This window comes from Calliphora vicina, chromosome 2 (genome assembly GCF_958450345.1).
Source record: "Calliphora vicina chromosome 2, idCalVici1.1, whole genome shotgun sequence".
NCBI classification, from domain to species: Eukaryota; Metazoa; Arthropoda; class Insecta; order Diptera; family Calliphoridae; genus Calliphora; species Calliphora vicina.
This window is the reverse complement of record NC_088781.1, coordinates 91014841-91258530: the sequence shown is the minus strand read 5'-3', so window position 1 is coordinate 91258530 and position 243690 is coordinate 91014841. Positions and strand designations below refer to the sequence as shown.

At 31.5% G+C, this 243690-nt stretch overlaps 2 protein-coding genes across 8 annotated transcripts; one reads left to right on the top strand and one right to left on the bottom strand.

Annotated features, from left to right (window-relative positions):
• The first annotated feature begins 18313 nt into the window (after window positions 1-18313).
• On the top strand, window positions 18314-223109 carry milt (trafficking kinesin-binding protein milt). Of its 5 annotated transcripts, XM_065500246.1 has the most exons (7): window positions 18314-18591; window positions 109192-109363; window positions 115098-115307; window positions 217181-217459; window positions 217531-219112; window positions 219185-219363; window positions 219435-223109. In XM_065500246.1, exons 1-7 carry the CDS (start codon window positions 18589-18591, stop codon window positions 220316-220318), a joined length of 3309 nt encoding a protein of 1102 aa, XP_065356318.1. In that variant the 5' UTR covers window positions 18314-18588; the 3' UTR covers window positions 220319-223109. The 5 variants fall into 5 exon arrangements, with proteins under 5 accessions (XP_065356318.1, XP_065356317.1, XP_065356321.1 ...); XM_065500245.1 differs by lacking the exons at window positions 18314-18591; window positions 109192-109363; window positions 115098-115307 and adding exons at window positions 172516-172763; window positions 180491-181387; XM_065500249.1 differs by lacking the exons at window positions 18314-18591; window positions 109192-109363; window positions 115098-115307 and adding an exon at window positions 205125-205265.
• Window positions 146133-148384, bottom strand: LOC135950716 (uncharacterized). Of its 3 annotated transcripts, XR_010575950.1 has the most exons (3): window positions 146702-148384; window positions 146530-146628; window positions 146409-146458 (listed from the first exon to the last, which is right to left on the bottom strand). XR_010575950.1 is itself a non-coding variant. In XM_065500250.1 (2 exons), the coding sequence occupies exons 1-2, from the start codon at window positions 148121-148123 to the stop codon at window positions 146620-146622; spliced, it is 1431 nt and encodes a 476-aa protein (XP_065356322.1). In that variant the 5' UTR covers window positions 148124-148384; the 3' UTR covers window positions 146133-146619. The 3 variants fall into 3 exon arrangements, 1 of the variants encoding a protein (XP_065356322.1); XR_010575949.1 differs by having other exon boundaries at window positions 146133-146458; window positions 146530-148384; XM_065500250.1 differs by having other exon boundaries at window positions 146133-146628.
• Window positions 223110-243690: the final 20581 nt, after the last annotated feature.

Below are 243690 nucleotides of genomic sequence, written 5' to 3'. Positions count from 1 at the left end.
TGCTGATTTTAAATAGCAAACTTCTCGAAAGCATGTCTGACAGAATTATTGAAGATTTGGATCCCGAAGATATATGGGGTCTTCAGAAAATTGATTTCAACAGACAGACAGACGGACATGGCTTAATCGACTCCGCTATATATAAGGATCCAGAATATATATACTTTATAGGGTCGGAAATGAAAAATGTAGAAATTACAAACGGAATGACAAACTAATATATACCATTCTCACGAAGGTGAAGGGTATAAAAATAGTCCTACATATTACTTTCTTAAAATTTACTATTTAGAAATTTACATTCAGATTTTGCTTTTTACTTACCTTCAGCTGTAGAATCCATTTTGTTTCGTTTGATTTGCTTGATTACAAAAACTTTGACACCTGTTTAACGGAAACTCCTTCTAGTCGATCTTTCCTACGTTAGTGTGACATTCGTGTGAAGGCCTCATTCAAACTGAAATTATGAATGGCATTTGAGGCAAGGGTCCTTACTATGATAATTTTTTATCTCCTAGAGCATTTCTTTAACCAACCCAATGACAAAAAACCCCCAACAAAAAACTTTTTTTTCGACTTTTGGCAAAATTGTAAAAAAAAACATTTTTGGGATTTTCGCTCCAATTTTTAGGAATTGCGGGATTCCCTTTGACCTTTTGACAACGGTTTTTACACCTTGCTATTTAGAATGACAAACTTAAAAAACGTTGAAAATTTCATAGAGTTTCGTTAATAAATAAAGATTTTATTACATATTCATTGAGTTTCTAAAACTAAAATTTATATCAAAATTTTAATAGGATTGCAAATATTAGGAACAATTTGATCCACATTTATTCCGAGCTATATTTTTTTGTTTAGATAAGTTAATTTTTGGTCTTACAAAAAAAAAATTCAATATAATATCTCAATTAGATTAAACAAGTAAGAGTGCTATATTCGGCTGTGCCGAATCTTATATACCCTTCACCAAATTATACTTGAAAATTTTAAATATTTTTAGGTAAACAAAATTACATTTTTTTTCCAGTTGTTTTTTGAATTTTTTGGAAAAAAAATTTTTTCGATTGTTATTTTAAATTTTTTTTTTTTAAATTTAAAAAAATTTTTTTTTTTAAATTTTAATAAAATTTTTTTTTTTAAATTTAAAAAAAAAAATTTTTTTTAAAATTTTAAAAAAATTTTTTTTTAAATTTTAAAAAATTTTTTTTTTTAAATTTTAAAATTTTTTTTTTTAAATTTTTAAAATTTTTTTTTTGTTTTTAAATTTTTTTTTTTTTTTTAAAAAAATTCGGGTTCAAAATTTTTTTCCCGATTTTGACCCATTGTAGGTCCAACTTACTATGGTCTTATATACGTCGTTGCAAATGTCTTTGAAATATCTATCATTAGATATCCATATTGTCTATTAATGTCTTAGTAATCCAGATATATGTAAAAAATAGGTCAAAAATAGAGGTTGTCTTGGTTTTTTCCTCATATCTCAGCCATTTGTGGACCGATTTTGCTGATTTTAAATAGCAAAATTCTCGAAAGCATGTCTGACAGAATTATTGAAGATTTGGATCCCGAAGATATCTGGGGTCTTCAGAAAACTGATTTCAACAGACAGACAGACAGACAGACGGACAGACAGACAGACAGACAGACAGACAGACGGACATGGCTTAATCGACTCCGCTATCTATAAGGATCCAGAATATATATACTTTATAGGGTCGGAAATGAAAAATGTAGAAATTACAAACGGAATGACAAACTTATATATACCCTTCTCACGAAGGTGAAGGGTATAAAAATATGCCACTTTAAAACTCCGTCCTTCAAAAATATTGCACTTTTTCATACTAAAAAATTTGTATAAATTTTCTTAATGACACCCATTTTTGGACTCATCCAAGGCGAATTTACTCGATATGTTTTTTCACTTCTAACTGTCAAAGTTTGATGTGAACAATTTGATTCGAACAATCGAACAATCGACTTATAGAACCCTAGTAGGAAAAATATTTTCTTTGTGGCAACGCTGATAGAGAACATGCTATTTTTTACTGGACATTTTTTCTCCAGTAAAAAATATCAACATAAAAAATATGTTTAAAACATATCTGTGGACATTTGACAAAACGACTTCTCTCGAGATAAGACAATTTTACAGGATTTTTGTAGTAAATATAAAATTTGAATGCGCTTCTTTTGGTATTATCCATAGTAGAAAAATAGAAGGTAGTTTCATTCTCTCTTTATTTTTTAAAATTCTACGTCTGACATGCTTAAGGATTTTGACGTTTTCGTTAAAATAGTAATACCATATTAATTAAAAATGTTCCCATATATTCTTTGAAGTTTGTGAAAAAATTAATACATAATTTTCATTAATTTGAAAAATATTAAAAAAAAATATAAAAAATATTTACTATCAAATTGGGATCAAAGGTAAGATTTTCATTTTCAAATATTTCAAAGCTAATTTGTGAACATTATTTTAAGATTTAACAAACATGAGTTGCATTTTCCCCAACTGCGAAAATACCAAATATTTTTGCAAAAATTCAAATGTAAATTTTTTTAAAGTCCCTACATTACCTAACAAACGACAACAGTGGCTGGATGTATGTAAACCGCCATTTAAAAGATACAAAATATGTTCATAGTAATAAAAAAATGAAAAAAATTCTTACTTAATATAGGTACCTATAAAAATAGTCAACGTGTATTAATTATAAGTAAGCGAATGTTAGGAATTGAATCATTAACTTCCAACACAACATACTTAATACATTTTTATTTAAATACAAAATTATAAATTACACATTTTTTGTAAAAAATTTCTCTAAAATAAAAATCATTTTTAGGAATGTGGCAACGCTTTTTATAATGCTCACAAAATAAGGAAACTTCAAAAAACCTTATTTGAAAAAAAAAATTTTGATTGAAACTACCTTCTATATTTTTATCATGGTATTATCGACGTATTTCTATGACTTTTAGAACATAAGATACGCAATCGAAAAAACGACTTATTTCAGGTTTTTCCCCAATTTCAATTTGACAAAACAACTTCTCTCATAGAATTCAAAACATTTTAAAAAAACTAGTAACTGCCTTTTGACAAAACAGCTTATCTCTATTCAGTTTTAGCATATTTTTAACAATTGTTTTTGATAAAACAGCTTCCTTCGAAAGAAGTCGTTTTGTCGAAAGCAATGATTGAAAAACCTACCACTTGTCTGAGACAAGTAGATTTTTAAATCAGTTGATCGCGAGTTTTCGTTTTGACAAAACGTCTTGTATCGACAGAGGTTCTTTTACAAAAACGAAAATTTAAAAAAGTTAAGTCTTATCTTAACATGAGTGCTTTTAAAAATGAAAAAAAAGAAGAAAAGAATTTGTTTTGCTACTTAATACTAGAATAAATAAAAATAAATTAAAATTCGTGTTAATGAATTTTAATTTATATATATAAAAATCTTTGGCTAAAATATATGGTTCAAGTGATGGAAACACTTTGATTGCCAAAAAATTCGATCATGTGAATGGATTGACCATACATTTCAAGTTGTGGGTCATACGCATCTTGAGTTTGACACAGTGCATGAGCAAATTGAAAAAAAACAAGAAAAATTCATCCTTTTCAATATACCATACACACGACTAAGTAAATTTAATAACGGCTACAAATCGTTCACGAATTAAACCAAAACTATTTTTTAGATTTTATTGGTCTGATGAATGATAAATACACATAGAGGAAATGCAACATTTCAGGTATTTATAAAAATAATTTTATTTATACTCTACATTATATATTAATTTTTTACTACTTACATACATACAATGAGTCCCAAAAGTGAGTATACACCAAAGAATATTTTATTTTTTTAAGATAATGAAAATCCTAAAATTTATTCATCGATTAAAATTTTAATGTTTCGGTTTGTTGGAGATTGTGTTGAATAATAGATTCGGTTGTAAAAAAAAAGATTTAAGTCGGACTATAATGATTTTCATGATCCTAAAAAAATCAAAAATTCGAGGGTGTTTACTCACTTTTGAGGATGTGTGTATATCTTTTTCAGGTGAAAAATTTGAGTGAAAATAGGTTCGATGGATGCGGTACGAGTAAAGTAAACCTGGAGTTTTGCAGTACAAATCACCACTAGACCCAGGATAGGCTTCACCCCTCGTCGTCTAAACATGCCGATTCCACAATTGATCGAAGTTAAAAACGCGATTTGATGGATATGCTGCCTTATCAGTGGCAGCATATCCATCAGATCACCAATATATACATTTTTTAAAGCATAAAGATCGTTTAAAATCTATCTGGATCTTGACGAAGAAGAAACTCAATAATAGACTTGCCAACCGTCCCGTTTTCGACGGGACAGACCAGTTTTAGAGTCGAATGTCCCGTGTCCCGGCGATACTCTGAACGGGACGCCATTTGCCCCGTTTAAAAAAAAACATAACTTTTTCATTAATTACCACAAAAAATATAAAAAAATCAAAAATTGGAAATACCGATAAACAAGGATGCTTTATTTTCTGAAATATAGTATTTTCTAAAAACTGAATATCACTATTTAACAATATACATAGGTACTTAGATTATTATTTCAGAAGATCTCACTAAAACCCTAATAAAACTCACACATCGCTCATTTTCTGCAACAACGTCATAATTCAAAAAAGTCGTTTCGAGAAAAACGTCTTTGAATATTTTATGACATTTTACTATTTCTTAAATAAATTTTCAACAAATCATGAGATTTCAGAAATATAAATATGTAGTAGATGTTAATATCTTTTTAATCAAAAATTATCTCAAATACCTTATTTGCTGTTTTTTATGTTTTTGTACAAAAAATTCGTTATTGTATTTTCAATATAAAATGAAAATTGAAATTATTCGGTTAATCGAATAATTTTAAATTAACCGATTATTAACCGAATAAATCTAAACCTCGGTTAATTATTTGCTCGATTAACCGATTAAACCAGAAACCCGATTAATTGAATACCCTACTATTTACTTTGTATGAGAGATGCCACGCCCACTAACACAATAACATTTTCACCCAAAAAATGTAGATATTAGGGCAAAATTTTATGACTTCCACAATTATAGTTCTCCAGATATTCGAAAATAACTATTTACTCCTGTATAAAGTTCAAAGACTTTCACAGTAATAGTTCTCCAGATTTCACACAATTAAAATTAATGTGTTATTGTTGATTTTAATAAATAAAATACATAGGATAATAACACTGCTTCAAAATAACACTTTTTGTCAGAACTTGAAAAGCGACCTAATGGAGGTTGTATGCCTAGGTGAGGATATGCTAAAACCGTTTTCAAAGATTTTGAACACCCTCAAAATTTTGAGTTATTTTGAAACAAGTGTTTTAGGGTAGGTAGTACTTCAATACCTCTAACTCAGACATATTAAACCCGATTTCAAAATTTTAAAAAATAATCTAAGAAATTGTTTAAGTTATTAAAAAAGTTAAATTTTTTATTTTTTTTTCGTAATTTTTCAAATTCAACAATAGTTATTTTAATTTTTTTCTATGAAACAGTGCAGTTGCACAGTGCTTTAAAGACAATTTTATATAGACAAAAAGGATATATTACTTATTAAAATCGGTTTATATTTGCAAAAGTTATTAAACTTTTTCGAAAAAAGTTTTTTTTACATTTATATGCGCTGGGGGAGAAATACTCAAAAAGGTATTAATGAAAAGTTGAATAACTTTTACAGTTTTCTTCCGATTTGAAAAATTAAAACCATGCTTTTAATTTTTTTCATTGATATAAATTTTTATAAGCTTTCACTTATAACTTACAAATGTATCAATAAATGCATGTCATTTTGAAGCGTAATAAGCAGGGAAACCAAAATATGCAAATGCATGTTTTTTCCGGTGAGTCTAATGTGCACATGGATAAGATATTTACACGTTTCAGAACTATTTAAGAATTTTGGCATCGATTTGTTAGTGCATATTTTTGCATATTTTACCCTTAAATACCTATTTTGCATATATTTGTTTTAAGAGCATATTTATGTCATATTTTGCGTTTTTAGAGCATATTTTACTGTTTAATAGCATATTTTGAGTTTATCAAAAACAAATTTTGTCTTACTTATTTTTCGCTGTTGTGTTACAGGTTTTTACTTCCTTTGTTTAAAATTCAAAATTGAAAAATAGATGGCTTTTCATCAAAAAAAAAAATTTAAAAAACAGAAATTTTTTTTTTTTAATTTAAAATAACAATTCCAAAAATTTTTTTTATCCAAAAAATTAAAAAACTGAAAAAAATTTTTGTTCACCTAAAAATATTTAAATTTTTTATTTTGAAGTATAATTAGGTGAAGGTGAGCTAAGATTCGGCACAGCCGAATATAGCTCTCTTACTTGTTTTAATATAAAATAAGCACTATTTTAATAATAGCTCCATCTAAATATCAAATTTTAGTTCTAATTCAAACTTAACAGTTCTAATGCCCAGTTTTTGACTTGTTATTTAAATACGTATTTAGTTAATTTTAACTTAAAATTAAGTTGTATTTAAATACAGTTTGAGTTTTTCAGTGCTACATAATTTGTCTTATTTAAATAAGATTAAAGTATGGTAGCACTACTAAATATCAAAAATTTATCGATAGTTTTGCTTAAAACAGCTGTTCAACCAAAACAAAAATTGATACATTTTGCCCAATAAGAAATAAAAGTTTATTAAACAATAAAATTATTGGTAGGAAAATGCACAAAAGAAGCTCCAATTGCCCCGCATCGGAATTGTAGTTTTTGCAAGACGCTTTTTTTAGCAAGACGCTGTTGTTTGTTTTTTTTTTTACTACAATAGAGTGAACAAAAACCAAACAACAAAAGTCAGCTGTCAAAAACATATGGTAGTTTATGAAACTTAAATAGAATTTAAATGTCCAACGTCGGCCATTTAAGTATCATTTAAAAAAGCACTGAGAAACTCATTTTCGCATTTAAATAGAACTTTAATATATAATTCATATTTAAATACGAAGTCAAAAACTGGCTCTAATGCCCAGTTTTTGACTTGTTATTTAAATACGTATTTAGTTAATTTTAACTTAAAATTAAGTTGTATTTAAATACAGTTTGAGTTTTTCAGTGCTACATAATTTGTCTTATTTAAATAAGATAAAAGTATGGTAGCACTACTAAATATCAAAAATTTATCGATAGTTTTGCTTAAAACAGCTGTTCAACCAAAACAAAAATTGATACATTTTGCCCAATAAGAAATAAAAGTTTATTAAACAATAAAATTATTGGTAGGAAAATGCACAAAAGAAGCTCCAATTGCCCCGCATCGGAATTGTAGTTTTTGCAAGACGCTTTTTTTAGCAAGACGCTGTTGTTTGTTGTTTTTTTTACTACAATAGAGTGAAAAAAAACCAAACAACAAAAGTCAGCTGTCAAAAACATATGGTAGTTTATGAAACTTAAATAGAATTTAAATGACCAACGTTGGCCATTTAAATATCATTTAAAAAAGCACTGAGAAACTCATTTTCGTATTTAAATAGAACTTAAATATAATTCATATTTAAATACGAAGTCAAAAACTGGCTCTAATGCCCAGTTTTTGACCTGTTATTTAAATACGTATTTACTTAATTTTTACTTAAAATTAAGTTGTATTTAAATACAGTTTGAGTTTTTCAGTGCTACATAATTTGTCTTATTTAAATAAGATACAAGTATGGCAGCACTACTAAATATCAAAAAATTATCGATAGTTTTGCTTAAAACAGCTGTTCAACCAAAACAAAAATTGTTACATTTTGCCCAATAAGAAATGAAAGTTTATTAAACAATAGAATTATTGGTAGGAAAATGCACAAAAGAAGCTCCAATTGCCCCGCATCGGAATTGTAGTTTTTGCAAGACGCTTTTTTTTAGCAAAACGCTGCAGCGCGCTGCTGTTTAGTTTTTTTTTCACTACAATAGAGTCGAAAAAAAAACTAAACAACAAAAGTCAGCTGTCAAAAACATATGGTAGTTTATGAAACTTAAATAGAATTTAAATGGCCAACGTTGGCCATTTAAGTATCATTTAAAAAAGCACTGAGAAACTCATTTTCGTATTTAAATAGAACTTAAATATAATTCATATTTAAATACGAAGTCAAAAACTGGCTCTAAGTGTTAAAGAAATATTGTCTTTTAAATTTGCTCCTGTAACATCAGTTGATGTCGAAAGAACATTTTCTATGTTTAAAAATGTTTTCAGATCCAAGACAACGATTTTTATTTGAAAATTTAAGTAAATTTTTTTTGGTTAAAAATTATGTTAAAGTTTTTTTTTTAAGAGCATATTTTTTAAATTTTAAGAGCATATTTTAAAGTTTTTACTGCATATTTAAAGCGCCTAAAACGCTTTTTTTAGAGCATATTTCCGGTTTCCCTGGTAATAATTTTCTTTCCCAACACGTTAAAAAAAATAAAAATTGAACAAAAACTGACTGAGTTACAGATCGATAAGTTGAAAAACATCACTGTAAACGGTTTTTTCAGAATAACTTCTGAATTTGAAGGTTTTTCTGAAATTTTTTTGACACAATTTGTAATGTACTCAGCAAGTCCTATAACCCACGCTAGGTCATTTTCCTATCGTTCTCTGATCATTTAGTGGTGTCCCGTTTTGGAAATTTCAAAAGGTGGCAAGTCTACTCAATAAAGTTTCACAAAGTAAATCGCAAAATATGATTTTTGACTGTTTTCTTCTTATAATAAGATAATAGTATTACTTTATTTAAAAGTTAATTTTTATATTAAAATTCAACCTAATCAAATATTTACTGTTTTTAAAGAAACATTTTTATATTTGATTAATTATTTGGCTATTGTACCGAAAAAGTTGAATAATTTTTTTTAATAATACCGAAATATGTATTGTCAAATCAACTTCTTTCGACTTTTTTTATATTTCAATTTCACAAAACAACTTGTTTTTACATAAGCCGACTCTAATTTAATTAAATCAATTTTGACAAAACGACTTATATGATACAAGCTAATTTGTTTGCTAAAAATACATTTGACAAAAAAGCTTAAAATTTTTTGTTGCTGTTTTAAATAAAACTATTGATCTTGCAAACAAAAGAAAAAGCGCTAATTGTTTATTGGACATTTGTCTTCAATGTTTATATATAACATTTCTTTAATTTTCTACATAAAAACTTTTGTTAGTAGTTTTTACAGTTTTTTCGCTCTCCTGAAAAGTTGACGTTTTAGAAAGAAGCCGTTTTGTCAAATGTCCACAGATATGGTTGCAAATATAAACAAAATTAAAAAGTTGAAAATTAATACAATTTACAAGTTTGCAAAGAAAAGATGAAAAATAACACAAAACAAACGTTTTGAATTGATTTGTAGTAAAATACAACTTATTTTTACAAATTGTGCGCGTACTTTTTTGGTCATTTTTCAGATTGAGAGTAATTTATTATATTATATTTTTTACTGGAAAGTACCTAATGGTTCAATCCTACTTTAAACCTATTTTAAGGAATTCTTTTTCTTTTTATCTTTTAAAGATATAACTCCGGAATTATAACTGTGTGTTTCCACATAGAAATTCATTAAATTTTGTTAAAATTTAACAAAATGTCAATAAAATAAATTATAAAACAGTGATGTTTATTTTATCACAAAATATTCGTTATTCGAATACTTTTAATAATAATTGAAATAAACTATGTATATAAAAAAGTTTGTACATTAATACATTCAGATATACATTTTTTCTCTAAAAATTAGTTATCTTCAAAAATGTATTATTACTAAAAACAATCAACGAAAAAGAAAATTAACGAATATTTTATCCTAATTGAAAGCAACACTACAACGAAAAAGGGGAAATAAATGAGAAGCATTGCCAGCTTAGACAAAAATCAGTACTTTAGTTATTGTGCCTTTAACAAACGTTTTAGAATACAATACTTTTATAAATGGGTTTTAAAGCTAAAGCAAGGTGTATTTAACAAGGTGACAGCAGTGGCGAATTGAAATAAATACAGGCGAATTCATTTATTTTTTATATATGGAGTTTGACATAATGGCATTTTTTATATATGTAGTTTGACATTATCACGTGCTAGTTCTGTAATCAGCTGTTCTCGTGAGGTCACCTTATTAGATTCGTCTTGAGCTAAAGTGTTCGTTAACAAAATACCGAGCTGAAGAAAACAAACTTTTTAACAAACTTTTTTCATTTTAGCAAACTTTTTTCAGAGTTGTATAAAAAGGTAGTATTTTGTATATATGGGTGAGCACGTGTCATTAAAATGTAAATAAAAGCATGGCAAAAATATTGCTTTATTTGTGGACTCATCATAGAGTTATTTTAAACGATATTTTAAAATAAAAAACGGAAATGAATAACTGCAAATCTATAGAATCAGATTTCATGGTTGTCACTTGCGCCATTTCATTCGACAACATATTATTCAAATTTAAATTTAATCATCTACATTGTTGCTTCGTAGCAGACTTTTGCTCCTCAAAACGAAAATATGGAAATAAAAGCACCAATATGGAAATAATTTCTGAATAGAGGACGAAAATACCTATTTACTGGTGTATCAATCATTTTTCCAAGTGCTTTCACTCAGAAGTGATAGGTCAGCAAACTTTTGAAAAATAAAAAAATAAGTAAATTTTGTTTTTTTTTCCTAAAAATTAAAATATTCGTTGAGCACCATTATGGAAATGAGTGCGATGGTTACAGGTCAGCATGTTTGTCCATTTTTGAAATTATCATCAGATAGTGTACCCTAAAACGAAATAAAAGTAGGTGTTCAAGGAAAATATCTAAACTTTATTTTAAGAAAAAAAAAAAAAAAAAAGAGAAAAAATTTAAAAAAAAAGTCAAAAAAGTTTTTGATTTCGGAAAAAAAATATTAAAAATTTTTTATTTTTTTTTTTAAATATTTTTTTTCGAAAGATCGAAGAAATAGCTATCTATACTATTTGGGACACATTTTGCTAAGAACAATAGGTAATAAGTTACATGGATAAGAAAAAACCCCTGTTTGACCAAATTGTCAAAATTTTACCCCCTATAACTCAGAGAGTTCTCGACCGATGTTGTTGAAAAATTGTGTCTGAGTTACTATCCAATAGAGCTAACCTTGGTGCAAATTTCATCCCGATCGGAAGACATCGATTTCAAAAGTTGGTTCACTTGACATGAAATGCCCCATATATATATAAGAATAAATTAATATATACATATATATATTTAAATATTTTATATACGGTTGCCGCTATGCTTAGTCACATTGAGATAAGACGTATATTTAATTCGATTTTTTCAAAGATTAGAAAGTGATAACTTCTGATTGAAAGTAATTAGAAAAATATTCAATCAATAAATAGGTATTTTTGTCCCCTATTTAGAACTCATTTCTATATTGGTGCTCAACGAATATTTTAATTTTTAGAACAAAAAAACTTTTTACTTACTTTTCTACTTTTAAAAAGTTTGAGGACCTATAACTTCTGACTGAAAGTACTTGGAAAAATTTTCAATACATCAATAAATAGGTATTTGTGTCCCCTATTCGGAACTCATTTCCATATTGGTGCTCAACGAATATTTTAATTTTTAGGGAAAAAAATAAAAATTTATTAATTTTTATACTTTTCAAAAGTTTCCTGTCATATTACTTTTGAATGAAAGTACTTAGAAAAATGTTCAATACCTCAATAAATAGGTATTTTTGTCACCTATGCAGAACTCATTTCCATATTCGTGCTTAACGAATATTTTACTTTTTAGAACGAAAAAACTTTTTACTTATTTTTCTACTTTTCAAAAGTTTGCTGACCTATAACTTCTGACTGAAAGTACTTGGAAAAGTGTTCAATACATCAATAAATAGGTATTTCTGTCCCCTATTCGGAACTCATTTCCATAATGGTGCTCAACGAATATTTTAATTTTTAGGAAAAAAAACAAAATTTACTTATTTTTTTATTTTTCAAAAGTTTGCTGACCTATCACTTCTGAGTGAAAGCACTTGGAAAAATGATTGATACACCAGTAAATAGGTATTTTCGTCCTCTATTCAGAAATTATTTCCATATTGGTGCTTTTATTTCCATATTTTCGTTTTGAGGAGCAAAAGTCTGCTACGAAGCAACAATGTAGATGATTAAATTTAAATTTGAATAATATGTTGTCGAATGAAATGGCGCAAGTGACAACCATGAAATCTGATTCTATAGATTTGCAGTTATTCATTTCCGTTTTTTATTTTAAAATATCGTTTAAAATAACTCTATGATGAGTCCACAAATAAAGCAATATTTTTGCCATGCTTTTATTTACATTTTAATGACACGTGCTCACCCATATATACAAACTACTACCTTTTTATACAACTCTGAAAAAAGTTTGCTAAAAATGAAAAAAGTTTGTTAAAAAGTTTGTTTTCTTCAGCTCGGTTAAAAAAGTATGTTATCTTTTCCAAAATATAATTAACATTATATATATAGTTTTTCATTATTAAAACCGATATCTTTCGTGGTGCCAAAAAACGACTAATGCATTTCGATAGGGCAATGTCCTAGGAATCACGCTAGGGTGTTGTCACTTTCGAAAAATTAGCCGTTTACAGGGTATACTATATAAAGTTGTAAACAGAGTAATATTATATATATATAGTTTTTCATTCCTAAAACCGATATCTTTCGTGGTGCCAAAAAACGACTAATGCATTTCGAAAGGGCAATGTCCTAGGAACCGCGCTAGGGTGTTGTCACTTTCGAAAAATTAGCCGTTTACAGGGTATACCATATAATGTTGTAAAAAGAGTAGTATTATATATATATAGTTTTTCATTCCTAAAACCGATATCTTTCGTGTTGCCAAAAACCGATTAATGCATTTCGATAGGGCAATGTCCTACGAATCACGTTAGTGTAACTGTTTTGACAACTTTATATGTTATACCCTGTAAACGGCTTATTTTTCGAAAGTGACAACACCCTAGCGTGATTCCTAGGACATTGCCCTATCGAAATGCATTAGTCGTTTTTTGGCACCACGAACGATATCGGTTTTAGGAATGAAAAACTATATATATATATATATATATATATATATATATAGTGTTACTCTTTTTACAACTTTATATGGTATACCCTTTAAACGGCTAACATTGCCCTATCGAAATGCATTAGTCGTTTTTTGGCACTACGAAAGATATCGGTTTTAGGAATGAAAAACTATATATATAATATGAATATAATATTATATGAATATATTATTATATATAAAACGTTAAGTGCTATAAAAAATGTGTAATATTGCTTTTTTATTATACAATATTTCATTAATTAATTAAATATCAGAAGTGACCAATACAAAATTAGGTTCCTGAAATGTTTTTCTATTGATTACCGTTTAAAAAAATTTAATTCGTCCTAAGTTGTAGTGGTGGCAAATGCTGAAAGTTACCTCTATTTTTGTCACGTTTTGTTTACATTTATTATTATGTATTGTTACGCACGTGTTTTTTGGTAACAAGAACAACATGCATTAGATTACTATACCACACTTTTAAATAGTAGTAGACACAAAAATACTGCTACTATTTTATGCAGCTCTGAAAAAAAAATGTTTTTCATAAGTATGTTTTGTTCACATCGGTACTAGGGTTTATAAAAGTCGACTTTTCGTACTTTCGACTTTTTAGTTAAATCGACTTTTTTCGACTTTTCGACCTTTTTTAGACTATTTTCGACTTTTTTAGACTATTTTCGAATTTCCGACTATTTTCAACTTTTTACCATTTCTTGTAACAAATACATAGTTTCTACATTTATTGATGCGCCTTTTGTAATGTTTAGCAATAAAAATGAAATTTATCAAAGCAATAATAGTTAGAAGAATGTTGTGTAGAAAAAAGCTTTAATTTATAAACATTTATTTATTATTTATATTAGCATACACTACAAAAAATGCAAGTGTACCAAATTGCAATAGTTTTAATATATTATTTAACATTCTAAAAAGTCGACTTTTATCGACTATTCGACTTTTTTCAACTTTTATCGACTATTTTCGACTTTTATCGACTATTTTCGACTTTTATCGACTATTCGACTTTTTTCGAATTTTATCGACTATTTTCGACTTTTATCGACTATTCGACTTTTTTCGACTTTTGAGATAACATAATCGATTGTTCGACTTTTTTCCGACCAAAAAGTCGATTTCGACTTTTCGACTTTTTCAGCAAAAAGTCGATTGTTCGAACAATCGAACAATCGACTTATAGAACCCTAATCGGTACATATCTACATATTCTAATCTTATTCATAAAATGTTTATTTTTTTACATAAATAAGTAAAGCCTTCGCTATTAAATTATCTACACTAAATTAAGTTTTAATACATATTTGTTTATTTTTTAATTTCAGTTTTTTGACATTTGTTTAGACCAATTGTTGTTATTGTAGAACTGCCACCACCTTGTATGAATTCGCCTTGACAGCAATAAATGAAAACAACTGCTCATGGCGAATTTATACAATAGGGTTTTATAGCTGAAACAAAAAGTCGATTTTTCCAACTTTTGACTTTTTCCGTTTTTTAAAAAAGTCGACTTTTCGAACTTTCGACTTTTGGTAGTTTATGAAAAGTCGACTTTTCGAACTTTCGACTTTTTAGTTAATCGACATTTTTCGACTATTTTCGACTTTCCGACTATTTTCGACTTTTTTCAACTTTTTACCATTTCTTGTAAAAAATACATGGTTTCTACATTTATTGATGCGGCTTTTGTAATATTTAGCAATAAAAATTAAATTTATCAAGGCGATAATAGTTAGAATAATGTTGTAAGAATTTTGTGTAGAAAAAAGCTTTATTTTATAAACATTTATTTATTTATTATTTACATATATTAGCATACACTACAAAAAATGCAAGTGCAATATTTTTTTTAACAATCTAAAAAGTCGACTTTTATCGACTATTCGACTTTTTTCGACTATTTTCGACTTTTATGGACTATTTTCGACTATTCGACTATTCGACTTTTGAGATAACATAATCGATTGTTCGACTTTTTTCCGACCAAAAAGTCGATTTCGACTTTTCGACTTTTTTCAGGAAATAGTGGATTGTTCGAACAATCGACTTATATTACAAGGTGGAGTCAGTCAAACAGCTGATCATTTTTTTTCGCTTTTTGGTTCTAACAACTGTCAAACCTTGTTTTTATATTTAAATATCTACATATTCTAAGCTTATTAACAAAATATTTATTGTTTACATAAATAAGTAAAGCCCTCACTATTCAATTATCTACACTATATTGGCGCATATTCATAAACGATCACCAAGTGTTAACTTTCTTAAGTACCTATTTAAGTTATTCAGCACAATTAGTTAGCACTTAATCATGGGTAAAGCTGTAACTAAATGCCATAGACTAACATAGACCGGAATCAGCTGTTTTTAGCAACATGGCGGAGGCAAACAAAAAAAATTTACGAAAAATTAACAAAAGAAAATGTATAATAAACCACGGTAGATTTAAAAGAGGGACAAACATATAAATTTATCTTTCTATATCTCGTCTCACACACTCATCGATTTTTTACTACATTTTATTTTTTCTCTCGCTCTAAGATCTGCCTTAATGGCGGAATTTTTTTTTTGTCAACAACATTCTATGGAAAAATTTCATTCTACATACCCTTATTTTAATTGATTTACATACAACTTTCTACTGTTTTACCCTGTATTCCTGCTATTATCAATTTTTACTACTGTGTTCCTGCCGAATTCCATTATTGACAACTCTGATGTCATTTATTATTTATGAATTACTACATCCCATAATTTCCTGTGTTCCTGCCGATGACCTTGAATCCTGTGTTCCATAAATTCCTGTGTTCCTGCCGATGACCTTGGTCCTGTGTTACCGTTGATATCCATTAATAACAAATTTATTCCACAAGTTCCTGTGCTCCTGTCGATGTCCATTATTAACAACTGAATTTCATTTTTGTATTTATTATGTTCCTGTTTTCTTGTGATGCCACACTTTTCCATAATTACTACGTTCCTTCTAATGTCATATGTTATCAATCACCTGTTTCCTGTCGGTCTAGTTAATCTCATAAAAAGCCTATTTGTTAATTTATGTCAATTAGTTCCTGTATTCCTGCTGATACCAAATTATTAATTTATGATCGTTTTGCGGTCAATTAGTTCCTGTATTCCTGCTTATACCTAATTTTTAATTTATGATTATTTTGCTGTTTTCTTAATTTAAGTGTATTTTTATTATTTTAATCTTCTATACTATAAATTCTTCTAATTTATATGTATTTTTATACTTTCATCTTTCCTTATTATTTTATTTTTATATATGTATGTATATCTATTTTATGTCGTTATATTATTACTCTTTAATCAACGATTTAAATTTTCAATTATTCTATGTTAGTAACTAATTATTATTATTATTCTTATCATTATTAATATCAATTAGTATAAGTCTCATTATATTTATTAAAATTATTATTATTATTGTTAGTATTGTACTATGTATATCAATTTTCCCAGCTGATGTATATTTACTGTAGCTGTGTAAATAAATAAATAAACTAAATTTTTTATGTACTTTTAGAGAACAAAAATAGTCTCTTAATAGCTATATAAGCCTTTTAATTAATTACAGTATATATCGATCAAAATATTATCGATATTTTGTTTTCTCTATATGTCAAAGCAGTAACTAAGCTAGTCAAAGTAAATTAATAAAGTAGCGACAGTACTACAACAAATACAACATTTACAAAAACCACAAGCAATTTTGTTTTTGGTTTAAGGTCTGAGCTGTCAAAGTTGCCTGTTGTTGTTTTTGCTTTTGGGCTTGTTGTATTTTTCGCCACAACAACCACAAGTGAATTGACAGTTCAGACCAAAGTAAACAAAAATAGTCAGCTGTTCTACTGAGTCTACTTTATTAATTTACTTTGAAGCTAGTTATGAATTGTGAATAAGATCTACAACTATCTATGAATTATTTTTTAGTTTCTGTTTTAATAGTTCCGACCAAGGCGTATTTAACAAGGTGACAGCAGTGGCGAATTGAAATAAATACAGGCGAATTCACTTATTTTTTATATATAAAGTTTGACATACGGGCGTACGGGCGAATATTTTTTATATATGTAGTTTGACATTTGTGCGTACTATTTCTATAATCAGCTGTGCTGCCGATTGCACCTTATTAAATGCACCTTGGTTCCGACTTTAGTTATTATTTCTGAATATGCGCCATTAAGTTTAAATACGTATTTGTTTAATTTTTAATTTTGGTTTTTTGACATTTGTTAAGACCAATCGTTGTTTTTGTAGAACTGACACCACCTTGTATGAATTCGCCAAGGTGCATTTAATAAGGTGCCATCGGCAGCACAGCTGATTATAGAAATAGCACGTACAAATGTCAAACTACATATATAAAAAATATTCGCCCGTACGTCCGTATGTCAAACTCTATATATAAAAAATGCATGAATTCGCCTGTATTTATTTCAATTCGCCACTGCTGTCACCTTGTTAAATACGCCTTGGAATTCGCCTTGCAACTGCTGCAATCAAGGCGAATCTATAGAAGGTGACGACAGAAGAAAGCTGATTATTTTTTTTATTCAGTTGTGTAGACAAGTGAACTGTCAATTCACTTGTGTTTGTTGTGGCGAAAAATACAACAAATCCAAAAGCAAAACCAACCACAGGCAACTTTGACAGTTCACTTATCTTTTTACAAAAACAAAGTACCTGTTGTTTTTGTATATGTTGAATTTTTTGTAGTTCTGTCATCACCTTCTATAAATTCGCCTTGTGCTGCAATTTTTATTAAACGAACTGTTAGTGTTGAAAAAACTGGATACTTTCGACTACTCAATACATTCTTTGCGTTACTCGATATTATTCAATACCTTATAATTCCGATATCTTGCTCTAAAGCGTAAATTTGAGATGTAATAATAAACGAAATTTCATAAATAGTGATAATATTTCAATGAAAAACTTATGCTGAACAACATAACTGTGAATATATAAGAGGTTACTCATTGGTAATGATTACTCGAAAAAATCGACGATATTAAGTACCCAAATACTCAATACTTTTACAAATCTACTTATTATTTTAGTACTTCTTTTTCGTTTCTTCCTATATGCGGATTTTTGGTAGCAAATGTCTTAAAATTTTAATGGTTTAGTTATTACAGTGAAAAAATCATCTTATTTAAAAAAAATTGTTTAATTTAAATTATTCATTTTGTTATTTGTGATTGAAAATTTTGCGAATTGAAATAAAGTGTTAAAAATCAAAGATATAATTAAAAAGAAATTGCAAACTTGATTGAAAAATGTTGAAATACCAGTAAAGTTGGTTATACATTGTTCTTAAAGCCACCGCTTTTGCTTTTCATCAATGTCGCAGTGAAATAATTAAAAAATTCTTGCAGCTTTTGTAAACAAATTAAATTCTGTAAATGGTAACTACAAAATATTGGTGAAAAATAAAAATCTACAAAAGTGATTTTGTAATCATTTTTTCTGTGATGTATTAGTGATAATATACCTCCCTCGAACCCCGTTATTGTCGTGAAGTACAAATACACGCAACATTTATTTTGTATCAGTGACAAAATATCAGCTCCTAAAAAACGATAAATTCGGAATCCATACACACGATCTAAGTTAAATATGTGTTCGTATTTTTATTTCAACATTGTTTTTTATCGAACTCTTGATGGTTGAACATAAATATTGAGATTTTCAATTGTACATTATTTGTTAGAATTTGCAAAATGGAACAATAACATTGACCGTGGCCAATATTATATAATAATAAACCTTGCAATATATCCCTAATTCCTACGTCTATTTTTAAGTGGGGACATTAGAAGATGCTACACATTCAATCAATATTTTCGTGCGTCTTCATTGAAACGCTATTTAGAATCTTAGGCATATTTTTTTACTTGTTTATTTATATGTTAAAGCGCTATTTACTTTTTTTTATGAACTAAATTTGTTTCTAATGTTATATGAAGATTATTTGCAAACATTCGGTGCAATAGAAATAAAGCATGCCAAATGTTAGAAATAATGTGTGAAGAAAAATAAAAAAAAAACTTGGTTTGTGTCAGGAATGGAAATGTTGATAAAATCATTACGAGTCGGAACGAATATTTGATTAGGTCAAAAATCGATCTAATATCAATATTCGGGATTTGGTAAATTACCAAAACTGAAACTTTTATTCAGGAGAAGCATATGTATATTATGGTATTTTCAATATAATTATTGTAGTAGAATACAAAAACTTATATTTTTTAAACATTCTTCCCTCAAAAAAATTTCAGTTTAATGTGCTGTTTTTATATAGCGACTGAGCGCTTTGAGTGGACGTTTTACATGTATTTTGTTTTTGTTACAATAACAAAACACATGTTAAATTTCCACACAAAGTACTCGTTCGCTATAGAAAAACAGCACATAAGATAAATAAAATGTGAGTGAAACATACTTTAAATAACTCATTGTTACATTCAGCTCAATTAGGGTTTCGATGTGGCTATAGCGGCATTTTGATTTTTTGTTTTTGGCTTGTAAGCTTATATATATTTATTTATGTGGTAGAAGCCGGTATGTCTCGATTGGAGACTCCAATTCCCCAATACTTCGTGTATTAAGTGGTGTACCGCAAGGGTCTGTTTTTGGGCCATTACTATTTCTGTTGTACTTGAATGACCTTCTGAATATAGGAAATGGTCTGCCTTGTAGGCCTTTTGTCTATGAAGACGACATTCAGTTTCTTCACTATGCAGATTCACAGTTTCCTGATGTCTTAAAGGTAACTCCTACCTTACATTATTAGTAGAGTTTTAACTTGGTCTTCTGAAAATGGATTTAAACTTAATTCAAGAAAGACTTAATGGGATTTGTTTTCCGAACTGATGATATGGAGATTACACTTGATGGCACATGTATTGAAATTGTAAATAGGATGAACTGTCTCTGTGTCTTGATTGATGATCTCTTAAATTTTAAAGAGAAGGTTATATTCACTTGATCGTCCAAAACCGCCTGTTAAAAAGAGAAAGAAAGATCTTGTTACGGAAAGATCTCTTTAACAATTCCTCAAATTTTAAAAGATATGCACTTTCTTGCATTATAATTTTTGTTTTATTATTATATTTTAATGATTTTTCAAAAAGGGTCTGATAACTATATTTTTTTTTTATTAAACTATATATACATTTATATTTATTTAAATGTTTGCATAAAAGAAAAAAATAATTTTGTAATTACTTGTTTTTAACTTTTTATTTATACAATTTTTGTTAAAAGTGGAACATGAAGTTGCATACGTTAATAGTAATAGCATACGTTAATAGTTGCTAAAATTCTATGTTTCCAAAATTCAGGTGCCCATAGAGGTTGATTTTTTTATTATTATAATATTTTTAGTTTTTTTTTTCTACATTAATTAAATTTTCAATTATATTGTGCCGAGAGCAAGCACCACACTCTATTATAAAAAATGTTTCTTAACCGGACAAGTTTGTTGCTGTGAAACAATATATTGTATTAAAACAACACATAATTTTAAGTTTTCTTATAATCAGATCCATTGTACCTATAATATGTATGAATATTTAAAAGTCTCAAATAAACTTAACTTGTTAAAAGTTAATATATTTAATAATTTTATTTAGTAGCTTTTATTAGCCATTAATGGCCCCTGAGGCTTGGTTATATAAATTGAAGATAAATAAATAAAATATTAAAAAAAAAATATATGACAATTGGTTAACGAGAACTAGCAGACAACATATCATGAATTCCATGTCAGGCACTGTTACAGCGTGCGAATAATTGCAAGTGATTTTGTTAAGAAAATAATTTTTTTTAAAGCAGATTTGTCATTTTTATTATTCAGTTTTATACTCTTTCCAAAATGTGTAAAGGATTTATTAATCGGTTTTCTAGTTTCGTTGGTATAAAACAAAATATATCGTACGCATTACAAAATTTATCTCTTTAAAATTTAATGTCAGTTTCAATCAAAAATTTCTGCGAAATTATATGGTCGGTCAAGCCCGACCATATAATACCATACACTAAGTAAATGAGCAAAATAATTTTTCTTTTAAAATTTCAATCATTTATTTTCGTGAATGATTTTCGGAAGATGGCCTTATATGGGAGCTATGACCAATTATGGACCGATCACCATGAAATTAGGTCATTTATGTCTATATGAAAGTTATTCCTGTTGAATTTTATGTGTATTCCAACATTTTTAAGAGATCTATGCTCGTTGAAGTGATTTTCGGAAGTGGGCCTTATATGAGAGCTATGACTAATTATGGACCGATCATCATAAAATTATGGACCGATCATCATAAAAGTTGGTGACATGATTTTTGTATATATAAAACTTATTTGGAGTGAATTTTGTGTAGATACCTACATAAATTAAATATTTATGACCGATACAGTCCAATTTCGGAAGACATTTGTATTGGGCTAGATGAAAAAATGGACCGATTTCAGCCAGTTTCTATAGGCTTCGACCTTGGGCCGAACAAATTGTATGTACCAAATTTTATCAAAATATCTTCAAAATTGCAATTGACTGAGTCTAATTTTGTGTCCAGACGCAACAAGTAGTAGGTATTGAAGAAAAAAAGTGTAACATGTGCGAAACGCGTGAATTTTTTTAATGGATATATAATATCAAAATGTTTTTAATCGGGTTTACCATCTCAAAGCCCACACATAATACCATTTTCCGGAAAAGAAATTCTAATATCAGAGACTGTATTGAAACATATATCAATTTCGTAACGCACATGTTATATTATTTCTTATTCTATTAAACTTCATTTATCTTGGAATTTCGTTGATATTTATTGCTTATAAATATAAGCAATTTATAAACAAATTTTTAGCAAAAAGTTCTTTTTCACTTTCTGTAATAACGAACTCACGCACTTACTGCAAATTATGCTAAAAAAAACTGCAAAACTTTAGCCCAACTTATTCACTCACAAAAGTAACGGAAAACGAAGGAAAAAAACCGTTATTTTTAAAAATTCAACTTTGCAAATGATGTTGTAAATCTACAGATTATATTTAACATAATTTCTCTTCTCTCTTTACAATTTGGTTTTTTAACCATACGGATTACTTTTCTATGGAATTCGTGATATACATTATATTATGAGTGCAATTATGTTCTGTTGGAGTCTAATAAGTACATAAATACATATTTATAATTTTTCTCGATCGCGCGACCGATGGCCTATCGTAAGTGTAAATTAAAAATAAATATTGAAATGAAGACAGATTTCCGAAATAATGTATCTGTCGTAATTGAAAATTACGATTTTGGCTGATGTGATTAGATTAAAAGAGGTGTGTACTGTAAAATACACTACAACTCGGAGACCCACGGGACTCATTATGATAACCTTCAGGAATAGACCTAGCTGTGAAAAGAATAAATGCAATCAAGGAAGTGAGGCTAAATGTAATATAGACCGGGATTAAATACTGTCATTCAAAATAGCCACCCAGTTTTCTCTGAGACTCTGTAATCTAGAACAGTTACACAAAACGTGTTTTGCTTTATGTAATTTCTTAATATCCTCACACATCCTACAAACTAGTGAATGGTATGAAATGCTAATAATCGATTTTTAATTTTTCGATCAACAATTTACAGGTCGATTATTAAAATCGATTAATCGAAACCAAAAGTCTATTAGGATTTTTAACCAATAAGCATTTTTACTGGAATTCAAGTTAAAAGAACGTTTAATTCAAGCCTTAAATTACGCTGCACTCGCGATAATATGAACACCCCAATATATGAACTCCCCAAAATATGAACACTTTTTACTTCCATTGTGTACTCTAAAATATGAACTTAGTGAACTAAGCTGTTCATATTTTAAAGCTTTTTAAAATATGAACAGCTTATTATTGTTTTTTATACCCTGTCTGTCTGTCTGTCTGTCTGTCTGTTTTTTTTTTTTTTTTTTTTCTGAAGCCAACATAGTATCTATGATATTCTGCGGTGTTAAACTGCTACCAATCTGTCTTTCAAGCCTTCCTCTTTCCTCTCTAAATCGTTGGCATACGAATATGACATGTTCCGCGTTTTCATCAGTCTCGATGCAGACTGGACACCTTGGTGAGTCATCATGTTTAAAACGGTATAGATAACTCCTGAATCCTCCATGTCCTGTTAGAAACTGTGTCAGGTGGTAGCTGATCTCTCCATGTCTGCGATTTACCCATCTCTCGATATTTGGGATCAATTTGTATGTCCATCGACCTGCGGTAGAATTATCCCACCTTCTCTGCCAGTTTTGCATAGACACTCTCCTTTCTGTTTGTCGAATATATCTGTACTGCGTCTCTGGATTCTTTGATTTCTCGTAGTGTATTTTGAAAATTCTCGTGCTGTTATGTCTATTGGCATTATGCCCGCCACTACACTTGATGCATCGAGAGATATTGTGCGATATCCGCAGCATACTCGAAGACAATTTCTACGGAAAATTGACGTCATGTCTTTCCTGGAAGTACACCTGAGAGCTCTCTCCCATATAGGTGAACCATATAGGAGGATTGAGTTTGCAACACGCGAAAGTAGTATTCTGCGGCTTTGCCTTGGGCCTCCTATATTTGGCATTATCCTTGCCAATGTGTTTACTACATTGGTTGCCTTTTGGCATGAATATTCGGTGTGACGTTTAAAGTTTAGTCTATTATCGATCATCACGCCAAGGTATTTGATAGCCTCTTTGGATACAATTTCACTTCTTCCTACTTGTATATTTAGAACCTCTTTTGCCCTCCGGCTGCTTACCAACACCAGTTCGGTTTTATGCTCGGCCAATTTCAGGTTCATGGAGTCTAACCATAACCTTATGGTTCTAATAGCCTCATTTGCATAAAACTGTACATCATCTATCGTCCGGGCTTGAACGACTACAGCGACATCATCCGCGAATCCTACAATTTTTACCTCCTCTGGTACTGTAAGTCTAAACACACCATCGTACATGATGTTCCACAGGAGTGGGCCTAGGACGGATCCTTGGGGAACACCCGCCGTAATATATTGGGACTCAGTGCCATTGTCCGTCCCGTACCACAGGGTTCTGTCAGAAAAGTAACATTTTACTATTTTGATAAGATATTCTGGTAAGTTCAGTTGCTGCAGCGCTTTGATTATGTTGTTCCATCTAGCTGAGTTAAAAGCATTCTTGATGTCCAATGTAACTATCGCGCAGTAGTTTCTTGTACTACCTTTAGCTTGGATTGCTTTTTTCGCCGTATCTACTACCAGAGTTATGGCATCGATTGTTGACCTTGCTTTACGGAATCCAAATTGCATCTGTGAGATACCCGCGGCTTCATCTACAGCGTTTAGTAACCTAGTGTATACCACCCTTTCTAGGCACTTGCCTAATGTATCTAGTAGGCATATCGGTCGATACGATTCGGGTTCTCCCAAAGTTTTCCCTGGTTTGGGTATCAGAATAAGTTTTTGTTTTTTCCAGATAGTAGGGAATACTCCATCGTTTAGGCAGTTATTGAAGAGTTTTACAAACAGACCAGGGGTTGTTTTTATCGCGATCTTCAATGCTCTGTTTGGGATATTATCCGGTCCTGGGGCTTTTTTATCGCCAATTTTCGTGCACATTTTTAGTATCTCTTCTTCTGTGACTGGTGTAGGGTGAGATACGTTACTGCTGTGAATCTCTCCTGTATGCGGTTCTCCTTCTGGAAAAAGCGTAGCAACTATCTCTCTAATCAGGGTTGGACACGTTACTTGAGCTGATTTCTTTCCTCTTAGTCGCGACATCACAATACGATATGCTTTCCCCCATGGATTGGAGTCGGCTTCATTACATAATTGTTTAAAACAATTTGCTTTGCTCTTGTTGATGGCCTTTTGAAGTTTTTTCCTAGCCTGATGATATGCCTCTCTTTTCGATTCAAAATTGGGTCTTGACCTTCCTCTTTGGTAGCGGCGCCTGGTTTTTAAACATTCTTTCCTTAGTGATGATATTTCCTCGTTCCACCAGTAATTTTCTTTCCTTCTATTACTATGTCTTCTTCTAGGCATTGCAGCATCGCAAGCCGTTTTCATGACATTCACTATTCTTTCAGCCATCTCATTGGCACTTCCATCTTCGATGCTTTGGTTTGAGAATGATTCTGCAAAGGTAGCTTCATCCAGTTTATCGTTTGCCCAACCTTGGAAGGTAGCTTTTTCCCTTGGTATAGTTGTGCGGCCTTCATTGTCTATGCTAAATAGTATTGCCTGGTGGTCGCTGTGAGTGTAGTGCTCACTCACTTGCCACTGAACGTCCTTAGCTAGAGGAGTACTGACGAATGTAATGTCGACTATCGACCCATATCCAGCTCTCCTAAAGGTGTATGCGCTCCCTGTATTTAGTAGGACGAGATCGAGTAAGGAAAAAGCTTCCAGGAGTAATCGTCCTCTATTATTGGTACTTCGACAGCCCCAATCTACAGCAGCAGCATTGAAGTCACCTGCTATGATGATCGGATTGTGCTGGCTGGCATCTATCACTAGGTTTTCGATTATTTTCTCGAAATCTGGCAACGTTATTTTTGGCGACATATAGCAACTATATACATATATCCCTCCAATTTTTATCCTAACAAAACCATCCGAAAGTTGTTTCATTCCCTCCTCAATCGCCTTATTACCGCAGGCCCAGACAGCTGCTCTTCCCGATGAATCCTTCTCCCATATGTTTTTCTCTAGGTTTCGGTATTGTTCGCTTAGTATGGCGACGTCTATTTTAAGTTCGTAGATAGTCTGTGTTAAGAGATCTGTCTGTCTGTCTGTCTGTCTGTCTGTCTGTCTGTCTGTCTGTCTGTCTGTCTGTCTGTCTGTCTGTCTGTCTGTCTGTCTGTCTGTCTGTCTGTCTGTCTGTCTGTCTGTCTGTCTGTCTGTCTGTCTGTCTGTCTGTCTGTCTGTCTGTCTGTCTGTCTGTCTGTCTGTCTGTCTGTCTGTCTGTCTGTCTGTCTGTCTGTCTGTCTGTCTGTCTGTCTGTCTGTCTGTCTGTCTGTCTGTCTGTCTGTCTGTCTGTCTGTCTGTCTGTCTGTCTGTCTGTCTGTCTGTCTGTCTGTCTGTCTGTCTGTCTGTCTGTCTGTCTGTCTGTCTGTCTGTCTGTCTGTCTGTCTGTCTGTCTGTCTGTCTGTCTGTCTGTCTGTCTGTCTGTCTGTCTGTCTGTCTGTCTGTCTGTCTGTCTGTCTGTCTGTCTGTCTGTCTGTCTGTCTGTCTGTCTGTCTGTCTGTCTGTCTGTCTGTCTGTCTGTCTGTCTGTCTGTCTGTCTGTCTGTCTGTCTGTCTGTCTGTCTGTCTGTCTGTCTGTCTGTCTGTCTGTCTGTCTGTCTGTCTGTCTGTCTGTCTGTCTGTCTGTCTGTCTGTCTGTCTGTCTGTCTGTCTGTCTGTCTGTCTGTCTGTCTGTCTGTCTGTCTGTCTGTCTGTCTGTCTGTCTGTCTGTCTGTCTGTCTGTCTGTCTGTCTGTCTGTCTGTCTGTCTGTCTGTCTGTCTGTCTGTCTGTCTGTCTGTCTGTCTGTCTGTCTGTCTGTCTGTCTGTCTGTCTGTCTGTCTGTCTGTCTGTCTGTCTGTCTGTCTGTCTGTCTGTCTGTCTGTCTGTCTGTCTGTCTGTCTGTCTGTATGTCTGTCTGTCTGTCTGTCTGTCTGTCTGTCTGTCTGTCTGTCTGTCTGTCTGTCTGTCTGTCTGTCTGTCTGTCTGTCTGTCTGTCTGTCTGTCTGTCTGTCTGTCTGTCTGTCTGTCTGTCTGATTTTAAATAGCATCACCGATTTTAAATAGCACCGTCTGTCCGTCTGTCTGTTGAAATCAATTTTCTGAAGGCCCCAGATATCTCCGGGATCCAAATCTTCAACAATTCTGTCAGACATACTTTCGAGAATTTTGCTATTTAAAATCAGCAAAATTCGTCCATAAATAACGGAGATATGAGCAAAAATCCGAGACAACCTCTGAAAATTTCATCAAAAAACACAATGTATTGCATGCTTTGACAAAAAAGCAACAAAACTTATGTTTTTGGATGTGCATGCTTTGCGTATTTTTTTTTTTTTTTTGTTTCTTTTGGCGTTGTTGTTGTTTTTTATACAACTAAACGTTTGTTTGGTTGTGTGTTGGTTTTTTTGACAAAACAGCAACAAATCGTATGTTTGGATGTGCATGCTTTGCGTATTTTGTTTTTCTTTTGTGTTTTGTTTCTTTTGGCGTTGTTGTTGTTTTTTATACAACTAAACGCTTGTTTGGTTGTGTATTGGTTTTTTTTGACAAAACAGCAACAAATCGTATGTTTGGATGTGCATGCTTTGCGTATTTTGATTTTCTTTTGTTTTTTATTTCTTTTGGCGTTGTTGTTTTTTATACAATTAAACGTATGTTTGGATGTGTGTTGGTTTCATTGGCTTGCGTATTTTGTTTTTGTTTTTTCTTTTGGTGTTTTGTTTCGTTTGGCGTTGTTGTTTTTTGTGTTCTTGATAAATTTAGGATGCTGTACGCTGAAAGTGGGCAATGTACATACATATATACTAATTATAAAAAATAATAATGCATCCACAACAAAGGTGAAGGGTATATAAGATTCGGCATAGCCGAATATAGCACTCTTACTTGCTTTAACGTATTTTATCTATCTATACAGAGTTGAAATCTAAATCAACAGGGTAGTGGTTAAATTCTAATTCAACTGCTTAATAATTTTTGGACTTCCCTAGCTGTAGATGGGAATTAGATGCCATTCGCAAATATGAACAATCTTGCAAAAGTGAACTGGCCTGGTTTTAATTGGTTCATATTATCGCGAGTGCACTGTATAGTCAAGCAATTGAATTACAGTTGTATTACATTTTATTTCAATAGCATTCTTCAGCAAAAAGGAAACGTAAATTCAAGTCATATGTTTTTTGTTTGAAAAATATTTAAATTTTTAAAATATTTTTCAGGTTTAAAACATAATTACATTTGCATTCAAGTCAAATTCCAACAAAATGTTCAAGTGCTTGAAATTTCGGGGCTTTGATGCTTATTGGGTATATTATAATTTTTTTCTATCTTTAAATTTTAACTTTAATAGGATAAACTACTTTAAAAAATATTTTGTTTTTGATTATTTGCGTGGAATTTTTTTTTAAATAGAATTTTGTGTAAATATGAGATTTAGTTTCGTAAAGAACACAAGACCATTACAAAAATATCACAAAAATAACTTTTGTTTTTATCTATCGGTTATTCGAACCGGTTTTTGATTGAAAGAACCGACAACCGGTTTTTGGAATATGTCGAATATTTAATCACTCCAGTCGTTGCCTTGTTGGAAATAAAAATCATCAGACAACGCCAATTTCTCAGCACTCCTCTTTATATTTATGTCCAGATATAGAATGTCCAGATAAACAAACCGATCCATTTTTGAATCCATAAATTCCATACTACGTACTGCTCCAACTGCCATATATCCCCATCGCAATCCTTAACAGTTGGCAGCAAATTTGGTTTATCGAGGGCCTTCCCTACAAAAACACTTTGTTCCGAAGATATGAAATAACTTTTTTCCGACAAAAGCATGTTTTGTATCTTCGGAATAAACGGAAGGCAAATGGTGCTGAGGAATACAAGTGGAGGCGGTGGTGGAGTCATGGTGATGTATTGAAGATGAAGGAGTAGGCAGTATGGTAGGAATTATGGCTTCAAAAAAAGCTCTAGCAGCTAAGGCTTTCGGCTTCAATCGTTTAAATAGATATATTATGGTTAAATCCATTGTTAAACATTTTACCTAAATTGGCTTAAAACTTGATCGGATTTTTATTCTCATACGATTTCGGGCACTAATAGGAGCTAGATTTAGATATTTGATCAGGCATGGGATGGGAATCTGTCGGTGTGGGATCGGGCGTTTGTTTCTGTTATGTAATTGAAACGACAATGCTATACGATCTCTTTTCAACCGATTCCCATAAAATACCTGTATGTCTTGTATGTCTGATTTGTTGTTGAACGGGTAACCCTTAATACACAAAAGTTGAATTTTGGCCAGTAAAAAATCATCCTGGAAATATTTTAGGTAAATCGGTTGGTGTTAAGACAAGCAAGCCTTCTGAAGTTATGAGTAGCATTTATAAGGGAGAATAATATAATTTTTTCAGTTTTTGCCATTAAAAACGTTTGCAATTTAATTTTAAAGAATATAAATGTGAAATGTTAACCTATTCGCAGGTATGACCAAAAACATTTTCCATTTTCAAATTTTTAGAAATTTTGTTAAACTAATTTCAGAATTGTTTCAGTTTTTGCCATTAAAAACGTTTGCAATTTAATTTTAAAGAATATAAATGTGAAATGTTAACCTATTCGCAGGTATGACCAAAAACATTTTCCATTTTCAAATTTTTAGAAATTTTGTTAAACTAATTTCAGAATTGTTTAATCATCTCATTTGGGATTTATTGAGAATATAACAGGGAATAAAAATATGAAAATATCTCCTAATTTTCCGTACCTGCGATTTAAATTTTGCAATTTTCGAGAAAAAAAAATTACATTGGAGTAGGGATAGATTGAACTAATTAATGCAAGGCCTGTTCACTTTATCCAATAAATTCACTTTATCGAGACTGAAAAAATAAACTGACATGCAAATTTTTACATCGCTGCTTTATAAGTCAATTATGGAGCATTTTTTCGATGCTGGGACATTCCGCTTTTCGCAATTTTTTTTATTTATAGCATTTTTATTGTGGCATAGAATTCCACTTTGTATTTTTTTAATGCCACATATTGTGGACTTTGCCACACCATATTTATTTGCTAGAACTGAAACTCCCACTCCATTGTCCATATCTTTAATTATTTCTTGCTAAACTTTTATAGTAAGTTTTTTTTGGGTTTATATAGCAATACAAATAGTAGGGTCAAAAAAAGTCAAAAGTCTCAGAAATAACGGTGTTGTATAAAAAATGTGTGTAAAAAAATAATGAAACTTAGTTTAAGTGGTATAAAAATACTAATGAGAGTCAAAACTGCCTGTAGACAAAAAATAAATAAAAACTTTTGATTTTAAATTTTTTGCAAAAAAAACTAAAGTTCACTCTATAGGGGTAGGCGATGTTCACTCTGTAGAGTCTCCAATGTAAAAATTGGTGTGTTCATACTATCCAATAGTTCATATTATCAAGTGTTCACTCTAATCCGACACTACTGTATTTGCATATAATGAGTGGAAATCCACAAGTGGCTGCTTTTTGGTACTTTTTCTATATTCTAATGGTACTTTTTGAATTTTCATTTGGTACTTTTTCTATATTCTAATGGTACTTTTTTGAATTTTCTATAAGCATATATGGTTCTATGTGAGTGAGAATTCAAAGTGGTACTTTTTCTATTTTCATCACCAATGAACTTAGATTCTAAGTCTTAGAAACATTAATTTTTGAATTTTTTACAATAATATAATTAGATATACACCTTCATTACACCTTCTTATTTAGAATGACAAACATAAAAAACGTTAAAAATGTCTTTCAGCCCAATTATGAATAAAAATTCCGCGGGAGTTTGTTCCCCGGGAGTTTTTTCCCATTGAATTTGAATAGGAAAAATGAGAAAAGGGGAAAAACTCCCGGGGAATTTCTATTCATGATTGGGCTGATTGAGTTTCGTTAATAAATAAAGATTTTATTACATATTACATATTCATTGAGTTTCTAAAACTAAAGTTTATATCAAAATTTTAATAGGATTGCAAATATTAGGAACAATTTGATCCACATTTATTCCGAGCTATATTGTTTTGTTTAGATAAGTTAATTTTTGGTCTTACAAAAAAAATTTCATGTCAATATCTCAATTAGATTCAAAAATATGCCACTTCAAAAAACTCCGTCCTTCAAAAATATTGAACTTTTTCATACTAAAAAATTTGTATACATTTTCTTAATGTGACTGAGTCAGAACCAATGACTTGTGTTAAATAAAATATTAAGAAAATTTATAATCTAATTGATCTTTTAATTAATATTTTTGAATCTAATTGAGATATTGACTTGAATTTTTTTTTGTAAGACCAAAAATTAACTTATCTAAACAAAACAATATACATCGCATTAAATGTGGATCAAATTGTTTCTAATATTTGCAATGCTATTAAAATTTTGATATAAATTTTAGTTTTAGAAACTCAATGAATATGTAATATGTAATAAAATCTTTATTTATTAACGAAACTCAATCAGCCCAATCATGAATAGAAATTCCCCGGGAGTTTTTCCCCTTTTCTCATTTTTCCTATTCAAATTCAATGGGAAAAAACTCCCGGGGAACAAACTCCCGCGGAATTTTTTATTCATAATTGGGCTGAAAGAAATTTTTAACGTTTTTTTATGTTTGTCATTCTAAATAAGAAGGTGTAAAAAAACTTTTCAGAATGTCAAAGGCAATCCCGCAATTCCTAAAAATTGGAGCGAAAATCAGAAAAAAAGATTTCAGAGCAATATCAATTATGGATCCAAAAATGAACGATTTTCAATTTAAATATTAAAAAAAATAGTTGATTTTTTGCTGTTTTTTGGGCGAAAGTTGAATTTTTGATAAAAAAAATAGGTCAAATTCCGAAGGGCGTAGGGGCGACATATTTGAAAAATTGTACATGTTTTTTATTCCAAAATGTTCTCCGTAAAGATACCTTACAGAAAAACAAAAAAGAATTTTTTTTAATAAAAAAAAGAGTTAAGTCACCTTTTCGCCCAAAAAACAGCAAAAATCTACTATTTTCTAATATTTAAATTGAAAATCGTTTATTTTTGGATCCATAATAGATATTGGCCTCAAATCTTTTGTATATTATTACTAATTTAGTTGTCTAACTAACAAAGATTTGATTCCATTCGGTCCAAAATTACGCCCTATATTTTTAAAAGAGGGGGCCAAGGTATGACCACATTTTAAAATTTAAATTTTTAAATGCCTATAACTCGAAAATTAGAAGAGATAAATAGCACACGCAAACAGGTTTTTTGAAGAGCGATTTTCAAAAATATTAAAATCTTTGAAATCGGATTGGAAACAAAAAATGGCATGTGTTTAAAAATTTTACATGTCGAAGGTACCCTACTTTGAGCCCCCATATCGACGCCCCTGGAGCATTTGTATGACCCATTTTAATAACTTAAACTCGAATTGGCCACTCCGGCATAAAATTTTATATCGATCGTTTAGAAATGTCAGATTTATTTCCAAAAAATTTCGATTCTGTCCCACTGTGCTTAAGTAACATATTTTTTAATTGTATATTGATATACTTTTATTTTAATATCAAAATATATGCTAACGAAGTAGCTGGTAATATGCTAGTTACTTATATATTTTATCTTTATTCTTAGCTATATTATTTATCAGACAATGAGAAATTGTTATTATAATATTTAAAATTTGTAATCCTATCCATTTATTTTTATTTTTTAATAATTCATTTTTATTTACAATCTATCCTAAAGGATAATAAGTAAATTATATAAAGTTAAATAAAGTAACATTAATTGTTGAACTCCAATGAGAACAACAATATTGTCATAAAATACAATTTTTATAAGCTTATTTATATTTTAGTTAATAGTATTTATATTATTTACATTATATTTTATACAAATGGTTATTTACAAATATATACAAGACATTTTAATACATATTTAGTTAGTGTCGAAATGGCAAGTCCAATATATGATTCCTCTTCAGTCTTCTTACTTCGTTTGTGTCATCTAGGAGTGTTGTAATGATTACTTAACCTCTGTAGGTAATTTTCACTTAATCTGGAAATGTCCTCTTTAACCATTGGGATTGATAGATCATCGTGGATAGCTTTGTTTGATATAAACAATGGAGCGTTGATAATTGACCTTAAAGTTTTTGATTGATATCTTTGTAGGATTTCGATATTAGAATTACTAGCTGTTCCCCATAATTGTATACCGTAAGTCCACACCGGTTTTAATATTGTTTTATAGATTATTAGTTTATTTTCAAGACTCAGTTTGGATTTAGAACCCAATAACCAATAGAGCCGTTTGCTTTTTATATTTAAATATTGTTTTTTAGCTTTAATATGTGTTTGCCATGTAAGTCTACGATCAATATGCAATCCTAAGTATTTCACGTTATCACTTTGTGGAATGACGCAATTATTAAGAGATACATTTGGACAGTTTCCATGCCGCAGGGCAAATGTTAAATGAGTAGATTTTTCGGTGTTTACTTTTAATTTCCACTTATTTAACCACATTTCTATTTCGTTTAGTTGTCTTTGTAGTTGTATTGAGGCAACGTTAGGATCGGCGCTAGAAGCTAGTATTGCCGTATCATCAGCGTATGTTGCAACCAAAATATTATTTGTAACTGGCATGTCAGATGTGAACATTGTATATAAGGTTGGCCCTAAGGCAGTGTCTTAGGGCCAACTGGGGAACTCCAGCTTGTATATGTTATATTTCCGAAAAATTTCTATTTACCTTTACGTAATAATGTCTATCACTAAGATATGATTTTAGTATTAGATAAAAATGTGTTGGAAGTAACTTTTTATGTACACCGCGGTCATAAGACCTATTTTGACCTATGTGGCTCTTGTTTGGTGGAGATTGGTAGACACTTAGACTCACCTTTCTATTCTAAACAAGGTGCAAAGATTAGCATGTCTTGCAATTACTGGCTCTATGAATTCCACCCCTCAGGCCAGTCTAGAGACGATGCTAAATATAACTCCCCTTGATATATATATCAAATGCATTTCTGCTAAGTCTGCTCTACGACTTAAACAGTCGAGCGGACTGAAGCATGATCGTATTGGTCATGGTACCATCCTAAAAAAGATAGGCAGGCCAATCATAGGGCGGGAAACGGACTACATAATACCTACACCGAATTTTGACAGAACATTCAAGATCAGAATACCGACAAGGGATGATTGGGCCGCGAACTCTGTCTTAAGGTATGACGTGATCTCAATCTACACTGATGGTTCAAAGACAGAAAGAGGTACGGGCTCGGGAATCTTCTCAGATGAGCTGGACCTTTTGATGTCTATTCGATTACCCGATATCTGCACGGTTTTCCAGGCAGAGATTTATGCCATCGATGCAGCCGCGAGAAGAATCCGGGAACTGAATCTCGAAAATTCGACTATACATATCTACTTGGACAGCCTTGCATCAATCAAGGCTCTTAACTCCAACGTGATCAGGTCGAAATGTCTTCTCAATTGTACCAAATCACTGGCACAACCAGGACACGAGGGCATCCGGGAAAATGATATATCTGATGAGTGCGCAACCAACGGTGTGTCCCTGGACGTATCTCTAGCGCAAAGGGATATTCACACTCCCCTGGTGACAGTATCGTAATTGATAAATGAATGGGCTTTGAGCGAGACGGAACTCAAGTGGTCAAATATCATCACTTGTAGAATATCCAGAATGCTCTGGCCCAATCTGACAGAGGATAGAACTAGGACTCTTTTGTCTCTTAGCAGGAATTCGATTAGGCTTCTTACGGGTATAATTACTGGGCACTGTATGATTGGACATATGTCGGAATGTATGGGCTACCCACGTTATAGCTATTGTAGATGTTGTTTAGATGAAGAGGAGGAGGAATCGGTACAGCACCTTCTATGTGAATGCCCAGCCTTACAAGAGCATAGACTACTACATCTTGGTAGAGCTCTTTTCCATGATCTGGACTGTCTCAGAGATGTGTCACTAGTAAATATGATCAGATTTATTAGAAGCACCGGTTGGTTCCCACGGGAACCACAGGAATCACATAGTCAACGAAATTAGGGAGGGAAACTATTCTCACTTTATGTACGAATTTTCAGCATAAAGGAATAGTATTTATAAGGGTACCACAATGGGCCATACGGCCTCCGAGTGAACTCGCTAAATTGCGAGCAACCCACGTAACCTAACCTAACTTTTTAAGTTTAAAAAATAACCCAGTGTGCCAAACTTTGTCAAAGGCTTGCTGTACATCTAAGAATACACCAGAACAATATTCATTGTTTTCTAAAGCATCTCGTATATAAGAGACTATACGATGGCATTGTTCCGGTGTGCCATGCTTATGTCTGAATCCAAATTGGTAATCGGGTATTATATTAAGCTTTTCTAATATTGGTAATATTCTTCTCATAAATATTTTCTCAAATATTTTGGAGAAAGTGACTAGCAAACTTATTGGGCGATACGATGTAACAATATTCTCGGGTTTTTTTTGGTTTAGGTACCATTACTACTTCGGCACTTTTCCATTGTGTAGGAAAATGATTTAGTCTTAAAATTAAATATAAGAGTTAATAGTAAAATAGCTTTCTTTGATAGAGCTTGGACAACTTTCCCGTCAATAGAGTCGTATCTTGGAGATTTTTTGCAATTAAGGTTATTAATTTCCTCTTGAACTTCCTGTGGTGAGATGTGTTTTATTGGCCAATCCATCGGACAAGGACTATCTAAAAAATTATTTATATCATCTGTATCATCTGTATCAGGACCATTATTATATCATGAGACTGAAAAGTTTTATATAAATGCAAGGCAAATGCTTTTAATTTAGTTTTATCGGTTCTACACCATAAACCATTCTCATCTTTGATTGGTATATTTCTCTTGGTGGGTCTTTTCAAATATTTTGTAGCATGCCATAAACAATACTCATCATTATTATTAATATTAAGATTTTTTAGGAAATTTCCAATTTGATCAATTTTTATTTCTTGTAATCGGCATTTAAGATCCTTAGTTGCTTTATTTTAGGTTTCGTTTGTCATTGGGATTTCTGGATGCCTGCCATACCCTTCTTAACCTTCTTTTGTTCCTAATCATAGCTCTTATTTCGGTATTTACAAAAAATTACTTTGATTATGATGATTTGTTATGTTTGGTGTTGATAAAAATCCTGCTTCATGAATAAGATTATTTAAAGTTTCTACAATGATATATTTCGATTAACATTTCATTCTATCCAACTTCTGAAACAGTTTATATCAGTTCTATTGTTGAGAATTTTATATTTTTTTGATTGGTAATGTAAAAAGGTATTAAAGTTTACTATAAGTGGTGTATGGTCAGAGCTAAGATCATCAGAATCTGTTATTTGGAGAAGATTATTATTTATACCGGTATATACAACAAAATCCAATAATAAGGTATCTTTGACAAATCTGTAGGCCAATACGTAGGACTTCCAGTAGAAAGAATAGAATAGTTGTTATTAGTTATACATTTATAGAGTTCTCTACCTTTAGGGTTTATCAATCTAGAGTCCCACCAATGATGTTTAGAGTTGAAATCACCTCCAACTATAAATCTTGGTCCTACAGATTTGAAAAATTCTTCAAATTCTTGACATTTTACTGAAAAACGTGGTGGAAAATAAATAGCACGTACAGATATATTAATTAAGTCACAAACAATTTTGATACACGCAGCTTGAAGGTAGGTTTTTCTTATTTGATTATAAATTTCATATTGTATCGAAGATTTTATTAATATTGCTGATCCTGCATGTGCTCTATCGTCTGGATGGTTGGCGCATATTAAATCATAGCCTTTTATTCGGAAAAAGGATCTGGTAGTAAAATGAGTTTCGGATACAAAAAGGATGTCAATAAAATTCGTTTTAAGAAATAATTATATTTCTTGGGTATGATTGGAATGCCCATTGGCATTCCATATTGCTATCCTTAGGTTTAGCTGCATAATTTTGTTATTAGAACAGACATCATGCCTATAAGCTTATTTGTCAACTCTATTTGATTCTCTATCAGTTTTTCTATTTTTTCAAAGGGATTGTTTAGCTGATTACTCCGTAGAACATCAGAGTATGAACTATTATTATTATTTTGGTGTAAATTTGGAATTGTGTTTTGAGTTATATTTGATGTTGAAGGCATATTGGTTGTTTTTATCTCTTCTATATAAATTATTGTTTTGTAATCTTCTTTTCAACATTTGTTTATATACAATACAACCTTTATAGTTAGCTGGATGATTTTGTAAGCAGTTAACACAACGTGGTGGAGTTTCATTGTTTTTAGAGCAATCACTGGTAAGGTTGCCCAACCCACATTTTACGCAGTTTTCATGTTTGCGGCAATATATTTTGGTATGACCAAACTCTTGACACCGGTGGCATTTCACAATATCGTTAGTTTTTCTTGGAGGTTCAATATGTACAATGGCATTATTAATATATTTAATATCGTATATACTTTTGTTATTTGTGGCAGGTTCCAGGTCAATGTAAAATATTGAAAGTGGGACTTTCGTGATTCTGCTTTGTAGATTAGTGATGTTTCTGACTTTGTGTCTGTAAATTTCAATATATTTTTTTATATCGTCAATGGGGGTTGAATGGTGTAGATTTTTACGCTATCCATTTATGAAATTATTTTTCATGATTAACTTAAATATTGGTCAAGTTAATGTGAAGCTTGAGGAATTTAAGTTCTAATTTCAAAATTCTGGTCTTGATATTATTGCCTTAACGGAAACGTGATTTAAGTCGAATATTTTGTCCCAATCAGTAGCACTGCCCGGTTATAATCTTGTTAGGAATGATTGACCTGATGGTGTTAGAGGTGGTGGTGTCTGTATTTATATTTCTAAAAGATTACATTATAAAACTGTTTTTTCGAGGAAATATGTATGGTATATGTGAATCTCTATTTATGAAAACTTTTGGTAATGAATCATTTGTGGTTGTAGGCGTAATTTATCTCACCAATGGACAGATTGATGTGTTTGAGCAAATGCATTGTGATATATTTGATAGTTTTAGTAACATTATCGTAACAGGAGATTTTAACTAGGACCTATTTAATGTTTCTAAGTCTAACAATTTTCGCTCTTTAGTTTACCGCTGCACTGTGGGAGAAATCAACAATTTAGTGGCGCAAAATAAAAAAAACTTTAGCATATTTGATTTATTGTTATGTAGTTTCAATCTATAGTTGTTGCTGTACTTAAAAATATTTAACATTTATTAATAACTTCAGTGGTTTGGTATTGACAACTATTTAAATGTAAAAAATTTTTCAGAAATTTTTTTTATGAAGAATTGTTTTCAAAGTTGTTGTTAAGCAGGATAGTACAAGGTTTTCTTTAAGTTGTATTTTTACTTTTTTTTATGTAGATGGAATATGAGGCTTGGTAAACCAGAAAAATAAAAATATATTTTCCGCTATTTGTGATAACCAATGGCCATATTCTTATAGAATTTATTTTTTTTACTTTTTGAATTTTCGGAAGATTGCCAGTTACTAATGCTTTTTTTTCAACAGATTTTTTGTTGTATGTTTTATTGTGGTAAAGTTCCTTAGTATTACAGTATTTTTATGATTTCTTGACGGTTATTTGTTATCATTAATTGCACTCTGAAATTTGAATCTGAATTTAAACTTATATTGTATACTATTAGAGTGAGCTGAGTGGTTGTTACATCTATATTGCTAATTGTTATTCTTTTTTCTTTATCTTTATTGTTAGATAGATCATTTGATAGGGACCCAATCATGAATTTAATTCAATTTAAAAAAAAATTGTAATTTGCATAATATGGGGAAATTCTATATCATTTTGTTAATGGTAACTGTTCATTATCTAAAATGAATTTGGTTGTTATATTTTGTTTAACTGCATTTTGAATGTTCATTTATATGCATGTAAATAGTAGGGTTCTTTGTGCTGATTCCTGTTAATATCAGCTTTAAATTTGGAATGACCGGATAAATAACATTTCTGATTCATACTGTGCTCTGTGGGCAAGATGGTATGTATTGATTTGTAAAATGGCTTGGTGAGTTTGTACGTTGTATGTAGCTTTAATACATAATGCTTTTGATTTGTTCTATGATTGGCCATATTAAAGTCTGGGGTAGTTATTCATATATTCTTTGCTGCAAATTTTATATCTTTTTTGTTGTCAGTTTATCAGGTTGTTATGTGGTGGTAGCCCAATTACATTTGAGCGCCGGTTGACAATGTTTTGGTTTGTATATGTTTTCTGGGTTGAGTTTTATGCGATGTTCACTGTTCTGATAATGGCATGTGATATTGATCTAAATTCATTGATGCTATTACAGCAGTTTTCTTCCTTATTGGATAATTGTTTAGCAACTTCAATATGATGTAAGAGTGGATTTGGTTGTGTTGTGTTGAGTGAATGTATTGTAGATTGCAAGTAGTTGGTTATGTCATTGTAATGAACTTGTTACTTGAATTTTCATTGCCACAAATATTTTCTTTATATTGATAAAGGCAGATAACATTTCATTGATAACTATTGCACATAAGAGTTTTTATCGTATGGTTTGCGGAAATTTCATTAATATTTTTTTAAACTCAGATTGATTAAAGAGAGGGAATGGTCTTAATCATCAAGACTGGCACTCTTAATAATGTCATTCCCATCTGCTATCTCATTCTTAAGTTTCTGACGGGCTAATCTTAATATTGATCTTTTCTTTGTTCATAGTCATGTGTCATTTGTTTTGTTTTCTTGTAATTTATTCAGCTTGTTTTCTTTTCCTTCAGGTTGTTTTTCAATTATTTTTGCTCCTAATATGTTGATATATTCTGAAGATATTAACTCTGATTTGGCAATGATAAAGTTTTGGTTATCATTAATCCTCTTATGCTTTTTGACTACTATCAATCGTGGTTCTTTATGGGGTAATTGATGTAAGCATTGCTAATGGATTTTTTTATTATCATATGATTTTCTGCATACTTACCCCCAGTAACACGAAGTCTGGTTATGTTTTAACTAATAGTTATACTGACAGTTTTCATACAAAAATAATTTTAACCGACAGTATAACTATTAATTAAGGCATAACCAGACTTCGTGTTAATGGGGGTTAGTCATTGTCATGTTAATTTATTTCCATTCCGTTGTTGTGGATTTTATGAGACTGTCTTGACTGTGTTATGTTTGTGAATTCCTGAAATGTTGTTTATTAAGCTGTCTTGGTGTTTGGAGTTACATTTAGCGTTTGATTTACGTGTTGCACTAGTGCAATTGGTTGAGGCGCCAAAATAGTATATATGTTTGAAGTTTAATTTGCGGATAGTGTGTAGACATTGATTTGTGGACTGTGATAGGTACCTTTCCGGTGAATTTATCATTCTCTCATGAACTTATTCGAACTTGTTTTGATTATTGTTTGAATCACTTATGATATTAGGATTTGAGTATTGTAATTGATTATTAGATATACACCCTTTTGATGACATTGTTTGTCATATAGGTTGGTCCCTCTACTGTTTATATCTCTGAAGGTGGTATCAACTAACAGACATTCAGTGACTAATATTTATATATACATATATTTGGCCCTTATAGTTTCTAGGTTGTACTGAGTACCTTGCTTTCTCTTTTATTTGGTTGATTATTTCTGTTACACATATACTTATCAAATTTCTTTTTTCCTAGTGGAAACTAGTTTTTCTTATCAAGTTGCTAATTTACTGACATCAATTAAAGAATCATTATCTAATAATGATGTTTTATAATGTAATATGTTTGAGTTTAAGTTTTGACTTTGTTCAATTTTATTTATAATATTTATTTAATTTATATCATAATTATTTAATTTATTTTATATTTAAATTTTTTAATGTAAACAATTTTTTTAAGTAGAAATTTATAACCGATTATGGCCAATAGGCTAGGTTGTTGAAAATAAATAATAATAAAAAAAAAATGCTGTGAGATGCAGTCCTAATTTTTTTACAAGGCTATATTATAGACTACATATGGTGAACAATTTAGCTGCGGAAAAGTGCGAGGTGAATTTATATAACATTTTTAAGAAATTATTATCGTTGGGACGATGTAAAATCTCGTACTAAATTTGTTCCTTATTTTTTTTTAAGATTGTATATAAGAAGTGTTATTGGTAATTACATTATATAAAAATTAAATTTATGTAATTCTAACTACTTACAAGTTGTTAAAAACAAATGCCCATATGAGTAAACGTGCAAACATCAATAGCGAAAAAAGCGAAATTTTATAAGCTCTTAAAAAAATATAAAAAATTAATAAAAAATAGTTAAAAAATAGATAGGACTATTAAAAACTATAAAAAATATCAAAAATTGCTGAAATATAATTAAACTTTTAGTGAAGATCATATATTTTCTTTAATTATATAAATTGTTTTATAGCCACTCAGAATGGCTGAGTGCAGCAAATGTAAAACTACAGTTCGAGGGGAAACAGGAATAAGATGCATGGGAGTATGTAATAAAACATATCATAGCTCCACTAAATGTTCTGGTATTGACCAATACTCATCAAACATTTTGGAAGCAAACAACTTTATTCGTTTTATGTGCGATGATTGTGTTCAATATATACATAATGTCGACTTGGTATTAAAAGAAATACAGTATGAAATGCTCAAAAATAAGCAAACTTTGGTTGACTATAGGCACGAATTCGAGTCATCATTAAACCAAAATGAAGGTGAAATTAAACAATTATTGGAAGCTATTGAAAGTCGGTTTGGAGAAAGAATAAAAAAATGGAAAATGTTCAAAAATCATGTGAAAAAAATGTTACAGAAATACAAAAAATATATGGATATGTAAATGAAATAGAAAAAAACAACAAAGAAATATGTAAATCAATTGAGGAAAAGAATGTCAATATGTGCAATAAATATGGTAGTGCTTTATTTAGATTAAAAATATAACATTTGCAAAGCGTTTTATGTCAATATTAATATATTTGTTTTAACGCTGTGTTATATCCACATTATCCAGAACTTCCTCTGCAAGCTATAAAAAAGTGGAACCGAAAGATGTTAGGCAACTTTTGTTGTATCCGTTACTTCCTAGTGATTCATCAGACTCTGAAGACGACTAATTTAAATAAATTTTAAAAATCTCATAATAAAAATTCACAAAATTGTAACAAGTGTTAGTTAGCTTAATTACTCTTTATTTCATTGTTTAATTATAACTAAATTATTTATAATAATTAAATAAAATCATTTCATAACTAATAATTGTTATTCGTTTTTAAAAATAAACTTATTAATAAAACTAAAAAAAGTTTAATTTTATATGAATATTTCGACCTATGCCGGCAATAGGGTAAATGTCTAAAATCAAAAAATTAAATAGTTACTTTCTATAAATATTTATATTTTTTGAAAGATATATTAAAATAATTTCTTACAATTGAAAATAGTATAGAATTTCTTCCGATATAGTGTAGTTTAGCAGCCTCTCCCGCTCATTCTACTAAAGGAGCAGTACCCATTTTGCATTACTTTATTAGCTTACCTCCTTGTCTGCAATATTTGAAATTAATAAATGAAATTAATTTTGCCAAGCGTTTAGAAGATACGAATTTAATTCCACTACATTAGGGTTTTCTCCCACTGTGCGCTGTGGATTAACCTGTTTACACAACTGCTTACCAACACACTTGTTTGTACCTAATAATAGCACGTCGCTAATTGACTATTTTGTCTTAAGTCAACCATCCTTAGTAGAATATAGTGTAAGGTTCCTACGCGGGAAAAATTTACCGGGAATTCCCGGGAATATATTTTTTAGAAAATTTCGGGAAATTTTTGTCGGGAATTTCTTAATACGTTTTCTTCTTCAGATTTGTTATGATGTTCAAATTTGTTGCCAATCGAATGATTACGTTATATCCATAATTTTTTATCGGTTCTAGTAACAGATAGTTGGCAAAGAAGCATGCATTACTGTTGAAATAAACGAATTTTTGTCACACAACTACAATTTTTCAGACACAGCAGATCAATTTGATCATTAGGAATGAATAAAATTAAAATTGTATGTTCTTAAAGGAATTATTAGTATGCCTAACATTACAACTTCTATGGATATTCATATTTTGGTTTAATTTAGTATTAAAAATTTCCCGGTAATGAAACGATTTTTTAATTTCATCCCGGGAATGGAAAAAGTTTGGGAAATTAGGAACCCTAATATAGTGGTCAAATGCAATTCCCATTTTTATTATCCAATCATAGTTTAATTTTCATTTCTTATAGATTTTGTCCTCAACTGCTAGCAAATGACATTTACATTAAGGATTAAAACCACATAAATTTTGATGAGCTTGCACAATACATTAATCAATTTGATGATTCGTCCATTTTTCTTACAAGTTTTTTCTATTTATAATTTGATAGAAAATCTTCATTGATTAGTTCTTACGTACAGGGCTAAACGTAAATCTAGGGAGGTCATTCGTGCTAGATCTTTAAGGGATTATCTTTAAGGATCATATCAAAATTTTATATAGTCCCGAAAAAAAAAATTGTTCTACAAAAGAAAAAATATATGGGCTTTTTTGGGAAAAAACAAGTTCCAACTTTGCGTGCAATTTCCTCTAATTTACAAATAATATAAATATGAATTTGGCTTCCCATATTCTAATTCCTAATAATAGTAAGTTAAATAGATGAAATTTACAATAAGACCTTGTCAATGAAGATTGTTGATGACGCCCTTGGCAGGGTAGAAAATGCATTCCAATTTGCCAAGTGTCTAAAATTTTAGTATTCAGTGATAGTCTTTGAATTATTACAAATAAATTATAATAAAATGAACTTAAGCCTAATTAAAAATTTGCTTTCAAATTATAAAATTAATTTTAGAGTATTATGGCATTTTTTCAAATTTTCTAGCTTAAGTATTTGATTTAAGTGTTTAACAATTCTTTGACATCTCTGAAACAACTGAAAAGTTGTTTTTATTTTTTTATTTTTAATTAGAAAGTTTTCATTTACATATATTTATGTATTTGTATGTATGTATCTGAGTACATTCCCACTAAACATTTTTTGCCGAATTCGGTTAGAAATTGTACAGATAATCTGAACAAGTTGCCGATTTCGAATCCGATGTCGGTACGACTTTGTACCGAAATTTGTATGAGTAGTTGACATGAAATCGTATCTCTCTGTCTGTGGAAATTCGTAAATATTTTCAGTGTGACAGAATTCTATACGAGTTCTGAGGGAGATTCTAAAGGAATTCTAGACATGTCTGATTGATATCGAACAAAAGTCTGAAAAACCTTTAGATATTGTTACGACAATAGAAGTCTGAACAAACATCAGAAAATGTTCCGAGTATTCTGATATGATTTTTTTTAATATAATCTACGTATTCAAAATCTGGTTTTAAGTAATTTTATTATTATTTATTATATTATATTTTAATAAAATTTTTTATAAAATAAGAATTTAGATACTTTTACATTTAGGGACCAAATTTTGACTTCTATTATTTTCTTATTATAGTCCAGAAGAAGTGCAGAAAAGTCTAAAAAAAAAATTGTCGTCGACAAATAATGTTCACTGGGTTTGTACATATTTGCTGAATAAGATTTTATGCTTATATGAGTGTGTGTATTTTCAATTTGTTTCATTTATTTATTTGTACATACATTAACACATTACGCAATTGTTGTGTCTTATATACATTTAATTCAGAAACTAAGATCTTAAAACATTTACAATAATATAATTTTATAATAACAGAAGTAAATACATACATATATATTTATGATCACTCTAGGCTATATGTCATGCTTACCTATGAAACATGTTGTTGGCTTTTTCAATAAATTCAATTCATTCATTAATAAATTTTTCAAATTTTTATTAATTAATCAAATTTTTTCGCTAATAACGTTTTTAATAAAATAAATAACTAGTTTGTTATTATGCCTGTTTTGCACTGATATAATGTAGTTTGTACCTATTTCATACATATTTCCATCTTTATAGGGCATATATTGTATTAACATTCCCAAAAGAGTTTCTGTAGTTCATTTTTATGAGGTCACTAGCCGATCCCGGCCCGCGATGCTGGGGATCTGTTTTATATTGCATATCGATTTTCATATACAGTGTCGGACAAAGTCGGTGATCCAACCTTCAATGTTAATACATGTAGTGGCATTTCGGCTGGTTTCTTATTTATGCACCTAATATGCAAGAGTAAACATCAGACCTAAAATAAAAAAAAACTGACTATACACTGCTACCCAAAAGGTTTTTCTGAAGATTCCGTGAAAAGCCATTTTTGAGTCCATACGGAACATACATACAAACTTCCATTTTTATATATATAGATAGGGCATCAGCGGTATAATGTAAAAAATTGGATTTTTCCACGCCCCTCCGCCCACAGACCGAATATCAAAAATCTGACTATACAGTGTTACCCGCTGGGCTATTCTGAAGATTTCCTGAAAATTATATACACATCTGCTCAAAATAATAGATACACCAAAATTTATTTTTTAAAAACGAAAAAAAATAATGGTATATTGTAAAATTATAAAAAAAATTCAGTCGATTTTTATTTATAGTTAAAAGGAGAGTAAAAAACAAAAACAAAATATTTCGTAATTAATAATAAATATTATAAAGTAAATTAAATTTCTTAAATTTCGAAAAATTTGGTGCTCATAATAATAGATACATTTTTAAAAATTCTTATTAAACAAAAGCTAATAAATTTTATCTTAAAAAAATTAGTTTATTATTAAAGTAAAGCTAGTATCCAGTATATCCACCTTTGTTTTGTAAAACTTTCTCCACTCTTCTGGGCATACTGGATATCAAGTTCTGACACTTCTCCAATGGAATCTCGTACCATATTTTTTGCGTTTTCTCCCATAAATCGTCTTTATTTTTGAAAACTTCCTTCGAAAGCCTTATCTTTAATTCACTCCACAAGTTTTCTATTGGGTTTAAATCAGGGGATTGGCTGGGCCAGCTTAAAACAGGTACGTTATTCTCCAAGAACCAGTTTTTAACTAATCTTGAACTATGTTTTGGGTCGTTGTCCTGCTGGAATGTCCATATTAATGGCATATTTTCCGATGCATATGGAAGCATTACGTTTTCCAATATGTCTCTATACCCACTAGCATTCATGGTATCTTCTATTCGGAATATCGGACCAACACCATTCCATGAAAAGCAACCCCAAACCATTATGTTTCCCCCGCCATGTTTTACCGTCTTTTTTGTAAATTTAACGTGGAATTCTTTTCCTTTTGGTCGGCGTACATTTCTTTGGCAGTCGTTTCCAAACAAATTTATTTTTGTTTCGTCGCTCCATAAAATATTTCTCCATTTTTTTTCGCCTTCACACCCGGACCATTGTAAGTGCTCTTTAGCAAATTCTAATCTTGTCTTGATATTTTTTTGGCGCATTAGTGGCACTTTTCTGGCAATTCTTCCCGGCAATTTAGCTTGTAAAAGACGACGACGAACTGTTTGTGGACTGATTTCGTTACATAGCTCCGCAGAAATAGCTTTCGATGATATGAAAGGGTCTTTTTTAACCATAAGGACGATCCGCCTATCTGTTTCTGGACTGGTTTTCTTTGGTCTACCGCGAGTTTCTCTTTTTTGTTTTTTAGATAAAGCATTTTGGACAAAATGTAAAGATCTTCCTATGCTCTTTGCTATTTCCCGTAATGATTTTCCTTGATTTCTCATCGTTTGAACAATTTTTTTCTCATCTTCGGTACAATGATGATTTCGTCCCATTTTCTTCAAAAGAGTCCTATTTTTTATAAAATTGTTGCTAAAATTTAAATTATACTTACTGTTTCACGTAAATAGGAACAAAAAATTGCACAAAAAAAAATTGTATATAAACAAATTACAAATTACTGATGTGTATCTATTTTTATGAGCAAATAATTTTTTGTAATTCAAATAAATTCGTTTTTAAAAATCAACATGAAAGCAAATAGTTGCCAGATTTTTGACTGACATGACATTGCCAGATAGAAATTTTAATAATATGATGTATTCTTAACGCTTGCGAGGAAATTTTCAATGTTACCGCCATTTAAATTTTTTCCAATTAGGTGTATCTATTATTTTGAGCAGATGTGTATATAGAAGATTATTTTAATATTGATTATTTCAGATTTGAGGGGAAGTGTTGACAATCGCAATACATTCTAAGACAAATCTGACATCATCCTTATTTGCACCTTTTGGCAACTCTTGTGTTTGGCATCAATCCAAGTTTTCCAAAATTGTTATAAAAATAAAACAAAAAAAGTTCAAGTTTAAATTAGAGACGAAGATCTCTTTTTATCTATCTATATAAATAAAAATCAATTGTCGTTCGTTGGTAATTGCATCAGTTGAGAACGGCTTGACCGATTTAGACAATTCTTTTTTAAATGTTGGTCATAGTCCAACTTAGGTTTTTACGGAATGAAAAATTAGCCACGCCCACTTTTTTCGATTTATCTAAAATCGGAAAACGGCTACACCGATTTGGCTAATTTTTTGTTTAAATGTTCGTAGTTATCCAATTTAAGTTTTTACTGAAGGAAAAATTTTACTTTACTTTTACGTCCACTATTTTCGATTTATCTAAAATCGGAAAATGGTTATTTAGCTAATTTGTTTTTAAATGATCGTAGTAAAATTAGTAAGAAAAATTTACCACGTCCACTTTTTCGATATATCTAAAATCGCAGAACGCCTGAACCGATTTGGCTATTTTTTTCTAAATGTTAGCAATAGTCCACAAAAGTTTTTTTCAGTCCAATAATACGCTCACTAATACGCCCACTTATCAAATGCTGTAAATATGTGACCAAAGGCAGTGAAATGGCATCTGGAAAATGGTTCATCGACCAACGATCAAATCATTGACCATTTTTTTTTGATAAATGATAAATGAATGATAAATTTGGCCGAACGCTGCTATACTCCGAAATGCCTTGGAATCAATCGTCAAAGAAATTTAAACGGCGGAAATAAGGCATTCCAGTTCCAGGTTTCCCCCATTTATTTTCCACCGACACATTAGGTCCATCCGAGAAACGATGAGTGTTTGTATTTTTATATAAAAACTCAGAATATCTAAAATCGCTAATAAATCGGCCAATAAGCATTTAATCAAGAAAATTAGCTCGATCTGTGATCACTCATATTTCTGAGAAAAAAATCAATTTTTTATATACAAACTCTAAATTCACTAATAACTTGGCCAATAAGCGTTTAATCAAGAAAAGGAGCTGGATCTGACCAAAAATCCATTTTTTATATAAAAACTCAAAATATCTAAATTCGCTAATAACTTGTCCAATAAGCGTTTATTCAAGAAAAGGAGCTCGATCTGTGATCACTCATATTTCTGAACAAAAAACGATTACATGTATGCTGTTGTTGCTTGGACAGTACAACGTCTGTCGGGTCAGCTAGTTGTAAATAAATATTACCTCTAGAGTTGTGTAGCTCATGAATGACCTAGTTCAATTGAGCTATTCACTCAACTGAGCGAAGTGAATCATTCATCATACTGAGCGTTTTCAGCTCAGCACTGAGCGTATTCAACTGATCGGTTTTGTTTTATGCTCATGTTTCTTTCAGTGAATCATTCATCATACTGAGCGTTTTCAGCTCAGTACTGAGCGTATTCAACTGAGCGGTTTTGTTTTGCTCATGTTTCTTTCAGTACTCATGAAAGAGCTGCACAATCACATTCATTTGTCATCTTTAATGTTTCACATGTTTCACTTTACTCGTGAATTCTGTAACATTCTTTCGCTCACTGACATTGAAAAGTGAGTGAGTATTGTGTCCTACAAAAATAAAACGATCATTCGAATGTAGGTTTGTTATGTATGTATGTATGTATGTATGTATGTATGTATGTATGTATGTATGTATGTATGTATGTATGTATGTATGTATGTATGTATGTATGTATGTATGTATGTATGTATGTATGTATGTATGTATGTATGTATGTATGTATGTATGTATGTATGTATGTATGTATGTATGTATGTATGTATGTATGTATGTATGTATGTATGTATGTATGTATATGATCGTTTGCTGCCGCGTATATATTTTTGTTTCAAGAATTATTAGAGTTATTCAAATTGTTTTTGTTTTCATGAAGGAATTTTTATATGTGTGCTATTGAATGAATTTGAATTTATTTATGGTATGGTGATGCAGAATGAAATAAAGAAAGAGTATTGCTACAGTTTGTAAGTAAATTTCATAAAAAAATAATGAAAAAGGGAAATACATAATTGTTATTGTTAAAATAATAATTGTAATTGAAAGTATGTAATTAGTAAAAAAATACTATTTCAAAAATACATTAGTGGGATTATATCTAACAAAACACATAATTAAAAAAATACAAAGTACTGATATTCTTAATTAAATTAGCAATATTATTTCAATCACATTTTTTAGAAAACATATATCTTATGCACTTTTTTACTATACTGCTACATCAACAGAACATTTCTCAGCTGCCATGAGCGACCTATCGTGGGTTTTTCGCTGTTTTTTGGAATGACAGTTTAGAATTTCTGAATTTAAGTAATAAGATTTATAAAATCTTATTCCTTAAATTCAGAAATTCTATTTATATATTGTTATATCATAAAATAATTAAGTTAATGTTGAAAATATACAAATTGTATCACAAAACTATTTTTCTTTCGTATTTTTAGTAGAAATTTTGTTGATCATATATATATATAAGTTGTAAAAGTCAGGTAAAAAATATATATTTGCCAATTGATAACTAACATTATGTAAATGGGAAAACACCCAAAAAAATGCAACAATATTCATTTTGGTTTAGTTATTGTCACATTTTTATTTTGGATCACAATTATCAGATCATCAAAATATTTTTCCTTTTTCAAATTCCAGTTAATACCTATCTTGAGTTTTTTGGTAATTTTATTATTTTGTGGTAAAAGAATACCTTATAGTTAGTGAATGTTCTGCTTAACAAATATTGTCTAAACATTTGGTTAGCATCGGAAATTTTTAAAAATTAACTCTTTTTTCCGCAAAAATATTAGTTTAAATAAAATACAATTTTATTTTTTAAAATTTTAATCAATTATTTCACGCATAAATCTCTAATTGTCAAAATACTGTGTGTTTTTACAACTAACAACAGAAATAATTGATTTAATTCACTACAAGCAATTCTCAAAATGAAATGGTCATTATACAACATACTGAGCTAATGAGCTAAAAGAGCGACCTAGTTCATTTCAGTGAGCTGAGCTAAAAAGAGCGGTCACTTCACTGAGCTAATAAACCCAACTCTAATTACCTCGTAGAAGGAATATATTGCGTATTTTAGTAAGATGCACGTAGTGCTTATGTCGAAGACAATTTGACAAGTGTTTTTTAATGCTAAAAAAACAAGCTTAATTTGGTGGCAAACAATATTTAAGGTCCCGTTAACGGTTTACTCGCTAGAATCTAGAAAAATACTTCCAGCAAAGTTGTATAAAAAAAGGAAGCAACAATAGATTCTAACATTGCTAAAAATAGTATAATGCGTTTAATATAGTTATTACAAAAAGGATGCAATCTAAACATTGCCACCTTGCAACACTAATGTGTGTTGTAATGTTAATAGCATAGGTATGGTTTTTAGACAGATCCATAAACTGAATGGTTTTTAGACAGATCCATCAACTGACCATTAAAAGCATTGTTTTTATAAAGAATATAGTAAAATAATACATACTAGGGTAAATCGTAAATATATTTCAATGAGCTTTTTTAATGATAATGTAAATATACAATTCGAATGATAGTTAAAATGTTGAATTCATTTGTGTTTAATTCATAGATGTAGATCCATAGTAATAAAAAGAGGAACAATCAAATGACAGCATTAGGTCTTTTAGGAAATCCCGAGTTAGTGAAATGCCATTAACTGATAATTATATAGAATTAACTGGACCTGTCAGTATCCAGCCAAAAATTGTTCTCTGAGCCAGCAATGACCCTAATACGTCTTGTCGAATTTCCGGTAACATAATTTGCGGATATAAATCAGCCGCAATAAGAATATCAACAGGCCGGCTATCGAAAGGACAGGAATCTGCCAAATGAAGATTTTGCAATAATCCTTTAATGTCGGCGTTTACAGAAATCGAATGCAAATTCCCCGATATATCTGGCAATACAAAGGCCTTGGTATTCAGTACTACAGAAGAATCCAATTCAGAGCCGATCTTCAGAGAACAAGCCTTTCTCAAAACTACAGAAACCGTATTATTTACGCCAGAAACTTTAGCATTTGCAGAATTCGTGGGAAGTTTAAACCTTTTTCGTAATCGATTACTAACGAATGAACATTCCGAAGCTGAATCAATAAGAGCTCGGACCTGATACCTATTGCCATTATGTGTGATATTTACTGATGCAGTTCCTAAGATAACAGATTGATTTTGACGTGTATGAAATACTTGTCGAGTTTGCGTAACATTAGTAGAAGTAGAAGGTTGATGATAACTCATTGTCGAGTTAGTGGGTCGAAGAACGTCAGCAGAACTCTGACCGGATGAAGTCGTAGGCCATTCCAAGTTTGAATTTTCTATTGGCTCTTGATGAAGCATAGTATGGTGTCAATTGTTATTGCTTTTACAATTGTTGACATGATGTGTCCTTGAAAGACAATTATAAAACCAGTTATTTTCGTTCACAGCTAAAATCCTATCAGTTAGTTAGGACATAAAATACAAGAAATATTTGATGAAGTAATATCGTCAGAAGGTACAGATTAGTTCACGTGGTGTGACTTTGTTTCCAAAACGTTACCCTTAAGATTGTGAAGACAGTCCAATGTCAGAATTATTTCCGTCAGAAAGTTATTCAAATCTTTCCAAAGAGAAACTGTCGATGAAGGTAGCCTTTGTATGCATATAAAGATGATAATTGGGTCCCAATTATCAGTAGACACTTTAAAAATAAAAAGGGATGTATGACAATTATTAATTCCGTGTTGTAAGGTCTTTAGTCCGACACTAGTTTCCTTGTCAAAGGATGGCAGACTAAACAGAAATTTCAGTTGGTTGTTTACTAACATACGAGGATTCTCATATGCAATCTTAAAATCCCGCCAGGCTACTTCAAAGCCCTCATTACTTAACGGACTTTTCAAAACAATATCCTTAGCTTCACCTTCGTATTAAATGACAAAGACGTTCTACATTACTAAGGCGCGAGCTGTTTATATAAATCGCCGTAAATAAATCTCTAAAGGCCGGCCATGAATCATAATCCCCTCCAAATGCGTCGACATCGCAAGGGGGTTGGCGAATCACTTGCGTTCGGTACCGATTTAAATTTGCTCACCTTCTCATTAATCGAACCTAAACATTTCATATAGGCTACATATGTGACCTGATATTTAGACGCAGCTACATCTACATCACTAGGCTCTGTAACAGAATTCTCCAAAAAATCTAAACAGGCCTCATATGTTGTTTTAACTTTCTCCCATAACACTTTTTTTCAGCGCTCTGAACCTCCAAGGTATAAACATTATGAATGTCCTCAGGAAAATCATTAAATTTTGCCTCAAAAGCAATAACAGCATCCGATGCTCTTATGAATCTATTAAGTGGAGTGACTGGCATTTTCCTTATTAAATTTTCGATAATATATAAAAATTAATTACAAAAATATAAAAAATTTAACAAAAATATATACCGAAACTATTTTGTAGTCAAACTGACCGACAATAGGGTGACCAATACAATGTAAGAAGAAAAATATATTATTGTTATTGTAATTTACAGATGTAAATCTGTAAACAAATAATCGCACAAAAGAAAATGTAAGAAATACTAATTTGTATGCGATAATAATAATAATAATATCGACAATGATCACGTTAGTTTATAATACGGCCAAATACTTTAATTTATTTGTTCAAACAAAACAAGAAATAGTGACAATATTTCTAAAATCGATGAGTTTAATATTTTAAATAAAGCACAAATGAAATATGAATTTGTTCGCATTAAAACCAAACGAATTTTAATCACTACTTTTGCTCAAATTGAAATATATTTACGTACTTTATTTATGAAAAATAAAATATAAAATATGTGATAATTATATGTATATTGCCTGTGGACTGTATTGTTGACAAGGAATGATGGAGTTCAATGATGCTCGTTTAAAAACCGTTTCGCTAGGACCAAATGTTTGGCATCAATCCAAGTTTTCCAAAATTGTTATAAAAATATAAGAAACAAAGTTCAAGTTTAAATTAGAGACGAAGATCTCTTTTTATTGTAAATAAATATTACCTCGTAGAAGGAATATATTGCTTGACAAGTGTTTTTTAATGCTAAAATAACAAGCTTAATTTGGTGGCAAACAATATTTAAGGTCCCGTTAACGGTTTACTCGCTAGAATGTAGAAAAATACTTCCAGCAAAGTTGTATAAAAAAGGAAGCAACAATAGATTCTAACGTTGCTAAAAATAGTATAATACGTTTAATGTAGTTATTACAAAAAGGATGCAACCTAAACACTTGTATTAAACCTCCATTTTTGAATTCATTCGTTAATAAAGCTTCTATTGAAAACGTTCGTTTTTCCTTTAATGGATAAAATACATTAATAGAATTAACAGCCCAATTATGAATAAAAAATGTGGGGGAGTTTTTTCCCTATATATGGAAAATTTAACAAAAATATTTCCCGAAACTATGTTGTAGTCAAATTGACCGACCAAGAGGTATGAGACAAAAAAAGAGGGAAATAAATCTGTAACTTCTAAACCCTTAGTCCGATTTGAATGAAATTTCACATGCGCAAAGGGGAAGTTTGTCGAGTTTAAGTTTTGAATCTGGACCTCATAAGCCCACCAGGAGCTCAATTTTAAAAATGATCCTATTTTTTCGTTTGAGTTCCGATGTCTATCGTAACTATCAATTATCTCTTATAGCTTAGGAGATATTCGCATTTGAAAATTAAATTTTCAACATTTTTACCCACCCTACTCCAGTTTTTTGACGACCGCGGTTTCAAATATTTCTCGATTTTCTCCATTTTTCTTTTATAGGATTAACAACAGATGTATCAGATATATCAAATTAAATATGAATTGTTTAAAAATCATGACTGAGTCTAAAGTTACATGCATTTGAATTTAAACAAATTAAAAAAGGCGATTTTTCGCTATTTTTTTTGGGAACAAAGTATTTTTATTCTTTTTAAATTAAAATTATCTAAAAAATTTCTAAAAGGATGTATAATGAATTTGTACTTTTTAAAAAAACTAACTTTACATCACATATTTTAAATTAAAAAAAATTATAATTTTTGTTACCGAGGAGACTAAAAAATTCTCAAATCGCATAGTCGATATCAAAATATAGTAACCCATTTTAAATGACCCAATATGTTCTTGATTATTTTGTAAAGGGTTCCGATAACCCCGCCCCTGGTATGGATATTATAGCCAAAAAACAAAAAAATATCCCATTTTTGGGATTTTTCAACACTTTTTTGGGAATTGCGGGATTCCTGATTACAAATTTCAAAATTTATTTTTAGTTTTCTATTTTCAATAAAAAAATCTATATAAGTGTAAAATTTCATTAAAAAATATTCATAAATAAAAATTTAATTTCAATTGAAAAATTTGTATCTTTGCAAAAACTCAATAAAAAGCAATTTTTGTCATATTTTTCAAAAAAGTATTCCATAGGGTGGGTAAAAATGTTGAAAATTTAATTTTCAAATGCGGATATCTCCTAAGCTATAAGAGATTATTGATAGCTACGACTAGGTTTTATGTAGTTTTTGAAAACGGAACACAAACGAAGAAATAGGATAATTTTTAAAATTTACCATACCCGAGGTGTCCTACTTTGGGGACCCCTGGCCCAGCTTCTGATGTGTTCATGAGGTCCTTTGCGCATGTGAAATTTTATTCAAATCGGACTAAGGGTTTAGAAGTTACGGATTTGTTTCCCTCTTTTTTTTCTCATTCCACTGTGCGACCGTAGGATGACCAATACAATATAAGAAGAAGAATTCATCGTATACGTATATGTATTTTTGTTATTGTAATGTACAGATGTAAATCTGTAAACAAGAAGAAAATGTAAGAAAATAAATAAATAAATAAAAAAAATAAAAAATACTAATTCTGACAAAGACTGCTAAATTTGTTGTCCGTATAAACAAATTAAGTTTTAAACAAAAGAAATAAATAGTGTCACTAATTTTAAAATCGAAGAATTTAATGAAATAAAACACAACTGAAATGTGTACATGCGTTCGCGTAAAAATCAAACGAATTTTAATAACTTCACTTTAGCTCACAATTGAAATATATTTACGTACCTTATTTTATGAAAAACTAAAATGCCCAAAGATGCGGTACTCGTTTCAAAATCCGGTTCGCTAGGACCAAATGTTTGGCATCAATCCAAGTTTTCCAAAATTGTTATAAAAATAAAACAAACAAATTTCAAGTTTAAATTAGAGACGAATTTCTCTTTTTTATTATAAATAAATATTACTTCGTAGAAGGAATATGTTGGGTTTTTTAGTTTTTTTTTGATTTATAATAAATAACAAGCATAATTTGGTGGCAAAGAATATTTAAAGCACCGTTAACGGTTTACTCGCTAGAATATACGAAAGTACTCCCAGCAAAGTTGCATTAAAAAGCATTTAATGTATTTATTAAAAAAGTGATGCAACCTAAACAAGCAAAATCGTAAGAAATTGCCAAAAAAATTTAGAATATTTATGCTTTCGTTTTAAAAAATCGCCATAAAATTTTTGAATCTATTTATATCGGATTGGGTAAAATTGGTGGTGGACGAGCTCTTTTTTGCCAAAAAAAAACGAAAACAAAAGACTGCTGTCTTAATTCTGTTTTCATAAGCAATAACCACCTAAGAGCTAGTTTCTTACTTGTCAGTTAAAATCAGCTTAACACGCTGTTATATTAATCCTGAAACATATTTTGCCGGAATTTAACCAATGATTGTGTTTCTCACTAGTGGATTAATTTTGTTAGCATTGCCATACTTTTCAGTCAAATCACATGTTTATTCTTAAAATTTTTTCATATAAATATGGCAATACTATACATTTTATAAGAAAAAGCAACCGCGTTACATAACTTTTTTTGTAAATTTTAACTTTATAAAAGAAAAAGCGACATAAAAGTAAATAAAATGTATATTAAAAATTATATTGATGTTAATAAAGCAAATAAAAACAAAGAGCTGCTGTGCTGAATTGTTTATTTTATTTTCCATCTGTTTGTGCTTTGGCATTTTATACTTAGGTTTAACTCACCAATGATGCTCAGTTAAACCTAGATTATATAGCATATAAACAATAAGTGAGAAACACAATTTTTAGTTTAATTTAGGTTTAAGCGAAGAATGTAGATTATCTCTATCCCAGAAACTAGCTCTAAGGGCTAGTTTCTTACTTGTCAGTTAAACTCAGCTTAACACGCTGTTATATTAATCCTGAAACATATTTTGCCGGAATTTAACCAATGATTGTGTTTCTCACTAGTGGATTAATTTTGTTAGCATTGCCATACTTTTCAGTCAAATCACATGTTTATTCTTCAAATTTTTTCATATAAATATGGCAATACTATACATTTTATAAGAAAAAGCAACAGCGTTACAAACTTTTTTTTGTAAATTTTTTTTATTTCTGAGTTGCATTAAGCGATGATATTTGTTTTTATTAAATATTTCTCTAATAAATAAAGCTTTTGTTATAATTTTTCATTTTAGCATTGTTGGGGTAAGAATCTTTGATTCTGCATTATAGTTTTGCTAATGTACTCTTTTATTTTTTTCAGAAAAGCTTTTATAAATGGGGCATTTCATGTCAAGTGAACCAACTTTTGAAATCGATGTCTTCCGATCGGGATGAAATTTGCACCAAGGTTAGCTCTATTGGATAGTAACTCAGACACAATTTTTCAGCAACATCGGTCGAGAACTCTCTGAGTTATAGGGGGTAAAATTTTGACAATTTGGTCAAACAGGGGTTTTTTCTTATCCATGTAACTTATTACCTATTGTTCTTAGCAAAATGTGTTCCAAATAGTATAGATAGCTATTTCTTCGATCTTTCGAAAAAAAATATTTAAAAAAAAAAATAAAAAATTTTTAATATTTTTTTTCCGAAATCAAAAACTTTTTTGACTTTTTTTTAAAATACGCTATTTTTTTTTATTTTTTTTTTTTTCTTAAAATAAAGTTTAGATATTTTCCTTGAACACCTACTTGGTCGCTTAGTGGGATGCGAGTGGGATATCTATCAAAATAAATATTTTGTAACTCAAAACATAAAATTTTTGACTTTTTTTGCAAAATCAAAAACTTTGTTGACTTTTTTTTTCAAAATGGACCCTTTTTTAATTTTTTTTTTTAGGTCAAACAAAAGCTTAGATATTATCCTTGAAGACCCTTTTGGTCGCTTAGTGGGATGCGAGTGGGATATCTATCAAAATAAATATTTTTTAACTCAAGACTTACAATTTTTGACTTTTTTTTTTGCAAATACGATTTTTTTTCCAAATGGGCCCTTTTTTTAAAATTTTTTTTGTAGTCAAAAGAAAGCTTAGGTCCATTCCTTTAAGATATTTTTAGTCCCTTAGTGGGATGCGAGTGGGATATCTATCAAAATAAATATTTTGTAACGCAAGACATACAATTTTTTAATTTTTTTTTACAAAATCAAATTTTTTTTCCAATATGGGCCCTTTTTTAATTTTTTTTTTTGCTCAAAAGAAAGCCTGTGGGATATCTATCAAAATAAATATTTTGTAACGCAAGACATACAATTTTTTAATTTTTTTTTACAAAATCAAATTTTTTTTCCAATATGGGCCCTTTTTTAATTTTTTTTTTTGCTCAAAAGAAAGCCTAGGTCCATTCCTTTAAGATATTTTTAGTCCCTTAGTGGGATGCGAGTGGGATATCTATCAAAATAAATGTTTTAACACAAAAATTGTATGTCTTGAGTTACAAAACATTTATTTTGATATATATCCCACTCGCATCCCACTAAGCAATCAAAACCATCTTAAAGGAATAGGCCTAAGCTTTCTTTATAGCAAAAAAAAAAAATTACAAAAAGGGCCCATTTTAAAAAAAGTCAAAAAAGTTTTTGATTTTGCCAAAAAATCAAAAATTGTATATCTTGAGTTACAAAATATTTATTTTGATAGATATCCCACTCGTATCCCACTAAGGGACCTAAAATATCTTAAAGGAATGGACCTAAGCTTTCTTTTGACTAAAAAAAAATTTTTAAAAAAGGGCCCATTTTGAAAAAAAATTCGAATTTGCAAAAAAAAAGTCAATAATTGAATGTCTTGAGTTACAACATTTTTATTTTAATAGATATCCTACTCACATCTTCCTAAGTGACAAAATAGGTCTTAAAGGAAAAGACCTAAGCTTTCTTTTGAGCAAAAAAAATTTTTAAAAAAAAGTCCCATATTGGAAAAAAATTTCGATTTTGCCAAAAAAAATTAAAAAATTGTATGTCTTGCGTTACAAAATATTTATTTTGATAGATATCCCACTCGCATCCCACTAAGGGACTAAAAATATCTTAAAGGAATGGACCTAGGCTTTCTTTTGAGCAAAAAAAAAAAAATTAAAAAAGGGCCCATATTGGAAAAAAATTTTGATTTTGCAAAAAAAAATTAAAAAATTGTATGTCTTGCGTTACAAAATATTTATTTTGATAGATATCCCACTCGCATCCCACTAAGGGACTAAAAATATCTTAAAGGAATGGACCTAAGCTTTCTTTTGACTACAAAAAAAATTTTAAAAAAAGGGCCCATTTGGAAAAAAAAATCGTATTTGCAAAAAAAAAAGTCAAAAATTGTAAGTCTTGAGTTAAAAAATATTTATTTTGATAGATATCCCACTCGCATCCCACTAAGCGACCAAAAGGGTCTTCAAGGATAATATCTAAACTTTTGTTTGACCTAAAAAAAAAGATTAAAAAAGGCTCCATTTTGAAAAAAAAAGTCAACAAAGTTTTTGATTTTGCAAAAAAATTAAAAAATTGTATGTCTTGCGTTACAAAATATTTATTTTGATAGATATCCTACTCGCATCCCACTAAGGGACTAAAAATATCTTAAAGGAATGGACCTAAGCTTTCTTTTGACTACAAAAAAAATTTTAGAAAAAGGGCCCATTTGGAAAAAAAAATCGTATTTGCAAAAAAAAAAGTCAAAAATTGTAAGTCTTGAGTTAAAAAATATTTATTTTGATAGATATCCCACTCGCATCCCACTAAGCGACCAAAAGGGTCTTCAAGGATAATATCTAAGCTTTTGTTTGACATAAAAAAAAGATTAAAAAAGGGTCCATTTTGAAAAAAAAAAGTCAACAAAGTTTTTGATTTTGCAAAAAAAGTCAAAAATTTTATGTTTTGAGTTACAAAATATTTATTTTGATAGATATCCCACTCGCATCCCACTAAGCGACCAAGTAGGTGTTCAAGGAAAATATCTAAACTTTATTTTAAGAAAAAAAAAAAATTAAAAAAAATAGCGTATTTTAAAAAAAAGTCAAAAAAGTTTTTGATTTCGGAAAAAAAATATTAAAAATTTTTTATTTTTTTTTTTAAATATTTTTTTTCGAAAGATCGAAGAAATAGCTATCTATACTATTTGGAACACATTTTGCTAAGAACAATAGGTAATAAGTTACATGGATAAGAAAAAACCCCTGTTTGACCAAATTGTCAAAATTTTACCCCCTATAACTCAGAGAGTTCTCGACCGATGTTGTTGAAAAATTGTGTCTGAGTTACTATCCAATAGAGCTAACCTTGGTGCAAATTTCATCCCGATCGGAAGACATCGATTTCAAAAGTTGGTTCACTTGACATGAAATCCCCCAAATATAAGTTGCTTTTTCTCAAAAACATGTTTTTTGAATTAGGCGGTTATTGCTTGTGACCACAAGCGACATTGATTAAATTAAAAGGAATTATAAATAATTTTTAATTAGAATCAAAACCATTTGTTGAGACGTTAAGCAAACCATTCTAAAATTATTCACATTGATATGTTGCCTCAGGTTTCGTTAAATTCGTCTTTTGAATTGGTGGCCCCGAAAACAACTTCTGTTTTTGTCCCGTGCGATTGCCTAGGTTTTTTGTAATTATCTTGAAAACACAAAATTGCCCAAAATCAAACTTAACATCAATATAGGTCTATAAGTTAAGCCTATTTAGAAAGGTTATTTTTCCTAGAAGATAAGAATTATTTCAAACGTTTAAAAAACATTTAAATAGAAAAATATTTTAAGATACCAAACAAAAAGTTCATGTTCGTGAGTTAAAAACGCACACGCGCGCATCTCTAGTATAAATGTTAGTTATTATATTTATATCAATAAAAAGATAAGGTACTAATAATTTAGAGTAACAAATGACTGTCGCTAATTTGGAAAATTTCTAAATAAATGAGCGTATGTTATAACTTATTTCATGTGACAAATTATAATATCAAAGTAAATAAACAAAAAAGTAATACCTATTGTTATAGTTGAAGTATTTAACTAATTTATACCTCATCGGTATCTTTTTTGTATAACACAGTAGTGTTTGTATCATTATTTGAGTTGTAAGAGTCGGAATTATTGCCTGCCTTGTGTGGGATGTGTAAATCTGACACTAGAAGAAACCGTTTCTAAGTACTATATTCTTCTTGACACATTTTCAACATCAGAAGCCAATATTGTCCATTTAACTATCACACAACACTTTTTAATGTAAAAGCTACAAATAATGTTCAATATTTCATAAATAAATCTATATCGAGGGTTTATATTCCAATAGTGCTATACGACATTTTCTCGAAAATAAGTGACTAATTTGTCATCTGTCATTTTAATTTAAAAAAATAAAAAAATATTTCCAATGTTTTTTTCATAAAATTTGTATTGTGCTATCTAACACATAATTTATTTTGTTAGTAAAAAATGTTATATGCATATGAATATATATATATATATAATAAAATATTAAAAGTGTTTTTTATAAATATTATATGTACAGTGACTCTTATTAATATTCGGTTTTTATATATCAGTTTCTGAAATCCGATAATTCTCAATGAATATAAGACATCTTGTTAATGTCTTGTCACAATTTAAAATAATAAGAAATGCATGCTTCATTAATATTCGGTTTTTTAGTTTTATTTAACATTTATTATTTGTAAAATTGTAATAGACTCATTAATTAACATCAAACAAATAATGTTAGCTAAATAAACATTGTCATTCTCAAGTTTTTTTTTAAAAAGCCGCGGTGGGTCGTAAAGGAAAAAATACGTCGTTAGAGCTAAGAAAATTTGTGATTTTCATTACGAAAAAGGAAAAAATATAAAAATATTGAATTCGGATAATGTCACCGACAGTAATTGGCTACTGTCGGTGACATTATTCGAAGATATAAAAACCAGGATTGAATTGATTTTAAAATACAAACTGGGCAGCCAAAAAGCTTACCGAGATGGAAGAGCTTCGTTTTATTAGAAAAATCAAGGCTAACCCACGCTTATGTTCCCCCAAAATTGTTACTGAAGTTAATGAGGAATTTGGAAAACAGTTTCAGAAGTAACAATAAGTCACGCCATTAAAAAATAAGGGTTCAACGGCCGTATTGCCCGAAAAAAACTTTAACGGTTTTTTTTTCGGGCTGTTGAATAATCGGTTAAAATTTAGCATACAAAAAACGATTTATATTGGTCGGAAAACGTAATTTTCTCGATGAAAGCTTATTTAACTTATTTGGAAGTGATGGCAAAACTATGGTGTGGCGGAAACCGAATTAGGAGTTAAAAGGTAAAAAATATTACTCCAATAGTTAAGCATGGAGGAAGAAGTGTAATGGTTTGGGGCTGCATTTCAGTGAAAGGGGTAGGGAAACTGGTATTAATCGAAGGCATTATGATCAAGGATGTTTATTTGAACATTTTGAGAGATAATTTAAAATAATCGGCAGAAAAAATGGGAATTGCAAGAACTTTTGAATTGTATCAGGAAAACGACCCTAAGCATAAAGCCCACGTTTTGCGTGAGTGGTTGCTTTATAATTGTCCAAAAGTTATTAATGCGCCTGCTCAGTCCCCAGACATGAATCCTATTGAAAATTTATGGGACTATTTAGATCGCCGAGTCCGCGGAAACCCCGTTTCATCGAAAAACGAACTCAAAAAAGGCAGCAGGAATAATGGGATAAAATCAGTGTTGATTAATTGCAATTTTTTTTTTAAATATGCCAAATTGTCCTTCTGAGGTTATAAAAGATAAGGGCTATCCAACCAGATATTAAATTATTTTTTAAATTTTGTATTTACACAATAATGTATATGTGCTAAAAAAAACCGAATATTAAGTGTGAATTATTTAAGTTTTTTTGTTTTTGTTGTTATTTATGTTGTTTGTTCAATATTCAGAATTCTGAAATAAGTTTTTTTTGATCTCTTAATATGTATTCTGAATAAAAAAAATAATATCACCGATTTTTTATTATTTTCTATTAATTTTGTTGACTTTTAATAACTCGAATAAAAAAAACGAATTTTAATGAGAGTCACTGTATATGCGTTGTAATTTTTGATCAACCAACAAAATGAATTCCCTACAGCCTACATTTGAAACGTTTTGGAGTATGTCCTGAGAAAGTAAGCAAATTTATTTAAAGACCCACGTAGCACAGCTTCCTACAAAAAGAAATTCTGTGGAAAATTCTAGAAAGCTGATTAGCTTTATGTATAAACTTTCTTACAACTACGAAGTTCTTCACGTATGTAAAACTATGTCCTATTCAACTTAGCAAACCAGTATGATTGAATCGAGTGTTGTAAAATTAGCTCATAAAAGTTAAATAAAACCTAGCTTTCCTTTGTTTTCTAGCAATTTCTTCATTCAAACGCGTTTTTCTCCTTTTCGTTTTAGGGTAATAGCAATAATAAGTGCATTTCAAATTTTATCGTTATTCATTACAATACTTTCCACACAATTTTTGGTAAAAAAATTAATTTTGTAAACTTGTAGAATTGTAGAAAAAAGGCTTATGGTCGACAGAGACCATCAGACAATTTTTTACAAGTTACAAGTGAATTATAAATTGAAATAAAATTTGATTTTTAACTATTTTTTAATAAAAATTAGTTAAAATAAACACAAAATCCAAAAATTTTAATATTAATTAGCATTTGTTACCTTAATATAGAAAGACCCGTGTTTTTTTTAAGTCGAAATTTTTTTTTGCTAAATATGATATATGAAGTGACCATTTATCGAAATAATTGAAAATCTGGGCTTATAAAAAAAACACGAGTTAGGGCCTTTATATATTAAAGTAACGATTTATTTATTTTTAAATAGGTTTCATATATACAGAAGTTATGCTACCTAATTTTAAGGCGATTGATGTAGGGTATCATATGGTCTGTCTTCAACGACTATACTTTCTTATTTTTTTTTTGCATTTGGGAATAGCCACTTTGGAAATCTAAACATATATAGACAATTCTAAATTAGTACGCAAAATTGCAAAAGTATTTATTTTTATCAGTCTCCGCACATTTTCCGATAGATTGGGTATAAACAAGTAAGAGAGGTATATTTGGCTGTGCCGAATCTTATATACCCTTCACCAAATTATACTTCAAAATACAAATTTTAAATATTTTTAAGTAAACAAAATTTGTTGTTTTTTAAATTTTTTGTAAAAAAATATTTTTCGAATTTTTTTTTTTAAATTTTAAAATTTTTTTGTTTTTTTTTTAAATTTTAAAAAAAATTTTTGGTTTTAAAATTTTTTTTTTTGGTGAAAAAAAAAATTCGTGTTAAAAAATATTTTTCATATAAGAAATATTATTGAAATGTGTTATATTGCGTTTTTATAGGATATTTCAGCATTTTGAGTAATAATAAGAAATAAGAATTGTAAAATTTAATATCACAATCAGCGTAGCCACTGAACAAATCTTATTCCTACCAAATTTTTGTCAAAAAACTACCAAAATCGTTTTAAACCTTTTTTTAAAATCATATACATATGTATGTATGTCAAGAATAAAAAATAAGTTTTGATTTTATTAGACATACTTTCTGCCAGTTCTGCTGCTCTTATACCATTTACGTCATAAAAACGTGATATAAAATTTAATTTAAACTGTCCCATTGTTCTATAATTCTTGCAATAACACCTTCTAAAGATAACCATCTTGTTTGGCAAACACCTAATATTTTATGAGATTTTACAGAACAGTATTCCTGAAATTCTTTAAGCTCGTTAATTCTTTTGGGACTATGAGTGAAAAAAGTATATATATTACCACAAAGAAGCTCAATATTTTTTGGCAACAAGTTACATGCATAACTGGAGCAGAGTTGGAGTGAGTGACATGTGCACTTAATGTAAAACAAGTCAGTTTCATTAGTAAGTAACGTCACCAGCCATAACGTTAGCACCATCTGTTACCAATCCGATGTGTAGGATTTTTATCCCGGTACAAATTTCCCGGGAATTTTGCCAATTTTTCACTACCCGATTCCCGGGATTTTTAGTCGGGAATCCCGGGAATTAAAATCTGACGAAAATACATTGAAATCAACTAAGAACTCTATTTTTTTCGCCAACAAACAGTGAAAAGTTTGTTTACAGTTTTTTGCTTATATCTCGGCAATAATAGATCGCTTACTATTATTATTTATTTGTGGTTTTTCGTATGAAAATTTAAAAAGTGAATTCATTATTTATAGAATTTATTTCTTATTGAATCATTCTAATTTCTTCTTCAAATCCATAACAAAATAGCTTCTCAAATTTATTAATTGATTAAATTTTTCTTCAATTCAAATCTAGTACAAAAAGGCTTAAGAAAATTTTTTTCAATTAATTTTGTAAATGATTTGATTAACAAAAATTTAATCATTCAAAGTTTGAATAAATCCTGTTATTAATTCACTTTAAATTTAATTCAGTTTAAACAAAGGCTTTGGAATGAATCTAAAAAATTAAATATTAGGAATGGATTTATGGAATAAAAGGCTGACATTTTTCAATTATGGATTAAGATTTTAGTGAATTAAGCTCAAATTTTATTAATTAATTCGAAGCTCTGATATTTAATAATTATAACGCTAAGTTTTTATATGAAATTTGGCTATAATATTCCTAATTTACAGTATCATTATATATTTCGGGTACCCGGGAATGTAGAAAAAAATTTCCCGATTCCCGGGAATCAAAAAAGGTCGGGAAATTAAAAACCCTAGTTATGTGCCGAAAATAAATCTGTTATAAGTTGAAAAATTGAAACTGCATCTACCTTAGTGATCTCTAATAATGCGATAAATCTATCTTGTAAATAAATACTTTTTGATCCAACCTACCAAAAATCAATTTAAACTACCTTCCTACCAAACGAAAAAAATCCTACCAAATTTGGTAGGAAAAGCTCAAAACGGCAACGCTGATCACAATATATAGGTTTGTACCATGTAATTGTAGAAATTGTAGTTTACAAGTACAAAAAGCTACAAGTGTTGTGAAAATTTGAATGAAACACAATTCATCAGCACTTGTAAGAATTAGACTCGTAATTGTAACTTGTAGAATTGTAGTTTAGTGAAATAGGCCCCAGGAATTAATAAAAACATAACATATGTAGCAGACGTCGCACGTTGGGTTGAATCATGGTCAAAGTGGCGCTTAATTGATTTTTTAGAATTAATATTTATTTAATAAATTTGGTACAGGGTAAAAGTAGACAAAATTCTACATCACTAATAGCTAAAATCGTTATTCTAGGTTGCATACTTTTTCTGCAATATTCTGTCAAAGTGGAAAAATTTTTCGTATTTTTAGATAAAGTAATAAAAATTGAAATTAAACACAATTAAAATAATTTTTTTTTGTTTAAAACATTTAAAAGCTAACTTTTTATGATGGAACCATGAACTTCAGATATTTGAGTATATGAATAAGAATCTTTTATTTAGATTTTTTTTTTAAAAGTATTTTTATTTTTTTTTTCTAAATGTTCCAAATTTAGAGTATTTTTAATATTTGATGGATAATAACTAAATATGTTTGTAGTTGTTTGTTTTTAAATTATATAATAAAAAAAGTACAACATATAGGCTTTTATTTGAACAAAAAAAATGTTGCGCATTTTTGCGCGCTTTTCTTAAAATTAAGATTTTATTAAAAGACTCGAGCTGCACTGTGGCGAAAATGAAAAACTGAAAGCCTCAAGGCCTCAAAGTGAGGTAACTCGGGATGAGAAAAAACACCTGTTCGGTCAAAGTGTCAAATTTGGAATCCCTCTAACTCAGAGAGTTCATGACCGATCTTGTTGAAAAATTGTGTCTAAATTACTATCCGATAGGACTATCTTTGGTGCAAATTTCGTCCCGATCGGAGGACATAAGTTTTAAAATTTTTTTCAATGGACTTGAAAATTTTTTCTTTTGTGAGAATTTTTTTTATAAAATTTTTTATTTCAAATTTTTTCTATTTTTTTTACTTAATAAGGCATAATCTTTAAAAAAAAATATATAGAAAAAATCTAACATTATTGCCTGAGTTAAGCGTCACTTTGGATGCGATTCAACCCAATGTGCGTCGTTTTTAAATAACATTGTAAAATAAAGTTTTTTCGCTCTCCTGTAAAACGTTGATTTTGCTTATAGCTCTATTTGAATATAAACCCTCGATATATCTTTACTAGGGTATTCATCGAATAATTATTCGAACAATTTAAAAATTATCATTTTAAAATAACGAATAATTCGAACAATTTTATGTAGAATAATCGAATAAAACGAATAAATGCACATATATATTTAAATTTATTAAATTACTTAAAATTTTTCATAATTCCAAATTTAAATAAGTAATAAAATTGTATTGTTTCTCAAATTCGACAAATAACTGAAGATAAAGGGAGCCTTTCGATCACTGGCCTGATAGCTCCTATAAATATATAAATATTACTGCAAGAAGTTACAATTCTAATATCAAGTCTCAAAATGTTTAATTTATGACTAGAACCAATGAAAATAAAAGGTACGGAATAAAATATTTGTTATTTAGTAAAATAAAGGATGAATGATTTTGGAATTGATTTCGAAACAGAAATTTTAGGGTCTATAAATGATGCGGTGGCCGTGGTGTGAACATATGCTGGGGAAATATTGGCACAATCAAAATATTAACTTAGATTAAAGTGGTGTTGTAAGTGTTGGCGAATGTGATTTTGAAACGGTCGTCGAAAGTGATATTGAGGATGACATGATCTTAACTCTTTGCGGTTTGGTGGTTAGTTTACTAACCACATTTTCTATCTTTAAAACATAGTTTATTGGCATCTATTGTCATTTTGCTAAACAATTATATTTTTTGAACCAGTCTTGCTTAGGCAATTGCCTTGTTAAGTCGATTTTTTCTCTCTCTTAATAAGCGCGTATAGTATAACGGTTTTCTCATTTTACTTTAAACAGACAGAAACGTGTTTAATTTTGTTCTTATTCATTGATGCTTGAATAATATTTGAAAAAAAACATTTTTTAAAGAAAAAATTTCAACCTCTTTCTGAGGACTGAACCGCCATAATATGTTCAGGGAACTAGAATCAAATGATGACCTAACCAACAGGGGTAAAAGGTTTCGTGTTGATGACTTTATAGCTCTCCCAGAAATAAGACAATGCGATGATCATATTCCACGATATCTTGTTATATCAACCAATATTAATAAAGAACTAACATCTAAACCAATTTCGGCATACAATGTTTTTCAGATACAGAAGGGATTAAACTTCATTTCAAAGGATTACGTTGTTGAGCTTAAATCAGGAGACCTTTTACTCAAAACTCATAACCTGAAGACCGCTGAGAAATTCATCGACACAATACATGTGTCTATTACCTATCATAAAACCCTAAATTATGTACAAGGAAAAATTTTTTCAAAGAAAATCCACCTCACAGAATCAGAACTTTTGGAAGGTCTAAAAGATCAAAAAGTAGTTGAAATAAGAAAAATTATGAAAAAGAAAATGATACACTAGTTCCAACAGGAGCAGCAGTAATATCCTTTGATTTAATAAGACGTCCGGAATATCTTAAACTTGGCTGGGAAAGAATCAAAATCAACGAATACATCCCAAACCCGATGAGGTGCAAAAACTGCCAAATACTCGGCCACACAAAAAATCGTTAGAACTGTGCATCAAGAAACATGTAAAAAGCAATTTTGTGTAAATTGTAGTGTAGGCACACATGCTTCATATGAATATAATTGTCCATCATTCCTAAAACATAAAGCTGTTTTGAAAATAAAAATTGACAGAAGATGTACTATCAGAGAAGCATGGAAAACATATAACTCCAATCCAGAAGCACATAAACTTTTTACAAAAAATAACCCCAAATCCACATTTGCAAATATTACCAAAGGATTAAATAATGCAAGGAAAGAAAAAGAAACACCACAAAACGAACAATCAAAGAACAAGGAAAGCAACAAAACCACTACTTTAAATAAAGAAACAGCAAAACAAAATACTCAAAAACCAACTTTAACAATCACAACAACAAGCCTCTCAGAAACACAAAATCAACAACAAAACCCTCAAAAAATATACAACATCCACTAGAAAATGTAAATAACACCACAACAGAAATGGAAACTGAATTAAATCATATGACTCCGAAAAGAACAACCCAACAAATTGATACACGGTATCCAGGAGATGATTTATCTCCATATTCTCGTGCAATTTATTGCGACATTAAAACCCAAATAGAAAAAACATTAGCCAAAAAGAAAAACAAAGAGAAAAAAATAATCATAAATAACAACTCACAATTCTTCAATCTTTATTAAATTTCATGAACATTGGTCTTGACTTATCCATAATACAATGGAACGTTCAAGGGTTCTTAAACATTAAATTTGCTTTAGAATTATTAATAAAAAAACACAATCCAAACATAATTATTAGAGTCCGACCGAACTCAATATTTCGTTCAGAACATTCAAGGGTTCTTAAACAATATATTTGCTTTAGAATTATTAATAAAAAAACACAATCCAAACATAATTATTAGAGTCCGACCGAACTCAATATTTCGTTCGGATTTCACATATAGCATCTCTTATACAAGCAAAAAATGCTAGCTGGAAACTATTTAGAAGAAGTAAAACCCTTTTAGATGCCATAAACTATAGAAGAAATTGTGCATTAGTACGAAGAACGTGTAAAGAAGCCAAACGCAAAACCTGTGAAAACTTCATAAATTCCTTAAATCCTTTTTCCGACTCAAAAATGCTGTGGCATAAAGTTAGAAAAATAACATATTCACGACAATGAAATCCTATCCCATCAACAAATAGGAAATGTCTTCGCAAAGACCTGGTGCTTAATAGGATCAGATAATTCATTCAATCCATTGATAATAGAGAAAAAAAGACAGCTCAACATCGACTTTCTTGAAAACACTCCAAATGAAATTACGGAGCTAAACAACCCCATTTCAATACTTGACCTTCAAAATGCACTTAAAAACTGCAGCGGATCTACACCTGGTCTAGACAAAATCTGTTATTCGATGATAAAAAACTCTTCAATTACACTTAAATTAAGACTATGCACTTTTTCCAACATTGTAACCAAAGGAATATACCCCCACGCATAGAAACACGCTATCTTGAGCCCAAAACCAGGCAAAAACCCAAACAGCACAGACGGATATAGACCTATATTGCTGTTGCCTGTCATATCAAAAGTGTTTGACAAAATTATTTCACAAAGGTTATGGAAACACTGTCAAAAAAAACAACACGCATACCTACCAAACAGTGGCGTATTCTCATTGTGTCACCAAATGGAAAGTAAACTAAAAGAAAATAGGGAAAAAAGCACTACGATTTTGTCAGAAGATCTAGAAAAAGCTTTTGACAAAGTCATTAACTTTGCTGTAATAGAGGAACTACACAAATGGGGAGTACCGAAAAACCTGTTAAAGCTGGTAAAATCGTTTTTCTCAAACAGAAAAATATCTGTAAGAGTAGATGGGGTCCCTCAAGGCTCACCACTGTCTGTGATATTGTATACTGCTTATATAAACTCACTTTTTGATAAAATTAGAATTATTAATTATTAATTATTTTTAATATATTATATTAATTATTAATATTAACATAGACCACATATCAATTTTCGCAGACTACATATTCATAATAGCCTCAGGATCGCACGAGGAAACAAGCTCATCGCTTAATAATTGTGACGCTGTTATATATCAATGGACAAATCAAACAGGAGCTGTAATTCCTATAAACAAATGTGAAGCTATCCACATCTGCAGAAAATACAAGTGCAACCTTACGCTTATTACAATAAGAGGATTTAGAATTACAGTTAAGTCTGAAATGAGAAACCTAGGAATCACTTTCACAAAAAAATTCTTTGGAACCAACATATTAAGACTCTCGTCGACAAACTAAAAAGAATAAATAATCTATTAAAAATAATTTGCACCAAACATAAATCCTCATATGGAAACTGGAATATCAATTTGCCGAGCTTTAACTGAAGGATTAATTCAACACGGCATAACAATATATGGTGGGACAACAAAAACTAAACCAAGAAAGTAAATGCCAATATCAACAAATGTTTCCGCACAGCCACTGGAATCCTAACGATGCACTAAGAATAGAAGCAAAAATAAATAACTTTGAAACCATTTTATCAAACCAATCTATAAAACTATTGGCAAAAGGTATGACAAATGTTAACCATGGCTTGCATAACACAATCTGGGAGCTAATGGACAAAAATGACACATCCTATTCTTGTGGACTTCAAAACATCATTAAAAGTGCCAAGGAGATGAAAATACCACTACCAAAACTATCAACTGTGCCAACAATAAGAATTTCATCGAACTCCATGCTTACAATCAACACATCCTTAAATTTTATTAGAAAAACCGACGTAGATCAAAGTATATTTCAACAACTTTACTTAAGCGAAAAAGAAAAATATAATGCCAAATTAACAATATTTACCGATGGATCTTACTCAAATGGAAACACTTCGTATGCTGTTATTGAACAAAATGATGAAAACCATAAAATCATCAAACAATCATTACTACCAAACAATGCAGGTATTTTCCCAGCGGAATTAACAGCTCTTAGATTCGCAGTATCCTTTCACTAAAGACAGAAAAGACTTTGATTTGTACAGACAGTTTAAGCACAACCAAATCCCTAAAATACGAAGGTGAAAATAGAAAATATGTCCTAAATAACTGTTTACTAGTTGCCGAAATTATCATTCTTTGGATTCCTGGGCATCTAGGAATTAAGGGTAATGAATACGCAGATTTAGCTGCGAAAAATGCAGTAAAATACCCATTAATTACCGAAGTACCACCACTTGTTCCAGTAATAGTCAACTTTTACAAAAAAATTCAACGGGAACAGCAGGAAAATCATTGGAGTATATCAACTAGATTTCTAAGATCGCATAACGACACCATAGCACGACCTCCCTACTGTAAACACTTCAGCCGAAAAGATGCAGTATAATTGCTAGAACTAGAGTTGGAACAACAAGATTCAGTACACAACATTATTATGAATAATCTTTACCTAAATCGTGTGAACACTGCTCAGAAATTCTCACAATAAAACATATTCTAAAAGAATGTCCATTAACCTCAACAACTGAACCACTACATGATTTACTAAACTGCCAAAATAGGAACACAGCTACAAAAATAAAAAATATCCTGACAAATGCCAATGTTTTAAATGAAATTTAATATTTACATACACATACATAGTGCAATGGCCTAGTAGCCCACAGATCATTTCATATCATTTGCTTCCTATTTTTACCATAGATACTAGCATTGATAATTAATTATCAACACAAAAAGAAAAAAAAGCAATTAGAAAATGGTAAAAATTAAATCCAAACGAATATACTGATATTCTAACTTGTCTGTCAGAATTGATTTATAAAAAAGAATAGAGAATTTATATAAAAAAAATCATTTTCATTGAATATGATTTGAATAGTATCGACAAATTTTCAAAAGAAAGACATTATTGGAATGAGAAAAAATGCGCAACGAATAGGGTAATACATTCCACAATCGAGCAATGCGAACTACAAAAAATCTCTCCCAGAATGATGATGAAATTCTGGGAATGCAAATCTGCGGATTTCTTATAGATCGGAAAAACACAAAAGAAGTATGCAATGCAAATGGTCTATTATATTTAACCACGTTATAAAATAACAACATATTCCTAAACTTGACAAAATCATCAAAACTCAACCCTAGAAACAATTTCACAAATCGAGAAATATGATCATGACGCCTTACATTATACACGAAACGAACAACCGTATTCACCACACGTTTGATTTTTCGGAATAGGGTAGCACATGTACCAGTAAAAACTTCAATACAATATAATATTTGAGAAAACATCAACGAATGAGCCATGTTGTACCTAACATGCAAAGGTAAGTACAAATTCAATGAATAAATTTTACGCAGGATAGCAGCAACCTTGAAATGCAAATTGTCAATGTGAGCTTCAAAAAAAAGCCTGTTATCTAATATTACTCCCAAGCATCTAATACGTTCAACGAGCTCTATACGATCATCTCCCAAAAAAATCTCCATATCCGGGAAAAAGCATTTCGTCGGTCCAAACATAACAGCTCTAGTTTCAACGGATTGAGAACTAACGAATTGCGTGAAGTCCAATTAACTACACGTTCCAAACAAAAGTTGATATTCTCACGCAACACATCACTAAATTCAACAGTATTTCGAAATAGCAAAAAAACATCATCAGCAAAAATAAAAGTCTCACACATGGTAGAGTCAATGAAACGGGGCAGATCATTAATATATAATATAAATAAGAGTGGGCCTAAAACAGAGCCTTGAGGAACACCCGATGAAAGTAATCGAAAAGCCGAATTGAGACCGTTATATACTACAAACTACGATCTACCCATCAGATAAGAAAAAATGAGTCTACAAGCCGAAGTAGAAAAATTAAAATCATCCTTAAGTTTCCTTATTAGCGTAGCATGACTAATCGAATTAAAAGCTTTAGAAAGATCAAGAGAGACGAGTACACTCAGATTACCATCATTAACATTTTTTCTTATTTGATCAGTAAGGCTAAGAAGCAACAACGCAGTATTATAACCCTTACGAAAGGCGTATTGTCCATCATATAACCTCGATAACGTGGAAGCAACCATCTGCTCCCTCATAATGTGTTCAAGTACCTTCGATAACGCCGGAAGAATAGAAATGGGCCTTAAATCATTAGGTCCACGTACTACTTTCGTCTTCGGAATTGGAACCACACGAGCAATCTTCCAACAGGATGGAAAAATAGATGTAGACATAATTTGGTTAAAGAGATCTAAAATATAACACGATACAAAGGGAAACATCAACTTAACAATGCGAATTGAAATATTGTCAACACCAATCTACTGAGACTTGACTCTCCCTAAAGCATTCAACAAATCCATCTCATCAACACAACGAAACGAAAACTAGCCTACAGGGTTATCAAAATCGTCAAAGATAGAACTATCCAAATCATTATCACCAATAAAATCATTAATAAGATCTACATCACCATCATCAACTGCAGATTCATCACCAACACCAGCCCCTCTTAGAATATTCCAGATACCCCTAGTATCCAAACCACAAAAAAGCTTAGAACAATACTTTCTCTTAAATTTACGCACAACATTCTTAGCTCTATTACGATAGATACAATAAGTCCTCCAGTTAGCGGCAGAACGGCAAGAAATGTAAGAAAGATTTAGCATATAAAATTTCTCTACAATCAAACCAACTATTATTATTACAGCTGATCCTTTTCTTATCAATGGGAACAAATGTCATAATTGAATCGAAAAGAGAGGAAAGAAGAGAGCGTTTATCGTCAACACTAGCAGAATAAAAATCATAAGATCCGAAATCAGACAGAAACAATTGTACTCCTTCCCAATCAATTGAATTATAGTCCCGATATTCAACATATTCCTCCAACCTCCGGTCAATTGGAATCATATAGGAAGCAAATATTAGTGCCTGGTGTGAAATGAGCTCACATTGTAACTGGTCAGAAAAACTCACCAACGAAGGATCACTAACCAACCAGAAATCAATAAGCGATGTTGACACATGTGAGTAGTATAAATATAGCGTTTCTGGCGTGATTTAGAGGAATTTTTTTCCTCTAAACTGCCAGAGAAGAGGAATATTGAAAATTTGATGAGGAATATTGAAGAGCATTTTCTGAAATTAAGGCAGCGACAATTTGATGACGAGGAATTGTTGGCAGAGAAAAAGGCTGCGAAAATTTGATGACGAGGAATTTTTGGCAGAGAAAAAGGCAGCGACAATTTGTTAATTTTTGTTTTCTTGCTTCAGGTAATTTGAGTAATGTAGAAAAATGCCTTGTGTGTTGTATTGTGTGGAATTGATTTTGTTTTTTTATTTCATTAGTTTTGTTGTACTATTGTTTAGAGGTTTTTAATACAGTTTTAATAGGAGGGTTTATTTTCATTTAATTAGTCTACATTAGGGTATACAATTTTATTCAAAGGGAAGATTAATTTTTTGTTACATCACATTAAAAAATTGTACATCATAATAGCAAATATAACCACATAAATTAAAAGTTTCCTCAGTATAACATAAAATCTAAACAATTTTCATAGTAGCAAATATAACCACGAACAATAAAAAATCTCCCTATTCAAATAAAAATTTAAATAACTATAACAGCCTTTAATTCACAAGTCTCCACTAAATTAACTTTTAACCAAATTTTAAGAAAAAAATATGAATTACCTACTTAAAACAATATATAATAAATCCCTACACAAGTTTTACAAATTTCAAACATTTTAATCTCAGAACAAGGTCTCAAGATATAAAAATAAATTCACAAAATAAATATTTTAATCCAAATTTCATCCAAAATTTAAGAAACAAATACCAATTATTTAACTGCTACAAATCAATAATAAATTATATTCAAACACATAATAGAAAGAAACTTGCATATGCTACATTTGCCAGGATTTAAAGCTTACCACCACAACAACGATTACGATTATGTGAAATCAGGTATCGCATTATTGGTTAGGAATAATTTAAATGTTACCCAACATTCTACATCTACTGGTAACTTACTTTACCAGACTATAACAATTCGTAGCGATGTGGAAATTCATATTACAAATATATACAAAGAGGGCGAGGTTAATTTAACAACCTCAATGGTTAACAGCATCTCTCTTGCCAAAGATGTGCATCATTTATTCTTGGGTGACTTGAATTCGCAGAATGTCTTATGGGGTTCTGCTTCAAATTCACCAAACGGAAGAATCTTGGAAGATTTTGCAGACGACCAAAATTTTGTAATTTTAAATGATGGGTCTCCTACCCTACTCAATACCAGAAATACTCTAACAGCTGTTGATGTTTCCATGTCTAGTGTAGACATGGCACCTAACCTTAACTGGACTTGTCTACCCATGCCGGAAGTTGGTGACCACTTTCCTATCAAGATTACAAATAATATTGATATTGTGAAAAGAAAATTTTCTGATTGGACTCTTTTCATAGAGAGGGCTGCTTTAGTGAATGAACAATTTGGGAGAACAACAAACATCAACAAGGAGGCGGCACAGATGAAACGCATAATTAGAACAGTTTTGACCGCTTTTGGTGCTCTATCGGCTCAGATGGTGCTTTTGATCCCGAAATTGTGTCGGCAAAACAGAATCTTATTATTGAAGATCTACCACAATCAGACCAACAATTTTCGATATTGACCCATAGGATTGATGTTCCCGAACTTGATTGCGTAATGAAGACACTAAAAGGCTCAACACCAGCTAGAGATAAAATCACATACTCAATGGTTAATAATGCACCCACGAATTTTAAGGCACGCCTGTGCGAACTCTATAACAATATACTGATAACTGGCATCTACCCACAGGACTGGAAAACAGCTATTCTTTCACCGATTCCTAAACCAGGGAAGAACCCAAACCAACTAGAGGGCTACCGTCCAATTTCATTATTGCCAGTCCTCTCTAAGATCCTCGAGAAAATCTTGGCAAAACGTTTTTGGAAGTTTACAAAGCATAAGGTATCAACATTGCAACACGCCTTCATGCCCAGACATGGTGTACGTACAATATGTCATCAACTGGAGGAGGTGTTACGTTTAAACATGAAGAATGGCAAACATAGTTTAGTCATCTCAGAAGATATTGAAAAAGCTTTCGACCGCGTGGTATCTACATATATTATTTATGCTGATAACATATTTGCAGTGGCTTCTGGGAGTCCAGAAACTGTTCATTTGAGTTTAAACAACCTTGACCTTAAAGTTCACCAATGGGCGAAGAGCAGGGGAGCCGTTGTACCTGCTGATAAGACAGAAGTTCTTCATGTTTGCAGGAGGAAAAGCTGTTTAAGTAACACATTTTGTGTCAGAAATGTTAACATTCAACTTGCTGATAATATGAGGATACTGGGTATTCTATTTTCCAAAAGTTTATTGTGGAACAATCATTTTAAACATTTGTCATATAAACTAGCCAAGCTAAATAATCTTTTAAAGCTTATCTGTTCACGTACCAAGGGACGATTTTGCATGGCATCACCATTTATGGATGGACCTCAAAGAGGAACATCAACAAGATCAACACCTCGATCAACAATTGCTTTAGGACCGCTTCAGGCTTGCTACGGACAACTCCGCTGGAGAGGTTGAGAGTGGAAGCAGGATTCACCGATTTTCAAACTCTGTTGGAGAAAAGTGCTGTTAGTATGGCAGCCAGATCTATTACAATATCAACTGACGGTCTTCACACTACATTTTGGAGGCAATTGGATTCACATACAAATGGTCCACCATCTGCCATTAATAATATAATTTCTCTTTTACGAAGATCAAATATATCCAGCCCATTAAACCAGCTTATTATAATACGTTTGTTAAGATGGATGACAGTCTAAGTATATACAACAAGAATGCCACGAACCCGTTATTGTTTAAAAAGATGCTACAACAAAAAATTTACGATTTCTCTCCATCCACAGTTTTTTATACTGATGGATCGTTTCAAAATGGTGTAAGATCTTATGCTATCGTTAAACGAATATCGGAATCGCAGTTCGAAACAATAAATGAAACACGCCTTCCAGACCATACTGGAATTTTTACGGCTGAAATTGCAGCCATTAAAACTGCCATTACATGTTATACATCACATTGCGAGAAGACTTTGATCTGTACCGATAGCTTAAGTGCCACAAAGGCTTTAATTAAGAACCAAAATAATGCCTATGATGATATGCTACAATTACCAGATAATAACCACAAAATACTGGTTCTCTGGATCCCTTCTCACATCGGAATTCAAGGTAACGAAAGTGCTGATAATGCTGTAAAGGAAGCCTTAAGTTTGTCGCAGATAGCTTAAACACCGTGTTTTCCTAAAGCGTTAACAAACCCTTTTAGAAAAATACAAACACAACAAACCTCAATTACTAAAAGGCCTAAATACGATACAAACTTAAAGAGGTCCCAATGCATAATGCTAGCCCGCCTCAGAGTGGGTAAAGCCCTCTTTAATTCAAAACATTACTACGAGAAAACGGAACCTCCAAAATGCACCTATTGCGATGTCTTACTTACTGTTCCTCATATGCTAACAAATTGCACAATTTCTAAAATAGATGAACCACTTGAAAAAATCCTTGACTGTGCAGTCGATGTTAATTTGCCAAGAATCCTAAGATGTCTACAAAAACATAACATAAGTGATGTTTAGAGCCAACATATATTATTTTTACTTCTACATTTTAATCATTTCATTAGTATGTATTAATTATCATTTATCTTTTCATTTGTATTATTTATCATCCATCATTTCATTTGTATTATTTTATCATCTCATTTATATTAACATTAGTTTTTATAATTCACTTAAAATTAAAAATGAAAAAATTCATATTTTATATCATATATAATTTTAAACGAGCGCATATGGTCTAGTTACCCGGCGCTTTTTCACTTATATTTTGTAAATTTATTTGTAAAATATAATTTAAATAAATTAATAAATACACTAGTTTTTTTCTTTAGAACAGTGATGTTCACGCCATACAACAATTGTTTGAAAAAATTACACACATTTGTTATGCTCTTTTAACGACTTTTGTTCATTCATCGCTGAGCATGCGAAGAAAACACATATGGCGGACTATCGTCATTTTTTTTCAGAAATTTATTAAGCATTGTTGTTGGTTGTTCTTGTTCGAAGCATAGCAAACACACGCGTTTCAATTACAATTGAACACAATAAAACAAAGTCAAAAATAAATACAAAATTTAAGAGAATTTCGGACTTACAATGTATATTTTTTCATTTCCTTAAAATTTAAATTACATTCATTTAATAAATTGGTTTTATTTGACAAAAATCCTAAATCTAAACTTTCTTCATTTAGTTATTATTTTAAGTGTTTGACATTATGTTTGCTGGGTAGCTCTCTCACCAATACATCTTCATTTTTATTTTTGAACATCACTGCTTTAGAATACATATACGTATGTGATTAGTGAGAAGTAAAAAATGTCAAATGCTCAAATTGAGAGTCTTTCTCACCGTGCTTATTTAATGTTCATTCACATCAGTGTTGCCACCAATAAAATTATAAACTACACATGCCTCATGCCTAAATTACACATACGGGAAAAAATTACACATGTAAATAAATTTTCGTGATTTCAATAGGAGAAATGGTCTAAAATTGTCATGAATATAAAAGGTTTGTCACAGTGGACTCTGGGATGTTTGGACCAAATACGATCACTTTATTGTCAATGGACAATTTTCACTTTCGGTGATTTTAATTTAACCAGGAATTGGATATATGAGGGGTATTAAATCAAGGTTAGCAATGTCTTTTTTTAGTGAACTTTTATAATTTAATGAATTCTTGAGATCAGTCAAATATGTCAATCCCAAATACGCTTTTAACAAATATTAATCAATGTCCATTCGGAGATTGTTCCATTGGAAATTGTTACATTTCTATTAAAAATTTAACAATATTTAAAAAATAGCACACTGTTTGCTTTCGAATTTTAATTTATTCCTAATTTATATTAAGTGCTTTGAAATCAGTTTTGTTTTCAGTTTCAAAGATAAATATTTTTTACTATTTGTTTAAAAATTATAGCTCTGATCATTTTTCTTCCCAGTAAATACTTTACCAGTAAAATCTTGTAACGTTTATATTTTCCAAAATAGTAAGTCAGTTTTATTGTTTATTATTTAAAACACAAACCGGAAACCAGACAGACAATAGCATAAATACAAAACAGTTCTTACAGGTATAAAAAATAACTAGTAACAATTTGTAGAGTTGTGTAGCTCATGAATGACCTAGTTCAATTGAGCTATTCACTCAACTGAGCGAAGTGAATCATTCATCATACTGAGCGTTTTCAGCTCAGCACTGAGCGTATTCAACTGAACGGTTTTGTTTTTGCTCATGTTTCTTTCAGTACTCATGAAAGAGCTGCACAAGCACATTCATTTGTCATCTTCAATGTTTCACATGTTTCACTTTACTCGTCAATTCTGTAATTCTTTCGCTCACTGACATTGAAAAGTGAGTGAGTATTGTATCCTACAAAAATAAAACGATCATTCGAATGTAGGTTTGTTATGTATGTATCGTATGCTGCCGCGTATATACTTTTGTTTCAAGAATTATTAGAATTATTCAAATTGTTTTTGTTTTCATGAAGGAATTTTTATATGTGTGCTATTGAATGAATGTGAATTTATTTATGGTATGGTGATGTAGAATGAAATAAAGAAAGAGTATTGCTACAGTTTGTAAGTAAATTTCATAAAAAAATAATGAAAAAGGGAAATACATAATTGTTATTGTTAAAATAATAATTGTAATTGAAAGTATGTAATTAGTAAAAAAATACTATTTCAAAAATACATTAGTGGGATTATATCTAACAAAACACATAATTAAAAAAATACAAAGTACTGATATTCTTAATTAAATTAGCAATATTATTTCAATCACTTTTTTTAGAAAACATATATCTTATGCACTTTTTTACTATACTGCTGCATCAACAGAACATTTCTCAGCTGCCATGAGCGACCTATCGTGGGTTTTTCGCTGTTTTTTGGAATGACAGTTTAGAATTTCTGAATTTAAGGAATAAGATTTATAAAATCTTATTCCTTAAATTCAGAAATTCTATTTATATATTGTTATATCATAAAATAATTAAGTTAATGTTGAAAATATACAAATTGTATCACAAAACTATTTTTCTTTCGTATTTTTAGTAGAAATTTTGTTGATCATATATATATATAAGTTGTAAAAGTCAGGTAAAAAATATATATTTGCCAATTGATAACTAACATTATGTAAATGGGAAAACACCCAAAAAAATGCAACAATATTCATTTTGGTTTAGTTATTGTCACATTTTTATTTTGGATCACAATTATCAGATCATCAAAATATTTTTCCTTTTTCAAATTCCAGTTAATACCACCTATCTTGAGTTTTTTGGTAATTTTATTATTTTGTGGTAAAAGAATACCTTAAAGTTAGTGAATGTTCTGCTTAACAAATATTGTCTAAACATTTGGATAGCATCGGAAATTAGAAATAATAAAAAATTAACTCTTTTTTCCGCAAAAATATTAGTTTAAATAAAATACAATTTTATTTTTTAAAATTTTAATCAATTATTTCACGCATAAATCTCTAATTGTCAAAAGACTGTGTGTTTTTACAACTAACAACAGAAATAATTAATTTAATTCACTACAAGCAATTCTCAAAATGAAATGGTCATTATACAACATACTGAGCTAATGAGCTAAAAGAGCGACCTAGTTCATTTCAGTGAGCTGAGCTGAAAAGAGCGGTCACTTCACTGAGCTAATAAACCCAACTCTAACAATTTGTAAATAAATTTTTCTCCCACAAATTCCTACGTACTTGTTTTTTTCTCTTAAGATTGGCTAACGCAATAACTGCAATTACCGTTACCGATATTACCTTTATTCTATAAACAATTTAAAATTATAAAAATACAAATTTTTGATTTTGGGTTATCTTGAAAATTAACGTTTTTCCAATAACAATTTGTAATAACTTGTAAAAATGTATAGTTATTGTATAGTATTTGTTGTTTTATATTTTTTTCATGTTGAAATTAAAAGTCTTATATGTATATAAACTAAAATTTAGTTTCTATTACCAATATTACGCAAACAAAACTATCACAAACGGCGAAATGTCCACTTGGAAAACCAAACATAGCAATCTCCAAATTACTTATCGTATTTTTCTGCAAACCTATTTTTCGGCCACGGGCGATCCTAGTACATATAATTCCATTATACTGAGTAACATACGAGTACAATATAATAAATATTGTTACGAAATTGTACGTGAATTCAAATGTAACGATTTTAACGGCTGATTTAAAAGTAGCAGAATGCTTTTAAATAACAGTGCTGTAATAGCAAACTGTAACATATCTGTGGGCATTATTAACATTGAATAAAAGCTTTCAGTTGACCATTGATCGTAAGTTGGCAACGCTGTTTGCTGCGACCGTATATTCGAATTCGAATATTCAGTTAAAGAACATTATAGAAAGTACACCACAGATGGCGTATGTATTAGAAAGCTCTAGAATATACGAACTTTGACAGTTAAAGAGCAATCTAGAGTGCAGATGGCAGTGTTATAAATAGTGGCAGAGGTTGCAGTAGTGAGAGAGTTTATCAGAGACGCTTTTCGAATAAACATCAACTGAGTGCTGTATTTTTCAAGTGAATTCGTGTACATTATAAAGTGTGTCTGTATTTCTGCGAATTTATAAACGTGTATAAAAAACCATTGAGTGACTATTTAATTCTGTTGTTGAACATTTTAAATAAATAAAGAGTTGTTACAATTTTTAAACTATAAACGGCTTTTATTTGCAATCAAAAGTATCCGGTTTATTTAAAGGAAATAAACCAACGTTTTGAAAAGGTTAAAACGTAACAATATGAATACATTTAGATATACTGGATTTTTATTTATCAACTAAAATAGAGGATATTGCTACTATCCCTCATATAAATGTACATATTTATTTCAATCGGTTTTGAAATCTGAACAATCCATAATTCATTCATTCAATTAAAATCTAAAATATAGATAAAAGACATACATTGACAATATATTTTGGATATAAGGAGTGAGATCGAAAAATTCTTAACACACGTTTTTCATTACATTTTTTAACCCAAGTATTATTTGAATTTTTTTTTGATCAAGTTACCTTTGAAAAACATGTCAGTTATTATGTGTAATGTCAATTATATTAATTTTTTTGTTAATCTGATTAAAATGAGTGACCAGAAAAAAGTGCGTACTGAAATTATTAAATATTTTCAACAAAACCCAACTTGGTCTTACAAAAAGTTGGCCAAGCATACAAAGGTCTGCCGTCAAACTGTTTCCAATGTTATTAAACAGTACCGGGAGAACTTGTCAGTTGATAGAAAACCTGGTTCAGGTAGAAGGAATGGTCCACATGATGTTTCTAAAGCCAAAAAAATAGAACGCATTTTCAAAAGAGCTCCCAACACATCCGGTAGGAAAGCAGCCCGGTTAGCTCAGTGCTCGGACTATTTGGTACGAAAAGTTAAAGCTAATGCAGGTTTAAAAACATACAAGGCTCAAAAAGTTCCTGACAGGAACGCTACTAAAAATTTAGAGGCCAAAAACAGAGCACGGAAATTGAAGTCAAGTTTTATAAAAAAATATTCTTGCTGCATAATGGATGACGAAACGTATGTTCTGGCAGATTTTTCGCAACTTCCAGGTCAAAAATTTTATGTTGCTGATGCTCGAGGGAATGTTGAAGAAAAGTTTAGGACCCAAAAGCAGACAAAATTTCCCAGAAAGTTCTTGGTATGGCAAGCAATATGCAGTTGCGGCAAAAGAAGCCACTCATTTGTTACAACGGGCTCTATAAATACCGAAATTTACATCAAGGAATGTTTACAAAAAAGGCTGCTTCCATTCATAAGACTTCATAATGTGTCCACTTATTTTTGGCCTGACTTGGCATCCTGTCACTATGGCAAACAAGCCCTTGAGTGGTACAAGAACAATAATGTGGTATTTGTACCAAGAGAGGCAAATCCTCCAAACTGCCCGGAGCTAAGGCCAGTGGAGAGATATTGGGCTCTTGTTAAAAGAGAATTGAAGAGTACAAAAAAGGTGTCCAAAAGTGTGGTAGATTTTAAACGGAGATGGACTACATGTTCGAGCAAAGTGACAGAAAGCACTATAAAAACGTTAATGGAAGGGTTTCCGAAAAAGGTTCAAAATTTCATCACTAGTGATTAAAACTATAAAAATAATTTTTTTTGTAAATTGTAATAATAATTTCAATCAAATAAAAAAAAAATTAAAGCTGTAAGTTTAGTGGTTTCTTTTTTATAAACATATATGTATGTTAAGAATTTTTCGATCTCACTCCTTAATTGGAATTTAAAATTACACATGAATTACACATTCACTCAATTACACATGGGCTACACATCCAAGTTAAAATTACACACAATATGTGTAATTACACATGAAGTGGCAGCACTGATTCACATTAATGTTGGTGTTTTTTTATCATGTTAGTGGTTTGTTTTATTTGTTACTATACAAAAGAAACAAACAAATTGTTCACAATGCGTTTACTGTTTTCGATATACAATGTGTATTATACATACATACATAATATTTAAGAGAAATATTTTGAGATGTCCATTCACATCAGTTTTGTTTCAACTAAAGTATAAAATAGTTGTCAGGCACAAATTGTGCATGTGTTTATGTTATAACGGTTTACTTTAATGATCTTTTATTTTGTGTTGTTTATCTTTAGTTGTTATGGGATGTTATATTTCGTTTTGTTGCTATATTTATTAAATTATGTGTAGGTACCTAAATAATATTTAGTAAATATAAAAAAACTTCAAAATGAATTGAGTAGGTTTCATACCAATTTTTATTAAAACATAAGAAATTTTGTACATATGTATGTATATTCATTCATTTACAGAAGTAAAAACATTTGCTATTATGTTATTTTCAACATCAAAATTTAAGAGTTCATAATTAAGTTTTGTTATTAGTATATAAGCAAGTGCTTTTCTTCAAAATTTCATCGTAAGATGCAAATTTTTCTAAATTAAATTTTTTTCTAGTTATTGCTACACAAACGTTTGTTCAATTGTAAATTCAAATCTGCACTGACCTCAATAAATCATACCACAACAATGCAAAACAAAATTACACGCATTCTTATTTTCTTCATGTATGCAGCTTAAAATAAAAACATTTTTTGCTTTTGATTTTTGAATGTTAGTGCAAAGTAAAACCTAACATTCAAAAATCCAAAAACCAAAGTAAAAAATGTTTCTCTTATTTTCTCAATTTTGTAAGAAAAAAAACATTACAAATCCTATATTACATGAATGAATAAAGCAAAATATTTCGTGTCTCTTAATACACGAATAGAACATAACACAACAAAAATCAAAATCATGAACATGAGTGACAAATGAATGAATATTTGGTACCCTGCTTTTTATAATAAACTAACCTTGATTAAAGTAAAAATGCAATTGTTTTGATTTTAAACTTATGCACAAAAAAGCGTGGCTGAAAGAGTTAAAACATATTGTATATAAGCGATGTTATTAACCGCGTACATAAGTGTTGTAAAAAATTAATAAATCTAATGATAAACACAAAATATCTTCTCTCTATTCGCTTGTGGCGTACGGTTCACTTTTAAGAGAATTAAAAAAAATAATAAAAAAAGCGTGTTAGTGTTTACAGTTACTTTTTACTGTGGAATTTTCCTACAAAATAATAAAGATCTGTAATTTCGATTAGAATTGGTGTTTTTTTTTCTAATTTTTACGTGATTATTAATATCTTAGTTGCGTGTTAAAAAATCTCGAGGATGGGGGACGACGCTGCGTCCCCTGTTGCTCACACATCATCACAGCCGGATTTCGAAAATTTCTTTCAATCGAATTTGATTACTGATTTTGGAAAGTCGCGGCACCTTTGGCCAAGAACAACAAGGTAACCTCATTAAATTCGTCAATTCCATCTGATCTCAGTTCTTCCCTGACGGATTTAGATGACACTGTACCTCAGTTTTTGAGTAATTTGAGATCTAAAATGCCGGCTTCAAGATGCGCTGGAATGGATGTAGTTCCGGAGGTATGTAATGAAGTTGAGGTTGTACCCAATGGACAATCTGGGGTATTTCAGGGTGACACTATAATTTCTAGACAAAATTTTTACCAGGGGGATCATGAGGGTGATTTCTTAGTTTTGGTTGATTCCTCTAATGCTGACCCTGGCAATGAGAAGATTCGTAATTCTCTTTTTCTATATCAGAAGATTAGAAAGGTAAGAGTTAATGGCATTCGTCTTATCACTCCTGTAGGTAGAACTTTGTACCGCATTAAGTTTGATTCTGCTGCTAATGCTAATGAATTTGTTGGTAAGGATTTGAGTCAGATTTTGAGGTATTATTCCAGATACCTTTGTTTATTCTTATGGGGTGATTCATGGCATTCCTTTGGAGTTGTCGGAAGATTATATTTGTGAGTCTGCAACTTCTGACGTTGATATTGTGTCTGCTAAGAGGTTTGTTAAAAAGGATAAGGACAGTGGTAAGGAAACGCCAACGTACTCTGTGAAGATTGGTTTTCGCTCAGGCAACATTCCGGAGCACATTATTTTAGATTTTCACATATTAAAGTTAATATTTACTATCCCCCACTCAGGCAATGCCACAATTGTTGTCGCCTTGGTCACACATCTAGAGGTTGTCGTTCCAAGAAAAGATGTTTGAATTGTTCTAATGAGATTTGTGATGGCAATTGCATTAAGAAGTGTCTTTTGTGTGGAGGTCTATCTCATTCCAGCAGAGATAGGAAATTGTGTCCCAAATGGCGCAATATGACCATTAAACGCCTCTCTAGAACTGAGGTGATAAAATCATATTCGACTAATCGGTTTGATATATTTAATGAATATGATGGGAATTTCCCATGCCTACCGGTGGCTAAGTCTACCCCTGTGAAGGATAGGGATCAGGAAGTTAATAGGATTCTTACCAGCCGGAGGTATAATCGTGTTGTGTATGCGAAGCCTCCACCCCCTAGGCCTGTACCTCTTCAACCTGTTGATACAGACCCTTCTATGCCAGTGATTTACAGGGAGAATAAAGCTAAGGTTTCGGATTTTGAGAAAATCTTTGCCGAATTCTCGTCTTTTGTTAAGGATTTCTTTACCAAGGCGGGCAGTGGTTCCCAACTGCGTGTACTTAATGATCTCAACAATAAAATATCTAATGCTCTTTCTGAATTACTTACATCTGGTGATCCATCGTCTTCTCCTTCTAATTAATAATGAAGATTTTACAGCACAATGTCCAGAGTTTAAGATCAAACAAGTCTTCCAATGAGTTTTACATCAACAATTATAACGTTGATGTTTGTTTATTTTCTGAGATTTTTAAAGTTGACGATTCAGATCCCAACTGTAAACTTTTGAATTACAATATTTTTTCCAAAACTCGTCCTGATAATTATGGCGGTTGTGCCATATGCGTCAGGAAATCTATACGTGCCAGAAGGATAGGTTTTTCAACCAATCTGGATGTGATTATTGTAAAAACCCTTAATTTGGACCAAAACTTTACTTTTGTATCGATCTATTTTCCACCCAGTCTATCCACTGGTACTTGTGCAGCTGAATTGTCGCGTTTATTGTCTTTTCTTGAGGGCATGCGCAATGTTATAATGGGAGGAGATTTCAACGCTCGTCATTCCCTTTGGGGTGACAGGCTGGACTCTTCCCGAGGATGTTGTTTTAGAGACATTTTCAGTCGATCAGATTTTTTATGTTTGAATGATGGTTCCATCACTTTTCTTCCTCATTTAGATAGCGACAGAGGGACTGTTTTAGATTTGACCTTTGCTAGGCTATCTTCTATGTCAGTTCAATGGCGAACTTGTCCCATGTGGTCTGGCGGTTCCCATCATTTTCCTATTATTATTGAGATTGGCGCTGTTGCGGTTTCACCGACCAAATTTCTTTCTAAACGCAGATTCTTGCAGAATCTGTCGACAATTGAACTGGAACCAGATATGGATTGTATTATGAACTCCCTTAGGAATGAAATTTCTAATTCTAGGCTTGGTGGAATGGTGGTATTTCATGTCTCTTCAGGAAACATATTGCAGCAAGGAGTAAGGCTCTTAAATATCCAACACAGGAGAATCTGGAGGATTCTGTAAATGCTTCGGAAGCCTGGAAATTGGCGGCTCGGAAAGCTAGAAGTGATGATTACAAAAAAAGAATAGAGGAAGTGAATAATCAACCAAATACTGCTGCTGCATGGCGTTTTGTCAATAGTTTGAAGGATTACAACTCCAATGGACCATCGATGTGGGACGATGATGCTAATGGTTCTTTCTTGAGACATTTGGCGGATCAAGTTTCATCTAGGGATCGTTTTGTTTTCTCTACTTCTAGGCCATCTGATATGAATATTACACCTTTCTCATTTAAGGAGTTCACTGATGTTCTTGACTCAAGGAAACGAGCCTCTGCGGGGGGTTTGGATCGAGTCGCTTATGATATGGTTAAATCCTTGTCTTTTGCATCTAAGGAGTCTCTTTTACACGTTTTCAATAAATTGTTTCTTGATTGTACTTTGCATCCACATTGGAGGAAGATTAAGGTTGTTCCCATTCCCAAGAGGCATGTTCCACTAGATGATTTTAGGAAGTTTAGACCGATTGCTCTCATCTCAGTTTTTTTGAAGTTGTTGAATATGATGGTAAAGAAAAGGTTGACTACGACTGTTGATGCTTTGGGAGTCTTACCCGCTCGTTCTTTTGCTTACAGAGGGAAAATGTCGACGACAACGTGTTTGAATGAGTTCCTTTTCAGGGTGTCATATCTCAAGTCAACGGGTTTGAGAGTTGTGTTGGCATCTATCGATATCAGATTGGATTGAGATTTTATCGTGCTTTTATAAGGAGTAATGCGAGATCTACTTCTGCCCACGCCCCTAGTTATGTTGACAGGAAGATTCAGACCTTCCAGAACTCAAGTCTAAGACGTTGTCTAGGACTGTGTCCCTCCACGCCGATACAGGCCATTTATGTATTGGCCAACGAACTGCCATCTCATCGTAGATCGGCCTATCTTGCGTAAAAGGAGCTTTTAAAGGTTGCGTGTTATAACCCGTCTCTTATGGATTTGATTAGAGCGGCACCCTCATATCTAAAGAACAGTTACTCTTTTGTCTACGGGAAATACAAGGATATTTTTGACTCGATTCCGTCACTTGGTGAATGTCGCACTAGTAACAAGATTAGGATTATTATTGAGTCATCCTTTAACAGGAACAGAGGTATGTCGAAGGAGGTCCTTGGAGCTCAATATCGTTCGTCGGTTGATTTCTATAAAATGAGGAATTTTACTTTGGTTGCTACTGACTCCTCGATTATGAACAATGGCACTGGATGTGCTGTTTTTAATCTGGACGTTTCTTTTTGTACAGTTCACGTGAGAGACTTTCATCACTGTCTGGAGAATTAATTGCCATTAAAAGGGCTGTTGATATAGCCATTGAGGATAATAACTCGCGTCTTGTTATGTACACTGATAGTAGAAATGCGTGTATTTTGTTGGGACGTGCTAGTTCGAGGAACTTTATAGTATCGGATATTATTAATTCTATAGTTGATTCTCATATCCTTGAGGTACATATAGTATGGGTTCCTACCCATATTGGAGTTTGGTTCAATGAGAGGGTAGATTACCTGGCCAAACAGGCCGTTTTTCTTGGCGCTCCCTTAGAGGTAAGACTTCCGTATGGGAATGCTCTTGTGATAAGGAATTCTCTTAATCAAGAGTGGCTAAATTTTTACAGGACCAGATCTCAAGTGTCTGGACGATTCTTCTCTCTTTTCAATGAAATACCAACAAGACCTTGGCATAGGGGTGTTGGTTGGGATCCAATTGACATCAAGATTATTAATAGGCTCTAATGTGGCCACTGTTATAGTGGCGTTTACCTTCACATGATACGTAATAGATCGTCTGATGTTTGTGATTTTTGTAACATGATCGACAATTCTGAGCATCTTATCTTTCACTGTTCTGAATTCAATGATATTAGAATTAAACACCAATTATTTCGTAATTTTACTAATCTTTTTGACTTATTAAATTCTCATGACATCGGTATATACTCTCAGTTAATTAGTTTCATTAAGGAAGCTAACATACGAGATCGTTTTTAAGTTTTAGGAAATAATCAACCGTTAGTCACTAACAGCGTTATACTAGAGGAAGTAGGCATTTTTCAATGCCCAACGTTTTCACGTGTTTTTTTTTCCTTTGTGTTGGATACCCTGGCTTTTTGCGTTTTGCTTTGCCATCAGCTATTTTTATTAAAAACCAAAAAAAATAAACACAAAATATTGCAAATTTACTTTGTGTTGAAAAACATGGAGTTCGTCTTATGTATGATGTTAAACATCGTTGGATAAGTTTGTCTAACATGGTAAGAAACTTTTTGCGTATTTATAAATGCGTCAATCATACACTGTCTTACTCAAATTAGCCTCGTTCACTGACAATGATATCAACCATTGGCCAGATTTGTGTAATTCCCAAAGACAACTTGATTAAGCAAAGATTCAGCAACGTTGATAGAGCTTGAGGGTATAATAAAATTTGTTATAAATAATTTAGAAAAAAGTGAATAATTCATTTACTAAAGAATTTGTTACTCATTTTAAAACCCGAATTAATGAACGACATAAAAAAGTACTTAATACGTTTAGTTACTTAATACGTTTAGCTCAAATTTTTTAAAGCATACCACCGAAACGGAAACTAAAATATTTGCTAGTCAATTGTTTTGTAGATTGTTCGGGAGGGAATCTGATCCATTGTACGTCTGTCGGAATATCTTGGTCAGATTTGTTAACAAACAAACAAACAAACCAACTAACTAAATAAAATTAATAATAAAACAAGTAAGATAGCTATATTCGGCTGTGCCGAATCTTATATACCCTTCACCAAATTATGCTTTAAAATAATTTTTTTTAAATATTTTTAGGTAAACAATATCTTAATTTTTCTATTTTTCAAAAATTTTTTTTTCAATTGTTTTTAAATTTTTTTTTTTTAGTTTTGAATTTTTTTTTTTTTGGAAAAAAAATGTATGACAAAAAAAAATTTTTGATAAATAAAAAATTCGGGTTAGAAAATATTTTTCCCGATTTTGACCCATTGTAGGTCCAACTTACTATAGCCTTATCTACATCGTTGCAATGGACTTTGAAATATCTATCATTATTTTTTTTGTCATATCTCAGTAATTTATGGACCGATTTTGCTGATTTTAATAGCAAACTTCTCGAAAGCATGTCTGACAGAATTATTGAAGATTTGGATCCCGAAGATATCTGGGGTCTTCAGAAAATTGATTTCAACAGACAGACAGACGGACATGGCTTAATCGACTCCGCTATCTATAACGATCCAGAATATATATACTTTATAGGGTCGGAAATGAAAAATGTAGAAATTACAAACGGAATGACAAACTTATATATACCCTTCTCACGAAGGTGAAGGCTATAACAAGAGCAAACCATAAGAAGAAAATGATCAGTTATAATATTTTCAAAAGAAGTGAAGTAATAAGGAGAAATATTAATAGGCACAAAATAATTCAGGACAAAATAATCAGTACATTTTTAATCCGTTGCCAAAATAAATAAATATTCTTGATATTTTTCATGATAATGCTGTTAAATCAATCCAACAAACAATTTCGAGACATGTTCAATTTAATTGTCTTATTGATTTGCAAAATAAAGAGTTGGGAATTAAATTTAATAAAAAATGGTTTGTTAACAAATCTGACCAAGATATTCCGACAGACGTACAATGGATACTTTCTCTAGGACAAAAACATGCATTACCAATTAAAAAAGAACAATTTCCAATGACTAAAATAATAGCAGATGGTGAAGACTTTATTATTATTTATAATAAAGAAGAACAGGAGATAGCCAGATCAAAATTTACGACAATTACACTAGTTTACAAGGTTTTTGCTCATGAATTGAAACATATGGGGATTTGTGTATTTAGGTCTTCTAACTTCGGAAAAAATATTTTAAAAAATCCTGGACGTCAAACTTTTGAGATATTTATTAAAAACGAAAAATATAAAAATGTACATTAAATTAGGACACAAAAATTAAAAGTAAAGTGTTTTAGTCCTCTTTTTATAATTATTTTCATTTGTCTCCCTAACGATACTCCAACAGTAGTCTTCTAGCATATTCTGATCCCAAAAACCTTGATAATTCCTCTCGAAAAACTTCAAATCTTCATGGAAACGCTCTCTATGTTCGTCACTCATGTGTCCGAGGTTTTCCGGGAAAAAATCCACATGAGAATGTAAATCAGTTCAAAATTAAGTAATAAATTCGCAACAATATCTCTGTAATTTTGACTTTTCTTATTCCCCAAAAATTCTTGAACAACAAGTTTAAAAGAATTCCATGCTGCATTTTCAACATTGGTTAATAGACACTCAAATTTGGTATCAACCAAAATTTTTCTTATTTGAGGACCCACAAATATCCCTTCTTTTATTTTGGCCTCAGAAAGACTCGGTAACACGCTGCATAAATATTGAAATGCTGGTTTTGTCTTATCTAAAGCTTTTACGTAATTTTTTAATGTAAATAAGCATTTTGCAGTGTTTGTGTTATAGGAAAACCTCGATTTGACTGAATAATTTTTCAGCAAATTAAACAAAATTTTACACTTTCTAGAAGACATTTTAAAATAGTTTTTACTTTAGAGTTTTGTATTTAATAGCGATTTATTAACTTTTATCTACAGAAAAGATGTACTTTTAAACAGTATTTATTTTATTCCCGTAAATTTTTTTCGGAATTTGTCAAAAGAATACAACTCTGAAAGTATCTAGTAGCTTCGCCAGAGTGTTGAGTACCCAAAAACAATGTAAATACTTAATTACTACAATTCGGTACACTACAGTATGCATTAGTAGTACTCAGGGCAGGTGAAAAATAAAAACCCATATATCTCAAAATTTTGACGTATAGGTGGGAAACAAAAAATGGTCAATTAACTAGCGTCCCTAGCTCTTCTCAAAAATATAAGTTTCATTCCATGAGCAAATAAAAATGTTTGATTTGTAAACTAGTGTTATTGATAATCATACAAACAAGATGAGATTATCAAATAGGGAAAAATTCTTACTTGATAAAGTAAATTATAATCAGAAGTATTTAAAAAGTAACGGGTATTATGATTTTAAATGCAGATAAAGGTAATACTATAGTAGCAATGAGAAAATCTGATTATAATTCCAGAATAAATAATATTGTAGGTAATTCCACAACATATCAAATGTTGAATAAGGATCCTACTAATAAACTACAAAAGTTAAATAATAGTATTGTTGATGATCTTTTTAAATTAAAAATAATTACCTCTTTAGAGAAAAGTAAATTTAAAACTAATGTAGCTATAGCTCCTAGATTATATGGATTACCAAAAATTCATAAGGAAGAATATAAGGAAACTTTATAATAATGACAGATTAGTTTCATTTGATGTAGTATCTTTGTTCCCTAGTATACCTGTAGACTTAGCTATACAAATTATAGATGAAAAATGGAACAGAATAGGAGAACACACAAATATGAATAAAGATCTATTTTTACGTATTCTTAAATTTTGTATTATTGACAACCGATATTTTTAATGTAACAATAAGATATATTCACAACAAAAAGGACTTCCAATGGAAAATAAATAATTTTATTTATTTATTATTCTATATTTTTAATCGAGCATGAGAAAAAATATCGTTTTATAAAGTAGATAACTTGTCTATTTAATATGTAAAGAATAGAAAAATAGTGAAAACTGTTATGAAGAACAGCTAAAGCAATAATAACAACTTAAAATTCTAAGTTGGGCGTCTATACAATTAAAAAAAAATTTAAAAAAGTAGCTTTTTCGCGATTTTTTTCGAAAAAGTACTTATATTAATCTTTAGTTATACAGAAAATAAAAAATGGTATTTTTTAGATTTTTGACTCTGTTGACGGTACCGAGATCCGGGCTATAAATTCCGTTTGCAAATTATTTAAGAACATATTGGGGCATAAAAAATAGGTTTTTATTTTTTGAAAGCAGCTATACGATTAGAGAAAATATGGCATAAATTTTAAATTTACATAAAAAATAGGCCTACTTCGGAAGGCTCTTGACCACTCAGTTATACAAATATTGAAATTATTTTTCTTCTATAGTATTTCCCAAAATGTTACCGTTGAGAAAAATATAAACGCATCATCTACATATTTTGTTTTTATTTTCTGTATAACTAAATATTAATATAAGTACTTTTTTTCAAAAAAAAATCGCGAAAAAGATACTTTTTTAAATTTTTTAAATTAAGTGCACATAACTTTTGACTTGGTATCGATTTTGAAATAAATCGCTATCCGCTATATGCAAAAATCCAGACCAAGGTAAGTAAGAAACTTAAAATTTTAATTTTCAATGGTGAATATCTCGTAAACTATAAAAGATAAAATGTAGTTATAGTAATGTTTTTTGTAGCACTCTTCTAGTAGATTTTATATATATACAAATCTTTTAAATCGGATCGAAACCAAAAAGTTTTTTTAGATTTTTAACAAAAACTAATGATTTGCAATGAGGAAACACTTAATTTTAATTCAGTAGAGAGTATATCAGATTGTGTGTTACAGTCTTAACAGTAAATGACAAAAATGGAAATCAAACTACTAGCTTGTGAACCTTATGTACTTCACTGCTTGAGGAATATCAAACAAAATCATATATTATTATAGTGGAACTTGTTCCAAAGTGGGTTTAAAATTATGTTTAGTAATTGCAATATTATCATCTATTATTCCAAATTTATTAACATTTATGTTTAAAATTTGCATTTTTTTATGATAAAATGTTAAAATAATACTTTAAAATTGGGTCGAATCAATTTTAAAATTCGTATATTTAAAACAACATTTAAAATAGGTATTTTAAGCTATAATACGTTTATGAATACAATTTTAACGTTTTTTTTTAAATTTATTAAAATGCTTTAAAATTCTGTTTATAATTTTTATGAAAATGACTGAATCTTTATGAATATGAATATGACTGATATCTTTAAAATGATTTATTATTTCTATAAAGGACAAAGTATCGAAAGCAAAAATGTTTCCCTTTCCTTAATTATGTATTCTAGTTCAGTTCTAGTTCAGTTCGGACGTGTTTATTTTTACTCCGAGTTAACTCGTTATTTTAATGTATCTATCGGAAAATAAATATAAATATCACCTGTTTATTATTTACGCGAAAGGACGCTTTTTTTTAATAATATTATTAAATAAAAAAATCAAAACAACAACTAAAAGACAAATAAGTAAAAAAAATTCTTTATATTTTTTTTTCTTTTTTTGAACCTTTTTTGTGCATTGACTATTAAATAAAGATCAAGAGTGTTAACGAAAGTAATTACAAATACTCTTAAATGAGTCTCTTCAACGAAAACAGTGAGCGAAGGTTAAGTGTAAACGGCAGAAATGCATACGTTACAGTTAATGTAGACGAAAAAAATATAAACAAAACAAACAGAAGAATAGATGACAACTTGTTTTTAACCGCCAAACCTGTTAACCGCGCTCGTTCTTGTTCCCCCGCATTGACAACAACTAACGATTGTCAAACAAAAGAAAATTCAACTCAATCAGAAAATAAAAATATTTTATCTATGCCTGAAAGTATGCTAGCTATATCAGCTTCAGATACGAAATCCACCACACTAACTACAAATAAAATTAACCCATTAAGCGGCGCTGTACCCAAGATTAGTCAACCATTAAATAATGAAAATAAATCCCAAATACAGGTTGGAATGGACCGGTATATTACAGTATTAAAACGGGCACGAAGTCCCAAGTCCTCGAAAGCGGCACCCTTGGCCAAATTATATAAGGATAGTGAACCTCATAGACTAAACAATGAAAATCGTTTTTCTATTCTGGAATGTGAAACTAATGAACCAGTAAATAAAATCCATTCTACAAAACCACCCCCCATTTACTTGAGAGAAAATAATTCGAATCCACTGGTTCAGAGCCTGATCTCATTAATAGGAGAGAACTCTTTTTACGTAATCCCAATCAAGAAAGGCACGATTCATGAAACTAAAATACAGGTCAATAGTGAAAACGATTATAGAAAGGTTGTAACATATTTTGAAACTCAAAAGAAAAGTTTTTACACTTATCAGCTGAAAGGAAGCAAGGGTCTACAAGTTGTAATAAAGGGTATTGACTGTAATGTTGAACCACTCGAAATAAAGCAAAGCTTAGAAGATAAAGGCTATAAGACAAAAAATGTGATAAATATTAGAAATCGCGAAAAAATACCCCAACCACTCTTCCGTGTTGAACTTGAACCCGGTGACATAAACCTGAAAAAAAATGAAACACATCCCATATATAACTTGAAGTACTTATTGCATCGTAAAATTACGGTAGAAGAACCACACAAACGATTTGGCCCCGTTCAATGTATGAATTGCCAAGAATATGGACACACCAAGGCATATTGCAAATTGCCACCAGTATGTGTCATTTGCGGGGAGTTGCATAACACATCCCAATGTAACAAATCTAAAGATGATCCTAAAATAAAAAAATGCAGCAATTGCGGAGGTAACCACACAGCAAACTACAGGGGTTGTCCTGTCTACTCAATTGTTAAAAAATCACAAAGCCAGAAACCAAAGATTTTCCCCGCTCAGCCATTAAATAACATCAATTTGAACTACCCCCCGTTGCAACAGACATATGACAACAAAGTAACATATGCAAATGTACTTAGAAACAACCAAACTCAGCCGCAAGTCCGTCAACCCCAAAACGAAAATATGAACCCAGAGGTAAGAGAGCAAACGCCAGAATCTACAATAGAAACTCTTGTGCAATCGGTAAATAACTTTACAAACTCAATGAGTAACATGATGCAAGAAATGCTTAAGATGCAATCAATGTTATTGCAGGCTGTGCTTAACAGACCATGAACTGCCTAAGAATATGTTTTTGGAATGCAAACGGCATACGCCAACACAAAAACGAACTCGAATATTTTTTAAGAAACCAACAAATTGATGTAATGCTGGTTTCTGAAACTCATTTGACGTCCAGAAGTTCCTTTCGAATAAATGGATATATAATATGACACCAAAGATCCCAGAGGTAGAGCATGCGGAGGCTCGGCAATTTTAATAAAAGCTCGAATAAAACAGTACTTAATGTGTGATTTTTGCGAAGATTATCTTCAAGCTACTACAATCTGTCTTGAAGATTTTCATCGAAACTTAGTGATTTCATCGATATACTCACCCCCAAGATTCTCAATTACAGAAAGTCAATATAATAGATTTTTTAAATCACTAGGCCCCCGTTTCCTGGCTGCTGGATATTAAAATGCTAAGCATACATTCTGGGGATCACTACTGATTACCCCTAAAGGTCGTGTTTTGTTCGACTCAATTTCTAAAATGGGTTTGCATGTGCTTTCGAGCGGCCAACCTACTTACTGGCCTACTGACCCACGAAAAATACCGGACGTTATTGATTTTAGCGTGATGAAAAATATCCCTAGAGAAATGATTCAAATTGAATCCTGGAATGGAACTATCTTCAGATCACTCACCCACTATTATTACTTTATTGAGCCCCCTAGAAATTGTATCCCCGACTGGTAATTTAGCGATGGCAGGCACAAGAATAAATTGGCTCAAATATAAAAAATACCTCAGTACACATTGCTCGGAAAACATACCGCTAAGAACACCAGAAAACATCGATCACTCTTTTATCAATTTCGATAAAAATCTCAGAATGGCTGCTCAACATGCTACCCAAACACCCCAACAATTCAGATATAATAGAATTAATTCTGCAGATGTCGAACGGCTCTTAAATGAAAAAAGAAGATTTCGAAGAGAGTGGCAATTGCACAGATCCCTCCAACTAAAATCAAAGCTTAAAGATTGTATAAAAAGACTTAAAAAGCTCTTGGAATTTCGAAAAATGGAATCATTGAATAAATATTTAGAAAGCCTGGACGCAACCCGCAATCGGATTACTCATTATGGCGAGCAACAAAAAATCTTAAAAGACCCGTTATATGTAAGTCCCCCTTGCGAAATTCAAGTGGTGGTTGGGCAAGAAATGATACTGAAAAAGGGAATCTGTTTGTTAATCATTTAAAAAAAGTATTTACACCGAACACATCAAACGAAGCAATTGAGTTGCCACCTGTTGCACCCTATTTTGGAGCAGCCGTACCCCTACGTTTTGAGATTCGAGAGATCGAAAATGCTATTGCTGATTTAAATCCCAAGAAAGCGCCTGGTATGGATAAGATCAGCAACAAGATGCTTATGGAGCTACCCCCGATAGCAATAAAAATAATTCTTTTTATTTTTAATGCTATATTACGACTTGAATATTATCCTCCAGAATGGAAGGTTTCACTGGTTACCATGATACCCAAGCCGGGAAAAGATCACACAAAAGTAGAATCATACAGACCCATCAGCCTATTGTCTAATATATCAAAGCTATTTGAGAAGATACTTATGAACAAGTTGTACCCGATGTTAACTGAAAACAATTGTATTCCGAATCATCAATTTGGATTTAGAAGAAAACACAGTACTATCGAACAAACCCATAGACTTGTAAATATGGTGAGAAAAGCGTTTGAAGAAAAGAAATACTGTTCTGCACTCTTCATCGACATCTCTCAAGCGTTTGATAAGGCATGCTGGATTAATATACAAATTGAGTCAAAATTTACCGGCAAACACACATAAGCTGTTGCAAAGCTATTTAACTGGTCGAACATTTAAGGTTAACGAGGGAAACTTTTTAAGTACTGCACAACCCATTGAAGCTGGAGTCCCCCAAGGCAGTATCCTGGGACCTTTTTTATATTTGATGTATTCGTCTGATATGCCAACTAACAATCGCACTCATACATCAACATTTGCTGATGATACTGCTATTCTAAGCGTTCATGAAAACCCTCAAGAAGCGTCTCGTTACTTACAAAACCACATATTTGAATTAGAAAAATGGTTAAAACAATGGAAAATTAAAGTCAACGAGCAAAAATGTACACACATTACATTTACATTGCGTAGAGAATCATGCCCCCCTATTCATATCAATAACCAAACAATAAGTCAACAATCGGAAGTGAAATACCTCGGAATACATCTCGATCGTCGCCTTACATGGAAAAGTCATATAGATGCAAAGTTGACTCAAATGAAATTGAAATCAATTCAAATTAATTGGCTTATTGGCAGAAACTCCACGCTTAGTTTAGATTGTAAACTTCTACTTTATAAGATGATCATAAAACCGATATGGTGTTATGGCATACAGTTATGGCACGGCCTCAGCGTCAAATGTAGAAAAGATCCAAAGACGCCAAAACAAGTTTCTAAGAATGATCACAGTTGCCCCCTGGTATATCAAAAACGCGAATATACACAAAGATCTAAACGTGCCCATTGTAAAAACTGAAATCTCGAAAAACGTACAAAAATATTTAAAAAAACTTGAAGTTCACCCAAACCCGCTGGCCCGCAACATATTAGATAACCGTGGCCACACTCGATTAAGAAGGAGGGACACAGCAGACCTAATCTAGAAGGAAGAATGCCAATTTAACCAAAACAACCATGAACACAAAATTTTTCGTCCGGCATTGGCTGGACTAATTAAATAATAATATTAGATATAAGATTTGAACCACTTATTGTTAGTTCATTAAATAATGAAGATACAATAATTAAATGATGAAAAAAAAAAAAAAATTATGTGTTGTTTCATTCAAAATATTATTTTGTCTCAGCTCGTCGCACAGAGGAGTGGTCATAGAGCATTGGAATTTGGCACCGAGAATTATATGGACTAAATTAAGAACAAAATTAAATTTTATCAAAATCGTCCACGCCCAAAAATCCAAATCGATTTTTTCGCATAAAATTGTTTATATCCATGCTAAAGTCTAGAAATTGGGCACATAAATTTTTTGAAACAAAAAAGGTGTTACGCGTGGTCTATTAAAAATGTTTTTTTTTTTATATTTTGATGGAAATACAAAAACTGGGCTTAAGGCATATCAATGTTGAAAAGGCTAGCTCTGCAGAGGTGATGTGGTTCTTGACCCTAGTCTTCGCCGCGTAATCATAAAAAAAAATGCCTTAAAAATCACCAAAATGTAATGAGCAAAATAAAACTAATATTAAATATGTTACCCGAAAATAAACAAAAGGGGAATGACAGGGTGGTGACGTCATTAGGGGTACATTAGTTCCCTCCCAAAAGTTCAATAGAACCACACCTTTGGCGACATGGGTACCCAATATCTCATGCAGCCCCATAAAAAAAATCACTGCGTTATACCCTCATAACCATTACTTTACCTGCTACTCTCACATAAAAAAAAGTTAAATTTTCATTTTCATATTATACATACATATTTCAATTTAATAATTTTTTTTGGGCCAAAAAATATATTTTTTTTTCTCAAACAATCTTATGTCTAAATATATGTAAATGCATTTTATAGCTAGACTTACAATTAAATTTAATATTGACGGTTATAATTTTGGTGCTGAACGTGACTGGGATGTTGAACGTGATGATGATTTTGAAGGTAATGATGATGTAGACGTGATGATTATCTTGAAGGTAATGATGATTATCTTGAAGGTAATGATGATGTAGACGTGATGATTATCTTGAAGGTAATGATGATTATCTTGAAGGTAATGATGATGATGGACGGGATGTTGGTCTTGATGGTATTGGTTAAAAGTGGTTTTAGCAGCCTGTTAATTTGTTTCCACGTGGTTAGCAAAGACATAGTCCAAGTTTTCCATTAATCCAAAAATGGATTTACCAAGAACCATGTGGACAATCCAGGTTGTCACACTAGGAGTTTATAGTTTATGGTTTCTTTTTATAATAATTTACAATTTTTTTATTTTTTTTTCTATTAACATTTTTTATAATTTCAATATTTTATTATTTATTAAAATTTTTATTAATTTTTTTGTTTACACATATTAATTTTAAGGATTTCCTATAAATTAACTTTTTTTATGGTTTTCCTTTATTAAGTTTTTTTTCTTTATATATTAAAGTTTTCTCCACTGAAATTTAAGTTTTTTTCTATTTTTAAGTTTAATGAGTAGTTTTAAAATTAAACGCGTGCCTTCCGATTTAGTAACAAATAAAACAGAGTTTCGTTAAAAGACTTTTTTTCACAAAACAAAACGACTGCTTTCAAAGGCTTATTAATAACCACTGCCACGTTTTTTATTTTCTTTTCTTCCTTTAGTATCTACAGCTTACATGACGAAATAATTTCTGATATTGCATCATCCAAATGGAAAGTAACGGTACTTTTCCAATTGTATGATCAATGAGAACATAAAAAGGAGAGAACGATACTAAAAGGAGGGGAAATTATCAAGTAACAAGTAGAAATGTCAAAACTATGTTAGGGTTACCGACAGTGCGTATAACATCGAAATGAAAGGGAAATGTACAGTGCAATAAACAGAAAAGTGCTGATGAACAGATTCCCAACAAAACTGCTTCGTTATGAAAATGCTCATTGATTAACGAACAGGAAAAAAATATTTTCATCAGCTAATCTATGTGCAGAAAAGTGTGGCACGACCCATGACCCTGAGCTTTACCAATAGATAGCCGGGCAAAACAAATATTTTCTGTGCAACATTTTTAATTGGAAAATATCAATTAAATTGAACTTGTGGCTTAGAAGTAGTTATTGCTTAAGGTCGGCAGCATGATACCTACCTATTAATTTTCCTTGTAGATCTTCTACATCATACAAGGCATTACCGACTACTGCTCGAATTCGACATTTAATATATTTAGGGTTAAATTTGGAATTGATTCCCTTTTGAAAATTACTGAGACTGTGATTTTTCCGGTAAACTTCCTGTCCTACGCTGTATTTTACTGACCTTGTTCTAGTATTGTACACCTTTGTTGCCTTATCATGAGCCATTTCCAAGTTTTGCAAAATCTTTTCCCTAATACTGGATAATTTGTCCGTTCTCTTTACTATAGTGTCATCAACCAGCATATTCAATTTATCCAAAAGTGGATAAGCCGAACCATGCATACACATGTTCTGGCCAAACATGGCGTAGTAGGGGCTGCATTTAATTGACGTGTGGTAATCACTTCTTAATGAGGCAAGAATACGGGGTATACATATATCCCAGTTTAGATGGTGAGACTCTGATTTTAGATAAAAGCGAATTTTGGAAATAATCTCGCGATTGGCTCTTTCCGAAGAATTAGCTTGTGGCGAGTAAAGACCTGTTCGTATATGCGTAATACCATACAAATTGAAAAATTCTTGCATTTCTCGGGAGATAAATTGTTTGGCATTGTCGCTGTGGACGTATTGTGGTACACCGAATGTGTTAAAAACATGGTTTTGAAAAAAATCAATAACGTTTATGGACGTAGCTGACTTTAAAGGCTTTAGAAATAGGAACTTCGTAAAGTGGTCAATGGCAATGAATATGTGGGAATTTTTCGCTTTCGAACACGGATATGGACCAAGAAAATCGCAGTAAATGCGCTGCATTGGACGAACAGTGATAAACGCATCACCCATAGGTGGCCGCTGAATTTGGTTTGGGCTTTTGATGATTTTGCAAACATCACATTTAGCAACAAATGCTTTGATGTCTCGTGCCATGGACGGCCAATAATATTTTTGGCGTACTCGGGAGAGTGTCTTAAAATAACCCCCGTGACAACTGGAATCATGACCTAATTGAATAGCCTCATCCTTTAGGGATTCTGGGAGCCATACCCTCCAAAGACTTTCTTCATCGTTGTCAACACCCTGACGGAACATAACTCGTTTCAAAATGACTTTATCAGATATACGAACATCAGGTAACATATCTTTCTTTCCCACAATAGTATCCCTAAGAGATTTATAGTCAGGACAATCAAATTCAGCCGAAGTCAAATCTATCTCAGGAAAACTATTATGAATCTTTATGTCATCCACATCAAACCGCGATAAAGCATCAGGGACAACATTGAGTGAACCCTTTCTATGTTCCATCTGGAAGTTGAAACCCTGTAGTTTCAGACTCCAGCGAGCAAGTCGTCCGCTCAGATCACGTTGGCTAATGAGCCATTTTAAACTTGAGTGATCGGTGATTATCTTGAACGGAAGTCCCTCTACATAGGCCCTAAATTTCTTTACACTTATTACAGCCGCTAAGCACTCCAACTCAGTAACCGTGTAGTCACGCTGAGCACGATTCAGCTTCTGAGAAACGAAAGCTATTGGCCTATCTCTACCCTCGTCATCTACCTGATATAAAACTCCACCAACACCGACTTTGGAAGCATCGCACTGGATGACAAATTCCTTGGAAAAGTCCGGCTGGGCAAGAACAGGGGCAGAGCTTAAGGCTCTTTTAAGTTTTTCGAAACTGTCAATGGCCTCATCAGTTAGGTGAAATTTTCCTCTATCGCGTCTTAAACAGTCTGTAAGCGGGCCAGCAATATCAGCAAAATTGTTGACAAAAGCGCGGTACCAATTTGCCATGCCCACGAAACGGCGTACTTGACGAGGAGTTTTCGGTATTGGAAAGTCCACGATTGCAGAAACCTTATCTGGGTCAACTTTCAAACAACCTTGACCAATGCGATATCCCAAATATTTTATCTCGGCCTGACAAAACTTGCTCTTAGCGACGTTAATTGTCAGCCCAGCGGTTCTTAAACATTTTGACACCTCGCGCAGAATTCTCATGTGGTCATCAAAAGTTGCACTACATACCAGAAGGTCGTCCAAATAAACAAAGACATTTTCCCTCAAGCGGGAGGGTATACATTTGTCCATTAGCCTGCTCATCGCTTGAGGACCATTACAAAGCCCGAATGGCATAACACGATACTGGTAGAGGGGCCTACCAGGTACCGCGAAGGCTGTCTTTTCCTTTGACGATTCTGTCAACGGAATTTGGAAAAATGCATCTTTTAAGTCAATCCCACTTATAAAGTGCGTATCCTTCAGTCTGCTTAGAAGGCCGTTAATATGAGGTAGAGGGTAGGAATCTTTCTTAGTCACGGTGTTTAGTTTCCTTGAGTCCAAGCACAGGCGAACTTTACCTGGTTTTCTCACATTTACCACGGGAAAACACCAAGGTGAATTGGACTCTTCTATTACCCCCATCTCTAACAGACGATCTAGCTCTTTGTACACTTCCGCTTGTCTGGGAGGGGAAAGCGGATAGTGCTTGCACTTTATAGGCACTGAGTCACCCGTGTCAATATCGTGACTTAAAAGATGGGTACGGCCTAAGCCAAATTTTTCAAAAGCAGGAAATTCGGAAATGACAGAATCTAGAAGCAATTGCCTCTCAGCACTAAGCTTGTGAAAGGAAATGTCTTTGTTGTCACTAGGACCTAAGTCGATTGAGTCTACAGCTGGTATGATGTTTGGGGCTATAGCGAAGTTTCGCCAAAAATCTAAACCCAAATATACTTCTTGGTTAAGAGAGGGAACCACATAAAAGTCAATATTGCGCATTACACCTTTATAAAAAACTGGTAACTTACAATGACCTAAAACGTCGTTTTTAGAACCATCAGCGGTTGAAATAAATGATTTAAATGGTCTTAACTGTATTTCATTTCGTTCTATAAAATTTAAGCTATTTTTACCCAAGACCGAAACACTTGCCCCGGAGTCAAGCAGTCCATAAAATTTCTCATTTAGAATTTTCACATTTGCAAAAGGTCTGTCGTCGGAGCTGTTACATAAAAGCGAAGATTCTATTTGTTTTCGGTAATATTTTCTTTTTCTAAATCGTTCTCGGTCTTTACGAATTTTGATCAGAATGGTACAATCAGCTTCTAGGTTTTTAGACAAATCTGGTGAATTAGTTAAAGTATTTTCCGAGAATAGGGACCCGGATTCATCTTCCTGTGGGAGACTAGTCCTTGGGTCTTTTACATACTCGGGGATTGAGGCAAAGAACGAGCGTCCCCGGTAGCCATCTCGCTCCGCTTCCGATTTCCCGAGTGAAGATTTTTGCAATTAGGTGTGGCAACTCCACGCTCCCCACATTTAAAACAAAAAAGGAACCTGGTTTCCTCCGGACAATAAATATACGAATGTCCTAGAGACAGACAGTTCCAACATTTTATACGCGAATAATCAGGCTTAATTGGACGTCGAGAAATCTGAATGGCTTCAATTTGAGGATCAGATTCGAAGTCGTTTTCCTCTTCGTCAACTGTGTTAACTTCTAAGGCGTTAACCTGACGAGTGGAAATTTTTGAAGATGTTTTGTCTTCCCTAAGTACCTTTTCTGCCTCTCTGGCAATATCCCTTAAATTATAAAGGTCTTTTGGAGTAGAGCTAAACAGCATACATCTCAATTCGGGTTTAATGTTTTTCCGAATAATTTGCATAAGTCTGTTTTCTTAGGTTTAATTTCAATAAAATGTCATCATCATTTTCTAAAGTCGCAAACTCTTTAGAAATAGCGTTTTTTAAAAGTCGATATGGAGGGTCATTATTGGTCTTTATAAAGTTCCAGTACCATGTCTCAGCCTTCCCCGATAAAAAAGTTTGAAAGTTTGCTTCTAATTGCTCTACTGGACAGCGAGTCCTTTCGACTAGAATGTCTATTCTAAAAAGAAAGTCTTCAACACTACCTGTACCGTCAAACTTTAGTTTCCACTTTTCTAAATCAAATTTGGTACCTCGACTTCCTGATGGCTCGTTTAAATATCGTTGATGTGATTCTGGTGAAGTTGTTCGACCCCTTGTAGGATCTGAGCTCGCTATAGCATCCGATCGTTGTGTCATATTGGAAACGGTGGCTCTTAAAGAGCTTAACTCGCCACTAAAATTGGCTTGCTCTTGCTGAATTCCCCGCAGAACTGTCAAAATATCATTTTGTGCAGTATTATCTGTACCTGTGTTAGCATTCGCCATTATCGTAGAAATGTGACAAGAATCCTGACTAGTTGGAAATCCAAGTAAGGTGGTAGTCTGACTAATTGATTCCGAAGAATCGTCAACAGTCTCAGTTATAACAGAAGGGCTAGACTCTCCTAGCAATTGTGTTAAATTAGGTGTCGACTCTACAGAATTTGAAACCTCCGTATTTCTACAAGAACTAGATTCCTCACAAAATATTGTGGGCTCACTAGAGCGACGGACAGGGCTATGAACAACTAAAGGTCTCCTTGGCGGTACTGGACTATCAAGATTTTCTAATGATCTACTTGGAGACGAACAGATACTTTTACCACGACCACGTGACGAATTTAAAACATTGGAAACAGCTGTTTTGCTGCGCAATGACATATCATGTCTACCTGTCATGAAAATATATATAATATAATTGACCTTTCAATCTGTCGTGACTAGCTATTATATTTTCTTCTTATAATCCAAATTACAAAAAAAAAACAAACCACGCTTTACCACGTAAGAAATCGATTTAATTTTCAAGAAAAAAAATAATAAAAGAAAACGTAAAAAAAAATTGAGAACTTTAAACTAAACATATATGAATATCTTATAGTTATAAATTAAATTTGTTTTAAATAGATAATATTTTGTGAGAGATTCAGGCAAAGTATAGTTCGAATTTAGTAATAACACAGTGATTTATTTGTTTGAACAGATCCAATAAAAATTTTACTGTAATCTATATTGTCTTGTTCAAATTAAAACACAATGAGCATATATTTCAGTGATTAACAATATGAAATAAAGTCTATTGTGCCTTAGGTTGAGATCTAAAATCCTTTTCCACAATAAAAAAGTGTACTGAGTTTATTAAAAATTTTATCGCAATGAATCCAGTCAATTATGGGATTCGACCTGAGATTCAGACTTATTAAATTAATGATAAACTTAAATCCATTAATAGTATCAAAACACTTGTCGCAAAATTAGCCAGATTAGAAATCTTAACTTATTGACTTACAAATCTTTAATATAATAAAAATGAATTGGATGTTATAAAACTTAAAAGGATTCGTAGACCTTTTTGTTCTTTTGGTGTGGTTTATGTAATTAAAACAAACAACACAAACAAAAGAAGAAGTGCTTTTGGAAATTTTCGGGTTAGACAATATTAAACAGATTATCAAGTTTCATTGAATATTATTTGCCTAAAACTGAGAAATTCTATAATAAAGTGTTGGCCTTGTCTTCAACCGAAATAATAATTAGTCAAATAAAGTCAATGAAACAAGATTACGTTGATAAAAAAATATTTTGTTGCTTTTAGCTTTGCGTTGGGCGCCATTTATGTTACGCGTGGTCTATTAAAAATGTTTTTTTTTTTATATTTTGATGGAAATACAAAAACTGGGCTTAAGGCATATCAATGTTGAAAAGGCTAGCTCTGCAGAGGTGATGTGGTTCTTGACCCTAGTCTTCGCCGCGTAATCATAAAAAAAAATGCCTTAAAAATCACCAAAATGTAATGAGCAAAATAAAACTAATATTAAATATGTTACCCGAAAATAAACAAAAGGGGAATGACAGGGTGGTGACGTCATTAGGGGTACATTAGTTCCCTCCCAAAAGTTCAATAGAACCACACCTTTGGCGACATGGGTACCCAATATCTCATGCAGCCCCATAAAAAAAATCACTGCGTTATACCCTCATAACCATTACTTTACCTGCTACTCTCACATAAAAAAAAAGTTAAATTTTCATTTTCATATTATACATACATATTTCAATTTAATAATTTTTTTTGGGCCAAAAAATATATTTTTTTTTCTCAAACAATCTTATGTCTAAATATATGTAAATGCATTTTATAGCTAGACTTACAATTAAATTTAATATTGACGGTTATAATTTTGGTGCTGAACGTGACTGGGATGTTGAACGTGATGATGATTTTGAAGGTAATGATGATGTAGACGTGATGATTATCTTGAAGGTAATGATGATTATCTTGAAGGTAATGATGATGTAGACGTGATGATTATCTTGAAGGTAATGATGATTATCTTGAAGGTAATGATGATGATGGACGGGATGTTGGTCTTGATGGTATTGGTTAAAAGTGGTTTTAGCAGCCTGTTAATTTGTTTCCACGTGGTTAGCAAAGACATAGTCCAAGTTTTCCATTAATCCAAAAATGGATTTACCAAGAACCATGTGGACAATCCAGGTTGTCACACTAGGAGTTTATAGTTTATGGTTTCTTTTTATAATAATTTACAATTTTTTTATTTTTTTTTTCTATTAACATTTTTTATAATTTCAATATTTTATTATTTATTAAAATTTTTATTAATTTTTTTGTTTACACATATTAATTTTAAGGATTTCCTATAAATTAACTTTTTTTATGGTTTTCCTTTATTAAGTTTTTTTTCTTTATATATTAAAGTTTTCTCCACTGAAATTTAAGTTTTTTTCTATTTTTAAGTTTAATGAGTAGTTTTAAAATTAAACGCGTGCCTTCCGATTTAGTAACAAATAAAACAGAGTTTCGTTAAAAGACTTTTTTTCACAAAACAAAACGACTGCTTTCAAAGGCTTATTAATAACCACTGCCACGTTTTTTATTTTCTTTTCTTCCTTTAGTATCTACAGCTTACATGACGAAATAATTTCTGATATTGCATCATCCAAATGGAAAGTAACGGTACTTTTCCAATTGTATGATCAATGAGAACATAAAAAGGAGAGAACGATACTAAAAGGAGGGGAAATTATCAAGTAACAAGTAGAAATGTCAAAACTATGTTAGGGTTACCGACAGTGCGTATAACATCGAAATGAAAGGGAAATGTACAGTGCAATAAACAGAAAAGTGCTGATGAACAGATTCCCAACAAAGGACTCATGCAAAGTTTTATTAAAATCGGCCATACCCACCGCATACCGCCGAAACTCATACATATTGATATTTCGTTTACTATTCGACAAAAAATGTTAAGTTTTCATCCTGTTCCGCAAACTTCCGAGAACCTTTCATTTTATCAAAACAACAGCTTGGGGGAAAGTGGGGCTACATTATATTTTTCTATGGAAAATCAAAAATAAAATCATTTTTAGAGGCTTATAGATATGGCAATATCTTCTTAACGGTTTATGATATATCCATAATTTTTTTTTGGTTTTATGGATAAATGCTATATTTTTCAAATATGTTAAAGGTAAATTATATTATCAGGAAAATTATACGTATATAAACCACTGACTTGCGTGAAAATATAAGTAAATTTTAGCTTAACACCCTTGCATGGACTTTATTTTAATTTTATAAAAATAAAATACAATTTTTCTTAAAACTATAAATGCATATTTCATCTTTAAACATTTCTCTACAAAACTGCATCATTTGAATTTTGAAATTGAGTGGTCGAAAAATAGGGTTTTTGACACAAAAATTCCTCTTTGCGTCGCCTTGTTCGCATCTCTACTATGTTTTGAACTAGTTTTAGTAGTTTACATGCCTTTAATTTGCTAGAACTTAAAATAATTTGTACAATTTAAATAACTTATTAAATTTATATTTTACAGGATTCAACGTTATATATGTTATCATCGGCATTGGGGGCATCTGCCCCCTTAAGTCCTTCAGCACAAGCGACTTTAAACAAGCATCTACCCAAATTATCGACGAAGCGTTTAATTCAGCAACCTCTTAATGTAAAACCAGCTGTTCAAACAGCAGATGCCGCTTGCCTTACTGGTAATTATGAAAACAATATTTTTATATGCATAAATAATAATCTATTTCATTTATTAGGTATTAAATGAAATCACTATTAGTAGTTCGTTGCAAGAGTAGTAATATATAATATAATTTATTATTATTTACAGTGAGAAGAATTTTTTTAGAACGGAAGAATATATTTTGCTGACTCAATTTTATATTCATTTGATTTTCTTTTCTTATTCCTTAGAATTCATATTTAATTTTTTTTTTAATTTGATGTTTGGTTCATGTATATTTACAAGATCTGTTTGCAACGGTTTTTACATATCAAATTTGCTCAAATCACAGTTGATCAGCGCTGCCAACTTTGACGATTTATCGTCATTTTGACGATTTTTTAAGTCAAATTTATTAAAATGACGATTTTTCATTTTTCCCGCGAACAAAAATTAGGATTTTTTTAAAGCAAAACATATGGTAACCTTTATTCCTAAAATTAACATATTGTAAGTTCCCTTTTGCAATGTACAAATTGAGAGGCAGACAGCGTCCATTTTTATATTGAATTGGTTTCACAAATTTTAAAACGCTTTGATTTTGGCGATAAATTTTTAGAAGGATTAAACTCCATTGAACAAAAAAATCGGAACATGAAAAAAACTTGATAATGTAGTTCGAGAATTACGTAATATGAAATTCACCGAACTCGAAACATTGGAAAAATATTTCTATTTTAAAGAGAGTCAATAATGCAAAGGCCTTCCCAATTTTAACACAATTTGTTTCGATGGCACTACCACATTCGTCGGCCAACGTTGAAAGAATTTTGAAGAAGAAATATTGTAAATAAAATAAAAATATTTAAAAAGTTAATAAAAAATTTTTTTTTGGTATTTTTAACATATTTTTGTCTTGACGATTTTTTTTTTTAAATTGACGATTTCTGACGATGTAGATGTGGTGGGCAGATTAGAAACGGATTTGTGAATTATCTTGATATTCAGGAAAAAATATCGTGGTTTTGAAAGAATAATTTTACAAATATACAGTTTATATCGCTGCTGCGCATTCAGAAAGAGCTATGTGTTTTACTCATGTACAGTGGTGGCCACCAATTTAAGACAAATACTTGAATTTTTTTCATCAACTGAATTTTAAGTGCAATAGAGCCAAAATAAAAGGACCTTTAAGGGTATGAAATTTATTATTAATGTTTCTAGTTTCTAAAAATGTTTGGAAAAATCGGTAAAACATATATGGACAAAGATCTGTGGAAATACGTTGACCCATCTCAGCGAACATCCGCTGTTAATAACATGATATGACCGAAACTAATGGAACTAAAAATACGATATTTGGTCCGAATATTTTATAATAATACAATTATAATCATTATAAATGTGGGAAAATATGTTTATTTAAAAAAAAAAATGTTTGGTCAAGTTGTAGAAAAATTGTATGTGTTCATGGTGAATATGTATGAATTGACACAGTCGAAAAAAACACACTTGTGTGTTAAAACAGTCCTCATGCATACATATTTGTGGAAATATTTGAAAAAATAATTGACAATTACATGGAATTTAGCAAACAATTTTTGTCTTAAATTCCTGGCCACCACTGTATATGAGAAAATCAAAAATTTTGAAAAATTTTACGAAAAATATTTTTAAAAATTAGTTTCTTATGACAGGAATGCTATTTTGTTGTTGCATACGCGCCGATATTTAAGTATGCTAAAATTGTTTGCGTTAATTTTTACAAATCTCAGGAAATATAAGTAATTATGAAATAACAGCCTTATTTGCTCACGATGAAATCCTATAAGTTATTCGTCCTGCCAGCATTGGATCATTGGTCCATCTGAGTCTCATATAGTTTCTGCTGGACAATCGTCTTGCAATTTGCAAGGGAAATACCAGAAAAGGGGTCAATCGCCTTCTCATACATCATCGCACCCCTTCTTCCTAATTCGTTTGCTATACGATTAATGTGAATATCACTGTATCCAGAGACCCATATAAGCGTTTTCATAGAATGTCTTGCTATCCCATTTAGGGACAGCCGGCATTCTTCGGTTAAACTGGATGTCGTCTTTACGACATCCGCTATTCAATTAACGGCAGCCTTGCTATCAATAAATATACAGATATCCCCATATATTCGATAATACCTAAGCCAGTTGTATGCACGTTTTATGGCAGTAATTTCCGCCTGAAGAGCAGAGCAGAAGTTAGGCAGATTGAAGGATTTCTCCCATAGTTAACTCCTAAACCAATTTAGGTATTTGAGTAAATGCACAATAAGCAAGACTTTAAAATTATGGAATTAATAATTTGTTTGAATAATTAAATATCGATGGCTTAATATAGAAAGGTCGTATCTCAACTTTTAGTTACTTTACAGGAGAAGGAAAAAACTCAATATCTGAATGTGAAAGTGAAAAAAACAACTAAAAATTTTTAATATATTAAAAAATACTTTTAGAAAAGTAGTTTGTTTTAATATAAACCGAAAAATATACACTCAACATTAAATGAGTTAGCGCATTTTCTTTCAAATTATTTTTGAAATGAGTTAGGGCATTTTTGAAATTACTGTAAATCTGTTATTCGTCAACATAGGAAACTGAATTTTTTAAGAGAGGAGTATTGTCTACCAGAATATTTTGAAAAAAAAAAACGAGATACGACCTTTCTTTAAGAAATATTAACCTTTCAATCAATTATATGGTATTTTTGAAAAATACCCAGATTTTGTGCAGTCAAAATAATAGCACCATCGTAAGAAATTGTCGAAAAAAATAGAATGTTTATGTTTTCGTTTTAAAAAATCGCCATAAAATTATAATTTGAATCTATTTATATCGAAATTAATAAAATTAAAAACAAAAAAATTAATTTTACTTTTCTAATTTTTTTAATAACAAAAAAATTGGTGTATGTGAGCTCTAGTTTAAAATTTATGAATTCTGAACATATAAAATTAAATTATTTAAATCCTGGAAAAGTTTCACCAATAACAATATCACATCCTCTATTAAAGGTAAAATTTCCAAAGTCGCATTAACATTTTTCAACATTCAAATACTAAAACACGTTTTGGTCAAATAATTAAACAAATTATATTGTTTGATATCAGACATCTATATAATGTCCTCCAAATTTAATTTCAACCAAAATTTAAGATAATATATTAAATTTTGGTTGAAATTAAATTTAAATCTTATCTTACAAACACACAGATTTTAAAATTATATATGTGGAATAAATAATTCAATCTTATATGATCAAATGCTTGATAAAATCATACTCAGATATAAATCAAAGAAATTATGACCTTTGGAATCATCTATGGAATGATAAATTGTTTCAAGCTTAAAGGTCAATGTTGTGGCACAGGATGTGATATCCCCAAACAGAATAGAATAAAAATAGATGGCCAAGAGTCACAAAAAGGGTAAAAGGAAACCAAAAATATTTAAGAATTTAGTTTGGGGAATGAAAAAATATATTTGGCTTAAAAGTTCGATACATAATTTTCACTATTTTAGAATCTTTATGGACAGGAGGTGGTCTGTCTCTTTTTTGCCAAAAAATACGAAAACAAAAGGCAGCTATATTTTACTTTTAATAATAACGTGTTAAGAACGTTACAAACCATAATAATTGTTACTAAATTAAATTTTGTCCTGGTTAATTTTTGTTTATTTTAATCAAAATCTATCTTGGTGCTATTTTTTTGACTGATGAATTTCTTAGGTAGTTATTAGGGTATTCGAATTATTCGATATTTCTCTTGTTCGAATAAAACGAATAATTCGAACAAGAAATTTTATCTTGTTCGAATAATTCGATCACACGTTTAAAATTAATCGAATTATTCGAATGATTTAAATTTTTTTAATAAAGTAAAGAATGAAGTTTTGATGTCGGTTTTTTAATATTTTATTGTTAAAGAATAACAAAAAATAACGTTAAAGTTAACAATTCAAGTATTGATAATGTTAAAAAACAATCGAAAACAAAATCCATCATTAAATTTTCAACTGAAATATTCTGATCAGATTTACTCCCGAACAATCTACAAAACAATTGATTAGCAAACCCTTTAGTTTCCGGTTTGGAGCTAGCTTTAAAAAATTTGAGCTAGTTGGACATGATCCTGAATTCAAATACAATATAAACGTACTAAGAACTTTTTTATGTCGTTCATTAATTCGGGTTTTAAATTGAGTAACTAATTCTTTAGTAAATTAATTATTCACTATTTCTAAATTATTTTTAACATATTGTACACATCAAGCTCTATCAAGGTTGCGGAATCTTTGTTTAATAAAGTGGTTTTGGGGAATTACACATTAAAGGGAATCTGTCCAAAGTTTGATATCATTCTCAGTGAACGTGGCTAATTTGAAGTCAGGCAGTGCATGATTGACGCATTTACAAATACGCAAAAAGTTTACTACCATGTTTGACAAACGATGTTCAAAATCATGTATAAGACGAACTCCATGTATTTTTTTGTGTTTATCATTCGATTTATTAAATATTTTGCAACACTTACGTATGCGGTTAATAACATCACTTATATACATATATTTTAAGATCATGGCCTGCCTTCATCTATTTCAATGTAATCATTATAAATGTCATCCTCAATATCACTTTCGACGACCGTTTCAAAATCACATTGAACTCCACTTTAATCTAAGTTAAAATTTTGATTATTAATTGCGATTCTTCTAATATTTCGCCAGCTCAATAACAAATATTTTATTCCGTACCATTTATTTTCATTGGTTCAAGTTCTAAGTTAAAAATTTTGAAAGATTTGTTTTTAGAATTGTAACTTCTTGCAGTAATATTTATATATTTATAGAAGGATCTATCGGAACACTCATCTACAGTGATCGAAAGTCCCTTTGTCTTTAGTTATTTGTTGAATTTCAGGAACAATACAATTTTTGTGAGTCATTATTACTTATTTAAATTTGAAATTATGAAAAATTTTAAGCAATTTAATAAGTTTAAATATATATGAACATTTATTCGTTTTATTCGATTATTCTACATAAAATTGTTCGAATTATTCGTTATTCGAAAATGGCCATTTTTAAATTGTTCGAATAATTATTCGTAAGAAATTATTCGATTAATCGAACGATCATTAGTCGAATGAATACCCTAGTAGTTACATATACATTATGTAGTTTTCCTTTAAAATTCGCATCTAATTTTCAAAATTATTTTTAATGTTTGAAAGTTTATTGAATTAAGTATAAATTTATACAAAAACAACAAAAAATAATTTAACAGTTTATAACAATATGAATATCGTGGTGCTATTATTTTGACCGCAGCTGTATGTAGCTCTTTTAGGCGCAGCGTCGATATTAATTAATATTATATTAATTTTTTTTTAAGGAGAAATTTTATATTTATACATAAGAAAACCCAGATTGATTGGTGCAATTGTAGATAATAACTCGTATATTTTTGCTTTTTAATTCAGTATACATAGATTGTGATTACAAAAAGGAATATTAATATCAAACATTTTGTAAAAGTAAAAAAATAATATTTTTCTCTTGTTACAATTTGTTGTGTTGGCGTTGCAAATGTCAAATTATTCCACATCCCCGAAATTTAAAAAAAAATGTCAATGAAGAATGAAACTATGTAATTACATTTATTGCATACATTTTTAACTATTAAAAACAGATGTAAAATATTTTTAATAAATAATATTATTGTATATATTTTAGATTTATGCAGCACAGAAAATTTACCAGAAGTGGAAATATTTTCATTGCTTGAAGAACAAATTCCCAAATACAAAGTTCGTTCAGACTTTCTAACCGAATTTTCTGGATACTCAAACCAGGATTGGTTTGTACCGGCACCAGCATTGGAAATACCTCCAGATGGTTTAGGTTTAACAAAAGAACAAACTCGAGAAACGCTTAATTATTTTCGTAAGTATTTTACTATATATTAGAGGTTTTAATTAAATCAACTAATGAATTGGCAATTTCATTAGCATTAAAGTAGAAATAATCCATTCAATTAAAACGGTTTTATTTTATTACTAGCTGACCCGGTGCGCTTCGCCACCCCAATTAGAAGAAAGAAATAGTACTATCAAGTCTCACTTTGTGAATCTAATTGTAAATGTCTAATTTCATATTTCTGGGTCCATTATTATAGAAAATGCAAAATGTGTTCCTAATTTTAAATTTTTATGTTTATTATTATAAAATATTCAAAAAGTACCATTGCAATAAGGAAATAGTACCATTGATTATCACTTTTAAATTCGCATTCACTAAACCATAACCCGTCAAGCTTGAATTTTAGATTTGTATATCATTTTCTATATTATCAACTAATTTTGTTTCTATAATACTTAAGATTTAATAAATTATCACAAAACCGAAACCGATCGGTTTTTAAGTTTTTAAAACCGAAACCGCGGTTTTGAAATTCTTCGATTTTTTTGGAAAGTCTAGGTCCATTATTATAGGAAATTCAATAAAAGTACCATTAGAATATATAAAAAGTACCAAAAATCCGCCACTTGTGGTTTCCCACTCACTCGGGTCCATATAAGCTTAATTTCATGGCTTTAGGTTCATTGGTGTAGAAATTACAAAAAGTACCATTCGAATAAAGAAAAAGTACCAAAAAGTCTCCCCTAGAATTCTAACTCACTTAGGACCATGTATGCTTAATTTCATGTTTTTAAGTCCATTGCTATAGAAAATTAAAAAAAAGTACCATTCGAATAAACAAAAGGTACCATGAGGTATCCGCTTGAATTTTCAATCACTTAGGACCATATACGCTTAATTTCATATTTCTAGGTCCATTATGTTATAGAAAATTCAAAAAGTACCATTAGAATATAGAAAAAGTACCAAAAAGCACCCACTTGTAGTTGCTCACCCACTCGGGTCCGTATAACCTTTATTTAATGTTTCTAGGTTCATTGGTGAAGAAATTACAAAAAGTACCATTTGAATAAAGAATAAGTACCAAAAATTCTCCCCCTAGACTTCTCACTCACTTAGGACCATATACATATGTTTAATTTCGTGTTTCTAAGTCCATTGTTATAGAAAATTCAAAAAAGTACCATTATAATATAGAAAAAGTACTAAAAAGTATACACTTGCGGATTCCCACTCACTCTGGTCCATATAACCTTTATTTTATATTTCAAGGTTCATTGGTGAAGAAATTACAAAAAGTACCATTCGAATAAAGAAAAAGTACCAAAAAGTCTCCCCTAGAATTCTAACTCACTTAGGACCATGTACGCTTAATTTCATGTTTTTAAGTCCATTGCTATAGAAAATTAAAAAAAAGTACCATTAGAATAAACAAAAGGTACCATGAGGTATCCGCTTGAATTTTCAATCACTTAGGACCATATACGCTTAGTTTCATATTTAGGTCCATTATATTATAGAAAATTCAAAAAGTACCATTAGAATATAGAAAAAGTACCAAAAACAACCCACTTGTAGTTTCCCACTCACTCGGTTCCATATAAGCTTTACTTCATGTTTCTAGGTTCATTGGTGAAGAAATTACAAAAAGTACCAATCGAATAAAGAAAAAGTACCACAAAGTCTCCCCATAGAATTCTCACTTACTTAGGACCATATATGCTTAATTTCATGTTTCTAAGTTCATTGTTATAGAAAATTCAAAAAAGTACTATTAGAATAAACAAAAAGTACCAAAAAGTCTCCCCCTAGAATTCTCACTCACTTAGGACCATATATGCTTAACTTCATATTTCTATGTCCATTATTACAGAAAATACAAAAAGTACCATTCGAATATAGAAAAAGTACCAAAAAGCAGTCACTTGTAGATTCCCACTCACTCCGGTCTTAATTTCATGTTTTTAGGTTCATTGGTGAAGAAATTACAAAAAGTACCATTCGAATAAAGAAAAAGTACCAAAAAGTCTCCCCCTAGAATTCTCACTCACTTAGGACCATATATGCTTAATTTCATGTTTCTAAGTCCATAGTTATAGAAAATTCAAAAAGTACCATTAGAATAAAGAAAAAGTACCAAAAAGTCTCCCCCTAGAATTCTCACTCACTTATGACCATATATGCTTAATTTCATGTTTCTAAGTCCATAGTTATAGAAAATTCAAAAAAGTACCATTAGAATATAGAAAAAGTACCAAAAAACCCACACTTGTGGTTTTCCACTCACTCGGTTTATATATAAGCTTTATTTCATGTTTCTAGGTTCATTGGTGAAGAAATTACAAAAAGTACCATTCCAATAAAGAAAAAGTACCAAAAAGTCCCCCGCTAGAATCTCACTCACTTAGGACCATATATGTTTAATTTCATGTTTCTAAGTCCATTATTATAGAAATTTCAAAAAAGTACCATTAGATGAACAAAAAAGTACCTATAGTTCAGTTCACACATTTTGGTACCTAAATATTATCCCCTATTCCTAACACTAACTTCACTCAAATAAATATCAGCTAACTTTAATGTCGATAACTGAAATAATTTAAAATTTTAAAAAAGTACCATTAGGAGAAAAGTACCAATTTCCCTTTTCTTACTTGAACACCCCTCAAGTTTGAAATTTAAAAATATTCCATTTTGCCAAAATTGTTTATGCTATAGGCATGTATCAAAATATTAAAATCTGTGTTAATGTGCCCAAGAATAAATATGTTTTAAAAAAAGTACCAAACTGTTTACCCGGATTTGGCCCAATATACACCTTGGTACTCGAGTTGCAAATAACACGCTGTTAGTTAATTTTTGTATGAATCCAGGAACCAACGTTAAAAAAATTATCAAAATTGGCTTAATAATTTCAAATATAATGTATTTTCCCGATTTTATCCCCTTTTTGGTACCTTTTTTATCCCCATTGAGGTGGTACAATTTCATTCAAATAAATTTCTGTAACGTGGTGGGAGCTCATAATAAAATATTCGTATGTCTATGTCAAATTATAGAAAAACATATTTTATGAAAAAGTACCAAAAATTAACACAATTTTTATCCCTTAAAGGTTCGAATTTCCAAAAAGTACCAAACTTATATTTTTTATTTTTTGTTAATTAAAGAATACGATTTAAAATTTGTTTCTATGTTTATTGGTTTAAAAGATACATAGGGTGCAAAAAAAGTACCAAAATACAGTTTTTACCCGTTTTCTCCCCTAAAAGTTTCGAATTTCCAAAAAGTACGGAACACCTGTCAGCTTATTTTTTAAATGGAGTAACATGCTATTTTAAGTTTTTTTGTATCTTTATTAGTTTTGAAGATATAAGGTTACCGAATTTACCCGTTTTTACCCTTTTTTACCCCCTAAACGTTCGAATTTCCAAAAATCCCTTCTTATCGGATCGTTTTGGAGAGGGAGGAACCCACAGTTAAAATTTCGTGATTCTAGCTTCAGCCGTTTGGGCTGTGCGATGATGAATCAGTCAGTCAGTCAGTCAGTCAGTCAGTCAGTAACGTTACTCTTTTATATATATAGATTAGTAATACAAAAATTATACAAGACCAAAAACAAATTACATCTATTCTCAATAGTATTTTTACATGATTTTCCAATTCAACAAATTTATTAATATAAGTTTTAGATTATCCAAAAAATTATCAAAATTCACATAAAACTTTAATGAAGTTAGCTTAAATTGACTCGAATTGAAATGTGCACCCTTATTTTTTTGATATGACGTAAAGAATTTGTTTTAAAATTTTAATTAAAATTTGATAAAATTGTTAAAAATCTTGATGCTTATAATTTAATGATTTGTAATTGTGTGCTGATTTCTTATTATTATATAATGCATTAATAATTAACTTAAATTTTGAGATAAATGATGAGACGTGGTAATGCATTTTGATATTGTGTAGATGCTGGATTCCTTTGTTGGAGTATTTGTTTTTTTCATGTTGTAGACAAGCATTTCGTGGGTACTGGTATTGTGGTGCATGAATGATCCGTGTCTTGATGTGTAAAGTATCAAGAGATTTTTTGTTGTATGTTTTATTGTGGTGAAGTTCCTTAGTATTACAGTATTTTTATGATGGTTGATGGTTATTTGTTATCATTAATTGCACTCTGAAATTTGAATCTGAATTTAAACTTATATTGTATACTATTAGAGTGAGCTGAATGGTTGTTACATCTATATTGCTAATTGTTATTCTTTTTTCTTTATCTTTATTGTTAAATAGATGATTTGATAGGGACCCAATCATGAATTAATTCAATTTTAAAAATTGTAATTTGCATAATATAGGGAAATTCTATATCATTTTGTTAATGGTAACTATTCATTATATAAAATGAATTTGGTTGTTATATTTTGATTAACACCATTTTGAATGTTCATTTATATGCATGTAAATAGTAGGGTTCTTTGTGCTGATTCCTGTTAATCTCAGCTTTAAATTTGGAATGACCGGATAAATAACATTGCTGATTCATACTGTGCTCTGTGGGCAAGATGGTATGTATTGATTTGTAACATGGCTTGGTGACACCGTACGTTGTATGTAGCTTTAATACATAATGCTTTTGATTTGTTCAATGATTGGCCATATCAAAGTCTGGGGTAATTATTCATATTATTCTTTGCTGCAAATTTTATATCTTAATAGCATGTGATATAGATCTAAATTCATTGATGCTATTGCAGCAGTTTTCTTCCTTATTTGATAATTGTTTAGCAACTTCCAATATGATGTAAGAGTGGATTTGGTTGTGTTGAGTGAATGTATTGTAGATTGCAAATAGTTGGTTATGTCATTGTTGAATTTTCATTGCCTCAAATATTTTCTTTATATTGATAAAGACAGATAACAGTTCATTGATATATATTGCGCATAAGAGTTTTTATCGTATGGTTTGTGGAAATTTCATTAATGTTTTTTTAAACTCAGATTGATTATAGAGAGGGAATGATTTTGATCATCAGGACTGGCACTCTTAATAATGTCATTCCCATCTGCTATCTCATTCTTAAGTTTTTGATGGGCTAATCTTAATATTGTTCTTTTCTTTGTTCATAGTCATGTGTCATTTGCTTTGTTTTCTTGTAATTTATTCAGCTTGTTTTCTTTTCCGTCAGGTTGTCTTTCAGTTATTTTTGCTCCTAATATGTTGATATATTCTGATGATATTAACTCTGATTTGGCAATGATAAAGTTTTGGTTATCATTGATCCTCTTATGCTTTTTGACTACTATCAATCGTGGTTCTTTATGGGGTAATTGATGTAAGCATTGCTAATGGATTTTTTTTTATTATCATATGATTTTTGCATTCTTAGTCATTGTTATGTTAATTTATTTCCATTCCGTTGTTGTGGATTTTATGAGACTCTCTTGACTGTGTTATGTTTGTGAATTCATGAAGTGTTGTTTAGTAAGCTGTCGTGGTGTTTGGAGTGTTTAGTGTTTGATTTTCGTGTTGCACTAGTGCAGTTGGTTGAGGCGCCAACATAGTATATATGTTTGAAGTTTAATTTGCGGATAGTGTGTAGACAATGATTTGTGGACTGTGATAAGTACCTTTCTGGTGAATTTATCATTCTCTCATGAACTTATTCGAACTTGTTTTGATTATTGTTTGAATCACTTATGATATTAGGATTTGAGTATTGGAATTGATTATTAGATATTCACCCTTTTGATGACATTGTCATATAGGTTGGTTCCTCTACAGTTTATATCTCTGAAGGTGGTATCTACTAATAGACATTCACAGCCGTATTTATAACCAACATTTAGCATGGATTTAACATACAAGTTATTTATAATGTATTTCTTATCCACTCGCTAAACGCATGTTAACGAACGATCAAAGACTTGCTAAGTCTTTAATCAACAGCTGTTTTGTGTCAAAGTAAATTTGTAAATAAACATATTATAAAAGTTTTGTGTGGGAAAAAATTAAATTATTTAAAAATGATGCAAACTCTTGACCAAGTAAACATTAGAGTTCTTAAGAGGTGAAACCCAACGTCCTGGCCCCAATTTGCGGATCTTTTTACAATTTTTGTTTCTTGTTTTTTCATATTTTGTTCTTCTTGAAACATTTCAAAATTTGAGGGAAACAAGTTAAATATAAATGTCAAGAAATACATCAGAGTTGATTTTTTTCATTTTTTTTTAAATAGTTGACAATACATCACACTTTTCAGAGTTGATTTTCATATAAATTATTGACAGACAAAAGTGCATTATAAATAAACTCTTTGCTAACTTTCTGCTAAGCTTAATCGGTCTGCTAGTTAGCAGATCGTTGTGTGCGATGTATACACAGTGGCTAATTTTTCGTTATAGATACGGCCGTCAGTGACTAATATTTATATATACATATATTTGGCCCTTATAGTTTCTAGGTTGTACTGAGTACCTTGCTTTCTCTTTTATTTGGTTGATTATTTCTGTTACACATGTACTTATCAAATTTCTTTTTTCCTAGTGGAAACTAGTTTTTCTTATCAAGTTGTTAATTAACTGACATCAATTAAAGAATCATTATCAAATAATGATGTTGTATAATGCAATACATATGTTGGAGTTTAAGTTTTTAATTTATATCATAATTATTTAATTTATTTTATACTTAAATTTTTTAATGTAAACTATTTTTTTAAGTAGAAATTTATAACCGGTTATGGCCAATAGGCTAGGTTGTTGAAAATAAATAATAATATAAAAAAAATACACATTTTTTGCGTAAATATCAGTACTAGGTGATCTAAAATGCTTAAAGTTATAGATTAGAAAAGTTATAAATTTATTAAATGACTATCAGGCCTGTTCTGAAACCCACGTGATTTCAAATCATTAAAATGATATTTTATGTTAAATTTGTTGGGCTCAGTTTTTTAGTAATGACCGTTATATTGGATTTAGAGAGAATTTTTATTTCATAAACATCAAAACTAGATGTTTGTAGATGTTTTTATGTTAATTCAAAGCCATTTACTCTCCTCTCCTTACTTCCTATGTATTTATTATATGAGTATACCTTTGTCTAGATATTTACTACAGGCGTACACCCAACTGCATATAAATCCTAGAGTATTAACGTAACAAATTAAATAGACTCAATAAGTCCACGGATCCAATTATTTTGTAACCATTTTTAAAAAAATTGTATGATACATACATACTTATAAAAATTGCCAAAGACAAAGACATGTAAATTTTATGGAAAGTGCTTTTCAATAAAATTGATGATATGCTCGTCATAGCCAACACGCAGGAAAACTTTGTAATATTTTAACCAAATGTTCTCGATTTCAACTGATTCAAACTCAAATTTAGCACACGATTTACATTTCATTAAAATTATTTTGCCAACATTCCGTTTATAGTTCCGAAAAATATCTATTAAATTCAGCGTGAAGTTAGTCTAAATGTGCATTCATGAAACATCTTTGTAAATTATCCATATCCATGGATTCATTAATGAAAAATAAGACAAATTTGCAGTTGTTCTGCCATACAAATTATTTCTAGTGAATATTTTGCGAAATCATATATCTTATATATAAATAGGTCACATGTTTTTTTTGTGGTAAACTTTTAAGTATGTTATTGTCCACCAATATTGATATGGTTTAAAAGGTTTTTCTCTAGATGTGCACAATATAAACAAATATTTAAAAATTCTTTCCATAAAAGTGGTAAAAAGCGTTTTACCAATATTATATTTCAGTAAAAAATTATGAAATTCTTCTTCTTTGTTCCGGATACCACGAGCGTTCCATGATGCTATTATTAGTTTGTTATTCATCGGTACAAAAATTTGCAAGCTAGGCTTGTAATAACCTCGAACTGTTCAACACGAAATTAACATTTTCCCAAACTTGAGATAAGTTCCACTGTTAAAATTTTTAATTCTTCAAAAGAGAATAGATTATTGTTATTATTAATATTATTGTTGTTATTAACATTATTATTTGTTTCATTAAGATTCTAACTATTGGCGTTATGTATCCTTTGTTAGTATAATGAATTTGGGAAATTGTTGTAGTTAACATTATCTGCTTGAACCATGGCCAAACATTTGACAGTTATAGCACTGGGTTAGCTTATTTTTATTAGGTTTTTGATACTCCCCCTGACTTTGATGAAGTTTATAACTGTAATTCTGCCACAATTCCTTTAAGGTGATAGATTCCGACCTTCTTTCGCTCTAGTAATAATTTTAATGTCTATGCATTTGAGATCGATTGAGTTTAGCTTATTTTTTAAAATGGTGGGATCACATCACACTTCTCTCTATTCGCTTGTGGCGTACGGTTGACTTTTAAGAGAATTAAAAAAAAAGCGTGTTAGTGTTTACAGTTACTTTTTACTGTGGAATTTTCCTACAAAATAATAAAGATCTGTAATTTCTATTTGAATTGGTGTTTTTTTCTCCAATTTTTACGTGATTATTAATATTTTAGTTGCGTGTTAAAAAAATCTCGAGGATGATGGACGACGCTGCGTCCCCTATTGCTCACACATCATCACAGCCGGATTTCGAAAATTTCTTTCAATCGAATTTGATTACTGATTTTAGAAAGTCGCGTGGTAATGTGAAGAGGACAAATTCTAATCCTGATGTCTCGGCACCTTTGGCCAAGAACAACAAGGTAACCTCATTAAATTCGTCAATTCCATCTGATCTCAGTTCTTCCCTGACGGATTTAGATGACACTGTACCTCAGTTTTTGAGTAATTTGAGATCTAAAATGCCGGCTTCAAGATGCGCTGGAATGGATGTAGTTCTGGAGGTATGTAATGAAGTTGAGGTTGTACCCAATGGACAATCTGGGGTATTTCAGGGTGACACTATAATTTCTAGACAAAATTTTTACCAGGGGGATCATGAGTGTGATTTCTTAGTTTTGGTTGATTCCTCTAATGCTGACCCTGGCAATGAGAAGATTCGTAATTCTCTTTTTCTATATCAGAAGATTAGAAAGGTAAGAGTTAATGGCATTCGTCTTATCACTCCTGTAGGTAGAACTTTGTACCGCATTAAGTTTGATTCTGCTGCTAATGCTAATGAATTTGTTGGTAAGGATTTGAGTCAGATTTTGAGGTATTATTCCAGATACCTTTGTTTATTCTTATGAGGTGATTCATGGCATTCCTTTGGAGTTGTCGGAAGATTATATTTGTGAGTCTGCAGCTTCTGACGTTGACATTGTGTCTGCTAAGAGGTTTGTTAAAAAGGATAAGGACAGTGGTAAGGAAACGCCAACGTACTCTGTGAAGATTGGTTTTCGCTCAGGCAACATTTCGGAGCACATTATTTTAGATTTTCACATATTAAAGTTAATATTTACTATCTCCCACTCAGACAATGCCACAATTGTCGCCTTGGTCACACATCTAAAGGTTGTCGTTCCAAGAAAAGATGTTTGAATTGTTCTAATGAGATTTGTGATGGCAATTGCATTAAGAAGTGTCTTTTGTGTGGAGGTCTATCTCATTCCAGCAGAGATAGGAAATTGTGTCCCAAATGGCGCAATATGACCATTAAACGCCTCTCTAGTACTGAGGTGATAAAATCATATTCGACTAATCGGTTTGATATATTTAATGAATATGATGGGAATTTCCCATCCCTACCGGTGGCTAAGTCTACCCCTGTGAAGGAAGTTAATAGGATTCTTACCAGACGGAGGTATAATCGTGTTGTGTATGCCTCCACCCCCTAGGCCTGTACCTAATTATGTACCTCTTCAACCTGTTGATACAGACCCTTCTATGCCAGTGATTTAAAGGGAGAATAAAGCTAAGGTTTCGGATTTTGAGAAAATCTTTGCCGAATTCTCGTCTTTTGTTAAGGATTTCTTTACCAAGGAGGGCAGTGGTTCCCACTTTCGTGTACTTAATGATCTCAACAATAAAATATCTAATGCTCTTTCTGAATTACTTACATCTGGTGATCCATCGTCTTCTCCTTCTAATTAATAATGAAGATTTTACAGCACAATGTCCAGAGTTTAAGATCAAACAAGTCTTCCATTGAATTTTACATCAACAATTATAACGTTGATGTTTGTTTATTTTCTGAGATTTTTAATGTTGACGATTCAGATCCCAACTGTAAACTTTTGAATTACAATATTTTTTCCAAAACTCGTCCTGATAATTATGGCGGTTGTGCCATATGCGTCAGGAAATCTATACGTGCCAGAAGGATAGGTTTTTCAACCAATCTGGATGTGATTATTGTAAAAACCCTTAATTTGGACCAAAACTTTACTTTTGTATCGATCTATTTTCCACCCAGTCTATCCACTGGTACTTGTGCAGCTGAATTGTCGCGTTTATTGTCTTTTCTTGAGGGCATGCGCAATGTTATAATGGGAGGAGATTTCAACGCTCGTCATTCCCTTTGGGGTGACAGGCTGGACTCTTCCCGAGGATGTTGTTTTAGAGACATTTTCAGTCGATCAGATTTTTTATGTTTGAATGATGGTTCCATCACTTTTCTTCCTCATTTAGATAGCGACAGAGGGACTGTTTTAGATTTGACCTTTGCTAGGCTATCTTCTATGTCAGTCCATCATTTTCCTATTATTATTGAGATTGGCGCTGTTGCGGTTTCACCGACCAAATTTCTTTCTAAACGCAGAATCTGTCGACAATTGAACTGGAACCAGATATGGATTGTATTATGAACTCCCTTAGGAATGAAATTTCTAATTCTAGGCTTGGTGGAATGGTGGTCTTTCATGTCTCTTCAGGAAACATATTGCAGCAAGGAGTAAGGCTCTTAAATATCCAACACAGGAGAATCTGGAGGATTCTGTAAATGCTTCGGAAGCCGGGAAATTGGCGGCTCGGAAAGCTAGAAGTGATGATTACAAAAAAAGAATAGAGGAAGTGAATAATCAACCAAATACAGCTGCTGCATGGCGTTTTGTCAATAGTTTGAAGGATTACAACTCCAATGGACCATCGATGTGGGACGATGATGCTAATGGTTCTTTCTTGAGACATTTGGCGGATCAAGTTTCATCTAGGGATCGTTTTGTTTTCTCTACTTCTAGGCCATCTGATATGAATATTACACCTTTCTCATTTAAGGAGTTCACTGATGTTCTTGACTCAAGGAAACGAGCCTCTGCGGGGGGTTTGGATCGAGTCGCTTATGATATGGTTAAATCCTTGTCTTTTGCATCTAAGGAGTCTCTTTTACACGTTTTCAATAAATTGTTTCTTGATTGTACTTTGCATCCACATTGGAGGAAGATTAAGGTTGTTCCCATTCCCAAGAGGCATGTTCCACTAGATGATTTTAGGAAGTTTAGACCGATTGCTCTCATCTCAGTTTTTTTGAAGTTGTTGAATATGATGGTAAAGAAAAGGTTGACTACGACTGTTGATGCTTTGGGAGTCTTACCCGCTCGTTCTTTTGCTTACAGAGGGAAAATGTCGACGACAACGTGTTTGAATGAGTTCCTTTTCAGGGTGTCATATCTCAAGTCAACGGGTTTGAGAGTTGTGTTGGCATCTATCGATATCAGATTGGATTGAGATTTTATCGTGCTTTTATAAGGAGTAATGCGAGATCTACTTCTGCCCACGCCCCTAGTTATGTTGACAGGAAGATTCAGACCTTCCAGAACTCAAGTCTAAGACGTTGTCTAGGACTGTGTCCCTCCACGCCGATACAGGCCATTTATGTATTGGCCAACGAACTGCCATCTCATCGTAGATCGGCCTATCTTGCGTAAAAGGAGCTTTTAAAGGTTGCGTGTTATAACCCGTCTCTTATGGATTTGATTAGAGCGGCACCCTCATATCTAAAGAACAGTTACTCTTTTGTCTACGGGAAATACAAGGATATTTTTGACTCGATTCCGTCACTTGGTGAATGTCGCACTAGTAACAAGATTAGGATTATTATTGAGTCATCCTTTAACAGGAACAGAGGTATGTCGAAGGAGGTCCTTGGAGCTCACTATCGTTCGTCGGTTGATTTCTATAAAATGAGGAATTTTACTTTGGTTGCTACTGACTCCTCGATTATGAACAATGGCACTGGATGTGCTGTTTTTAATCTGGACGTTTCTTTTTGTACAGTTCACGTGAGAGACTTTCATCACTGTCTGGAGAATTAATTGCCATTAAAAGGGCTGTTGATATAGCCATTGAGGATAATAACTCGCGTCTTGTTATGTACACTGATAGTAGAAATGCGTGTATTTTGTTGGGACGTGCTAGTTCGAGGAACTTTATAGTATCAGATATTATTAATTCTATAGTTGATTCTCATATCCTTGAGCTACATATAGTATGGGTTCCTGCCCATGTTGGAGTTTGGTTCAATGAGAGGGTAGATTACCTGGCCAAACAGGCCGTTTCTCTTGGCGCTCCCTTAGAGGTAAGACTTCCGTATGGGAATGCTCTTGTGATAAGGAATTCTCTTAATCAAGAGTGGCTAGATTTTTACAGGACCAGATCTCAAGTGTCTGGACGATTCTTCTCTCTTTTCAATGAAATACCTGCAAGACCTTGGCACAGGGGTGTTGGTTGGGGTCCAATTGACATCAAGATTATTAATAGGCTCTTATGTGGCCACTGTTATAGTGGCGTTTACCTTCACATGATACGTAAGAGATCGTCTGATGTTTGTGATTTTTGTAACATGATCGACAATTCTGAGCATCTTATCTTTCACTGTTCTGAATTCAATGATATTAGAATTAAACACCAATTATTTCGTAAATTTACTAATCTTTTTGACTTATTAAATTCTCATGACATCGGTATATACTCTCAGTTAATTAGTTTCATTAAGGAAGCTAACATACGAGATCGTTTTTAAGTTTTAGGAAATAATCAACCGTTAGTCACTAACAGCGTTATACTAGAGGAAGTAGGCATTTTTCAATGCCCAACGTTTTCCCGTGTTTTTTTTCCTCTGTGTGGTATACCCTGGCTTTTTGCGTTTTGCTTTGCCATCAGCTATTTTTATTAAAAACCAAAAAAAAAAAATATGGCTTATCATTTTTTGAAACATACGTAAAATGTTCAAGATTAAAATTGTCTGTTAGAGAATTACACATAGAGTCATAATCATCTTTCTATGTACAAACAAGTTTCAGACCAATTGAGATTTTTCTTATCGAGTAATCTGTTATTTTTAAATATCTGCACACTTTATGCAACCGTTCAATTTTACATTTTAACACTGTTATTGGATGTTAACTTTAACAGATTTATCGATAACGGTCTCGTCATTAGTATCATCATCGAGTGTTTTTAGTGCTGAACAGGGGTGCCAGATAATTTTGAAGGAAAATCGGCAACTTCGTCAAAAAAAAATCGGCATTTATCGGCATTTAGATTTAAAAAATCGGCAAATTATCGGCAATTAAAAAACACTTGTTATAAATGTATGAAATCAAACATTTTTATTAAAAAATATAAGCTTTGGAATACATGTTAAAAGTTGCTTTTTTAACTCCTAAATATACACAAAAAATTTCATTTGGTGGATCGAATATATAGAGGTGCCCCCACATCATTATAATAATACAAAATTAAATGGCTCTAGAAAACGGGAGGAGTGGAAGTCCCCAATGCCCTCCTTATGTATAGTAGCCTTTGATGTCCTCTATCAGTAAAAAAATAAACAAGTGATTAGGCCCACTTTCCTAATCTATAAGTACGATTTTGTGGATTGGGTACAAAAATACCCACTTCGGCATTATGTGTCGTAAAACGAATAAATATGAATTTAGTTTTTCAAATAAAAATGTGTTTTTTTAATTATTGGATATAATTATATTGACCTAACAATACATAAAAATATTTACATATATTCAACATAAACTAAACTTTATAAAGTATAAGTATAACAAAAAAAAATGCATACATTATCGCTCCACCTTAATGTACATACTAGGGTGATCGGTTTCGGTTTTTTTGAAAAGCTCAAATTTCGAATATCGAAGAAACCGGGGTTTTCTCCTCGAATAGCCGGCTTTTTCGTAATGTGTGTTTTCATGAGTTTAATGTATTAAAAACTTAAAAAAACATTCCAACTATTTTAGAAGACTTTTTATATTTAGACAAATGTCGCAAGTGATCTGGAAGGACTGACAACTTGCTCAATGCTTTGTTATGCATATGTCCTATAAGTACACTGAGTGAGAGATCATTTTCAATGTCTAGTTTTATAAAAACAAAAGAAAATATCGATATACTCCAAAGTATTTAAACTGTGTTTTATTCCTAAGAGATTATTTTAACCTTCATAAGTTCTTCAAATTTACTGACGTTTACGATCTTCGGGTCAACTTTATCCCAAATAGAAAATAAATTTTTTTTGCGAATTTTTTTTACAAAAAAAACTAACGAAATAATTTTAGAAAAAATTAAAATTTAGTTTTAGAAAAAATTAAATTTTAAATTCAAAATGGGTAAAATTTTACCGAAGACCTTATGAAGAATAAGAAAAACATAGCTTTGATATTTACCCTTGCAATCGAGTACAATGTTCAGTAAGTATGATGAAAAGAGATATATATTAGAGCTACAAAGCTCTGAAAAATTTAACTTGATTGTGCATAAAAAAATTCAAGATTTTTGCTCCAGGTCAAATATGACCCAAAGACTTTAAGTCCAAAGACGTTTATAGATATTTTTTTGCCAATTTGTTTTTCTAAACACCTAACATAGTTGTTGACATTTAAAATTAAATAAAATTCATAAAATATCAACCCATAACTTTTAGAAAAAATTAAATATTAATTTCAAAATGGGGCAAATTTGAACCGAATAACTTGTGAAGGTTATAAGAAGTAATCAAAATTGTTTTAATTACTATTATTTTAATAAATAAAACTGTTTTTCTTCTTATTTCTAGGCGTTTTATATTTTACCAAAAAACCGTTTAACCGGTAATTATTAAAAAAGGGTGAATCACCCTTATCGTGGTTGGCGTAGGCGTATTTAGACGACTGTCGTATTTGTAGGCGTATTTAAAATTCAATTGTATCGTGAAAAATGTTCGACTACGCCAGCAAAGTAAAAGAATCATATTGTAACAGATTACATAATTTTAGTTGATTCTGAAGCAGCCTGTTATAACAACTGTCAAAAATCACAGCTTTTTTTTTTTTTTTTCATCATTTATTTATTGTATCTTCATTATTTAATGAACTAACAATAAGTGGTTCAAATCTTATATCTAATATTATTATTTAATTAGTCCAGCCAGTGCAGGACGAAAAAATTTTGTGTTCATGGTTGTTTTGGTTAAATTGGCATTCTTCCTTCTAGATTAGGTCTGCTGTGTCCCTCCTTCTTAATCGAGTGTGGCCACGGTTATCTAATATGTTGCGGGCCAGCGGGTTTGGGTGAACTTCAAGTTTTTTTTTAAATATTTTTGTACATTTTTCGAGATTTCAGTTTTTACAATGCGCACGTTTAGATCTTTGTGTATATTCGTATACCAGGGGGCAACTGTGATCATTCTTACAAACTTGTTTTGGCGTTTTTGGATCTGTTCTACATTTGACGCTGAGGCCGTGCCCCATAACTGTATGCCATAACACCATATCGGTTTTATGATCATGTTATGAAGTAGAAGTTTACAATTTAAACTAAGCGTGGAGTTTCTGCCAATAAGCCAATTAATTTGAATTGATTTCAATTTCATTTGAGTCAACTTTGCATCTATATGACTTTTCCATGTAAGGCGACGATCGAGATGTATTCCGAGGTATTTCACTTCCGATTGTTGAATTATTGTTTGGTTATTGATATGAATAGGGGGGCATGATTCTCTACGCAATGTAAATGTAATGTGTGTACATTTTTGCTCGTTGACTTTAATTTTCCATTGTTTTAACCATTTTTCTAATTCAAATATGTGGTTTTGTAAGTAACGAGACGCTTCTTGAGGGTTTTCATGAATGCTTAGAATAGCAGTATCATCAGCAAATGTTGAGGTATGAGTGCGATTGTTAGTTGGCATATCAGACGAATACATCAAATATAAAAAAGGTCCCAGGATACTGCCTTGGTGGACTCCAGCTTTAATGGGTTGTGCAGTACTTAAAAAGTTTCCCTCTTTAACCTTAAATGTTCGACCAGTTTTCCAACAGCTTATGTGTGTTTGCCGGTAAATTTTGACTCAATTTGTATATTAATCCAGCATGCCATACCTTATCAAACGCTTGAGAGATGTCGATGAAGAGTGCAGAACAGTATTTCTTTTCTTCAAACGCTTTTCTCACCATATTTACAAGTCTATGGGTTTGTTCGATAGTACTGTGTTTTCTTCTAAATCCAAATTGATGATTCGGAATACAATTGTTTTCAGTTAACATCGGGTACAACTTGTTCATAAGTATCTTCTCAAATAGCTTTGATATATTAGACAATAGGCTGATGGGTCTGTATGATTCTACTTTTGTGTGATCTTTTCCCGGCTTGGGTATCATGGTAACCAGTGAAACCTTCCATTCTGGAGGATAATATTCAAGTCGTAATATAGCATTAAAAATAAAAAGAATTATTTTTATTGCTATCCGGGGTAGGTCCATAAGCATCTTGTTGCTGATCTTGTCCATACCAGGCGCTTTCTTGGGATTTAAATCAACAATAGCATTTACGATCTCTCGAATCTCAAAACGTAGGGGTACGGCTGCTCCAAAATGGGGTGCAACAGGTGGCAACTCAATTGCTTCGTTTGATGTGTTCGGTGTAAACACTTTTTTTAAATGATTAACAAACAGATTCCCTTTTTCAGTATAATTTCTTGCCCAACCGCCACTTGAATTTCGCAAGGGGGACTTACATATTACGGGTCTTTTAAGATTTTTTTTAATGAGTAATCCGATTGCGGGGTTGCGTCCAGGCTTTCTAAATATTTATTCAATGATTCCATTTTTTTAAATTCTAAGAGCTTTTTAAGTCTTTTTTTTTTGGGGGGATCTGTGCAATTGCCACTGTCTTCGAAATCTTTTTTCATTTAAGAGCCGTTCGACATCTGCAGAATTAATTATATTATATCTGAATTGTCGGGGGGTTTGGGTAGCATGTTGAGCAGCCAGTTTGAGATTTTTATCGAAATTGATAAGAGAGTGGTGTTCTTAGCGATATGTTTTCCGAGCAATGTGTACTGAGGTATTTTTTTTATTTGAGCCAATTTATTCTTGTGCCTGCCATCGCTAAATTACCAGTCGGGGATACAATTTCTAGGGGGCTCATTAAAGTAATAATAGTGGGTGAGTGATCTGAAGATAGTTCCAGTGAGGATTCAATTTGAATCATTTCTCTAGGGATATTTTTCATCACGCTAAAATCAATAACATCCGGTATTTTTCGTGGGTCAGTAGGCCAGTAAGTAGGTTGGCCGCTCGAAAGCACATGCAAACCCATTTTAGAAATTGAGTCGAACAAAACACGACCTTTAGGGGTAATCAGTCGTGATCCCCAGAATGTGTGCTTAGCATTATAATCGCCAGCAGCCAGGAAACGGGGGCCTAGTGATTTAAAAAATCTATTATATTGACTTTCTGTAATTGATAATCTTGGGGGTGAGTATATCGATGAAATCACTAAGTTTCGATGAAAATCTTCAAGACAGATTGTAGTAGCTTGAAGATAATCTTCGCAAAAACAACACATTAAGTAGTGTTTTATTCGAGCTTTTATTAAAATTTCCGAGCCTCCGCATGCTCTACCTCTCGGATCTTTGGTGTCATATATTACATATCCATTTATTCGAAAGGAACTTCTGGACGTCAAATGAGTTTCAGAAACCAGCATTACATCAATTTGTTGGTTTCTTAAAAAATATTCGAGTTCGTTTTTGTGTTGGCGTATGCCGTTTGCATTCCAAAAACATATTCTTAGGCAGTTCATGGTCTGTTAAGCACAGCCTGCAATAACATTGATTGCATCTTAAGCATTTCTTGCATCATGTTACTCATTGAGTTTGTAAAGTTATTTACCGATTGCACAAGAGTTTCTATTGTAGATTCTAGTCGGGTAAAATTGAAAATTGGCGTTTGCTCTCTTACCTCTGGGTTCACATTTTCTTTTTGGAGTTGACGGACTTGCGGCTGAGTTTGGTTGTTTCTAAGTACATTTGCATATGTTACTTTGTTGTCATATGTCTGTTGCAACGGGGGGTAGTTTAAATTGATGTTATTTAATGGCTGAGCGGGGAAAATCTTCGGTTTCTGGCTATGTGATTTTTTAACAATTGGGTAGAAGGGCAACCCCTGTAGTTTGCTGTGTGGTTACCTCCTCAATTGCTGCATTTTTTAATTTTAGGATCATCTTTGGATTTGTTACATTGGGATGTGTTATGCAACTCCCCGCAAATAACACATACGGGTGGCAATTTGCAATATACCTTGGTATGTCCATATTCTTGGCAATTCATACATTGGACGGGGCCAAATCGTTTGTGTGGTTCTCTACCGCAATTTTACGATGCAATAAGTACTTCAGGTTATATATGGGATGTGTTTCATTTTTTTTCAGGTTTATGTCACCGGATTCAAGTTCGACACGGAAGAGTGGTTGGGGTATTTTTTTTTTCGCGATTTCTAATATTTATCACATTTTTTTTTTAGCCTTTATCTTCTAAGCTTTGCTTTATTTCGAGTGGTTCAACATTACAGTCAATACCCTTTATTACAACTTGTAGACCCTTGCTTCCTTTCAGCTGATAAGTGTAAAAACTTTTCTTTTGAGTTTCAAAATATGTTACAACCTTTCTATAATCGTTTTCACTATTGACCTGTATTCGAATGGATTCGAATTATTTTCTCTCAAGTAAATGGGGGGTGGTTTTGTAGAGTGGATTTTATTTACTGATCCATTAGTTTCACATTCCAGAATAGAAAAACGATTTTCATTGTTTAGTCTATCAGGTTCACTATCCTTATATAATTTGGCCAAGGGTGCCGCTTTCGAGGACTTGGGACTTCGTGTCCGTTTTAATACAGTAATATACCGGTCCATTCCAACCTGTATTTGGGATTTATTATCATTATTTAATGGTTGACTAATCTTGGGTATAGCGCCGCTTAATGGGTTAATTTTATTTGTAGTTATGCATTAAACACATTCAAGACACCAGGCTACACGACTACACGAACACAAATTCTGCTGGTTACAGTTGTAGTCGTGTGGCAGCTACTGAATTATTTTAAAGACGACAGCTACAAAGTAAACAGCTGATTAATAATTCAGTGTTGCCACTTTAATAAAAAATAACCGTACAAAATTCCAAAGTAATTAAGACTGAAACAATTATTTTGAGTAAAAATATATATATGGTTATAATTAATTATGTACCTGTTATTAATTTATTTCAATATGGTTATCAGAAACTTCTCTTAATTAAGTAAAAAAAATATATTTTTTTAAGCACTAATTTGATTTACATTTTTTTATTATATTAGCAAAACTATTTCTGTTTTGTAGTTGACAAAAATAGAAATTAGCCTAATTCGGCTACATCGGCATGAGTAGTCGTGTGGCCGTGTAGCTGTGCTGTCGTTAAAATAATCGTCTCCATATAAACGTGTGCATTTTATTTTTGACAGATTGAAGTTGGTAGCCTGCTGTCTTGAATGTGTTTAATGCATTAGTGTGGTGGATTTCGTATCTGAAGCTGATATAGCTAGCATACTTTCAGGCATAGATAAAATATTTTTATTTTCTGATTGAATTGAATTTTCCTTCGTTTGACAATCATTAGTTGTTGTCAATGCGGGGGAACAAGAACGAGCGCGGTTAACAGGTTTGGCGGTTAAAAACAAGTTGTCATCTATTCTTCTGTTTGTTCTGTTTATATTTTGTTCGTCTACATTAACTGTAACGTATGCTTTTCTGTCGTTTACACTTAACCTTCGCTCACTGTTTTCGTTGAAGAGACTCATTTAAGAGTATTTGTAATTACTTTCGTTAACACTCTTGATCTTTATTTAATAGTCAATGCACAAAAAAGGTTCAAAAAAAAAAAAAAATATAAAGAATTTTTTTACTTATTTGTCTTTTAGTTGTTGTTTTGATTTTTTTATTTAATAATATTATTAAAATAAAAGCGTCCTTTCGCGTAAATAATAAACAGGTGATATTTATATTTATTTTCCGATAGATACCTTAAAATAACGAGTTAACTCGGTGTAAAAATAAACACGTCCGAACTGAACTAGAACTGGTGGTAAATGAAAAATCACAGCTGTTTACAAAAATTCATTTAAATTTTATTAACACGGCATAAATAAAAATTAATTAATTTTTTAAATAAATGTGTTGAGTGTGGGCTTTTATTCATCTTTAGAAGAAGATGATGGCGATTTTTTTAAAAGTAACACTAAAACTTATTTTACGCTTTTAGCAGCAGTATCATCGTTCTTCTATTAAAATAATATCAAACATTTGTTCAACCGAGATATTTTGCTTTGGATGAACACTTAAGTCCGAAAGGTTCTTTGTGTTGTACAATCAGTGTTGCCAATTTAGCCCTTTTCTGACTAAATTTAGCCCCTTTCAATCTTGTTTAGCCCTTTCAATCTTGTTTAGCCTTTTTTATTTTCATTTAGCCATAAATCAAAACTTAGAGTAACTTCGGGTATTGTGGACTATGCGTCTAATGTGGACCAGTGTCTTTTTTCAGAAACTATTGAAGGTATGATAAAACTGATTTGTCGTACATTTTACAATTAGTTTGAAACAACAATTGCACATTTGCTTTCATGAGTAATTGATATGTTGGCTTTTTATTCTTGTATTGAAATTAATGCGCGTGCTCAACATTTTTTTCGGCTCAAGTAAGAAACAAAATTTGGTACAGTTACTTGGTAGAATTTAATGTTTGGTTGTTTTATATAATTAAGGTGGACACGTAGTTTTGCATATATTTGGTAAGAATTTAAGCAAATTTAGATTATTAGGTAAAAATAATTTTTTACCACTGTAACCCAAGTTCGTGTAATGTGGACCACTTAAATTACTTGATTATGTACTACTGGTCCATATTACCCGACAATAACTATGTACTTTGTAAGCAATCTGTCTAAGCCAAGAACGCGACTTTTTAGTTTGTATTAATAAAAATATATTGAAATTAAATTTTTTAATCATTCATGATTAGCTGGTTCATGAATTTTATGTATTAAATACTAGTCCACATTACCCTCATATAGTGGTCCATATTACCCTCCATTTTTTTTAATGCTGGTTTTTGGGTTCCTTACAATATTTTCACATAAACTTTTTATCCTTTGACGGAAAAAATGTTCAACTGCAAAAACAATTAGAGAATACATTAGCTAATTTATTGCTTCACAACTTTTTTAATATCCATATATATTGTGGCCAAAATTTAGAAAAAACAAAACGGTAGTCCACATTACCCGAAGTTACTCTATATATTTACTCTAATGATCTGAAATTTTTGGTGTGAAAATTAGTAAAATAAGTTCAAAAAAATTGGCAGGAATATTATGACAAAAATCAACTAAAAATGTTAAACCATTTTTTTTAGCCTTTTTTATTTTCATTTAGCCATAAATCAAAACTTATATATTTACTCTAATGATCTGAAATTTTTGGTGTTGAAAATTAGTAAAATAAGTTCAAAAAAATTGGCAGGAATATTATGACAAAAATCAACTAAAAATGTTAAACCAGTAAACAACTTAAGCACATACAAATTGTTGGAACTATATCTTGCATGGTTGCTCAGAATTGTGTTTCAACAGCCAAAACTCTGTAACTTTTGAAACGATTGAGATATTTTTGTATTTTTTAATGTACAGATAACTTCTTGAACACCCATAGTTAAATGGTCATAAAATCATATATTAGACTCCTAAATATAAGAAGGTAAAATAAAAATGACTACAAAGATTTAAATTAAAATGCCATAACTAATATAGAGAAAATTGGCGTTATTTGAATAATTTTTTTTAATGTTAATGTTTTACGCGCGGGTCCGGTCGTTTATAAAATTATATATAGGGTTAAAGAGAATGGCCCACAATCATAGTCAAGCACTAAAGTCGGTTCTTTAAAAAATCAACTTTAAAATAAAAACCAGCTTTTTATTAATTTGCAACCATAGTCAAAATTAAAGTATGTTTTAAATTGAATCGACTTTAACTGGGTGCCACCGCAAATGTAGAAAATGTTTTCATACAATATACAACAAAAAACAGACAAGTGGCAACGCTGAACAGCTGACATACACAATTAAAAAAAAAAAACAAAAAACGTAAACAATAAAAGTGACCGCAGCACTTCTTTCGCACGAAATTAAAAACAACAGCGAGCTGTCAAGCTGCATATAAAATTTTTCGCATGAAAAAACCATGATTTTTCGCGAATACGAACAGAGTACTAGGCTTATGATAGACCTAAAGTCCACTCTTAAGTAAAGTCGAGTTTAATTCTCTTAAACTGTACTTTATTTTTGACTATGATTATGGGCCAATACTTTTAACTTTTTCTGGGCGATGTATTTGTTAAAAGAAAAATTCAGTTCATTATAGATAATATTTTAGCTATGATCATTTATATCTGATCAAATATAAAAAATTAACTTTTTCCAAAATGCCCCACACCCGTAATCTCTAATATTTTGACCAAATATTTTGGCTACCTTAGTTTTGATATGTTTACTAACTAATGGCAAAAGTTATGTATTTGCCAATGAAAATCAATTATGTCCGACAACGTGTATAATTTTTAGAATATTTTTTTCAGCATTACATGATAGACATATTTGCCATATATTCACTTATTCTCCATCGATTTCGAAGTTATCACAAAGGATTACTTTATACATAATTTGTCTTTCATATAAAAAATTTGCTTAGGAGCATTTTGCAGGCCAGGTGATAAAAACGAGGTTTTGAAAGCATCGGCATATGATATACTTGTAGCCACATATTACGTTATTTTAAAGTTAAGGATCAACATACAGGAATAAATATTCTTATTTTCTTGCATTTGAATGTGTGTTATATTCATACATTTTTGTTTTTCTATTCTGTGTCAAATGTATGTATTTTTCTAATTAAAAATGTTAGCCCTTTTTTAGCCAATTTTTAGCCCTTTTTTAGCCTTTTTTTTTGTAAGTATTTAGCCCTTTTTGTTCACCAAGAATTGGCAACACTGTGTACAATAGTGAGCATATCCAATAAATTTACTGCAGCCTCTTCTAATGGTGATAACTTAAACTGTTTCACTGGCCTTGTGTGCAAGTTTTTTTAAAATTTAAAGTCCGCCTGTTAAAAATAAAACAAACCAAGTTTATTCCAGCAGTTTGTCGCTTTAAAATTCTGAAAGCGAATTATTTTTATTATTAATTTTTAATATATTAAATTTATAATTTTTCCTTAGTTTTATGTTTAAGTTTTTTAAGCTGTTCTTACTTTCTTAACAATGGGTAAATCTTTTATGAATTTAGTATGTATAATAAGAACAGGATAATAAGGGAATACAAAATATAGTGTTGCAAAATGATTTAAATAATTGTTAAATGTAGAATGTTGTAAAAATAGTAGTAGAGTCAATAATTGTCGGTAACACCGCCCATACCTTCAACCTACCCTCACCTGTACGGTGGTGGTCCAATACAATTTAGGTCGTCTCCGATTTCATTCCAATCTTTTTTAATGTTTATTTTATTTAAACCTTTATTAAAGCCTCTAGCCAAATACGGTTTCTTTTCCATTATTTTAACTAACTTAAAATATTGTGCTTGCTGTTGAAATATGGCAACCCTTTTATATTGCAACATGTACGTTCTCTATTTTCTTCTTACATGTTCATTCTTATATTGTAGTAACATTAGTATTACTTTCAACTTTGTATTTTAGTCTTAATATAAAACTCTGATAATAAACTTCAACAGGTTATGGGTCGCAGTGTTCGCGGAGAATTTAAAATCGTTTTTATGAAAAATAATTTAAGACTAGTTGAGAAGGAACAAATAGGATGAGTACATCGTTGTATCAAATTGAGAAGCTGGACGGCAACAACTTCGACTCCTGGTCTATCCAAATGCGTAGTGTGCTGGTGCACAGCGGCTATTGAAAGACAGTTAGTGGTGAGCTAAGAGAGGAGGCTGGTATGGAAGCTGCCATGCTTGAGAAAATTAAGTGTGACGATGAAAAGGCGTTGGCCACTATTTGTCTCAGCGTGAAGCCGACACAGTTGAACTATGTTATGAATTGTACGACGTCGTGTGAAGCGTGGCAGAAGTTACAGGAGGTGTACAGACCACGGGGACCTATACAGAAGGTGACGCTCTACAAGAAATTGCTAAATTTATCTATGGTTGCAGACGGGGACATGGTGAAGCACATTAATTTGTTTACGGAAATTGCTGACAAGTTGGAGGAAATTTGCATTTCTCTGCAGGAAGAGCTATTGTGTATAATTTTATTGTCCAGTTTACCGCAGCAGTATGAAAACTTTGTCATAGCAATGGAGACCAGGGACAGTTTGCCCAGTTTGATTTCTCTGAAGCACAAACTTCTAGAAGAAGGTGAGAGGAGATAGAACGAGAAAATAGTCGTTACAAATCAACAGGCATTTGGTATTCGTACGAAAAATGAACGACGATGTGAAAGAGAATCACGAGGTAGCAACAAACCGAAATTGAAGGGAAAATGTTTTGTGTGTGGTAAAGCCGGTCACTATGCGATGGTATCGTTAGCTGGCAACAAACATGTTATGGCAACAGGCAAGGGTGATCAGAGAAGCAAGCTGATCCAATTTCGGCGGCGGCTTATGAGCAACAATTTTCGGCGGCGGCTAGCCGACTCTACGCCGAATTTTCTACCGACTGAAAAAAAAATTCAGCTTAGCCGATTTCAAACAATATAAAATTAGCTTTTTAAGCAAATTATAAGATATTTTCATGTCAATTTGTCTCAACAGTGTTCTTATTTTTTATAAATATCCAAATATTTTTATTTATTAAAAATTAATTACAAAACGTTACGGTTCTGACAATAATAGATGTGTTCAGATTTTATATGCATATCTTAATTAAGCTTCACACAAAACAGTAAAAACAAGATAAATGCATATATATGGTAACACTGCCGCTAATTCAATTAAATACCGATTTTCGTTAGTATTCACTGATATTAAAAAAGAACCAACAATTAATTGAATAATAAATTTGTAACTTAATATTAAATAAAATACGATAGAAAAAAATGAAAATCGGCTAGCAATTGAGCCGCCAACCAGCCGAGTAATTCGGCGGCGGCGTGGCTTGTTGAGCGGCTAGCCGTCAGCCGCGCCGATACGGCTTGCTTCTCTGAGGGTGATGTCAAGATAAGATCGTGTAACACTGATGTTGTTTATTGGCATGGAGTCTAAGGGGAATGATACAACAGGGAAGTGTAAAACATGTATGTTGAGCAAAGTTCATGTTAGCCCTTTTACTCAACAATCTACGTCAACATCGAATGAGTTATTGGATCTGGTGCACACGGATATCTATGGACCGATGAACGTTTAATCTATTGGCGGATCGAGATATTTCTTAATCTTTATCGATGATAAATCCAGACGGACATTTGTTTATTTTCTGAAGCTGAAATCAGAGGTATTGGAGAAATTTGAGATTTTTAAGGCACAAGTCGAACAAAAATCTGGCAGAAAAATAAAATCTATTCGCAGCGACAATAGGGGTATTTCAACTGATTTGTGGGCGGAGGCTGTTTGTACAGCTGTATATTTGAGGAACCGATGCCCCAGTCGTGGTTTGAATGATAAAACTCCATATGAAGTATGGCACGGCAAACGACCTAATGTGAACCATTTAAGGACATTTGGAAGAAGCCACAGAGGTTGAAATTTGAAGCCAGAGGTGATGAGTATATCATGGTTGGTTACTCATTGGTGTCGAAAGCATATCGATTGTATGATATGACAACGCATAGCATTGTTGAACGTCGTGATATCGAATTTGATGAGGCAAAATTTCCACGGAATATTGAAAATGGTTCTGTACGAATGGAAATGATTTTGTATTTTTTGATTTTCAACATGGAAATGAGCACGAAGTTATCGGTGTCCATGGGGCCCGACAGAATAGCTGCAGTGAGCAAGATGAGAAGATGAAAAGTTATAAAGCCTTATTTACAAAATTTATGGAAAAATTTCGAAAAATTGTAATGTAGGGCACCTTAATGAGCCAATTCGTTGCAAAAACTAAAAATGTTTGCACACAAAAATAAAGCATGGACATTTTTCTTTTAAACTGTGTCCTCAAAAGTAATGAAAATCGTGGGTCTTGACAAAGTTATGAAGAAAACTCAAAAAAAGGCCGACAATCCCGATTTTTGGCAAAAACTCGACTTGAGCGACCTCTAAACCTCTTCCGAAAAATCTGAAAAAATTCTCAAAAATACTCTACCCTATAAGCTTTCAAATTATGCTTGAGCCCCAACAAAAATTTTTTTTTGGGACACCCTAATGTACGTTCTCTATTTTCTTCTTACATGTTAATTCTTAGTAACATTAGTATTACTTTCAACTTTGTATTTTAGTCTTAATATAAAACTCTGATAATAAACTTCAACACTTGCGTCGTAATTTTTAATCTAAAATGTTTGAAAATCAAATGAAAAAAATTTTATGTAAAATTTATTACTTGTTATCACTTTTTCTACTCTTGTCGTGAGTAAATTTTCTAACGACAGTTTTTTTCTGTTTTGACAGGCAAATACGCCAAACACGATACCGTTTTAACGGGTAGTTTGTAATAGATTTGTATACAAAGTCGTATTTATTGGTGTTTTCGCCAACCACGATACCATTTTATAAAAACGCTCAATAAACGACACAAAAACGCCAACTATGATAAGGGTGATTAAATTGCAATTTTTCGAAGAAACCGAAAACCGGTTTCTAAAAAATTTCGAAGAATCGATTACCCTAGTACATACATATATAGTAAATATATACTTTAATTAATATGAGATAAGTTCAAGTTTTTTAGTTATATATTTAAGTGAAAATAGCGATGAAATGGAAATTGGTTTTAAAGAATACATGCTTGAGCTTGTCAAGTTTAAAATATCTTTGTTAATATCTATATCAAAACAATTTGAATTGTTATATTTTAAAAAATCTTTAGAATAAAGAATACCTTCTAAAGATTCGTTTACAAGGGAACATCGGAATTTAGTTTTATTCACCCTTATCGTGGTTGGCGTAAACGTCTTATGCCTACGACTGTTTCATACTAGATTAAAGATAAAATGCAAACTGTTTCTTTAATCTAGTACGAAACTGTCTTAGGCGTATGACGTTTACGCCAACCACGATGAGAGTGATTAAGATTGACCTGACTAAAAATACGTTCAACATTCGCAGAAGAATGTGGCAGTATCATTATTTGTTGAATAAAATTTTTGTATAACAATGGGAAAGCAGATTTTTTATCGCCACGCTTTTGTCCACAAACTGTTTTCCAAAACGTTGGTAAATTAATTTCATAATCATCAAAATGTCCTTAAAATTCAAAAAACACAAGATTTTATCACTGAATATATCTTGACATGAATACTGTTTATTTCAGTTAAAAATAGCCGTTAGGTTTTTTTACATTTTTGTTTTGTTTTAATACCTTTATTCTTCATAGTTGGATATTTTTAGGTGTTGTAATCTCTTTATTTTATTTATTATAAGGTTTTAATATTTTGCAATTGTGTGCATTCACGTGTTCGCAAAATTCTTGAATAAGGATACAAATTAAGTTGGCTGCAGTTTGCCGGTCTTTTTTGCATCTTAGTTGCATTAGCACAGTTGCATACATACAGTGTTGTAATCTTTAGTATTGTGCTGTCAGGTCGCAGATTATCACTGTTGCCAGATCATAAATCATTACAATTTCGGCCTACCTGACAACACAATCGACCTCGATTGTTATAATTTATCATCTTCTAAAAATTCATAATTTGTGTACTCAATTTCATCAGTGTTGCCTTCAGAGTTTATAATACCATTGTCTAATTTATCTTTTAGATCCAGCCATTTCCTTAACCTAGTGGAATCTACGATTCCTGTATATGGCACTTGAGTGACTTGGTAATTTTCCACGTCCGAAATCTCGTAACGATCGTTACCCAATTGTTTCCGGATAACGTAAGGCCCCCGGTATTTTGGGATCAGCTTTTTATTTGTCCCAACCGTCACATCTACATTTTCTAAAACCACTAGTTCACCTGTTTTAAAAGATCTTGCCGGTTTGTGATGACGATTGAAATACTCTGAATTGTATGACTGAGATTTACCTATGGCTCTTGAGGCCTCATTCCTTATATCCGTCAAAATTTCCCTGTCGTTAGAATAATTTTCGCGTAAATGTTCTGTCAGTTCATCAATGATTTCCCCCCTTTGTTCAACGCCAAACAGCATCCTACTAGGTGATTGTTTCGTGGTACAATGAGTCGTGTTATTTATGGCAAATTCAACCTGGGTCAATTTACTAACCCAATCCGCATGCTCTATTGGGTTCGTCAGTTTGGCAAGTATGGCCCTGATATCCCTATTTACTCTTTCAACCTGGCCATTAGACTGCGGCGATCATACTGAAATTTTAACGTGTATAATATTTCGTTCCTCCATAAATCTAGCGAATTCATTAGATGTGAAACATGTCCCTCTGTCACTTATTATCCGTCTAGGGCGGTTGTAATACTCGAAATATTTCCGCAGTGCGCAACATGCCTCCCTAGTGCCCGGAGAGTTTACCGCGTACAATTTTGTCTATTAACACTAGTATGTGTTTCCGTTTAGAGTTCACCGATGGCAGAGGGCCAAAGTGGTCAATGTGTAAGGTGTCAAATGGTATGGGCTCCTTTCTGATATTATGTAAATTCCTCTCATTCTTGCCATGTGGCGAGGAATAATAAATACATTTCAAGCAATTCCTGATAAATGCATTAACCTTGTTTCTCATATGTGGAAACCAGTAGTGTGTTTGGATCCGCCCTATAGTCTTCTCTACACCGACATGTCCATACTTCTCATGGATTAGTCGCATGACACTGTCTTCCATTGACGCGGCATAAATAAATTGTCTTTGGCCTTTAACACCTTGTCGAAATACAAGTCCATTCTCCAATACGTAGCCGTCTACATCCCCTGTCTCTAATCTCCTGCGGATATTGATGATACTCTCGTCTCTAGACTGTGCAATTTGTATATTTATGTCAACGTCATCTGACTCAATAGCTCCGATACATGATGCGTGGCTTAAAGCATCCACGTGACTCATTAGCTCACCCCTTCTGTGTCGTATTGTGTAATCGTAATTCTCTAATTCTAGTGCCCAGCGAGCTATTCTTGGGTTTACTATCCTCTTACCTAAGGTCAAAGCAAGTGAGTTGCAGTCGGTAACGATTGTGAATGCAATCCCCTCTAAGTATATACGAAACCTCCGTAATGCATATATTATGGCAAGCGTTTCTAATTCAAAACTGTGGTACCTTGACTCCGCAGGCGACGTGCATTTGGAGTAGTATGCTACTGGATGAAATTTATTGTCAGTCTGTCTTTGGAGGAGGATTGAGCCAAATCCTTTAATACTGGCGTCAGTGTGTAATTCTGTCTCCCGTAATGGGTCGTAAACCGCCAACACTGGGGCTTTTGTTAATTTCTCCTTTAATGACAAGAAAGCCTCTGTGCACTCAGTGGTCCACTTGAATTCTTTATTTTTCAAATTAGTCAAAGGTCTGACTATCCTTGAAAAGTCGCGCACAAATCGGCGGAAAAAGGAAAACAGGCCCAAACACCTCTCTAGTTCACTATAATCGGTGGGCTGAGGATAATTCTCAATTGTTTTAATGTGTTCATCACTAGGTCGTATACCGTCCGCATTCACCCTATAACCTAGATAGTTCAGTTCACTATATGCGAATCTACACTTCCTCAGGTTTAACTTCAATCCGGCGTCCCTTAAAGCACACAATACATCCCCTAAAATATCCAAATGTTCGTTCAGTGTTTCCGTTGCTATACTAATGTAGTCTAGGTAAACTACGATTTTCCCTTCGTCAATAAATTTCCTCAAAATTCTATTAATAAAACGTTGAAATACCGCCCCCGCATTCTTAAGCCCAAATGGCATATAGCAGTATTCAAATTGTCCCAAAGGTGTCACAAATGCTGTGTATTGAATCGAGTCGGAATGCATTGGTACCTGATGGAAGCTATTTTGCAAGTCTAAGATGGTAAAAAAATTGTTATTTCCTAGGTAATCCAAACAATCCTCAATGACCGGAAGAGGATAATTATCCTTTAAAGTTATTCTAATTAATGCCCTATAGTCTATGCACATTCTAAGGTCACCATTTTTCTTCCTAACTAACACTACAGGAGAGGCATACGGGGACTTACTGGGTCGAATTATGCCCTTATCTAACAGTTCCCTCAGCCGCAGTCTCACTTCCTCGCGTTCGCGATACGAAAGCCTCCTAGGGGCACTGTATACCGGAGTATCACTGGTCAGTCTTATCTCCATTGCATAGTCCGCTGGCCTTGAGATATTTTCCGAATCCCTTAAATAATTCGTTTCTATCACTGTCCTGAGTCTATTTGCCGCTGTCGGTTCAATTCCTATGCCAATGTCTATTTCACTATCCGTCATTATCGCACAATCCGGTTGCATCGCTTCTTCGCACCCGTTGTCCCTATGTCTGGTATGGACCCCCCGGGGTGCCCTACTCCGCAACCAATTCTACCTCTGTCACTCAAATGCCCTATCACCTCTTCGGTATCTTTGTTATTAGTTATATGTTTTCTTATACAATCATTATTATATTCCAAATTAAAAGGTAAATATCTAAATAAGTCATAACTAGCCCTACTGGCTGGGGTTCTCTCTAACCCATTAGGTACTCTGAACAAATTAAAAGTCATAAGCGCACTGATAGTTTTTTCGTCTGGCTTTTTATTTTGTAAATTCATTTCTAAAAGCTCTATTTTCTTAAAATTATTTTTTTTTATAATACACAAATTAATATTCAATTTCATTAAAAGGTCGCGTCCTACTAGCAGTGGCACCACAGATTCTTCATCTGGTAAAATAAAAAGTTTATGGGTTACTCTAGTTCTTCTAAATATAATTTCACATTCTATATATCCATACGTGCTTATTCTATGATTTCCGATGCCGCGATATGTCGATAACTTCTTCTTACTTCTAATTACAAAAGGTACCAAAGATTGGCGCACACAGCTAATAGAGCTACCCGTATCAAATAAAAAAAAAACTTCATCACTTCAGTGCGCTTAAACTTATCAATGAAGGCAACACTTACCATCTGATATGTATCTACTCTATCATCTTCCTTGTCCTCAACTAATACGGCAGCGACACTATTCTTCTTAGGGCAGCTTTGGTGATAGTGACCGGTCTCTGCGCAAATAAAACATGAATTCGGGGGCCCTTTCGGCTTTGGACACTGGCTCTGGAAATGTCCATATTTGGAGCAGTTGAAGCATCTGGTTTCTGCGATGGGCTTCTTTGTGGCATCAACCGTTTCACCGGCTTTCGCTTTATTTTCTGCAACTGTTTTTGCCGATTTCACAGCATTCATACGTACTTCCTGACGTCGGTGTTCGTACCTATCCAACCGCTTCACTAGGTCATCTATTGTTTCCGCTCCATAGAGGCAAGCGATAGCATTGGTGGCATCTGGTATACCATCTATTATGAAATCTATCAGCTCCCTCTCGTCAATATCCGTTTGTGTTGCAATTGACTGCATGGTGATGAGGTAGCTTATGCAGGACTCGTTTGCTCTTAACGTGCGCGAACGAAGTTGTCGGTAGACATCCTGCCGGGATACTGTCCGTTTGAACAACTTAACAATTTTAGTTTTCAGGTCCCTATACTTCAAGACACCCAAGTTGTTCGCATATCTTTGGGCTGATCCCTCTAATCGTCGGCGTACACCCACACATTTATCTTTGTCCGTGTACCCACACGAATCGACATAGTCTTCATATTGGACGAACCATTTCTCGACATCATAATGGTCGTCTCCGCTAAATGGTGGTACAGCAGCGTCCAGTTCAGCCATATCCATCCGTTGTGTACTACGGTTAGAACTGGCTTCTAATAAATTAATCTGCCTCTGTAATTGAAGAATTTCCATCTTCATTTTGAGGTTATTTAATTCCTCTTCTAAGGCAGCATTTTCCGACGGTTTAGTCGTCACCCTTTGATCTTCGGCATACTTATTACCGGAAAATTTTTGTGAGAAATCCGAATTTCCCACCCTTATGTTGACCGCAGAGGTAACCATCGGATGTTCTTCGGCATTGTCGCCGGCATCTATACCATCTGTACCTACATCTGTCCCATCTTCTCTGGCGTAGGTATTCACAGCGGCGGTTGTTTCATAAGCTTCGGGCATATTCGGTGGCACAAGGACAGCGGTGGTCGTATTAGCACTAGATTCAGCAGTCTTAATTTGAACTAGGGCGCCGGCAGCAGTTTCCCATCCGACATCACCATCTTCGGCATCAGTTTTATCCTCGGCAGCTGCAACGTTGTCCATATCCACAACACTATAGTCTCTGACAGCAATTTCATCAGATTCAGATTTGTTCTGCTTTGTGTTGTACATGGCATCGTGCAACACTCGTAGCTGGCCTATAGAGGCTGTTTCTGGGAATTCTATCCCAGCGTCGGCAAGTGAGGCCATCATTGTCTGGCGACTTGGACGTAGTTCCATTTCACTATATTATCAGTCGCACCCCACACCTGATTTGTTGTAATCTCTTTATTTTATTTATTATAAGGTTTTAATATTTTGCAATTGTGTGCATTCACGTGTTCGCAAAATTCTTGAATAAGGATACAAATTAAGTTGGCTGCAGTTTGCCGGTCTTTTTTGCATCTTAGTTGCATTAGCACAGTTGCATACATACAGTGTTGTAATCTTTAGTATTGTGCTGTCAGGTCGCAGATTATCACTGTTGCCAGATCATAAATCATTACATAGGTTAGGTTTTTTTACATTTTTGTTTTGCTACCTTTATTCTTCATAGTTGGATATTTTTAGGTTAGGTTTTTTTACATTTTTGTTTTGCTACCTTTATGCTTCATAGTTGGATATTTTTAAAGCATAAAAGTAGTAAAGTAAATGTAAAGAACTCTAATTCTAAATGATTATATACCCATCCTTTTCACTATCTAACAAAATAACATACGTATTTTGCAAATAGTTTTGTTGAAGTATTTAGCGTTGCCAAAATAATCAAAATATATAAAGTAACCAAGTTTTTAGAATTAAGTAACAAAATAAAATCGGCAAATCTGGCAGGCCTGGTGATGAATAATAATTTTGATTCTCAGCTCTCTGAGTAGAACTGCTTGGTTTAGCTTTTTATTCATAACGTTATGCCTGTTAGAGGCAACAAAACAAAGTATACAGAGATGTCAAATTTGACGTTTCGAAAATTCAAAATCAGATGATAGGACAGTTCTCTTAAAAAAGGATAGCAAATATTTTGTACTATAATATTAGTGATGTGTTAAAGCAAAACGCTATACACAACGCAAATATGGTAGACAAAGTAATGTAATCAAAACAAACAAATAAACAAAACGATGTAAAGGGCAGTTTATAAAGAAAAAGACAAATAGAAAACAAGATTATTTTCTGTCTCGTGACGCCTCTGTATACTTTCTGGCAGCAGCATCGTCATCTTTTTCTCGCGTACGTTTAAAGTTGTTGGTTGATAATCACCCTTATCGTGGTTGGCGTAAACGTCATACGCCTAAGACAGTTTCGTACTAGATTAAAGAAACAGTTTGCATTTTATCTTTAATCTAGTACGAAACAGTCGTAGGCGTAAGACGTTTACGCCAACCACGATAAGGGTGAATGTAGTAATTTTTGTTATTGTTAAAGAAAATGTTTGTTTTTTTCGTTTCGAAATCTTTCATTTAGAAATTGCAAAAATTTACATTTGACCTTCACCATTTAAGGGTTAAAGTTGTCCGTTTTTAGTAAAACTTTCAGACTATATTTAAAATTATCCGAACTATAAGATTATGTATAGGTTTTACTTATAATTCATATCAGTAAGGAAATTGGTCTAATTCGCCAAAAAATGTTTTTTCCAGAAAATAGCAAAAAAAAAATTGAAATTTGTTTAACAAAATTTTTAAAAATTTCAAAATGGAGATTCGAAATAGCCGTTAAAAAAATATTTTTTTTGGCAATACCTGCAAATAGGTTAACGGTATAAAGAAAAAAACTCATTAGCTTTTATTTTAATTTTTCTCAAATATGATATTTTTTTTCCTAAATTTCTTGTTCAAGTGGCTTGAGACGCGTTAATGATCTGGGGAATTTGTAGTAACTAACATTTATTAACCAATTTTTGTCATTTATACAGTGTTGCCAATTCATAAATACTTAGAAAAAAAGGCTAAAAAAGTGCTAACATTTTTAATTAAAAAAATACATACATTTGACACAAAAAACAACTTAGAATGTTACATTTGGCTATGCCGAATAGACAAACAAAAATTTATGAATATAACACACGTTCAAATGCAAGAAAATAAGAATATTTATTCCTGTATGTTGATCCTTAACCTTTAAATAACGTAATATAAAAATATTCTAAAAATTATACACGTCGCCGGACAGAATTGGCAAAAACATACATTTTGCCATTAGTTAGTAAACATATCAAAACTAAGGTAGCCAAAATATGTAAACATAAATATTTAATTTAAATTTGGAAAAAAGTGAATTTTCTATATTTGATCAGATAAATATGATCATAGCTAAATTATTATCGATAATGAACTGAATTTTACTTTCTAAATTGGTTGGATTGTAGTCTTTGAAAACGCTATACTACATGGCATGTGTTATAAAATATTTGGTAAAGTACTATATTTACGTCAATACATCTCCCAGATAAAATTAAAAGTATTCTCTTTAACCCTATATATGATTTTATAAACGTCCGGACCCGCGCGTAAAACATTAACATATTAATTAACAATTTTTATTTAAATAACGTCCATTTTCTATATATTAGTTATGGCATTTTTTTAATGTATGGAAGGTCCAACAATTTGTATGTGCTTAAATTGTTTACTGGTTCAACATTTTTAGTTAATTTTTGTCATAATATCCCTGCCAATTTTTTTGAACTGATTTTACTAATTTTCAACAGCAAAAATTTCAGATCATTAGAGTAAATATATAATTTTCATTAGTGTAAATATATATGGCTAAATGAAAATAAAAAAGGCTAAAAAAAAGGCTAAAGGCTAAATTAATATTTTTGTGGCTAAACAAGATTGAAAAGGGCTAAATTTAGCCCAAAAAGGGCTAAATTGGCAACACTGCATTTATATCACATTACAACGACAATTACGTACACATTTCGATTATTTTGCATTCTATTGCAAAAATATTTAATTAGTAGCAAAAATTTTACAAAAACTGAAAATGTTTATTTTCCCGAATTTTAGCGATAATACAGTTTTTGGGTCATTTTGACGCAAAGGAGATACTGTGTTAATCTCCAACAAATTTTTTTAATATAATTTTCATTAATATAAATAAATCGACATATTTCTGGAAAACAATGCAGAAAATTAACGAGTTTCACCTTTTATTTCATATAAGTATGTAGTAAAACTTTGCATATATCTGAACTTTGACCTCGATGCGCGTCACGAAATCGTTTTCCGATTTGGCTCAAATTTTCACCACTTAACTTTTAGGCCTAGTGTCACAATATTATACCCGGCACTCTTTGAAATCTAAAAAATCGGCTATGACCATAGTATACATATGATGAGCCGCAGACCAAAAGGTACTTTTTCGCATTTTTTCAAAAATTGGTTTTTTGGTATTTTTAAAATATTTGGTTTGAAATATTCTAGAAACAATCAAGTTAGCAAAATTTTTTGAGTTTTTTACTAAGTAAATGGGTTCTAAAAAAATGTGTGCTTAACAAATCGTACAGCACTAGTATAAAACGAAAAAAAAAATTATTTAATTTCAATGTGTAATTTGTTTATATATTAGATCAGGATTAAAAAACATTAATTTAAAATATTATCGTTTAAAAAAATGCATAAAAAACATACTTTTTAATTTTGTTTTTAACAAAACGTACTTTTTTTCTTTATTATACCCTTCACCTTCGTGAGAAGGGTATACATAAAATCAGCAAAATCCGTCCATAAATAACGGAGATATGAGCAAAAATCCGAGACAACCTCTGAAAATTTCATCAAAAAATTACAATTTATTGCTTGCTTTGACAAAAAGCAACAAAACGTATGTTTGAATGTGTGTTTATTTCATTGCTTTGTGTATTTTGTTTTTTTTTTTGACAAAAAAACAACAATACGTATATTTGGATGTGTGTTGGTTTCATTGCTTTGCGTATTTTTTTTGGTGTTTTGTTTTGTTTGGCGTTGTTGTTGATTTTTATACAACAAAACGTATGTTTGAATGTGTGTTGGTTGGTCTTATTGCTTTGCGTATTTTGTTTTTGTTTTTTGGTGTTTTGTTTCGTTTGTATACAACGTACCATATAAGGAGTGAGATCGAAAAATTCTTAACACACGTTTTTCATTACATTTTTTAACCCAAGTATTATTTGAATTTTTTTTTGATCAAGTTACCTTTGAAAAACATGTCAGTTATTATGTGTAATGTCAATTATATTAATTTTTTTGTTAATCGGATTAAAATGAGTGACCAGAAAAAAGTGCGTACTGAAATTATTAAATATTTTCAACAAAACCCAACTTGGTCTTACAAAAAGTTGGCCAAGCATACAAAGGTCTGCCGTCAAACTGTTTCCAATGTTATTAAACAGTACCGGGAGAACTTGTCAGTTGATAGAAAACCTGGTTCAGGTAGAAGGAATGGTCCACATGATGTTTCTAAAGCCAAAAAAATAGAACGCATTTTCAAAAGAGCTCCCAACACATCCGGTAGGAAAGCAGCCCGGTTAGCTCAGTGCTCGGACTATTTGGTACGAAAAGTTAAAGCTAATGCAGGTTTAAAAACATACAAGGCTCAAAAAGTTCCTGACAGGAACGCTACTAAAAATTTAGAGGCCAAAAACAGAGCACGGAAATTGAAGTCAAGTTTTATAAAAAAATATTCTTGCTGCATAATGGATGACGAAACGTATGTTCTGGCAGATTTTTCGCAACTTCCAGGTCAAAAATTTTATGTTGCTGATGCTCGAGGGAATGTTGAAGAAAAGTTTAGGACCCAAAAGCAGACAAAATTTCCCAGAAAGTTCTTGGTATGGCAAGCAATATGCAGTTGCGGCAAAAGAAGCCACTCATTTGTTACAACGGGCTCTATAAATACCGAAATTTACATCAAGGAATGTTTACAAAAAAGGCTGCTTCCATTCATAAGACTTCATAATGTGTCCACTTATTTTTGGCCTGACTTGGCATCCTGTCACTATGGCAAACAAGCCCTTGAGTGGTACAAGAACAATAATGTGGTATTTGTACCAAGAGAGGCAAATCCTCCAAACTGCCCGGAGCTAAGGCCAGTGGAGAGATATTGGGCTCTTGTTAAAAGAGAATTGAAGAGTACAAAAAAGGTGTCCAAAAGTGTGGTAGATTTTAAACGGAGATGGACTACATGTTCGAGCAAAGTGACAGAAAGCACTATAAAAACGTTAATGGAAGGGTTTCCGAAAAAGGTTCAAAATTTCATCACTAGTGATTAAAACTATAAAAATAATTTTTTTTGTAAATTGTAATAATAATTTCAATCAAATAAAAAAAAAATTAAAGCTGTAAGTTTAGTGGTTTCTTTTTTATAAACATATATGTATGTTAAGAATTTTTCGATCTCACTCCTTAGTAACAAAACTACAATACAACTTGAGAATAAGCTTATATAAATAGTGGGTTTTAAGCTTTTCTTAACTTCATTTATAATAATATTTATACAATGTGAATTCCCAAGCCGTTTTTAACAATGCTTTGGAAACTCTTATTATACACAACTGTTTGTAAAGTATTGAAAACAAAATATTAAAAAACGCTTATATTTTTCAATAAATTCTCAAGTCTTGTTGTACCGTTTAATTTTTTGAAGTAAAATTGTTGAAAGTGTTTTGCATGTAAATTTCATAGCGAGTGGACATGCAAAATAATTGGGAATAATATAATAAATGTATAAATAATAAATAAAACGATAATAAAAATGCCTAATAAATATAAAAAAGTGTTAGAAGACAAACTAAAGATTTTAATATACAGTGGCGGACATACAGTGGTGGCCACCAATTTAAGACAAATACTTGAATTTTTTTCATCAACTGAATTTTAAGTGCGTTAGAGCCAAAATAAAAGGACCTCTAAGGGTATGCAATTTATTATTAATGTTTTAAGTTTCTCAAAAATGTTTGGAAAAATCGGTAAAACATATATGGACAAATATATGTGGAAATACGTTGACCCACCTCAGCGAACATCCGCTGTTAATAACATGATATGACCGAAACTAATGGAACTAAAAATACGAAATTTGGTCCGAATATTTTATAATAATAAAAATATAATGATATAAATGTGAGAAAATATGTTTATTTAAAAAAAAAATTTTTTGGTCAAGTTGTAGAAAAATCTTATGAGTTCGTGGTGAATATGTATGAATTGATACAGTCGAATAAAACACACTTGTGTGTTAAAACAGTCCTCATGCTTACATATTTGTGGAAATATTTGAAAAAATAATTGACAATTACATGGAAATTAGCAAACAATTTTTGTTTTAATTACCTGGCCACCACTGTAGTCGGTGAATCAACCTTCAATGTTAATACATGTAGTGGCATTTCGGCTGGTTCCAATGAATTCAAAAATTCAGTATGGAAATATCTTATTCATGACCCTATAAGCAAACCAAATTGTTTATTACAGACAGAAAATTAAAATCTGACTTTACACTGTTACCTAAAAGGCTTTTCTGAAGACACCGTGAAAATATCATCAAAATAGGTCCAGCCATTTTTGAGTCCATACGGAACATATATACACACATCCATTTTTATGAAATATAGGGCATTAGCGGTATAATGTAAAAATTAGATTTTTACACGCCCCTCCGCCCACAGACCGAATATCAAAAATCTGACTATACAGTGTTACCCGCTGGGCTATTCTGAAGATTCCCTGAAAATTTCATCAAAATCGGTAGAGCCGTTTTTTATATATATAGATGGCATTAGGTGTATAATGTAAAAATTTGATAATGCCACGCCCCTCCGCCCACAGATCGGTCCAGCCGTTTTTGAGTTCATACATACATACCCACATACAAACATCCATTTTTATATATATAGATTTTCACGAGGGTTCCATTTTGATTTTTCTACAATTGTTACGATAGCCTTTTTCAATATATTCTAAAGTCTTTCTCAAGCTTAAGGCTTGTCATTTGATTTTCGGGTATCATAAATTTTGTGAAGGTTTTTGCGCAAATAAAAATAATGGCGTTCTTTTTTTTGAAAATTTTCACTCCTTGTGGTGGTTCAACGCACCTAAAGACGCGCATTTTTCTGTAGAGCAAAAACGGTTGAATATATTGCAAATCTGATTTCACTAGTCGATTGTGCATCAAAAATTAATACAATTGATGCTTTTTGAATCCTTAAAAACAGTTCCAAAAATCCACAATAAGGGGCTCAAATTTCATAAAAAAAATAAAAAAAAGTATTTTAGATTTTTTAAATATACACGAAAGATCAGCTTGATAAGATTAAGCTTATCAAAATGGTACCAATATTTCCTTTCTATCGCAATCCGTTAAAAAGTTATGTGGCTTTAAAAATGTTTTGTTAAGGCAAGCTAATAAAAAAATGTCTAAACATTTGTTTACCAAATATTATTTTCTTGTTAAATAAATAAATTTGAGGCCACATAACTTTTTAATGGTTAGTGATAGAAAAGAAATATTGGTGCCGTTGTGCTAAGCTTAAAATTGGTTTTCATAGTGCATGTTTAAAAAAACTAAAATTCTTTTTTTATTTTTTTTATGAGATTTGCGCCCACTGTTGAGGGTTTTTGGAACTATTTTTAAGGATTCAAAAAACATCAATTATATTAATTTTTGATTCAGAATCGACTGGTGAAATCAGATTTGCAATATATTCAACCATTTTTGCTCTACAGAAAAATGTGCTCAAAATGCGCGTCTTTATTTAGGTTTGTTGAAAAACCACAAGGAGTGAAAATTTTCAAAAAAAAAGGACGCCATTATTTTTATTTGTGCAAAAACCTTTAGAAAAATGATGATACCCGCAAATCAAATTTTTGAAATTAACTCTAATGTGTATACTACTTATTATAAGATTCGGCATAGCCGAATATAGCACTCTTACTTGTTTTTTAACAAAATGTTCTTTTTCCGCTATTAAAATGGTTTTATATCAAACATCCTTAATAGAGTGTCCAACAAACCGGTTAACCGTCTTACAAAAACCGGGTTGTCAAAAAACCGAAATGTTAAAGAAAACCGAAACCGGTCGAGTTTACAAAGATGAAAAAACCGGTTGGCCGGTTTTCGGTTTTGGATACTCTAAAGGCAGGATCAATAAAAAGTTAAAAATACACCAATAAGTATTGTGTTCTAGTGCGGCAATCAAAGAAGACAATTAGCACAAATATTCATTTTTGTAAATGAAATATTTTTTTTGTGAGCCACTCACTCCCTGACTCACATACATATTTTAACATTTCTTTATTAATTTTTTTATTAAGGCCGACGCAATTTTCTTTTTTTATTTAAAAAATAATTTTTTTACAAATTGATTTTTTTTACATTTATATAAACTAAACAAAATTTAACATCTAGCACAACAGCTGTTTCTCTGATTTCCGTAAACCAGAACCATCGTGTGACTGGAATGCGTCAATTATTGCCACTAAATCTCTTTGCGCCAGTTTACGACAACCAAATTTATGTAAAATGAGGCAATCATGTGACTGCAGAGAATTTGATTGGGACAATTTCTTTATTGGGCCCCAATTCAGCACAATAAAAATTGTATTAAATTGGTGCATTGCGGCAATCGTGTGATCCTACCTTAAGCCTTAACATTTAATGTGGTGACTTATGGCAGTTAGATGTATTTATTAATAAGTAAGAAACTTGTTACCATTTCCAGGCTAATGCAGTTTTTTAAGGGGGCGAAATAAATAAAACACAATTTCCCAAAAATTTTAAATGAGCCAAAAAGTACCTTTTTTTGTTCGGCGGCTCCTCATATGTACGTTACAATTTTTTATATGAAATTATCATCAATTTTATGTTAGTATTGACAACAACCTAAACTAATGTTTAGTATTGACAACAACCTAAACTAATTTTTAGAAAACATTTGCATTACAGTTTTCAACGCCATCTAGAGGCAAATTAAACCAAATATGGGTGTTTAACTCGGCTATCAATTTCCGCAGTTCAAAACGACCCACAGAGGGATTTTTGTGTCAAAAAGTAAATTTTTCAAACACTCAATTTCAAAAATCAAATGATGCAGTTTTGTAGAGAAATGTTTAAAGATGAAATGTACACTTACGGCCATTTTCACAATGTACGATTATTTCATTTTAACCGGAAAATTAACTAACTGTCGGTTTGTTTAACGGGGACCATTTAACCAACGGTTACCGATTCACGTTTCACCATCATTTGATTACTTAACCAAAGCATTCAGTAGAAAGTATGGCAATAATGCATACATTTGTTTACGAAAAATAGTGTAATGAAAGATTGAAATATAAAAAATTGTCTAAAAGACGGCATAAAAAATAATAGTTTGTGTTTTCTTAGTGGTATAATAAAAAAAAACGTATAAAACTCAAAAATATTAAAGTACCTAACTGTAAAATTTACAGAACAAACTGAACAACAATTACTGAAAAACAACAAGCAAAAGTGCACATTTGTTGTTTGGTTTGTAAGTGCAATATCCGGGTGGTATATGGATCACCTCGTGCAAAATTTACTTTTCTTCGCTTTACACTTTTAAAAATTATAAATATTACAAAAATATAAATGTTTTTCCATGTTCTTTTATTATATTTCTTACAATTAAGATGCTAACCGGCGAAATTTGTTCGGTTATATTTAACAGCAACTTTGTTGTTAAATAGTGTCAATTAAGAATTAATCGTACATTGTGAAATTCAAATTAGCCTAACTTGCGGTTAAAGTTCACGTTAACTTTTAATCGTACATTGTGAGAATGACCGTTATAGTTTTAAGATAAATTTTATTTTATTTTTAAACAATTGAAGTAAAGTCCAAGCTAAAGTTAAGCTAAAATTTACTTATATTTTCACGCAATTCTGTGGTTTATATATGTATAATTTTCGTAATAATACAATTTACCTTTAACATATTGTATGGGCAGTGGGCGTCGTGGTCGATTGTGATAAAATTTTATTTCTTTTCTTAGTTTGGTCCATATAATTCTCGGTGCCAAATTTCAGCGCTCCACTCCATTTAATTTTTTGCTAAAAGATGTATGAAGCCATTACTCTGTGCGACCTATTAATAATTTCATAGCAATAGGTACTACCAGTGATGCAAACCTTTATTCAAAATACACATCTTAATTTTCTTTTGTACCAAATATCTAAATATATTATATTACAATGATTTTCAACGCCATCTAGAGGCAAATTAAACCAAATATGGGTGTTTAACTCGGCTATCAGTTTCCGCAGTTCAAAACGACCTATTAACGGCCATTTTCACAATGTACGATTAAAAGTTAACGTGAGCTTTAACCGCAAGTTAAACTATTAACCGCAACTGACACTATTTAACAACAAAGTTGCTGTTAAATATAACCGAACAAATTTCACCGGTTAGCATCTTAATTGTAAGAAATATAATAAAAGAACATGGAAGAAAAACATTTATATTTTTGTAATAATTATAATTTTTAAAAGTGTAAAGCGAAGAAAAGGAAATTTTGTACGGGGTGATCCAGATACCACCCGGATAGTGCACTTACAAACCAAACAACAAATATGCACTTTTCCTTGTTGGTTTTCAGTAATTATACCCTTCACCATGAGTGGCAACATATATATGTATATTAGCATAATAAAAAGAAAACAAAAGTTTAGTTGTGTGTATATACACATCTGCTCAAAATAATAGATACACCAAAATTTATTTTTTAAAAACGAAAAAAAATAATGGTATATTGTAAAATTATAAAAAAAATTCAGTCGATTTTTATTTATAGTTAAAAGGAGAGTAAAAAACAAAAACAAAATATTTCATAATTAATAATAAATATTATAAAGTAAATTAAATTTCTTAAATTTCGAAAAATTTGGTGCTCATAATAATAGATACATTTTTAAAAATTCTTATTAAACAAAAGCTAATAAATTTTATCTTAAAAAAAAATTAGTTTATTATTAAAGTAAAGCTAGTATCCAGTATATCCACCTTTGTTTTGTAAAACTTTCTCCACTCTTCTGGGCATACTGGATATCAAGTTCTGACACTTCTCCAATGGAATCTCGTACCATATTTTTTGCGTTTTCTCCCATAAATCGTCTTTATTTTTGAAAACTTCCTTCGAAAGCCTTATCTTTAATTCACTCCACAAGTTTTCTATTGGGTTTAAATCAGGGGATTGGCTGGGCCAGCTTAAAACAGGTACGTTATTCTCCAAGAACCAGTTTTTAACTAATCTTGAACTATGTTTTGGGTCGTTGTCCTGCTGGAATGTCCATATTAATGGCATATTTTCCGATGCATATGGAAGCATTACGTTTTCCAATATGTCTCTATACCCACTAGCATTCATGGTATCTTCTATTCGGAATATCGGACCAACACCATTCCATGAAAAGCAACCCCAAACCATTATGTTTCCCCCGCCATGTTTTACCGTCTTTTTTGTAAATTTAACGTGGAATTCTTTTCCTTTTGGTCGGCGTACATTTCTTTGGCAGTCGTTTCCAAACAAATTTATTTTTGTTTCGTCGCTCCATAAAATATTTCTCCATTTTTTTTCGCCTTCACACCCGGACCATTGTAAGTGCTCTTTAGCAAATTCTAATCTTGTCTTGATATTTTTTTGGCGCATTAGTGGCACTTTTCTGGCAATTCTTCCCGGCAATTTAGCTTGTAAAAGACGACGACGAACTGTTTGTGGACTGATTTCGTTACATAGCTCCGCAGAAATAGCTTTCGATGATATGAAAGGGTCTTTTTTAACCATAAGGACGATCCGCCTATCTGTTTCTGGACTGGTTTTCTTTGGTCTACCGCGAGTTTCTCTTTTTTGTTTTTTAGATAAAGCATTTTGGACAAAATGTAAAGATCTTCCTATGCTCTTTGCTATTTCCCGTAATGATTTTCCTTGATTTCTCATCGTTTGAACAATTTTTTTCTCATCTTCGGTACAATGATGATTTCGTCCCATTTTCTTCAAAAGAGTCCTATTTTTTATAAAATTGTTGCTAAAATTTAAATTATACTTACTGTTTCACGTAAATAGGAACAAAAAATTGCACAAAAAAAAAATTGTATATAAACAAATTACAAATTACTGATGTGTATCTATTTTTATGAGCAAATAATTTTTTGTAATTCAAATAAATTCGTTTTTAAAAATCAACATGAAAGCAAATAGTTGCCAGATTTTTGACTGACATGACATTGCCAGATAGAAATTTTAATAATATGATGTATTCTTAACGCTTGCGAGGAAATTTTCAATGTTCAATGTTACCTTTTAAATTTTTTCCAATTAGGTGTATCTATTATTTTGAGCAGATGTGTATGTATGTAGATATGTGTAATACACATTGAGTATATTCTATTTTGTTTCTTTGTAAATCAAAATAGCATAGAAAATGATTTTTTTTTTTCATTAAACTGGTCTACGTAACCATATGTTTCTTTTGAGTATAATAGTTCTGGTGGATGTTTCTTTTAGCTTTTTTGAGGATAAATAAAATATTGTATTCCGAAAATTCTAAACAAGAATGTTTATTTATAATATTTAGCTATGTTCAACATTTGCTATTGGTTTAGATTTTATTAAAAATACTCTAATAAAAACTACAAATGTCGTTTGCATATAGACATCTGTATAAAAGTGCATTTATATAAATTCAAATATTAAACATTACATTAATAATTTATTTTCTAAAAATTATAAAATTGTTTTCTTGATGTAGCCAGTAACGCAAATAAAATAATTAATATGAAAAATGTTAAGCAAAACCACAGCAAAAGTGTAATATTTGAAAATTGATGCCAATATTTGAAAAGATATGTCAGGTATTTCATGTAGAGGTTAGACAAAATGAAGTACATTTTAAAAAATTAAAAGATTTACATTCAATAAAAATAATTGTGTAAAATAAAAAAATATCAAAAAAAGGCATAAAACTGGATTTTTTTTAATATTTAAAAAAAATAATTAAAAATTATTTCTGTCGATTTTCCAGAATATTTTGCTATTAAGAATTTATTTTCATAATATTCTAAATAGTAAAAAAAAAAAATTTATTAAAAAAAAATAAATGCAACAAAATTTTTTTGGTTACTTTTTTAACATTTTCGTTATTTTTTTAATCAAGCTTGGTTACAAATATTTTGAGGTTTTGGCAACACTGATCATACGTAAACAGCACAAACACCCAACAACAACATTCTACAATTGTAGAATCTACAATGTGGAATGAAATAAGAATTACAAATCAAACACACGAGTGCATAATTTGTGCGTTTGGTTTATTTTTGTTGTTATTTTTATTCAACATATAATTAAGGTATACTTTTGTGAAGGGTATATAAGATTCGGCTCAGCCGAATATAGCTCTGTTATTTGTTGTTGTTCAGTTTGTTTCTTGCTATACATATGCGCAATACCTATGTATACTGTAAATTTTACAGTTAGGTTCCTTAATATTTTTGAGTTTTATACGTTTTTTTTATTATACAACTAATAAAACACAAATTATTATTTTTTATGCCGTCTTTTTATACAATTTTTTATATTTCAATATTTCATTACACTATTTTTCGTAAACAAATGTATGCATTATTGCCATACTATCTACTGAATTCTTTGGTTAAGTTTTCAAATGATGGTGAAACGTAAATCGGTTACCGTTGGTTAAATGGTCCCCGTTAAACAAACCGACAGTTAGTTAATTTTCCGGTTAAAATGAAATAATCGTACATTGTGAAAATGGCCGTAATAATTTCTTAGCAATAGGTACTACCAGTGATACAAACCTTTCTTCTTCAAAATACACAGCTTAATTTTATTTTGTGTCAAATATCTAAATATATTATTTTACAATGATTTTTTTTTATATATATTTTGTAAATAAATGTATAACTACTAAGCTACTGGTGAGATTTCATTAAAACTTGGAACGTAGATAGAAACGTAGAGTTAGACATGAAAAGTATACATATTTTATATCAAAATGGAAAACAAATTTCTACTTTTTATAAATTATAAGTAATCGTTAGGTTTAAAAAGCGATTAAAGATTTTTGTAGAGACAAATTAAAAAAAATCTAGGATCGTCCGGTGGCGGAAATTCGACCACTTTTAAAACGCTTTTTACAACTTTTATGAAAAGAATTTTTAAAAATTTTTTTATATTGTGCATACTTAGAGAAAAGAACCTTTTAACCCATATATGTGTCATCAGTATTGGTGGACAATAACATACTAAAAAGTGTACAAAAAAACGTGTGGCCTATTTATATATAAGATATATAATTCTATTGTAAAAAATTTCCGCTTTTTATACTAATCGGATCGTGTGACCTCTGTCCAGTTATTTAGAATTTACTTTGTACATGATTTCACTTAAAATTAATATCGAACGATTTTTTCCATAATAATTTTATGGACTACAATTATTTTAAAACTGTATATTTTACGTAAAGTTAGTTCATTCCACAGCGCCAATTCTGCTTACCAAATTGGATTACTGAACATATAATATTACACCAAAAACCTTAAAGTACACAACAGGAAAACTATTTTTGTTTCACATGAACTACTAGACATCATATATTAAATACATACATAATATGTATATTAAAGGCCAAAATTCCAACATTAACACAATCATAAGCAGCAGAAATGTCGATAGTAGCAGCAATAATCTTAAAACCTTGGGATTTCAGAAGTGACACTCTGAAGGAAAATTCGTTGATACACATTGGGGCCGAAAAATATTTCGTATAAGCGAAAGAGCGAGAGGGAAGAAGTGGTGTTTGGTTGAGAGTTCAATTCCTCCAATCTCCGACAGAAGGACTTCTACTTCGCCCTCCTAAGATAATCCTTCCAGTCATGGAAAGCCGAAGAGGCAACATCAGGTTCAATCAAGGTCCGTTGATAAATAATTGGCGTTCAAATCCAATAACAATCTTCGCTTAGAAAGAAATGAAACCGGTCGCGACATAGATGAATCAAATTCCATAATTATCGGGTAATGATGACTGCACCTAATCACACAGGATCAGTTTTCCAAGATATAGGAAAACTACAATTGGAAAAACTAAGATCAAGAACCGTCCCATTTGCCCTATGAAGATGAGGTAAAAAAGTAGGTGAACCATCATTTAGACATTTAAAGGATGATTCAGAAATCATTCTGTATACAAGGTTACCCCTGGGTGAGTCATGATAGTCACCCCAATAAAAAGTTAAAATCACAAATTTTCAGGTTATGAAAGTTTTTTTATGTAATTTCTTATTACCATAATTTTTATTGAATATTTCACTATTAAAAATTTAAATACTTACCATCGTCATTAATATCCATAACTAACTGATTTAAAAAGTTTTTTTATTATCGTGTAACATGTGACTCAAAGAAAACAAAAAATTACACCACGTGTTTCAGTTTACCACTGCACTTAAAACATTGAACTTTCTCACTTCATAGAATAACGGTTAATTGAAGTTTGCAAAAATAAATTATTTTTTTTGTTTATTTGAAGTGTTTGCTACAATATTCCAACAACAAATATAGGAAAAAATGTTTTGAATTTTGGCCAAGAAAATGGGTCTTGAAGACCTATGTGCAATGGCACAACCACCATAACCATCAGTTCTAGGTTTACCGAAAATATTAAAACTCAGAAGATTGCTGGATGAATTAGTTTTATCAGCATCAAAAATTTCCGACAAAAAACAAATATCAATAGAAAAATTGTTGATAAAGTACTCAATAGAGCCTTTATTTGAAACTGAAATAACTTCATTGTGTTGACGTAAGAGACAAATTAGACGAGGAAATAAGTTCCCTGTCCATATCGAGTAAGGCAGTATTAAACTTAGTCTTGAAATCATTAAGTACTCTGACGTATGAAGCTTCCTTCCTATCAGAGAAGTACTCCTTCATAACATTCGTCATCTGAGTGACAAGCTTCTCAAAATTAGTCACCTTCTCACATTTGCGATGAATAATCGGAATAGTGGGGCTGGTGTCGATCGGTTGTAATTGTTTAAAAGGCTTATTAAGCCCCAAAGGTGGCTTAGGTTTAACAATCCTATTAAAATTCTTCTTGGTCATGATCTTGTTCACCTCCTTATCCCTTATAACTCCACCAAGTGGGGGAAAGTTACTGTCATACCCATCAAATAAATCAAAAATATTAGGAGTTCAAAACCTCCTTTCTAGATAATCGCTTTAAAGTCATTATCTTCAGAATATCATACTCCTGTGTCCACGTGGGCCACTTAGATTTATCAGTTGAAACATGATCCGTAGAACCACATAACACACACTACAGGAACCATCACACAATCCATAACGACACACTTTAAGCACCTCTCCTTCGAGTGGCAACCCCTCTCCGTGTGGCCGAGCCTACCACATTTGCGACACTGTCCAAGTGGCGGATAATACATTGATACCTCAATGACCGCATAGTCCAAAACAATGTTGGCAGGAATCTCGTTTGGCAACCCCTCTCCGTGTGGCCGAGCCTACCACATTTGCGACACTGTCGAAGTGGCGGATAATACATTGATACCTCAATGACCGCATAGTCCAAAACAATGTTGGCAGGAATCTCGTTTGAATTAAAACCAAGCTTGGCAGACAACATTGGAATCTTCAAACCCCCTTTATCAGGATCCTTACCATGAAATCGCTCCACCGAAATCAAGGGAACAGAAGAAACAGCATTTTCCCTAATGAAGTCATCCGTATACCAGAAGGGTATACCCCTAATGACCCCATAGGAATATTAAAGATTTAGGGATAAAAGCCCTGTATCCCAGAGCAGCAAGATAAAATGAGACAAAAAAATTGGCATCCGATGCCGAATTTAATTCTAAAAATTTTCCTTCCAATATGAGAAATTCCCTTAAACCACAGTCCTTAATACTCTCATAGAAAAAAAGCGAGATTCTTAAACCTTCTTTCTTGCCCTTATGGCCAGATGTGTCACAAAGTACAAGAAAATTACCAAAGTGAGTTTCAGAGTAACGCACAGTCCTATTATTAACATTAGGGTTAGCCGATGCGCCTGATTGTCCTGCAGACAGATCAACAAATGGCACATCTGACTCTCCCGAAGGTGGATCACATGAAGGTGGATCCAACTTCATGTGGAATCTCGAAAAAAATTTTGAAATTCGGCACGATGACAATACGTAAGGGGGCTAACAAAATGGCGTATAAGTCATTCAGACAAAATCTTTCTTGAAAAAGTTGTTAATTTTCCGTGAGCCTTGTGCCACCTTAACGATAATTTTTTACAAAAAGTTTGTATATTTTGCTTTAACGAAGCTAAATCATGTTTTGAAACATTATTTAAATAAATTTCACTGATAATAAAATTGTAAACAGCATAGATTTTTTTCTTATTATTTTTTTCATATTAGAAAGTTCGCTATATTTTAATCTGAGGCTGTCTGAAAGAAAATGATATAAATCAAAAACCGAAACGAAAAATAAATTCAGAATTCTTTTATTAACACTTTTCATCAATGAAAAACACGGCAATCCACGGCAAACATTATCAAAAGCTTATGCGAAGTTTATATTTATGGAAAAAGTCATTAATTTGAGGTTAAGTTAGAATTACACATTTTGTTAACAAAAGCAATAACGTCCACCAAAATATATTTTTTTTAATTACTTACTATCCCCTCTCTTTACCGTATTATGCACGATTTCCTTCTATTTGTTTAATAACTGATAAAAGAATGTTTTAATTCATATAAAAATTACACTTTTTGTGGTGCACTTTGAACGTTGCTTGCAAATGTCTACTTCGACTGCCCATAAATCAGCTGATATTTGTTTTTTACAAAAACCAAATATGCGGATATTTGCTTTGATTTATGCTTAATCAAGCGTCATTAACAAAAACATTATAATTGTTAGTGCAAAAAATTATTTTTAGCCAAGATATTGGGTCAATAGGAATAAAAAACAAGTAAGAAAGTATGGTCGGTCAACCCAACCCTACACCAAGTAAAAGAGCAAAAACATTTTTCTTTTAAAATTTCAATAATTTATATTTTGAGTGCTTTTCGGAAGTGGGCCTTATATGGGAACTATGACCAATTATGGACCGATCAACATGAAATTAGGTCGTGCGTATACCAACATTTTTATATGGGCGATATGACTAATAATGGACCGATCGTAAACATTTGTGTAGATATCTATATAAATTAAACATTTATGACCGATAAAGTCCAATTTCGGGAGGACATTTGTATGGGGGCTAGGTTAAATAAAGGACTGATTTGAGCCAGTTGCAATAGGCCTGGTCCTTGGCCGAAAAAAATATATGCACCAAATAATGATAGCTGATTTTTTTTGAAAATTTTAATTTTTAGAATGCAATAAAAGTTTTGTTTATGAATCGTTTTTAATGAGATTTTACACTTATATAGAAACTTTTGATCCAAATCCAGAAGTGAAAAAAATATTTGTGAATTGTTAATGACAATCCCACAATTCCCAAAAAAAAATCTTTTCAAAAATTCCAAATTGTTTTTTTTTTATTTTTGGATCTATTGAAGGCACCGAGTTCGGGGCTATGAAATCCCTTTGCGCAGTATTGAAGAACATATTTGGACTTACAAAACAGGTATTAATTTTCTGAAAGCAGCTATACGATTAGAGAACAGTTGAAATTTACATAAAAAATAGGTCTACTTTGGAAGGCTCTGCATCACACACTAATACGAATTTTGACATTATTTGGCTTTTGTAGTATTTCCCGAGATGTTATCTTTCAGAAAAATAGAAAAACATTATTTATCTTTTTCTTATTTTCTGTATAATTTAAAATTAATGTAAGTACTTTTTTTTTAAAAAATGGCGAAAAAACGACTTTTATTTTTTTAAGTTTGAATACACATAACTTTTGATTCAGTAAAGTTTTTTAACGATTATTGTTGTTAATTCAAAAAAAGATACTTCAAGAAAATCGGAAAAGAATTGGATCCGTTATTAGCAAAAAAGCAGACCAAGGTAGGTAAAAAACATAAAATTTTACTTTTCAAATGCGAATAACTTGTAAACTGTAAGAGATAATATATGTCTAAAGCAGTGTCGCTCAATATCACAATTCCCTAGCACGCGTGATAGGACTAGCAAATTCTGCTGACGTTACTTTGATACACATACACTATAAGCTTACTTGTGTGTCGTCTTATAATGATCATTTGTTTGTTGCTTTATTTTCATCTCAGAGAACAAAATCAAATCAGTTTTGGTGTTGTTGTTGTTTTTATTATCCGCTGTTCTACCAACACAACCAAAGTTTTGATGGTATGTGTTTGAGCACCACTGGTCTAAAGCAATACATAAATAATGTCTAGTAGATTCCATATATACAAAAATCTTTTAAATCGGATTGCAAACAAAAATTTGGCATCGTTTTTAATTTTTGATATACCCGAAGTGCATTGTGGCTCGGCGCACCCTTGGTGTTATAAGCCCAAATTCAAAACTTAAACCTATAGCCACCTCAACACCTCCTCTATAGCCATTGCAAGTTTTATTAGAATCGGTCTATTCGTTTAGAAGTTACAGATTTATTTCCACTGCAATCACGCATAAACTGCGAAATAGGAACAAGGTCCTCAAAGCACTAGCCAGCAGTACTTGGGGTATGGACAAAGAAACCTTGCTAGATACCTACAAGACGATTGGTCGGTCGGTGGTCAACTATGCTGCTCCAGTGTGGTCGCCTTCGTTGAGTGATACCCAGTGGAGAAATATTCAAAGCTCAGACTCATCCTGTTGAAGTAGCACAATTTCTTAGACTTGAACAACATGCAGAACCACCAGAACATCCAGATTGATTATTGTAAAATTGTTCATGCTGCTACAACAACAACCAAAAATAATAATCGAAATCAAAACCTCGCTGCTATTTCGTTTAACAACTAGCAACATACAGATGCCAAGAAATGCGCAACTCAATTCTGCAGGCAATTTATAGAACACCCCGCCACGCAGAACCGGACCAAAAGTTCTATAGTCCCGTGAAGTCGATTTCATTATCTCCAAGTCGAAATCTTCCAAAGCTCTAGGTCCGGATGGCATCTCTATATAATGCTAATGAAGCTCGGTATAGTAGGTCTGGAATATATCACCCACCTTCTGAATCTCTCGATTCACCATTTGGTGATTCCAGATATCTGGAAAGTGGCTCGAGTTATCCCAATTCTAAAACCGGAAAAATCAGCTACCCTAGGAGAATCATTCCGCCCCATCTCCTTATTGTCACCAGTAGCAAAGGTTTTAGAATCCCTATTATTACCCACCTTGAAAGAGCATTTCCCGTACGCCACACATCAACATGGATTCAGGGAAGCGCATAGCTCAACAACAGCCCTAACTCAGATAACCTGCCAGATCACCAATGGCCTCAATCAGCAACGGCCGTGTCAACGCACCATCGTCGCCGCACTGGATTTATCCAAGGCTTTCGATACGGTCGATCACTCGATGCTGATTAATGACATCGTGAACTCCACACTCCCAAATCATGTCAAACGCTGGATAGCCAACTATCTATGTGGAAGACATGCGTTTGTCGAGTTCAGAGGCCAGAAATAAAAATACCGCAAGATAAAAATGGGCGTGCCACAAGGAGAAGTCCTATCACCGATGCTCTTCAACATATATCTTGACAAGCTTCCTCAACCCCCCCCCCCAAATGTTTCTATGGTGTCGTATGCAGATTATTGCACTATAATTTCATCAGGTGTCAACATCGACGACATAAGTGCCAAAATCACCAGATATCATAACCTCGGTGTCCCTTTCCACCTCTTGGACAAAAAAGTAAGGACGGCGCTCAACATCTCAGTCGTAGGTCGAACTGTCCCAACGGTTCAAGACCCGAAAATTTTAGGGGTAGTCTTCGACATCCTACTTCACTTTTCAAGGCACGCAACCTACATCAACCAAAAGGTTAGAAATAGGAACAAGGTCCTTAAAGCTCTAGCTGGCACCTCTTGGGGCATGAACAAAGAGACGATTGTAGCGACATACAAAGCGATTGGTCGCTCTCTTCTCAATTACACTGCCCCAGTATGGACCTCATTCCTTAGCGACACCCAATGGCGAGGTTTACAAACGGCTCAAAATAATGCTCTCCGGATCGCAACCGGTTGTGTCAAGATGACGAATGTGGATCATCTACATGAGGAGACTAGGTTACTGTCGGTCAGACAACATAATGTGTTGTTGACTAGACAGTTCCTGTTGGCATGCCATCTGCCGAGTCACCCCAACCATTAGATTCCCTTCCCCGACCCATCCGGATGGACCTTCGACGCTTTCGCAGCGACATCCAAGACGTCATACCATCGGACTTCAACCGATTGTATATTGCAAGTGCTCGAAAATTGTTGCATCAAACGGCGGTTACTGAAGCCATTAATGGCTTTAGATTAAAAAATAACCCGACATCGAAAGAATGAGATTTAAAGTACGAAGCATAGTTAAAGCTTAAAATTTATTTTATTGTAATAAACAATTTGGTTACAAAGAACATTACAAAAAAAGAACATTATTAAAAAATATACATTTTCTTTTTTGTTTGTTTTTGTTTTTTTGTTATTTTCTCTAGTTTGTAAGTATTAGTTTTAAGTTTATTCTACTATGAGATATACTCTCACGACACTGTTAGCCTCGGGAGCAAGGGCATTTGCATTAATTTTTCACAAAAAATTTTATACATTTATTGTCAAGTTTCGTCGTTATAATCTTAAATGTTACTTTAATACGTATTTTTTAAACCAGAGTTATTCTTGAAAAAAAGTCTCAATAAATTAACTTAACTTTATTGTAATAAACAATTTGGTTACAAAGAACATTACAATGTATTTCCAGTTTTCAAAATTAAATTATCTTTATTTGTTACATATCGCAAACGGATGTAATACCATGTTCACACGACGGCATTATTCGTCATTCACGCTCTCATTCGTCATTCAACCCCCAATTACGAACTGAATTACATGATTTCAAGTGCGAATTACCTTGTTCGTACGTAATTCAGTTTGAATTACCTTATGAATTACGAACGAATGACTGTCATCTCTAATTTTTATCGATTATTTATGTATCAAAATCAGCTGTCAAAACAAAACAAAATAAAGAAAAGATTTTTGTATTAAATAAATAAATTAAAAGAAATAAAAAGTCTGATTAAAGTTAAAGCCACGCAGCTCTGCCATTCTTTCAGCCCACACCTCTAATAAAGCCCGCTCGCTGCCCTGGTCCCACATTCTTGCACGTTTTCTTTTTTCTAATATTGAAAATAATATTTAAATTATATTTGTTTAATTAACAATGCTACAATTTTATGTTCTTAATTACCTTTTTTATCCATTGCCAAATTACAAATTTAAAATTCGCACCAAACAAACAAAAACAAGTAAGAGTGCTATATTCCGCTGTGCCGAATCTTATATACCCTTCACCAAATTATACTTCAAAATTTTAAATATTTTTAGGTAAACAAAATTTAATTTTTTTTTAGTTGTTTTTTTCATTTTTTGGAAAAAAAATTTTCGATTGTTATTTAATTTTTTTTTTTTTAAATTTAATTTTTTTTTTTTTAAATTTTAAAAAATTTTTTTTTGTTTTTTTAAATTTTTTTTTTTAAAAAAAATTAGGGTTAAAAATATTTTTTCCCGATTTTGACCCATTGTAGGTCCAACTTTGGTCTTATATACGTCGTTCCAAATGTCTTTGAAATATCTATCATTAGATATCCATATTGTCTATATTAATGTCTCAGTAATCCAGATATATGTAGGTCAAAAATAGGTCAAAAATCGAGGTTGTCTTGGTTTTTTCCTCATATCTCAGCCATTTGTGGACCGATTTTGCTGATTTTAAATAGCAAAATTCTCGAAAGTATGTCTGACAGAATTATTGAAGATTTGGATCCCGAAGATATCTGGGGTCTTCAGAAAACTGATTTCAACAGACAGACGGACAGACAGACGGACATGGCTTAATCGACTCCGCTATCTATATGGATCCAGAATATATATGTATACTTTATAGGGTCGGAAATGAAAAATGTAGAAATTACAAACGGAATGACAAACTTATATATACCCTTCTCACGAAGGTGAAGGGTATAAAAACAAAACATGTAAACAGAAGAAAAAAAAACAAGAAGAAGAAATAAATAAATGTCAAACTGAATTACGAATGTTGTCGTGTAAACAGGTTGATTCGCAATCGTAATTCAAAACGCGAATTAAGTAATTCAGACTGCCGTGGAAACATGGCATAAGTAGTACACAAAAATTTAAAATCGAGTTTTTGATTGATTATGGTTCATTTTTTTTTTATAAAAAAATTCAAATAAAAAAATTTGCTAAGAATATTTTATTATTATTGATTTTATAACGTTTTTTGTTTCTCCTGTAAAAAAAAGTGTAGTTACGTCCGTTTGCATTTAAGGTGACGATATCACAAAGAGGCGTCACGAGACAGAAAATAATCTCATTTGTCTCTTTCTTTATAAACTGCCCTTTTCATCGTTTTGTTTTATTTGTTTGCTTTGATTACATTACTTTGTCTACCATATTCGTGTTGTGTATAGCGTTTTGCTTTAACACATCAGTGATATTGTAGTACAAAATGTTTCCCTTTTAAGAGAACTGCCCTATCATCTGATTTTGAATTTTTAAAACGTCAAATTTGACATCTCTTTATACTTTGTGACGATATAATGGCAATTGTTGTAAGAAAATTCAAAAAATTTCATAAAAAAACAAGTAAGAAAGTATGGTCGGTCAAGGCTGCCATATAATACCATACACTAAGTAAATGAGCAAAATCATTTTTCTTTTAAAATTTCAATAATTTATTTTCGTGAATGAAGTCCAATTTCGGGAGGACATTTGTATGGGGCTAGGTGAAATAATGGACCGATTTCAGCCATTTTCAATAGGCTTCGTCCTTAGGCCGAAATGTATTGTATGTACCAAAAATGTATTGTATGTACCAAATTTTATCGTAATAAAAAGTTAAAAGTGACAGTTCGTAGATAGAGAACATGATATTTTTTACTGAACAATTTTTATCCAGTAAAAAATATAAACATATGTTTAAAACATAGTTGCAAATGTAAACAAAACTAAAAGGTTGAAAATTAATACAATTTAAAAGTTTTGCAAAGAAAAGAAGTAAAAAAACAAAAAGTTTTAAATAGATTTGTAATAAAATACAACTTATTTTTACAAATTGTTGTTCGTGTACTTTTTTTTTGGTTATTTTTCAGATTGAGAGTAATTTCTTTTACTCTCTAAAATAAAGTTTTTGAGTATTTTTTACTGAAAAGTACGCGAACACACCTAATATGTACTAGTTTACCATCACTGGATACTACATATTTTATACAACGCTAAAATAGCAGTATTTTATTTTTGTTTCATTGCGCTGTCACAACAGTCTGCCATTTCATTTATGACTTACGTATCTTGGCCGGTGGTGTTAATATATAATTTAAAATTATTATTTCATTAATTCGCTATATATTTTGAATTATAATTAAAAAAACTATACAAAAATTTAATTAACATATCAAGAAAATCTTTACTAAATATAATATTGCTAAATAATAATAAAAAAACGCCAACATTCGTTATTAACGAACAATACTGTGTCATCGTTGAAAGTCAAAGAGGAAGACGCTAAAATCTATCTCTATTGTGTGTGCCATCATCATTTTCTATTTTTAGGGAACAACCCAACTAAAAATATAAAAAACTTTTAAACAATACCAATTGAAAATATTCTGCTTGTTTACTGCTATTAAAACTAATAATGGTACAAATAATATAAACAGAAAAATAATATTAAAGTTATTATGTTGTGTTATGTAAAATTCTATTAAAACTGAAATCGCATTGTATTTTTGTGTTTATAGATAAGAATATTTCCAACATATTTTTAACTTTTCTTGCACTTTGAATGAAATTCTTTACCAAACATTATTTACATCAGTTTATGCGAACTATTTATTCAATTCTAAAATGCGAAAATAAGCAAACAAATATATTGTAGATACATATGTATGGAATGTATAATATTTAATGTTAAATTAAATAACTAGTGTGTTGTTTTATTGGAATACAATTTTCATTGTACGTGTATACTCATATGTCTAAAAACTCGTGGCTCATCAACCTACAATATCGTTTTCTTTTTTAATTTTTTCCACTACAATATTCACATAATGTACTCATAAAGGCTTAATTCAATAAAAGGTCTTATAGTATTTTACAAATTGTTTATGTCTTATCTCAACAATACCTTTGTATATGTATGTATATTATCTTAAAATTTATATTGTTGATAAACTTCATAATTTTGCTATTTTCGAATTAAAATTACATTTTTTAATAATTGTATGCGATTTTGTCACAACTGAAAGTATAGATTGATTCATTTAGTTTTTCTTTAAGACTTAAAACATTCGGAAGGTCCAATTTTCGATTACTCTTTCCACCTACCCGTTATCTTGCGAATTACGACTTTTGACTTCACATAACCCCAAAGAAAATTTCGTGATGTTTGATATCAGGTTGTCAGGTCCAGATTGAGAACTTAGCTTCTCACCAAATGTGATGATGCAAATCATATTTTGATTGATGTGCACGAAAAACATGTCTTAAAGAACGGTGATTATCATAATTCAGCTGAATAATTTGGAGAAATTTTGGGATGTGAGTCTTCCCATGATGAACTGTCAAATAATACTGAATAAAAATAAGATTACAGTTTGACACCTGTCATGCGTAATCTGTGAAAAGAAAAATAAATAAATAAACCTTGAAACTATATATATATACAGTAGAGTGACAGACGATTTTTTTTTTTTAGATTTCAAAGAGTGCCGGGTGGAATATTGTGACACTAGGCCTAAATGTTAAGTGCTGAAAATTTGAGCCAAATCGGGCAACGATTTCTGGACGCGCATCGAGGTCAAAGTTCAGATATATGCAAAATTTTACTGTTAATATGGAATAAATAGGTGAAACTCGTTAACTTTCTGCATTGTTTTCTAGAAATGTGTAGATTTATTTATATTAATGAATATTACATTAAAACAAAATTTTTGGAAATTAACCCTGTATCTCCTTTGGTTCAAAATGATCCAAAAACTGTATTATCGCCAAAATTAGAGAAAAATGCAAATTTTTCAGTTTTTGAAAAAATTTTGCTACTAAATAAATACTTTTGCAATTGAATGCAAAAGAATCGAAATATGTACGTAATTATCGTTGTAATGAGATATAAATGACAAAATTTGATTAAAAAATTTTAAAGTTATTACAAATTCGCCAGACCATTAACGTGTTTCAGGCCACTTGAACAAAAAATTTAGGAAAAAAATTAAGATATTTCGAGGAAAATTAAAATAAAAGCTCATTTTTACTTAAAATATGTCCATATTTACTTGTATATGAGTTTTTGTCTTCGTAGGGTACCGTTAACCTATTCGGAGGGATGGCCAAAAAAAATAATTTTTTTTAACGGCTGTTTCAAAACTCCATTTTCAAATTTTTAAAAATTTTGTTAAACAAATTTCAGATTTTTTCGATCATCACATTGGGGATTATTGAGATCAAAATAGGGAATAAAAATATGTAAAAATTATGTCAATACCTCTTACAGTTTTTCCGTACCTGCGATTTAAATTTTGCGTTTTTCAAGAAAAACTATTTTTTTTGTCCATATTTAGGCGAATGAGTCCAATTTCCTTACTGTTATAAATTTTAAGTAAAACCTATTCATAATATTATAGTCCTTGTAATTTTAAATATGTTCCGAAAGTTTTACTAAAATCGGAAAACGATAACCTTTGAATCGTGAAGGTCAAAGGTCAAATTTTTCAATATTTGGAATTTCTAATGAAAATATAGCGAAATGTTATATTTTTGGGCCGATTTTCATGAAACTTGAGGAAAATATATAATGGATTTTAACCTTTAAGAGTACTTGGGGTCAAAATTGTTGTGTTTTTCGTGATTTTAAAAGTTGAGGGTAATTTGGACCCCAAGTGCTGCTAATGGTTAATTTCCATTTTTGTGCTGTGATTTTAAATTCTGGACTTTATGTTATATTTTCCTCAAGTTTCATGAAAATCGGCCCAAAAATATATAACATTTCGCTATATTTTCATTAGAAATTCCAAATATTGAAAAATTTGACCTTTGACCTTCACGATTCAAAGGTTATCGTTTTCCGATTTTAGTAAAACTTTCAGAAGATATTTAAAATTACAAGGACTATAATATTATGAATAGGTTTTACTTAAAATTTATAACAGTAAGGAAATTGGACTCATTCGCCTAAATATGGACAAAAAATTAGTTTTTCTTGAAAAACGCCAAATTTAAATCGCAGGTACGGAAAAACTGTAAGAGGTATTGACATAATTTTTTCATATTATTATTCCCTATTTTGATCTCAATAAACCCCAATGTGATGATCGAAAAAATCTGCAATTTGTTTAACAAAATTTTTAAAAATTTGAAAATAGAGTTTTGAAACAGCCGTTAAAAAAAATTATTTTTTTTGGCCATCCCTCTGAATAGGTTAACGGTACCCTACGAAGACAAAAACTCATATACAAGTAAATATGGACATATTTTAAGTAAAAATGAGCTTTTATTTTAATTTTCCTCGAAATATCTTAATTTTTTTCCTAAATTTTTTGTTCAAGTGGCCTGAAACACGTTAATGGTCTGGCGAATTTGTAATAACTTTAAAATTTTTTAATCAAATTTTGTCATTTATATCTCATTACAACGATAATTACGTACATATTTCGATTCTTTTGCATTCAATTGCAAAAGTATTTATTTAGTAGCAAAATTTTTTCAAAAACTGAAAAATTTGCATTTTTCTCTAATTTTGGCGATAATACAGTTTTTGGGTCATTTTGAACCAAAGGAGATACAGGGTTAATTTCCAAAAATTTTGTTTTAATGTAATATTCATTAATATAAATAAATCTACACATTTCTAGAAAACAATGCAGAAAGTTAACGAGTTTCACCTATTTATTCCATATTAACAGTAAAATTTTGCATATATCTGAACTTTGACCTCGATGCGCGTCCAGAAATCGTTGCCCGATTTGGCTCAAATTTTCAGCACTTAACATTTAGGCCTAGTGTCACAATATTCCACCCGGCACTCTTTAAAATTTTAACAAAAATTTTTTTCCATACAACTGATTGTCACTCTAATATACAGTGGTGGCCAGGAATTTAAGACAAAAATTGTTTGCTAAATTCCATGTAATTGTCAATTATTTTTTCAAATATTTCCACAAATATGTATGCTGTTTTAACACACAATTGTGTTTTATTCGACTGCGTCAATTCATACATATTCACCATGAACACATACAATTTTTCTACAACGACCAAAAATTTTTTTTTTTAAGTAAACATATTTTCTCACATTTATATCATTATAATTTTATTATTATAAAATATTCGGACCAAATTTCGTATTTTTAGTTTCATTAGTTTCGGTCATATCATGTTATTAACAGCGGATGTTCGCTGAGGTGGGTCAACGTATTTCCACATATCTTTGTCCATATATGTTTTACCGATTTTTTCAAAAATTTTTTCAGAAACTCGAAACATTAATAATAAATTTCATACCCTAAGAGGTCCTTGACGACTTGTTCTTCTATCATTACTGTGTCAATCGATTTGTATTTTATTATTTCGCCAGGCACTTTCAATTGTATTTGGTCATCGAGCTTGTTAACATCATAATTTGTTTATTAAAAGTACATTTCATACGGAAATTTCTTATTCATGCACCTAATATGCAAGAGTAAACAAAATTGTTTATCACAGACCGAAAATCAAAAATCCGACTTTGCACTGTTACCCAAAAGGCTTTTCTGAAGATTCCGTGAAAATTTCATCAAAATCGGTCCAGCCATTTTTGAGTCCATGTGGTACATACACACATCCATTTTTATTTTTTTTTTGTTTTTAATAAAAATAGTTGATGGCAAAGCAAAACGCAAAAAGCCAGGGTATCCCACACAAAGGAATAAAAACACGGGAAAACGTTGGGCATTGAAAAATGCCTACTTCCTCTAGTATAACGCTGTTAGTGACTAACGGTTGATTATTCCTTAAACTTAAAAACGATCTCGTATGTTAGCTTCCTTAATGAAACTAATTAACTGAGAGTATATACCGATGTCATGAGAATTTAATAAGTCAAAAAGATTAGTGAATTTACGAAATAATTGGTGTTTAATTCTAATATCATTGAATTCAGAACAGTGAAAGATAAGATGCTCAGAATTGTCGATCATGTTACAAAAATCACAAACATCAGACGATCTCTTACGTATCATGTGAAGGTAAACGCCACTATAACAGTGGCCACATAAGAGCCTATTAATAATCTTGATGTCAATTGGATGCCAACCAACACCCCTGTGCCAAGGTCTTGCAGGTATTTCATTAAAAAGAGAGAAGAAGAATCGTCCAGACACTTGAGATCTGGTCCTGTAAAAATCTAGCCACTCTTGATTAAGAGAATTCCTTATCCTCACAAGAGCATCCCCATACGGAAGTCTTACCTCTAAGGTCATCCATTTTTATGAAATATAGGGCATTAGCGATGTAATGTAAAAATTGGATTATTAAACGACCCCCCGCCCACAGACAGAATTTCAAAAAACTGACTATACAGTGTTACCCGCTGGGCTACTCTGAGGATTCCCTGAAAATTTCATTAAAATCGGTCCAGCCGTTTTTGAGTTTATTCGGAACATACATCCATTTTTTTATATACATATATATAGATGAAAAATGTTTGTGTGAGAAAATTCGAAAATCTTCTTTACGAAAGCACCGAATGGACCTAATATAGTATTTTAGGTGTCTAAAACCATATTCAGAAAATTTCCTTTAAAATTATACCAGTTTGAAGCTAATCGGTTTGATGGTCTCAGAGTCTATAACGGGCATAGGTAGAAACATTTTTTGTATTTTATATATATAGATAGGGCATTAGCGATGTAATGTAAAAATTGGATTATTAAACGACCCTCCGCCCACAGACAGAATATCAAAAATCTGACTATACAGTGTTACCCGCTGGGCTATTCTCAGGATTCCCTGAAAATTTCATTAAAATCGGTCCAGCCGTTTTTGAGTTTATTCGGAACATACATCCTTTATATCATAGATGGGGGTAGTGCACTAATTTTGCAGTTTGCACTAATACTTAGTGATAGTGCAAAATTAGTGCAATCATTTTGTTCATATTTAGTGATGAGTTGAAAATTAGCAGCCTCACTAAGCATTAGTGATAGTGAGTTAAAAAATTTTGCACTCAAAATAAAATTAGTTGATTTAAAAAAATGCAATCATCAGTTTATTGCAACTTTTTTGTATGCACTAATTTGAGTGCAACTTCAAATTGTGCACTAAATTTTTAAGTTCAAAATGGTTTAAGTTTATTCCCGTACACTAATTTAAAACTTAAGACTAATATTTCATTAAAAATAACAATAAATATTTAAAATTTTTATTTTTCGAGTTTGGATTCAACAATTTCATGACTACTCATTTTTGAAAATTTAGTGATAGTATGTTTAATGCAGCCTTTTTTGATTGCAGGTTAAAATTTTGCACTAATTAATTGCAGTGCAGATTTTTGCACTAAATCTTCGTTTAGTTATAGTTAAAAAATTATCACTATCACTATTTTTTTTAGTGCTAGTTAAGAAATAAACACTATCACTAAAGCTGATAAAAATTAGTGCAAACTAAATTTTTTGCAATTTTAGTGAGTGATAGTGCAATGCTGATTTCAATCAACATTTAGTGCACTACCCCCAACTATGCTTTATATATATATAGATGAAAAATGTTTGTATGAGAAAATTCGAAAATCTTCTTTACGAAAGCACCGAATGGACCTAATATTGTATTTTAGGTGTCTAAAACCATATTCAGAAAATTTCCTTTAAAATTATACCAGTGTGAAGCTAATCGGTTGGATGGTCTCAGAGTCAGAGCTGTAAATGAATCATTCTTTTTTGATTTTAATTCATTATGAATTAGCTAAATTTTGAATTAATTCATTGAATTGATAAAATGAATTGAATGAAATTTGAATCAATTCAAACGAATTAGGCAGAAATGAATTTCAATTCATTTCCAATTCAAATGAATTTGTAAAAATGAGTTTCATTTTCAATTCATTTGAATTGATTTTGAATTAATTCAAATGAATTAGAAAAAAGAATTAGCAATTCAAATGAATGATTCAAAAATGAGTTGCAATCAATCAAATTCAAGAGCAGTTCTCTAGGGGGAATGAAAGATTTCTCCTACCAAAATGAAAATATCCAGTACAAAAATTGATCAAAAATCAGGAAAAATAACAATGTATGTAGTTCAAAACACAATTGAGTTTCATAAATAAGGCTAATTAGATTTAATTAGAATGCATCATTCACCTTAAACAACAATAGCTTTTCAAAATTATCATCTGAAAGAAATCCACGTTTAGGGATGTTTAGAATAGAGGCGTACGAAAATAATCTTTCAACACCAGCTGACGATGGTAACGGCGCATTATATTTAAAGGAAGACTTTTTAACCGTCGATTAATTATACTGCATACTTAATGACATTGAAGAATCTGCTAAATATGCTGCGAATTTCGGCTAAATAAAGGCCGAACCACGTTATTACACTTTTACACAATATTTTGTTAATTTTTTAAATATTTGCAGCACACATTTATTTCCAAAAAGCGTTTATTTTGAACAAATGAAAAAAATTATTTTTTTTAATTTTTGACACTTAATTTTATTTGTGGTAGAATTTCAATTATAGAACAGAGTTTCAATTTTTGGTATTGAAAATCAAACAAATTGAAACTTAAAACAATCTTATAGAACTCTGTAGGTCTGGTGAAAATCGAAAAGGCACCAACACATGTACATTTTTATTACTAACACATGTTTAGAGTTAGGTACTTTTTCACTAACACATGTTTAGAGTTAGGTACTGCTGTCAAAGAGTTGGTCTACTTGTTATACTTTGGTTATGATAAAAGACTCATTTCAAAAAAAAGTTTTGTCTATACATGTAAATACAAACAAAGTTTCAAATACATGTAAATTAAATGTCATTGTTATACATACTAATCAAGTTTATTGGATGTTCAAAAAATATCTAATTTTAATTTGAAATTTGTACCTATTTGAATTGAAACGGAAAAATAAATACAAAAAAATTGTTTAAAGTGCAAAAAAAGGAATTTCGGTTAATCGACACAAATTAATCATTTATTTGTTATTTGAAAATCGGCAATTTCAAATTATTCGAACAGTTAACCCTCCAAAATTAATCGGTTAACCGATTAACGGTTAATCGATTGAATACCCTAATACATATATATATATACATACATATATTCTGTAAGAATATTTTCAATTGGGATTGTTCGAAAAAAGATTCAAATATTTTTTCTTTTTATATTTGTAGTAAATTAAAGTTTTTATGTGGTAAATAAAAAAAATATAAAATAAATATTATTTTAAAATGTGTAAGAAATGGCGGCGGCAAGAGAAAATGAAATAAAGTCATTTGACGTTAATCCTAATCTAAATAAAATTAAATACGGCGATGCTGACCTTTGTTCAAAACGTCGAAAACTGAATAAAATTAACGAGCAAGAGGATGAAGATGAATACGATGAAAATATAAATACATCAATTAGTCCTGATGATGAGACTTATTTAAAGTTTGAAAAAAACGTAAATATAAATTGTTGTCAAAGTTCATTCATTGACACTGTTTCTAGTACAAGTGATATTGAAAAGGATTCAAACCATAAACATATAGCTAATCACACATTAACATCCCAAAAATTCGAGTCAAGTGCCAAAAATAAACTCATAATTACCGATAAACCGTCTGTATCTAGTAAAGGATTCGAAAATACTTTCAAGTTGCTGCAGAATCAAGTAAAAACGAATACTCAAAAAACAATTGACCTAATTAAAACAATAAATCCCGATAATGAATTTCCATCATATTCAGGATCAAATTTGAGCGTTGTAAGGGAGGAAGAGCCAACATGTTTCGAACTTGAATTAGAAGCCATGCAACGTATTCAAATATACGTTAAAGATATAGAACAGGTAAAGCATGGAGAAAGAAAAAGTGAAAAATTATCAACACCATTACTGGAGTTACTTTACAATTTTATCTCCAGAGGATTGTCGCAAGATTTTCTCAGTGAAACTGAACACTCCTTACAAACTAAAACATTGTGTAATGATACAACATACGATTCAAATTTAATGTATCATGTGGGAAAAAACACAAACGGTGCAAAATGTTTAAAAATTGTGCGCAATTTACTTAAACACGAAGAAGGTATATTCAAAATTTTTACTAACATTTTATTTCATTTAAATCTGTGAACTTTTGTGAATTTTTAAGTAATGGCATAGACTATTTTTAATGTATCAAGAGCTATATAGATAGTATAAGTAATATTATAATTTGATTAACAAAATGTTTTTGGAAAATTCTCTTACATCCTATGTTTTGAGATACATAATCTCATGTTTTGGATTGACACAGCCGAATAAAAATAAAGTAAACTTGCTTGACAAAGAAGAAGTTATTTTGTATATAAAATCGTTTAAATATTTGAAAAATAAATTTTGTTCCTTAAAAATGGCCGTCACTGTATATTAGACATGGCCTTTTAAAATATATTTGCTTTGGATGGGTCTTATTTTGTTCATTAGTAGCTAAAACTAACTACTGCAAAATATTTATGTTCAATCGGATAATTGTGTAAATAACGGTACTTTTTTGGATATCATAAAAAATTCTAACAAGGTATAAACCAATAATTTCGAATGAAAAACGAGTAAGAGAGCTATATTCGGCTGTGCCGAATCTTATAATACCTGGAAAGTGATGCAATTTTTCTGGAAGGGGCTGTCGAGTATAACAAGAATCTGTCTTTGAAATTAGCAAAACACCTCCAAAATCTTGAGTTACTGGTAAAAAACCGGTTTTTCATACCTTTAAGCACTTATAAGCCATTAACTAAATATCATTGAAAAAATATCATTTCTAGGCATTTTACTTAGAAATGTTTGCTTTTTCAATGGAACTTAGCTTATTCAAAAACTCCTCATCTTTCATAATTTTTTGAATTTGAGGTCCAATTAAAATACCTGAAATGTATCAAAACAGGTAAAAACTCAAAAAAAGGCTTGGGATGATATTGATAAAAACCTCCTTTTATTTAAGGGAAAATCGTTTTAAGATAGCAGAAAGCTTCGCCGTTTATATCAAGCTTTTTAACAAATTGTTTCATATAACCTAATTTAAAGTGCAGCGGAGGCAAAATTATATCATGATAATGAGTTAAAAAGCAAACATTTCTAAGTAAAATGCCTAGAAATATTTTTTTCAAAAATTTTGTTTTAGTACAATCTTTAATAACTTTGTCAATTTCCAATGGATTTTTAAAAACAATAATGGCCCATAATCATAGTCAAAAATAAAGTACATTTTAAGAGAATTAAACTCGACTTTACTTAAAAGTGGACTTTAGGTCTATCATAGACAAGTTAAAGTATACTTCTGACGCTGAAGTCGACTCTAAATATAAAACTAGCTGAAGTTGTTTTTAACTCGTTTAACAACAGCATCATCTGTACTTCACCGAGTAAAAAAGTTCGTCACAAAGTAAAAAATGTTTATGTTACAAGATATTGGCAGAGATTTTGCAATTATTGAACAGTTATCAATAAAATTAGTACCAAAATATCGTAATTATTATTAATTAATCTTATCTTTGCCATTTTTCCACAACAAACCACTTTCTTTAGATGTCCCGGTTACTTTTATTGTTTACGTTTTTTGATTTTTTTTTTTAATTTTGTATGTCAGCTGTTCAGCGTTGCCACTTGTCTGTTTTAGTCGGTTCAATTTAAAACATACTTTAATTTTGACAAGGGTGTGAAGTTAAATTCGTAAGTTAAATACGTCCCACATATATGTTAACTACTTAACATAGCACTGTTAAATAAAGTAAATTTGAAAAACATAGTTTTTTTTGGCAAAAACATAATAAAACAAGTAAGAGTGCTATATTCGGCTGTGCCGAATCTTATATACCCTTCACCAAATTATACTTCAAAATTTTAAATATTTTTAGGTAAACAAAATTTAGTTTTTTTTCCAGTTTTTTTAATTTTTTGGAAAAAAAATTTTTTCGATTGTTATTTTAATTTTTTTTTTTTTAAATTTTAAAATTTTTTTTTTTTAAATTTTAAAATTTTTTTTTTTTAAATTTTAAAATTTTTTTTTTTTAAATTTTAAAATTTTTTTTTGTTTTTTCAATTTTTTTTTTTTAAAAAAAAAATTCGGGTTAAAAATTTGTTCCCGATTTTGACCCATTGTGGGTCCAACTTACTATGGTCTTATATACGTCGTTGCAAATGTCTTTGAAATATCTATTATTAGATATCCATATTGTCTATATTAATGTCTTAGTAATCCAGATATAGGTAAAAAAATAGGTAAAAAATCGAGGTTGTCTTGGTTTTTTCCTCATATCTCAGCCATTTGTGGACCGATTTTGCTGATTTTAAATAGCAAAATTCTCGAAAGCATGTCTGACAGAATTATTGAAGATTTGGATCCCGAAGATATCTGGGGTCTTCAGAAAACTGATTTCAACAGACAGACAGACAGACAGACGGACAGACAGACAGACAGACAGACAGACGGACATGGCTTAATCGACTCCGCTATCTATAAGGATCCAGAATATATATACTTTATAGGGTCGGAAATGAAAAATGTAGAAATTACAAACGGAATGACAAACTTATATATACCCTTCTCACGAAGCTGAAGGGTATAATTAATTATTTTTATTCACCAATTAAAGAAAATACCTTAAATTTAAACTTTTAGTTAAAAAATAAAAAAAACGTCTTCATATTAAGATTAAAATTACAGTTTGAATATGTAGTATTCAAGTTCATTGGCGGGCCACTTAGGGCAGACCTGAATGGGGTTTGAATATGGTGGGTGAAAGCTGGGAGGGAGTAGATATCAAAACTGTATAGGGTATACCCAGTTGTTTCTCAGGGAGGGCGCTACTAGGGGCGGAATTTGTTCGATTACTTTGTTTACATTAATGTTCAAAGCGTTATAGGGGCCATTTAGGACAGACCTGAATGGGGTTTTGAGATACCGGGTGAAAGCTGGGAGAGAGTAGATGTCAAAATTATATAGGGCATATCCACTTCTTTCTCAGGAAGGGCGCTACGAGGGGTGCAATTTGTTCCAAAATTGTTGTAATGTTAAAAGTGTTATAGGGGCCATTTACGACAGACCTGAATGGGGTTTGGATATGGTGGGTGAAAGCTGGGAGGGAGTAGATACCAAAACTATATAGGGTATACCCAGTTGTTTCTCAGGGTGGGCGCTGCGTGGGATGGATTTTCTTCCAAAATTGTTGTAATGTTAAAAGTGTTATAGGGGCCATTTAGGACTGACCTGAATGGGGTTTGGACATGGTGGGTGAAAGCTGGGAGGGAGTAGATATCAAAACTATTTAGGGTATACCCAGTTGTTTCTCAGGGAGGGCGCTACGGGGGGTGGAATTTGTTCCAAAATTGTTGTAATGTTAAAAGTGTTATAGGGGCCATTTAGGACAGACCTGAATTGGGTTTGGATATGGTGGGTGAAAGCTGGGAGGGAGTAGATATCAAAACTATATAGGGTATATCCAGTTGTTTCTCAGGGAGGGCGCTACGATGGGTGGACTTTGTTCAATTACTTTTTTAACATGTATGTTCAAAGTGTTATAGGGGCCATTTAGGACAGACCTGAATGGGGTTTGGATATGGTGGGTGAAAGCTGGGAGGGAGTAGATATCAAAACTATATGGGGTATATCCAGTTGTTTCTCAGGGAGGGCGCTACGATGGGTGGACTTTGTTCAATTACTTTTTTAACATTTATGTTCAAAGTGTGATAGGGGCCATTTAGGACAGACCTGAATGGGGTTTGGACATGGTGGGTGAAAGCTGGGAGGGAGTAGATATCAGAACTATATAGGGTATATCCAGTTGTTTCTCAGGGAGGGCGCTACGATGGGTGGACTTTGTTCAATTACTTTTTTTAACATTTATGTTCAAAGTGTTATAGGGGCCATTTAGGACAGACCTGAATGGGGTTTGGATATGGTGGGTGAAAGCTGGGAGGGAGTAGATATCAAAACTATATAGGGTATACCCAGTTGTTTCTCAGGGAGGGCGCTACGAGGGGTGGACTTTGTTCAATTACTTTTTTAACGTTTATGTTCAAAGTGTTATAGGGGCCATTTAGGACAGACCTGAATGGGGTATGGACATGGTGGGTGAAAGCTGGGAGGGAGTAGATATTAAAACTATATAGGGTATACCCAGTTGTTTCTCAGGGAGGGCGCTACGAGGGGTGGACTTTGTTCAATTACTTTTTTAACACTTATGTTCAAAGTGTGATAGGGGCCATTTAGGACAGACCTGAATGGGGTTTGTACATGGTGGGTGAAAGCTGGGAGGGAGTAGATATAAAAACTATATAGGGTATACCCAGTTGTTTCTCAGGGTGGGCGCTACGGGGGGTGGATTTTGTTCCAAAATTGTTGTAATGTTAAAAGTGTTATAGGGGCCATTTAGGACAGACCTGAATGGGGTTTCAACATGGTAGGTGAAAGCTGGGAGGGAGTAGATGTCAAGACTATATAGGGTATACCCAGTTGTTTCTCAGGGAGGGCGATACGATGGGTGGACTTTGTTCAATTACTTTTTTAAGATTTATGTTCAAAGTGTGATAGGGGCCATTTAGGAAAGACCTGAATGAGGTTTGGATATGGTGGGTGAAAGCTCAGAGGGAGTAGATATCAAAACTATATAGGGTATACCCAGTTGTTTCTCATGGAGGGCGCTACGAGGGGTGGACTTTGTTCAAATACTTTTTTGAAGAATTTTTGTGTAGAAATACGTAAACATTTACGTCCCAGCAAAAACTTCGCTTACAGAGGCTACAATGACTTTTTAATAATGTCTCTTTTAATAACTTACTTTTTAAGTAGTAAAGTCTAAAAAAACAAAATAAACAAACAAAACAAAAAAGCTGTTACTTTTTTTCAATTTGCCCATTTTTTTATTGCATGTTTATTTTTAGAAAAACAGAAAAGAATATTGCATTACTGTGTGAAAACCATTATTTGACGCACAATAAAATAACTAAGCAGTGGTGTAGTGAGTACAACAACAGACTAGCAATCGGATGGTTGATGGTTCGACTCTTGGCTGCGACTTATTTTTTTTTTTATTTTTTGTTTGCAAATACAAAATTCTATATAACTCTACTAACAAAACAACTTATTTCCGTCCAAAATATCCCAGCAAAAACTTTTCTTACAAATAAGCCGAACAATAAGGGGAATTTGACGATTCAACTACTTATTTTTCTACTGTAAGAAGTCATTATTTTTGTTCGCGATGTCCCAAAAGTAATCCTTTATATTTTGGCCAGAAATAAGTTGTTTTGTTAGAGTTATTTATAGAATTTTTATTTACACAAAAAAATAAAAATAAAAAAAAACAAGTAAGAGTGATATATTCGGCTATGCCGAATCTTATATACCCTTCACCTTTGTTGTGGATGCATTATTATTTTTTATAATTAGTATATATGTATGTATGTACATTGCCCACTTTCAGCGTACAGCATCCTAAATTTATCAAGAACACAAAAAACAACAACAACGCCAAACGAAACAAAACACCAAAAGAAAAAACAAAATACGCAAGCCAATGAAACCAACACACGTCCAAACATACGTTTAATTGTATAAAAAACAACAACGCCAAAAGAAACAAAACACACATACGATTTGTTGCTTTTTTGTCAAAAAAACCAACACACAACCAAACAAACGTTTAGTTGTATAAAAAACAACAACAACGCCAAAAGAAACAAAACACACAAAAAAACAAAATACGCAAAGCATGCACAACCAAGCATACGTTTTGTTGCTTTTTTGTAAAAAAAAACCAACACACAACCAAACAAACGTTTAGTTGTATAAAAAACAACAACAATGCCAAAAGAAACAAAACACAAAAAAACAAGTAAGAGTGCTATATTCGGCTGTGCCGAATCTTATATATCCTTCACCAAATTATACTTCAAAATTTTAAATATTTTTAGGTAAACAAAATTTAATTTTTTTTCCAGTTGTTTTTTGAATTTTTTGGAAAAACTAATTTTTCGATTGTTATTTTAATTTTTTTTTTTAAATTTAAAATTTATTTTTTTTTTAAATTTAAAATATTTTTTTTTTAAATTTAAAAATTTTTTTTTTTGTTTTTTCAATTTTTAAAAAAAAAAAAAAAATCCGGGTTCAAAATTTTTTTCCCGGTTTTGACCCATTGTAGGTCCAACTTACTATGGTCTTATATACGTCGTTGCAAATGTCTTTGAAATATCTATCATTAGATATCCATATTGTCTATATTAATGTCTTAGAAATCCAGATATAGGTAAAAAAATAGGTCAAAAATCGAGGTTGTCTTGGTTTTTTCCTCATATCTCAGCCATTTGTGGACCGATTTTGCTGATTTTAAATAGCAAAATTCTCGAAAGCATGTCTGACAGAATTATTGAAGATTTGGATCCCGAAGATATCTGGGGTCTTCAGAAAACTGATTTCAACAGACAGACAGACAGACGGACAGACAGACAGACAGACAGACAGACAGACAGACGGACATGGCTTAATCGACTCCGCTATCTATAAGGATCCAGAATATATATACTTTATAGGGTCGGAAATGAAAAATGTAGAAATTACAAACGGAATGACAAACTTATATATACCCTTCTCACGAAGGTGAAGGGTATAATAAGTCGCAGACCCGATTCGAACCTGCAACCTTCTGTTTGGTAGTCTGCCGTTGTGCTCACTACACCACTGCTTAGTTATTTCATTGTGCATCAAATAATGGTTTTCACACAGTAATGCAATATTCTTTTCTGTTTTTCTAAAAATAAACGTGCAATAAAAAAATGGGCAAATTGAAAAAAAGTAACAGCTTTTTTGTTTTGTTTGTTTATTTTGTTTTTTTAGACTTTACTACTTAAAAAGTAAGTTATTAAAAGAGACATTATTAAAAAGTCATTGTAGCCTTTGTAAGCGAAGTTTTTGCTGGGACGTAAATGTTTACGTATTTCTACACAAAAATTCTTCAAAAAAGTATTTGAACAAAGTCCACCCCTCGTAGCGCCCTCCATGAGAAACAACTGGGTATACCCTATATAGTTTTGATATCTACTCTCTCCCAGCTTTCACCCACCATGTCCAAACCCCATTCAGGTCTGTCCTAAATGGCCCCTATCACACTTTGAACATAAGTGTTAAAAAAGTAATTGAACAAAGTCCACCCCTCGTAGCGACCTCCCTGAGAAACAACTGGGTATACCCTATATAGTTTTGATATCTACTCCCTCCCAGCTTTCACCCACCATATCCAAACCTCATTCAGGTCTTTCCTAAATGGCCCCTATAACACAATTAAAAAAGTAATTGAACAAAGTCCACCCCTCGTAGCGCCCTCCCTGAGAAACAACTGGGTATACCCTATATAGTTTTGATATCTACTCCCTCCCAGCTTTCACCCACCATATCCAAACCCCATTCAGGTCTGTCCTAAATGGCCCCTATCACACTTTGAACATAAGTGTTAAAAAAGTAATTGAACAAAGTCCACCCCTCGTAGCGCCCTCCCTGAGAAACAACTGTGTATACCCTATATAGTTTTGGTATCTACTCCCTCCCAGCTTTCACCCACCATGTCCAAACCCCATTCAGGTCTGTCCTAAATGGCCCCTATCGCACTTTGAACATAAATGTTAAAAAAGTAATTGAACAAAGTCCACCCATCGTAGCGCCCTCCCTGAGAAACAAGTGGATATACCCTATATAGTTTTGATATCTACTCCCTCCCAGCTTTCACCCACCATGTCCAAAGCCCATTCAGGTCTGTCCTAAATGGCCCCTATAACACTTTTAACATTACAACAATTTTGGAACAAAATCCACCCCCCGTAGCGTCCACCCTGAGAAACAACTGGGTATACCCTATATAGTTTTTATATCTACTCCCTCCCAGCTTTCACCCACCATGTCCAAACCCCATTCAGGTCTGTCCTAAATGGCCCCTATCACACTTTGAACATAAGTGTTAAAAAAGTAATTGAACAAAGTCCACCCCTCGTAGCGCCCTCCCTGAGAAACAACTGGGTATACCCTATATAGTTTTGGTATCTACTCCCTCCCAGCTTTCACCCACCATATCCAAACCCCATTCAGGTCTGTCGTAAATGGCCCCTATAACACTTTTAACATTACAACAATTTTGGAACAAATTGCACCCCTCGTAGCGCCCTTCCTGAGAAAGAAGTGGATATGCCCTATATAATTTTGACATCTACTCTCTCCCAGCTTTCACCCGGTATCTCAAAACCCCATTCAGGTCTGTCCTAAATGGCCCCTATAACGCTTTGAACATTAATGTAAACAAAGTAATCGAACAAATTCCGCCCCTAGTAGCGCCCTCCCTGAGAAACAACTGGGTATACCCTATACAGTTTTGATATCTACTCCCTCCCAGCTTTCACCCACCATATTCAAACCCCATTCAGGTCTGCCCTAAGTGGCCCGCCAATGAACTTGAATACTACATATTCAAGCTGTAATTTTAATCTTAATATGAAGACGTTTTTTTTATTTTTTAACTAAAAGTTTAAATTTAAGGTATTTTCTTTAATTGGTGAATAAAAATAATTAATTTTATTATGTTTTTGCCAAAAAAAACTATGTTTTTCAAATTTACTTTATTTAACAGTGCTATGTTAAGTAGTTAACATATATGTGGGACGTATTTAACTTACGAATTTAACTTCACACCCTTAATTTTGACTATGGTTGCACATTAATAAAAAGCAGGTTTTTATTTTAAAGTTGATTTTGAAAAGAACCGACTTTAGTGTTTGACTATGATTATGGGCCAATATTGCGTTTTACGCACAAATAAACTTATTTTTTAAATCAATGCATAAATAGTACGGTTACTTAATAAAATACTATGTAAAATCTTCTTCAAAGTTGGAAAATGGTGAAAAAATAAAATCAAAAATATGTTTGCTGAAGAAATGCACACAAATTTTGTCAAAATACTTAAACAATGTAGTTCTTCTTTTTTAATCAGTTTAAAAAATTAAAATCGATTGAGAATCTGCTTAGTTAATGGCTAATAAGTAACTCAAGATTTTTGAGGTGTTTTGCAAATTTCAAAAACATATTCTTATTGTACTCTATAAATCCTATCAGAAAAATAGTATTACTTTCCAGGTATTTCTACTTTAGTTTTTATACCCTTCACCATAGAATAATATATCCATAGAAGCGTTACTGAGAGGGAGAAAACCTAAGTCTGTTGTCAAAAACCTAAGTCATGAGAATGTATTAGTACATAGTTTTGATATTGTATTGGTGCCTTTTTAATTTTCACCAGACATACAGAGTTGTATAAAAATGTTTAAATTTTAATTTATTTAAATTTTCTTCTATTTCCAATGCCAAAAATTGAAACTCTGTTCTATAAATTAAATTCCACCACAAATAAAATTAAGTGTCAAAAATTAATAAAAAATATTTTTTTTCGTTTGAGCAAAATTAACGTGTTTCGGCAAAAAAGTGTCCTGAAATGTATTTTAAAAAAATGCGAAATATTGTGTAGAAGTGTAATAAAGTGGTTCGGTCTCTATTTAATTGGAATATCGAAGTTAAAATTTCAAGTATTTTTATATGTATAATTCTCTCACAAGTATGTTGAATTCACATATCACAAGTACGTGTGAAGAGAATAATTATTTTACTCTCAGCTTACTCTCAGTTGCGCCTCTAGTTGTACCCTATGCCGTTCACCATGAGTGGCAAGGGTATATATAAGTTTGTCATTCCGTTTGTAATTTCTACATTTTCCATTTGCGACCCCATAAAGTATATATATTCTGGATCGTTATAGATAGCGGAGTGGATATAGCCATGTCCGTCTGTGTGTTGAAATCAACTTTCCAAATCCCCTAAATAACTTACAAACATGATTGATACATCAAAATCTCCGGAATTCTTCCAGCTCGGTTGCTAATGGCCGAGATATAAGCAAAAACCCATGTATTTTGTTATAGGGCCCATACACACCACCATCGTTATTGAGCAATCAAGTGATTGTGCAATTAAGCTTGAAGCACACAATACACCAGCATGCTGGTACAAAATTAATTTTTTTTTTAAATTTTGTGGAAACGGTTATAATGAATAATGATAAAATTTGTGGTGAACTTATTGTTGCTATTATCCTAAAACGAAAAATGAGCAAAAAAATCGTATTTGGATAAAGAAATGGATAGAAAACAAAGGGGAACTAGAACATACTAAACTTCTAAAAGAATTGACAATCAGCGCAGAAGGTGATGATGGTACATTTTCCTTCTCTGGAACATTCCTGATCGTCTGAAAATTGAGTTTATCGTAATACCACAACGAAGACTCCAAAACATCATCTGTTCCTGCAGCAGATTTTTCACTTTTTTGGTCGAAAAACTTGTAATTTGTTTGAAATATGTTCTTTTTACCACTTTTTCTCAATCTGCTTCTTGGTCCACCTGTTTTAATGGTCCTACCATTCCGTACTTTTAACATTCCATAGGCTAGGCATTGTTTACGTTCGAGAAATGATCCCCAAAATATTTTTTCTTTGGCATTCATATTTATTTTTTTTTTTATTTTTTTGATGTTTATGCCATGACGATTTTTATTTTATGAGCTATTTTTACAACACACGATTCAATCATGCTGATACAATAAAAAAAATATCAAACTATTTTTGATAAAGCACCAGCAGCAGTACAATCACACCACAAGCTTATACACGGTCAATCAGCTGGCACAAGCACTTGATTGCACAATTATATGGTGTTGTGTATGGGCCCTATTAGTGTTTCATGAAATCATGTACATATATAATAGCATAATAACCCTGCCAGCAATTGGAAGTTATATTTTCGATATGTATACTAAAATGTGTCTCTTTTGTGTCGCAAAAATGTTATTCAGCATATAAAAAACATTTTACAAAAACAAATTACATCACTATCGAATTATGCTCATCTTCACAATAACAAATTACATTAATAACGACTTTTTATTGTTTACATTTTAAAAAGAAGAAGAATATGACAATACTCAGTATATTTATGAATTTTAAAATCATCGGTTGTGTTAAATAAAAAGTGTGTGTTTTAACTTAAGTTCAAATTAAATAGTGATAAATAAAGTTTTATTAAATAATTAGTGATTAATTTAAATTATATTTGTTAAAAGTGTATCAATAAAGTTTTTTTTAAAGGTATAGAGTTAGTGCAATAACTAGTGAATTTTTTTTTAAATGTGAATACGTATTCCAATTAATTAGTGAAACATATTTTATATAATTTTTTATACTCTAATTTTTAATTAAAGTCATTTTAAGTTAAGTTATATCATTATTTTATTTATTTTTAATGTAAATAAGAATATGCATGGTGTTTTCATAACTGGAATGCAATAAAATATTTCCATTTTAATGCAAGAAGCAGAATTGGAAACATCTTCTCTCTGGACACTTTTTAGACATAAATTTAGATATAATAATACACTAAATGGATAGAATTGGTAGGTATCAGCACTGTGACACTATTACGATAAGAAAGCGATATCATATTCGATGAGTTTCAACTTCAAGATGATACGTTTGGGACACTTTTTGGATAGTAATTGTTGGCAGGGAAAAAGAAAACAAAAGTTTAGTTATGTGTATATATGTATGTAGATATGTGTAATACACATTGAGCATATTCAAAGTATATTTTCCAAAGTTGTTTTTTTCATTTTTTGAAAAAAAAAATAAATTATTTAAAATTTTTTTTTCCATTTTTTTCGTTTTTTCGAGTTAAAAACTATTTTTTCCCGTTTTGACCCATTGTAGGTCCAACTTACTATGGTCTTATATACGTCGTTGCAAAGGTCTTTTAAATATCCTTAGATATCCATATTGTCTATATTAATGATTTAGTAATCCAGATATAGGTCAAACATCGAGGATGCCCTGGTATTTTCCTCATATCTCGCCATTTGTGTACCGATTTTTCTGTAAATAGGAAACTGTCATATAGACCCATTAGCCTATTGTCAAATATATCAAAGCTATTTGAAAAACTCTAGAGTTGCCAAATGTCCCGGGATTGTCCAGCTTTTAGTCATGAAATCCCGCGTCCCGCTCGGGATTCGTAATTCCCGCTTTATTGGATTTTCTAAATCTAATAACTACTTATTTCATATATAGTTTTAAAGAACATCATTATGTTGAAAATGTATAAACAAATTTAAACAATTAAGTGGAACTGATATGTATGTATTGCCCGTGAGCAAATATTTATTCAGAAAAGAGTTCGTATACTTAACCAGTTATTTCTTAATGATCAATCGACTCAGAATAATTAAAAATCATTATGTCCATCTTCTGGCTGGTTGTCCGTGACTGAAATACCCAAGAATTTTAGGCGTTACTCAATGAAGATAGTTGTCATACTCAACAAGAGCTTTCGAAATCATTTGGAACTACTCAGTCAGCAATTTCAAAATGTTTGCAGGAAGCAGGATTCATCCAAAAGCAGGGATATACGAATTGAAGCTGAGACACGTTGAAAGACGATGGCTGGGAAGTTTTGCTTCATCCGCTTTATAGTCCAAACGTTGCCCCGTCCGACTTCAATTTGTTTCGATTGAAGCATAACGTTCTCTCTGCAATACGCTTCACTTTGGAACAGAGTATCCGATATTGGCTTGATTCGTTTTTGGCCTCAAAAGATGTGCAGTTATTTTGGCACCCAGTATTTTCCAATGCAGTTTTTTTATTTTTTGTATGGAAAATTTCAAATCAAGTTAAAGTAGCAAACAAAGATTTACACAGAGTTCACTATTAAGGGCCATTATTAATATAACTTGCCTTTAAGTTCAAAATATTAAAAGTTAACTTTAAGGGTACCTTTTTTTATTGCTTAAAGTTAACTTTTACTATTTCGAACTTAAAGGCATGTTGTAATAATGGCCCTAAGTGGGAATGGTCTAGCATCATTGCAAATGCAAAATTTTACCGTAATCGAATAACAAAATACATAAAAATCCTTTACAATTTTGCATTTGCAATGATAAAAGACCATTCGCACTTAATAGTGAACTCCACTAGTGTTAAGATAGTTGAGGTATAATTTATTATCTTTTGCCCCGCGAAATTTGTGAAAATTCCGCCATTTTTCACCTATTTTTAAAATTGTCCCGCTTTTTGCAAAAATAAAACTGACAACCCTAAAAAACTCTTAATGCACAAGTTAAAACCGATAGTGAATCATTTTGATTGTATTCCAACTCATCAATTCGGATTTCGGGAAAAACATAACACCATAAAACAAACTCACAGGCTGGTAGATATCATATCCAAGACATATGAAGAAAAAAATATTGTTCTGCACTCTTCATCGACGTTTTCACAAGCCTTCGACAAAGTATGGCATGAAGGATTATCGATAAAAATAAAACAATATTTACCAGTAAACACACAAGCTTCTAGAAAGTTATTTAAGTCATCGAAAGTTCGTTCTTAAAGAGGGAGACTTCATAAGTTCACTACAGCCTATTGAAGCAGGCGTACCCCAAGGAAGTATACTGGGTCCCTTCCTATATTTGCTATATACTTGTGATATGCCTACAAACAGTCGAACCCACATATCAACATTTGCTGATGACACAGCTATACTAGCCATTCATGAAAACCCCCAAGAAGCATCTGTACTTTTACAAGACCATATACTCGACATAGAGAGGTGATTAAAACAATGGAGAATAAAAGGAAACGAGCAAAAATGTATACGTCTCACTTTCACATTGCGTAGAGAATCGTGCCCTCCAATCCTAATAAATAATCATAATACCTCAACAAACTGAAGTTAAATATATAGGTCTGCATCTAGACCGACGTCTTACCTGGAAAAAGCATATAGATACGAAATTGACTCAAATGAAGTTAAAATTACTACAAATTTACTGGCTAATTGGTAAAAACTCGAGATTGAGTTTAGATTGTAAACTTTTGCTGTACAGCTCAATAATAAAACCTATATGGTGTTCTGGAATTCAATTATGGGGCACGGCCTCAGCTTCTAATATTGAAAAAAATCAAAGATTCCAAAATAAAATATTAAGAATGATAACAGCGGCGCCTTGGTATGTGAGAAATATTAACATTCATAAGGACCTATGTGTCTTCCTGATGAAAAATTAAATAAAAAACAAGCGGAGTCATATTTGAAAACGTTAGATGTTCACCCTAACCCACTTGCACGAACATTAATGAGAAGTAATGGCTACATCCAACAGACCTGCTCTGATGATAGGATCTATAAATTAAATATAATTTTTCGTCCAACTGTGGTGGGACGTAAATAAAAATTAATTTTATATTTTTTTAATGTATCTTCATTTATTTGTGAAGATACAATAAAAAATAGGAAACTTCTCGAAAGCATGTCCCACAGAATTATTGAAGATTTGGATCCCGAAGATATCTGGGGTCTTCAGAAAATTGATTTCAACAGACAGGCGGACAGACAGACGGACATGGCTTAATCGACTCCGCTATCTACAAGGATCCACAATATATGTACTTTATAGCAGGGGTGCCCACAAGTTCCTTATGGAAGAGCAAACACCAATACATTTTAAGAAAAACTAATTTTTATTCAATATTATTTGTTGTTAAAACCAATACTGCAGAAAAAAAACAGACTTTCAAAACACACTGTTCTAAACAATGTCATACGATAAACTAAAACAAAATCTACACTGATGATTGCTGTCGTCAATAGTTATGTTCGCGTACTTGATAATTTGTACAAATAATCGCTGGAAGTTACGGGATTCCGTTCGTAGATTGTTAAATGTGACAGTTCGTAGATAGAGAACATGATATTTTTTACTGGACATTTTTTCTCCAGTAAAAAATATCAACATAAAAAGTATGTTTAAAACATATTGTTGCAAATGTAAACAAAACAAAAAAGTTGAAAATTAACACAATTTACAAATCTTGCAAAGAAAAGAAGTAAAATAACATAAAACAAACGTTTTAAATTGATTTATAATAATATACAATTTATTTTTACAAATTGTTGTTCGCGTACTTTTTTGGATATTTTTTTAGATTGAGAGTATATGCATTTTTACGCTCTGAATTAAAGTTACTGTATAATTTTTTCTGGAAAGTACGCGAACACACTTTATGTTTACCAGCAAAGCATACGAAAGTGTTGTTGCTTTGCACATGCGTGTATTCACTGAAGAACGACAAAAAAAATAATAAGACAATGTTGTTTGTGTATTTTGTATTGCTAGTGCTGAGTGCTCTAGTGAGTATATAAAACACACAGCCTATAGCTAAGAGCATTTACAAAAACAAATGAGCACCAAGAGTAAAGGGCTTGGGAATGATTGCTTTATAGGGTCGGAAAATTATATTGTGGAAATTACAAACGGAATGACAAACTTAACAAAGTTTCCTCTGACCATATATTGAGCAAAAAGTACTAGTTTACGCATATTTTACTAGCATTTCTGTGTAGAACATAGTTGTTTACATAACTTATGCATGCAAAACACTGGGTAAATAATACACAAAATGTCCTTTTTGTTGAATATATCGCGAGCAAACATGCTAATAACTTGGTTATTTTTATATCGACAATTAAATTGTCAATTTTCTCTAGAAGATAAGATTTATTTCAAATGCTTAAAAAATATTTTTTAAATACATAGTGAATATTTTTAACATATCCAAAAAGGTACCATTATTTACCCAATTTTATAACTTTCAATCGATTTCCGTCACGAGTTATATTTATCCGATTGCACTTAAATTTTGCAGTATTTAGTTTTAGCTACTAATGAACAAAATAAGACCCATCAAATCTGTATACACATACAGTAGCGAGCATAAAAATGCAACGCTATGCAATGTGATTTTCAACAGCACCAATTGTCCACATCTGCTGTTTTTATATTCTTATTGATCATAGGAAATTATTATATGACATTTTGTCCAATATTTGTTTATGTAAAGATAATTATAACATTTTTAGTAAAAACAGTGGTAAAATTGTGCGAGCAAAAAAAAAGGAACTCTACGGAAATTTACTTAATTTTTAAAGCTTTGAAAAAAATAATTATAAAAAATTGCTAAAAACTATAACAATATTGCATTACCATCATTTACTATTAATACAAACAAGGACATTAAAATTCAAAAGGATAAACATTTTATCCTAAAAACGCCGTACTCCTATTCAGTTATAAAAATTTAGATATAATTAAGAATTGTGTTATGATTAGAGTGCCGAAATAATTTTGATAGCTAGTTTTGAATTGGATTTTATTGAAGTAAAACTACGATGTTAGACATTGAAGTAATCAAGGCTGTATTACCTGATCCATGGAAGGTGACATCACATATTTGATGCTACCCAAACGAACACATGTGGACATTTATGACTGTGATAAAATAAACATCACTGTGTTATAATTTGTTTTATTAATTTATTTTTATTGACATTTTGTTAAATTTTAACAAAATTTTATGAATTTCTATGTGGAAACACATACAGCCTAACTACGAAAGCCTTAAAGTCGATTTTAAGTCCATAAAGTTGACTATTATTTTAAATTTCGTACCATAAAACAAATTTCAAATATAATTTAAAATGTTATTTTATTATTTCAAAAAAAAGCTTTTTGTTTTGAACTTTTATGTACATTTTGTTTTTTTAATTTTTTGAAATTTCTTCTTTTTATTTACATTCATTGAAAAATATTTTCAATTATTTGAATGCATATGTTAGAAAAAGTTTTGAAGCTTTTTTCAAATAAAAATAAAAGTTCTATTTTAAAATAAATTCGACTTTAACAAAAATTAACTTTAAAATTTCATTCATAGTTAGGGTGATATTTTTAATTCCGGAGTGGGAATATTAGATTATGTGGACCTTTTTCCACAATGTTTACACATTTTATTACTATATGGCGTTGCAGGTTAAAAGTAAATGACAAAAATGCCGATCAAACTCACTTGTGAGACTCATGTAGTTCACTGCCGGAGGAATATCAAACAAAATCATATACTATTAAAATAGAACTTATTCGCCAGCGGAGTGGAAATTGTGTTTAGCAATTGCAATAGTATCGTCTATTATTCCAAATTTATCTTTAAAATCCACTTTTTTAAGATGGAAAGTAAAAAGAATTCCTTAAAGTAGGTTTAAAGTAGGGTCGAACCTACTTTAAAATTTGTACATTTAACAATTGTTTAATAAAGGTATTTTAAGCTATTAATCGTTTATGAATACAACTTTATGAAAATTTTTCTATAATTGGTTTATAAACCTTTTGTAAATGTTTATGCATATGGCTGCTAATCAATAGTGATGAAAATTTGAACCTTTGTCGGAAACCCTTCCATTATGGTTTTTATAGTGCTTTCTGTCACTTTGTTCGAACAGGTTGTCCATCTCCGTTTAAAATCTACCACACTTTTGGACACCATTTTTGTGCTCTCCAATTCTCTTTTAGCAAGAGTCCACAAATACAAAATTATTGTTCTTTTACCACTCAAACCTTTCTTACCAAAGTGACAGGATGCCAAATCAGGCCAAACATAAGTGGACACATTAAGATGTCTTATGAATGGTAAACATTCCTTGATGTAAATTTCGGTATTTATAGAGCCCTTTGTAACAAATGTTTGGCTTTTTGCCGCAACCGCATATTGCTTGCCATACCAAGAATTTTTTTTTTTTTGGAGCAGGAATATTTTTTTTTATAAAACTTGACTTCAATTTCCGTGCTTTGTTTTTGGCCTCTAAATTTTTAGCAGAGTTCCTGTGAGGAATTTGAGCCTTGTATGTTTTTAAAAATTCATTGGCTTTAACTTTTCGTACCAAATAGTCCGAGCACTGAGCTAACCGCGCTGCTTTCCTACCGGATGTGTTGGAAGCTCTTTTGAAAATGCTTTCCATTTTTTGCTTTAGAAACATCATGTGGACCATTCCTTCTACCTGAATCTTATTTTCTACCAACGGACAAGTTCTCCGGGTACTGTTTAGTAATATTGGAAACCGTAGAAGGTAGAACTTTGATTTTTTTTGCCAACTTTTAATCAGATTAACAACAAATGAACATAATTGACATTAAACATAATAACTGACATGCTTTACAAAGGTAACTTAATAAAAAACAAGTAAGAGTGCTATATTCGGCTATGCCGAATCTTATATACCCTTCACCTTTGTTGTAGATGCATTATTATTTTTTATAATTAGTATATATGTATTACATTGCCCACTTTCAGCGTACAGCCTCATAAATTTATCAAGTACACAAAAAACAACAACAACGCCAAACGAAACAAAACACCAAAAGAAAAAACAAAAACAAAATACGCAAGCCAATGAAACCAACACACATCCAAACATACATTTTATTGTATAAAAAACAACAACGCCAAAAGAAACAAAACACAAAAGAAAAACAAAATACTCAAAGCATGCACATCCAAACATACGATTTATTTCTTTTTTGTCAAAAAAACATACACACAACCAAACAAACGTTTAGTTGTATAAAAAACAACAACAACGCCAAAAGAAACAAAACACAAAAAAACAAAATACGTAAAGCCTGCACATCCAAGCATACGTTTTGTTGCTTTTTTGTCAAAAAAACCAACACACAACCAAACAAACGTATAGTTGTATAAAAAACAACAACAACGCCAAAAGAAACAAAACACAAAAAAAAACAAAATACGCAAAGCATGCACATCCAAAAACATACGTTTTGTTGCTTTTTTGTCAAAGCATGCAATACATTGTGTTTTTTGATGAAATTTTCAGAGGTTGTCTCGGATTTTTGCTCATATCTCCGTTATTTATGGACTGATTTTAAATAGCAAAATTCTCGAAAGTATGTCTGACAGAATTGTTGAAGATTTGGATCCCGGAGATATCTGGGGCCTTCAGAAAATTGATTTCAACAGACAGACGGACATGGCTTAATCGACTCCGCTATCTATAAGGATCCAGAATATATATATTTTATAGGGTCGGAAATGAAAAATGTAGAAATTACAAACGGAATGACAAACTTATATATACCCTTCTCACGAAGGTGAAGGGTATAAAAAACATCACTTAATACTTGGGTATCTTATCTTATCTATCTTGTATAAGAAAACCCGAAAAATTTATTTTATGACTAAATTATAGGAGTATAGGTTGTACATTAAAATAGTAAGCATGAAAATTAAATACATCTTCTTTGCAAAAAAAGTTATTAAAGAAAACATTAAAAAATTCATTATTTTACTGGACAAAAGTATAGGCACAACTATTTGTAAAATAATAAAAACGTCTATTAACATTAATTTAATATTTAGTGGGCAGTCTTTTTTACTGAATAAGTCTATTTGGCAGGAAGTGGACTAACTTTTTGGTTCTATTTTCGCCTATGTTATGTCATTCTTCCATGGAAACAGCTTTAAGCTCAGTCTTATTTGAAATTGGGCGTTTTTGGATTCTTCGCTCCAACTCCTCCCACAAATGGTTTAGGTCTGGGGACTACAGGGGGAGTGGCAAGACATGAGCCGTATTATAGGCTGGAATACATGAGCCTTTGTCTTGCTGGATGGTTAATGATTTAGGTATGTTTAGCTTCTCTGCGCTTTTTATGACATTATCCTTCAAATGTTAAGGTAAACTGTCTTATACTATGTTCACATTTGCAGAGTTAATCATCTCAAACGTGATTAAGCTCTAATCACTTCCAAATCGAGATGATTATCCATACATTTAAATGATTTGTTAATCACTTCAAATTGACATGATTAAATCTTAATCACTTCGTTAATCACGTAGGATCAACTGAACATACCTCAAACTGATGATGATGTAGCATCGGCCACCTTTTAGTGTAGTACCGATAAATAAATTTTGACAGAAGTTTTCTTTTTTTTCCTTAAAAAACCTTAAATAATTCATCAATGTTCACAATTTCATTATTAAAAAGTTTAAAATAATTTGCTGATATCTTTAATAAAGTATTTATTTCCATATTTAATGCCTTGTTTTTTTATTTGTCAACTTAATCATTTTAGTGTCAACTTAATCATCTCAAATGTAATGTGAACGGCTTTGATTAACTTAATCAAAATTTCGCTTAAACGCGTTTAAAAGCCCAAGTGTGAACATAGCATTATCCATTATCTGGTCAATGAATACGATCTCTCCCACACCCGCAGAAGACATTTAGCCCCATACCAAAACTTTACTGTTTCTAAAACATTTTTGCCTTCATATACAGTGTTACGCTTTCGTCAGACCCTAGTGTGTTCATCAGTTCAGAAATTATTAAATTTACTTTCGTCTGTGACAGTACCTGATCCCAAAAATCACATTGCTTATTTTCAAACTGTATGGCATAGTCTACTCTCTTTTTTTGATTATTAGTAAATGTTAACGGTTTGCGTCTATCCACACGTGAGTTAAACCAACTTCATGCAACGTTCTCCGAACATTTTTGGAGTGTACATCTTTGCCAAAATCTTGTTTAATATTTGCGCCAACCTGGGAAGACGTTATTTTTAGATCAAGTCTTACTTTTCGTACGATTTGAGCACGTTCTTTCTGAGTTAATTTTCGAGGACGACTACATTTTCAAAGTTTTTTGCCTTTGGATTTACAATAATCTGTATGGTAAAACTACTGCGATTTATTAATTCCCCGATCCCATCAAATGGTTTGCCTTGGTTATGCAAATGTAAAGTTACTCTGAGATTCAGAAGTCGGGGATAATTTTAAAAAGATAACAACTAAATTATGTATTTTCCAAACTTTTTGAAACTTCTTACTTATGTAAATGACTAAAAAATAATAACGGATCATAAGAGCATGTGTCGGATGTAAAATTGTTGCTTAATTATTAAAATTTAAATAACTAGATGATGCCTAAAAAAATGTGCCTATACTTTTGTCCGTCGTATTTTAGATATTTTTGTATTTTTTATCTGCCATCGGACTAACTCATATTTCTACATGAATAAAACTGCTAGTATCTTAAAATATGTAGCAACCTTTAATAGATTAATAGTAGTTTCAATACAAAAAATATTATTTCTGCTTTTAATACAATCTTTAGATACAAAATTGCTGTTGTGCATATACTTAAGTCCATCACTGTATTACTTCTCAATATTGAGTTCTTCTTGGATTATGGTTATCATACTCTGAGTACAACATATTATGATATAATGATTCATCATGAACATGATTGCCATAAATATACATTTATTTACTACAATCATATATATATCAAAGGCATATTATGATTACCGCAATCATATACATAATTACAGTACCATAATATTGTTAACAAAACTTGTAAACATTTTGAAATGGTTATGGTAAACATATACAACTATATTTTTTCTCTGGGTATAGTATTAGATGATTTTAATTGAGTTTTGTAAGATAACTAACGAAAAAAGATGAAAAACTGATTTTCCAGGGTACCACTCAATGAAAATCAAAAATATCCCTTTTTTTATTGAATTTGCTGTAGCCGGCGTTGAGCTTAATAACATTACTAAACATAACTTTGCGATATTCGGACATTTAGACATCAAAATGCATGAATAAGGCAAACAAAAATAGAATTTTCCCTATAAGATACTTACTAACTTCAAATCGATATATCTCGATTCATAACTTTTTTACCGATATACATAACTTTTACCGGTGGGCAGAACCCCCGCCAATTTAAACTGTCGCACAGTGTTATAAGACATGTATCACTCGTTTTTTGTTCTTTTATAAATAGGTAGTTCAAAAGTCATAAAAGCGATTGAACTAGAAGAACTACCTAGTTCATTTTTGAACTATGAACTAAAATGAGCGGTCATTGAAATGAACTATTAAGCAAAAGTCTAATTACACAGTACAACACATGATTTTGGGACTCAATTCTGACAATTATGGACCGATCACCATGAAATTAGTTCGTGTATTTGTGTCTATATGAAAGTTATTTATCATGAATTTTGTATGTATACCATAATTTTTAACAGATTTATGCACTCTAAAGTGATTTTCTGAAGCGTGTCTTATATGGGAGCTATGACTAATTATGGACCGATCATAAAAAATTTGGTACATACAATTTGTTCGGCCCAAGGACGAAGCTTGATGAAATTGGCTGAAATCCTGTATGTACATCCTGTATTTGATATTGAATAAAATGTATAGAAAATTATAATGATTGCGTTCGAAATTTATTTCGATTACGAGTGGGACAATTTGCCCCCTGAGTATTTCATTAAAATCGTTTTTTGGCCCGGTGATGATGATGATTATTAAAAAGATGTATTTGAAATGTATTATTTCGTTTTGTATTGAATTGTTATTTTATTTTAAGGTTTTGTTTACTCCTAACCCCCATTAACACGAAGTCTGGTTATGCCTTAACTAAAACTTATATTGCCTGTTAAAATTATTTTTGTATGAAAACTGTCAGTATAACTATTAGTTAGGTTAGGTTATAAAGGCAGCTAGTTATCAACCAGCTCACTTGGGTCCATTAAATTGGTCCCTCTGTGTTACCATAAGGATCATGCTCAGGGCCTCAAGAGGTCCTTCACATGTCAGAAATGGGTTCAATGCCGAACCAACCTGACGCACGAATGAACGAATCCAACCTCCTGACATCCAGAGTAGATAGATCCGCTAGGCCGTGCAAAAATGGACTATCTATTGTCGCAGTCCGCACCCCTGCTAGGGCAGGGCAAAGACAGAGGAGATGTTCAATCGTCTCATCCTCGTCTTCATCATGGCAACTCCTACAGAAGTCATTGTATGGAGTATTCAATCTCCTAGCATGCGCACTTATCAAGCAATGCCCGGTGAGCACTGATATCAGAGCTCGTAGCCTAGCCCGAAGTAGTCCCGTGAGGGACATTGACCTATGATGGTCAAATACGGGCCAAGTGAGTCTCGATATCGAGCAATTTGTCAAATTAGACCATCTGAGCTGAGCAGACTCAAATAATTTACGCTGTATGGTTGACTTACAGCAAGATAGCGGTAAACCGACCAAGTGATCGATCTCGTCAATATGTAGACGTGAGCCTCTTTTGGCCAGTTCATCCGCAATAGCATTGCCGGGTACACCAGAGTGACCAGGCACCCAGAATAACTCCAGGTTAGAATGTCTCGCCATCTCATTAAGAGATACCCGGCATTCATGTGGATGTCGAGTAGACGCCAGATAGGGATTTGATAGCAGGCTTACTGTCGGTACATATTCGGATATTCACACCAAATAGCCTATAGTACTCCATCCAGTGTAGTATGTTAAAATATGTTAAAATCACTAGTTCGGATAGTAGTAATCACCAGTTCAGATAGTATTTACCAACACTGCTTTAATACTACGAATAAAAACAACTATGCGTCGTTTACAATGTACATATGTATGTATGTATGTATGTATGTATGTATGTATGTATTTGAATCTGTATCTATAAAAATGAATTTGTGGATTCACTGTGTAGTATGTATGAGTGTGGATTTTAAAATTCTATGGAAATGTGCAAAACGAGATTTGTTTGTGTGTGGTTTTTGAACTGATAGTTAAACAATCTTATAGATTGATTATATATTTGTCTGTACTTTATGATAAATGAATCTATTATAATTTTACTTGCTAATAAATACAATTTAAATAAAAATAAACATTTAATATTCGAGTAAATATATTATAAAGTAAATCAACAAAATCAAATATAAATAAACAAATGTGTTCGCCATTTTGCCGTCCGTCATATGGATTTTTTACTTAGTTGCTAATAAACATCACGAGCCTGTGGGTCGTATATATAATATGATACCTACTACGTATTTCTTTAATTTCTATTGTTTTAAAGTTAATGTTTCTACCTAAAAGAAGGACAGTTTCAGCAGGTTTAAAGGTTATTTGTATTTATATTAGTACAAATTATTTTCTTCGTCATACATTGTACATGTATGTATGTACATATGTATATCCATGTGTATGAATGTATGTACATATGTATGTATGAATATAGGTAGACGGAAAAAGTATCTTACTTAGTTTAAAGAGAATTGCGGTCGAATATCCTCCTTTTAATTGTGAGTGTGAATGTCAAAACAGAGTTTTTAATTACATAAATTTAAAGTTTATTAACAGTTGTCTCTAAAAAGTGAAGTCGTCAGTTAACTAAAATACACTGCTCGGTTGTGTAGATTAACTACATATTTCATTAATTTAATTTATATTTCTACATACAAATGCATGCATACATACTTACATACATAGTTTGATTGGTGCAAAAAAAAACAAATATTGAAAAGTGAAAAGGGTGTATTTTATACTTTAAAATTATGCGCAAACTCACCTTTCATGTAACAATTACAACAGCGATTGACTAAAATAAATTTGTTAAAATAAATTTTCTTAAAAAAAATAAACAAATTTTAAATATTTTTGACTCAAATCTAAATGTGCTGATGTATAATCAAATTTCTTTGAAAACGTAATTAAAAGAATTAAAATTCTTTAGCATTGTAGTGCAAACTAACTTTCCAAAAAACCAGACATAGACAGCAAATAATTGCATAATACACCATCTATCTAATCATCCACCACCAAACTCGCAGAAAACCAAAAAATATAAATATATAATCCTCTAAAGAAATACTTGCCGATTAAGGCGTTGTGTTCTTGTGAATTTTAACAACAAACGCTCATATGGATGGGACAAATAATGAAGATTGTGCTGCTAATTCTGAGGCACCACTTGTTAAGAGCACTACATCGCAAAATGTTTTATATACAACAGCAACAACGTTAGAAAATAGTATATTTGTTATGGAAGATGAAGAGACAAATTTGGAAGATTGGGAACTATTTAATAACGAAACAAACCAGTTGGAATATGATGAAGAAGAGTTATTTTATTCGACTCTTTCAAGTAGTCCCAATAATTATAATGCAGGTTCTGAAGAAAACATGGTGTTAAATACAGATACTAGTCTGAATTCCAATCAAGCACTAATTCGCGACGAACAATTGCTTATAGAAGGTAGCAAAATGCGTTTACATATGTATGTATTCATGTACTACTAGCTCATTTACATAAACATAAAACTACACGAAAACTCATTTAAACGTGTTTTCAATAACAATCTTATTTATTTTACTAGATTATAAAACGATTTACAATACAATATCACAATTGTAATAGAATTTAACATATCGATAAATTCTAAATTCAATACATACTGCATTTGTTAGAAAAATAATAATACCTATGCTATTTCTTATATTAAAAGTCCTGGACATATTCTGAAAAAAGAAAACAAACTAAAAATTATTTATTAATGGTACCTATTGACAAAAAAATGTAAACTTTAATTTTTACAAAAATTTTCTGGCCTCAGTGACACAGTATAAACGTATCGCATTGAATTGTAACATCTCGGTGTTTGGGGTCATTGTCTTACTGGAATCTCCAAACTAGGGTTATATTTACTTCAACGTATGAATATCGTTTAAAATGGAAATGTATCCAATTCCAATAAAAAAAACATGCAAAAGAAGTAGTAAATGCATGGGTGCCACTGATAATGAACTGGTTCTTTTTAGGTGAAACAAGCATGATTTTAACACTTGCGAGTCATTGGAGAGTATGCCTAACATTAAAAAAGTGCTTAAAACCAATGAAAGTTCAGTGAATAGACTAGATTGTTCATTGATCTGCAACATTACCTCAAATGAGTGCTTTAAACCGATGAAATTTGCATGATTCTAATACGTATTTTCATTGGTGCACAATATTAATTTTAATATGCATTCCAGAAGGTATTATGAATTAATTCAAAAAATAAATGAAAATACATAAATAAATTTTTAATTTTTAATGAAGATTTCAACACGGACGCAATAAACAAATTTTAATATTAAACATAAATATTTATTAACTCTGTTATTTTGAATGTTTATTGTAAGAAATAAAAAATAAAATAAAAATTTTAAATCCTAAAAAAATACCAAATTATAGTGAAATATTGCAATTTCTATATTAGAGTTGAAAGAGAGTATTGGATGTGGGTTTTCATGGGTTCGGTTATGATAAATTTATTCACCCTTATCGTAGTTGGCGTAAACGTCTTACGCCTACGACTGTTTCGTACTAGATTAAATATAAAATGCAAACTGTTTCTTTAATCTAGTACGAAACTGTCGTAGGCGTATGACGTTTACGCCAACCACGATAACGGTGATTATAATTTAGAAAAAATGAATTTGAGTAAATAAGTACTAAAAAACTCATGAAAATATCCATTCTTCTTGAACAACCTAGTGTTATAAAATGTTGATACTTTTGACATTTATTGGGTACTCAATGGATGGTATAATTGATTCCGCACGGAAAGGAAAATTTAGCGGAAAGAAATATCGATCGATATGCAAATTGCAATTATTCATTCCTGCTGTATAAATTTTCCGCGAAGTAAATTTAACATCCCTCTTTTAATTAAGTACGAGTTGATTTTGTGTCAGCTGATGATGAAAAAATACATTTCAACAGTCGAAAAGTAAGTATGGGTTGATTAAGCAATCAGGCCCGTTTTAGTTTTTTTGCCTTCGACAATTTTGAGTCTCACTCTGGCACCTGTGTGTTGTGTTGCTTCGTATAACGGTTCCTGTTTTATGTCGTTTGCACCAACCGCGTGTCTCTTAATTTGATAAACCCTGGTGGAGACCATTAAACCTCTTCGTTACTAGTGGAGTACCAATTAAAACTCATATCGTGAAGTCTTTTAAGCGTTCCAGCTTCCTATATGAAGATATAGGTCGACTAGGGACTTACTTAAATCGTGTGGGATACCCTGGCGTTTTGGTTACGTAACCTTGCTATCAATTTTGAGAATTAAAAAAAATCACATTTCAAGACAAGTTTATAATTTGAAAAGTAAAATAAAGGATTTTTTTGGTGTTTTTACTCAAATACATGTGAAATATTAAAACGAAATTGTTTATATTAGCTATTTCGAGAAGAATCGTATTTAAGTTTAATAGAACGCTAACATCTTCTGTTTAAGTTAGTGGAATTTCTCTGTATGGACCTCTTCCTCTTCCAGCTATGAGCTGTTTATTCTTTGAGAGTTTATTTTTTACACCAGTTTTGTAATCTGTACATACCTACAATACAAGAGCAAGTTATACTCACATAAACAAAATTGGTCAAATCACAAGGTCTCTGTCATTATATTCTTAATAACTTTTGTCAAAATAGAAAATGCTGTAGAATTTTCCCATTTCATTTCAGAAATTTATTTTCAAAAATTGATTAAAAATCTAAAAATTTTAATTGACAGAATTCAAAACCTAAATATTGCTTTGCATATGCCAACAAAATAAGAAAATTCTTCAACTATAACTTAAAATAATACCATATTTTCATAATGCAGAAAATCGTTAATTTAGAGAAAGAAATCGTCAGATCGCTAGTTTGCTATTTTTGAAACCGAAAATCGTCGAAACATAATTTCACTGAAAATTTAAAAATAATTTAAAGAATTTGCAACTGAATGACATTTTCGTTTGAGACTATGTACAGTTATTCGCTTAAGTTAAAAGCTATGCCAAGGTATATTAATTATAAGGTAGTGTTATCAGAACAGCTGATCGTTTTTTGTTACTATGTTAATTTTTCGCCGTGGTGTAAAATAAATGTCAAACTTTGTTTACATTTTGTAAATGTCAAACTTTGTTTTGTAGTTAAATTCGTTTATGTTTTAAATTCAATAATAATACTACACAAAATTAGTTTTATTTTTAAAAACATCAAATTAAATTACAAACATTTTCAAATTTATAAACATTTTTTGTTTAACAAAAATTCGCTTTGATTTATTTGTCAGCTGTTTTTTGACATTTTTACCTGACAGCCAATTCGCCTTCAAGTGCAGACACAATGTCAAACTACATATAAAAAATATAACCAATTCGCTCGGTATTCTGAATTCGCCGATGACACTACCTTATAATTAATATACCTTGAGCTATGCCTTGTGAATTTTTATAATATGGCATAAAAGTTAAAAAAAGTAAAATATATATAATTTTATAATAATCTGATTACACACAGCAAGTCTGTGTTCAATTTTGTATGTCAATACCTAATAGACGCCATAGTGAAAATGAGAAAACAAAATAGAACTGAAGAGACTTGCCAGTACAAGCAAGTATGTACCCTAGGGTGGCCCTTAATAAACGAAAGTTGGATTTTGGCCATTCTCACCCTCCAGTTTGGTGAACATTAGTAAAAAAATCATCCTGAAAAATTTTAGGTAAATTGGTTGGGGATAAGACGTGCCGCAAGCCCTCTGAAGTTTTGAGATGCATTTACAAGGGGAAAAAAGGCATTTTTTTCAGTTTTTGTAAAAATTTTGCCATTAAAAAATTACTTTTGTAATTTAATTTAAAAGAATCGAAATGTGCACGTAATTGTCGTTCTAATGAGACATAAAAAACTGAAATTTGTCAAAAAATGTTAAAGTTATTAAAAATTCGCCAGGCCATTAACGTGTCTCAGGCAACTAGAACAAGAAATGTAGGAAAAAAATTAACATCTTTTAATAAATATTAAAACAAAAGCTCATTTTTACTTAAAATATGTCCATATTTACTTGTATATGAGTTTTTGTTTTTTTACCAATTTCAGTTTTTTATGTCTCATTAGAACGACAATTACGTACACATTTCGATTCTTTTAAATTAAATTACAAAAGTAATTTTTTAAAGCCAAAATTTTTACAAAAACTGAAAAAAATGCCTTTTTTCCCCTTGTAAATGCATCTCAAAACTTCAGAGGGCTTTTCAAGAGGATTTTTTTTACTAATTTTCACCAAACTGGGGGGGTGAGAATGGCCAAAATCCAACTTTCGTTTATTAAGGGCCACCCTAGTGTACCCCTCTACTTTCTTCTTGGCTCTCTCTCCAATACACACAGACTTGCGGCAAGAAAACTTGCCTTGTGTAAAAGCTGACTTTGATTTGTTTTATGAATCAAATTTTTACAAAATCTATGAGATTGTTTGAAGTGTTTAACTGTTTACATATGTACATTAGGTATGTATATAACTAATTTTGGCGAAATTTTTGGCATACCACCACTTGATGGCCAATGTTGTATAAATAATGAAAATCATTTTTTAGATCATTTGGAATCAAAAACATCACGCACCAACACCAATTTCTAAAATAAACCAAATTTTTTTCCTATTTCCTTTTTCGTACTTAACAATTAAGAGTTCCTTTTCATCCATATTACAATTACTAAGAGCTAGTTTCTGGGATAACGATAATCTACATTTTTCGTTTAAACCTAAATTAAACTAAAAATTGTGTTTCTCACTTATTGTTTATTTACTATATAATCTCGGTTTTACTGAGCATCATTGGCGAGTTAAACCTAAGTATAAAATACCAAAGCACAAACAGATGAAAAATAAAATAAACAATACAGCACAGAGCTCTTTGTTTCGATTTGCGTTATTTAACATCAATATAATTTTTAGTATACATTTTATATACTTTAATGTCACTTTTTCTTTTACAAAGGTAACATTTACAAAAAAAAGTTATGTACGTTAGTTTTTTTTTTATAAAATTTTAAGTACTGCCATATTTATATGAAAAATTTTAATAAATTTTAGTTTTCAGTCAAATCACTTCGTTATATTGATTGATGTAGTTCAAAACTAATGTATGTCAACTGGAGTCATCAGTATTGTCCAAATAAGAAAAAAAAATTCTAATTAAAATTGTCAGTGTAAAAATTTGAAAACGATGGTTTGACACCATATTATTGATGTTTTTTCCTTTTATCCTTTTTCTTACAGCTTAGTTTTGATAATAATTCATTTTTTTCGCATATTTATACTTAAGATAAATAAATTAATAATCGTACTAAGATGAATAATAAAAAAAATTAATCACCCCTATCGGCAATAACATGTGAAATTTTGTTCCCATGAAATATCAATTTCCCTCGAAGGGAAAATTGCTATCGGGAATATCATGATGAACTTTACATTCACAATAGTTGATTTTGTTCGTAACAGCTGTTTATTGTTTACAAAATTCCATCTAAAAATTTCACAACGAGGGGAATTTTTTTCAAGTGAACAAAGTTGATGAACGAAAAAAGGAAAAGGGAAAATATTTCATGTGAAATGTTGATTCGCGATAGGGGTGAATATTTGTTAGTGTTTGTCTTCATTCAAATTAAATGCCTTACAATATTTTTGTTTTGAAAACAATTAGTTGACAAACTGTATATAAATTTAATATTATCGAAATAAATAAAAAATAATATAAAAGTATTCGAATGACGAATATTCTGTGATAAAATAAACATCACTATTTTATAATTTGTTTTATTAATTTATTTTTATAGGGCCCATACACAACACCATATAATTGTGCAATCAAGTGATTGTGCCAGCTGATTGATCGTGTATGAGCTTGTGGTGTGATTGTACCAGCTGCTGGTGCTTTATCAAAACCAGTTTGATATTTTTTTGATTGTATCAGCATGATTAAATCGTGTGTTGTAAAATTAGCTCATAAAATTAAAATCGTCATGGCATAAACATCAAAAAAATAAAATAATTTAAATATGAATGCCAAAGAAAAAATATTTTTTTTGGGGAGCATTTCTCGAAAGAAAACAATGCCTTGCCTATGGAAAGTTAAAAGTACGGAATGGTAGAACAATTAAAATAGGTGGACCAAGAAGCAAATAGAGAAAAAGTGGTAAAAAGAACAAATTTCGAACAAATTACAAGTTTTTCGACCAAAAAAGTGAAAAATCTGCTGCAGGAACATCAGGAATGTTCCAGAGAAGGAAAATGTACCATCATCATCTTCTGCGCTTTTTATTCATTTTATTCCACAAATTTTTGGTAAAAAAATTAATTTTGTACCAGCATGCTATGCTGGTGTATTGTGGTGCTTCAAGTTTAATTGCACAATCACTTGATTGCTCAATAACGATGGTGTTGTGTATGGGCCTTATTATTGACATTTTGTTAAATTTTAACAAAATTTAATGAATTTCTATGTGGAAACACATAGTTTTAATTCCGGAGTGGGGGGTATATTAGATTGTGTGGATCTTTACACATTTTATTACTACAGTGACGGACATTACAATAGAATCACTGCCAATATTTCATATAAAACTATGATTTATATATAATATATTAAACTCTATTTTTATTTTGCCTTTGAATTTTGTCTATGTGGTCAACGCTTACAATTACAACTTATTACAATATTAATAACATTGTTACTTTTCAAATTAAATGATATGAAACGTAAATTTTGTTGAATACATTGCGACAATAAATATAATCACATTTAAAAAATTAAATTAAAAGTTAGCTTGACTTTTCATTTTTGGATTTTTTTGTTAATGAGAAAATATTTTAATAGTAATTATTAAATATTAGCTATCGGTAATAAAATATTTATCAAAAAATGGGCCGCGCAAAACATTGCACTGAAGAAGAATGGAAAATTATTAAAAATTTAAGTTGTTCCGGCCGATCTCAACGTGTAATTGCTAAATTAGTAGGACGATCCTAGAAATTTGTTTTCAATGCGTTATCCATCCGCAAAGCCGCCACGTTCCATAGGAAAACCACGAAAAATTAGTCATCATGAAGATAATTTAATTGTTATAATATCCAAATGAGATCCATTTAAGTCCGCTGACGCAATCCGGAAGGAGGTTGGTTGTGAAGTATCCACAAGAACTATTCAAAGAAGATTGGTGGATGCTGGTCTGCATGGCAGAACTTCAAGAAAAGTTCATATGCTCACTAAAAAGCACGTGGCAGCAAGAAAGAAATTTGCCAAAGAACATAAGGATTGGTGTGGCCCGGAAAATATAAAAAAGTGGCGAAATGTGTTGTGGACGGATGAAACAAAAATTAATTTGATTGGTAGCGATGGTAAAACATGGGTCAGACGTCCAAAAAATGCTGAATTAGATCCTCGGTATACAACAAAAACGTTCAAACATGGTGGTGGAAATATTATGATATGGAGATGCTTCTCTTGGTATGGCGTTGGCCCAATTTACTGGATTAAGGAAAATATGGATAAGCACCTGTACGTGAATATTTTGGAAAATGTTATGAAGCCACATGCAGAATGGAGTATGCCCTTAAAATGGGTATTCCAACAAGATAACGACCCAAAGCACACTTTAGGTCTTGCGAAAATGTGGTTTTCAGATAACAAAATTGATATTATGGAGTGGTCCTCGCAATCCCCTGACTTAAATCCTATCGAAAACCTATGGAAAATAGTCAAAGATAAACTTGGACCTGAAAAAGTGAAAACCAAGGAAGAATTATGGCAAAAAATTCAGGAAATCTGGTACGATATTCCTCGTTCTACATGCGAACGATTGGTAAATTCAATGCCAAAAAGATGTTAAATTCAATGCCAAAAAGATGTTATGCTGTTATCAAAAATAATGGTTATGCAACAAAATATTAGGAAAACGATGCGTTTTTAAGATGTTCTTTAATTTTTATAAGTATTAGACTGATTGATTCTATTTTAATGTCGCGTATCTCATTTAGTTTTTTTATATTTGTCATAGTTTTTAACATAAGAATGTGTTAATTTTTTATTTTAGTTTTATTTATTTTTTGTGTACACCATAGTCATTAATATATACTGAAATAATTTAAATTTTTGAACTAAATTCAGTAGTTATAATGATTTACTTAAATTTATATGTAGTGATTCTATTGTATTGTCCGTCACTGTATATGGCGTTACAGGTTAAAAGTAAATGACAAAAATGCCAATCAAACTCACTTGTGAACCTCATGTAGTTCACTGCCGGAGGAATATCATACAAAATCATATACTATTAAAATGGGACTTATTCACCAGCGGAGTGAAAATTGTGCTTAGCAATTGCAACAGTATCGTCTATTATTCCAAATTTATCTTTAAAATCCTCTTTTTTAAGATAAAAAGTAAAAAAAATTTCTTAAAGTCGGTTTAAAGTAGGGTCGAACCAACTTAAAAATTTGTACACTTAACAATTGTTTATCAAAGGTATTTTAAGATACACATCTGCTCAAAATAATAGATACACCAAAATTTATTTTTTAAAAACGAAAAAAAATAATGGTGTATTGTAAAATTATAAAAAAATTCAGTCGATTTTTATTTATAGTTAAAAGGAGAGTAAAAAACAAAAACAAAATATTTCATAATTAATAATAAATATTATAAAGTAAATTAAATTTCGAAAAATTTGGTGCTCATAATAATAGATACATTTTTAAAAATTCTTATTAAACAAAAGCTAATAAATTTTATCTTAAAAAAATTAGTTTATTATTAAAGTAAAGCTAGTATACAGTATATCCACCTTTGTTTTGTAAAACTTTCTCCACTCTTCTGGGCATACTGGATATCAAGTTTTGACACTTCTCCAATGGAATCTCGTACCATATTTTTTGCGTTTTCTCCCATAAATCGTCTTTATTTTTGAAAACTTCCTTCGAAAGCCTTATCTTTAATTCACTCCACAAGTTTTCTATTGGGTTTAAATCAGGGGATTGGCTGGGCCAGCTTAAAACAGGTACGTTATTCTCCAAGAACCAGTTTTTAACTAATCTTGAACTATGTTTTGGGTCGTTGCCCTGCTGGAATGTCCATATTAATGGCATATTTTCCGATGCATATGGAAGCATTACGTTTTCCAATATGTCTCTATACCCACTAGCATTCATGGTATCTTCTATTCGGAATATCGGACCAACACCATTCCATGAAAAGCAACCCCAAACCATTATGTTTCCCCCGCCATGTTTTACCGTCTTTTTTGTAAATTTAACGTGGAATTCTTTTCCTTTTGGTCGGCGTACATTTCTTTGGCAGTCGTTTCCAAACAAATTTATTTTTGTTTCGTCGCTCCATAAAATATTTCTCCATTTTTTTTCGCCTTCACACCCGGACCATTGTAAGTGCTCTTTAGCAAATTCTAATCTTGTCTTGATATTTTTTTGGCGCATTAGTGGCACTTTTCTGGCAATTCTTCCCGACAATTTAGCTTGTAAAAGACGACGACGAACTGTTTGTGGACTGATTTCGTTACATAGCTCCGCAGAAATAGCTTTCGATGATATGAAAGGGTCTTTTTTAACCATAAGGACGATCCGCCTATCTGTTTCTGGACTGGTTTTCTTTGGTCTACCGCGAGTTTCTCTTTTTTGTTTTTTAGATAAAGCATTTTGGACAAAATGTAAAGATCTTCCTATTCCTTCCAAAATGTAAGATCTTTGCTATTTCCCGTAATGATTTTCCTTGATTTCTCATCGTTTGAACAATTTTTTTCTCATCTTCGGTACAATGATGATTTCGTCCCATTTTCTTCAAAAGAGTCCTATTTTTTATAAAATTTTTGCTAAAATTTAAATTATACTTACTGTTTCACGTAAATAGGAACAAAAAATTGCACAAAAAAAAAATTGTATATAAACAAATTACAAATTACTGATGTGTATCTATTTTTATGAGCAAATAATTTTTTGTAATTCAAATAAATTCGTTTTTAAAAATCAACATGAAAGCAAATAGTTGCCAGATTTTTGACTGACATGACATTGCCAGATAGAAATTTTAATAATATGATGTATTCTTAACGCTTGCGAGGAAATTTTCAATGTTACCGCCATTTAAATTTTTTCCAATTAGGTGTATCTATTATTTTGAGCAGATGTGTATATACAAACAAGATATAGTACTACATGCGGAAGTTGCACTCCAACATCATAGACAATATTTTTCTTTGTTTGCTTCAAAATTTTATAAATTAGCATTTATTTTACTACATTTTATTGATATCCATTGTAATAAATGAATATACATACATATGAATATTGTTTCTTTTTTGTCGAGATTATGAAAGACAAAATATAAGAGAATTAAGAAAACCAAGAAAATAAAATATATTTTAGCTCATAGTTGAAGGCATATTATGTCAAATTTGTAATGGAATGTCGATGCCATAGAATAAACACATAGAACGGAAGGAGAGAGTAATATATATGGAAAAATTACTCTCTTTTCACACAATAACAAAATACTTGCAATACATTCTCATGAATTAGGTTTTTGGCTCTCAGTTACCTATCTAGTTGTTGTCTATGGTCGATGCCTTCTTTGTTATATTCCCGCACATTTTTGATGAATGATTTTATGAAAAAATTCTTATTTCAAAACTAGTTGTTGAAAATTTTCCTAAAGATCATTTACGTGTCAATGCACAAAATAATAAATACTGTTTATCTTAAACAAAATACAAAAATATGATCTAAAAGTCTTATATTTGTTCAAAAAAATATGTTTATAAAATGTTCTTATAAGCAGAAGATGATCTTCTTAAATATGAAATATGCAAAATTATACTCTAACAAAACGATGCAACAAATTTGTAGATGACTTGCAATTGAATTTTTCCGACTTTCTATTGTGACATTTCTCAATTAAATAATCTTTAAATACCATAAATTAACATTTGTTAAAATATATGTGAATTATCATTTATTGTTTAGCGAACACGCTTATTTCGTTAAATATTTCATCAATACGGGCGCAAGGTATTAAACAAGACAATTATAAATTACTCGAATGCAAAATTGTTCACATATTTGTACATGGCAACGTATACGTACGTTCTAATTCGACAACGTAACTCGTTGTTCGCAATTACGTTTATAAAAAAATAATAATCATTTGTTTTAAATTTTCTTTCAGTTCTATGTGGTAACCGAGTAAGCCAAATGACGAGGGCATACGACGACATAGAGGCCGTCACTCGCCTTCTGGAAGAGAAGGAGAAAGATTTGGAGTTGACGGTACAAATCGGCAAAGAGCTTTTAACACAAAATAATTTACTGGAGAATAGATTAGTAGAACTAGAAGGCGAATTAAAATCGGCAAATGAGGATCGCTCTCAACTAGTACATGAGTTGCATAAGAAAAATGAACTTATTTCTGTCCTTACAAATGACGGAGAAGACACCAGTGATAATGGTAAATTCAACTATTGTCGCGAATGTGTAAAAAAATACGATTTATGTGATCTAAATTATTTTATTTTTCAGATACGCCAGTATATTCTAAATCAATAACGTTGGATTTACTTCAAAAGAAAATTACAACGTTACAAGATGAAAATAAATCTCTTAAAATAGAAGCATCCCAGTTGGCATGTCAAACGGATGAGGTAGAGGCACATGAACGTCAACTAATGGATGATATTTCTTTGCAATTAAATGATGCGAACAAGCAATTCGAAGGTCTTAGTTTGGAATTAGAACGCCAGCGAGAGGAGAATCGCCTTCAGCACGAACAAATTGTTAGCCTAACCGCTCGTTTGTCCGAAGCTGAAATGAGGCTGCATCAGCTAACTCACGACAATGACGAACATATTACACTTTTGAACATCACAAAAGAAAATCAAAATTCGTTAGCATTAGAGTTGGTAGAATTTAAGCAACGATACCAAGAAGTACTAGCGCTGCTACAAGAAACCCAGGAACAACTACGAAAACAACGAAAAAAGACTCTTCCACAAGCTCGAAGTTCTTTCATGTCTACACTTGGTGGTTTGCAACCAGACTCTCTACAATCTGAATTGATGGAATCTTCATTATACTCCGAGAACAGTATTGACTCAGGTATTTCGGCTGATAATCAACGTGTTAACGATCGAATAGGACGATTGATGTCACAACTTCCTGGCGCTAGTAACTGCGGCAACAGTTCCATGAATTCTAGTGGTATTTGTGCATTCAGTGGTGGAACTTTGGCTCCTTACAAACGAGTTTTTGACACAGTACGTTGTGCAACGAAAAGTGGTAATTTCGCAGATAGTGAAATAACGTCAATGACACACCTAGGGGCCATGTCAATGAGCAGTGCGTCTGGACCGCGCATGTCTACAATGCCATTTGTGGGCGGAGCAAATCCAAATAACTCTTCATTTTGTCGTGACGCCGGCTTGTCTTTGGGTATGGGTGTAAAGACGTTATCATGCGAAAGCATAAATTCTCAATCAGATGACGGTTATCCATCTCAACCATCAGGTGTGCCAGGCGCGCCAGGTGCCAAAGAACTTGAAGCTGCGCTAAAAAGACTTACACCAGCAGAAGTTCTTGCAAGAAGAGCAATGTTATCATATGCCCCAGCAGGAACTTATTCATACGATGATCAACAACCAACGGCTGCCCTTCCGCTGGGAGTGCGAACACCTGATAGCATTATGTCGACCGGATCGTCTGGAATTTCGTCATCTACTAATATGTCGTCATCGATGCATCAATGGCGTCTTCCTGAGAAACTACAAATTGTCAAACCCATTGAAGGTTCTCAGACATTGCATCATTGGACGCGTCTTGCTACTCCTACTCTAAGTGGCCTATTAGAAGAACGGCCTGGTGTAACAATTCGTGGTGGTCGAGGTCTGGACGATCTAGGTATGCAAGTTTACACACTCTCTGATGTTGAAGAAGATGTCAGTGATGAATTGCCTGGCAAACAATTTGAATTTTCTGGCTGTACTTATACCTATACCACCAGTACTGTAATGCATCCCGATGACGGACTCCTAACTGATTTGTCTTTTTTGTCGCAATCACAAGTGTCCTCTCGAATGGCTTCTACATCAACTTCTCGCCAACCAAGGTAATTAAGTTTGTGTTTAGCTATTGAATTTGGTAAACTAATATATGGTAAATATTTTATTTTCAACTACAGTTGTCCCCCAACCCCTCGAGCTGGATTATCACGCAAAAATTCGTGCTCAACATTTTCTGTTAATTTGGGCTTAGCTTCGATGTTGAATGAACGAGGTATTAAAGCTGTGACTCCAAGCGCCTTAAATACGCCAGCAGGTCCGAACTTTTCACCTACTGTCACACCATGCAACAGTCCAGGTTAGTCTTTATTTGTTATTCTTCAAAAAAAATTCGATTATTTACATTGTTCTTTATTTCTATGGATCTAGAGGGATCTCCAACGCGATCTATGTCGCCAGAACCCTTATTCGGGTTGCTTTCCTCTGGAGCTGATTTGATTCGACGAAAGCTTGTCGGTGGTGACATAGAAAGGCCCAACAGAAATCAACAACATCAAAAACAACAGAAAATTATGCTAACACGTCTTGAACGACGTGCTCTAAGATCATTACGTCTGGTGGAGAAAGTCGAAAGTATTGGTTTAGAAAACATTATTACCACACAACCAAATGCAATGTCTCAGCTAGCTAGTGGAATTGCTAATCGCAGCGCCAGTCCAATGGCTCAATTAACCAGCCTCAAAAATATTCACACGAATTCTAATAATCTTGTAAATGACTTACACTTTGATCGCAACCAGATAAAAGATGTACTGCAGAAGGGACTTCATCCCCAGGAGCTACAAACTCCAACATCATCTAAATCATCGGTAGGCGGAGGAGCATTAAGAACATCGGATCAACGCGAACCAAAACTAAAAGAAGGTGATACTAAGCAGAAGCAGCAGCAAAAAATGCACAAATTAGACGATGACGCACAAAGAGCGGCAGGCAGCATTATGTCTGATTTGGAAAATTCAAGTATTCGAGCTAAACAAATGCTGCGACAAAAGTCACGAAGAAACTTAAAAAATGGCCAAAGACCTGATTTAGGTACAATTGGAGGTCGAGTGCGCACAGATTTAGGACGGGTTTCTCCAAAACAGCACGACCAGCCTTTAAGCACTCGAAATAAGGCATCTGGAAGCATTTCTAAACAAATCTCTTCTAACAATAAAGACCACGATACCAAAGAAGCCCAGCAAAGTATTACGCAATCGTTCGTCGGAACCGTAAGCTCTTTACTGTTTGGCCGCAAGGGTGGTTGGCTGTAAACTAACTAACCGGTCCAGACTAGAAATGTGTCTTTTTCAGGTGATACTACTGACAATTTTCGCCTTGGAATAAAATAGAAACCCTTTTAGATAACACAATTTCATAAACTATTTTGAACAACACTGCGCTATATCATCATTCTAACCAGCATCCATAGTGCACTTTATTTCGGTGCATTTATTTAAATAAGCATTTCCTTTGTTTGCAATAATACATACAACAAATTCCTCACAGAGCAACGCAATGCTTTTTAAGGTCAAATTTTTGTCTTAAACATATAGTAGTTGAAGCTACAAAAATCGTAAATTTTTGCTTTTGAAGGTTTAAAAGTTAGTAAAATGCTATATACATTTTATTTTAAAATGCTGCCTAACCAACCAACCTACACATACTTACATATACGATGTATTTTTAATTCTCAATACTTCCTTTGTATTCAATGTACATTATAAATTGTATTTTCATTTGTATGGTCAATTGCGGTCACTGAGAGAGTGTTATAAACTGACATGATCAGATGTTTTTTAAGTTCTTTATATCAATATGTATATGTTTCTTTTGTTTTTAATATTAAACAAAACAATGGGTGTTTGCTCTGATGTATTATATAATATGATATCAATGTATCTTTTAATGTGTTAGTACTACCAGGGTAAGTGGCTTTAAATGCTATATAAAATACATAGTCCCATTTATTTATAAAAAAGAGTGGTGCCGAGGATCTCTTCAATAAGGATTTTCTCATACATATTTACATATATACATACTATTGTAACTATTTTTTTTATATTTATTTTTTGTTTAGTTTTAAATTTTGACTCTATAGGCATCATTGGACGATCAAACATATATGACGATCATAATGGCAAGAATACAACAGTCGTACAGTCGTGAATAAAAAACAAAACTTTGTTAATATTTATAACAATAATCGGCAAGCCTTCAAACTTATCTGAACTATGTACATACATATATTTTTTCAAAGACTGTTTCCAATGTCAAGCCTGTCGCCTGTTATATTTTATCGTCTAATGACCCCTTATTGTGCTATTTTTAATTTTATAAAGTTATTTCTAGTCTTCAGCTATATTGTGCTTATAATTTGGCTTTGTTACTATATTTTTATTTTACGCATACATCTTCAGTGTGCAAATGAAAAAAACAACAACAATACTATAAACACAAACTATCTTAATTGAATTTATTTAAATGAAAAAGATACATATTATTCTGAATTAAAAATGTTAATCTTGTTTACCCCCAGTAACACGAAGTCTGGTTATGTGTTAACTAATAGTTATACTGACAGTTTTCATACAAAAATAATTTTAACCGACAGTATAACTATTAGTTAACGCATAACCAGGCTTCGTTTTAATGGGGGTTAGTATTTTAAATTTAAATCTAAACTGCACGAAGTTAGCAGCACCATTCCTGATCATAAATGGTGTATGATTTTTATGGGCATTCGACAGTTATCAGGGGTTAGTCATATATACTACTACTACTTATTAATAACATTACAATATAATAAATACAATAAGAACTGTTAACGGAATCGCATCATTTAGAGGTTTGAAGAACTAAAAAAATGTTTAGGAATGTTGTGCAATGCTTACATTAAACTTCGTAACAAATATGTATTTAGATTTTATGATACTATTTGGGATCACATTTCTAGAAGGGTTTTCCATCAGCAAAAATATTGGTAAAACAGCTGTTACTACAAAGCATAAAGAAAACTGAGTTAAATATTACGATTGGGCAAATCTTTCACCAAATAAGGGTAACAACAATTTTTATATATTGGAATTACTTCATAGTAAATGTTTATTTGAAAAATAGATGATTTTACTTAAAACAAATCGACACATACATATATTTTCCTAATTCACATCCGGTGATGAATCGATGTATTGTTTTAAAATCCTTTAATAGCTTTGTTTTCAAATGTTTAGTCATTTGATCACAACAATACAGTGTAGGAAGAGAATTGGACATTAATAAATAAATTTTGTTTTTTATATGAAACTGTCAAAAAACTCATAGTTATGAGGTATTAAATTAATTATGAGATATTAAATATTTTTGTTCCTGCCTCATAAATAAATTCTTATAATCGTCAAAATCAAGTAACTAATGGTTTTTATTTATTAAAAATTGGTCGAACATATGCATCAACATTTGCTTTCGGTCGGACAATAATTATATGTATGTATATCACAAAAAACGAGTAGTTAAACATAAAACAATTAAGTGGTTAAAACGTTCTTAACAAACAATTAAAATGTTAAAAATGTTATTTCCACTTATTTCCTGTAGAATCGATTTGAAATGCATATATTCACATGTTTTTACTCTGTAGATTATATTGCTCAATATCAGTTGTTTTAGTCACTACATAAATACACCATTGTTTTTACTGATAGAAAGACCTTTTGTCCCAATATCAAAATAGTCTAATACACATAGCGATAAAAGCGACAGAACAAGAATAAATCTTTTCTCGAGAATAAATACAAAAACATAAAAACAAAAAATCAGAGTTACATTTATTTTTGTATGTTAAGAACAATACAATATTATAGTTAAAATCTATTCAATAATAATTAGTGCAACTTATTATTTTATCTATATTTTTTACTTTATTTTCATTTTGCTTTTAGAAATGATTAAAAAGGTAAAAATGTAAAAAAATAGTAAATAATTCTCATTGGGTTGAAGTATGACTCAAGATGTTAAAATAAAATATTAATTTTTATGCAATAAAAAAATATTGTTAAACTTAAATTGTTTCTTTGTATTTTCTTATATAGTCAGACTGCAAATGGTTTGTTTACAAAAATCGTTCAATGTGGGTAAATTATAGGATATTTTATCGTCGAAATGTATGTATTGAAAATAATAAATAAAAATGTTTGTAAAATTATTGTTCGATTAATTAACAACCATGGATTTTGAGAAATTTATGTGTCTATAATATAGACTCTATATTATAGACTCTATAATATAGATATATGATATAGACCAAAGTAAATTAATAAAGTATACTCAGTAGAACAGCTGACTATTTTTTTTACTTTGGTCTGAACTGTCAATTCACTTGTGGTTGTTGTGGCGAAAAATACAACAAGCCCAAAAGCAAAAACAACAACAGGCAACTTTGACAGCTCAGACCTTAAACCAAAAACAAAATTGCTTGTGGTTTTTGTAAATGTTGTATTTGTCGTAGTAGTGTCGCTACTTTATTAATTTACTTTGATATAGACTATATCATATACCGGCGGATAGAGAGGATTTACTATGTGCATGTGTATAGGTGACACTACACAGAGAGAAATAACATGTAATGTTAAAATAAACCTCAATTAAAAAATCCTTTGTTATTATGTATAATTTCATCATTCATGTGATCGCTGCTTCTCAGTGTACTGAAAAGAACAACAAAAATGAAATATTTGTATTTTTTTACGCTCTTGTACTGAGGAATAAATAAAAAAAAGAACAAACATGCGGCATAGACCTGATTTGTTGAATGTTATCTAACAACTGAAAGGAATATTTGTATTTTTACGCTCTTTGTGAGTATTGTTTGCGATCGTGTTGTGTACATGTAAATCAGAGGTTCGCAAAAATAAATCCTCTCACCAATACACTTACTCTCACCAACACATTCAATTCTTTATTTTATTCAGTGCACCTACAAACACACAAATACAAAAACTGAAAAAATAAAGAAAAAGTCATACACCAGTGCTCATGCGTATTCCTAGTTGTCTCGTTGAGTGGACAACGACTACTAAAATGTAAGAGCGTAAGAATACGTGTGATTTGATTCTGCACAATTGTGCTATGGGCTGCGCATTACTGATGTAAATTGACGAAAATCTTCGTATTCTGGACAATACTAGCGCCGGTATATGGTCTATATATCAGAGCTGTAAATGAATCATTCTTTTTTGATTTTAATTCATTATGAATTAGCTAAATTTTGAATTAATTCATTGAATTGAAAAAATGAATTGAATGAAATTTGAATCAATTCAAACGAATTAGGCAGAAATGAATTTCAATTCATTTCTAATTCAAATGAATTTGTAAAAATGAGTTGCAATTCATTTACAATTCATTTGAATTGAATTGATTTTGAATTAATTCAAATGAATTAGAAAAAAGAATTAGCAATTCAAATGAATGACTCGAAAATGTATTGCAATCAATAAAATTCAAGAGCAGATCTCTAGGGGGAATGAAAGATTTCTCCTACCAAAATGAAAATATCCAGTAAAAAAATTGAAAAGCCTTGTCCTGTATACGCGCATGATCAATGAAAACATGGTGTTTGGGGTTTATTTCTTCAAGAAGAACTGATTTTTATTTTGAAATACGCTGAACGACAAAACATATTTAATATTCAAGAAGCAATTAATAATTTTTGAAATTTTGTAACCCACGACCACCCAACGACAAACTTTTTGCTAATATTTATATTATATTTATTTCAAAAAAATAAAACTATCTTCCAAAAATAATCAAAAATCAGGAAAAATAACAATGTATGTAGTTCAAAACACAATTGAGTTTCATAAATAAGGCTAATTAGATTTAATTAGAATGCACCATTCACCTTAAACAATAATAGCTTTTCAAAATTATCATCTGAAAGTGATCCACGTTTAGGGATGTTTAGAATAGAGGCGTACGAAAATAATCTTTCAACGCCAGCTGACGATGGTAACGGCGCATTATATTTAAAGAAAGACTTTTTAACCGTCGATTAATTACTGCATACTTGATGACTTTGAACAATCTGCTAAATATGCTGCGAATTTCGCGTCGGAGTTGGAAATGAATTGCTAATTTTTTTCTAATTCATTTGAATTAATTCAAAATCAATTCAATTCAAATGAATTGTAAATGAATTGAATTAATTCAACATCAATTCAATTCATTTGAATTGGAAACGAATTGCAATTCATTTTTACCAAATTCATTTGAATTAATTCAAAATCAATTCAATTCATTTGAATTAGAAACGAATTGCAATTCATTTTTACCAAATTCATTTGAATTGACTCAAATTTCATTCAATTCATTTTTTTGTGTGAATGATTCGCGAATTAATTCAAAAATGAGTGATTCATTTACAGCTCTGCTATATATCAGTGATGTTCAAAAATAAAAATGAAGATATTTGGTGAGAGAGCTACCCAGCAAACATAATGTCAAACACTTAAAATAATAACAAAATGAAGAAAGTTTAAATTTAGAATTTTTGTCAAATAAAACCAATTTATTAAATGAATATAATTTAAATTTTAAGGAAATGAAAGAATATACATTATACGGCCGAAATACTCTCAAATTTTTGATTTATTTTTAACTTTGTTTTTTTGTGTTCAATTGTAATTGAAACGCGTGTGTTTGCTATGCTTCATCCAAAAACCAACCAACAACAATGCTTATTGAATTTCTGAAAAAATGAGACATTTATTACGCTCTTTAAAAGAGCGTAACAAATGTGTTTACATTTTTTAAACAATTGTTGTATGGGATGAACATCACTGCTATATATACAATATTTATTGAAGATCTTTAAAACCAGATATCAAAATCATTCAATTTCTGTTTTAAAACGTCCATCAAATATTGTTCGACGTGAAAACGGAGATATATGTACATTGGGCAAGATAGGATTTGATTTTAGACCTATGCTTTCTTGATGAAACTTTCTTAGAATTTTCCATAGATTGCGTTTCTGCTACACGATTTTTTACTTTTTGATCGTCCATACAATTCGACCCGGCCTAATGTACATAGATATTTCGTTTTCCATCGGAAACTTTTTCATTGCCACTTTCATAGAATGGAAAACAAGTAAGAAAGTATGGTCGGTCAAGCCCGACCATATAATACCCTACACCAAGTAAATGAGTAAAAATATTTTTCTTTTAAAATATCAATAATTTATATTCGTGAGTGATTTTCGGAAGTGGGCCTTATATGGGAGCTATGACCAATTATGGACCGATCACCATAAAATTAGGTCGTGTGATTTATGTCTATATTAAAGTTAACTATGTTGAATTTTGTGTGTATACCAACATTTTTAAGCGATTTATGCACGTTAAAGTGATTTTCGGAAGCGGGTCTATATGGGAGCTATGACTAATTATGGACTGATCGTAACAAAATTTGGTGACATGAATTTTGTATATATTAAACTTATTTGGAGCGAAATTTGTGTAGATACATAGATAAATTAAACATTTATGACCTATAAAGTCCAATTTCGAGGGGACATTTGTATGGGGGCTAGGTGAAATAATGGACCGATTTCAGCCAGTTTCAATAGGCTTGGTCCTTGGGCCGAAAAAGTAATATGTACCAAATTTGATCGAAATATCTTCAAAATTGCGACCTGTACTCTGCGCACAAGGTTTACATGGACAGCCAGCCAACCAGACGGACGGACGGACGGACGGACATCGTTTAATCGACTCAGAAAGTGATTCTAAGTCGATCGGTATACTTTAAGGTGGATGTTAGACTAATATTTTTGGGCGTTACAAACATCTGCACAAACGCATAATACCCTCCCCACTATGGTGGTATAGGGTATAATGAAATAGAATCCAATTTTACAGTGAAATTAAAACATCTTGATGGCAAGAAATGACTAAACATTAAAAACACCACAATGCACCCGAGGAAAAACTGGAGTGATTGTAAGTATTCCTAAGAAATCTCAGTCATTGCAAAAATTGGCGCCGAATAACTTTACCAAATGTCATCAACAAATTATTTGCTTTTATTCGCCAATAATATAGCCTCTTTTACGCCGGAAGCAAGCCGGTTATAGATCCAGAAGATCATGTGCAGATCACATTAACACCATCCGCATCATAATCGAGTAGTCTCAAGTGTACAATAGTCAATTGTATATACTAGAGTTATTCATAATAAATATTTTTTTTCGTTGCTCATAAATTTTATTTTCGATTTATATTTTTTTACGTTGCTCATAACTTTTTTTTTCAATTTGTATGTTTTTAAGTTGCCTAATAAGAGTTATTCTAAAGAATATATTTTTTTCGTTGCCCATAACTCAAAAGAAGTTTCTTTTGCCACCTTTGTTGCATTTTATTAGTACATCCATTGAATTTAACCTTTAAACTCGTAAAAAATAAGCTTGGTATGAGATTGATGTTTTTTATTGTGTGTTTTTTAATTATGAAGAATTTTGTTTCACAATCAATGTTTTAGCAAACGAATTGTCCGCCAAGTTGCACCTTTTCTCAGTCAATAAAATACGCAAAGCAGAAAATGCTCTTTCAACAGAAAGCCGTTTAGCCGGCAGTGCATAGACAATATGAACCAATTTATTTAAAAAAGTATCCCAAAAGTAGCCAAAGTATCCTTTTTCTCTTCCTAATATTGCAACAAATCGGCTTCTACATCCAGTCTCATAGGTTTAAAGCTCTCTATTTCAGCTATAGCTGCCTTTGTCATCTTCTGAAGATAAATCCACTATAAGTTCTCTAATTGATGTTCCGAACAACGATGACGTATTTAGATTCGTCGATTCGTCAATCAGAAAATCGGATATTGGTTGAAGTGGAGATGAAGTTAAATCGAAAATAAAAGTTATGAGTAACGAAAAAAAATATTTATTATGAATAACACTTATTGAAAAGCAAAACTTATTTTCATTGAGAATAACTATTATTTAAAGAAACAAATATAACAGTTATGGCTAAATTTTTTTAGATATTTCTTATAACAGTTATGTCTCTGTGGATTATATATAGATTAGGGTGGCCCTTAATAAACGAAAGTTGGATTTTGGCCATTCTCACACCCCAGTTTGGTGAACATTAGTAAAAAAAATCATCCTGAAAAAATTTTATGTAAATCGGTTGGGGTTAAGACGTGCCGCAAGCCCTCTGAAGTTTTGAGATGCATATAGTTTTTGTTTTTGTAAAAGTTTTGCCATTAAAAAATTACTTTTCCAATTTAATTTAAAAGAATAGAAATGTGTACGCAATTGTCGTTCTAATGAGACATAAAAAACAGAAATTGGTCAAAAAATGTTAAAGTTATTAAAAATTCGCCAGGCCATTAACGTGTCTCAGGCAACTAGAACAAGAAAGGTAGGAACAAAATTAACAAATTTTGATTAATATTAAAATAAAAGCTAATTTTTACTTAAAATATGTCCATATTTACTTGTATGTGAGTTTTTGTCTTCGTAGGATACCGTTAACCTATTCTTAGGTATGATCATAAAATAAAATTTTTTTTAACGGCACACATGGCCGGACAAAGGCACCTTTGTCCGGCCAAAAGTCGAAACAAAAAAGTTTTTAGTTGGGGGTTTTTTGTCATTGTGTTGGTTAAAGAAATGCTCTAGGAGATAAAAAATTATCATAGTAAGGACCCTTGCCTCAAATGCCATTCATAATTTCAGTTTGAATGAGGCCTTCACACGAATGGCACACTACCGTAGGAAAGATCGACTAGAAGGAGTTTCCGTTAAACAGGTGTCAAAGTTTTTGTAATCAAGCAAATCAAACGAAACAAAATGGACTCTACAGCTGAAGGTAAGTATAATACGTAAAAGCAAAATCTGAATGTAAATTTCTAAATAGTAAATTTTAAGAAAGTGGTATGGAAGGACTATTTTTTATTTTTAATTTGTTAAACAAAATTGATGTGATTGAGTGAAATTTTTTTTCCTACTTTTTCCTGCTCTCTTAGCTATTGTAGTATTATTTAACAAATAAAATAAAATTTAGCTGCAAGTATTTGCAAGTTACCCTACGTTCGGCAAAAAAATTTCATTTTTTTTGATAACTACGTTGCAAAAATACTTACTAGAAGGTTTACGGTGCATTTTTTTTCTTGTAAGGTGGTACGCTTTAATTTACATAAAATAATCACCACATTTATATATAGAAATATACAGTAAACTCTCGAAAACGTGAACTAAGGTAGAGCTACACAAATACGTATGCATGTATTTGTTGAATGCACTCTAACATCGCCATATTGCATTTCACCATTGTAAATTTGTTCATTTTTAATAAATTTTTAATTATATACCCTAAAAATATCAAAACAAAAACTTTTAATCAATTAGAAAATTCATTTAATTTTTTTTTCTTATGAAATGACGCCATATTAGGTCGGCCATTTTGAATTTGCAAATTCTGTTAACGGATTCGTAATCAGCGACCCCAAAACCCCCATATAAAAAATTGTGAATAATTTTGTACCATTTTCGACTTTTGGCCGGACAAAGGTACCTTTGGCCGCACTGTGCAGCAGATTCCAAACTCCATTTTCAAATTTTTAAAAATTTTGTTAAACAAATTTCAGAATTTTTGGATCATCTCATTGGGATTTATTAAGCATATAATAGGAAATAAAAATGTGAAAAAATTATGAAAATCACCCCTATCGCGAATCAATATTTCACATGAAATATTTTCCTTTTTTCGTTCATCAACTTTGTTCACGTGAAAAAATTCCCCCTGTTGTAAAATTTTAAGATGGAATTTTGTAAACAATAAACAGCTGTTACGAACAAAATCAACTATTGTGAATGTAAAATTCCCGATAGCAATTTTCCCTTCGATGTAAATGGATATTTCATGGGAACAAAATTTCACATGTTATTGCCGATAGGGGTGAATATCTGTTATAGTTTTTCCGTACCTGCGATTTAAATTTTGAAATTTTCGAGAAAAACCAATTATTGGGCAATTTTTTGGCGAATGAGCTCTATTTCCTTACTGTTATGAATTTTAAACAAAACTTATACAGAATATTATAGTCCAGATAATTCTAAATATACTCTGAAACTTTTACTAAAATCGGAAAACGTTAACCCTTAAATCGTGAAGGTCAAAGGTCAAATTTTTCAATATTTGGAATTTCTCTTGGAAAGATATCGAAATGTTGTATATTTTTGGGCCGATTTTGATGAAATTTAACAAAAATATAACACAAAGCCTAGTATTTACAAAAACAGCAGAAAAAATAAAATTAACCCTATATAGCACTGGTTAAAATGACCCCAAACTTCTAAAACCATAAAAAATTATGATTTTAAAAGTTTGGGGTCATTTTAACCCAAAGTGCCGTTAAGCGTTCCATTCTTGTGCTGTTATTATAAACCCTAGAGTTTGTTATATTTTTCTTAAATTTCATCAAAATCGGCCCAAAAATGTACAACATTTCGATATCTTTCCAAGAGAAATTCCAAATATTGAAAAATTTGACCTTTGACCTTCACGATTTAAGGGTTAACGTTTTCCGATTTTAGTAAAAATTATCTGGACTGTAATATTCTGAATAAGTTTTGCTTAAAATTCATAACAGTAAGGAATAGAGCTTATTCGCCAAATAATTGCCAAATAATTGTTTTTTCTCGAAAATTTCAAAATTAAAATCGCAGGTATGGAAAAACTATAAGAGATATTTTCATAATTTTTTCACATTTTTATTCCATATTATATTCTTAATAAATCCCAATGAGATGATCAAAAAATTCTGAAATTAGTTTAACAAAATTTTTAAAAATTTGAAAATGGAGTTTTGAAACTTCCGTTAAAAAATTTTTATTTTTTTGGTCATATTTGCGAATAGGTTAACGGTATCCTACGAAGACAAAAACTCATATACAAGTAAATATGGACATATTTTAAGTAAAAATGAGCTTTTATTTTAATATTTATCAAAATATGTTAATTTTGTTCCTACATTTCTTGTTCTAGTGGCCTGAGACACGTTAATGGCCTGGCGAATTTTTAATAACTTTAACATTTTTTTTTCTGTTTTTTATGTCTCATTAGAACGACAATTACGTACACATTTCGATTCTTTTAAATTAAATTACAAAAGTAATTTTTTAATGGCAACATTTTTACAAAAACTGAAAAAAATGCATTTTTTCCCCTTGTAAATGCATCTCAAAACTTCAGAGGGCTTGCGGCACGTCTTAACCCAAACCGATTTACCTAAAATTTTTTCAGGGTGATTTTTTTACTAATGTTCACCAAACTGGGGGGTGAGAATGGCCAAAATCCAACTTTCATTTATTAAGGGCCACCCTAATATACATATATTAGGACGATTTTAATGAAACTCATGGCATAATGATTTACAGGTAGTCCCAATTCTACAACAAATACAACTATACAAAAACAACATGGATTTTGTTTTTGTAAAAATATTTTCTAAAAGTCAAACAATAAGTCAACAGCTGATTAAAAAAATTAAAAAACAAAATAAAAACCAAATGATTTCTTTCTTAACAAAATTTTAAAAAGAGAATTCTTAAATGAAATTGGTGATACAAAGTGACGAAACTCTTCAAGATTTTGGGGTACACAGATAGCATCATAAAAATACAAGGAACATGAGTCTAACACTAAGCCAGGAACTATGATTTAATTAAAACAAACTGTGTAAAAAGCTTTGGGAAGTTATTCAATGTTCCAACCGTCAGCAGATAGTATTTGCTCCATAGGTGATCTATCCAAACGTGCACAATTGGAACATCAATTAAAATATTGTCAGCTCTGAAGAGCTGTAGGGGAGAGTATTTCGTTAGCTTAGTTCGCAAACGCGACAAGTCCATTATTTATTAAAGAAAGATAAGTTTCTGTAGGCATTACTTTTATTTTTTAGCAAAACAAAATTTGAATGCTTTTTGTCTCTCCTGTAAAATTCCAAAAATGGGACTTGGCACTTTTGCGTACTAAGCTAACGATTTGCATATTATCTTCAAGTGGTTTTACAAAGCATTGCGTTCTTTAAAAATATATAAAATTTTTAACAATATAATTCATAATAATATATTAAGTTTATGTACTTACACAGTAAATGGAGATTCGGTTTCTAAATTTTTTAGTTCCTGAGCTTTCTGCACAGAAGGCTCAGCATTTGGCAAAAGTAGAACTTTATTACCAGAACGTATTATGCTGGTAGGTAAAAAATGTTCCTCGCAAATAAGTGCCGTTGCCGAAAAGATTTTGCCACAAATTTGGCCCCACAATAATCTTTTTTCGGGGTCTTTTGGCATTCTAAACAATGTTCCACCACCCTTTTCATATTTTTTCTTGCAAATAGTGCAGGATCGCATTTTGAATTTAAAATATTGGTAAAATTTCTTATAATTTTACTTTTTCTAACTGAAAACAATTTTAAATTTAAATAAATTAACACTGACAATTAGGAAACGGAAAATACAAGTAAATAAACTTTGACAGTTAGAAAATATAAAACAAATCGAACAAAAAATAATCAGCTGGCTTATTGACTTCACCTGTAAATAAATACATCTTGATGAAACTGTAGAAAATTGTAGCATAAAGTCTAGTATTTACAAAATTTGTTTTGATTTTAAAAATTAAGATGACAAAAGATGGCAGATTATGAAAAAAGATGACATATAGAGGACACACATTTTATTGATGACAGCCAGTGAAAATAGATGATTGTCCTCTAAAAAAGAGCACGTATGGTTACCTTACCATATAGCTATAATGCTCCTCCATTTCTGTTGAGCAGTTCATTCATACAACTCAAAATACAAACGCTGAAATTCGTGTTAAATTTTTTTAAAAAAAAATAAACCCCTTTTGTTTCAATACTTTTTTAATATTTTCAACTTTAGGATGCTAAAAAAAAAAAATGATATAGACCCTGGATTATTTTTGCAATTTTTTGGCTAGTAGCGCAATTAACACAAAATTTGTCAATATCACAAACACTCAGATGATAATGAGCAAGGAAACCAAAATATGCAAATGCATGTTTTTCCTGGTGAGTCTAATGGGCACATTGATAAAATATTTACACGTTTCAGAACTATTTAAGAATTTTGGCATCGATTTGTTAGTGCATATTTTTGCATATTTTACCCTTAAATGCATATTTTTGAATATATTGGTTTTAAGAGCATATTTATGTCATATTTTTGCGTTTTTAGAGCATATTTTACTGTTTAATAGCATATTTTGACTTTATCAAAAACAAATTTTGTCTTACTTATTTTTCGCTGTTGTGTTTTACTTCCTTTGTTTAAAATTCAAAATTGAAAAATAGATTTTTTTTAATATAAAATAAGCACTATTTTAATAATTTATTGCAATAACAAGCTTAATTGAAAAAGTGACTTTATATTTATATAAAACTGCTGTCCCGGCAAACGTTGTTCTTCCAGCTCACACAAAGTTTGAAGACTTCCACTATAATAGTACTAAAGATATGCATTAATAAATTTTTACTTTGTATGGGAGGTGCCATGCCCATTGTACCTATATAGGTCAATTGTGAATCTAAACCATCCAGGGACCCACTCAAACACACACAACAAATTTCATCGAAATTGGCCTTTTCATAACTTAAGTTCCTATTGTTTTTATGTTGTATTTATTTTTCGTTATACTTGTTTTAATTCTTGTTATTTTTGTTTATTTTATGTTATTTTACATTTTTAGAAATTTTTTGGTAAAAAATTATGTAAAAGTTTGTTTTTTTAAGAGCATATTTTTTAAATTTTAAGAGCATATTTTAAAGTTTTTACTGCATATTTAAAGCGCTTAAAACGCTTTTTTAGAGCATATTTCCGGTTTCCCTGATAATGAGCAATAAAGGTCAGCTTCATAGATTTTAAAATAATAGTGTTTTTGCCCATATAGATCGTATAGACTCTTATTTATTTAAATATTAAGGGTACTCATTTAAACGCTTAAGTTTCCCATTTGTGCAAAATTTGCGCGACGTGTTTCATGAACTCACCTTTTCAATTTTGTGCAAGTTTATACAGAAAATTTATATTTGATAAAAATGTCAAATAAAAATAAATTCAACAAAAGCTATTAAAAAAAATTTTTCAAATTGCATACATTTTAATTTGAAAAATGTTGAATGAAAGTTAAATCTTTGGAACAAATGGTGGTATACATAGTTTGGAAGATTTTGTTTATATTCTATCTGTTGGTTAATGTTTTCAGACACAATGCCATTTAATCCAAACATTCTGTTCCAAAGTTACACAATTTTCACATGCACACAATTTTTATTTCAATAGCAATAAATATTGCTACGTGGAGACCTACGGTAAATTGACGCGCAAACTTATCGGAGTTGTGCAAACGAATTTCCATACATTTTTTGACAGTTCATTTGCGAGAGTGTAAAAATGCACAGTTTGCGAGACATATAAGCGTTTACATGAGGACCCTTATTGTAAATTAAAGAAAGATGTTTAAACGGGACTGGATTTTTCAATTCTAGTATTTTGATAATATAAATCGTTATTTCGCAATTTTTGTATCACATTGACAAACATCAAATTCAACAATGAAAACTGTTTAGGTCATGAATAAGGGGCGTATTTTTTTTATGCTTCAAAAAATTCAAAATATGGCTAAAAATTTTAAAAATACGCTATTTTTGTGCATATGATTTAGTAATGGATTGATTAATGTCCAAAAATTACACAACATAGTTCAAAACAGTAAAATTTTCAAATTATAATTGTTCTTCTGAGAAAACAATTAATTTATTAATAATATTGTAATATCTTTAGAGTCTCCATCATGCCTCTTGCCATTAAAAATCCCCAAAATGTTGATCGGGCTGTAAAGTAGCATTCAAACTTAATGTTCTTAATAGATTATTGTGAAGAGCGTGTGTGAAGTTACAAAATCCTACATGTAACAAAATCTATTATAAATCGAAATTACTATAAAAAAATTGGTATGGTTTTTAACTAATTATCGCCATATTCATAAACAATTTTTAGATATGATGATTCTGAGATTACGGGATAATTTGCTGTCCTTGTGAATTTAAACAGGGAATATATAATTCACTCTTTTTTTACTTTACAACAATTCTTTAAAGATCCTTTGCAATCACTAAAAATTTTTTTCCGAAAATTGTTTTGTTTTTCAAAAAATTGCCCTGGGTGTCCCTAACACTACATTCAGTTTAATTTTTAAAAGAATTATATATATATTTTAAATAAAATTGGTGCAAAATTATAGAACAATATTTAGTGATCTCTTTTATCTTGTAATGTGTATAATTTTTTATCAACTAATATTTTTATGAATGATTATCTTTTGTCCCCTATAAAATTGTCATTCGCCTGTAAAATCATATATTTGTTAAAATTTAAATTTTTTAAAGCATTCTTGATTTGCAATAACTCAAATTGTATATCTACGTCATATATATATTGCGTATACATATGGCAGGATTTTCGTCATCAATATTAATAACATGAAGTCAGTCGCGTTTGAGCTTTCACACATAAGTTAGTCATTCCCCTGTGTTGTTTTTTAAAAAAATTGTGTGTGTGTTTTCTAAGTTCATTTTTAATATAAAATTCCGAGTCACGTTAATTTTTTAAAAATTAAGTACTAAAAATTGTCAATTAAGAGAGTTTTGTAGATAATCGTCATTACCCTGTCATATGAAATGCACATGCCTACTTTGTGGCCGTAATCATTTGATTTTGTGTATAAACACCTTGTGCCATATCTTGTCGAGGGCCTGGGTTATGTCCAAAAGGATAGTAGAGAAGTATTTTTTATTTTCAAAAGATTTTCATAACTCTTCAGTCAATAGATTAACAGAATTGAATTTATTACTTTTTGTATTTCTATACTTTTTTTAATATTTTTCCCAACTAATGATTTTTTATTCGATTTATTTTCAACTAAATTTGTTTAAGGATTGTCAAAAATGAAATCAAACAATTGCATTGATATTGAACACCGAATTTGGATTTTAGTTACCAATTTTATATGGCTGAAACTGAATTATTTTAATGAAACGATATTTTTTCTGTGTGTAGTTAATTTCGAATTGCTTGGATTTACATAGTACTACATTGCACAGTGGTTTAGAAACTTTTTTTTTTGGAAATAATTCGGTATCTTGTGAATTATTGGATATATTGTTACAAAATTTCACATGGTTTGAGCTGAGGTATTTTGGAGTTGATTTACGTTTGTTCAGCTTCCAAGCGATAATGGGGGCCAGTGCTTAGCCCCTAAGATGGTCACCTCGGGTCTCAAATTTTTTAAAAAAATCGCCAAAAATCCATTTATTATCCGAATGAGTTGAAATTTTAAATATAAATAGTCCTTGAGAAGGTCTACAAAAATATGCGTAGGTTATCTCTATTAGTTGAAGAGATATTAAGGTTTATTGATTTATTTTTTTTTGATTTAGCTTGATCTTTTTATGGTTTTTTAGATATGGCGGGCCTACCGAAGGTCGAAATTTATTTTTAAAATATAGCTGATTGACGATAAGATTCTAAATAAAATAGAACAAACTTGCTAACAGTTATCTGTTCCCTATAAAAAGTTATACGCATCCAAATTAGGAACTTGTAAAAAGGGCCGTATTTTTTACGTTTTTTCCCAAAAAAGCCCATACATTTTTTCTTTTGTAGAAAAAAATTTTCTTCGGGACTATATAGAATTTTTATATGATCCTGAAAGACAACTTAATGCAAAATCGTGTAAAGAAAAACTTGGCTCACTTAAACGGACATACCACCACCCAGTCCTATCCAAACTTGGCCAATTTAAAAAAATTCAGTTTGAGTAAAAAATTCTAAAAAGGCAAAGCACGGAACTACAATTACGTTCACATTTCTATTTTTTAAATTAAATTGCAAAAGAAATTTTTTAATAGCAAAATTTTGACAAAAACTGAAAAAAATGCATTTTTTCCCCTTGTAAATGCATCTCAAAACTTCAGAGGGCTTGCGACACGTCTTAACCCCAACCGATTTACCTAAAATTTTTTCAGGATGATTTTTTTTACTAATGTTCACCAAACTGGAGGGTGAGAATGGCCAAAATCCAAATTTCATTTATTAAGGGCCACCCTAATGTGCCCTTTTCCAATTTTTGCGGCAAAAATTCAAATGTTCAACTTTCACTATTTGAAAACAAGTTTTACGGTTCAATTCCCATTCTATGAATACAAATTATTATTCAAAAATACAAATTCACAAATCGAATACAATTTTTTTTCTAATTTGGACAGTCTGTCGGGTCAGAAGAAGTGGATTTCTAACAGAATTGCGACAAAAGTTTAACACTACATTTAAAAAAAAAATAATAAAACAGAATTAAAGTACACAACTTTAACGACAATGTTGTGGATCATAAACAATTTAAAATACCATTACATGGTTAAAGAAACTGTATTTTAATAATGAAATCGCCGTAAATGCATTTATGTTGTTAATGAGAAGATGTAAGGAATATTTGTATTTATATTTTTATTACAACTGCAGACATTCGTTTCCTTCTGGAGGATAATTTAAACCCAATGAAAATTTTTTGACGACATCTCTGAGGACACATGTATAAATGTGCCATACTTTTAGTGCGATTTTGCCGATACTAGCAGTACCCAGCCCGCATTGGAAGTCATAAATAATTACATTCATGTTAATATTTACTTTATTTATCCTTAATTATGTTTAATCATTTAGAAACAAAGAAATTTGTTTTATTTTACAATCTGAAAGCTTAACTTATCGTGTATATATCACCAATAGAGATGATAATCGGGACTGATTTTTAAAAATCCCGGGGTTCGGGATTTGGTAAAGAATCCCGAAATCCCGACCCGGGACTGGCTGAAATCGGTCTATTATTTCACCTAGCCCCCATACAAATGTCCTTCCGAAATTGGACTTTATCCAAACTTGGCCAATTTAAAAAAAATCAGTTTGAGTAAAAAATTCTAAAAAGGCAAAGCACGGAACTACAATTACGTTCACATTTCTATTTTTTAAATTAAATAGCAAAGGTAATTTTTTAATGGCAAAATTTTTACAAAAACTGAAAAAAATTCATTTTTCCCCTTGTAAATGCATCTCAAAACTTCAGAGGGCTTGCGATTCACTTAAAATTTTTTCAAGATGATTTTTTACTAATGTTCACCAAACTGGAGGGTGAGAATGGCCAAAATCCAACTTTCGTTTATTAAGGGCCACCCTAATATATATATATAGAACCCAACAAAAACTTTACTTACAAATAAGCCGAAAAATAAGGGGAATTTGTTTTCGCGATGTCCCAAAAGTAATCCTTTATATTTTGGCCGGAAATAAGTTGTTTTGTTAGTAGAGTTATTTATAGAATTTTGTATTTGCAAACAAAAAATAAAAAAAAAAAAATAAGTCGCAGCCAAGAGTCGAACCATCAACCATCCGTTTGCTAGTCTGTTGTTGTACTCACTACACCACTGCTTAGTTATTTTATTGTGCGTCAAATAATGGTTTTCACACAGTAATGCAATATTCTTTTCTGTTTTTCTAAAAATAAACATGCTGTTGGGGGTGAGTGGGGAAAAATAAACAAAATATTTTAATTGGGTTTAAAGAAAACAAAAGGGGTATTAATTTTAAATAATTAATATTTATTTGGCGGTTTTACAAAAAACGTACCTTCGGGTTTGGGGGTTGTTCGAGATTAACTTCTTTTAGTTTTATTATTATTTACAATCAATTCACAATAATAATAGAGTTGTATTATACACTTAAAACTAAAAATTCACGAAACTTAAAATTAGGGTGACCAGCGTAGACATCCCGCCCCCTTGCAAGATTGCAACAAGGAGAAACGGGAGCTAGGTGGCCATCGGGTTAAAAATAAAAAAAAGAAAAATTAATTATATAAAAAATTAAAATTCATTCTCTGGCCATCACGTTAATGACGATGGTGGCCGCGTTTGATGTAGATGCCGACTTGTCACTTCCCTTTTTACAACTGCATGAACAAGGAGCTTGGTTGTGGGTAGCGCTCTTCCTGGGTTTCTTGTTTTTTTTCGGCTTGTTATTGTTATTATTGTTGGCGTTGGTTTTTGTTGTGTTCTTGTTGTTGATGCTAAAGTTTGTTGTATTCTTGTTGTTGTTGCTGCTGCTGCTTGCTGTGTTATTGTTGTTGTTGCTGCTGCCGGCTGCTGTGTTTCTGTGGAAATGCAGCATTGTGTGGTGTTCCTCCAAGCATTCCATGCATCTATCCCTACTGCGACAGTTTTTTACGAAATGGGAGTGGGCTAGGCAATTTATACAATATTTGTACCTTTTCACCGCACTCAGTCGACGGTAGGGATTCATGCTTCGGAATTTTGGGCATTTCCTCAGGGGATGGTCCTTTTTACAGAGACGACATTTGGAGCCGGTGTCAGCAATGACCTCATCAAGGGTTTTATTTTCATGGAGTTCAACGGTCAATCTGCGGGGGGCTTCAGACATCTATTAAAAAAGAATAGAAGAAGAACAACAAAAAGAAACAAATTAATTATGCTCAGGATTAGGAAGCAGTACGAGTTTAACAATTGGCCTCGTTAAAACACCATTGGCGGTTCGAACGTCAGCCACTCGTACTTTCGAATCAGAGCCCATATAAACTCTTACAATTCGACCAAGCTTCCATTCATTGGTGGGCAAATTGTCTTGCCGTATGACAACAAAGTCATTAATTTCGAAATCCTTTTGGGGATACTTCCACTTGTTTCGCTTGTGGAGTTCAACCAAATATTCGTTTTTCCAACGAAGAGCAAAGTAATGATGGAGAATTTTCAACTTTCGCCATCTGTTAGCATATGTCAAAGATTCCTGTGACAAATCTGGTTCCGGGGGAGAAAGTATTGGGTTACCTACTAGAAAATGACCAGGAGTCAAAGGGTTAATGTCCGATAGACTATCAGTCATTGGACTAAGTGGGCGTGAGTTCAAACATGACTCTATCCTTGCTAACATTGTCGAAAATTCTTCAAATGTGAAACGTTGATCATTAGATATTTTTTTTAAGTGAGTTTTAAAACTCTTTACACCAGCCTCCCATAGTCCACCCATATGTGGACCTCCAGGGGGTATAAAATGCCATTCGACTAATTGGAAGGCGTTTCTAGCTATAAGTTGGTGTTTCAAGTCAATTAAAAATTGATTTCGATCCCTTTTCAAAATATTGGCTGCACCAACGAAAGCAGTTCCATTATCAGAGTATATGTGAGAAGGACAACCGCGTCGGGAGAAGAAGCGAGTAAATGCAGCCAAGAAACATTCAGTGGATATGCCATACTCTAAGTTAGATCCAGATTTTAAAATGGAATATTCAGGGAAATGAGCTTCTTGACACACAATAATCAGACGACTCTTAACAAAAGTAACTTCACTTTGACTTATGGAATCCGATAAATGCTTACGAGATTGCCTATGTTTTGGGTGAACAGAGTGAAAAAAACGAAAAACATATGCCAAAACTCGCATTGCACGGGCTAAATCTGAAAAACGACCTAAAATCTCTTCAGATATTATTGTTTGGGCAGTATTTACATTTATCAAACGGGTTTCCAATTGAGTAGATATTTTAAAATTGGTTCTATGCCATTCAGAACGGGGGCGTCTTAACCAAACAGGGCCTTTCCACCAAATATCAGATATAGCAAGTTCTCTAGCCGATATACCACGACTTGCTACATCGGCGGGGTTATCATGAGAGTCTACGTGATTCCAATTATCAGTACCAATTTTGTCCAAAATAAACGAAACTCGATTTGCAACAAAAGTTGGCGAGTGGCACGGGGGTTTTTGAAGCCAGGACAATACGATAGTCGAATCAGTCCAATAGAAAGCTTCCGACATGGTAAGATTCAGCTCCGTGCGGAGTGAATGCACCATTTTTGCCAACAGAGTTGCACCGCAGAGCTCTAAACGGGGTAAAGTTTGTACTTCAATTGGCGCAACTTTTGTTTTTGCAGCGAGCAAATTTGTGATAAAATCACCTGACGGGGTTTGGACTCGAATGTATAGAGTGGCAGCATATGCTTTCTCTGAAGCATCACAAAATGCGTGAAGCTGAACTTCACACTGAGGGTTAAAATTAACCCAACGGGGGATTTTAATCCGTTCGATGTTTGGGTAATCATCGACAAATGCGCGCCATCTATTTAACTTCATGGGTTTCAAACATTCGTCCCAATCCGTACTGTCTTTCCAAATTTGTTGCATAATAATTTTAGCAACAATTACTTTCGGCGCTAACCAGCCAACGGGGTCAAATAGCTTGGCTATTTGAGACAAGACAGCACGTTTTGTGACGATAGAACAATCGGGCGTCGGAATTGGCTTGAAGTAAAATGCATCAATGCTCGCATTCCAACGTAAACCCAGAGTTTTTGCATTACTAGCATCTGATAATTAAAAAAAATCGGAATCTAAGAGGTGTTCGGGGGGTATATTTTCGAGTAGACTCTCATTATTATCGGTCCATTTTCGAAGTGAAAATCCAGCAGAATTTAACACATGCGTCAATTCATCACGATTGCGAATTGCTTCTTCGATATTATGTGAACCAGCAAGAACATCGTCCACATACATTTGCGTACGCTAATTGTTGTAGAGTTCTGATTGCTAAATATGGGGCACAGTTAACACCAAAAGTAACTGTGGTTAATTCAAAATCTTGAACTTGATCATTCGGGTCTTGACGGAATAAAATTCTCTGAAAGGACGCTTGATCTGGTCTAATCAATATTTGCCTGTACATTTTTTCGATGTCGGCATTGAAAACAAATTGAAATAGACGCCAACTAAAATTGTCAAATCGGACTGCAAAGTTGGACCAGGATGCAAAATGTCATTCAGACTCACTCCATTAGAAGAGGGGCTTGATGCGTTATAGACCACACGAAGTTTAGTGGTTGGACTATCAGGCTTAAAAACAGCGTGATGAGGCATGTAATACATGGTGTTCGGGGTATACGACAGATCCGCATCAACTTTGACCATATGACCCAGAGTACAATACTCGTTCAAAACCTGATCATATTGTGTCTTAATTTCGGGTGTTCTTACTAATCTAGCTTCGTTCCTAAAAAACTGAGAAATAGCTGCTTTTCGAGACAGACCAAGTTGTAAATTACTAGGGATGAGGCATGTAATACATCGTGTTCGGGGTATACGACAGATCCGCATCAACTTTGACCATATGACCCAGAGTACAATACTCGTTCAAAACCTGATTATATTGTGTCTTAATTTCGGGTGTTCTTACTAATCTAGCTTCGTTCCTAAAAAACTGAGAAAGAGCTGCTTTTCGAGACAGACCAAGTTGTAAATTACTAGGGAATTCAGGCCTAAAGGGCAAGGACACTACGTATCGGCCTTTATCATTCCTATAGGTGGTTTGGCGATACAAATTTTCGCAAAAAGTGTCATCGTTACAGTTTCTTCGTCCTGGGTACTTCCTCAATTTCCCAAAATCTGGCAATTCTCTCATTTAAATCCAAATGATTAAAAAATGAGACAACAGAGTTCATTGGATGCGGGTGAGGGACTTTTCCGGTAAGTATCCAGCCGAAAACTGTCTTTTGAGCTATCAATTGACCTTTAGGATGTTTTTGAACATCAGCGAGCATAATTTGGGGATATACATCACCACCTAATAACAAATCCATATGTGAGCATTTTAAATCTGTCATTGGAATTTCGGGTAAATTAAAATCAACAAAATTGGACAGTGAACAAGTAGGTAATCGACCAGTAAGCTTTTCGACAACATAAGCTTCAGTTTTTAATTCAAATTCAGGATCTATCGATGATCCGATTGAAATCCTACAGACTTTAGTCGAATTTCCTGCAACAGCGCCGTTAAGACTAAAAATCGTAGCGGCAGGAGCTGAGAAAGTTGGAAGTGGCAATTTCCTCTGAAGCTTTTTCGAAATAAACGTGGCTTGAGAAGCAGGGTCTATCAAAGCTCTAGCACCGCACCGTATATGATTATACAAAATATCTACTACTGTTGTTCCCAGCAAAACTGTCGAATAAGGAGTGGACTGTAATAGAGTAGCAAAGTTTTGAAGTGAACGAGCAGCAGAAGATGTCGATTGCCCTTCATTGATATTAACCACATTTGTGGATGAATTTTGGGGTAAATTTGTAGGGGGATTAGAATTCACGGGAGTACTTTCCGAAACTTGCCTATTCTGAGCAGATGATTCGGAACGATGAAGTAACGAATGGTGTTTCTGTTTACAAATGTAACAAACATTAGAGCTTTGACATCTCCTAAATTCATGTGATGTTGCTAAACAATTAGTACAACACTTATGCCTCTTAACAGTGAGAAACTCATCCATACTACTCCATTTAGGTAAATCTGAGCTAGGTCCTTGGGATTGTTCCAAAAGTCCGAGAGTGACTTCAGGTAATCGAGTTGAGCAAATAAATACAAATATAATATCCCAATTTCGAGTTTCTATGCCTAATAAAGACAAATTCGTAATACAATCAATAATTGTCCTTTGTAAT

Coding starts and splice junctions, on each gene's coding strand:
- LOC135950716 (XM_065500250.1), bottom strand. CDS start 148,123: ATGGAACTACGTCCAAGTCGCCAGACAATGATGGCCTCACTTGCCGAC.
- milt (XM_065500245.1), top strand. CDS start 180,559: ATGGCGGCGGCAAGAGAAAATGAAATAAAGTCATTTGACGTTAATCCT. Junction 217,460..217,530: donor AGAAGACACCAGTGATAATG/GTAAATTCAACT, acceptor TTTATTTTTCAG/ATACGCCAGTATATTCTAAA. Junction 219,364..219,434: donor CACACCATGCAACAGTCCAG/GTTAGTCTTTAT, acceptor CTATGGATCTAG/AGGGATCTCCAACGCGATCT.